Below are 275484 nucleotides of genomic sequence, written 5' to 3' on the forward strand. Positions count from 1 at the left end.
CTTATTTAGAGAACTTTAACGTTAAAATACATGAAACGTTGCAAAATTGTGCCATTACGTTGCAGAATTGTTACGTTAATAAAAATCTGACCAAAACAATGGGTAGTTTGAACGTCAATAACTAAAACATTGAAAAGCCATCGGAAAAAGGATTGCATATTTGAAAAAATTGATATTCGTGGCTTCTGTCTCTGAAAATAATACCAAGTTTTGCTTACAGCCCATTTTTGGCTATTCATGGCTCTGGTTCTTTGGTAATGGGAGGGGAGGGGGGTGCAAGTGGAACGTGTCCGTAGAATTTTATGAAGGTCGTTAAAATTGAATATACAAAATATATACACGAGAAAGGGATGGGTCGTTATCGGACCTTGGGGCTGTGACCCCGCCCTTTACAACACATGGACAAGTCACAGACACAAACATGTGCGAAAATAAAAAACTAAAGGCCCAAGGGCCATATCGCTCACCTGAGTCACCTTGGCTCATATTTAAAGATTTTCCCTATATATTCACATGTAAAACTTTGACCCCCCCCCCCTTATGACCCCATCCTACCCCTAGGGGACATGATTTTAACTAACTGAAATATGTCAGAAAGCTTTCATGTAAATATCAGCTTTTCTGGCTCAGTGGTTCTTGAAAAGAAGATTTTAAAAGATTTTCCTTATATATTTGTATGTAACACTTTGATCCCCTATTGACCCCCCCCCCTTGTGACCCTATCCAACCCCCGGGGGTCATGATTTGAACAAAAATGAATTTGCATTATGACAGGAAGCTTTCATGTAAATTTCAGTTTTTCTGGCTCAGTGGTTCTTGAGAAGAAGATTTTTATATGATCCCACCCTATTTTTGCATTTTTGTGATTATCTCCCCTTTGAAAGGGACATGGCCCTTCATTTGAACAAACTTGAAAGCCCTTCACACAAGGATGCTTTGTGGCAAATTTGGTTGAAACTGGCACAGCGGTTCTTGAGAAGAAGTCGAAAATGTGAAAAGTTTATGGCGCCGCCGCCGCCGCCGACGACGACGACGACAGACAACGGACAAATTTTGATCAGAAAAGCTCACTTGAGCCTTTGGCTCAGGTGAGCTAAAAGTAGTACAAATCACGGATTGGTTTTGCATGGATGATAAAAATTTCCGTGCATCTCCGTGAATTAAAAAACTTAAATATAAATAATAGTGTTGTTCGTCCGATATATTACATGTAATACGCTAAAATGTATGTGTACAAACTTTTTATACCTGAAAAAAAAAAGAACACGAGATTGCACATTTGCATATTACAGTACAATGCAGAGCCATTGACCTATCCGTTAAACACAGTTCCCTTATCGACCAGGCGATTCATCCGTGAGTCTAACCCCTATACGGATTCAACACTTCAACGGACATCACTCTCGGATTTCCTCGCGAATGTCCTCACTCTCGGATTCCTCCTTTCGTCCATGTTATATTTAAATATTTTGATAGCAGTTCAATGTCTTCTACATACCCACACTCTACATCCTCAGGTCGCGAGTTTTTCTCTCGATTTTCCAAGCGGGTTTTCCCCGTAGAACTGTTAGATCTACGGATTTACAAATAAACATAAATCCACATTTACATCCTCTATCATTTTTCCACAAAACAGCAAAATTCACGGATTTGGTTGGCATGGAAATATCGACATACATCCGTTAAGGCATGTTTACGGACAAAATGTGGCAGCAGTTATTTATTAGGAATAAGAGAAGAACATTTTTCTTTGGGGAAAATTTGAACGCTGTATAGTTGCCCATTTCAACCCCATGATAACAAAATATCCCATCTTCGGAGTAAATGCTATTCTGTAACTTGAAATGATCTTCTTTGATTGACAAGTTTTGTTGAATTCGAATATTTTGACGGTTCCTGTCCATTCTCCGTGAAGCAAAATTCTGAGGTTTTTAAAAGAATCTACTATTGATATGTGGCTTCGAAAACAATTTTTTAGGTCACCTGAACAATAAACTCATGTGACCTCTTGCAAATGGGCTGCGTCCGTCGTCGCGCGCCGTGCGTTAACAATTGAACATTTTTAATTTCTTCTTAATAACTACCATTCCAATTCTTTTCAAATTTTTGTATGAAGCATCTTTGGGACAAGGGGGACACAAATTGTAAATTTCAGGATTCCCCCACCCATGGGGTCTTTGGGATGGGGCAAAAACTATCAAAAATTGACACATTTTCAAAAATCTTCTCTACAACCACACATGTGTAAGAAAAACTAAATGTATAGTGATGTGGAGCAGGATTGTATATCTGTACCTCTGTTTACAATATACCAGTATTTAATTGTCATTCCTCTACTCTCTTGACCTATCACTCGTGCGAATTTTTTACTGAACTGCACAGTTTTTAGATGAGGTACTACAGATTTTAAACAGTGAATGGTTTTTTTTATCGTACCAACGCCTGCGATCAAGATCAAAATTTCTAGAGATTTTTGAGATTAATATCCAAATTATATCCATGATTGATAAAACTTGTAACTTACATCTAACCTTGTGATATTTATTTATTTGAAAGACAGAAGGAAGCTATTTTGTAAAAAGGCCACCAGTATATCTGGTGAATGACTGAAATATTTCTTACTACGACCTCGATAGGACGGGGACCATGAACTTCATATTTCTGTTCCCTTATTTTCAGCATGGAGCACTATAGTCTTTGAGAAAAGGAGTATCTTTAAATGTTAATCGAACTCGATCGGGCCTCCAGGTTGCGAAGCGAGCAGCGTAGTCAATTTGCTTATGCGACTGATAGGATCACGTTATCCTAACATAATGAAAATCAATCATTAGGTTCATATAAATACTGTTATCCAATTCAGCAAGAAATATCTAGACAATTAGATATATCGACGACGTTTTATCTATTAATAATAGTTTCATTCATTTGTCAATTCGATATATCCCAGTAAACTCGAAATAAAACATACCGAAGAGTCTTCCAGGCTCCATGACCATAAACTGAGAATAGATTCAAGTCATATGAGAAAATGTATTTACATTTGCCTTGTTAAACTGCAGAAATCCTTTAATGTCATTTTGAATCGAATGAATTTCATTGACTTATAAATATCGGTAACATTGACTTATAAATGATTGATATCAATTTGAAAATTTGACATAAGTATATTTTCAGTTTATGGTCATGGGGCCAGGTCTGCTTGATATTTGAATATTTCACTAATCATAGACGTTAAGGGAAAGTTAACAACTCATCTTCATGACAAAGGGTTGTTTTCAATTTCTCCTATTTATGTCACTCAATTGATTTGATACACAAACGCAAGTTCTACGTGAGATCAATTTTTAAATGGAAACAGGCTACTGAATAATGCATTGATGATACAGGGGTTTCAACATTCTCCTTTAAAGTCAACGCTTCCTAAATTCTATGATCACAATAATGATCTAATTTGCAATACAACCCGTCATTGGGTCAAATGCTGTCTGACTTGTTTCATTCAAATTGTTAGGTCGTTCTGTACAAACAAGTTTTGAATACGGATTACTCCGTTTACCTGACCAAGATGCAGGGCTCACGGCGGGTGTGACCCGTTGTAGACAGGGGATGCTTACTCCTCCCAGGCACATGTTTCCAGGCGTCTGTGTTTGTTTTACTCCCAGTTTTTTATCTGTTATATTAGAAATTGATAACTATTTATTATCTTCATTTTTCATCAATATTCCCTTACTTAGTGGCGGAAAAAATTAACAGCAAAATGATTTTATAGAAACTATTGAAATATAATTCTAGAAACAAAAATAAAATCAACCTAACGAGACATGAGTGCAAAGTCAACACCCCAAGAGGCATATCTGGTAAATGTATTTTACCGGTCGACAGGGGATGCTTACTTCTCCTAGGCACCTGATCCCACATCTGGTGTGTTCAGGGGTCCGTGTTTGTCCAACTATCGATATTGTATTGCTTATAGGAGCTATGAGATGGATCACTATTCGTTATATTCACCTTCATAGGAGATTGATCACTGTTCATTATCTTCACCTTTATAGGAATTATGAGATTGATCACTGTTCGTTATCTTCATCTTTATAGGAGTTCTGAGATTGATCACTGTTGGTTTTCTTCACCTTTATAGGAGTTATGAGATTGATCACTGTTCGTTATCTTCACCTTTATAGGAGTTATGAGATTGATCACTGTTCGTTATCTGTACGTTTTTAGGACCTATGAGATTGATCACTGTTCGTTATCTTCACCTTTATAGGAGTTATGAGATTGATCACTGTTCGTTATCTTCACCTTTATAGGAGTCATGAGATTGATCATTGTTCGTTATCTTCACCTTTATAGGAATTATGAGATTGATCACTGTTCGTTATCGTCACCTTTATAGGAGTTAAGAGATTGATCACTGTTCGTTATCTTCACCTTTATAGGAGTTATGAGATTGATCACTGTTCGTTATCTTCACCTTTATAGGAGTTATGAGATTGATCACTGTTGGTTTTCTTCACCTTTATTGGAGTTATGAGATTGATCACTGTTCGTTATCGTCACCTTTATAGGAGTTATTAGATTGATCACTGTTCGTTATCTTCACCTTTATAGGAGTTATGAGATTGATCACTGTTTGTTAACTTCACCTTTCTTTTGCAGATGCAAAATTCCAGGGTTACACAATGACACATATAGTATACAAAATGAGAATCACCAACTGTTAATAAACTGGACGATTCCGCGAAAATCGAGCGGCAACTACGAAGAATGTACGTTGATCTCGAACGACTCTTTAAAACCATGTACCGAATGGGTGTATGACATCTCCGTATTCACAAGCACAATTAATTCACAGGTAAGCGTGCTGCACACAGTGGTCATTTGTGGGGAAAATGTCACCTGTCAAGGTCGTGGTGGTTTGTGAAAATGTTGGGCATATTTCATACCAGGCAAGACCTCTTTGCCTGAAATATTGGACGGAAACTGACATGGTGAGACAGTTTAAAACAGAAAATGTTTAAAACTCTGTTCATATTCGATCACTATATGACTAGAGTCTTTGACATCATAGACAGTTGCTTCGTTAACAAAAATGGAAAAAGAAAATATTTATATCTAATGCTCAGTCATCCAAAAATTATTGTGTTATTACCTGCAACGTAAAGGTTGGGTAGCTATACACGTATATGTATTTTTGACATTACTTGATACCTTCAATATAATTCACAAATGGATCATTTGCAGATTATGAAATAAAAAATAGAATGCTATGTTCAGAAAGAGAATTGAATGTCTACTTAGATATAATTCTAAAGTTTCTAACAACAAAATTGTGTTTCAGTTCAACCTAGTATGTGACCAGAAGCTGATGCGCTCTCATGCAGTTATGGCGTATTTCATTGGCACGGTGGTCTCCACTGTTCTCTTTGTTCCTCTTGGTGACATGTAAGTAATTACTTGGGGAGTATTAGTTGTCATAGTTCCAGGATGCTGTTACTAATATTCCTAAAAGAGGTTGTTCCTCTTGTTGACTATTTAGTAACTGTGTAGGAATAATTAATCGGCTTTCCCCTTCTCTCGACATGTTAGTAATTGTATTCGGATTATTCATCTGTCTCGTGAATTAGTAACTTAATAGATATAAAAGATTCACAGTCACTGTTCTTTATCTTTAATTTCCACTAAATACCAAGTTTGGATGCAAAGCTAACAATTCATATTCCCAAATTTAAAAAAAAGATGTCATTAAGATATATTTTGGATGCGTTTTTGACAACATGTGATACCTTGTATGTCCAGTAAAAAAAACCCAGTAAAACGTGTGCTATTTTCTATGGTCAATCATCCAAATACATTATTTGTTAAACAGCACCCTGATTCAACGCACACTACTCTGATATAGATATTAAAAGAATAATAGATAGTGAAGTCTACGAACAGTGATAAATCCTATAAAGAACACAAAATTGAGAGTAGGACAAACACGGGCCCTGGACACACCACAAGCAGGATCAGGTGCTTGGGAGGAGTAAGCATCCGCTGGTCACATCTGCCGTGAGCCATCAGTAGTGAAAATGAGTATATAGATAATGGCATAACAATCGATTTACACGTAAGACAGTATTCGACTTAACGAAAGGCTGTATTTGCAAATAAAATCATTATGATATTTCGTAAATTCTATAATCGTTAGTATAATGTTATTTGCAAATACAACCTGTAGTGATATCAAATGCTGTTTGACGTATTTTATACAAATTGGTATGGTTCTTTATACATTAATTTTGACTGCGGATTATTCCGTTTGCCTGATCAGGAGAGAGGGATCACGACGGTGTGACTGGTCAACAAGGGGTGCTTACTTCTTTTAGGCACCTGATCCCACCTTTCGTGTGTCCATGCGTTCGTGTTTGCCCAACTCTTAATTTTGCATTTATGAGATTGATCTTATCTTCACATTTCATCTTGCTGAGTATTTTGTAGAGTTGGTCGGCGATACATGGTCTGTATAAGCACAACCCTGACCTTCATTGCCAACATAGCCATGCCATTCTCAACCAGTGTCTATATGTTTTCTGCTTGTCGATTCTTTGATGGGTTTTGTGGAAACTGCCTCTACATGGCCTCTTTCATCATAGGTAGGTGCTTTCTTGTATATTTTTGATCTTAGAAATATAATTTTACCCCCGTGCTTTGTTTACATTATGCATATTGTTTACAGCAATGGAATTTGTTGGTCCAAAGAAACGACTCCACGCGGGCACCTGTATTCTGTTAGTGTACTGTTTAGGCGAGTTTATCCTTCTTTTACTGGGATACTTCCTCCGGGACTGGAAATGGCTACAGCTCGTTTTGGCTGTACCTATGGCGGTACCACTGTTGTACTGGTGGTAAATACAATTAACTCCACTTTACACAAGCACCAGTAAGCCATTTCTCGTCAATTTCGTGTGGTGCACATTAATTCAACTTTTCATTCAATTACAAATCTTGTACGTGCAGTTGTCAACCATCAACCTTTTTTTCGTCATAAGTTTATAATAATTTTCAGGCCTAAAGTATTGCCAGAGTCCCCTCGCTGGTTAATTTCTAGACGAAGATACAAAGAGGCTTTGGAAATTCTTCGTTATGCCGCTAAGACAAACCACATAGAGTTGAGGGAGGACCTTTCATGTATTAATGCCGGAGAAGACGAGGGAATTTTGAAAATTCTCAAAGGATTTCTGAAATCTCGAAAACTTGTATTACGATCCTTCATAATGTTTTCAAACTGGTAAAAGATGTATCATACATATATTTATGAATAATGACAAATGCTACTAGTAGCTAGGCTTTTATTCTCGATTAACAAAACCACTTTTGCCTAGGAATCAAACCATTTGGTGTAAATCAAAATTATCAAAGCATTTAAAACTTTACCGTTTTAATATTTGTAAACCTCACCTCACATGATATCAGATCAAATTTTACCCCCTGTATGTCGTCGTCTACCTTTCGTCTACCTTACAACGATAGTAAAAGATTGCGATTGTTTCAATAGTCTCATGTAAAGTCAGTGTTCTGCAAATTCTATGGTCGTTATAATGATCCTATCTGCAGATACAACCTATCGTTGACCGGCCCCGGTAGCTCAATGGTAGAGAGTTTGATTCGTGACTAGGAGGTCGTCAGTTCGAACCCCGATCGTACCATGACCGCGTCCAACTATCGACGTAAAAATTAGTAGTGATAGCTAATTCGCCAAATACTTGGTATGGGTCTTTCGGATATGACCTTCAAAACAGAGGTCCTGTGTCGTGGCAGGCATTGACCCGTGAAAGGAACCTCAGTACGTTACTGGGCGATAAGACTAAGGTCTATATTTGTGGTACTTCACCTACAGTTGGTGACCTCTCAATATGGATATACGACTCAAAATTCTCGAAGGGATGTCAAACAAAGTACAAAAAACAACAATCATTAAGTTGAATGCTATCTTATATGTATCGTACATTTTGTTACATTTTGATTTTGACAACAAAACAGTTAAAAGACCAGAGGAAGAGAATTTGCCCCGCAATGGAAGGTCGGGTTCGGAATCTCGGCCGCGACAGACCTAAGTCATTAAAGAGGTAGTGACAGTTCCATCGCCAAACGCTCGGCATCAGTTGTGATTGTCACGGTCTTCGGAGATGGCCTTAACAATGCTCAATATGAGTGGAAAATTCTCGAGAGGGACGTTAAACAATATACAATCAATCAATCGAAAGACCAAAGGTGGTGCGAGGTGCCTAGAAGTTAGCATCCCCTGTTTACTGGTCACATCCGTCGTGAACTTTATATCTTGATCAAGTAAACATAGTAATCCGTAGTCAAATCGTTATGTCAATTGGTATGAAACATGCCATAGGGCATTCACCTAATGACAGGTTTTATTTGCAAATAAAATTATTTTAACAACCATAGACTCTGCGAAATTCTAACTTTTTAAAACAAGATTGTTGAAATTACTTAAAGCCAACTTATTTGTTAGTAGCCTACCTCGTATCAAAAATGGACCAACAATAAGTTAAAATCGTCCTTGCATAAGATATTTTTTACAGATTAATTACGCATTTTAATTAATCTTCAGATGATTCATGTTAAGATTTGATTGGGTCTAATGTAGAAACCCAGAGATGATATGTGGGACTATATTGTAATACGTAAATAGTTGTCCAATTGCAACTCATGGTTGATTGCTGATGTAGTACCATGCTTCAAGTCTTATCTCTATATGAACAAGGCGACTCGGGTGAGTGGTGTGGTCTATGGGCCTATTGTTTGCTTTTTCATAGGTTTGTGATCTCCTTTATTTACTATGGCCTTACTTTGAATATGGGGAAGCTTGCCGGGAACTTGTACATCAATTTTGCTGTTGCTGTTTTGGTGGAAGCCCTTGGATACCTGCTATGTTTTCTGATGAATAAAACAGGGAGAAAACCCATGCATCTGGTCGTCATGTTTGGTAGCGGATTTGGATGTTTGTTGTCTATTCTCCCGGCTTTTTTCTTGGATTCCTGTATGTATTAATTTTGCTCCTACAGGTTCATATTCTGCAATTTCTTAAGAATAAATTTGATAAACATTCAAAAAACGCTCACAGACATATCTTAAACAATTTTATTATTGACATGTAAAGTTTGAAAGATCGGTTTTGGAATATCAAACGAAAAATTTGGAGGTGATGGTAGGTGGGTTGTACCATAAAATGCTAAATGGACACATTGTTTTTTCTCTGTTTTATAGCTTATACATGGCTTTTGGTCGCGTTTGCGATGGTTGGAAAATTTGGGATATCCGCTGCATTTGGAGAGATTTACATTTATACTGGAGAACTATTCCCAACTGTCGTTCGAAGCTTCATTCTGGGGTTTTGTGGAATTGGAGCGAGACTTGGGGCAACGATCTCTCCTTACATATATTATTTTGTTAGTATTTTCAAAGTCATTTCTGTTGATGTGTACTTAAGACACCATTTGCACTGCTTTGTATCCAGTATTTAAAATATAATCACGTGTTTAAAGTTTTGGAAGTACTAGGAATACCATGCGATATCTTTAGCAAGGAACTTTGGGAAATGAAATTCTTCGAACCTATTTATGATACGTATCATATATATTCCATGCTAAATTACACCAGATTTGCATCACACAGTACAAAGTACCCCGCCCACTAAACAGAACTGAATTACACCAGATTTGCATCACACAGTACAAAGTATCCCGCCCACTGAACAGAAAATGAATATTGAAGTAATTCAAACATTACGAGGAATAACATTTTCACTGCGGACTAGATATGAAAATTGTAATTCTTATTCTGCTATAATTAGAAAGTTTTTAGCAGTCCTTGTACACACCTACTGAAGAAAATAATGAATGAAATTTGCTTGAAGTATTTTGGTTCTGCCCATATTTGTGATTATTGTAATGTGAGTTTTAATTTTTTTTACTGTTTCGACCAAAAAAAAAAAAAAAGAAAAAGAAAAAAAAAGAGTACATTTGCACAATAAAATAGTACCTTTTCATACAACCAAGCAATTCGAGAAAAAAAAACCCAAAAAACAAACGATTAATAAGTTATAAAATCTTCCATTTCAGGCTGATGGAAAATTTGGGGAAGCACTTCCCTTGATAATATTTGGAGGATCTACCATTATGGTAGCCTTACTGTCAATACAACTGCCAGAAACAAGAGGACGTAAACTTCTCGAGAATGTAAATGATGCTGACCATGAGGGAGATCTTGAAATTGACGGGTGAGTAGTTCGTGGTCGTTCTCAACGATATAATACAATGTACAATATTTGTTTGATCAGAGCGTTCGTGGAATTTCTCTATAAAGGTGTTATTTGTTAATGAGTATTTCAATACTATACATGATATTGGTCTTTAACCTACTACGAAATGTTTTGATGAACTTAGGACAGTGCCTCTTTGATAGTTGCAATACAAAGGAAATTATATTTGTTCGTAATGGGAAAGTGAAGATAACATTGATTAATTTTATAAACCCCACAAAATTAAGAGGACAAACACTAGTACCTGGACACCGGTGCCTCGGAGGATGACAAACCCGCCGTGACCCCCACATCCCGATGAAACAAACGGAGTAATGCGCAGTCAAAATCACTATGCAAAGAAAAATCCCAACAACTGGGATGAAGAGGTGAAGATAATGAACAGTGAGCAATTTCATAACTCCTATAAGGAATACAAAATAAAGAATTGGGCAAATACAGACCCCTTGATATACTAGAGGTAGGATCAGGTTCCTTGGAAGATTAATCATCCCCTGTTGACCGTTTACACCCGCCGTTAGTCCTCTATCGCGCAAGTAAGCAGAATAATCCGTAGTCAAAATCATTGTGCAAAGAACTTCCTCAATTGGTATGAAACATGTCAGACAGCATTTTACCCAATGACAGGTTGTATGGGTAAATTCGATCGTTACGACTTCCATACAATTTGCGAAATGCTAAATTAAAACGAGACTGTTGAAACCTCTGTAACATCTTTTTATTTGTCAGTAGCCTGGTTCAATTTAAAAAGTGACCATACGCAGAACAGTCTCTTGTGTATCGAATCAGTTGATAGACATAAACACCATAAGCAGCCGAAGCAGGTGATGATGGGATATTGCTACATAAATACAGGACGTTCACAATGGAGAACCTGTTTGTCATGAAGTTGATTTGTTTGCCGTTCACATCTATGTTCAATAAAATATCGTAGTATGAATCAGAGGTGGCGGACTTTTATGGTGTATTTTATTTCGAGTTTACAGGGATATATTGAATTGAGATATAAATGAAAATAATTGTTGTTAATAAATAAAATGTCGAGAAATAGAAAACGTGAAGATAACGAACAAATCACATAACTCTTATAAGAAATACACAATCAAGAGTTGGGCAAACACGGACATCTGGAAAGAGGTGGGATCAGGTGCCTAGGAGGAGTTAAATTCGCTGTTGACAGGTAACACACGCTGTGGGGCCTATATCTTGATCAGGTAAACAGAGTAACCCGTAGTTAAAATCAGCATGAAAAGGACGTCCTATGAAACATGTCAGACAGCATTTGACCCACTGACAGGTTGTATTGGTAATGTAGATCATTATAACAACCATTTGCGAAATGCTTACTTTAAAGGAGACTATATTGAAAAGTCTGTAACACCAATTTGTTTGTCAATACTCTGCCTCGATTTAAAAGTTGAACATATGTAGGAAAAAACCACTTTTGCATATCGAGGCAGTTGAGAGACATAAACACCATGTGCAGGTGATAATGGAATATTTTTACATGGATATGGGAAGTTGACGTGTTTGTAGAACTTTTAAATAAATTCTGCCTCGTAAGAATATAAAACCAGGTCAGCTAATAAAGGAGCACAATTCGTACCCATGGGATTTTCAACAGACTATTATCTTATTGCCAAAGACTACAAAGATATTGTCAACGAGGAACTCCAGCATCTTTTCAATATCAGCTTCAGAGTATTTGTGTGTAGACACAGATCAGTAAATCTAAATTTACTAGTTGTTTGAGTTTTGATTTACACCACTTCTGTTATATTTCGTTGTGCAATACATTTGATTTATTGATTGATATTTTTCAACGTCCCGCTCGAGAATTTTTCGCTCATATAGGCTTATGCTCAGCGTTTACGGCCTTTGAGCAGGGAGGGATATTTATCGTGTCACACCTGCTGTGACACAGGACCTCGGGTTTTGCAATCTCACCCAAAGGAGCACCCCATTTAGTCGTCTCTTATGACAAGTAAGGGTACTGAGGACATGTTCTAAATCGGATCCCCACGGGTCACAATACGTTTAAAGTTTCTCCTTCACTACATTTGATATTTCTATGAGTAGCAAAGATGGGGGCTTGACAGCACATTTACTGGATCCAGCAATGTATTCATGTCTGTAGCGGTTAATGTAAAGCTTAGAAATCCAGTATAGGTATGTTAACTCATATTCATTCGTCCTATTGGTATCAATTGTTGGGAAAATAAAAAAAATGTACTTCGATCGATTTAATTGATTATTTAGATATTCTATTTGTGATTCGTTGTTCATCATTATAATATATTATTAGAAAACATCAAATTAGAGCGTTCGTAAGAGGTAGGACAAAAGGTACTTAAGCAACTCGTATTCTAGTTGCTCAAGGAGGGAATAACTTCAGTGGATGATGAAAAAATGCCCGAGTGGTCCTTTCCTTGTTGAAAGAGTGAGGGCCTTAATAGACTTGACCTCCGGTACAGTGTCCAGGAATAGGGAGCTCATATGAAACGATGGCGCGCATTTTGAGATTTTATTTGATAATGAAGAAAATTATTGCCTAGAACTCCTCTCTGAGACAGAGAGATGGAGGAGAGGGTTCAGTGTTTTAATGAGTTCTTACAATGCAAATTAGAGGGTTCAGTGTTTTAATGAGTTCTTACAATGCAAATTAGAGGGTTCAGTGTTTTAACGAGTTCTTACAATACAAATTAATGTGACGCGAGGCCCAGTGTTTTAATGAGTTCTTACAATACAAATTAATGTGACGCGAGGCCCAGTGTTTTAATGAGTTCTTACAATACAAATTAATGAGGAGCGAGGCCCAGCGTTTTAATGATTTCTTACAATACAAATTAGAGGGTCCAGTGTTTTCATGAGTTCTTACAAATCAATGTGACGCGATATTTGTAATGTAACATGACGTCAAAACCCCAGGATTTTTGACTTACCTGGTAATATAAGTTATATAAATCTTCTCGTCCCATTAGAGAGTCTCTAGTTCATAACTATATACATGTATATCTAATGTCGTTGCTTCATCAGAATAAAAGTTTAGATAAATCCTGTATGTCATTTCGTGCTTAATATATTTTTCATCATTATTGCAGGTGCAAAAAAACGAAAATATCAACAGACACGGATGATGATAGCGAAACATCGCAGCTATAACCTTGAACATCTCTATACCAATTTTTCAACGCCATATTTAATCAGAGATAAGACGAAAATAAATACTGAAAGGATTGATTTAGCAAATTGTTTACTCAGGTGACCTAAATATATATCCCGTGTCTACACCCTTTGTTGAGATTACTTATTACAACAAACCTATGGATTTTGTTGATGAAATAACTTCAGCAATGACATTCCTTTTCCAATTTCGGACCATTTGCGATAAGAGAAGACTCCGTGAGAAAATGGCCGCATTTATTTCTATAAAGGTTGTCATTTACACAAGCAACTCGCACAGTGCTATGGGATGGATTTGTCTGATTGAAAAGAATTATGCCACTTTCAGCGTGCATCGTGTTCTATTTCCTTACAATGTATATCCAGTTTAATCTTTTGTAGATGCGATATAGCGAACTGCAGATGTCATTTATTTCAGTAAATCTCCGTGGATACACAATGGAGTGTCACTGTCAGGCCATTCGTGGTTTTGTTTCTTTTACGTGGCAATGACAGGCGAAGATAACGAACAGTGATCACTCTCACAACTTCTATAAGCAATACAATACGGACCTCTGGAAATACCAGAGGTGGAATCAGGTGCCTTCGATGAGTAAGTATTCCCTGTCGACTGGTCACACCCGCCGTGAGCCCTATCAGGTAAACGGAGTTATCTGTAGTCAAAATCAGTGTGCCAAGAATGGCCTAACAATCGGTATGAAACACGTCAGACAGAATCTGACCCAATGATAGGTTGTATTGGCAAACTAGATCGACCATAGAATTCGTGAAATGCTAATTTTAAACGAGACTGTTGGAACTACCGCACCATCAAATTGTTTGTCAGTAGCCTGATTCGATTTTTTTTAAAATGACCAAAAGCTCTTGCGTATCGAATTGGTTCAGATATAAACACCATATGCAGGTGATAATGGAATATTGCTACACAAATATGGGAAGTTGACGATGGAGAAGCTGAAATCATCCCGTTTGTCATAAAGTTGAGTTGTTAGTTTGCCGTTAATATATACTTTCAATAAAATATCTAAGTATGAAGCAGAAGTAGACGACTATGTGGTGTCTTTTAATTCGAGTTCACTGGGATATATTGAATAGACATATGATTGAAAGTCATTAATGTTAATAGATGATACGTCGTCGGTATATTTAAATGACAAATGAAAGACCACAGCATGAGATTTTATCTGCTCACGTAGACGTTTTTGAGTAAATTTTGCTTTATAAGAATATAAAAACAGGTCAGCTAACAAAGGAGCACAATTTGTGCTCATGGAGATTTCAATACGAAGATATTGTCAATGAGAAACTCTAGCAATTGTTTTATTTCAACTTCAGAGTACTTGTACGTGGAATCAGAATGACGTTTAACAAAGTAAATTTTTTGGGTGACTAATCACTGAATAAGAATATGGTTTTTCTCTCTCCACTTTTAGCGAAAAGTGGGGGATATAAATTGGGATATGTCCGTCCTTCATTGCCTGTTACACTTTCGTTTCAATATTATTTCACTAAACGTCCTGAGGAAAATTCATAGAATAACATCCTATCACTTGAAAGAGACTCAAACTCATTTTGAGATCAAATGGTCGAAGACCAATATCAGAAATTCATATATTACAACAAATGATTTCCAGACGATACCTTTAGTTTCCTGCAAGCTTGTATAATGACACTAAAGGTGATGAATATCTGTAACAAACGAAAGACTTCCTTTGATTTTGAAATCGAAAGGTCAAGGTCACAATTCGTGGAAGGTATCTTAAAGGAACATGGACACGATTTGAGCTGAAATTTTTTATTTATTTTTTCATTTTTATTGTTTACAATGTTTAACTAAAGTATTTCTATTCTACGAAAATTTGAATATCAGTAGTCAGGGTAATTGGGAGATACAAAGGTCACAAGTCCTTGTTCTGTAAACAAGGTTAAATAAACTTGTAAAAGTTTCATTTAAAGCAGATTATTTTAGTAGAACACTGATTATTCTACTATTGCATCCAAACATTTTACTTATAAACAAACTTTGCAGTGCCTAGATATAGACCATCTTATACGTAATCCACCAACGTGTTCGTGTTCTTCATCTTTTTTCAACTACAGTCCAGCTGGACATGTCATCACTGATGTTGATATAGTTGAAAATGAGGACCTCAAATCACTTATTCTGAAGGTCGTAAATACAGAGAACCTCGGTCTTTCAACTGGCGACAGAGCTTCATCTCTATCATAAATTATGTCGAAGATTATGTCAGATGATGGGCTAAATATGAAAAAGAACTTGATACATTGTCAGAATGGGTTAAAGGCATAAGAGGCATATTAAAATTCCGCATTAGACATATGAAAACGAAAGATCGTACCATCTATCCTTCTGTGTTTAGTGAACCAGAAGTGATAAAAGAATTAGATAGGTTACACGAGTAATATGTTTTGGTTCTAGCTGACAAAGCTGGTAACAACATTGCCTTTGTTTGTAAGGCTAATTATTACAACTGTATTTTAAACGAACTTGACATTAATTCCAATTTTGGTAATCTTACTTATACTCCAATTGCCCTTGCAAAATATGAAATTCTTCAATGCCATGCTTCGGTTTTAGACACATTTAATATTCCAGTCAATGAGTCGAATGAATATGAGTTACCGTACCTAAACTGGATTCCTAAACTACATAACAACCCTTACAAAGATGCAATGCTGGATCCAGTAAGTGCTCTACCAAGCCCTTATCTTTGTTCCTCACGAAAATATTAACAGTTGTGAAGGAGAAACTTCAAACTTACTGTGCGACTACATATGCCAGAAGTGGTGTTAATCAAATGTGGATTCTAAAAAATCCTAAAGCACGTTTAGTAAACTTGAAATCGTAAAACTTCCCAAATCAATAACATCAAAACCTATTACTTTTCAATACTTTACACGAACATTCCTCACGATGAATTAAAGACTAGACTTTTTGACATCATAGACAGTTCCTTCTTCAACAAAAATGGAAAACGGAAATATTCATATCTAGTGATCAGTCATCCATGAAATTACTTATTAGGTGGGATCAGGTGGCTAGGAGGAGTAAGTATCCCCAGTCGACCGGTTACACCCGCCGTAAGCCCTATATCCTGATCAGGTAAACGGAGTTATCCGTAGTCAAAATCGTAGAATTAGCCAACCATTTACGGAAGAAATTGTGTGAAAGGATAGACTACTTTATGTATACTTATTGTAGCATTATTAAAGGGCATACGCAATGAAATCGTATTTAATTGTGTTTAAAAAGATTGTGCTTTACTGAGTTGAGGGTAAAAACCGCGTCAAAATCGGCGCATAAATAATAGAGTTATCGATCGTATAAAGTGGCTATTGTTACCTGCTTTCTAAATGCAATCAAAGAAAAATAGAAACGACCGAAAACGAGGCAATTCAGCTGTGACATCACAACGGGATCACACATGGAATATAGTGTGGGAGATATGGAGACCAACAGTAGTTTATGCAGTGATTTAAGTGTTATTTCATCGGATTCAGAAATAATTGAATGTTCTAATGTCGAATTAAAGACACATCCCTACCTTTTGGAGCCGAAGGATGACCTTGACCAAAATCGTTCGCCTCAAAACAGCCTTATGTACAACCAACGAAGAACGAGTTGGAAACAATAAATTATTGAATAACTGGTTAGTTCATTATAATCGATCGATGCGTTTTTGCTATCAAATGTCAAGGAGTGGATTTGTATATTTTACTTTTACTTTGATGTTTTAGCATCTGTGTTACATTTCTCGAATTAATATCTCCCCCCCCCCCCCTCCTGTCCCACGGTTTCAATGACAGTGTTATAAGATTTACATTCATCGCAAAGATAAAAGGTTTAGCCTTATCAAAGCATTTCCTGTCTTGAGAATTCTTTACAAATTAATGTCAACCAGTTTTCTGTTGATGTTGCAATTTCAGTTTCGAACTCTTTAATTGGTTATCTTCAGAAATGTGGGAGGAGTTAAGGGAGATGAGATGAGTCAATGTGCATGAGTTTGTGGGGAGTCTTAAGAGTTATAGCTGTAGTGTTCACTTGTCATAATTTGAATTTCCTAATAAATTTGGATATAACTAAAAAGTAGTGACGAGTTATTTGAAGGAAAATCATAATCACAACACAAATAAGAAGTAAATATTTTTGATAGTTTGTTCGCATATAAATAAAAAAAATAATACTAAAAAAGACACGACAAATAAGAATATTTCTAAAAATAAAACACGATAATAGCTTTAAACGTCATACTCCTGATGGTGTGATTATGAAGTGAATATTGAGCTCCTAACATATTAATAACTGATATCTATGAAATAAGGGAATTAGTTTGTCAGTAAATGGAATTTCAAATATCATAGATCTTGCATGTTTTGATTAAACCAGGTGCAATTGTGGCCATTAATGGAGAAAGGATCTATCTGTTAGAAATTCAACAAAGTCATGGCAGTACTAGAAAAAACCAGGGAAAGCCTTATATAACGCAACACAATGGATTTTATCCAGTGTGTCTTCATCTGTCTGCGTTATGATTATAGACAGCATCATCAGTTGCCAGAAGCAAATGGGTATGCTGCATGATTATTTCTTAGCTCAAATTGGAGACACATGCGCGGATCTAGGGGGTGGGGACTTGAATTTACAAAGTATATGTTCTCGTGACATAATGGAAAACAAGGCATCATTATATTGGTGCACCAAGAAATGAGGTCAAAACCTACAGTACCTGGCCATAAGTGAGTCATCATTTCACTATATATATCTAATTGAAAAAAAAATGACTTTTTGCAAAAAATTATTGCAACGTAATTTGCAGCTCATTTTTATGGATGTAAATATCATAAAATGCAGATATGTTTGTAGTTTCTTCACATGATATCAAAATAAGTTTATCTGAAGGCGTTGTGGTGATAATCACCCATCAAATGCGAAATTAAAATTTGACGGCACTAATTTGGCGCAGCTGATGCACTATTTGGTGTGGTCATGATTTAGTGTTTCTTCTATGTTATTAAAATTACCTGTCCCATTGATTGATCACTGTTCGATATTTTCATATTTTCATGTTGGATCTACTTTATCATCTTCATTTTATGCATTTTTACAACATTACATGAAATAATTACAACACCTGAATCTTTTTAACAAGTGTTTATCTCAATACACAGAGACAAGGCTTTCTGCTCAAACAAAATGTCACTGGTAAACTATTTGTGATTTGACACTATAGTTGTATAAAAGCTAGATATCATTGTGATTGCAACCAGGGTCCCGTTTTGTTCAATGTCAATAACTCTGTAAAGTAGGGGGCCCTGAAAAAACATCACCGATCACTCCAGTTTTAATTACTCTTATCAAATCATCTAATTTTTCATCTCAAGATTCACAATACTTCGTCTCATCACTATCGCTCTCTTGCTCAGAGTACACATTTGTAAAATTAAACATTTTTTCGATGGGCAGTATTTCACAGTTATTGTAAGTACGTTTAGCTGCAGAATTATCACAAGTGTGATGTCCCAAAAATCCTTGTCATCCCTTATCATCTAAAACGTTTTCTCAACAACAGCGTTTACGGCATTCCTTCGTCACAGCAATTTTTTTTATAGCTTCACTAGCTAATAGTTGGTGGTATGAATTGCCAACATATGTCATGTTGTCTCTTCCTATCCTTCTAAGTTATTGTAATACAGAAGAACAGTTTGACTGTGCACGATATAAAGCCATGCTGTAAGAATCCATTAGCATCTACTTCCATGACTAGTGTACTTGTCGAAATCAGAATTGAAGAAAACTGTTTAACACTTTCAGGTCAGTAATGGCATGCTCTTTCTAAAGGTCTTCTGTTTCCGAGTGGTATAATTCAATGTACTGGGCAATTGATGGTACGGTTGACAACATTTGAGTGTAGCCAGCCCTTTGAACCACTCCTAATTTCATTTAGTTTCAAACATTGCTAAAATAAAATAAAAATGGGTATTGACCCGAAGTGCTGTAAATAGTAACCAGGAACGCGTGCGGTGTGCAGCAGTGCGATGTCCTGCTGGAGAATGACGTTACTCTGGAATTTGTGAATAAATGGAATGCCGTGCTGACGTGCAATCTCGTCACGGTAGAGTACATCGGTTAAATTAACCTCCATTATCACCAAAGAGGTCATTCCACGTGTTGTAATTGCACCCCAGACCATAACGCTCCGTTCGCCATATTGGCGGCGCTGAATAACGCAGTTGATAATGTAACATTCGCCGGTACGACGGTACCCCCTGCCGTAGAGATGAAATCTCAACTCGGCCGTAAACAGAACTTCCACTCAATCTCTATTATTGAAACGACGATGCCTCCTACACCATCCATGCTAACCTCGCAACACGATGACGCAAGAGCAGAACAGGACGGATAGCAGGACGTCAAGGACGGATGTTGGCCTCTCGCAATCTGTTCCTTACGGTACGAGGACTTCCAGGAAAGTGAGCTGTGGCTCTTAAGGCAAATCGAACGTGATATTTAACAAATTGAATACTAAAACATGCGTTTAGTATATGAAAATATGCCTTTAAAAATAGGGAGATCAAAGAATACTTGTTATGCTTTATTTAACTTTTTATAAAAGCATACACAGTTTCCCCCCGCTAGTTTATATATAACACTAGTGGGCTTCCATACACCACAAAGTGAAAAGCTAAATATATACACTGGGACAACTTAAATAATTATGAAAATACAAACTCTGAAAAATACTAAGGAATATCTAATTCTACTCTGAACCAAAGCAAACGTCAACTCCACTAGGGTATCTACATTTGATAAGGAAAAATCTAGCATCCTAGAACTGTTTCCTAACATTACATTATGTCCATTTAACGCATGTTGAAAACCCTACACCATGTAAACGAAAAGTTGGAAACAGGAGGTTCTTGTGGAACACCAACCTTTAAAAGTTCTTGAACCTAGAAGAGTGATTGATTGATTGATTGACTATTGTTTAACGTCCCTCTCGAGAATATTTCACCCATATGGAGATGTCACCACTGCCGGTGAAGGGCTGCAAAATTTAGGCCTATGCTTGGCGCTAATGGCCATTGAGCAGCGAGAGATCTTTATCGTGCCATACCTGCTGTGACACGGGACATCGGTTTTTGCGGTCTTATCTGAAGAACCACCCCATTTAATCGCCTCTTACGACAAGCAAGGGGTACTGACTACCGAGGACCTATTCTTACCTATCCCCACGGGACCCAAGAAGACCCTAGAAGAGTGAGTAAATCTGATGATGCAGTTCCTTATATAGGGCTACCAAACCAATGAGATACTAAAAATAGACACCCAGTCTGTTAAGCTAACATTAAGGTCTCTTAGCCAATGACAATTGAGAAAAACAAATTATAACTACGTAAATCAAGGCTAGTCAACATAGCAAATTGTCACAACAGTAAGCACGCCAACCTTTATATGCAGCTGTCAAATTTAAATTTTCTGACCATGTGCCACTTAGTCCTGCATCATGAAAATCAATGGAAGGTGAAGATAACGAACAGTGATCAATCTCATAACTCCTATAAGGAATACAAAATAAAGAGTTGGACAAACACGAATCCCTTGACATACCAGAGATGGGATCAGGTGGGATCAGGTGACTAGGAAGGGTACCCATCCCCTGTGGGCAACACACTAATATCTGGCGAACATAGATTTCCTTTTGTTTTCAATCGCATCGTTCATGAAAGGTAAAGATAACGAACAGTGATCAAGCTCATAACCCCTATAAGCAATACAGAATAGATAGATAAATATTGTTTATCACCGCCATTTTACTTGCACAAATGAACACAATTTGTACAGACGTTTCTTATTGGTCACGATAGGTACTTCCGCGTTCGCAATGATTGGTAGATATTTTTGGTAAATTTGGCATCTGACGTGACCCTCTGTTGGATGTTGTATGCGAGTATAAGAGCAGCTCTAACATACAATTTTCATTAGATTAAGACACAATTAGATATTAGACAACGCAACAACCTTATTTATACGGGATGGACTATGATGCCCTCATCCAAAAGCTGGGAACCTTTGGTCCTTACCAAAAACGACTGTTTTTCATCGTGTTCTTCCCGATAATATTTGATTCCTTTGGTACACCAGTGTCAAACTTTTTACTTGGAGACCAACTTCACAGGTAAAAATAAACAATGTTATTTTTTTTATTTCGAAACTAATTTCGTCTATAAGGTTTTTTTTTTTTTTTTTTTTTTTTTTTTTTTTTTTTTTACAGAAGACCAAAAATTATGTTCCCAGTATTTTTATAATTGAAATCAGAAAATTTTCAGGACGAATAAAAGTGCATGAATTATATATTGTGATGTGATCAACTCAAGTTTTGACTTTTAACTGTGTTTTATTTAAACAAGAAATTCTCTATAACACATTACAATACTGCAAGCGAAGCATATTAGATTACAACATGTTGACGTTAACAGATATTTATTGCTGAGAAAAGTTCTGTCAGTACACTCTGTTGATAACTCTATAAATGAACAAACACGTAATCACCACCAGATGTCAGAATTAATAAACATCATTACACCTTCCTCTTTAAGATAAACATATTTCCTTCATCAAACTATTTGGTTCCTTATCGCATCAATTCAAACATGAGTTTAAACTTTATTGCGTCAAATTCACTATTTACATAATATGCATATTATGTCACGTGTCTTTGCTCTCTCTCTCTCTCTCTCTCTCTCTCTCTCTCTCTCTCTCTCTTTCTCTCTCTCTCTCTCTCTCTCTCTCTCTCTCTCTCTTTCTCTCTCTCTCTCTGGTAAATCAGACAGTTTTAACGCATCTGTGTCATTTATTTATCCATATGATCTTAATTCGTTTGATGTATGTAGTATCTGGCTACTATTATGTCACAACATTCCATTGTCAGTTTGTACGATGTAAGATCTCGGCATATCACACTTTGTTCTAATTTCCGCTGTTTTCCATTCACCCCCCCCCCCCTTCACGAATTCTCACGATATTGTCTGCTTTCAGATCTGGTCTAGCATTTTTTGCAGTAAAACTTCTGTATGATTGTCCTTTCCCATAATGTTACCTTTTGTTGTCGGTGGTAGTAATTCTACAAACGTTGAAATAAGAGTTCTTGTCCCGAACACTGTGCTGGTGACTCTAGATTTCCATCTATAGGTGTAATCCATTAAATCAATAATACGTACGGATCTTATCTATCAATTCTAGATTTCCACCTATAGGTGTAATCCATTAAATCAATAATACGTACGGATCTTATCTATCAATTCTAGATTTTTTCATAATATTCTTGATGATTTATTGGTAAATATATCAAAGTTCTTTAAATCAGTACAATTCATTTTCAATATACATTCTAGATTTACATTAAAAGCTCTTAATAGTTTATCAAGCTGTGAACGTATCAAGTTATGACAGTCATTTTTTATAAGTCGCAGCTTTCAATGCGTGGAATTTAGTAAGTCTATCTATTACTCAAATACCGCCATCTTCTATTTTACCAATCAATGTTTTTCTTTTTATTCTATCTTTTGACCCCCATAGAAAATTAAAAATAATTCTACATAGCTGTTTGATAAAAATTTCACTAGGGAGAGATAGGATAGATGCAAAATAAATGAATTTGCTTATGCCTGAAGTATTAATTATTTCAGTTTTACCAAAAATTGTAAGTTTTCTCTTTTTCCATGACTCAAACAGTTTTTGCATTTTTTCACTTTTATCAATCCAGTTTCTTTTGTAACATTCTTCTTTATCTACACCAATATATATTCCAAGGCATTTTACAGATGATGTATTTACTTGTATTCCCTCAAGTTTTTCTATGTTACGATGCAACCTACGTGGACCTGTCAATACACATTCGGTTTTATCCACGTTTAGCTTTGATCCTGCATGTTCGGAAAATTCATTAATTGTTTTTAAAGCCTCCTTCAAAGATTCTACACTTTTAAGAAATAGTGTCAGATCATCTGCATGATGAATATGTTTATACTCTTTACTAAATTCAGAGGGTTTAATTCCTAAAATTTTATCATTTTTCTTTATCTTTAAGGCTAGAATATCTGCGACAAATATATATAGAATGGCAGAAATAGGGCATCCCTGTCTTATGCCTCTCGACATGGGACATGTTTTTGAGATCCAGCTATTGGTTTTTAATCAAAATAGCGGATGTTTATAAAGAATTTTCATCCATTTTATAAAATTATGTTTAAAATGATATTTCTCTAGAGTCTTAAATGTAAAACTTATACGGTACCAATTTTGATGCACCAGATGCGCATTTCGACAAATAATGTCTCTTCAGTGATGCTCAACCGAAATGTTTGAAATCCGAAATAACTATGAAGTTTTAGAGCTAAATATAGCCAAAAAACAGCGTGCCAAAAAAGTGGAGCCAAATTCGTCCAAGGATAAGAGCTATGCATGAGGGAGATAATCCTTAATTTTGAAAATTAATTTCTAAATTTGATAACAGCAATTAAATATACATCCGTATTTTCAAGCTAGTAACGAAGTACATAGCTACAGAAGTTCCATTCTATTGAATTGAATGCCTTTTCGAAATCTAAAATAGCAATATTCCGTCTGTTTCCTCACAATATTCGAATATATCTAAAACTACTCTAGCATTTTCGCCAATATATCTTCCTTTAATGTATGCCGATTGATGTTCATTAATGATATTTCCTACAACCTTTCGCAGTCTTCTCACAAAAATAAAAGCAATTATTTTATAATCCGTGTTAGTCAAACTAATTGGCCTATAATTTTTAAGGTTCGTTTCATCTCCTTTTTTATATAGGAGGGAGATAACAACAGTTCTCTGTGAAAAAGTCATTTGACCATTATCAAATATTACTTTTAGCGCTTCATAAAATAGGCCTTTTATGTCATTCCAAAAATATTGGTAAAATTCGTTTGTAAGACCATCAAGTCCTGGAGATTTGTTCGTTTTTAGATTTGTTACAGCATCAGTGCATTCCTCAAGAGATGGGAACTGCTCACAATAGCTTGCATCGTTCTCACTCAGTACATTTTCTAAATTAATAGACGATAGATAATTATCTATGCATTCATCTGATATATTATCAGACGAGTATAGACTTTTGTAGAAATCACACATAGCACCCAAAATATCGTTGGTGTTTTCTATGCGAGTATCTTCATTAACTTTCAGTTCTTTTATGACACTTTGTTTAGGCCCACTTTTCTCTAAATTTAGAAAGAATTTAAAACATTTTCCGCCTTCCAGCATCCATTTTGATCGTAACCTCACGAAGGCACCTTTACATTTTTTGTCATATAACTCATCTAGTTCTGACTCTAGATTACGCTTTTTATTCATATATATACTATAAGAATCAAGCTCCTCTATTTCATTTATTTCTTTTTCTATTGATTTAATGTGATTTTTTGTATTTAGATTTGATTCTTTCGAAAACTGAAAAGAAAGATCACGAGATTTTATTTTGAATGTTTCCCACTAATCTACTGGGTCTAATTTTTCATTATGTATCTCATCGATAATTCTATGAATTTCTTTTTTATAGTTTAAATCATTTAAATGGGAGTTATTAAGTTTCCAATATCAATTTACCCTTTTATTTGCATCTATTTTAAACGTTATTTTAATGACCTATGGTCAGACATTCTTTTCCCAAAGTTTGTACCTGGAATTTTTCGTATGATTATATTGTTTAAATCAAATGTAAAATTTCTATTCAAAAATATATAATCGATTCTACTACTAGGGATATCCTCTGAATTACACCATGTATGTAATGTATCATAACGAAATTTGCAATGTATAAAACAGATGATAGAATTCTGAAAGAGGGGAGAAGAGTAATGAATGGAGTAATGAATTGGCAAAATAGTGTGGGACAAAAATAACAGTAAGATGCACAACAAAAATGTCTGAACTTTTCACCGTGAGGTGAGGTGACGGAGATTATTATATGTATGTTTATAGCTTGTTTACAAGATCATGAGGATGAAATCGATTTTGGTCAGAAGAAACGTGTAACCAATCGGAGTGTAAGAAATCAGTCACCAGAGGTCAAGCATTTATTTATATCATTTACAAGAAAAATGAAATTAAAAATTATGCAAAACCTTACAAGTGAAGTTGAGTATGCAACGCTAAACTATAGATTTTTCAAGGAAATAATTGTGTTGGCTTTGAGTTTGAATTAAAAGCCGATGTCAATATTAAAGATTATTAAGATATAACAAATATGGTAAGGAATTTTGGAGAATGCACGGGGGTATAAATGCGAGGAACAGAGACAGAGTTCTTCAGTAGCTGAACAGAACTTTGTCTTTGGTCTTTCATTTATACAGGTAAGATATTGAGTATACTTGCGCATTTCTGAAATAACTTTTTAATTCTACAGATAACTTCGTTAATTTTTATGTGAACTTTTATGATAATGTTTGTAATTATTATTCAATTAATTGAACACTCCGGTGGTAGTCCCTAACTAACCATATTGGGTGCCCACTCTCTTGGCCCCTTTGGCCTTTTAGCTGATAGAGAACACATACTGAGCTTTTCTATATTTATTAGAATAACCAGACATGTTTCATAACATGAAACGATTGAACTAAAATGGACATAGTACACACAGGGTGAATTGACAGCTACGGCCGCATGTTACATGTACATGTACAAAATAAAAAATTGCAGGTCTAAAGGGATATCCGGAGTACCGGCCATAGGTATTAGGGCAAACCGGTGGCCTCGTGTGAGCACGAGAGCCGACGTCCCAGACTGCGACATCAAGGGACCGAAAACGGGCCCGCCCGATCTGCTTTACCCTGTTCCACCAAATAGCCCCCAGGTGAGTCATACCAGTACCTCCCCCTGGTATTCTGGAACTGGGGTCTCCCCTCCCAGTTAAGGAGGTGGAGAGGACACCAAGACTGCAGTCCTGGGTGCCCCAATTAACTTGAATCAAAACTTTTTCACGTGAGCCACTATACACAGCTTTCTACTTCATATGAGCCAGTACTTGCTCATATGAGCCACATTAGTCCCTCTGTCTTTGTATGACAGATGGGCAGGGAACAACAGGCCAGGTCGGACGGACACTTTCTTGTATTATATCCCCCCAGACCTGCCACAGACATCGATATGATGTACCTCCAATAACCATGAAAAACCATTACCCCCCCCCCCCTAAAATGCCAGACCCTATTAAACAGGTTGAGGGTAACAATTGCCTAGTTGATTGATGAATATGTGAAAAGCTGCCCTGATGTTGTTTAAGAAAATGTCGTTGCCCATATCCGAAAGGTGTGTTCCATCAAATCTAAATAAGCGCACGTTTCTTGCTGAGATGTTGTGATGGTTAATGATCACCCCCCCCCCCCCCAAATCTAACACGAACTTAAGAATTCTTTTGTTAACCTTTACACGTTTTTTGTTAATCTTACCACCTAGTTAATTCGTGACTTGTCTGCTTGTAGACGGAAACGGAAGAGGCAAGTATTGGTCCGTTTGGTTAAGTCGTACTTGGTGTGCGTTATACGAATACGTCGTACCACAGTAAAGCCACCAAGGTGATAACACAAAAGTAATATACGCAAAAGAACTTCGGTCAATTAAGCTGGATTATTTGACATTGAATTCAAATAATCTTCATTGTATATTGTATAATATGAATTGTAATAAATAATTATAATGATGAAATGTTTCTTTAATAAAAAAGAGCAGCTTAACAGAACTTTGTCTTTGGCCTTTCATTTATACAGGTTGAAAAAGGGCTACTCCGTTCAGCCTGAGAACACAAAGATCTCGAGGTTAACTGGTACATAGTCAGTATTTGCATATCACGCTTTGCGCCATAGCTGACTTAAAAATACTTCATCCCCAAACCTTTAAACGTTGGAAGTGTTGATTGCCAAGTATCATACAAATCAAAAGAACAAACGATCTTTTTAAGCTTTGATGTACTTTGGTCATGAAAGTTATCTGTTTTACAGTAAAAATCCCCGCATATTATGATATTGTCATCTTCTGTTATACCTTGTTTTGCAGAAAATTGTGCAATTTTTTAAAGAATGTGCATCTTTCTTTTATAGTGTTTGGTGCGTAAATATTTACAAGTGAAAATATTTTTCCATGTATTTTTGCTTTTAAAAATAATCTTCCGTCCAATGATGCGTGTTTTTCAATTAATTCTAGTTTTAATTCTTTTTTAAAAAGAATGCTAACACTTTTACGAAAAGGCGAATCGCTAAAACAATGAACCGATTTACCGAACCACCTTGAGTCATATTTAAATGTATTTTTCTCAATATAGTGTGTTTCTTGTAAAAAGATAATATCTACATTCATATCATTTAACCATGTATATAACTTAACTCTTTTTTCGTCCGAGTTTAATCCTCGAACATTTACCGACAGTATTTCAAACCTATCCATTTAGGTTAAAAAGTTGAGGAAAAATACAGTAATATGTAAATACATGTATATGTATATAAGTTGAAGAAAGTTTGCACATGTCTACAGAATTGCAACCAAAAAAAAAAAAAATAGAAAAAATAGTTTTGTATAAGTTGTAGATATCTAATTCAATTGTCCAGTTTCAGTCCGTGAATCGCGATATATGATTGTTACCTATCCGCTGTCACTGGTCTGTGACGTAGTGACAGATTGATCCCATTCTTTTTTTTTTTTTAATTAACACTATTTTTTGTGTTCCTGTTTCGGGAATTTCGTCCAGTTCTCGGCGTTTTAGCATCGTTCTTTTGAATGCTGCTAAGCATGTCTGAGATGTTCCTTTGGTCCGACGACTGAGTGTTCCTGGGGACGGATATTGATCGACTAAGCTTACCCATGATATTTTTGCCGGGCCATTTACTGTGATCTGTGTGATCCGTTCCTATCCGATTTAGGCCAGTGCCCCAGAAATCGTCGTAGACGGCTTCAGCATACATAGTGGAGGGCGTATTTTTCTTCAGGACAGTGCGATATTCTTCCACTTGATTATATTTAGCCTTTAGAATTTCCTCCATTACTTCTTCTCGCTTAGACAGGAATTCGTCACTGTTGTGAATCTCTTTCCCCATTTTGTTTGGCTTCTAAGGCTGAGTTTGCATCTTGAACAGCCTGCGCTTTTTGGATGTCTCCATTTCGAATGGCCTTGACATACTGAAATGCGTGTTCGGAGGATTGATGGTGAACGCCAAATACATGTAGGGAGCACGGAAAAAAGTTGGAAAAAGGATTTTCAGAACCAGCAAAAGACATGACTTCAAAGGCATCACATAATTCAGATCCTGGATCCTGGCCTTCTTGTAGACAGATTCTGCAGCGTTTGGTTTCCGTACACTGGGATCTCCATTGCTCGCCCCAGCATTTAGTACACATAGGTTTCTGTTTATTTGAAGGTTGACCTTTGTGATAGATGAGACATTTTAAGCCCGCACAAATAGCTGATCTTGGCAAATATTTTCCCTGGGGAAGAGGTTTGGCATAGACAAACCTGTTTCCATTTAGAATACTTGTCATTTTCCGAGTTATTGGATGCCGTATATTTTCATATTTTATTGGGCTTGTAAGAGATACATCAAAGTCATCAAACATCGTTATAATTTCTCCATCATCAACGGATAGAGGAACTCCCTTGATTGTGATTCTTCAAACCTTCCTTAGTGGGAGAGTTTGTACCAGCTGAGAAAGGGTTTGTTTTAAAAGCAGAAACATTTGTGTTTCGAAAGTCGAAACCGTCAGATAGTAGTTTGATTCTACTTTGGAGACTTTCATTACCAATTTTTATTCAATCGAATTAAATCTTACAGCGACACATACGCAATATAAAAATTATTGCCTCAAAGTGAAAAAGAGGTCATAAAATCCGGAAAAAATCAAATACATTTATGGGTTTGACGTTTAATTTCAAGTAATCAACATCCGGTTTCACAAATTAAGGTGACATGAGAGTTGGATAATTAGTATACATGGAAATCAAGGATAGAAAAAATCAGAAAAAGACACTTTAGATTTCACCCCAAGCGTAGGCCATTACAGGGTGTTCGTGGCTCGAGTCCTTTTATTTTTTTATTTTTAATGTTTAAACAGGTTTTTTAATACAAGTCCATTAGTATACAACAGCCATGAATTCAGACGACACTGTCAATACATTATCAAACAATGACTGCTATACAATTACCTTACCATCACCGAATTACCATGCGTCATTTTTATTTTTCGTAATTTACAGGTGTAAAATCCCAGACGTACAAAACGATACCTACCTAATTCAGGATCGGTATCACGAGGAACTAATTAATGCAACAATCCCGAAACGTTCCGATGGCAGTTACGATGAATGTAAAGTTATCATCAATAAGACGATGAAAAAGTGCTCCGAATGGGTGTATGATCATTCTGTTTTCACAAGAACAGTTAACTCTCAGGTGAGTAAGGAGTGGATATCAAATTTGGGATGATAGATTGCTTAACTCCTATTCATATTAGGCTTGTTGCCTTTCCATTATCTATTTTCCATATCCGCACAACAAAGCTACATGGGATATAGGAACATGTGTTTACGTTCATAAGGATGTTGATGTCGGGTAAAGTTTTCCTTTGGTTTCATATTAGCTCAATGGTGTCATACGGAAAGACGAAAATCCCTTTATTTCAAGGTTGAAGGAATTGAATATAATAATGTCGTGGATATCATATCATGAATACTACTTGAGTTTTCTATCTCCTGTTTTTACATGCACAACCCTACTGACTTCAGAGTTGAGGGACATTAGGTCATTTTCCGTGAGCGCTAATGAAAAAGTGAAGAAATAACAATAATAATAATGATAATACAAAATTAAGAATTGGGCAAACATGGACTCCTGGATATACCAGAGTGGCTAGGAGGAGAAACATATGTCAACCAGTCATCCGTCGTGAGCCCTATATCTTAATTAGGCAAACGGAGTAATCCGTGGTAAATTTCAGTGTGTAAAGAAAAGCCTAACCTTGATATGAAACATGTCAAGTAGTATGTAACCTAATGACATAGAATTTGCGAAATGTTTAAACAACCCTTAAAACCCCTGTAGCATTAACTTATTTGTCCGTGGCCTACCTCTATTCAAGAATTGATGAAACACAGAACATGTTCTTGCGTAACGAATCCAGTTTGACGATACAACTTAACCTATCATTGGGACAAATGCTGTCTGATGGGTTTCATACCAATTGTTGGACCGTTCTTGACGCACTGATGTTGACTGCTGATCTTTTAGGTGATCACGGTGGGTGCGACAAGGGATGTTAACCCCCCCCCCCTAGACACCCGATCTCACCTCTGCTATAACCAGAGGTCCTTGTTTGCCCAACTCTTAATTTTGTATTCCTTTTAGGAGTTAGGATATTGATCACTGTTCCTTATTTTCACCTTCTCATGAAGATCGATTTTCAAATTATTGAACATATCCCTAAACGAATTAAAGGTACGTAAAATCTAATAGATAAATGTAGATCCAACTGACGTAGACATAGGTCAATTATGCTTTTTAAAGATCAACATGGCGCCTGATAGGTACATGTAGGTTGTTTTTCGTGAGCACAAAATTTTGGCAATTTATATTCAAACAGCAATTAGTATGGCAGTGTATTCTAAAGAAGTGTTCAATATCTAAAAGAGTCTATACATCGTGAAAAACTTACGACAGAACTTTTGGAAACAGGATTATTTCAATTGCTGAATAGCCATGAGTATTGGTTATTGTTGACTACAGTATAGCAGAGCACCTGGACTAGTCTTTGTTGAGCGTCTCCTCTATCTAATTTTGAATTGAGTAACATTATATGCATACATTATGGCAAATACGAGGAGAGGCTCGGAAAAAACCGAAGCAGGGTCTAACTAAAACGATGATTTTGCAGGACCAAGCAATACGCAGACAGCCATCAGAGGCGGATCCAGGAATTGCTGTTACGGGTTAGGGTTATGTTCTCCCAATAACGTAATTCAAGAAATCAAAAGATTTTGTCATTTATTTCTCCGGGAGTGGAAGAAATTATTGCTTCTTTTATGGTTTAGTACATTTTCCGAAACAAGATACCGCGATTTACCTTAAATTAGAAAATTTTAGGGGAGGGGGGGCGCCTGCGCCCCCTCTAAGTCCGCCACTGGCCATTAAGTACAGGTATAAGACGTACAAGAAATTAAAGGAAGACAGTGAGAACTTGTGATCTGGAATCCATGGTAACAAATATCGTGAAAGGTGATCTGAAAAAAATATAAGAATGAGGCAGCTATTGAGATAGATGCATTGCCCGTATGACAGGATGAGTTCCCCAAAACTCTGAAGTATTGGCCGGTGACAGCGCACACCAGGCATTTGCCGTTAGAACAAGCAGAAAATCCCACATTGGGCATATGATTTTCAAATTTGGTTTTTGTCACCATGTCTTTAAGACCTGGGACGTCTGAAAGCAGCCATAGGATGCTCTTTGAAAACCTCGGCCATCCTTAGGTTAGTATGAAGGGTAGGAATATACTTCTGAATTTTGTTAAAGTATTTCAATCAAGGTTGTACATAGTTACCATTGGAACCCTGTCATTTACCATCTTTCCTTTCTATTGTTCTAGGGATTGTCGTGTTTTTGGCATTTTATCGCTGCTTGCACTTTGGGGGCTTGGTAGACTCTCTTGCACAGATGGTTTTTCAGATGGGTGTTCTGTCCTTGATAAAGTGCAAGAATGGAGTAGATATGACAATAACTACACTTTTTGGTACGCCTTTGAATGTATGGGAAAGATGGCAGCTTTACATCATTGGGTATAGATTAGAGTCCTTGGGTTTGGTGTAGAGACTGAACTCGACATTTCCTTAAACAATCTTAGACATGGTGCCTAGTAAGGTGTTACTTATATGGGAATGTCTTCAGTTAAATTAATGCGAAGATAACGAACAGTGATCAATCTCATAACTCCTATAAGCAATACAAAATAGAGAGTTGGACAAACATGGACCCCTGGACATACCAGAGATGGGATTAGGTGCCTAGGAGGAGTAAGCATCCCCTGTCGACCGGTCACACCGCTGTGAACCCTATATCTTCAGGTGAATGGAGTTATCCCTAGTCAAATTCAGTGTGTCAAGAACGGCCTAACAATCGGTATGAAACACGTCAGGCACCATTTGACCCAATGATACATATGTAGGTTATAACTAGATCGTTATAACCACCATATAATTTGCGAAATGCTGATTTGAAACGAGACTGTTTTAACCCCTGCACTATCAACGTGTTTGTCAGTAGTCTTCCTCAATTTAAAAACTGACCATCAGCAGAACAAGCTCTTGCGTATCGAATCAGTTGACATATATAAACACCATATGCAGGTGATAATGGAATATGGCTACATAAATATGGGAAGCTGACGATAGAGAAGGTGAATCATCCCGTTTGTCATACAGTTTAGTTGTCTATTTGCCGTTAATGTCTACTTTCAATAAAATATCTAAGTATGAAGCAGAAGTGTATGACAATGTGGTGTCTATTATTTCGAGCTCTCAGGGATATATCGAATCGACATATGAATGAAATTATCATTGTTAATAGATAATGCGTCGTTGATATATCTAAATGTCGAATTGAAGACCACAGCAAGAGATTTTTTATTCTTAAGTAGAAATAATTTCTGCTTCATAGGAATATAAAATCAGGTCAGCTAACAATGGAGCACAAATCAAGCCCATGGGGATTCCAACAGACTGTTGGAAGACCTGATCACCAAAGACCACGAAGATATTGTCAATGAGGAAATTCAGTATATATTTTATTTCAACTTCAGAGTACATATGCGTGGAATCAGAGTGGCGTTTAACAACGTAATTTTAAGATGACTGATCATTAGATATGATATTTGTGTTTTCCATTTTTGTTGAAGAAGCAACTGTCTACGATATCAAAAAGTCTAGTCTTCAATTTATCATGAGGAATGGTCATGTAAAGTATCGAAAAGTTAAACGTTTTGATGTTGTTGATTTGAGAAAAGATTTGCGATTTCAAGTTTACTAAACTAGGCATCAAAAGGCATTTGCCAGTTAAAAAAGTTGACAAGAACATTTCATCTCAATGTCGTTAATGAATCGCATCTTTATTGGTACCCGCATTCGTGAGTTACGTTCTAGTCTCTCCCATACAAAATGTTGGCATAACTTGATACCATTTTGGTGTACATGGCCGCGCCATAAATTTGTAGGTTGAACGGAAAGTTGTGAACTAGAGATCATGTTTATTGATATTTTTCCTGAGTTATTGCCCTTGGATAATGAAAATATGGAATTTGAATCCGTCATATATGACTTTTATTTCATGAACCCAGAGTGTTCTACTACATCAACTGTTCGCTATAGATGTAAAACTAAACCTATTAACGGTAAGCCTTGAACGTGACATTTTATGATAGTTTCATCTAGAATGCACCGCTGAAATAACGCTGTGGTAAGCAATATATATAATATGATAATATGTATAATCATACGTAAACGTATGCATATCTTCTTCCAATTTTGTCGTTTTAAAAATCGATAACACATAATGAAATGAATTTGCATGTTTTCTCTTTCAGTTTAACCTGGTCTGTGATGACAGTTTCTTGCATTCGTGACAGTAACACGGTTTTTTTTCTTTCAGTTTAACCTGGTCTGTGATGACAGTTACTTACATTCGCTGTCCGTATCTGCATACTTTTTTGGATATGTTTTTGCCACGCTGACATTGTGTCCGCTGGCGGATGTGTAAGTAACGTTACTCTTATTCTTCGTTATAATTTTGCTTAGACAAGAGTTTACTCTTTTGGATGAGTCCACAAAAACCGAGGTCCCGTGTTACGGCAGGTATGACACGATCAAGAGCCTGCTCAAAGGCCGTAAGTGCCGAGGATAGGCCTAAATTTTTCAGTCTTTCAGTGGCAATAATGAGTGAAAAATTCTCAAACAGGATGTTAAACGATATTAAATTAATCAATTGGCGGATATACATTCTTCTTCTGCCAGTAATGTGTCAGACTCCAACAGGAGGTATTCTTGTAGATTACTTTATGATATTTTAGAAAAGGTTTTCTATGAAATATAAAAGGATATAATTTATCATATGGACGCTAACTTATGACCAAGAGTACAATAAAAGGAGAAGATAACGAACAGTGATCAATCTCGTAACTCCTATAAGCAATACAAAATACAGAGTAGGGCAAAAACGGACCCCTGTACACACCAGAAGTGAAGTCAGGTGCCTAGGAGGAGTAAGCATCCCCTGTCGACCGGTCACACCCGCCGTGAGCCCTATATCTTCATCAGGTAAATGGACTTATCCGTAGTCAAAATTAGTGTGCCAAGAACGGACTAACAATCGGTATGAAACACGTAAGACAGGATTTGTCTCATCGATATTTATATCGACCACAGAATGTGCAAAATACTGGCTTTATACGACGAGACTGATGAAACTCCTGTATCACCAACTTGTTTGTCAGTAGCCTGCATTGAATCAAAATCTGATCATACGCTGATCAAGCTTTTACGTATCGAATCAGTCGAGATATAACTCCGTTTACCAAATCAGGATATAGGGGTTACGGTGGGTGTGACCGGTCAACAGACGATGCTTACTCCTCTTAGGCACTTGATCCCACCTCTGGTGTGTCCAGGGGTCAGTGTTTCACAGGGATATATCGAGTCGACATATGAATGAAAATTATCATTGTTAATAGATAAAACGTCGTCGATATATCTAAATGTCGAATTGAAGGCCACAGCAAGAGATGTTTTCTTCTTCATTTTTTTTAATACATTCTGCTTCATAAGAATACAATGGTACCGCAAACGGTACACAATACGCCTATGAAAATGCTTTCATGGGGTGTTTTTCATAAGCCAAAATGGTAGTTTACTTCACTTAGTATCAAGCTGTGACATACTTTCTTTCCATCATTTGAATAAAGGGTCCTCGCTTAAAACTGTTACAGGAGGTAGATAGACAAACCAAGATTTCTGTTTTGTAAAATATTTCCCCAAATTTGACTACATATAAGTTCAACAACCTCTCAATATTGAAAACGTCAAAGAAAATTGAAAATCGTTGATAATCAAAATCCTTGCACTATGCACATTTTCAATTTATTTACAAATAACATGGTTTCTAAACTGTGAGAGGAATTATAAGGACAAACCATGTCCTTTATTCATATAATATTTCCTAAAAATGGTCTAAGTTCTACAACCTGTAATTTTCTTTAAGATTATAGAAAATCAAAATATTTGTCACATGCAAATCTTTCATACCCATACAAATACTCTATGAAATATAACGGTCCTCACTTAAAAACTGTGGAAGGAAAAATAAAAAACAAAATCATGTACTCTCTATGCAATATTTCCTTTAAAAATACTAGGTTCAATAACCTGTAATTTTCTCCCCCCCCCCCCAAAAAAAAAGGAAATCAAAAGCCTTGCCACATGCATACCTTCAATACCCATATAAATACTGTAAAACTAGGGAGTTCTCACTTGGAAACTGTGGGGGGACTTCATCGAACAAATCATGTACTCTCTTTATATTTTCTTAAAACGAACTAACTTCAAAAACCTGTATTTTTCTCAAAACTTTAAAAGAAGACAGTCCTCACTTGTAAATTGAGGGAGGAGTTAGCTGGACAAATTAAGTACCCTCTATATAACAATAATTTTCAAATAAAAAAGCACAACTCCTGGAAGAGAGGTTAAAATGTATCAAAATTGCAATATGATCTAATATGATCCAAAAAGAAACTACAGAGCAAGTTTCAGCTTGATATGCCACAGAGAGATGAAAAGAAGCAGAAAACCCCGAACGGAGAGACGGACGTACATACATCGCTGTACCGTAATACGTCCCATCTAAAGACGGGCGTATAATAAAAACAGGTCAGCTGACAAAGGAGCACAATTCGTGCCCATGAAAATTCAAACAATGTATAATTATTCAATACAGCTCTGCTAGTCAGGATAAAGTACAAACTAGGCCCCTAATGACAATAATCAGAAAAATGTGTTTGTTCTTATAGGGATCGTTGCAAGCCAGTAAGAAGCTACGAGCTCTAATGACTAAAGTGCGCTAAAAAGCAAGTGCTACTTCTAGAAATGTTTTGTTACCAATCGCAGAGGTAACTTACTGAAAATGGCGGAGATCTCGCAAAGTCACACGTTGATCTAAGATTGTAAACGTAAGTGGATTATTACCCTAGTCTTGTGGTCCTATATAGCTCCAAAATACAGTGCACAATAACAAAGTGCTATGTTGATGAAAGGCATGGTAAGATGATGTGTGCATCATAATACAACTGTGTCAGTCGCGGATCTAATTTTGTAGTTTATTACACATAAATACAAGCCTCTGTTTTTTTCTGTGTCTAATAATAACCACACAGATCTATTTACCAGTTTCAATACCTAGGCACGTCAGTAATGGAAACCACGGTGACAGCCCCTCCCCTCACGATAACCAACCATGCCACTTCCTATTCACGACTGAAAATTAATTAGTTCTAGGTTTGTGAATAATTCTCAATGTTTCCTTATCACAACAAAGAGGAGGGTTCAACTATGTAGATACATATTTGTTCTTATCAATAATTATATGCGAATGCTGAAGTATTTGATAATTGTGTTAAAACTAGGATTCTGTACAGCATTACAATGTGTATATTATTCTATATTCCTCTTCTGAAACATGTCACTGTTAAATGGAGATTATTATATAAATTTACAGGATAATCACATCCTTACCATGATATTGAGAGCTTTTTGAAGATTTTACCATCCTATTGTCATTTTCATTACACTACATATGGTATCCGTTTTCTCTGTTTTTAATGTTTCAGTAAGATAAGTGTGTATAAGAGGGGGGTTAAAAAGAGCAAAGTTCTTTACCCATGCACGTATGTGCAATAGTGTTGGATTTATCAATCTTTTTAATTGATAATTTCTCTAGAGGAATGCATAGATAACGTTTCAAGTAATCTAATCATCATTTTATACCCACAGGCAGTGCTAAACACACGGTTTTACAAACTTGTAAGATTTGCAACAAAACTCAAAGGGCATTTTCATCACACAATGATTAGTTACTTTGAAAGATTGAGAGTAGAAATAAGGAAAGTAGGGGCAGGCTAGCGCATACAGTTCAGAACAACTCGCCAACGGTTAAGCAAGTCACAGTGAAGGCAGCGGAAAACAACAGAAATATAAAAACAATATAGTATATAAATCGTTCACATTCATGATTTTAATTACATGCTGGGTATTTTAAAGTAATCTAAATCTAGCAGAAAACCTACTATAGGACTCTGATTGTTAATGATTATTTAATATAAAGCCCCGGGAGAGAACTAAAACAGTCTGTTTCTGCTGCCCAATCCCATTCATGTAAGGAGTATTTGGTAAATAAATATTGTTTGAATTGAACCTCATCAAAACCCTGAACATTACATGTTTATATCTGTAACTACGCTCGCTCAAACGATAGCACCGTCAGAATATCATAATATGAAAAGCATAATGATTAGTATTTCGGCCCGTTCGCAACCCAAGTCTCTAAACCTATCACGTATGTGAAAGAAGATGTCAAAATCGGCAAGAGAAAGTGATAATATCATCATGCTATCACTGAGATTTTTGTGAGCAATAATGGCTCCGCCTTTTTTGTCCTTTAGTTGCTTCAAAAGTTATTCGAGTTTTAGATTTGACTTCCAAATATGTTTAGTTTACCGTACTTTACTGAATTTTCATTATCAGTGGACAACGCTAATGACCATTTCGTGGTCCAACGACCACAACGTATATACATAGTACAATGTTATACATTTTAGGTTTGTTTTGTTTTACAGGATCGGAAGACGTAAAATGGTAGTCTTTGCTACCACTTTCCAGTTTGTCATTAACATCATCATGCCATTCTCCTACAATGTAGTGATGTTTATCATCATCCGGTTCTTTGATGGAGTCTGTGGTCTGTCGTATTATCATGGAGCCTTTATAATCGGTACAGTGACTAAATTTTCTTTGTTTATACAATGACTTAGTATATGTAGGTCATAGTGGTAAGCACAGTCTGAAGCTTGGTATCTCGTTGTTTTTAACGATTCTACTGTGAAAAAGAATTTTCTAACAATAACCAGCTCGTTGAACATATCTCATTTTCTTTGTATCATAGAATTTTACTAATTCTCTCTTTATTTGGCATTGGAGTTTCCAAAAATCCTTATATAGCAAGGGTTTTAAATAACGAGCATTTGGAGTAGGGATATTACCTGTAGTTACGTCATAGGTTTGACGCTTCCATGACACGGTCGGGCGTCGAACTCACGACCTCCTTGTTATGAAGGTGATACCAGTACCCCACACCTCGATCAGGCAAACGGAGTAATAATCTGCAGTTAAAACTAGCATGTAAAGAAAGGCCTAAGAAGTGGTATGAAACACGTCAGATACATGTAGCATTTAACCTAATAATAGATTTTATCAGTAAACGAGATCGTTATAACGACCATAGAATTTCTGTAACATCAATTTAATGTATTTGTCAGTAGCCTGTCTCAATTTGATTACCTATCACACGCTCTTGTGTATCGAATCGTGTGAGAAACTTAAACACCATATAAAGGTGATGATAGAAATATTGCTGCATAAATATGGTAAGTTAACGATGAAGGAGATGTGGGAAACTCTGCGATGGGTTTTATAGTCGAGCTCACTTGGATATATTGAATCCAGATGTGAATGAGTTTTGTTAATAGATAAAATGTCGTCGATGTTGAAAACCATAGGAAGATATTATTTCTTCTCATGTAGAAGTTTTCGAATAAATTTCGCCATGAAAGAACGTAAAAACAGGTCAGCTAGAACAGGATCACAATTTGTGTCCATGGGAATTCCAACATACAGTTAGAAGACCTAATCACCAAAGACTACATACATGTATATATTTGGAATGAGGAAAATACTGAAGCCTACATAAATTTTGAAAATTTAATATGCTGTCATAGTGTTTAAAATGGCGATTTTAAGGTAGTTGTAGAACTGTAGCTCTCTGGGGAAAATTGGGATAGAGCAGCGTTCTCTAGACCCACACGGTGTATAAACCTTCAAGTTACAGCTAAATTTGGACTCCAAAATATCTTATCTACAAACAAAAACCTTTCATTATTCCGTATAAAACACTTCATGTAAAATAATAGAGCTTGTATACTTTTAGAGGGTAATCATTACTCTAAATACGATGTTTTAATGAGCCATTGAATAGATGTTGGTGTAGCGATCCGCCTTATATCTTAAGGTAAAAAACATCTAACAAATTCTCTCACTGAACCTGTGCCGAGACATACCACTGACATTATTTAAACCTCTTTCGAAATAAGAACTGATGGCTTCAATAAAATTCGCGTGTGCATGAAGCAATATTAGGTCGCCATATACTCATATACTTGGTATCATAAATATTGCAACCTTCTCAAGTGCGCTTATCAAGTAAACATAAAGGCCCATGGAGCTCTTCCTTCACAAACCATTTTTATTCTCTCATAAAGTATTTTTTCTTAATGAAACTGACGGCACATATAGTGGGAACAAATGACAAAAAGACATTTCGTATGATGTATAAAGGAAAATAAATTTGACGGAATACTTGTTGTATGATTATGTGAAATGTACTTAATATGATATAAATGATCTATCTTACAGGGATGGAAATGGTTGGGCCGTCGAAGAGACTGTTTTCAGGAACAATGGTTTTAGAAGTGTATGTCTTTGGAGAGTTTCTGCTCCTAATATTTGCATATTTCTTACGAGACTGGCGATGGTTGCAGTTGGCACTTGCTATTCCAATGGTTTCTACTGTGTGCTATTGGTGGTAAGTTATGCATTATACCTGATGGGATAATATCTAATGCCATTTTGAAAGGTTATCCTAGAGATCTTCGAAATGTAGAAATGACAGATGCTTGTTTTGGGTTATGTCGTCGACTATGTCATCAAGCGCCCTTCACACATCAAGTTTAATGCAAAGTCTCCACACGGGACTGAGAACATTTTTAAACAAGCGCCCTTCACACATCAAGTTTAATGCAAAGTCTTCACACGGGACTGAGAACATTTTTAAACAAGCGCCCTTCACACATCAAGTTTAATGCAAAGTCTTCACACGGGACTGAGAACATTTTTAAACAAGCGCCCTTCACACATCAAGTTTAATGCAAAGTCTCCACACGGGACTGAGAACATTTTAAAAAATGCTTTCGTCCCAGTGTATCAGTTTATATCATTCTGTTACTCTGGAATATTTCCTGACTTTATGAAGTGCACAAAAAGCAAACACAAATGGTTTGTAACAAGGAATCTAATTACAAAATACGAAAGCACTTCTAAGGTTAACTTTCCTTAAAAGTAGATGAAACTCCAAGGTCAAGGTCAAAATCTTTGGTACCAAAATGGAATGTTTTGTCATAAACGAACCTGTGAAATGAACCCTTTCACTCACCATTCAAATGTTATGCCCTTTGATAGGAGGTCACAACGAAATCGGCATTAAATCGTTGAAAGTCGGTTTCTGTCGATAATGCGCCCTTACTACTATTGATTTGGATCGTGGTTCGTTAATCGAATAACAAATCCCAAGATTGTTTTTCAGAAAGGACCCCGCAATCAGTCAATTTTTCTTTTACGTATTTTTAATATGCCGTCAGATGTGAAAGAAAGGTCTTACATGAACTTGCTTCTACTGGAACTTCTCTTCTATATACATGCAGTTTTGTTAATTCCAATATATATAAAGACATTTTGTTTGAGCAGCTCGCACACATTTTAGCGCGTTAGTCTATTGAGAACAGATTTGTCTGAAGTATGCATCCTCGACTTGTGTCATGCCGGTCCAAAAAGCGCAGATGTTGAGAGCGAAACAAGAAAATGGTTTTGTGTAGGTGAGCAATGGTTCGAGGATGCACATAAGTGATATCAATGTTAAAACTCAGTCAAGTGATTTCTAGCCTTCGGTGCATCTTGGGGGGAATCAACGATAATAACAATGCGGTCGCATTTGTGTTAGTCAGGAATTACTCACTTTGTAAGGACTATAAGAACGTCGATGGTTAGATTGTTGCAACAGGAGCGTATTACATAATATGTAATTTTGCTGCATGTGATTTAGGGCAATATTAAAATTAATTACATGCATTTTCAATTCTATCATGGTATGCATGGATGGGGGAGATGGAGCAGTGCATGCAATGTCCAGCGCTGGACACATGTACCCATGAATTGGATTTAATGCACGAAATGATGGAATCGAATTTGGCAGATCAAATTCACTTTAACATATTATGATATAAACAAGAAACTAAGAGGATGACAAAATACCACTTTGTAAGATACATCTTGACAGAATAAATGATTCATGAATGACTAATAGCTTTGGGGGGGGGGGGGGGTTGCATCGTGTGACGAATAAGCAATACAGACTCCACTTCATCATGATAACGTTTCATCGTAAGGTCCTTTACTTATGCGTGTTTTGTCACTGAATGGAAATTATCTGTCTTTCAAACAGGCCACAGGTTCTCCCAGAATCTCCAAGATGGCTCCTCTCCCGAGGAAAAAATAAGGAGGCCGTAAAAATATTACGAAAAGCTGCTAAAGCTAATGGAGTGGAGTTTGAAGACTTACCAAGCGACTTTCGATTGGAAAAAGAGGACCGGGGAGTACGAGAAATCCTGAAAGAACTGTTTCACTCCAGAAAGCTTCTTCTTAGATGGATAATCATCTTTTTAAACTGGTTCGTGGAATCAAAATTTCATTCTCTAAATTGTAATTTGCATATTAATCACGATAGGTCACGGGAGCTTAGTGGTTGGGTGCTTTCTTTGGAACTTGAAAGTCCCTGGATCGATTCAAGATCCAAGCACCAGGTCAAATTAAAGACGTAAATCTTAACATAGGTAGTAACTGTTCCTTCAACAAGAGAACGGTATTACAAGTGAAAGTCACGGGGAAAGGGTTGAAATCTGACATAGGTAGTGAAAGGTGAAGATAACGAACAGTGTTCAATCTCATACAAGCAATACAAAATAGGTAGTGAGTGTTCCTTCAACAAGAGAACGGTACTACAAGTGAAAGTCACAGGGAGAGGGTTGAAATAGCCTATGCCTTCTGCCCAATCCCATTCAGTTATTAGTAAATAATATATTGTTTAAATTGAATTAAAAATTGAAATCAAGTAAAAGTCACGGGTCTTTTGGATATAACACTAAACACGGAGGTCCCGTCAGGCGTTGGCGCAATAAAGAACTCTCACTGCTACGGCCTTGAGCTTCGGTTAAAATTCGTGGTACTTCACCTACGACTGATGACGTTTTTCTAGAAAGGTGAAAAATTCTCGAATGCGACATAAAGCAACATACAAAAGACAAAGCATAAAAGAAAAAAATCTTCTTAAAGGACCACAAGATACGATAGTTCAAATTAATATTCAGTTATCCTCACGTGGTGTAGATTTAAGTTGATCCTTGAGTCTGGGAGTGGACAAATATTTTCTATACATGTAATATACAAATACCGTATGTGTTCTAATTTTAGTGCATATGTAATGTCCCGCATTCGGGGCTGCTGCAATGATTAATGTACTCAGGATTCAGCGCTTCTTCTCTGTACAATGATGGGTAAAATCATTATCATATGTCAATGCAATCATAAGTTGTCGCTCTTACTCGACCGCCAATTGTTCTAAAATATGAATCCCGTAAAAATATGTACCCATTCAGTATATCAGAAGATTTACTTGAAATGTTTTCTTAAAACCCACAAACGAACAGCATAACAAATCAGAATACAAGTATTTTTATATCTACTTCAAGCTCGTTCAGGTCACGACCCTGGGTTGAGGATGGGGTCACAAGATGAGGTTTGAGTCCCAATCATACCTTCGTCCATCAAACCAATATGTGAGACGTAAAATTGATGACTGTTTCCTCGCCTCCATGTTGATGTGAGAGTCGCAGGTCTTTCTATTACAGTAGGTGTTGGCATGATAAAAAAAAACATCATTGCCATGCCTCGAGCGTTAAGAGTAAGCTCAAATGTGTGGCACTTCTTCCTCAACTGGAGACGCATCAGTAAGAGTGAACAATTCTACCTGCAGATAACGAACCGTGATCAATCTCATAACTTTCAAAAACAATATAAAATTCTGAGTAGAGTAAACAGGGCTCCCCTAGATATACCACAGGTGGGATCAGGTGCCTAGGGGGAATAAGCGTTCCCTGTTGACCGGTCACACCCGCCGTGAGCCCTATATTTCGATCGGGCAAATGGAGTATTCCGTAGTCAAAAATCAGTGTGAAAAGAACGACCTAACAATCGGTATGAAGCACGCCAGACGTTAATGAAAATAATAGTACATGTAATAAGCTTAAGATGTTGTCCAATCAAAATGATGCATGACTGTGACACGACACATTTCTGTGCACGTCTTTTCCCCCTGAGGTTTGATACAGTACCGTGAAGTAATGACGTGTGCGCTAATATGATTGATTGGATTGAGGTTTTACGCCGTTTTCGCAATATTTCAGCCATTTTATGGAGGTTAACTAATTGACTTATGTTTGGTTGTGAGTGTGTGAGTTACCCTGACGGCCCCAGTGAGTCTACTCCTTTTCGAACATCAGGGAAACGATCTATTGCGTACCAAGGGGGTTGTGATCCTTCACACGGGAACCCTTTAACGTCCCATCCGACGGAAATAAAAGTTAAAAATACATAAATAGGATAAAATAAAAGAAATTCAACATTTGTTGAAATTGTATATAAACAGTTGTATCATTAAAAAAGTCGCATTCTTGTAAATATTGTATAATATAATGTTTGTCGATATTTGTAAAATTTCTTTCATTGATTGCACACTATTAGAAAGTATATTTCGTATGGGCGTTAAATCATTACATTCTAAAGGAACGTGATGTATAGTTAATGCACAGTCACAAGATATGCATTCAAGCTGAGGTTCTCTGTTTACTAGGTAAGAATGGGTCAATTTTGAATGTCCGATGCGTATTCTCAAAATGATCGCTTCGTCTTGGCGTTTCATTACAATGTAAAACTTATACGGTACCAATTTTGATGCACCAGATGCGCATTTCGACAAATAATGTCTCTTCAGTGATGCTCAACCGAAATGTTTGATATCCGAAATAACAATGATACGATGATACACAATTTGTTTACTTTGTTTTGAAAAGAATAACGTTTACTTGTGTCACAGAAAGCCCAATTGGGGCTGTAAGCTCGCTAACGAGATGACGCGAGATTTGAGTTCTTCCAGTGACAAACAAACCTTTACGGTTTGCATGGAATCATACAAGTTGGAAATATCCTGCAGTTTTTATCGTTTTTTGGTCGATGCAAAAAGTGGACTTTATGGGGAAATTTGTACAGGTCAGTATAAATGCATTCAAATACCGGTAGTAAACTTGATTTCCATTAAATAATAAATATCTTGGTTTTGTTTGTTACCACATCTAGGGCCTTCATACCGATCATCAGTCTTTAGTGACATATACGCTCAAGTATATCTAAATATATTTACAGTTACTTATTAACAATCCAAAAATCAAGATACATGCAGTTATACGTTGCATGCAGTCACGCTTGAAATTGTCTAAATCAAATATTCACAGAGGGAGGAGCATGATTTTACGATCTACAGAGAGAATTTGTAGGAAAAACATTCGTAGACACAGCAGCTGTAGCACTACTAAATAGTACTCTTCCCATATACAACAAAACTTCATCACTGATTTCTTATCGGCGCCGTGGGTGCATGATTAGCTGTATCATAGTCATTTCCTTTAAAAAAAGAAAAGAAGGGGGGGGGGGGGGGGCAGAGTAGAAAACTCTGAGAGGGATATATTATTGCAGCTAGATTTGATAAATGTAATATTTACACAATTTTCAAAAAGAAGTGATAGTATTTGATATTATAAAACAATAAATTATTGTTTTAAAAGTTGGATTCATTGCGATTCGGATGGTACTTGGTGGAGGGGGGTATACTTTGATAACATGATACGCTATGTTTTAAAGTTCGTACAACTGTATTAATGGCTTACTATTAAACAACCCTCCATCCGCATTGAATTTTTCTATCATCTCTCCCTAAACCAGTTTCAAATATACAATTTTTGTAAAGAAAAAAATTAGTTTATACTAAATTCAAGAATATGGCTTTAACTTAAGACTTACAATAACTTCCTTGAGATGAAGAGAAATGTATTGCATGAAAATGATTTTTCTTTCAATTTTTATTTAGGTTATATAGATCGATGCCATTGAGACTAATCTCTTGAAATATTCCCAGACACCTTGATACCCAGGCCATGACAGGCAGTTCCTGTGAGTGCTGGCATACCGTCAAAGCAGTGACTTGTGTAACACCGAATGGTGCAATCACTTATCTTTAATACATGATCAACATGTGCTCCCCACAAAGTTCATGCAAAGCCCACGGCTGGAAAACGGTTTAGGTATTCACCATCTGTGATCAATAGGGAGTATTTACGTCGAAAGGGCTAATGAAAGGATAAACTCCACATACCAGCTGTCTACAAGCCAAAACTAACCTAGATAAATATGTGCATGTGATGCATTAAACAGTATATTAAATATTAATAACTGTTTATTTAACCGTAATATTTTTTTTTAACATTTTCTTGAGTGACTGTTAAGTACAATGCTCTACATGTTCATATCTTCGGGAATTAAGCACTCATTTTTTTTTTTTATATCCGAACTTTCTAAAGAAAGTTCGGGTATATTGTTGTTACCCTGTTCCGCCTGTCTGTCACACTTTCTTTATCCTCAAACTCCTCCTTCATCTTAAGTAGTAACCAATTGTGGAAAATAATTGGTGGTGTCATGTAGATGTGCAATAAGGTTTCGGAATTTTTGTATTGGACCGGTGGGAAGGGGGGGGGGGGGCAAATAAGGGATGAAAAATGACGTGTTCTGTCATAAAGCGTGTTACTTGAACTCCAAGGAGTAGTCACATAATATTCTCCAATGACCTTGAAAAGTGTGTCAAGGTCAATCTTTCTCTTCAAGGTTTGTGGTTAACCTTGAAAGTGAGGGGTCAAGGTCAAACATCAAGGTGCGATTTTCCGTAAGCGACGCAATTCACCACGTACCTCACACGTCTTCCCAAAGGGAGAGAAATCACCCACCTCTCAACAGCTGTCTAGATCAAGTACTAGAGACACACACAGACAGATTACCGACAATCTATGCATTCTTTGTAGAAACAGTCTCCGCTGAAAAGTTCGGTCAACGTCAAGGATCACTGCATGCAACCCTTTCGATACAAACCTGACACAGTGTACAATATCACTCACATCTGTGGCATGCCCCATTTGATGCCCACTCAAGTGCACATCATGGAAAATCACTGTTGACATAAGATCGGTAAAGTTGGCTACTAGTAACTGGCTACTTAAAAAGAGAAAAGATATAGGTTTCAAGTCTTACTAACTGGTCGATTGTGCTTCGATTTTTCTTCAAACCGCATTGTATATCAGTTAGAATGTTATTGGTTTCGAGAAATCATACCAAGCGTTCATTGATCATCCGTTCCATGGTTTTAGATACGCAGCTTGTTAAGGCTATTGGTCGATAATTATTAGGACCTGAGTGATCCTTTCCCTGTTTTGGAATAGGAATAATTGTAGCCTGTGACCAGGAAGATGGGAAATTACCACTTTCCCAGATCATGTTAAAAATTTGCAGAAGACATTCTTTGGTAGGTTTAGGAAGATGTTTTATGATGGATCTGATCCAGGTCTGCAGCTGTATCATGAGACCTTTCTAGAGATTTCAACAACTCATCATAAGTAAATGGTTCGTTATAACACTCGTTGGTTTCAGATGTAAAATCCAAAGTTTTCTGTTCTTCTTGACTTTTGTATGAAATAAAATTTTGATTCATGTTGTCTTTTGATGATTTTTTAGAGATAGTATTAGCTATACCGTTAGATGTATCTTTCCTATCTGTGACTATATTATTTCCTGCCTTTAGGTGTTGATATTTTTTACCGGAACCTTTTCCTTTTTTCCTTATCGCTTTCCAAACTTTATTCATATGAGTATGCGAATTTAAATTTGATACAAATGTTTTCCAGGCTTTTCGTTTATTTACAGTGTTGGTTCTACAAGCCTTTGCTCGATATATGTGAAAATTATTCAGATTTAAGAAAGTTGGTGATCTATTGAATAGTATTTCTGCTTTTTTGCGAGTGCACATATTAAAATCTTTGAAATTGATATATTTTACCATTCCTGATTTCATTATTATACATTTACATTGATAACATACGATAAAAAAAAAATAACTATGTGTTAACGGCCCCCAATATATTTATGAAAATAAAATTTCTTCTTATAAGTTAAGGAGGTGTGCTACACCAGAGAAATTTGATATGGATAAAAAGTGGTGGATATGTATTTTGAAATTGAAAACTTTCAAATTTAATCTATTTAGTCAAAAATTACAGTTTTAGTAGAAAGCAATGTGAAATTAAAACCAAAACCTCTGTTGGACTCTAAACCGCGATCTACAGTTCAGAAGTCGACGTGCTAACCTACTCCGCTAGTCGATAAGTAAACTTATTTTAATGAATTGACAAATATTGCTGATTTTTATATTTTCATCCCTGATTTAAAAGGAAGCCAGCCGTGATGACGATGTAGAGAACAACCTTGAACAACCTTGAAATCTAAATGATTTAACTTACAATCTGATTAAAACCAGATCCTGAGATCCGCTCACTTACATCGTTGCACTAGTGTAGCGATCTAAGTGAGCGGATCTCAGGATCTGGTTTTAATCAGATTGATTTAACTTATTAACATTTGTACTTTTATGATTTAAATGTTACAAGGCGAATAGATTCGCCTCAGTCGGTATATAACTCTTCAAGGTTGGGGTTTGCTTATTACTTGAAATTTTCATAGGCACTTGGCCCCGGCAATACCTTTAGAGATATGGAAATGATAAATAGGGCACAGGTAGGTACAGTTAAAGCATTTATGCTGTATTTGTATATCATTAAAGACTTGTTAATTTGGAATGGGAATAAATTTACTCCATATTGGCGATATTTAAAATAAGATTAGCAAATCTTTTACAAATACTCTCCATCATGGAAAACTGTTTGTTGAAATCAATGACCTACCTGGAATAGCTCGCTCTATACGAAATATGGGGATGCATTCTCCTCTGTCTCGGGGACATAAACACACCCTCAACGTCATGTACTTTACACAGTGTCTTCGATTGACTGTATATTGTTTATCGTCCCTCTACAGAATATTTTACTAATATGGAGATGTCACCATTGCCGGCGAGGGCTGCAAAATTTAGGCATATGCTTGGCACTTACGGATATTGAGTAGGGAGGGATCTTTATCGTACCATACCTGCTGTGAGACAGGACCTTGGTTTGTGCGGTCTCATCCGAAGGATCACTCCATTTAATCGGCTCTTGCGACCAGGAAAAGGTACTGAGGACCTATTCTAACCCGTATTCCCACGGGATGAATGTCTATATATAGTGTGTAATTTATACACCAATACACTTTTATACCTCTATATCTATTATCGTTATCATAAATAAATTGACATCTCTGAATCTAATTTTCAAAATAAATAAATAATTAGATAGTTCTGTTCTTTAACAGCATATGCAAAGTGGAATGCACTAATAAGGTTCTAATATTTCCTTTATTAAAATTCTACACATTCGGTGTCTATTTTTGGTCCATTATTCTATCTATAACATAATTAACCCGAGAAGAAAGAGCTACATGTATACAGCATCGACAAGTATTTTTTAAAAACAAAAATAGATAATCAATATCTTTTCATAAATAATTATACGAACCCAGATACTTATAATATTTTGTGAGCACTTTTTGGCATATATTTAGTATATCATACATTGTGTAATATAATTAGAGTTTGAACGAAATTTATGTTTCACTGATTTTGACTATGGATAACTCCATTTACCTAATCAGGATATAGGGCTCATGGCGGGTGTGACCGGTGCTCACTCCTCCTAGGCACCTGATCCCACCTCTGCTGTGTCCAGGGGTCTGTGTTTGCCCAACTATCTATTTTGTATTGCTTATAAGAGTTATGAGATTGATCACTGTTCGTTATATTCACCTTTCTTGCCAAAGGTTAACAGTTCTGCATATAAATTGCGTATTTAATTGAAAATTACTACATATGTATTTTAATAGCAATAAGGCTTACTTATTTTTGTATTTCATTATTTCTGAGGTGGTATCTATGGCCGAATGTGTTTTTTGATCATTTAAAGCCTTTATGTTTAGGTATTAGCAGTATCAGGACAAATGAATAGCATGCATTAAAATAATCTATCACGTATGCAACATACAATGTACAATGTATGTATTCATCGAAAACCATGAATAGCCTACATCTGATTAAATATATCAGGATTCTAAATTTTTAACACAACTTACAATGACCGAATACATAATGTCACGTGATTTGTATACGAGGAAACACAAGGTCTATTCACATTGATATCCTTCATGTTTAGACCCGCCTTCTTTATTATCATTCAAGAAGGAGTGAAATATTACAAACTATGACGAGGATGGCTTGTTATAGAGTTTAAAAATCAGACAATTTTTCGGATTTCATCATGGCCAACCAACAAAAACACCAAAGGGAATTATCAAAGCTATAAACTATTCATAAAGCATGTATACAAAAACAGTAGAATTGCTTTTGTAGACCATGGGAAAAGGGGGCAGAATCCAGTAGCTATTTCACCTCATCCTTTGAGAGATATTCTTTGTGCCAGTTCTATCTGATATTTTATGGATAGCGTATTTTGTAATGTAAATAATGGGGGGGGGGGGGGGGGGGGGGGCGTTGAAATCCCCTTCATGTGTTGCATAAATATATGTGAATTGGTGTAAAACATAATTTATATTTTTCGACCGTTTTTAATATTTTTCAGGTTTGTGATATCCTTCATTTACTACGGGTTAACCCTTCACATTGGGAAGTTAGGCGGCAACTTGTACCTTAATTTCGCTTTATCCTGCATTGTGGAACTTATCGGCTACTCTTTGTGTATCTTCATGGACAGGACCGGACGAAAGCCAATGCATCTCACCGTGATGTTTATGAGTGGAATAGCGTGCCTGGCGTCAGTGCTTCCAATAAAATTTGGGGACGATTGTAAGTTTTACCATTGTTTTTTGCGATCGAAGCACAGCGACGATTTGGGGTTACTTTGTCTGTCGTCTGTCCCATCCCGGAACATTGTAGGAAATTGGGTTTCTGGCATTTAGCAAGAGTACAAAACTTTATTATGGAATGGGAACTCGTACAAAGAAGCACATCCGTCCCTTTTCTATCTCCTGTTTTTTTCCCCTTCTGTCCCACCTTTTTACCATGCCTGCCCCAACATTTATCACCGAAAGTTGAGAAAAGGCGGGAAAAGTCATGTATTTATGATGTCATATCTGTTTGAACATCAAACTTTTTCTGAAGAGATCATATGTCAAAAACTGTGTGTACTCTATGTATGTAGTCTCACGTCGAGACGAAAAGCACATGTACACCCGTTGTGGGACTTGGATCGACGCGGAGTACTAGCAGCCTTAGGATAACGTACTGGAGTCTTTTTATCATTTGTTTCCCTTCAAATGCAGAATGCTTGGACACATTATATTGAAATGAAACACAGAACTAGTAGACATAAAAGTACATTGCCATACTACGAAATACTTGCTTTTGTATAGGATTTTTAAGGTTCTTATCACTCGATAAACGACTACATTTCATTCACAACTATTGATTACACCCACTGCTTTAATTGATTACACCCATCGATTTAATTGATTACAACCATCGCCTTAATTGATTACCCCCACCACCTTAATTGATTACACCCATCGCCTTAATTGATTACAACCATCGCCTTAATTGATTACCCCCACCGCCTTAATTGACTACACCCATCGCCTTAATTGATTACACCCATCGCCTTAATTGGTCACCTGAATATAAGTGAGCTTTTCTGAACAAAACTTGTCCTTCGTTCATCTTTTGTATAAACTTCTCACATACAGAACCCGAGGGCTAAATTGTCGTCGGGATTTTTAATAATTGATCGTTTAATTCACGAATTTGAACATTTAAAGATGGGGTTTTAAAAGAGTTTCACCATGGAAGATGGGCCAAAACACCCCACAAACAAACAAAAACAAAAACCACAAGAAAAAAGAAACGTCAATAACCGAAGATACATGGGAAGTGATGATTTTTACTTTTAATCTTTGAATTAGTAGCAATACTTGTTGAACACTTCATATTTTGAAATGCCAAAGGATTGATTTTATATTGTTTAACGTCCCTCTCGTTAAGTTTTTCCTCATGTGGAGACGTCAACATTGCCGATGAAGGGCTGCAACATTTTTGCCTATGCTCAACGCTTACGGCCTTTGAGCAGGGAGGGATCTTTATTGTACCACACCTGCTGTGACACAGAACCTCGGTTTTTACTGTCTCATCCAAAGTACCGCCCCATTTAGTCGCCTCTTACGACAAGCAAGGTGATACTGAGGACCTATCCTAACCCGGATCCCCAGGGGACAAATGCGAAATGAATATCAATTAGTTTCTGAAAGAAAGCAATATTGAATCACCAATGAAAATTAATAAGAACAGACTTAACTCTTCAGCACATAACTGGATAATGATAGCACTATCTATGATCGGAAAGCTTGGGATTTCTGCCGGATTCGGGGAAATCTTTATCTACACGGGGGAACTGTTCCCGACTGTTGTCCGAAGTTTCGTGATGGGAATCTGTAGCTGTGGTGCTCGAATAGGATCCAACATCTCGCCTTATATGTACCAACTCGTGAGCATTGAATTTAAATTCAAGTTACACATGCAGTAATAAAACAATTAAAATTAGGGTGAATGTATTTATAATTAGCTCATTTGCATGTGATAAGGTTTACAAAACATTGAATTTTTTAAATACACCATCAATTTCTTCAATTTAAGTTATTCCAACCTCGTGTGACGTCATCAAATTTTGCAAAATCGATGATTTAATTAGATTTATGCATGATAGGAACATACATTTTATTGGAGTCTTTTCCGATAGTTATTGCAAAATATCTTGTTAAACATAAAATATTTTAGAATTATAAGTTATATGTAAAAAGTCAATGATACGTTTCAAAATATTGAATCCAAGGACAATAACTCTGTTTAATTTATTTCTATATCAAGTTCATTATGCGATAGATTTCCTTTCATTTTTCACAGACATTTTGTACATTTTTGCAAAGAAACAGTTTCATGAAATTGTTATCAATACTATTATATCCTTATAAACAGTTTCTGTGAAGTTTTGATAACACTGTATCATTCTCTCATCAGAGGGTGCGTTACACAAGCTTCACTTACACCTTTGTCAACGTTTGGAATCACATGACAATATAAGCATATGATAAAAAAAAAAAACCCAGTCATTTTCGTTTCTTTTTTCTTTAAAAGTTCTAGCTACAGGTGATACATCAGGTTCTTTTCATAGCCCAATGACACTTTTTGAAGAACAGTTTTACCATTTAGCTGTTTGTCTCTTATTTTACAAGTTTTATCGTATTTTTACAGCCTTTCTTACTTTTAATTTCATGTTTACATTAAACCTCCACCACGCGTACGTTCTACATTCATACGCATATTACTTAATAGTTCCAATTGCGATTTTAAACAATTTACAGAAAGCATCAAGTTAATTGCACTAAAAGCTTTTCATAATATGACTAAATATTTAGTCCAAAACATAAATGTTGAATATTAGAAACTTTTATAAGATATTTGTAAAATGACCGTTCACAGAGGTAAAATGCGAGTAGCGCACGGAACTCTGGGTAGTGAAAGACAGTGTGCATGAAAAATGCGGTTTTCTGATGTTTATACAATGTATATGCAAGTCTCATATCTTAAAAAGTGCGATGACCCGTATATGTTATTAGATGATTTATTAGTTTTAAATCTACTAAATGGAAATAAGTAAACTCTCTATACTTTTATCAGATAAAAATGCGAGTAGGGAGTTACCTTAAATGCCATTTGTATTATCACATTCAAATATTTGATGTACTTGTCTTTTAGGCGGATGGTAAATTGCAGAAAATTTTACCTTTATTGATTTACGGAATCGTCACCATTATTGTGGCTTTATTGTCATTACATCTACCAGAAACGAGAAAGCGAAAACTGCTGGAGCAAGTGGAAGACATAGAACATGAGAAGGACCTCATGACAGAAAGGTTAGTGTGTTGTACCATATTTCCTTAATAACAGCTGGTGGCTGTATATGAAGTTGGGTATACCTTGTGTATTACAAAATAAGGTTGTATATTTGGAGATTACTAAATTATCGTAGCAAATATGGCAAGAAAAATCTTTGAATCATTCGGGGATCAAATCCATGACCCTTGTATCACTAGTAAGGTGATATAGCCAGGACAATATACAAAGCATTGTAATATTACTACAACATAAAATTTAAATCTATTTCTCACATTATCTCCCTCATGCATAGCTCTTATCCTTCGACGAATTTGGCTCCACTTTTTGGCACTCTGTTTTTCCCTAAAATAGTTCTAACAAGTATGTTGTTATTTCGGATTTCAAAATTTTGGTTTGAGCATCACTGAAGAGACATTATTTGTCGAAATGCGCATCTGGTGCATCAAAATTGGTACCGTACAAGTTTTACATCCTACACGATCTACCGATATTCATGAAAGGTGAAGATAACGAACAGTGATCAATCTCATAACTCCTATAAGCAATACAAAATAGAGAGTTGGGTAAACACGGACCCCGGGACACACCAGAGGTGGGATCAGGTGCCTGGGAGGAGTAAGCATCCCCTGTCGACCGGTCACACCCGCCGTGAGCCCTATATCCTGATCAGGTAAACGGAGTTATCCGTAGTCAAAATCAGTGTGCCAAGAACGGCCTAACAATCGGTATGAAACATATCAAACAGCATTTGACCCAATGATAGGTTGTATTGGCATACTAGATCGTTAAAACAACCATAGAATTTGCGAAATGCTGAGTTTAATCGAGATTGTTGAAACCCCTGCACCATAAACTTGTTTGTCAGTAGCTTTCCTCGATTTAAAAATTGGTCACACGCAGAACAAGATCTAGCATATTGAATCAGTTGATAGGTATAAACACCATATGCAAGTGATAGTGGAATATTGATACAGTCATAAATATGAGAAGTTGACGATGAAGAAGCTGAAATCATCCCATTTATCATATATTTGAGCATTCTCTCATCAGAGGGTGCGTTATGCAAGCTCACACACACCTCTGTCAACGCTTGGAATCACGTGACAATATAATCACATGATATAAACAATGATTCTCGGTTTCCTTTCCCTTGAAAAGTTTTGGCAACAGGTGATACATCGGGTTCTTTTCATAGCCCAATGACACTTTGTTTAGTACATATTTACCATTTAACTCTTTGTCTCTTATTTTACAAGTTCTAGGGTATTTTACAGCCTTTCTTAATTTTGATTCCATGTTTACATTTAAATCTCCATCACGTGAATGTCCTTCATTCATACGCATATTACGAAGTGGTTCCAAATGCAGGATCAGAAAACGGCAATATTAAACAATTGACAGTAAGCATCAATTTAATTGCACCAAAAACATTTCAAAATATGACTAAATATTTAGTCCAAAACATAAATATTGGATATTAGAAACTTTTATAAGATTTCTGTAAAATGCCGTCAACAGAGGTGTAGTGCGAGGAGCGCAGGAACTCTGGGTAGAGAATGATAGTTGAGTTGTCAGTTTGCCGTAAATGTCTACTTCAATTAAATATCTAAATATCAAGCAGAATATAATTTCAAGAGTTACTTTTTGTCAGAAACGTCGCGTATGACCTTAACAACACATTTTACCGGATTGTGGAGCGAATCTGGTCCTATATTTAGATTATAACAACACATTTTACCGGATTCTGGAGCGAGTCTGGTCCTGTATTTAGATTATAACAACACATTGTACCGGATTGTGGAGCGAGTCTGGTCCTCTGTTTGGGTTATTACTACACATTTTAACGGATTGCTGGTCTAAATTCTGGCCGACCTCAAGAACGTGTGACTTCGAGAGAATTTGAACAATTAGTGAACTTAGTCTGTAACGAGGCATTAAGACTTACCGAACTTAGTCTGTAACGAGGCATTAAGACGTACCGAACTTAGTCTGTAACGAGGCATTAAAACGTACCGAACTTAGTCTGTAACGAGGCATTAAGACGTACCGAACTTAGTCTGTAACGAGGCATTAAGACTTACCGAACTTGTCTGTAACGAGGTATTGAGAATTACCGAACTTAGTCTGTAACAAGGCATTAAGACTTACCGAACTTAGTCTGTAACGAGGCATTAAGACTTACCGATAGCGCAATGATTTATTATCCCCTAGGAATTTATTGCGAGAGGAATAACAAGACCGGTCGTGTGTGGGTCTGTGTGTGGAATACTGAGCTTATATAGACCACATTTTTCACTCGATTAAGTTGATTCTTCACAGGTAGCTTTCTTGTTAGAAGAAAAAGAACCTTATTGATTTGGGGGTCAAAATGTTTAAGCTGAAGGCCACTACGTGACTTCATAGAAGGGGCTTATAAACATTCTCAAGCCACGTTTTCCATTTAGTCGCCTCGTACGGAACGTTTAAGTTTAACAAATCTAGACGTCATAAGATAATGACTGTTAAAATTTTTAAACAACGTATTTTTCATTGTGACGTGATAGTAAAGTGCGTGAAAGTTGAAACGCAACATTTTCATATATCATACAGATGTGGCACAATAAGTTCCCTCCCTGCTCAAAGGCCGTAAGCTCCGAAGATATGCCAAAATTTTGCAACTCTTCACCGGCAATGATGACGTCTCCATATGAGTGAAATATTCTCGAGTGGGATTTTAAAAGATATACAACCAACCAATCATTATAATGCATATATCTTGAATATTTCGAAGCCTAAATCAAAAACAAATAGTCTCGTGGGGATATGGGTTAGAATAGGTCCTCAGTACCCCTTCCTAGTTGTAAGAGGTGACTAAATGGGGCGGTCCTTTGGATGAGACCGCAAAAACCGAGGCCCCGTGTCACAGCAGGTGTGGCACGAAAAAAGCTCCCTCCCTACTCAATGGCCGGAAGCCCCGAGCATAGGCCTAAATTTTGCAGCCCAATCAATCAACAACAAATGCTGCTTACTTGTATTAGGGATGTAAATCCAAGATTGATAATGCGTGCGAGATCAACATACCTGGTGCAATGGCGTTCAAGAAATGTTAGTTTTGGAGGGTGTTGCTAAAACGCGGAACGGAAGAAAAAACGGAATATATTGTCTGCAGTAATGTTATGAGGAGGTCAACATTTTGTAAAATCAAAAGCCTTATTATGAACAAGGCAAACAGAAAGTACAGAGAGAACGGGAAATACTCCACAGAATCCACCGTTTCCGTATACTTCATACTAATACATATATATTTCAAAACCATTAACTTACCATGAAAAATATTAAGCCAGCGGCTGTGGGTACTATCATTTTTCCCGGCTTTATCATTTTGACTCGTTCGATCGTGTAAACAATATTACAATACACGTTCGTTAGTCACTTTGCAACTTGGGAATTCCGGGTTTAATAATAGACTGTTCCTTCGCCACGCGCTCGGCTTTAGAAATGAAAGTTGTGGGAGTTTCAAATACGACCGCCTTGGAAACGGATGACCAATGTCACGGTAGGCTTTGACACAATAACCCTCGCTGCTATAGCCTTGAGCGTCATATATATAATTTAAAATCTGTGGCACTTCACCTGAATGAGGTGATTTCTCTACATGAGTGAAAAATTATCGAATGGGACGTAAACAACATACAGACATGCCGCGATCTGGAGCACAATCATTTAAAAATGTTTTGGACAAACTTTGTTTGGATCCTTATACATACCGTTGTGTTTTCCTTGCATTGATACAAACCTCATTTCTATTTCAGCGAGCGTAACAGTGGTCCAGAAGATTTGGAAATAAATGATGGTGATTGTGTCAACACACACCGATGATGAAAATTCAAAGATGGAATGATATATTGAAATTTAGATTGATCTATTGTTTATTGTTTTACGCCATTTTGGCAACATTTCAGTAATTTTACAGCGGTTAGCTAAATGATATATGTTCGGTGTTGAATTTTCTCTGATGGCTTCCAATCAGTCTACTACTTTTCGAAAGAAGGATCACGGCGAGTGTGACCGGTCAACAGGGGATGCTTACTCCTCCTAGGCACCTGATCCCACCTCTGGTGTGTCCAGGGGTCCATGTTTGCCCAACTATCTATTTTGTATTGCTTGTAGGAGTTATGAGATTGATCACTGTTCGTTATCTTCACCTTGCATGTAATCCTTGCTTCTTTAAATCTGAACAATTTTTGTATATATCGAGCAAACATTCGTAGAAACATAAATGAAAGTAAACGAAAATCCAGGAAAATATTTATCATTTGTGGAAAAATCAGTTGTTTACGAAGAAACTACATGTATTTAATGTTGGGAACCGAAGCTACTAGTTGGGGTGCAATCAGGCAGTATACATACATGCCATTTTAGGGTTGTCTTGTTTGTGTAGGTGGGAAAAAATTCAATACCGTGTAGGGTGTTGTTTTCTGTTATCGCCAGACAAGACCGATAACATATCCAACTGCGTAATTTGGCATCACCTTATAGATCCAATCGGCAACCCCTGGACGATTCCGTTACGCTTCGGCTACACTTCACAAACCTCGGATGTGATTTGTGTAGGGATATACATCGATTTGTTACATTTCAATACCGGAGCTACGTGTACCTGTTTACTCTTTTCCACTCCGCGTTTAAAGACGCCTACAAACGACTTTTTCGCCACCTTGCAGTTTGCAAAGGATTGCTCTAACATTCACTCAGAGAATAACTATATAATTTGTTATTTGCCACTGTCAATACTGATTTAATAGTGGCGTTAGTGAAACTAAGAATACGGATATTTGTCAGCTTGTGACAGTTAAATCGTCATTAACGGTCACAAAAAACAAATGAGTAAAAAACCAATCCCACTTTAATGCAATTGCGGATTTTACTTGATGTTTACGTCACTTTGGTTTTTTCTCGATGACATTTATGCTTGACGTTTTGTTTTTGCGTCATTGTTAGCTCACCTGAGCTAAAAGCTCAAGTGAGCTTTTCTGATCACCCGTATTCCGGCGTCCGTCCGTCTGTCTGTCCGTCCGTCTGTAAACTTTTAACATTTTTAACTTCTTCTCAAAAACCACTGGGCCAATTTCAACCAAAGTTGGCACAAAGCATCCTTAGGTAAAGGGAATTCTAAATTGTTAAAATAGTGCAGATTCAAGTTTGTTCAAATCATGGCCCCTGGGGGTAGGATGGGGCCACAAGGGGGGATCAAAGTTTTACATACAAATATATAGGAAAAATCTTCAAATATTTTCTTCTCGTGAACCATTGGGCCAAAGAAGTTCACATTTACATGAAAGCTTTCTGATAGATAGAAATCAAATACAGAAAAAATGGGTAAAACACACCAATTACTCAAAGCCTACGCTTCACTTGGCCAAGCGTAGGCCATTACAGGGTGTTCGTGGCTCGAGTCCTTTCCTACATAATTGCTAGAAAGCTGAATATTTTTCTAAACTTTTGTACCAGTAATCTAACATTTTATAACCTTAGGCACTAGTGTAGGAATATTTATCAGACAATTTTAAAATGAAGGAAATTTTAGTTCACTAACTCATCTTCATACAAGCATTTTGTCAATTTGTACTTAAGTTTCATACCACAACAGACTTCTTCACCATAACATCTGAATATTCATGTACAACATCTGAATATGCATGTACAAATTGCTTTGGAAAAGTTTCCTTAACACTTCAAAAGCCTTAACATTCTCAATGAGAATAAGGGAAATAACATGTATGAGATCATTTCTCAAACTGTCATTATCAGCTGCAGAGGGAAGGAACTGATGATTATAGATGGTTGACAAGTCAGGATGGCGCAAATATGATACTGTGTTTCATATCTTGTGGCCTTATTTGTTCACCATCTTTTTGCTCTGGGTTTGTTTTGATGAATATTTATTTGTCTTCTTATAGCGTAGTTTTTTTATTATTTAAGTTATTTTGTCTTCTTTTGGGGAAATCAGACTTTGAGTAATTTAGCTTTGCAGGTACTTTGATGTAGAATGTATTAGCTGATTTCCCCAAAAATCTTATGTTGAAGCTTTCTTTCGTCATTTAGTATTGTGATAAATGACAATTTTTCAATCTCAATCACTCTTTTGTTCAGATTTTTAATGACAGCAAAAACGAGCTACGGTGAGCAGAGTTTGGGTAATAGAAGCTGATAAACATAAAATCAGTATTATGGAACATAATAACATTTATGTTTAAAACGTATCTATGTGTCTTTACCCTATTGGGGACCTCGCAGAACTTTACCCCGTTGGGGGCCTCAAGTTTGGTAACCAATCACTGGCTTGGATAGGCACGCGATAGCTTGTGGTTTGCAGCCGTTAACCTTTCCATATACATGGGATTCAGTGAATACAAACTGTAAAGTGGATCAAAGTTTTTTCATTTTGTTCAACCCTCCACCACCCCAACTTTCCGTCCCCAATGTGGAAGTTTACTCCGGTGCTATGCAACTTTTTATATGCCTTATTTGTTCGCCATCTTTTTGCTCTGGGTTTGTTTTGATGAATATTTATTTGTCATCTTATAGCGTAGCATTATTTAAGTTATTTTGTTTTCTTCGGGGAAAATCATACTTTGAGTATTTTAGCTTTGCAGGTACTTTGATGTAGAATGTATTAGCTGATTTCCCCCAAAATCTTGTGTTGAAGATTTCTTTCGTCATTTGGTATTGTAATAAAAGACAATTTTTCAATCTCAATCACTCTTTTGTTCAGATTTTTAATGACAGCAAAAACGAGCTACGGTGTTCAGAGTTTGGGTAATAGAAGCTAATAAACATAAATAGGATCCTTGTCTGGAAGATGTTCACAATTCACCCTATCCTTCACGGTCAGGATTTGAACATAATGCTTATACTGGTTTTGATGCGCTTCTGTCATGTCACGCACTCGGATCAGAAAATCAAAATGAAACCTGTAGCCTGACGAAAATTCTACAGTTGGAGTGATCTGAGAATATTCATGATCAGAAACATGCAAGGTGAACAGTGATCAATCTCATAACTCCTATAAGCAATACAAAATAGATAGTTGGGCAAACACGGACCCCTGGACACACCAGAGGTGGGATCAGGTGCCTAGGAGGAGTAAGCATCCCCTGTTGACTGGTCACACCCGCCGTGAACCCTATATCCTGATCAGGTAAACGGAGTTATCCGCAGTCAAAATCAGTGTGTCCAGAACGGTTTAACAATCGGTATGAAACACGTCAGACAGCATTTGACCCAATGATAGGTTGTATTGACGAACTAGGTCGTTAAAACGACCATAGAATTTGCGAAATGCTGACTTCAATCGAGACTGTTGAAACCCCAGTACCATCAACTTGTTTGTCAGTAGCTTACCTCGATTTAAAAACTGACTATACGCAGAACAAGCTCTTGCATATCGAATCAGTTGATATACATCTGAAAAATAAGGTCTATTGTTTGGTACACATGAATAGTCATGATCCATCAACTGGATCTGGCTGTCTTCATTTTCAATGAGATGTTCCAATTTCTGGTTGTTCTCAACAGAGGCTTTCAGTTGCATCATTTTTCTATCTATAGTAGACTGGGCTTTTATGTTAAAGTTCTATGAACATAGGGATGACTGACAGAGAGACCCAGTTTGGACAATATTTCAAAACCCTCTTTCTGCAACTGGCAGTTGTACATGGATATGCCTACCAGATGTTGGAGTTTATTCAAATACTTGGATCGGGAGTTAAGCAAAACAAATAATGCAGATACAATATTTACAGAGTCATACACTTTTGCATTGCTGAGAGCCATAGTTTTCAGAACATTCACAAAAGGGGAATAGAATTCGGAAGCAAATGAACTAATTGCTGGATGTCAAACTGAAGAAGATCCTCCTCTGATTGTTTTTGAAATGCATGTCTATTGGACTGTAGCAGTTGTTTTGATGTTTTCTTCACTGCATCACACACACCTTTGATCGACTCATTCTTTGTCAATATGTCATCACTAGACAACAATAATTTTGTGGCTTTTCTTACACTTCCCACTTGCAAACTTCGAACAATAGGAGAGAGTCTTTGTTTAATGTCCATACTTTTGTACAGCTGTGTTTCTCTTCGGGAACGTAATGTTTTTTGGGGTGATGTATTAGGAAAACTGCACTGTACTCCTTTGTAGATGGCAAATTAGCGGAACATGCCTACCAACTAACAAAAGCCATTCGCTCTAGCGATCTCAGTGCTGCACAGAAGGTGAGGGAGGCGGAAACAGCCCTTGGTGCTAAGAGGATTGGCCACACAGTAACGGACTCTCCTGGATGGAGTGAGGACAAAGAGACTGTAATGGAGGAGATCGTTACAGAGAAAGTTGATCAAATAACTGAAGTCAGGGCCAAGTTGGATAATTCAAGCAATAACACCATTTTCGCTGAGGAACCTTCGATATATATGCATTGGGGCACTGGACTGGATATTGAAGCCACATTACATACTAATCACAGTAAGTGGCCTGGAAAAAACAAAATTGGTAAGATCTATCAAAACCTTTCCTTAAAACCCCCCAGAAAACTTAGAAGCTCATCCATTCCCCGGAGAGGTACATCAACCGAGAATCAGATCAACATTGACGACTTCCTGACGGATCTTAGGAAACAACGAAAGAAAAATAACAAGGGTAACAAGGGCAACGCAACCCTGGTTAGTAAATACACAATGACAATGACGAGGTTTAAATATGTACAAAAACGTAACATTCTTTTTGACTGGTTAAGGGATGTGAATTATGATGTTATATTATAACAAGAAACACATTTTGTTAAAAAACAGGAATTTTTATACAATTCAAGATGGTTTGGAGATATAATACATTGGTATTCAGAATCCGTATACTGTAGAGGTGTGTCAATTTTGATAAGGAAGAATAGTAACATTGAACTTCTTAATTACAATAGATCGACAGATGGGAGGAAATTGCTAGTTAATATTAAATGTAATGAAAAGATAATAACTTTGGTGAATATTTATGCCCCAAACAATGAAACAGACTGGGTAGGTTTTTATAAGAGAATAATTACTTGGACTAAAAACATTCTATGAATATGGATAGTATCATGCAAGGTGAAGATAACGAACAGTGATCAATCTCATAACTCCCACAAGCAATACAAAATAGATAGTTGGGCAAACACAGACCCCTGGACACACCAGAGGTGGGATCAGGTGCCTAGGAGGAGTAAGCATCCCCTGTTGACTGGTCACACCCGCCGTGAGCCCCATATCCTGATCAGGTAAACGGAGTTATCCGCAGTCAAAATCAGTGTGCCAAGAACGGCTTAACAATCGGTATGAAACACGTCAGACAGCATTGGACCCAATGCGAGGTTGTATTGACGAAGTAGATCGTTATAACGACCATAGAATTTTCGAAATGCTGACTTCAATCGAGACTGTTGAAATCCCTGTACCATCAACTTGTTTGTCAGTAGCTTACCTCGATTTAAAAACTGACTATACGCAGAACAAGCTCTTGCATATCGAATCAGTTGAGATATATAAACACCATATGCAGGTGATAATGGAATATTGCTACATAAATGTGGAAAGTTGACGATGGAGAAGCTGAAATCATCCCGTTTGTCATAGAGTTGAGTTGTCCGTTTGCCGTTAATGTCTACTTTCAATAAAATATCTAAGTATGAAGCAGAAGTGGACGACTCTGTGGTGTCCTTTATTTCGAGCTCACAGGGATATATCAAATCGACATATGAATGAAAGCTATCATTGTTAATAGACAAAACGTCATCGATATATCTAAAAGTCGAATTGAAGGTCACAGCGAGAGACTTTTTCTTCTCACGTAGAAGTTTTTGAATAAATTCTGCTTCATATGAATATAAAAACAGGTCAGCTAACAAAGGAGCACAATTCGTGCCCATGGGAATTCCAACAGACTGTTGGAAGACCTGATCACCAAAGACCACGAAGATATTATCAATGAGGAACTCTAGCATATTTTTTATTTCATCTTCAGAGTACTTGTGCGTGGAATCAGAGTGGTGTTTAACAAAGTAAGTTTTTGAATGACTGATCACTAGATATGAATATTTCCGTTTTCCGTTTTTGTTGAAGAAGCAACTGTGTATGATGTCAAAAAGTCTAGTCTTTAATTTATCGTGAGGAATGGTCGTGTATAGTGTTGAAAAGTCATAGGTTTTAATGCTATTGATTTGGGAAAAGTTCTTTAGAATTTTTTAGATTTTCATATTATGTGGTGATTTTAATTGTCAGCTTGATTACGAAAGGAATGACAAAAGTGTTGATATCTTAGAGAAAATTATTAAAACGTTTTGTCTTAAGGATGGTTGGATATATTCTGGGAAAAGTTGTGAACAAGGACTAACTTGGTGTGATGGAAACAATATCCCCAAAAGTAGAATAGATTATGTTTTTATTTCAGAATATTCATGCTAACCATTGAATAATATATATTTAAGAAAAGCACCTAACGTAGATCATAACCGGTTAACAGATCACCGAGGCATTGTATTTGAACTGTGCACATCAGAAAACTCTAGAGGTGTAGGCTATTGGAAACTAAATACATCATTATTAAATGATGAAATTTTTAGTAGAAAATTAAGGAAATATATCCAAGAAGAAATTACAAATTGCGAAATTAATGATCCTATAAGTAAATGGGAACATGTTAAAATATGCATCAAGAATTTTTGTACAAAATATTCTAAGCATTTAGCTAAAAGTAAGAAAAAACGTATAAAATTTATAGAAATGCAATCAAAAAATAGAATCAAAACCCTTCTCTGAAATAAATATGAACTATAAACGTATACTTGAGAAAGAAATAGATGATTATTATGCTGATAAATGTAGTGGAGCATACATACGCTCTAGATCTGTATGGATAGAAAAGGGAGAAAAAAGCTCATCTTACTTTCTAAACCTTGAATAAAGACAGTAATCAAATAACACGATCAATAAGATAAAAGACGAAAATGGAGTAGAATATACAAACACCACAGGAATAATGGATTGTCTAATTAAATTTTATAAAACATTATATACAAGTAACAATAAAGATAATGTGAATATTCAAAACTATCTTTAGAACATTAACTGTAAAATTATTACGAACAATGAAAGGAAAATGTGTGACGATATACCAAGTATACATGAATGCAAAATAGCAGTTGATAATATGAAAAATAATAAGTCTCCAGGACAAGATGTTATAGTCTTTACTTAAAAATATAGAAATAGGAAAGTTACTATTTTCTCAAAGAAACGCAATAATTTCATTAATCTATAAAAAGGGAGAAAAGATAATCCAAAAAATTATAGACCTATAAGCTTAACTAATGCTGATTACAAGATATTTGCTAATGTATTAGGTCATCGTTTACAAAATATAGCGAGTAAATTAATTGGACGTGAACAAATTAAGGGTCGATATATTGGAGAAAACGCAAGACTAATCTTAGATGTTTTTAAATATTACATGCAAAATGAATTAGATGGAATATTACTGTTTCTTGATTTCGAAAAAGTCTTTGATTCAATTGAATACACTTTCATGTTTAAAACGTTAGATAAGTTTAACTTTGGAGATAAATTTATTGGAATGATAAAAACGCTCTATAATAGTCCTGTCTTTAGAATTAAAAATAATGGGTGGATTTCAAAATCATGTGCAATGCAAAGAGGAATTCAACAAGGATTTCCAGTATCTGCTTTACTATTCGTATTTGTAATTGAAATATTAGCTATACAAATAAAACATGACAACGATATAAAAGGACTGCCATTACTAAAAGATACTACCTTTAATGACAATAACGATATTAAAATTGTTCAACATGCAGATGATTGTACTAACATGTTAAAGGACACAGACTCTTTAAAAAAATTACTGCAGACAATTGCCAACTTTAGTAATGTCGCAGGACCTAAACTAAACTTAGAAAAAACAGAGTGCTTATTAACAGGCTCATACATAGGTATGTATTCAAATGACTCGTATATTCATGGTGTAAAAATTACAAGAAACTGCATAAAATCACTTGGTATTTACCTGGGACATGAAAAAATTGAATGTTACAAATAGAATTGGACAAGCAAACTGGAGAAGTTAGAAAAAATGCTAAGTGTTTGGAAAAGGCGGAATCTTACAATATTTGGAAAATGCACAATGATTAATACACTGGCAATCTCTAAAATACTATATAATGCTTTTATTTTAGAAAACCCTAAAGATTAATTTTTCAAAAATGTTTCAAAGCTAATATTTAACTTTATTTGGAAAAAACGAGACAGAATTAAAAGAAATACACTTATAGGAAAAATAGAGCAAGGTGGTATTGGTATAAGTGATATCGAAAGTAAATTTTATGCTGCCAAAGCATCATGGATAAGTAGAGTATTAGATGTAGAAAGTGTTACACATAGAATACTCAATAGTATTTTGCAGCAATATAATATCTCTATTTTTGATGTTTTAAAAACGTTTGAGAATAACTCTTTAGATTTTTTCAAAATGTTAAAACTCCCCCCTTTCTATGGAAATATATTTTCAGCTTTTAATAAATCCAAAAAGCAACTGGACATAAAAACTTTAAAGAGAGACGAGTTCCTTGGTCAGTTTATCTGAAACAACAAGCTCTTTCAATGCAAAGTGAAGATAACGAACAGTGATCAATCTCATAACTCCTACAAGCAATACAAAATAGTTAGTTGGGCAAACACGGACCCCTGGACACACCAGAGGTGGGATCAGGTGCCTAGGAGGAGTAAGCATCCCCTGTTGACCGGTCACACCCGTCGTGAGCCCCATATCCTGATCAGGTAAACGGAGTTATCCGCAGTCAAAATCAGTGTGCCAAGAACGGCTTAACAATCGGTATGAAACACGTCAGACAGCATTTGACCCAATGCGAGGTTGTATTGACGAACTAGATCGTTATAACGACCATAGAATTTTCGAAATGCTGACTTCAATCGAGACTGTTGAAATCCCTGTACCATCAACTTGTTTGTCAGTAGCTTACCTCGATTTAAAAACTGACTATACGCAGAACAAGCTCTTGCATATCGAATCAGTTGAGATATATAAACACCATATGCAGGTGATAATGGAATATTGCTACATAAATGTGGGAAGTTGACGATGGAGAAGCTGAAATCATCCCGTTTGTCGTACAGTTGAGTTGTTAGTTTGCCGTTAATGTCTACTTTCAATAAAATATCTAAGTATGAAGCAGAAGTGGACGACTCTGTGGTGTCCTTTATTTCGAGCTCACATGGATATATCCAATCGACAAAGGAATGAAAGTCATTATTGTTAATAGACAAAACGTCATGTCGAATTGAAGGTCACAGCGAGAGATTTTTTCTTCTCACGTAGAAGTTTTTAAAAAATAAATTCTACTTCATATGAATACAGAAACAGGGCAGCTAAGAAAGGAGCACAATTCGTGCCCATGGGAATTCCAACATACTGTTGGAAGACCTGATCACCAAAGACCACGAAGATATTGTCAATGAAGAACTCTAGCATATCTTTATTTCAACTTCAGAGTACGTGTGCGTCTACCAGTCAGATACGACTTGATCCAAGATAAAGCTGACCCAGATATATCGTAAATATAGTCGATTCGTTGAAAAAGAATCAATAACATCAAATGCGACTGAGAGATCCAACATCACAAGAATACAACAACAATTATTATCCAAAGCTGCAGCTACGTCGTGATGCACTTTCAATAAAGCAGTTTCGGATGAGTGACCAGACCGGTTCGCCGACTGCTTACTATCCATTAAGTTGTTTGCGTTTAGATACCTATCAATTCTCGCCGAAACTATTTTTTGAAACAATTTTGGACACAAAAGGGAGATTTGAAACCGGACGATAGTTTTTCAGATCTTCCTTATTAAATCCAGGTTTCTTTAAGAGTGGTCGGATAGTTGAATGTTTGAAGATGTTTGGACACTACGAGATTCGTTGACTAAAGATGTTACTATCGGAATGAAGCTTTCTATACATTGTTTTAATAGGTATGTTGGTAAAGGATCAATTTCGCAGCTGTTAGAAGGCGAACTCATCAGAAGCTTCCTAATTTCACCAGGAGATGTCGGAGAAAATTCTATTAACGGCTCAACAGTAAATTTTACATCAGTTGATAAGACATCAGCAGAATTTCTAGCTCTATCGTTTTGAGATTGTAAAGTTTCTCTGATAGTTTGAATTTTACCAGGGAAATAATTTTCAAAATCATTCGAAAAAGACCTGTCACTATCATCCACCAGTAAAATAACTTCGTTGTTATTACCAAGAAGTTGTTTGTAAGTTTGAACAACTTTTTTCTATCCTTTCCACATTCCAATATACCTTTTGAATAATATTCCTGTTTACTTTTGAAAAGCAATTTACTATATCGAAGACACTTTCCCTTGTAAATTTGACGATGTATTTCTAGATTGGTTCGTCTCCAAACCCTTTCGGCTTTACGTTTCTTCCTTTTAGCGGAATGTAGCTCCTCGTTATACCATTGTCTGTTTGGTCGTATAGTAATTGTTTTGGTTTGCATTGATGCACGTTTTTCAACAATCAACCGAACGCCCTCATGATACAAATCAACTAAAAATTTTTGTAGACCTTCAAGACTAAGATTATCAGAACTCGGTGTGACTGAGTCCTTAATGTCCTTCGAAAATATCAATTTTCCGGAATTTTCTAAAACTCACTGATTTGTGCTGTTTCGGTGGTTTGCCTTTGTGATCGCCAGATGGCAAGCCTCTAGAGTCACAAATAATGATCGTCCACAGTTGGCGTTGATTGCAGATTACAGCTATTTTCTCTGGTAACTACCACTTAAAAAAATATGTCCAAGAATATGAGTTGGTTTGTTAACCAGTTGCTTCAGACCATGCTCATGTAGAAATCTTTGAGAGTGTTGGCCGTTTTGAATGTCCAAATGAAAGTTCAAATCTCCTGTAATTACAAGCTCTTCCGGTGCTTAAGCATAATGACTTTTAAGTATTGTGACCATTCATAAAAAAATGCAGGTACTTTGAGTTTATTTAATTTTGACGGAGGTGGACGATATACAATGCAGACACGCAATATTGAGTTTTGAGAGGAAAAATGCATTCCAGATGTTCGAATTGTGTACATTTCAACTCAGATGTCAGGGATGTAACACACAGGCTCTTGTTGTGAATCAGAGTTATGCCTCCACCTCCATGTTTTCTCGGTATGTGATATATATCATAACCTTCAAGAACAAGATCGGTCAGAACAACTTTATTAGTGTCAGTTCCTAACCAGGTTTCTGTTAGAGGAATTAAATCAATATCATTTGAGATTATGAGATCGGAGACTGCTAACGATTTGATTTTGACAGATCTGCAATTCAGTATTCATAATTTCAGAGGATTGCTTCTCTTTTCCTGTTGTAATATAGGTATACTTTTAAAGTTGTTTGACAATTTCTTTGAACAAACAATATCGATTATATACAGTGCGATGTGTTACTATCGTTGGAATATTACTATCATATTTTGGAAGCAGGTCGTTGCATTGAATAGCGACAATATTTTGAAAGTCCATCACATTTTAATTATAATGGTATTTTTGTAGACTAATCTTCATCCGGCTTTAGTTCCTCAAATTCTCTAGAGAAGTGTTAAAGCTGACATGAATTAATAAATACGTACACATTTCTCATCTTATCAGCCACATTTCTCTCAGGTATCCTAATTTACTCAACCCGTATATACCCGAAATGTGATTGTCACACCTAAGTGATTTTTCTACGTGGACTCGACCATTGCACATCTCCGATAGTAATATAAAGGGACTGAGAAATAAATAAAATCACATTTTAAAACATGCTTTGCTAAAAATTACAAAATATTTATTGTATACCAATGAAACATTCTGAAAGTTTAGATAATTTAGACAACAAGAGGCCCAGGGGCCTTATAGGTCACCTGAGTATCATGTAACAACCTTCCAATGTTTGAATTAGGTTTGTGTTTAAATATAAGAATTTTACTTTTGGATGGAAGAAACATTGAATAGCTATGTGGTCATGAAGTACATGTGTCATTTTAGAAGAAGATTTTTTAAAATTACGCTAATTTTGATGGTTTTTGCCCCACCCCTCAGGCCCCAGGGGGCAGGGATCACGAATTTCACAATTTTTGTTGTTCCCCTCCACCCACAGATGCTATATGCCAAAATTGGTTGAAATTGGTTCAGGGGTTTCAGAGAAGAAGCTGAAAATGTTCAAATGTTAACGCACGACGACGGACAAAAACAGAAGATTTTCAAAGAAATATTGCATTTTCACTATATAATCAATCAGCCCCGCCTTTGCACCAGAACCCCTGACCCAGGGGCCATGAATTTCAGTTTTAAAAGAAGCATCCTTGATCATCATTATCATACTATTAGTTTGTCTACTTAATACCCAGCAGCAGAGGAGAAGATTTTCAAAGAAATAAAATGCATTTTCACTATATGACCAATAGGGCCCCACCCTAATACCAGAACCCCTGACCCAGGGGCCATGAATTTCACAATTTTGAAAGAGGCATCCTTGCTCATCATAACCATGCTATTGGTTTGTCTACTTAATACCCAAGGACAGAGAAGAAGATTTTTAAAGAAATAATGCATTTTCACTATATGACTTATAGAGCCCCACCCTAGCACCAGAACCCCTGATCCAGGGGCCATGAATTTCACAATTTTTAAAGAGGCATCCTTGCTCATCATTACCATGCTATTAGTTTGTCTACTTAATACCCAGAGACAGAGAAGATTTTCAAAGAATTTCTACATTTTCACTATATGACCAATAGAGCCCCACCCTAACACAAGAACCCCTGCCCCAGGGGCCATGAATTTCACAATTTTGGTAGAGGGCTCAACGCTCATTATAATTAACCCACAGTTTGGCTTCTTGATGTCCAGGAGTAAAGAAGAAGATTTTTTAAAATTACACTAATTTTGATGGTTTTTGCCCCACCCCTCAGGCCCCAGGGGGGCAGGGACCACGAATTTCATGATTTTTGTTCCCCTCCACCCACAGATGCTATATGCCAAAATTGGTTGAAATTGGTTCAGGGGTTTCAGAGAAGAAGCTGAAAATGTTCAAATGTTAACGCACGACGACGGACAAAAACAGATAGCAATGGGTCACCTGAATGATTCAGGTGACCTAAATATGCAAAAAAGCTTTTTTTTCCATACTTGCAAGTGCATGCAAGTATTTGCAGTTTCTTATGAAATAAATGCTGAGAAATCATTTGCCAATTACATACTGATAGAATGGAATAAGCAAAGAGCATAAAATATATTATTTATATCAATTCTTGCAAAATACAGGTGCATGCCATATGTATATGACATATTCCATTATCACCTGCATATGGTATTTATATATCTCAACTGATTCGATATGCAAGAGCTTGTTCTGCGTATAGTCAGTTTTTAAATCGAGGTAAGCTACTGACAAACAAGTTGATGGTACAGGGGTTTCAACAGTCTCGAATGAAGTCAGCATTTTTCAAATTCTATCGTCATTATAACGATCTAGTTCGTCAATACAACCTCGCATTGGGTCCAATGCTGTCTGACGTGTTTCATACCGATTGTTAAGCCGTTCTTGGCACACTGATTTTGACTGCGGATAACTCCGTTTACCTGATCAGGATATGGGGCTCACGGCGGGTGTGACCGGTCAACAGGGGATACTTACTCCTCCTAGGCACCTGATCGCACCTCTGGTGTGTCCAGGGGTCCGTGTTTGCCCAACTATCTATTTTGTATTACTTGTAGGAGTTATGAGATTGATCACTGTTCGTTATCCTCACCTTTCATGTTTATTCAGGCAAAGCATCAGATAAATTACAAATCATAACTGAAAACATTGTAAAATACATTAATAATGTCAATTAGGGATCACAAATGAAATTTTGGCACATTGCTATCATATGTACGCAATAGCACTCCAGATAGTATCACAGTTATAGCCACCAACAACATCATTATCAAAATGCATGCTTATCACAGTACCAGGTCTTATCACAGACAATATAAATTATATACTTTAAATAAATCTTTGCCTAGGATAACCCATGAAAACAATTTATAAATCTTGTTTACTTCCAATGGGGTCCTAAGATGTTTTAAGTTAATTATAGATTATATATTACTAAGACAGCATAGACAAAAATAAGTATAATGATACAAAATATTTTTTAAAATGTATCATTATACACCATAAAAAGACCATTATATATAAATGCTTCCTTCCCACCTACGAGCTTCTTCTGCAAGATGCAACTTGACAGCAGATTTAAAACTAGCTCTATTAGCTATATTTTTACTTCCAAAGGAAGATAATTCCAGTTTAAAATGGCATGATAATAAAACTTTGAACTATTGTAGACCCTAACCCTAGAGGTATGATAATTAAAATTGGAGGCTCCCCTAGTAGCATTTTCATTTCTGTCAAATTTCTCATGTAAATAATTTCGTGCAAGACCATGGTTGATGTTAAAGACATGGTTGAGTCTTAATTGTTTAATACGATCTGCTACACAGAGTGTGTTTATTGAATCTAAAATATCACAATTTATACTAGTTCTGGTGTTCAGATTTAAGATGAATCTTATTGTTTTGATGAAATATTTCTTCGCGGTTTTTTTTTTTTGGGGGGGGGTATAGTTTTGACATATTTATTGCAAATGTACGTACATAAAGAAAACCTATTTTAAATTTATTTATCCAAAGCTTTTAGAATGATTTACTACTGTACTATATGTTTAAATGCATGGTGTTCCAAAAGGTGATTTCATTTCTTTTCGATGTCCTATAAGTATGGGAGATGAACGTGTTACCTGTAGAAGCTACCCGCACAGGTAAAACGAAGACACTGGTATGAGGTGAAGCGTAGCAAAACCCGCCCCTTATATACCATGCGAACCCTGATACATATAACAACAGAATATCCAACTAATATGACGGATAAGCAGAGAAATAAAGTGGACACATATAATTCTAATATATTTATTAATTCATGTCAGCTTTAAGCAAGATACAATCAATCAATCCTCGCCTCCGGGTCCGTTAGTCAGATGTACAAAACATATTGTACATCAGTTTGGTACAAAGCCGTGTCAGAAAATTCGTGGCACGACTCCTCTATGAAAATGAATATATGGTGAAGGTACTTCGCACGGTTAATGGTACAAAGTTGTGTACGAAAAACCGTGGTACAAATCCTCTATAGGAATGAACAAACGGTGCAAAGTACTTCATACGGATAGTGGTTATGGATCAGTGGGCGCAGAGAAACTAAAGTTATGACTTCAAAAATATATTAAATTATGCAAGGGTTTTCAATACAATTTGCACTAATATGTTCCACAAGTGATTAAGTGAGTCTGTGACAAAATTCAGCACAAGATCCCCAGTATTTATGACATAAAGAACTAAATTGGCAGAGGTGCAGTAGCCATGACATAGCGCTCGCATGACCTCTAGAATACATAGGCATCATGGCGGATGTGAGTGACCGTGTGACTGTTCGACAGGGGATGCTTACTCCTCCTAGACACTTGATCCTACCTCTGGTGTGTTTAGGGGTCCGTGCTTGCCCAACTCTTTTTTTTTTTTACTCCTTATAGAAGTTATGAAATTGATAACTGATCGTTATGTTGCATCATAGATATGCACAACATGCATTGTATTGAATCAAATTGGTTCATTTTTGTCAAATTTGCACGGAAAGTGTTGTTACTTACATGTAGCAAAAAAAAAAAATCATTTATCAATACAATTAGATAAATTGAATACATTGTATGTTGTATTTGTAGTATTTTGGTACGCAAATCTGCATATACCAGAAGACATTCCTAATTTGCACTTTTATCTGATAAGAATTACTTCAGATGGTATATTAAAGAGAAAACATTGAGAAACCATCTTCACTCATTTGACTTTTGACTCCAATACCAAAATAAATACTTTTTCTTAATCGGGGTGAATATATTTTATTGTCGTGCAATATAATGTGCCATGTAGTCTAGAAAAAGCTGTAAGCAGGTTTTAACAAACCGTTAATCTAATATATCTCGAAATAAAACCTCATTTTAAAATGAGTTGCCTATTAAAGCTACAATTATGTAGAGAAAAATTAAAGTTTTATTGAACGAAATTGGGTGCTTTAGATATGAATTTCGCAGATATTATCGAAAAGAAACAATTCAGGTTTAAATGTCTAATACCTCTAGTAAAGCTAAAGTTTAATATTTTTTTATTAAAAGGACCCATCTGGATAAATCAATGATAAGTTATGTTTAAAATATTCATGCGATGATAATTGTGCTCATATTCGTGATAATTTTTGAAAATCATTTTAACTGAATGTCACATAAAGGCAAGTGTCACATACAGTGATTGCATTTAAAATATCGATACCTCTTGGCCGAATATAACACTAACTTGTCGCTTTCGTTTGCACATGCAATACCCATACTTCTTGGGTGAAACCATTGTTATCTAGGGGTCTGTGTTTGCCCAACTCTCTATTTTGTATTAATTATAGGAGTTGTGAAATTGATCACTGCTCATTATCTTCCTCACGTGGGGATCTGGACGCCGTTTCATCATTAAGTGTAAATTTTCAACTAACTAAGTCTTACGCCGACTACGTAAATCTAGTTACGTATAATCTTAGTTTAGCGCAAACCGCGTTTCACTAAAGTTTTCAACTATTAGAAGCTTACGTGCTTAGTTACCGCGTCCTGAGCATGCGTACATCATACTTTCGGTTTTTTCACTTGTCGTCTGCACCAAAATAATGAATAAAAAGAATGCAAAGAAAATGCACAAGCGAAATTGGTTGGAGAAAGAGGTGGCCATGTTGGTAGAGGCAGTTAAATCTATTTGGGCACTGCATACTAAATCAAACATATCACTCCATAAACAAAATTTGGTTTTATCTAGGCCTATATATATAATTTACATCTCTTCTTCTACAAAAAGTAGTTGTTTTATGATTTCAAAGGTTATTATAATTTAAGTGCATGTAGGTCGACACGATACATCTACATTGTATATAGATATTAACTATATATTTATACTTTAATTGGATAATTAATGTAGACTCATAGGCCTAAATGTGTTTGAGCAAATTGAATATGTGTGAATATTTTACAGTTTGGGATTATATACAGACACGTGCCATCGTTTTGCAAAGTGACGGGGGGGGGGGGGGGGAGGGGGGGGTGCAGCTGGGGCATAAATTAGATCTTGGCTTTTCAAATAATCTTTTGTCCTATCTGCAAAATCCTAATTCGGAGGTGGGATGGAGAGGGTGGTGTTGGAATCTTTTGCAGTGATTTCCACATTTTTTTCTCTCTCAGGTTTCATTTTCTTCAATCGTGGTGGTGCTAGAGTCTTCTATCATGAGTGCCTCAAAACATTTTCCTACAAACATCATGTGTGTGTGTGTGGGGGGGGGGGGGGGTAGGTGGGTGTTAGACTTCTTCTATTAATGCTCATGATCATACCTCACTAAATAGTTTTTATTCATAAATACCTCTCTTTCACTTACAGTACAGAATTTTTAAAAATTGTATTGTTAAAAAAAAGTGGAGTAGCAACGCAGGGTGCCCCCTCCTATTCACTCCGATTCGTGCCTGATATACATGTGCAGGGTACCTGTGAAGTGCGAAACGAAGTCTACCGAAACGAAACGAAATCTACCGAAACGAAAGGAAACCTACCGAAAACGAAACAGACTGTATAACCGAACTCTTTTAATTATGATAATTAAAAATGTTATCTTAGGCCCCTGTGAAAGTTACCACATATAAATAAAATTCGCCTCCCCTTTGATGTAGGATTTCGGCTTGACTGAAGTTGGAAAGGGGGGGGGGGGGGTCAGCACAAAGTACATAATCGGAAGTTGATTAAATACCATGTGCAATTAGTTTCGAATCCATAAATTTCAGCAACAATATAAAACAAGATGTGTTCTTAAGGTAGCTCATTCCACTGAATTTTTATTTAATGGCTCGTTAAAACACCTCTTATGAAGTATGATTTCACCATCGACAAGCCCTCAACTATGTTATATGGATTTTTTTGTGATTTATCATGGAATGATAAAAAAGGTACTTTGTTTGCAAATAAAATACAGTGAAACTTCTCCAACCGGCTCCTCAGAAAACTGGCTCTCCCTGAATATCGGCCAATTTTCAAAGTCCTGGCAGAAATCTTAAAATTTCCTTACAAAGAAAGTCTTACAAGACCGGCCACCCTTGGAAATCGGACATTGGCCATATTTTAAAGTACATTTGTTAAGAAAATCTTTTATTATAGTGACATGTGTAATACAAATTCTATATTTCAGTAAGATACATGATATAATTTTACACCCGGCCCAACGGACCTATATGTCACTTTAATCAATTTAACATGCTCAATAATGTCTTCGCATGTAGTTATTTGGATGTATATTACTACATGTATCATAGATGATTTAATCATGTGGCTTTCCTTCAGTATTTTTGTCTGATGTTATAAGAATTATAGATGAATTTTGCAGTTTGTCTTGGGAAATTACAAACAATATTAGTAAACACAGAGTCATCTATTTGATTTAAATTTACATTAAGTCCAATTTCATTATATAGATTTTTTTTCTTTGTTCTTTATAAAAGGGACACACTAGTAGAAAGTGTTTTTCAGATTCAATTTGATTTAGGTCACACATAGAACATATTCCATCCTCGACTGGTTCTCCTTTATATCGACCCTTATAATACCGGCCTTATTTTGAAGACGAGAAAATTTAGGCCATAGGATGATCAAGATCGGCCAGGTGGGAAATTATCGACCGGAGGTGTGAAAAACACGAGTGGCCTCTATAATTTATATTGTTTACCTGTGCCGTCAAGTGTGTTAAGTGACACTTGGTTAATCCAAGTGACCCTTCCAAATTCTGTACAAAATGTATAAAAGCAACAGTTAGGAGCATTTTTACTATTATTATTATTATTAGTAGTAGTAGTATTCTAGCATTTATATAGCGCTAAATATAATAAAATTACTCTAAAACGCTTTAACATTAAAACGATTATAAAAATATATAACAATCAACTGAAATGAAATTAAGATATTCGAATGGACATAGGTACTTAAAAAAATATAAACAATCTATTCTAAAGTATCAAACTGAACAATAAAAATTATAGTTTTACAGATCAAAAGTCTACAGTATAGTCACAATAATAAAAATTAAATATTTCATGTGTTAACGATAAAATGCCTTTTTAAAAAGGTGAGTCTTCACATACTTCTTAAAACTGCCCAGTCATGTCTTCATTGAATGAATACCGTATCAAACGCCATATTGTTGCACCATACTATCGTAAGGATATAAGTGTTAGTTGATAAAGATCAACCCCACGACTGTTAATGATAATTATTAAAAGATAAATTAATTTTCTTGGTTTTCATAGACTTAAAATTCCTAAGAAATATTCAAATTACAATTTCAAATTTACTACTGTACTTTTCCAAAACGTCAAAACAAATTTGTTAATGATATAAGCGATGAATGTCAAAGAGAGTTTTTATAGGGAAGAGGAATTCCAATAATATATGCCTATATGTTTTCTTTATGTATCCTGTTTTCAGTTTAGAATTAGATGATTTCAGCGAGAATATTTTTTGATATTTATAATTACCTGTAGGTACAAGCGGACTAATTTGATTTCCACCGACAATGGATCATAGATCACCAGAACAAAGTGACCAGTACCAACATTGTGAATATTGAGATAAAACATCTCTAAATTCTCGGTAAAACGGCCGCCCTTCGAAATCAGCCGTTTCTTCGGTCCGAGAGCCGGTGTTATAGAGCCAGACTTCCCCCATAGTGAGACTTTCTCCCGGAAATCTGGCTCTAGAGTGACCCCCCCCCCCACCAAGGAGAAGGCTCACTCTAGAGCCAGGCCTCCGGGGAAAGGCTCACTCTAGAGACAGGCTTCCGGGGAAAGGCTCACTCTAGAGTCAGGCCTCCGGGGAAAGGCTCACTCTAGAGCCAGGCTTCCGGGGAAAGGCTCACTCTAGAGCCAGTCTTCCGAGGAAAGGCTCACTCTAGAGCCAGGCTTCCGGGGAAAGGCTCACTCTAGAGCCAGGCTTCCGGGGAAAGGCTCACTCTAGAGCCAGGCTTCCGGAGAAAGGCTCACTCTAGAGCCAGGCTTCCGAGGAAAGGCTCACTCTAGAGCCAGGCTTCAGGGGAAAGGCTCACTCTAGAGCCAGCCTTCCGTGGAAAGGCTCACTCTAGAGCCAGCCTTCCGGGGAAAGGCTCACTCTAGAGTCAGGCTTCCGAGGAAAGGCTCACTCTAGAGCCAGGCTTCCGGGGAAAGGTTCACTCTAGAGCCAGGCTTCCGGGGGAAGTCTCATTAGGGGGAAGGCTCACTCTACAACACCGGGCAGTGTAGAGAAGTTTCACTGTACTATAGATTCCAAATACTCCTGTGATTTGATGCATAATATGAATATCTAAGAAAACATGCCTAAACGACTCAGATAGACGTTCTAATATTTTAAATAAAATATATTTATGAAAATCGAAAACGTTATTTACTAATATTTTGTAAATCTAGAAAAAATCTTATAAAAACATGCCACTTTGAAAACAGATATATCAGAGAAATATATTTTAAACAGAAATTGAAATGAAATAGTCAAAATCCAGAAATATTACGATTTTTCAAATTTGAACCAAGCCCAACATTGTACCCAGAATACAACATCCCCTTGATGTGAAAGAGTTGACAAATTAAACTAATTTTTAAGGGAAAGTAATTTCTTGATGAACAGCGCATACAATTGGCAACAATATGATTATGTTAGTAATTTCTATCAATTTTGATCAAGGATCGGTACTTTTTTCTCCAGTTTGAATATAGTGATTATATCTAAAATTTGGATTTTTCGTTTCAATTTCTTTTTATTATGTATTTCTTTGATATAATTCTTGTCTAACTAACATGTGTTTTGAAGATTTTATCCGTAGATTTTTTAAGTTTGGTTTTTTTTTTTGTTTTTTTTTTTTAGCAAATAGCTTTTTCAATTTCATGAATATTTTTTTCTAAAAAATTAGGACGTTTATACCTGAATCATTTAGGCATGATTTATTAGATATTAGTATTATGCACCAAATCACAGCGAAATTTGGACGCAAGAATCTCTTATTTGCAAACAAAACATCTTTGTCTTCATTCCGGGAAAAATCACGAAAAATTCATATCAAATAATTAAGAGCTTGTATCACTCTTTCCAGGGGCGGATCCAGGAATTGTGGTTACGGGGGGCGCCACTTTATGAGTCCAGGGCGAAGTTCTGGTGGGGGTCCAGGAAGCTCCTGGATTTTACAGATTTTATGGGGCTTGAAAATATTTCTCCTATTAAGTCATTTGTACTATTTTCTATCATTTTAATAAGTTGAAATTAAGAAAATGACTCAAATTTTAAGGGGTTTTTGGAAAAAATTAAGTTCTCCCAATAAAGTAATTCAAGAAATCAAAGGATTTTGTAATTTATTTCTCTGGGAGTGGAAGAAAACATTGCTTCTTTTATCGTTTAGTACATTTTCCGAAACAATATACCGCGATTTACCTTAAATTTGAAAATTTTAGGGGGAGGGCGCCGGCTGCGCCCCCTCTAAATCCGCCACTGCTTTCAATGGTGAAATCATACTTCATAAGAAGTGTATTGACGAGCCATCAAATAAAATTTTAGTGTAATGAGCTACCTTAAAACTTCATTGCCCTCAAAAGTGCATACCCAGACATAATATAAAAGGTGTATTAACATTAAAACATTTGAATAATTTGGACCCATTCTAGAGTCAAAACTATGGGTTGTGAAATACACCAGTTTGTACACCCTTTTTTGCTATTCCTAAGTATGCATTTCGATTTTATACATTTTCAGCGAACTTACACACAAATACTACATGTACATACTAAGGTTTGGACCAACTCTAATAACAAAACCCCTACACCTGGGATCATCAATTTTACAATTTTGGTTAAGGACTACCGTACTTGCTCTTTCTAAGTATCCATTTAGTTTCAATTTAGTATCAATAGCAGTAAGGGAGATGTAAATTAAGTATCAATAGCAAGTATATTTCATATGAATTTTATGTGATTTATCCCGGAATGATAAAAAAGTATTTTGTTTGCAAATTTATCTGTGATTTCATGCATAATATGAATATCTAAGAATACATGCCTAAATTACTCAGATAGACATTCTAATTTTTTAAATAAAAAATATACATGTATATGAAAGTTGAAAACGTTATTTGCGAATATGTTTTAAATCTACGGATAAAATCTTCAAAAACATGTCAATTAGAAAAAAGATATATTAGAGAAATATAGTTTTAAAAAGAAATTGAAATGAAGTCAAAATTAAGAAATATTGCGAATTTTCAAATTTGAACCAAGCGCGATCGGAATTATAAAAAAGTAGCCAAAGAGAACATTGTAATCAGAAAACTACATTCCCTTGATGTAAAACGGTTTACAAATTACACGACTTTATAAAAGAAACCAATTTCTCGATCAACAGCGCATACAATTAGGGTACCTGTAAAGTGGGAACGAAATCTACCAAAACGAAACGAAATCTACCGAAACCAAACGAAACCTACCCAAACAAAACGAAACAGATTGTATAACCGAGCTCTTTTAATTATAATAATTAAAAATGGTATCTTAGGCCCTTGTGAAAGTTACCACATGTAAATAAAATTCGCTTCCCCTTTGATGTAGGCTTTCGGCTTGACTGATACAAAGTTTTAAAAGTTGGAAGGGGGGGGGGGGGGGTGAGTAAGCACAAAATACATATCCGAAGTTGATTAAATACCATGTGCACTTAGTTTCGGATCCATAAATTTCAGATTTTTTCACCCCTTCGTTCCTTCCATGTAATTTCTATTCCCGTATCAATTTTTGATGTGCCATCTTTTTGCTGCATCTTTGTAAGGTCGTTTTTTTAAAAATGTAGTTGATGTGGACTTTTATAGATAAATTTGGGGGATCAGACATATTGAATTACTTTGTCATTGTTTATTTTCTTTCTCCACTTCAATGGCATTTTCATTGGATTGTTTGTGAGTCTGATCCCCTTTTTAGTTGTTTGTTATTTAGTTCGTTATTTGAATAAATGACATTTTCATACTCAATTTGCCTTATGTTTATATATGATACAGCAAAAACTAGTTGCGATGAACTTGCTCAGCATTATAAGACATAAATAAGTTTGATCTCTCAAGAATGATCTCTCAAGATACATAGGACCGTCGTGGTGGTTTAGAGGTAGAGTGTTCGTCCCGCATGCGGAGAGTCAAGGTTTGAATCCCGGCCGCAACATACCTAAGTCGTTCAAACAGATAGTGACAGTTCCATTGCCAAAGGTTGGACATCAGGTGTGAATATCACGGGTCCTCGGAGATGACATAAAAAGACGGATGTCCCTTGTCACATTAAGTGTGGCACGCTAAAGAACCCTCACTGCTCAATTTCCGAGCATAGGTTTAAATGACCCTCACTGCTCAATCACCGAGCATAGGTTTAAATGACCCCCACTGCACAATGGCCGAGCATAGGTTTAAATGACCCTCACTGCTCAATGGCCGAACATATGTTTAAATGACCCTCACTGCTCAATGGCCGAGCACAGGTTTAAATGACCCTCACTGCTCAATTTCCGAGCATAGGTTTAAATGACCCTCACTGCTCAATCACCGAGCATAGGTTTAAATGACCCCCACTGCACAATGGCCGAGCATAGGTTTAAATGACCCTCACTGCTCAATGGCCGAACATATGTTTAAATGACCCTCACTGCTCAATGGCCGAGCACAGGTTTAAATGACCCTCACTGCTCAATGGCCGAGCATATATTTCAATGACCCCCACTGCTCAATGGCCGAGCATAGGTTTAAATGACTCTCACTGCTCAATGGCCGAACATAGCTTTAAATGACCCTCACTGCTCAATGGCCGAACATAGCTTTAAATGACCCTCACTGCTCAAAGCCCTTCTCAGGTATTGATGATGTCTACATCTGAGTGAAAAATTCTCAAGAAGGACGTTAAACAAGATACAGAACAGACATTTCTAAATGAAAGACGAAGATAACGAACATTGATCAGTCTCATAACTCCCACAAGCAATACAAAATAAGGATTTGGGCAAACATGGACCCCTGGCTATACCAGAGGTGGGATCGGGTGCCTAGGAGGAGTAAGCACCCCCTGTCGACCAGTCACACCCGCCGTAAGCCCAATATCTTGATCAAGTAAATGGAATTATCCGTAGTCAAGAACGGCCTAACAATCAGTATGAAACACGTCAGACAGCATTTGAGCCAATGATAGATAAGTTGTATTGGCACACTAGTCGTTATAACGACCATAGAATTTGCGAAATGTTGATTTTAAACGAGACTGTTGGAACCCCTGTACCATCAACTTATTTGTCAGTAGCCTGCTTCGATTTAAAAACTGACTATACGCAGAACAAGCTCTTGTATATCGAATCAGTTTAGAGATGTAAACTCCATATGCAGGTGATAATGGAATATTGCTACATAAATATGGGAATTTGACGATGGAGAAGTTGAAATCATCCCGTTTGTCATAACATTTAGTCGTTAGTTTGCCGTAGATATCTACTTTCAATAAAATATCTAAGTATGAAATGATTTGTCATTCGAGTCTTGACCTTAACCTTGTGACGAAAACCAATGACATATATATATATATATATATATATATATATATATATATGCAAGGTGAAGATAACGAACAGTGATCAATTTCATAACTCCTATAAGCAATACAAAATAGATAGTTGGCCAAACACGGACCCCTGGACACACCAGAAGTGGGATCAGGTGCCTAGGAGGAGTACGCATCCCCTGTTGACCGGTCACACCCGCCGTGAGCCCTATATCCTGATCAGGTAAACGGAGTTCTTCGCAGTCGAAATCAGTGTGCCAAGAACGGCTTAACAACGGTATGAAACACGTCAGACAGCATTTGACCCAATGCGAGGTTGTACTGACGAAGTAGATCGTTATAACGACCATAGAATTTGCGAAATGCTGACTTCAATCGAGACTGTTGAAATCCCTGTACCATCAACTTGTTTGTCAGTAGCTTACCTCGATTTAAAAACTGACTATACGCAGAACAAGCTCTTGCATATCGAATCAGTTGAGATATATAAACACCATATGCAGGTGATAATGGAATATTGCTACATAAATATGGGAAGTTGACGATGGAGAAGCTGAAAGCACCCCGTTTGTCATACAGTTGAGTTGTCCGTTTGCCGTTAATGTCTACTTTCAATAAAATATCTAAGTATGAAGCAGAAGTGGATGACTCTGTGGTGTCCTTTATTTCGAGCTCGCAGGGATATATCAAATCGACATATGAATGAAAGTTATCATTGTTAATAGACAAAACGTCATCGATATATCTAAAAGTCGAATTGAAGACCACAGCGAGAGGTTTTTTCTTCTCACGTAGAAGTTTTTGAATAAATTCTGCTTCATATGAATATAAAAACAGGTCAGCTAACAAAGGAGCGCAATTCGTGCCCATGGGAATTCCAACAGACTGTTGGAAGACCTGATCACCAAAGACCACGAAGATATTATCAATGAGGAACTCCAGCATATTCTTTATTTCAACTTCAGAGTACTTGTGCGTGGAATCAGAGTGGTGTTTAACAAAGCAAGTTTTTGAATGACTGATCACTAGATACGAATATTTCCGTTTTCCGTTTTTGTTGGAGAAGCAACTGTCTATGATGTCAAAAAGTCTAGTATTTAATTTATCGTGAGGAGTGGTCGTGCATAGTGTTGAAAAGTCATAGGTTTTAATGTTATTGATTTGGGAAAAATTCTGCGATTTCAAGTCTACTAAAAGTTCTTTAGAATTTGTTAGAATCCACATTTGATTAACACCACTTCTGGCATATGTAGTCGCACAGTAAGTTTGAAGTTTCTCCTTCACAGCTGTTAACATTTTCGTGAGGAGCAAAGATAGGGGCTTGGTAGAGCAATTACTGGATCCAGCAATGCATCTTTGTTTGAAAGGGTTTTTATGTAGTTTAGGAATCCAGTATAGGTACGGTAACTCATATTCATTCGACCCATCGACTGGAATATTAAATGTGTCTAAAACTGAAGCATGGTTTTGAAGAATTTCATCTTTTGAAAGGGCAGTTGGAGTATAAGTATCATTACCAAAAGTGGAATTAATGCCAAGTTCGTTTAAAATACAGTTGTAATGATGAGCCTTACAAACAAAGACAATGTTGTTACTAGCTTTGTCAGCTGGAACCAAATAATATAATATATATTGTATATATATATATACCCATAAAATTGTATTTATTAAGCCAAAATACCCAGAACAACTTGTAGACGATGGAATAATGAAGGCTAAGGAGTGCGATAGGATACAGTTACTTTCAAACACACGATGTGCTAATGACGGAGAAATAATGCCATTTGTACACACTTATAATCCGAGAAATCAAAACATCAATTCAATTGTTTATGAATCAAACAGGCTACAAAAATCTTAAGAGAATACTTTGTTCCTCCCAATTAGATGACCGTACTTACACAGTATCAAAGTGAACGGACCCTCGATCCGGTACATGTGACTACATTACAGAAGGGGCCAGTTATAATTTTAACGGACGAGAATTTAAAGTTAATGCTAACATGTCATGCGATACAAAGGATGTCATATACGCCATCACATGTCCTGGATGCAAGGAATATTACATTGGTGAAACTGGCAACACTCTCCGTGCCCGTGTACGTGTACATAAGCAGCACATCAGTACACCTGAATACAGACAAATCCAGTTAAGAGCACACCTGGAAACGTGTGGTAAAAAACGATTTAATATTTTCCCATTTTATAAACTCAGATGTGCCAGTGCTATTCAGAGCCGGGAAAAAGAAAAACATTTCATATTTCCCGTACTTTTTCCAGATCATTGTTGTACATTATCCATGACGTCACAATATAGACATTTAACGTTCCGCTTACTTTGACGTCATAATCATTGTTACTATGATACTGCTATGTATACAGTTTTGTAAAGCTTCTGAAGATGTAATGAAAGCGCTAAAGCTTTACGGAGGATTTCTGTGTTTTCTTTTCATATATTTTTTAATATATATATATATATTCTTTAGGAGCGGATAGCACTGTACTAAGGGAATGGTTCTCAAGATATTCAGTGGACAATATATATTATGAAATCCAGTAAACGCTTGACCTTGTGATCTCAAAATGAATACAGTTCATCTACTCCTAAGGTAGAACCATTAAGTTTAATATCTGTCACGCAAAGCGTTCTCACGATATTGAGCAGAAAATGTCTTATGTCCAGCATGATCTTTGACTCTGTGATGTAAAAAAAAAAGTAGGGTCCTACACTCTCTATGGACAACCACTCTACGGAGTATGGTAACGTTCAAGCAAAGAGTTCCTTAGATATTGAGCGGACAATATCTGATGTACAGAGAAATTTTGTCATTGACCTTGTGACCACAAAACCAATAGGAGTCATTTACTCCTCGTGTAGAACCAGTGAACCAAGTTTGATGTCTGTCTAGGAAAAGGTTCTCAAGATATTGAGCAAACAATATCTTACTGAGTGAAGTTTGACCCCTGACCTTGTGACCTCAAAATCAATAGTCGACATCTACTCTTTAGGGGAATCCGCTGTTACAAGTTTGGTAAATGTAAAGCAAATGGTTCTGAAGTATTTTATTACGTACAGTTTGACCTTTGACCTTGTGTTATCAAAACTGTTACTCCTTAGCTTATTTCTCTCAAGGAAAGCGTTCTCAAGATATTGTTCTGTTAAGGAAAGCGTTCTCAATATATTGTTCTGTTAATATATTGTTCTCAAGATATTGAGTGAATATTGTACCTCCGGTTTTATCTTGACCTTTGACCTCGTGGCCTGAAAATCAATAGGGCCATCTACTCTCTAGCAGCAACTACTGTACTGAGTTGGTAATTGTGAAGCATAGGGTTCTTTAGATATTGAGCAGACAAGACCGGTGCAAAACATGTCCCTTCTTTTTCAAACGGGGGCATAAGAATATTCTCAAGATGATCAAGGCGACACTGAGTCATATCAATATGGAAACGTTCTCGATTCAGAGCTCTCTCGTTCATGGACTCTGGGCTGAAGGGGGGGGGGGGGGTGGTGGTTAAAACCAGAAATCAAAATTTACATTATACGTGAGTATAGGAATAAACTCCTCTCCAGAACAGGTAAGCCATGTTAGTCATATTAGTATTGAAGCATCCCCATATTGTGTGGATTAAAATTCAGTTCGAAGTCAGAAAACCCATGTGACGAGGCTGAGGTCATAATATGGGTTCAAAATATGTCATTGGATTAAAGAGGGTAAATATCTTCATAAAATCTTTTGAAGAGGAGCAAGGTGAAGGCAACTCAAGTGAGCGGTGTGGCTCATGAGTCTCTTTTTAAATTCGTAATATCCAAAGTACTAACGCATGTTATAATGTATTCCATTCGATTCAAATATGAAAAACCCATCAGAATAATCGGATGTTTGTTTCAGTTGCAGTGAATATGTTAAAGAGACACTACAGCTCATTTTGCGCAAAAATCATGAAATGACAATTTTCCCAGCGCTCTCTCAATTTTTGTTGCATTGTTAAAAGTATGAACTTTGCGAAAATAACACTTATCTAAAGTTAAAAATTATCGTTTTAACGTAAAAATTAATACTTTTTGATGACCTATACACAAAATATCGAGTCTCCTCCTTTCAGTCTTCAGACGCATGCGCATAGACAGTAAACAGTGCAGCATGTCGTCCAGAGAGAGAGAAAGTGTAGTTGATAGATCTAGAATTTTGACAGATTCTGTGAGAAAAGAGGTAAAATTAGAATGAGAAAAAACTCATACGTGAAATAAAATTGACCTTGGTATCAGTTTGACCGTTGGAAAACAAAGAGCTCGGAGAAACACATGTAACTCAGTGGCGGATCTAGGATTTCCGAAGAGGGGTAAAAAGGGAGGGGGATCCTGGTCCCCTAAATCTGCCATTGAGACTAGCTGCGAAGACACCACGTTTAAAAGTAAGTGCTATTTTTATCTGAACACGACACGTGTTAGTTGTAAAAACATCGGTCAGTGGGAACATGGAAGGTTTCTGTTGAAATAATGATTTATAATTACTTATTATAAGGAGCAGGGAATAATCTTATACTTGAAAGGTGAGTGTGGACCCCCTTGATGGGGGAATTTAAATAATTTCCTAAAGAACACCTTTGCTGTCATTCAAAACCACGTGATGTAAATAAGCATTCAAAAGTCCGAGTCAGCATGAAGAAACCTTTGAATTCCGAACGATCTTCAAAGCGCAGTTGAGAGTAAATTGATGCATCCCAATTGTTCAAAATTGTCAGTATCGATATGAAATTTATCATTTTATCAATACATGGTTTTAAAAACACTTTATTAAAATGTGGAAAATGAGCTGTAGTGTCTCTTCAAATTTTCATCCGTGATAGATTTCATCCGCTGCATTCACTGTTTATTGCAGTTTGATACAAAATTTACTACAAACCAAATGAACCGTTAATATCTTACATTTTAAAGAATTCCTAATTTAGTATATAGCCATTTTGTTCATGCTCCTTTGCTCACGATTCTGGCTTTGGTGTGTACCAAGCGTGAGAATATTGAATACCGCCATTTCGTTTGTGCTCCATTTTCTAAATTCTTAATTTTGTTTCCACCAAGCGTGAAAGGCACGGGTAGATTTTAGACAACCGGCAAACACCACAACCTTATCAAAGCAGAATGGACTACGACGCTCTCATCCAAAAGCTGGGAACCTTTGGTCCTTACCAAAAACGACTGTTCTTCATCGTGTTCTTCCCTGTGGTATTTAATTCCTTTGGTACACCAGTGTCAAACTTTTTACTTGGAGACCAACTTCACAGGTAAAAAGAAACAATTCAGTTCTTTTATTTCGAAACTAATTTCGTCTATAAGGTTTTTACAGAAGACCAGAAAATTATGTTGCCGATATAATTGTAATGAGCATCAGATGCAGAATATTTTAGGATAACTTAAAATGCATGGATTATGTACATCATATTTTTATAATTTGCCGTCATTTAAAACTGAGAAGTTCTCCAATGCAATGAAGAGTTTTGCAAAACGACAAGAAGCGCAAGATGATAACTTGGGGAATATATATGTAGTTATATGAAGGAGGCACTACAGGTACCCGAAGATTTACATATGTAATATCATGTATTTATATTAACAAAGGTTACTCATTGTCCCAATACTTACAGTTTGACGGAAATCAATTAATATTGCCTTCGTTTAATGGTTCGACACCAGATAATTGTGAAAAGTCTAGTCTTCGCCAAACGTTTGACAAAATCAGCTTTGTGGATGTTTCGGGGGACCACAGAAAAGGGGGGAGAATTGGAATGGTACTTTTCAAGAAGTTAAAATTGTTCAAATGTATACGTACACGCATACGTACGACGAATGGACGCTGACCAGTAATTATAATAGGTTACCTGAGTTTGCTAGGATGGCCTTAAAAGTGTTTTAAAAAATAATAAACCCTGAGTATTTGTGTTTATTTTTCAAGTCCACAATATAAACGGACAAGATCGAACTTGATCTGTAATTTGTCTTGGTAAAGCAATCTACAAAATATCAAATAAAATATCTGCAAGCACGAAGAAAAAAGTGCGGAAAACTTTTTTTGCATTTATTTTCCACGTCCAAAGGCCACACTCAGCAAAACAATAAATAGACGACAACGAAATTCAGTTTTGATCTGTAACAAATTAATATCTACAAAACAAAGCGCTGAAAACTGAGTACATGTGTATTTGCGTTTATTTTCCAATTCAAAGGGTCACAACTCAACAAAGCATTAAAGTACAGGAACAAAATTCGAACTTGATCTTCAACTTGTCATGGTAAAGCAGTGTACCAAATACGAAATTAATATCTGCAAGCATGACGAAACAGTGCGGAAAACTGATCTGACAGACGTAGCGCAAACCTAAAGTCCCCTTCCTCTTAGTCGATTGGGGACTAAAAATGTACCTGTGCCAAGCATGTTAATTCTAAATCAAATTGTTTAGCATGGTAGAGCAGTAATTACTCGAAATTTGCTTGTTTCAATTTACAAAAGATATGGCTATTTCATTTTAAAAGAGGGGATATTCAAGATCTCGTTCTTTGAGCCAAACAAAATTTCTTAAACTTTCTCGTTCTTATTATCTGACGCATCTATGGGGAAATAGTCTTTATATTAGCCCTTCAATACTAGGGTCTTTCAACATCTGGTGGACCTTACAGTGTATATGAAAACTTTGCCATATATTTTCGTATTGCACATATTGCATATACAAGTAGGTATTAAAAGGATCAGTCAAAATATGTTGCAAATATTAAAGAAAAGCCCGTAAACCATTAACTCGGTTGTGTAATCATATAGAAATGGGTCGAACGCCCATACCAACTTGGAACCGTACCCACGCGCCAACACTGTGTTTTAGAGAAAGATGATCTTAGAATTAGTGGCTAGTTATTATTTCCATCAATTGCAGATCTCCCCAACTCATCAGTATCAACAGTAGCACCATTCTTAATCAGAAAATATACGTTTGGTGAGGATAGCATCCCAACAGTCCCTGAATGATCTCAAATTCCACGGGTTATCCGTGACACTGATAGAAAAACCAAACTACTCGACAATCCGTGCACATATTGTATTCCGCATAATTGTTAAGTTAAGGGAAATATTTCATACAATGTTCACCTGCAGAGCGATTTCCTTAAAAACAAAACAACAAGATTGCTACGTATAGCCATATGTCCCCCGCCGCCGCAAAAAAGTTGAGGTTCAAAAGTCCCATAACTTCTGCAAAAAAATGTAGAATCAGACTCGCGATGTAATATGATCAACTACATACATGTATTATGACTAACAATCCTGCAGAATTTGAACAAAATTCGTACATCGGTGTCTGACGCAACGTCCACGGTGTTCCTTTAGTGTCGCACGTACAAATTCAACAAAGTCCAATAACTCCTGTAAAATTAGTCGAATCCAAATGGCGGCGCAACATGTTCAACTACATATTATCAGTAAGAATTCTACAAAATTTGAACAAATTCCGCTGAGCGGTGTCAAAGGAGTTGCCTCCGCAAAGTCAAGTGTGACGGACAGACGCACCAACACCGGTATTTCTATGTCCCCTTCAGCGTTGTGATGTGGGACAAAAAATCGAAACCGGTTCCAATAAAACCCAACCCTCCAATGCACGCTGAACCCAGTGTTAATGCTTATCTGAAAACGAAGTAGTGTTTGAAAATTGGCTTAAGGTTTCCAAAAGGACACCTTCGGGAGACTTTCCATACGCATACGTTTGTTATACCTGCTCTTTCCGTCTGTCACACTTTCTTCCTTAAACTCCTTTTATTTTAGGCAATAACCAACACATTTTTGGAAGATGATTGGCAGAATCCTGTTGATGAACAATAAGGTTTCCGACTTTTCATTTTCACTCTGGAGATCTATTGGGGGTTGAAAAACGTTTTTCTTCAGAAAACCATGGTTCCTAGAATTCCTCTTACACCTTATGCAGTAACCAAATCATTTTTGAACAGATGATTGATGGTGTCTTTTAGATGGGCAATAAGTTTTCGTAATTTGTTCACCTTGAGGAGCAAATGGGAAAATCACGAACATAAACCTGGTGCTCAATACATTGTGTCATGTGCAACAAGAATATATTTGTAGTGGTAGCAGGAACTTTTTAGAAACAAAAATCTTCCTTCCACAATTCCTTTTCAAACACAATTTATTATGCCCCCCTTCAAAGAAGAGGGGCATATTGGTTTGCACCTGTCGGTCGGTCGGTCGGTCGGTCGGTCGGTAGACCACATGTTGTCCGCTCAATATCTCGAGAACCATTCACTTGAGGATAATGATATTTCATATGTAGGTTGGTTATGAGTAGAAAAAGACCCCTATTGTTTTTCTGGTCAAAAGGTCAAGTGGCAATCTAGCCTGGACATACGAATATAATGTCCGCTCAATATCTTGAGAACCGTTTGCTTGAAAGATATCAAACTTGGCACACTGGTACATCCTAAGAAGTAGATGACCCCTGTTGATTTTGAGGTCATATGGTCAAAGGTCAAGGGTCAAACTGGGCATAGGAATATACTGACCATTCAATATCTAGAAAACCCTTTGCTTGACAGACATCAAACCTGTACACCAGTACATCTTCAGAAGAAGATGACCCCTATTGATTTTGAGGTCACATGTTTAAAGGTCAAGGGTCAAACTGGACATTGGAATATACTGTCTGCTCAATATCTTGAGAACCCTTTGCTTGACAGACATAAAACTTGGTACACTGGTACGTCTTCAGGAGAAAATGACACATATTGATTTTGAGGTCACATGGTCAAAGGTCAAGGGTCAATCTGGACATTGGAATATACTGTCCGCTCAATATCTTGAGAACCCTTTGCTTGACAGACATCAAACTTAGTACAGTGGTGTATATTCAGGAGAAGATGACTCCTATTGATTTTGAGGTCACATGGGCAAAGGTCAAGGGTCAAACTGGACATAGTAATATACTGTCCACTCAATATCTTGATAACCCTTTTGCTTGACAGACATCAAACTTAGTACACTGGTACATCTTCAGGAGAGGATGACCCATATTGATTTTGAGGTCAAAAGTCAATTGTTGAACTGGACATAGTAATATATTGTCTCCTATATTTTAAGAATTATTTGCTTGATTGACACCAAACTTGGTACAATGGTACAGTATAAGGAGTAGATGACCCCTATTGATTTTGAGGTCACATGGTCAATTCACTCTTGACATAGGAAGATATTGTCTGCTCAATATTTTGAATTGATGATACTACTATCAATTAAATAATGTGTGTATAACCCTTTTCAATTTTGCACCATGGGGGGCATATGTGTTTTACAAACATCTCTTGTTATTTATTGAAGGGACATTATCTTTTAAGTTAATTTTGTCATTGAAAATTGCTCTATATTATGTATTTCAATCATATCATCAGTATTTATTTATTTCAAATACTTTTTATCCTTAAAACATGCACATAAATTTGTGATTTTGGTGATTAAATAATTATGGTCTATCTTTCTTAACACTAAAAGTGGTTATCTAACGTTGTTTTATTAGGTTTCTCTTGTTTTTGTACAAAATAATAGTTTTTATTAGTCATCAATATATATTCCTATGCAATTGAAAGATTTTGAGAAAAACAAAATTGTTGCAATCACTTTCACAGCTAATGCTCCTCTCAGTTATGATTTTTATACTTTATCAAGTTATAGATTGATTGTATTGTAAAAACTTATACGGTACCAATTTTGATGCACCAGATGCTCATTTCGACAAATAATGTCTCTTCAGTATGAAATATGAACATAAGGAGCAAGGTTGCATTAAACCACAATTATGATATGAACATTGCACCTTATGCATGTACATGTTTAACATCGGAAATCGAGATGAAAAACGTAATGTTTAACAATGTACATGTAGCGGTAATGTATTCCTCCCAGAGGTTAAATTATCACCTGAACATTTTATGCTAGATTTCATCATGTACATTCAAGTAAATTCAGATTTCATCATGTACATTCAAGTAAATTAAGATTTTATCATGTATATTCAAGTAAAATAACTATTATGGCTTCTTTGCTAGTTACACAAGTACGACGGAGAGTTTATTTAAAGGGAAACACCTGGATGTGGATATTACTGTCTTATGATGTCCTAGATCCATCACTTGTGTTCTGGTAAACAATAAAAGGATCTTTAACTTAAACACAGTGTGATTAAAATCATACCCTGAGATTGATGTTAAACTTATTCATACTCGATGTTTAACCATACGTTTGGACAAACATCAGGGCAATGTAAACTTTGACTGACAGCATTGCGTACTACTGTATTATCATATACTTATTAAGCATTATTAGAAAATGATTGGAAAGACATTGTACAATCATTTATCAGGGAGGGAAATGGACGATTATTTCAGCCAAGTTTCTATCTAAATAGCACCTCATCCAATAAGACAGTACAGGAAGACAAGTTGGGAACTCAATGTTCGGCATCTTTTGTCTCCTTGGCAGAGCTGAACAAGATTGTAGTAAACGGTACATGATACGCCCGTGAGAAGGTTAAATAGGGTATTTTCATTAAAAGGTGTTTGTTTTGTGATATTGATTAGGAAACATGGTAAAATGCCAGGAGTTATGTACCTTTACTTAGGGTATTATCAGTCATCATCAAGCTGTGACATACTTTGCAATATAACACACGAAAAGGGAAGGTCAGTATTATATTACTTGGTCTTATCTATTCAGGGTAGTTTATTTGATATATGGGTTAACCTATCAATCTGTGGGTCATCTGTTTGAATCTCGCAGAATTTATTTTTTTAATGTGACAATGAAATGTACTCTTGTTACTGCAACCCCATGTTTACAGACAAGCAAGATCGCCTTTGTAGTCGTACTACATAAATGCATGTGCATTAATTTAACAGGGGCGTCGGCAAAGGGGCGACAGTCGCCGCCCCAATAATTTTGCAAAAAAAAAAGAAAAAAGAAAAAAAAGGAGAATTAAAAAAAAGAAGAAGTAAAAATAGAATAGTAAATTAAAAGAAAAAGGTGAAGTAGGTACTTGGACCCGACGTGTGTGCACAATAATTAAAAATAGGGTATTAAGTATGCTTCATTAATTGATCGATCGATGTTTGGACGCTTTACATTGTAAGTCGTTAAGTCATTAAACAATTATCAAACAATATAACTGTTACAATAAATGAGCATATGAGCTGAATGAGCATGTGAATTAAAGGAAAATACCGAAGATGAATCAAAATTACCGTCTAAAACAACTTTTTGAGATTTTTTGTTTACCTTTGTCACATATATTCCTGCATTTTGATTTAAAAAATGGACGGATTAACACGTATTAATCAACCTGCTAATTTTAAATTTCCAAAGCGGTCTTTCGGCAAAAAGAATCCAGAACTACGTTCGTTCAACTCCTCCTGGTTCAAACCATACCCATGGTTGCATATTTAAATTAAATTTTGATATATAGAACAGCCAATGTTTATAATGGTGTAAAAGGATGCAACTTTAAGTATTATTTGATAATATGTACATGTATGTGACTTGTTGTTGGAGAGGATTTTTTGCTGAATAGATGATTTTAATCAAATATTTATGTATATCTTTCAATTTTTTTTTTTTTTTTTTTTTTTTTTTTTTTATAGTTTTGTTAAAATTAATGGTCAAACACACTTGATGTTGTGTTAATATATGATACATGTACAATGATTAGATTGATATTTTATTTGAAAAGATCGTTATTTATTTTCATGGTAAAATGCGTGAATTATGAGCTTTGAAAAAAGGATGCCGCGCGCAAAATCCCCATGGGGATTTTTAAAAGTTGGCATGTATGGTTACAGTTTATGCATAATTTATTACACCAGTTCCATATCATATTCTTCTTGGGTTCGCATACCTCCTGAAACCACCTGTGAGAGGATTTAAATGAACAAATGATGTACTCACTTTATGCTATTCCTTAAAAACTGGCTAAATTTAGATAAAAAATGAAAATACTGTAAAAACCCGTGAATAAAGGATTGAAACCATCCCCGCCTTTATCATAAAGAGGTTCTTGACAACTTTTTGACCGCCGTGAATTTTCTGAAATGGTACGTAGGAGTACGAGAGTGAAATAGAATATATTAAACCAAGCAATTTATCTATACAATACTATTATCATCTTCCCTTGCCGAAGTTTTTGTCCACTCCGCTTCCCATAAACTGTGAGGAGCAAAGTGGACCGAAAACCCTTAGCAAGTGAGGCCGTACAATGGCAAATAAAACTTCAAATTACTCGCCCTTGATTACAGGTGGCGCACGATCCGTTAACGTCCAAGGCGTTTCTAACCTCAAGTTTAAGAGAGCGTCGGAAGGACACATTTAGATTAGAAAGTTGTTGAATATTTAGTAACTATGGCGGATTACGGTTCGTAGGACCTCACTGCGCTTAGAGACGAACTTAGAAAACGCATTGCAAGACTCTCTGGGCGGAAAGGAAAGCACGTTGAGAGTTTCAGCTGCAACCGAATTTTCTCTGTCACATCGATTAAATAAAGACATTCAATACACATTGAACGTTTTTCATTATAAACTACTTCATAATTAAGTTTACATGCTTAAACAGTAGTTTAGGTTGAATATATAATATACAATACATCAAAATTCTTTATAACTTGTTGAATTGCATATGTTTAAAACAATAAGATGCGGACACCTCCTCCTCCCCCCCCCTCTCTCTCTCTCTTTCTCGATCGAGGATTAAGAATATCAATTATTAAATATATCCATATATCTCTGAATTTCTATTATTAAGCTGTTAAAATGTGTAGTAATAGTAAATGTATATGTATAACTTCTCTTTAACAGTTTATTTGCGTGTTTTAACTTATATCACTTACGTGATGACGTCACGGTAGGTAAACAGTCCTTGCGATTAACGTTTTATTAGTCCATATTATAGGGCAAGCGAGAGCATAAAAATTGGCAGGTCAAATAAATTTTACTACCCCATATCCTAGGTGTACAATAATGATTCAAAATTTCGAGTTTCTACATTTTAATTGAATATTACAATTTGGATTGCAATAAGACGGAAGTTCAAGCTTTCTTTCAACTTCTAAATTCACGTCTCCATCCATATACTATGATTGATATACTATGAGTTGGTTGTACTCTGCGTGAAAAGCACGACTGTATCCTGCGTATAGGAATGGTTGTATCCAAATGACGTTTGTCCATGGTGTTGCAGGAAACTTATGTAGGCCTACATAATTTGACCCGTGTTTACTTTCACGTATAAGGATTTATCATGTTTATATGTACCATGACAGTTCATGATATGAATGATTTTATACTAAAATACATCACTTAACAAATGTAGTACACTTTTCAATTTGAAGGTCAATTTGAATGTTCATACTTCAGATTGAAATCGAAGTTACAAGTGAATATTGAAAAACGCAATGCAATGATTTTTTTAAAATAAAAAACCACAATGAATTGAACAATAGGCCTGTGTGTGGCTTTTATATAAACACAACATTGTATATATGACAGTGAAATTTGTATTTACTTCACTTGGATAAATTTATAGCTTTATGAATTTGCATTTAATTTTGATAAAAGTAGATATGATTCAAATTTTATTTCTAAAAAATTCAGAAATATCTTAATCTCTTGAGATGCATTTTTCTTCTGGTTTGCGCCAACAGTTAAAATAGGCTAGGACTATCCGTGGGTCAGTTGATAAACATGACATAACAACATAACTATGATAATGCAAACTTTGATAAGTTATGAAAGTTTGACAATATCATCCCATATTTTGATTAATTCCATACGTATTGACTATTGAAGAATCCAGACTCGTTTTCCCTGAAATTCAAACAATATTTTACAATACTTTTTGAATTATAACAAAATTAACAATGAAAGTAAAGTTTGAAATTAATTTACAATCCAGTCATCAAAAACGAAAACAAGACCTAGGAATATTCACTGCCTTACAGTTACAGTCTGATTATAGCCACCCCTCCATTACAGTCGCGTCGTCGTACCGAGGGAGGGGGGGGGGTGTTGGTAGCAATCGCGTTCATTCGTATTTTGATTACCTTGGTTAACTCTAAAATTAATTTCTAAATGACATCTGAAATATATTTTTGTACCATACTTCGTTTATATATTGATTACTCAAATTTCCCCTGTTCGATTATAGATCTAGACTAGAAGGGGGGGGGGGGGTCATAGAATTATAAGACCATTGATGACTGTATCACTAAGGATAGATAAAATTTCAGCATAAAACATTCATGCAGAATATTACGATCTACAGAGCAAATGTTTAATCCCCCGTAAATACTTTCTGCAATAAAGTCGTCATCTGATATCTGTGTAGTCGGACGTGGACTGAACTGAAGACTGAAGTTTATAGCGCACGACGCTGAGTGGAACTTAAAACGATCGTTGTCGCTGTCACATATATGATGGCAATGAACCAGTTGAATTTTTTAAAAGCTTCATATCTCGGGAATTCTACACCCGCTCCCTATTTGCACAACAAAAACCTTACAATCTCTCATAAATCTTATGTACATCGGAAGTCAACAAGGACGTAAACGAGTCTTGCGCCACCTATGTTTGAAATAGGGGAAACAACTGACAAATATTCGCAATTGTAGTACATGTAAGGTATATATTGTTTCCTGAAGCTACAGGTTTAGAGCGGGAATCACTCTGTACGAGAGTATGCGCGAGAGTTTGTATAATCTCTTTTTTATTCGTACCGAACTCATTATAAAACCCTTTCCATGGACCACTTGATAGTGATTTTTAAATCAATAAGATCTTTAATTTCAAGATTGTTTTGCTTTCAGGTTTCTAGGCAATGAGGAGGTATAATTCTTTTTCAGTCATAAAATTCCACTTTCCATTACATTTGTAAATTGCCATCTTCAGCAAATTTTACTGCTGTATCAAAGGCTTCATCAATTCTATTCTAAAAAGGGAACCTTGAGAAATTTGGGGTTTACAGTTCATGTAGGTATGAAATTAAATGTTAGATCTTGAATAAATAAACTTTGGTGTCATTATTCTAGTAAGTTCACAATCATAGCACGCATGGGTACATGTATATGGTTGAGAATAGTGGAAAAACACTGCACTTAAATTGGATGCAAAATTCTAATAAAACACAGATATTACAGAATTAATGCATTGAAATCTTACGTGTCCTTATACACTCCCGGACACTCAGCACAACGAAATAAACGAAATGAGCATAGCGAACTTGACATTGGAATTCATGAACTGATAAAACAATGGATTTCGTCTTGAAAATCTTTATTTCTGAACATTTAGTAAATACCCTCTTGGCACGTTTTCGCTTCTTTGATTTTCAAAAAAAAAAAGAAGAAGAAATTTGAACTTGCGCTACTTGGGGATGCTTGCATAATGACTAATTGCAATGCTGTTCTTGAGATTTAATTCCTTACTTATTCCCATGTAAAACTGATCCCTATTATGGCCCCAACCTATACCCGAGGGCCACCATCTGAACAATCTTAAATCGGCACTACCTGTGGAATGTGGACGCTTGCATATTGATATGACTAATCATGGCCCTGTTGTTTTGGAGAAGATTTTTCCTACATATCCACATGTAAAACCACCCTACTCCCGAAGGTCATGATTTAGACAAACTTGAATCTACTTTATGGCAGGAAGCTTTTCATGTAAATTTGAACTTTTTGGTCCAGAGGTTGTAAAGAAGATTTTTGATGAGACCACCCTACCAATTTTCTTTCATCTGCCATTTGTAGGGAGTATAAACTTTCATATGAACAAACCTTTGCCCGAAGACGAATTTAATTGAAATTGGTCCAGTGGTTCTTGAGAATAATTTTAAAAGATGTCACAAAATTTCCACTAATTAATTATTCTATTTAAAATTCCAAAAGGGTGTGATATTTCATTTGAACAAACGCGAATCCTCTTTAACCAAGCATACTTTGTGACAAGTTTCGTTTAGCCCTGCGGTTCTAGGGAAAGGGGTTGAAATTGTTATTATTTAAAGTTTATATACGCCGAACAAAGATCACTGGAGTTTTCAGCTCAATTGGGCAAAAAACTTGAAATCCGCACAATTTGAAAATGTCTGCATATTAATATGATTTACTGTGACCCTGCTACTCTAGAAAAGGTTTTGAAAACAAATCTGATATAAAACTCTGGATTCCTAATAAAGCTCGAGCCCAGCTCCAATAGCCATGACTTGATGAAATATGAATCTGTACTACATTGGAATGCATGCACATTACACATGTAAAATGAGTATTCATGGTTGGTGGGTTTTTAGGAGATTCACACACACACACACACACAAACACACACACACACATGTAGAATATTTAACCCCAATTACGGCACTACCCTTCCTCCTGGAACCATAATTCTCTACACTACCTGAAGATTATTGCATACTAAAGTGGCCCTGTTTGATCTTATCCTTAAAAAGAAAATTACCAATATTCCTTATATATTTCCGTGTAAAACTTTGAATCCGAATTATGGTCCAAATATATCCTCAGGGCGTACATTTGAACAGACTTGAATCTCATTATATGACATTTTTTATCATACTACGTGTTATTTTTAATTTGGTAGGCAGGCAAAGGCTAGTTCAGCGTTTTCCAAAGCAAAGTGCATGCGAAAAAAACCCACCAATTATTTATAAAACCCTAAATTTACTCAAATCTGTGACAAATCCGAGGCTTTAGTCACTTATATTCATAATTGCATTACTTATTTCTACTCATGTTAAAACATGCTTTCATGGTTTTAAGTTTATTTTGACATTTACATGGAAACTGGGGTATTTAACCTACCTTACAATTTCCCCTGTACGTTATTTAAATGTTTACTACATTGTATGATGTAAGTAACTGATGCATTACAATGTATTCACTGTACCGATTAAATCTCACATCGATTATGTGATATCGTATTGTTAATATAATATAATCTGTCTCTGCTTGTGGGATAAAATTATGGACTCAAAATGATAAATCATCAAGAAAACTGAGAAGACATATCCATCAGATGCTCTACCACTGAACCACGGCGTGTATCTGGTTGTGTAGTTGAATTGGCATGTTTGATACACCTATCCTTATTTTTTTTTTGGACTCCGAAAATACCACGTGCCACAGAAAGTGTTGTTATCCAATTAATATTAAATAGATATAAAACGAAATTCTAAAACAAGAGGCCCACCGGCCTTATCGGTCATTTGAATATTAGTTAAAAGTGTCACTAACCTCAAGGGGTAATTTTCCTGTTCTACATAATTAAGTTATATTCTAATATTCAGTACCAGTATAAAACAAAGGTTTGTTCTTTTAAAAACTCCCCGAAAGTGTCCATGCTGATGAAATACTCTATCTAAATCAATCTCATATTAACACACACACCCTTACCCCTTGGATCATGAAAATTACAATTTTGGTAAAAGGCCCACCTGCTACATACATGCTGAGTTTGGCCTTGCTCTGAAGTCAGAACCTGTACCTCGGGGATCATGAAATTTACAAGTTTGGTAGAAGCATCCCTGTTCTACACCACTATGCATTTAGTTTTCCTTATAGATATGCAGTTATAGAAGTTTTTGAATACCGATAAAAATTTGACAGTTTTTGGTTTTTTTGCCCCGCCCCTAAAACCCTTGGGATGGAAGAGTCCTGAAAATTACAATTTATGTCTCCATTGTCCCAAAGATTTGAAAATAATTGGAATGGTACATGATAGTATCAAGAAGAAGTTGAAATGTTCAATTGTTAACGCATGTCAGGCGCAGACCAGTAGCAACAGGTCGCCTTAGAGTGATTGATTGAATATTGTTTAACGTCCCTCTCCAGAATCACTCATGTAGAGATGTCACCATTGCGCGAGAAGGGCTGCAAAAGTTAGGCCTATGCTCGGCGCTTACGGCCTTTGAGCACTTAGACCCAGGTGACTTAAAATTTGAAGTCCAAAACTGTTGCTTAAAATTCTCTGCCTAGCTTAAATATTTTGAATAAAATGTCTGATTTTTTGCTTGTTTGGTTTACGTCCCTTCGAAAATCTGTCATTCATATTGAGGATTTCACAAGGTGTAGGTGAAGTACCATAAATTTAGACCTATGTGTAGCGCACAGGGCCGTAACTCTGAAGGTTCGTTAACATTCAATGCCTGCCGTGACAGGGACCTCCGTTTTAGAGGTCATATCTGAAAGACCCGTGATTCTCACTCCTAATTGCTGAGCGTGTGGCAAAGGAGCAATCACTTACCTATGCTTATATACCATATTGTCGCAGCCCTAGTACCAGCATGGCTCGAACTCCCGGTTACTTAGAGTAACGGCAACCGGTACATGTAACATTTATGAAAGTCTTCTCTAGGAACTTAAAGTTATCACGTGCTATAGAAAGTGCTGACGGACGGACAGAGTGATTGCTGTTGGGTCCTGATCTATTCATTCATGACAGAGCGACTGATTTTGAGCATGTTGAATCTACACTGAGTGGCCAAAAGTATTGCAACAAACATGGCTGACGTCATCACAATTTTACTCGCTTCAAATTTTATTTTTATTGCTGACGCGTAACAAAGTAAGCTTGGGTCGTGATGTCAGGTATGCGAATTAACTAGGGTACGAATTATATGGGGAACCGTTTGTAATTCAAAGTAGCAGACGATTTCCGGTAAGGTATCGAATGAAAACAATGTAGAAGAATGAGAGAGAATTGTCAAAGGACCTAAAGGAAAGGATTGTAATTCTAAATTCAAAGGGATTTAATGACAACAAAATTAGTGAATCATTGGGAATCCATCGAAGCACTGTTGGACGAGTTTTGAAAACATTCCGTCAAAAAGAAAGTGTCAAAAACGATCCCCGGAGAGGAAGGCCCCGAGTGATAGATGAGAGGGGTGATCGGAAACTTTATCGCTTTCTGAAAACTAACAGAAGACAATTTCTTCAAGACATTACATCAACTTTTAATAGGAATGAAGGTACAAATGTGTCCATGAGAACTGTTCGTCGTAAGTTACACCAGGAAGGATACAGGAGGGGCAAAATTCAGAAAACGCTTACAATCGCTAAAGTCAACAAACAACGCCGAATTTTGTGGTGCCGAGGAAAAGACATTGGAAACCTGAACAGTGGTAGAAAGTTATTTTCTCAGACGAAACACAGGTAGTCATTGGACAAAATAACTCTGTAAGTTTGTGGAGAAAATCGTCTGAGAAGAGGAAACCTTACCGTCTGAACCAACGCAAAACGCCCGTGAGAGTAAGTTGTATGTTTTAGGGGTGTATTACCTATTATGGTATTGGTGTTCGTGTACCTGTTGATAAAAATCTAAACTCAGCAAGGTATATTGAATTGCTGGATAATCACTTATGGCCTGTTGTTAGCAAAATTTTTGAAAATCGGCAATTTATTTTCCAAGACGATAATTCCACCCTCACTCCTCTAAACAGACCAATACTTGGAAATAAGAAAACGATATTCCAAAATTCAACTGGCCTGCACAGTCCCCGGACCTTAATGTCATTGAAAATGTCTGGCGTTGTATCAAAATCAAACTGTCCCGTGAGTTTGATGATATTAAAAACCGGGATGACCTAATGGCTGCAGTGACAAAAATTTGGAATGACCTCTCTCAAACATATATCAGTAGCTTCCATGCTTCAATATCTTCAAGACTACGACAAGTTATTATTCAAAAAGACTTTGCAACAAAATACTAGAAAAAAATGGTAAATAAATAATGTTTATTTCATTGAAAGTTGGTTTTTTCCATGCAGCTGTTATTTACATTGTGATGACGTCAGCCATGTTTGTTGCAATACTTTTGGCCACTCAGTGTAGTTGCAATGCTTCTTCTCCTTCATTTGGAGAATTATACATTACTAAATAATAACAGACCATATACATTTACAATTATATCACCATGCCCTCAACCTTTGAAATTATTTCTCTTTGCAAGCGTTGAAGTGAGAATATGGGTCAGCTAAAGACAGTGGTGCGAGAACAAACTCATTTCCGTTGTATTCCTAGCAACTGAACTGTGATACGTGCATGTTTAAATAACTGAAATAGTCTATATCAAAAGTGTTTCAGTATGTCATTCATGCTTTTAAATGACGAAAAACCATATGATTGAACGATAAGGAGTCAATATGAAATGAGACCTTAACAATCGATGTGCCGTGTTGTGGTAGACGTTGACATGACGAAAAGGTCCCCACTACTACGATTCTGAGCGCCATTCATAAGTCCGTGGCACTTCACCTCCTGGTTGTGAGGCCTAAATTCAAGTTAAAAATATCCCTAGTCGTGCAGAATGAATACATAAGGCAATATTGGAAGTCCTAGTTTCAACAGATTGTTGGCACATGAAACTCAAGTCTCCATAACATTTTTATAGACGCATAATACAGTATACTAGTAGAATGCAACTATTAAGAAAAACATTTAGTAATATTTACAGTTCCATTGTTTTTATCAATTGTAATGATTTCGATGCAGTTGTCAACAATGCGCGGATGAATGTTGATAAATATAATACATCTATTTTAACGACTGGAAATTCCGGCAGAGATGAAAACAGAATGTAAATTTCATTTTTAAACACTGTAGAAACGGAGTAGGGTAAAATGTGTTAACCTCGTCCAAGATGGCGACAGGCAAGTTTACTCTTGAATATTTATGTAAGCAGAGTTGTAATCGATGTCTAGGTCACATCGATCGTGATTAATTGATGTATTAGTGAAACCGATCGTATCCCCCCTTTCATTAAAGGAATAAGTACGAAAGCCGGATAGGCTCATTTTGAAAAGTGAAAAAAAATTAACTCGTCATAACGAGTTAGTATCTCGTTACAACGAGTTAGTTACATGTATCTCGTTATAACGAGATAACTATCTCAAAGTCTATAAGCGCCAAGTTTAGACCTAAAGTTTGTAGCCCTTCACCGGCAATGAGGACCATATGAGGGAAAAAAATTCGAGCGGGGCGTTAAGCAATATACAATTTCATGTAGAAGCTTTTAAATAAATTCTGCCTCGAGAGAATATAAAAACAGGTCAGTTAATAAAGGAGCACAATTCATGCCCATGTGATTTCCAATACTGTTGGAAGACCTGATCATCATAGACTACGAAGGTATTGATACTTTTTTTTCATTCTTATTGAATAAGCAACTGTCAATGATATCAACAAGAGGCCCATGGGCCACATCGCTCATCTGAATTACCTTGGCCCATATCTGAATACTTTCCATATATATTTGCATGTAAAGCCTTAGTCTGTATTGTAGCCACAACCTACCCCTGGAGGCCATGATTTTTACAAACTTGAATCTGCACTATGTCAGGAAGCTTTCATGTAAATCTCAACTCTTCTGGCTCCTTGTTTCTTGAGAAAATTATTTTTAAAGATTTTCTCTATTTATTCTCATGTAAAACATTGATCCCTATTGTGGCCCCAATCTACCCCCGGGGGCCATGATTTGAACAAACTTGAATTTGCACTATGTCAGGAAGCTTTCATGGAAATCTCAGCTCTTCTGGCTCATTGGCTCTTGAGAAGAAGATTTTTAAAGATTTTCCCTATATATTTCTATGTAAACCTTTGATCCCCTATTGTGACCCGAACCTACCCCCGGGGGCCATGAATTGCACAAACCAGAATCTGCACTACGTCAGGAAGCTTTTATATAAATTTCAGCTCTCCTGGCTCATTGGTTCTTGGGAAGAAGATTTTAAAAGATGTTCCCTATATATTTCTATGTAAAACTTTGATCCCTTATTGTGGCCGCAACTTATCCCCGGGGGGCATGATTTGAACAAACCTGAATCTGCACTATGTCAGAAAACTTTCATGAAAAATTAAGCTCCTCTGGCCCAGTGTTTCTTGAGAAAAAGATTTTTAAATAACCCCGCCCTATTTTTGCATTTTTTGATTATCTCCCCTTTGAAGGGGGCATGGCCCTTTATTTGAACAAACGTGAAAGCCCTTTACCCAAGGATGCTTTTGGCCAAGTCTGGTTATAAATGGCCCAGTGGTTCTTGAAACGAAGGTGAAAATGTGAAAAGTTTACGACGATGACGACAGACAACGGACAAATTTTGATCAGAAAAGCTCACTTGAGCCTTCGGCTCAGGTGAGCTAAAAGTCTAGTTGTTTAAAATTCTTCGAGAGTATAGCTGCTGATCTGTAGCTCTCTAGAAAAATATTGGAACAGACCAGAGAGCTACTACAGATCAACCCCTTATAAAAACCTTCGATTTTTATACGGTGCAGAAACAAATGCGCACGGATGAGGCCTTATATCGTTGTATTCTTGCACCACTGTCTCAAAAACCCGATATTAAAACATATGTCCATGGACATGACATACTGCCCAATGTGACATTTGTAACGCAATATGAAAAAACTCGGGGAATTCTTGGTACCTTTATTACCCGATATTCTGCCCGATTCACAATGGAAAACAGGTTGAATTTTTTCATTTTATGAAAAAAATTAAATTAAAAATTATGGAAGATTATGCAGATTAAGGAGTCCGTAGGGGCGATTGAGGGAAAATATCTCCTTCATGTATGAAAAAAAAAAAAAAAAAAAAAACTACCCCAAACTTTACAATGGTGAAGGAAAAGGTGAAGATAACGAACAGTGATCAATCTCATAACTCCTATAAGCAATACAAAATAGAGAGTTGGGGAAACATGGACCCCTGAATACACCAGAGGTGGGATCTGTGGCCCTCTTCATAAAATATCTTACGACTTAGATAAAAATTTACGAACACTGTAATTTTCATATTTTTTATTTCTTGTAGATGTTCTTAATTAATATGTAAAGTACACCCATGGTTTATAAAACTTGAATACCGGTACATACTTATTATCTTGTGGTCGGCATTTGATTATCGGACAGAATTATTTTTAGCTTATTCGTTTGTTTGTTTTGCTGTTTTCCGCCACACTCAACAATTTTCATTTTTCTGGTGGCGTCTAATTTTTATTGGTGGAAGAGAGAACCAAGATACAATGTACCTGGGAAGAGACCACCGACCTTCCGAAAGTAAACTGGGAAACTTTCTCACTTACTGGTGCGCGAGCTTAGTCGTAAGATATTTTGTGAAAATAGATAGTTGGGCATACACGGACCCCTGGATACACCAAAGGTGAGATTAGGTGCCTAAGAGGCGTAAGCATCCCCTTTCGACCGGTCACACCCACCATGTGCCCTATATCTTGATCAAGTAAACGGGGTTAACCGTAGTCAAAATCAGTGTGCAAAGGACGGCCTAACGATCGGTATGAAACATGACAGACAGCATTGGACCCAATGATAGGATGTATTGGCAAACTAGATTGTTATAACGACCATAGAATTTGTGAAATGCCGACTTTGATTTCAAAAAAGAAATGCAGTGCTTTCTCAATATGGAATTCACTTTGTTGTGTTAGCTCTATGGTTTTAATTTTTTCGTGAACTTAGTCTAGTGGGGTTCTATTATTTTTCACTCATATGGAGACGTCACCATTTCCGGTGAAGGGCTGTGCAATGTTGACCTGTACTCAGCGCTTACAGCCTTTGAGCAGGGAGGGATCTTTATCGTGCCACACCTGCTGTAACACGAGGCCTCAGTTTTTGCGGTCTCATCCGAAGAACCGTCCCATTTTGTCGCCTCTTACGACAAGCAAGAGGTACTGAGGACCTACATGTGTTCTAACCCGGATCCCCACGGTAATATATGTTACCAATACCTATCAGCATACACGTATAAGGTTAGATAAAAATGCCTTGAATGGTTTTAAACTGAGCTAGACGTCAATTGTGACGGAGGGACCTTTAAACACAAAACCCCATGTCACCCAAAATCTCGGAGCATCAAATGCTTCATTTTTTTCTGACAAAGCCATATGAGGTAGCCATATTATATAACGAATATTGTATATCACCATTTCGTTTGTGCTCCATTTTCTGAATTCTTAATTTTGGTTGCACCAAGCGTGAAAGGCACGGGTAGATTTTAGACAACCGGCAAACACCACAACCTTATTAAAGCAGAATGGATTACGACGCTCTCATTCAAAAGCTGGGAACCTTTGGTCCTTACCAAAAACGACTGTTCTTCATCGTGTTCTTCCCTGTGATATTTATTTCCTTTGGTGCACCAGTGTCAAACTTTTTACTTGGAGACCAACTTCACAGGTAAAAAGAAACAATTCAGTTCTTTTATTTCGAAACTAATTTCGTCTATAAGGTTTTTACAGAAGACCAGAAAATTATGTTGCCGTTATAATTGTAATGAGCATCAGATACAGAATATTTTAGGATAATTTAAAATGCATGAATTATGTCACCCGTTCTCAATATAAGGGATCAAACAATGTCGCTCCATTATTACTTAAGAGAATTAACCTCCGCGCTATATTTTCATCAACAATATGAATATGTCTATATGATTAAAAAAGAAAATACAGTAGGATTGGTTTGGAAGGATATTTAACTGGTTTCAAATTAGAAAATAGTAGCGTATTTGAAATGTACGTTACTGTCTCCGAGTAATACTTTACGTTTGATCATGTCTACGAAATCCCCGTTTATGAATATTAGGTTAAAATGTCCTGATAAAACAAACCAAAATATCATATAGATGGCATTGCTCATTGTTTCTTTCCGTCCTTGTGATAATAAGTGATTTATCTCGTATAATGTACCTGTCGTATATCCTATTTTCGCCCAATTTTTTAATAATCGCAAAGATTAGAGACCCGACTAGTCGTTTCCTGTAGGTACATTGATATGCTAATTGTATCTTACTTAAACGTTGATATACTTTCTGTCTCATTAAATGAAACAATGATTCTTAAGTTTATCAGTTTGTTTTCAAATTCTTAACTGAAAATTGATATTTCATAACGTAGAGAAAAGAAAGAAATGTACGTTACCCTAGTTTTTTTCCGTATTAAATATGCCGAGTGAGAAATGTCAAACACCCCCGAGTTATTGACTGTGCATCTTGGACAAAAATAATTTAAAGTTGCTTTATCACATTAAATACTTTCTTTTAAGTAAACAATTCCTGGTTTAAAAAAATGTACGTTACCGAAATGTACGTTACTATAAAATTCGGAACTATGGTATTACGTTCTTGTTTTCATATTTTACAAATTCTAAGAGTTACATGAAGGACGATTTTGAAGTTTAAATATCGCCTAAGCGTCAGAAGTGAAAGAAAACTAAAGTTTCTCCTGTGCACGAGGCTGGTATGACGGGTTTTCATCTGCAATGTGATTTTGAATATCTTGCATTGGTTTATAAATAATTAAACATGTGCGATGCACTTCTTGAGCAATCCATGTTGAGGTATAAACCAGTGCATTACGTCTGTAACATGTGGTAATTGTGGAGTATTGATTTGAAGAAATGAAATGTACGTTATGTATGGTAACGTACATTTTGCATATTTCCAGCGCACATTTTTAGAAAATTAATCAAAGAATTAGTGACAACATGAATACCAAATATTATATTAGAATTGTCTTAACAATATTGCACACTAAAAGAACATTTCACCGGCATAATTATCCTACATCACTATGTTAAAATGACTGATTATAAACATTAGCTAAATATGTTACATGCGATGTTCTATTACTATTTTTTCACATTTTATGAACATAATTTTCTTATATTGATAATCCTTTACAATTATTTCATATTGCCGTGTATAGATTAAATAAATGTGCTCTTTAAAAAGGTTAATGCTGCAATAGAATTGGAAAAACCAGTACATCCATAACGGTAACGTACATTTCAATAAAGAGCAAGGTACGATTGTGTACATAAAAAGGCCCCAAAAAATTCTCCGATTTAAATGTGTCTTGAATCAAGCTTGATCTGTGTTTTGAATAAGTTAAATACATGCCAAGTACACTATTTCAACTTAAATCAAAGTTATTTCTTATTTTATAGCATTATTACGTCATGAATAATAGTTCTTCCCGCCTTTTTTCAAAAAGAGCTTGATAACTGTTAAATTTCATCCAGATTATTGCTTAGGAAAAGGTGTGCCCATCCGTCGACTAAAATGAAATTAATATATAATGTGTATTAAGAGAAGATGAAAAATGTGTTTGAATATAAATTTGCTCGACGCATGGGCTGTATGTTTTCTGAAAGGAAAACCCCCTGAATTTATGAAAATTTTCATTGATTTTTGTATTTTTTGACAATTTTATGCCAACTTCACGCTCCTGTCATACAACACAAAGCAATTTTGGATCAAATTAAACGTAGTTAGGAGTTGCTTATATATTCCTTATTTGAATGCCAGATTTTGGGACTCCTACTGAAATCATCTATTTTCTGGGCCAGATGACTATAGAAACCGTCCCTACTTCTTTTGAAATGTACAAATGACTCCGTTTTAGCCTTGTCTTCTTTCATTAAATTAAATATATGTAAGGTGTCCACAACGTACCACTGTCAAAACATATTAATTTTTCCCTTTATCTTTTATATTTGTTTCTTACTTCAAAAGACAACAACAAACAAATAACAAAAAAAAAAAAAAAAAAAAAAAAAAAAACCCCAACAACCCCCCCCCCCCAAAAAAAAACCCCACCGCAGATACGATGTTTACTGTCTTAGAAAAGCGACAAACAAGAACATTACTTGAAAATGTTTCTTTGATGAAGATATTAACGGTGTTAAATAAAGTAATCTCGAGTATTTCCAATCCTTAACGGAATTGGAATAAAAAAAATCTATAAAATATAGGAACATTTTTATCAGGTTTAAATTAACTGTAGAGTTAGAACTAAAACACTATTTTGTCAAACACAAAGAGAATGATTTGATAGTATATGCATTTATTTCAGCTTATATTACGATGTCCTTCTTCAAAGCTACATTAAGTTTAAAAGGAACAACTATGCTTTTGGGATTATTTATTTTATAAACAAAGCAATATGCATGACTACTGTAGGTGTCGGTAAATTAGAGTGAGAGATGGGGGGACAAACAGGGGGTTCTCGTTTGTTTCAGCAGAGGCTCAAAGTTTTCGTGAGTATCCACTACGGTTAATTGCCGATTTTACTGGAAATTCTCTGCAACTTTTAAATCTATATTTGGAAAAAAAATTATTGTCTTTTTGTACTGATAGTGAAAATCGTGTTTCCATATGCAATGTCCACACGTTGTGCTTAAACTTTCTTTGTTAAAATCTTCGAAATGTACGTTACCAAACATTCAATTTTAAAAAAGGAAAAACCACCAAAATATTACTATCAACGTTATAATTTCTTAATACTGTCTGGAAACATTTCTTCAAACTGATTTTTATTTCTTTACAGTTGATTTATTGACGTTTATTTGTGTGTTATTGAAAGTTGGAAATGTACGTTACCAAATCACATTTCACATCTTAACTACATTCTATTGGGTTTGCGGTAGTTTTGAACACGTTTCCTTTCATTGAAATAGTGTTTACAAATATACTGAAACAAAAATTAATGACGCTTTGAGTTTTTCTTACTGACAATAATCATGAAATGTACGTTACATTTATATCAGGCATCTAAATTGCCAAACTATATGTAAAATTTGTTAATGATTACAAAAGAAAAGCTAACTGTGTAAACGTTAAACACTCACAATTTAAAAAAAGACAGGTGTATTCCAAACTGATCGGTACAAACACAATGAGAAGAACCGATAAAAGTATTATATCGATAAAATATTTCTTTTTATCTGAACGAAATTTCACCATTATTTTAAGAGGGGAAAAATACTTGAACGCTTACATTCAGAAAGATCATTTTGTTAAAATAGGTTGGTGTATTCATTGGTGTTAAAACACAACCCCAAAATTATAATTTTCTTCATTAGCACTCTTAATTACAGACCTATTTTGATGATACAGCGACGGTAACGTACATTTTTCGTGCATATTTGAAATGAAATTATCCTCTTTTTTAACACTTTGTCATTATTTCGTGTATTTAGATTTGATAAAAAGAAAATATGAGACAAAATCTAAAGACATTTTATTTGCATAATAGTAATATTAATATCTTTAACTTTTATTTTTAACAAATCATTTTGGTGTTTGAGCTCATATATTCTTATAATTTGCCGTCATTTAAAACTGAAAAGTTCTCCAATGCAATGAAGAGTTTTGCAAAACGACAAGAAGCACAAGATGATAGCGACTTTAACAATTTTATCTCCCTCTCAAAAGTTCGTCTCCAGAGGTCAGGATAGGTACGCTCCGACATTAATCATAGGGATGTTTCGAGTAAAATTGTTTATTCTAAGGAAAATGATTTATTGAAATAACAATGTCATGCTCCCTATTGACAAGCTTGGAAAGGCATGACACACTAAGGTATTTACACGGTGTATGGTTAATTAAGCATATCCTTTATCGGTCATCGTACATGTGGACCTGTTGGGGGGGATTTTTAATGGCTGTGTTTGTTATTGTTTTACATATATTTTCAGTTCCGGAGTAAATTCTTATACATATACTCTAAAAATTGGGTTTTTGTTTTTCATCCCTCTCTCCCATTTAAAATAACTTGAAAGTGATCAAGATATACCTAATCAGCAATATATGCAGGGCCACAATGGAAACTAGCTATATGCTAATTTGTGTTATCCTCGATAAATAAAGGCTATTATTATTATTAATCACCTCCAAGTGGGACTTTTAAAAATGTGAACCAGTATGAAATTCAATCCTTAACATTTAGACCACTTTCTGTCTCCTATGAAATTTGAACTTTATAAAGTCCAGATCAAGCACAGGATGACTCTTAATTCTGAGGTTATAGCTATATATATTTCACATCCATTAGGCCAACATATATCATTAAAGCGCTAGCAATAAGACTTTTAATGAAATATTTGTATGTTTGAAGATCTTCAAAAAAAAACCTTAAAACACATTTTATTTCATCATAGAATACTGTAAATTCCTAATTAAAAGCGAGGAATAAATATCCGCGTAAAAACGGCAGAAGATTCCCTCGCGCATTCTAAAATATCGTTTCATTTATTCCTACATTGATGTCTTCAATGGAATTATTACACGCGGAACTTGATTGATTGAAGCATCGGTCAACTGTACATGCGTTGTTATTTGACTTAAAAGTATATCTCACTTCGATCTATCTTTATAAAAATTATTATCTATTAAATGTTTTATTATGCTTCTTTAAATCATATCAAAATACCCTATTCAATATCGGACGATATTTCAAGAAAGATAACTCTCCCGATTTGAGAGACATGAAATAACAAGAAGTGCTTGTAAAACATATATCCCCACATGGTGCAAAATTGAGAAGAATTATACACATATATCATTAATTGATAGTAGTGGCAAACCAGTTGAAGATATTGAGCAGATAATATCTTCCTATGTGTAGAGTGGATTGACTAGGTGACATAAAACCCAATAGGGTTATCTACTCCTTATGTTGTACCAGTGTACCAAGTTTGGTGTCAATCAAGCAATGATCCTTAAAATCTTGGAGACAATATATTACTATGTCCAGTTTAACCCTTGACCTTTGACCATATGAACCCAAATTTTATAAGGGTCATATACTTCTTATGATGTACTAAGTTTTATTCCTATGTCCAGTTTGACCTTTTTTCCGCGATGTTAATGATATTGGCTTATTTTAGCTGTTGGATAGCTTTCCGTCAAAATTTCACTCGCCAAATATACACACAATTGCGTCTTCAGTATTTAAAAGAGAGACAACTCTTCCCTGTCCGCCAAACTTTATTCCACTAAAATTATCAGCATACCTTTAAGTCAACAAATCGCCAAATTTTATTGATAATCCTTGTACCTGCTGTACGGTAGGTAATGTACCAGTGTATTAAGTTTGATGTCTGTCAAGTAAAGGATTATCTAAAGATTGAGTGATCAGTATATTCCTATGTTCAGTTTGACCTTTGACCACGTGACCTCGAAATCAATAGTGGTTATCTACTCCTCATAATGTATCACTGGTCCAAGTTTAATGTCTGTCAAGGAAAGGTTTATCAAGATATTGAGCGGACAGCATCTTACTATGTCTAGAGTAGATTGACCCTTGGACCTGAAAATCAATAGGAGTCCTCTTCTACTCGTAACTAACCCACATTTGAAATATCATTACGATGATGTGAATGGTTCTCAGAATATTGAGCGGACAACATGTGGTCTAACGACCGACCGACTGGTGCAAAGCAATATGCCCCTCTTCTTTGAAGAGGGCATAAAACAAGCATTCTGACAGTATTGCATGGCAACAGGGGATGCTTACTCCTCCTAGGCACCTGATCCCACCTCTGGTGTGTCCAGGGGTCCGTGTTTGCCCAACTATCTATTTTGTATTGCTTGTAGGAGTTATGAGATTGATCACTGTACGTTATCTTCACCTTGCATAATCCCTTACCGGTGGCAATAATTAATGTACCACATCATTATTCAAAGTTCAATATGTAGGTTATGGTAAAAGGGAAAAATCGGGGAACCAGGATAGGAATGGTTGGAAATCAACTACTATTCCAAGTAGAGACTAGATCAGGGGGAAAAAAACAAATCTATAATTAGGTTCAGGTCTTTAACCAAGTCAATAAACTGAAATATAGGTGATCATGAATAATTTCGCGACATTGTCATATTATTGTTCTAGAAGTTTAATGAGTATAATACAGAAATAAGAAACTTGAATGTAAACTAGCAATTCATGCAAACAAACAAAAAAATCCGGAAAACTGATAATTCATGTTATTTTTCTAAGTCTGATCTGTAACTTGTTATGGCAAAATAATGTACCAAATATCAAATGAATATCTGCAAACACAACAAAAATGTGTGGAAAACTGATAATTCATGCTATTTTGCTAAGTCCAAGGGCTATAACTAAGTGAAAAATCAACGGACCGGGAACAAATTCAATCTTGATCTGGAACTTATTATGGCAAAGCAATGTATCAAATATCAAATGAATTATCTGCAATCACAACAACAACAAAAAGTCCGGAAAACTGATAATTCATCCTAATTTTCTAAATCCAAGGGTCATAACTAAGTGAAAAATCAATGGGCCGAGACAAAATTCGAACTTGATCAATAAGTTGTTATGGCAAAGCAACATACCAAATACATGTATCAAATAAATATCTGCAAGAACAGAGAGAAAAAAGCGGAAAATGGAACTGACGGACAGCCAGACGGACGGACGGACAGACAGAAAAACTAAAGTAGACTTCGTCGGTAGGGGACTAATAAAACGACTTTAATTCAACAACACATGTCATCATAATTAAAACAGTCATGTACATCCATGCATTCATTATAACAACTGTCTTTTCAATTATTTACTATTTGCTATCGAAATAGGGGTGCCTTCATCAATTAATAGTTCACATAATTTATCAGTTGTTACCGGCCATTGTTCCAAACCATTTTGATCAGGTCAGGATTATTTCCCATTTCCTGGGTGAATTTTCTAATTCATTTCACATACAGGAGTTTTACAACAGAAGGTCTATCTTAACACTCTCCACTGACACCCCACAGAAGGTCTATTTTACCCTTGTTACTTTGCTTAGCCACCGTGTTTGTGTAATACTGTTCGAACTGCAATTTCATGCTTTGCTTGAATGAGCCGTTAATTGCTAAGTCTTGGGGCAGCAATTGATCTGTGCAACTTGCCAAAACAAATACAACATAGATGGTATTTTATGTTTTTAGAGTAACTGTTCACCGCGATGTGTAGCGTACACGTCAAAATGCATAAAGCATGCTATTTCAGAGGGAGGTCTTCGTCTTTTTTATGTCTTGTCGACATACCTATGATTATTAGAATGGAAACATAACTCATTCAAAACGGGACACATAATTCCTCAATAATTAATTAACTAATCAATCAATAGTTTAATTTCTTATTCAAACAATATACAGTTTACGTCTACAACAAAAAGAACATTATTAGATATACAACATGCACCTGTCCATGGAATCGGTCGTTGACCAATGTGAGTCTGAATGAAAGTTGAAGCTAACGAACAGTGATCAATCTCGTAACTCCTATAGGGAATACAAAATAACAAGAGGCCAATGGGCCACATCGCGCACCTGAGTCACCTTGACCATATTCAACGCTTCCCCCTATATGTTGGCATATAAAACGTTAATCCCTTATTGTGGCCGCAACCTACCCCCGAGAGCCATGATTTGAACATACTTGAATCTACACTATGTCAGGAAGCTTTCATGTAAGTCTCAGTTCTTCTGGCTCAGTGGTTCTTGAGAAAAATTTTCAAGATTTCCCCATTTCATTCGCCTGGAAAACTTTGATCCCCTACTGTGGCCCCAACCTACCCCGGGGGCCATGTTTTGAACAAAATTGAATCTACATTATGTCAGGAAGCTTTCATGTAAATTTCAGCACTTCTGGCCGAGTGGTTCTTAAGAAAAAGATTTTCTCTAGTTATTCCCAAGTAAAACTTTGATCCCCTATTGTGGCCCCAACCTACCCCCCGGGGCATGATTTATACAAACTCGAATCTGAACTCTGTCAGCCAGCTTTCATGTAAATTTCAGCTCCTCTGACTCAGTGGTTCTTGAGAAGAAGATTTTTAAATGACCCCACCCTATTTATGCATTTTTAGGTCACCTGAGTTAACTCAGGTGATCTATTGCGATGGTTGTCGTTCGTCGTCGTGCGTTAACAATTGAACAATTTTAACTTTTTCTTGATAACTACCAGTCCAATTCTTTTCAAATTTGATTTGAAGCATCTTTGGGACAAGGCGGACATAAATTGTAAATTCCAGGACTCCAGCACCCCTGGGGCCTTAGGGGTGTGGCATAAACTGCCCACAATTGACCAATTTTTCAAAAATCTTCTTTTCAAGATCTTAGTAGGATTGACGCGGCGAACGTTGATTGATTGATTGTACATTATTTAACGTCCCGCTCGAGAATTGTTCCAATCATATGGAGACGTAACCATTCTCGGTGAACGTTAAAGATGCATGAATAGGTAAAGATAATGAAAAGTGATTAATTCCATAACTCCTATTGGAGGTTTACTTTTACAATTGACGGCTGACTTTTACAATTTAAAGGGATCGTCTCCAACTACAGAAATTGGACCGAAATAAATATATGTATATAAACTGGTTCATAAAAACACAAAAAACGACAATTATGTTTAGTGACTCTTATATTCTCTGTACATTCGTTCGACACTTTCGTAATGAATTACTCGTTTTGACATTTAATTAAGTTAAATGTTAAATGCGAATGAGAAGCTGAGAACTGCATAAAGGGACCCAGAAAATTGCCATAAAAAGAAAAGATTACTGTATAGCATAAGCGTACCACAGCGCACTCAATGAAATCAGACGAACTCAAGTTATCCTAACATTTTTAAATAATGTGTCAGCAGTCCTGAAAACTTTCAAACTTTTTAAAAAGTTCTCTATATATTACATCTTGGGTTTCTGGCTTTTCCAGGAACAAAGCAACCCCCACCTAACCACACATACCTTTGGACGACAGCTCTATACTAGAATCAAAATTTGAAGGGGTAGGCTTGTCGAGATATATTTTGTCATAGCTCCCCCTAATTACACCTCCCCCACCCCCCCACAAGGTAATGTTTTGTACACCTCTCTTTCGTGTTGAAACTCTAGGTCTAAATGTGAAGAAAATCAATACGTCATGTGTATATTGTATACATGTATATCAAAATACACTGCAGAATCAACGACATCTGTGGTAACTCAGTTTTCCTTGATTTAGGGTTTTCCCTTTTTTCCACAAATTTATGACACCCCAAGTTTGAATAACACACACACACATGAATAGTGAAGATGAGGAACAGTGATCAATCTCACAACTCCCACAAGGAAAATAAAGAGTTGGGCAAACATGGACCCATGGACATACCAGAGGTGGGATCAGGTGGCCAGGAAGAGTAAGCAGGCCCTGTCGACCGGTCATACCGGCCGTGAGCCCTATGTCTTGATCAGGTAAACGCATAAATACCTTGAAAAGCTTGACTTAAATAGCATACTTGATTCTGAAAAAACCCGGTCGAATCGAACTAGGCCGGGTATACCCGGCGAGTCGCGCTAAGAATCAAGTGACCCGGCTACAGTACAGTAATGAAATTGTTGACCTTCTGTTGTATAAACATTATTCCGCATAGAAATGACCAACATATTTACAAATTATGTTTATTTCACCAGAGTAAAAATTAAAAACATTTTGTCTTAGAATAATCAACTCTCGATACTACTTTCTCGAGTGGGACGTTAAATAATATACAACAACTGAATGCCGTAAAAGTTTTGAATTTTGCAAGTACCACTCCTAAATTTTTCATATTTGGAGTTGGCCCCTTTAAATTGTAAACGTCAGCCGTCAATTGTAAAAGTAAGCCTCTTCGTAAAACTCCGATAAGAATACATACCTGGTGAGATCAGGTGCCTAAGAGAAAGCATCCCCGTCGACCGGTCACACCCACCAGAAATCCTATACCTCGCAGTAATGTGTAGTTTAAATCAGTGTATAGAAAAAGGTCTTAATATGTATGAAACATGTCAGACAGCATTTAACTCAATTTAATGACAAGTTAAAATGGTAAATTAAATCGCTATAATGACCATAGAATTTGCGAAATGCTTACTTTAAGCGAGACTGTTGAAACCCATGTAACATCAACTTATTTGTTAATAGTCTGTCTCGATTTATAACTTAACAAGAATACTGCCAACAGTACATTATACGCCCGTAACAAAAGCTAATATAGGGTGTTTTTCTTACCCCATGATTTGTAGAACTTGGCTCTTCAAGTAGTATCAGCAATCATCAGGATGTAACATACTTTCTTTGCATCCTAAAACAAGACAAATCATGTGCTCTCTATGTAATATTTTCACTTGGCATAAGATGTATGTGTACTAAGTTTAGTGGTCCTTGCCCCCAATGAATCGGTCTGTACCCTGCTTCTACGACCTTTAACTTTGAAAACAATAGGCATCCTTCACTTGGCATAAAGTGTATGTGTACAAAGTTTGACAGTCTAACCCCAACAGTTCGGTCTGTATACAGAACTTGTGGTGAGATATTGCATCTTCCAAGTTTTTAAAAAAAATTTATCTGTTAATTTATCACTACCCCATAGCGGGTTATGGGCGTTGAAATCGTCCAGCGAAGGTCAGAGATCGGTGTCTCAGAAGGATGATATTGCGTAACTGCTTACACCTTCCCCGATCATATATGTAAGTCGGTCATGCAGAAATTTAGAGGATGCAACGGTGTAACTTAATGCTTACTTTATTATTTCTAAACACCGCGTGGAATTTTACGAGGGCTGTATACTGAAATACATATGTTTAGAACAAGTGTTAGATAAACATTGCCATAGTGTCAAGCATGAATGTGAAATGGTTTGCGGTCCACAGCACGCTACATACAACGAAAAGTAATCGTGTTTTCAATTTCTTTGTACTTCAAACAAACAATTGACAATGACATGCATATGCTACATGTATTTCCGAACGTACAAATGATGAAGAAGGGGGAGGGGCATGGCTGTACTGTCGTTGTTCCCTGTCCCCACATTTTGTTTTCTCTGAACGATCTTTTCATATAAAAAAGATGCATTTAGTTTTTTGGTGAGATGCCTCTTCATTATTTCTAACAACGGTTTGAACATTACCGTTTGAAAATTACTTTTGTAACTTTTCAGTGCCTAGTTTGGGATTCTCATTTAGCTACATTTACATGTTGTAAATCTTGCATATTTATAGGCTTTTACACATGAAGTGTAATACACACAAGTTGATGAGTACAGCGTTTAATGTACCTGTGTACAAACTCTTGGTTGTTTTTTTTTTTTTTTTTTTAGATTTACGTATAACAAACAATCACTACAATGCTAAATGTAAATCCATGCTTATATGTTAGTCTAATTCATCATCATATTTGAATTAGTATATCCTCTTGCACTAACTTTCATGTTAAAAATGAGCTATCTCCACTCTTGTTGATGACGCAGTATTCAGTTTCAAAGTAATATTGCACATGTATGATGAACATCTTTTCTAAATAACTTCCTAAATTTTGTTTTCAGTTATACATGTATTTATCGAACTTATTTGGATTCAGATTCTTTCCAACCTGATTTTGAATTGAAAATAACTTCATTATTGATTACAAAAAATAATTCCACTTTTATGGTTTGATTGCTATTTACAGATAATTATGCACTGAATTCTGTAGTACAAGTCATACAGATGCATGTTTATGTGTGTATTTAAATGATTTCTGGTAAGGTAATGAAATGGATGTAAAGCGTTTATAATCCTGCATTATTGGTGTGTTTTGACATGTGGCATTTGTTAGTGTATGTGGTTATGTGTAATTTTCTTTTTTGTCCAGTTTGTTTGTTCCTTTCTATTATAAGTGACTTACATATATGTATCAAACTATTGATTTGTTTCATTTCAGTTGTATTCTAAAAATATTTCATACACTATTTAACTGGAACACAACAATAAGTTAGTTGCGTAATAACAATTGGACACTTTATACCGAAAACTACCATTACAACTGTTTTCACATTTTCTACCAAAAATGTTCTTCTCTATAACATCACATCTGTAAGAGAAAAAAATGCATAGTCATTTAGAGCATTTAATGATCCAGGGACCGGAGCAGAGCGGATCAGAAACCCTTGCCTTGGGAAGATGGGTGGGAGCTAAACAGGGTATAAAGTGTTCATTTGTCAAATATTTGAATAACATAGCCTTAAATGCTATTGATTGATTGTATCTTGTTTAACGTTTTTCTCAATAATTTTTAATTCATATGGAGACGTCACCAAGACCGGTGAAGGGCTTCAAATTTAGGCCTATGCTCGGCGCTTACGGCCATTGAGCAGTGAGAGTTCTTTAGCGTGCCACACCTACTGTGACACGGGACATCCGTTTTAAAGGCCATCTCCGAGGACCCGTGACATTCACACCTGATGCCGAGAGTTTGGTGATGGAACTGTCACTATCTGTTTAACGAACTAGGTCTGTCGCGGTCAGGATTCGAACCCCGACCGCCCGCATACAGAGCGAACACTTTACCTTTGAACCACCGCAGCGGTGGTAATGCTATTGATACTAAATTCTGATTATAGATATTTAATAAGAACAGGTGTCCTTTACCAAACTTGTAAATTTCATGATCCAAGGACAGGGTTTTAGTTTAGTGTGGGATCAAAATTATCATAGTGACCATTGTTTTAACAACATCATATAAAAGTTGTATTTCAACGTGTTGAAAAGTTTCAGGACATTGCTTCCAATCCATATTTGTTATTTTCTTACAGAAAATGTACTACTTAGTTATGCGAATATAAAGAATAATGCATAAACCTTTTTTTAATGTTGTTCCTGCTCATTAACATTACATACAGAATTCATGAAGTCAGCTTAGCGCTTTTCAGTACTTTGATTTAAAGTTACTTTTATTTGGTTTAAATTTCGAAAGTGAGTTACCCAAGTAGATGATCCATCTCACTGCCTACCTTTTCTAGTTTGTTGAAGATGCAGTCCGCCATCTTGGAAAACACGTGTGTTGCGGCGGTGTTCACAAGATAATGCTTTGCATCAAACTCCGTTTACTAGATCAAGATATAGGGCTAACGGCGGGTGTGACCGGTCGACAGGGAATGCTTACTCCTCCTAGACACCTGATCCCACCTCTGGTATATCCAGGGATCCGTGTTTGCCAAACTCCCTATTTAGTATTGCTTATACGAGTTATTAGATTAATCACTGTTCGTTATCTTCGCCTTTCACAGTTGTACAGAAGACTTCCAAAAATTGATCCTTTATTTGGCAGTTTTTGCCCCACGTATAGGGCCCCGGGGGTGTAGGAATCCTATTACTTGCAATGTATTGCCTTGTCCGAAAGATGCTTCATACCAAATTTGAAACGAATTGGAATAGTAATTATCAAGTAGTTTAAACTTCTATTTTTCACATATTTGATAATTGACCGTTTTGGTCCCACTCGATATCAAACCCCTACCCCAGGGATAAATCTACAATTTGGTAAAGGACTACCTATTCTTTCTAAACATCTATTTAGAATCAATAGCTCTAAAGAATAATTATGTTAATTAGTATGACCCCGCCCTTGGGAGTCAGAATCTCTACCCTGGGGATTCGATCATGAAATTTACAACTTTGGTAGAGGCCCTCCTGTTTTACATCATGATGCATTTACTTTTTCTTACACGTGTGGTTCTAGAGAAGAAGAATTCTGAAAATTGGTTGATTTTTGGCAGTTGTTGTCCCGTCCCTAAGGCACCAAGGTTGAAGGAGTCCTGAAAATTACAATTCATATTGGAATGATAGTTATCAAGAAGTTAAAAACCTCTATTGTTTACAGATTTAATAATTAGCCATTACCCTGGAATAATCAAATTCCCAATTGCGGTAAAAAGCCGTCTTTCTAAATATCTATTTAGTTTCAATATCAATAGCATTAAAGAATATATTAATTAAGTGTTTTACACATAAACATTATACACCAAGTTTGGTAGAGTACTTCCTGCTCTACATCACAATTCATTGACTCTTTCTTGCATGTGTGGTCCCGTGGGGATTCGGGTTAGAATAGTTCCTCAGTACCCCTTGCTTGTCGTAAAAGGCGACTACATGTAAATGGGGCGGTCCTTCGGATGAGACCGCAAAAACCGAGGTCCCGTGTCACAGCAGGTGTGTCACGATAAAGATCCTTCCCTGATCAAAGGTCATAAGCGCCGAGCATAGGCCTAACTTTTGCAGCCCTTCACCGGCAATGGTGACGTCTCCATATAAGTGAAATATTCTCGATAGGAACGTTAAACAATATTCAATCAATCTTGCATGTGTGTGGTTCTATAGAAGAAGAATTTTGAAAATAGGTCAATTTTGGTAGTTTTTGCCACGCCCCTAATGCTCCAAAGGTGCAAGAATCCTGAAAATTACAATTGATGTCCCCCTTGTCCAAAAGATTGCTTTTTGTAAGAGGCGATTAAATGGGGGCAGTCCTTCGAATGAAACCGCAAAAATGGAGGCCCCGTGTCACAGGAGATGTGGCAAATTTACTCAAAGGCCGTAATCGCCTAGCATAGACCTACATGTATATTTTGCAGCCCTTCACCGGCAATGGTGACGTCTTCATATGAGCGAAAGATTGTCGAGTTGAAAGTTAAATGATAACTAGTTCTAATTGTAACGGGGACCGTTACATATGTTCCCCAAACCTCCCCCAATTAAAAAGTGATGTCCTTTTAAATCTATAGCAAAAAATCATTTTATTTTAGTCTTTAATTACATGTAGTACATTCAATATGGTCATTTCAGTACCAAGAAATGAAAGAAAGTGTTGCACGTGCATGCACGCGCACGCGTGTACGATTCCGAATTTTTGTTGATGTCGTTCAACAGGCATTTGTATCATATACCCACAGTATGAATTTCATAACGTTTCCACCAAATATAAGAAAGTTATAGCGATTTTAAAATCGTCCAATCAGAATTCAGCACACGTGCATACACGTGCTTAGCAGTAATTCTAACCACAGCAATTTGTAAGGAGTACCAAGACACATCTAAACCATTAATATCAATAGAATTTGATGAAAAACAAAAACCTTATCGTCCTTTAAAAATTGAACATTTAAAAAACGTTGCACGCGCATGCGCGTGTACGTTGGCATTTTTTTATTACACCAATATATAGATACACATATTGTCTACTTATGCTGTGAATATCATCTCATTCGCTTCATAAATAAGATAGTTACAAACATTTTAGTATTATCCAATCAAAATGAAGCGCACGTGCATGCGCGTGCAAATTGGTAATTTTGACTATGTAAATCAGTTAAGGGTCTCAATATCTACCTATGATATGAATTTCAAGCCATTTCAATGAACAACAAAAAAGTTAGACTGATTCCAAAGTTAGTGTACAAATTTTGGAATGCGCGTGCACGCGCATGCGTGCGCGTGCTGACAAAATAACTATTATTTTTCATATGTACAAATGATATACTATCATCCTATTTAGGTTTTATATCGCTTCCTTCAATATTCTGATTTTCCATTTTTTGTACCAAAATTGCAATGCACGTGCGCGCGCGTGCATGCACGTGCAAACAAAATGACTATCACTATGCACATCTACAAACGCTATACTATCATCCTGGAAAGTTTCATATCGATCCCTTTTGTAGTTTCTGAGAACACTACCGGACAAAAAAGTACCGGAGAAAAAGAATAATAATAATAATAATAATAATAATAATAATAATAATAAGAAACAGAGTAAAAACAATATGTTCCCAAACTTTGTTTGGGGAACATAAATATACAATCAATCGATCGTTTTTCTGGCAGATGAGCGTACGTAATAATCAAACAGTATTCCAATGATCGCGCTTTATATTGGTTCGACTTCAAAAGCGTCCGCGACAAAGGTTAGCTTAACATGTGGGAAAGGCCCGTGATTGATATCTATTAGTTTTCTGACCCACAGCTCATTCATTTTAGTGTCCTTTGGGAAAAATTGTTACATCCTGCCGATAAGGCACATTGTATTTACATATCGCCAGCGTTTAGACGTCTGTATGGCTAGCCCGTAATAAGTGGCGTAACTCGCTCAATATATTCCGGTTATTTCAGGTGTGGTATATTTCTTTAGTAAAATTTACGATAATTGCCCGATGTTTATCGAATAAAACTGTTAACATAATTTATAACGTTTTTGTATAAGAGTCAAACGGTAAAATAAATAAAAGTTTAATTTAATTTCAGTTGTTTCTATGACCATGCAGGATTTTTGTTTTTGTTAATTTACAGGTGTAAAATCCCAGATGTACCAAACGATACCTATGTAATTCAGGATCGGTATCACGAGGAACTAATTAATGCAACAATTCCGAAACGTTCCGATGGCAGTTACGATGAGTGTAAAGTTATCATCAATGGATCGATTGAGAAGTGCTTCGAGTGGGTGTATGATCATTCTGTTTTCACAAGAACAGTTAACTCTCAGGTAAGGAAGGAATGGAGTGCTGAAATGGAACAATGTTTCCAAACAGAAAGTATTCCAGGTCTCTGTTTATTTTAAGGTCAAAACCTCTCAGTCAGTTAGCTAATATATTGATTGAATATTCTTTAACGTCCCTCTCGAGAATCTTTCATTCATATGGAGATCACACCATTGCCGGTGAAGGGCTGCAAAACTTGGGCCTATGCTCGGCACTTTGAGAAGGGAGGGATCTTTAACGTGCCACACCTGCTGTGACACGGGACCTCGGTTTTTGTGGTCTCACCCGAAGGACCGCCCTATTTAGTCCCCTCTTACGACAAGCAAGGGGTACTGGGCACCTATTCTAGCACGGATCTCCAGTGAATGTTAGCTAATATAACAGCTCTCGCTGCAAAATGAAATGCAATAGTAATCGAAGAGTTCTTTCGACACTATCTAATTTGCCTAAATCTCTCAATTTTGTCTGTGCATTTGAAGTTAGGACCTTTGGTATATCCAGGGGTCCTCGTTTTCTCAACTTTAAATTTTGTATTCCTTATGAGATGGATCACTGTTTGGTATCTTCATCTTTTCACTGAACACTGCCACTTTTGTTCTATGAACAAAAGAACACCCTCGATGTAATCCACCACCAAGGACATTGACTGTGCACATGAGCTTTCCGAACCTATCCATTAGAGAGTTTGTATCTCGAGTCTCGATCTACGTCGAATAAAACTTACCTTACAATATATTGTTAAAAGCTAACATTGACAATCCTTCATTCAACTGCGTTTTCCGTCCGCAATTTGAACATATGACAAAACCAAGATGTGTATAAAATCAATGGGTCTACGAATTAATAAAAACACATAATAAATGATTAAATAATATGATAAAATTTATCATACTATTCTGGTAATATACGGCCTAGATAAGCTTCAGTATTAATTTGAAAACGTTAATAATTGAAATTCCCGCCATATATAGAGGCTGTCATGATGCGAAACTCTTGAATTCAAGACCACAAAAATCAATAATTTTGACGTCACTGACATCTTCTGTTCCAGTTTTGATGAGATTCTAAAATCATCAAAGATGTGCATGTGGTAGATTTCACGAATAAATATATTGATACGTTCCTGTCAAGCTGTTAATTGCATTAATGTAAAGGGGAGGTGTGAAAAAAGTTGTGTTTGTTTTTAAATTCATGACCCAACCAAGTCATCTGAAAAGAAAAGACTATGTAAAGTGTGGATCCATCGTTTGCATAATATCAAATTGAGGTTCGAAACATTTGTATGAAGAAACGTGTACCGTCTGCCTGGTGTGCAACTAGACTGAACGTCTTCTTTTCTCAATTTCTTCTTGCGAACGAATGGGCTCAAATCTATATGGCTCCAAACTTAACTGTTTGTGACTTGCTCTACCATGTTTACAGTGTTGCTGATAAAATTAACGGAAAACCGACGGTGTTACGTCATAAATTAAACTTCAATGACTTTATTTAAAATATATGATAGATCAATATTGATTTAATCGTTAAGCAAGAGTTTTTGTTGTTAAAGACTGTCGTTTACGATATCGGTTAGCTGCAATAATGTAGCCCTATCCAATTTTTTTTAATTCTGACGTTTTCGGGATAGGGCTACAATTCCATAAGATCTCCGTAATGGTGCAAAATATATTTATGAATAACCGATAATAAACTCTGTGTATTAGTCCCAAATGTTGTTTACACCAAAAGGAGTACCAACTTTGTGCTCGGGCATGTCTAATAAAGGTGTTTTTCATTAAATATAATGTACAGCATGCAAAATTCTTCGTCTGCTCCGCCATGCTTGTTATCGCGAGATCTCGTAGGTGGATCTAATGAAAAACCTAAGCATTGACAATCAGCGCGAAAATGTAGTTACTCGAGCCACTTCGACAAAGAAAGGAAAATCATATTGTTGCAGAAAGAATTTACACTCTGCTGTTCGGTTTTTAACTTGATATTAAATTCAAACCTTTTCAATACCGACGAAATAGCTTTCGCCTCCATACTTTTCCATTGATGTAAATACTACCTTATATGGCATATGCAAACAAGAGGCCCAGGGGCCTTATAGGTCACCTGAGTATCATGTAACAACCTTCCAATGTTTGAATTAGGTTTGTGTTTAAATATAAGAATTTTACTTTTGGATGGAAGAAACATTGAATAGCTATGTGGTCAGCCCCGCCTTTGCACCAGAACCCCTGACCCAGGGGCCATAAATTTCAGTTTTGAAAGAAGCATCCTTGATCATCATTATCATACTATTAGTTTGTCTACTTAATACCCAGCAGCAGAGGAGAAGATTTTCAAAGAAATAAAATGCATTTTCACTATATGATCAATAGGGCCCCACCCTAATACCAGAACCCCTGACCCAGGGGCCATGAATTTCACAATTTTGAAAGAGGCATCTTTGCTCATCATAACCATGCTATTGGTTTGTCTACTTAATACCCAAGGACAGAGAAGAAGATTTTCAAAGAAATAATGCATTTTCACTATATGACCAATAGAGCCCCACCCTAACACAAGAACCCCTGCCCCAGGGGCCATGAATTTCACAATTTTGGTAGAGGGCTCAACGCTCATTATAATTATGCCCACAGTTTGGCTTCTTGATGTCCAGGAGTAAAGAAGATTTTTTAAAATTACACTAATTTTGATGGTTTTTGCCCCACCCCTCAGGCCCCAGGGGGGCAGGGACCACGAATTTCATAATTTTTGTTCCCCTCCACCAACAGATGCTCTATGCCAAAATTGGTTGAAATTGGCTCAGGGGTTTCAGAGAAGAAGCTGAAAATGTTCAAATGTTTACGCACGACGACGGACAAAAACAGATAGCAATAGGTCACCTGAATAATTCAGGTGACCTAATGACTTGACAATCGGAAGTTTATACTTCAGTACATCAAACATGGCGCACAAATATGAATCGAGAAATTGGAATTTATCGAAATTGTTGAAAACGGTAGAATAGAGCCTCACAAATCTTAAGTTGCAGGTTGTAAATTTATATATTGACTAAGAAACATAGAATATCATTTTATTTACGTAAAGAAAGTCAGGAAATGTTTAGAATGAGCGCAAATGTTGTGGGAGTGAATCACTCCCGCATTTGCACCATTACGGAGATCCTAACGAGTTGTAGCCCTCTCCTAAAAAAAAAAAAAATCAGAGAGGGCTACATTATTGCAGCTAGATATCAGTAAGTAATACTTTATTCATAAATGCAACAATGTGATTAGGGTTGCATTTCCCTTCAAAAAACATATACATGATTCTAACTTACCTTTGGACATCGTAAAACCCTCATCACGTTCTGAAATACCACCATGGAAATTACTAAAACCCAAAGTAGACATCACTTTCTGAATATGAAAAAAATTAAACAAAGTCCATTATTTTCAAGCAAAGATTATCCGAAATAAAACAATCCAAACATTCTACAATTGATATCTAAACAGATGGTTCAAAAGACCAAAATAAAATCGCTGTTGCTGCAGTTATTACAAACGACGTTTTCTTTGCACGACTTCCAAATAAAGCAACAATTTACACCGACGAAGCAAAGGCTGTTCAGCTTGCGTTTGAGTACATTAAATTTTCTAATGACGAACGTTTTACTATATTCTCAGACTCCCTATCATGCCTACAGTTAATAAGCAACATAAATATTGATCGTCCATATATTTTAGATATTTTAAACCAGTACCATCTTTTAACTAAAAAAGGTAAAATAGTTGAGTTCTGCTGAATCCCAAGTCACATTGGTATCCATGGCAACACCAAAGCCGCAAACAAATGAACTTCAAGATGATATTGCGCTCTTTGAAATTCTCTTCTCTGGTTTGAAATATTTCATAAAGCTGTATGCAAATTTTCTTTGGCAAATCTTTTGGGATTTCTGTGACACTTTATTCTATTCGTAATGAAACGCCAAGACGATGTGTTTATTTCAAGAATATGCAGCGGACATTCAAAATTGATTCATTCTTTTTTACACAGAACTTCAGTCTGAATGCATATCTGTGACTGTCATTTACCTATACATCATATTCTCTTAGAATGTAGTGATTTTACGCCTGTACGAAATAGACTTTTTAATGATGTGCATTCTATGAAAGAGCGTTTAAAAATGTTGACAATCATTATATTATATAATACATGTATTTACATACAAGAATGTGATTTTTACAGAAAAATTTGAAAACTTTTATAATACAACTGTTCATCTACACGAAATGATCTTTTTTCACCTGTTATGCATTTTAAACTTGTATGTCCGTTGGATGGGACAATAGAGGATATCTCGTGTCAAGGATCGCAAAAGATCGTTTCCTTGATTTTCGAAAAAAGAGTTGACTCACTGGGGGCCGTCATGGAAACTCAAACACTCACAACCAAATTTCAATTAGTTAACCGCCGTAAAATGGCTGAAATATTGCCAAAACGGCGTAAAACCAAAATAAATAAATCAGTTGTAATATTTATCCCCTTCATAAAACAAGTCATTCAATCATCAAATAAACCGCCGCGGTGGTCTAGGTGTGGAGCAGATGGTCGGGATTCGAATCTCGGCAGCGACAGACCTAAGTCGTTAAAGTAGTTGTGGCACGCTAAAGAATCCTCACTGCTTAATGGCTGTAAGTGCAGAGCATAGGCCCTTCACAGGAATTAGGCACGTGTTCATATGAATGAAAAACTCGACACGGACGTTAAGCGAGATACAACCAATTGTCAAAAGAAATCTTAAGATTTCATTTCAAATTCAAAACCAATCAATGCCTTTATCATGTGGTGGATGACTTGGAAAAGCAAGTAGAATGGTTGTTCTGTCAATTCTGTCTGTGCATTTGAAGTTAGTACAAAATTCCATATTATCAATTTGAAACGGTGAATATTTTAAAAACATATCCCTATTTGACTTTCCACACTTTCTCTTTAAGAACCTATAACCATCTCTTTCCAAAGATTTCTGCTCAACTAGAATTAAAAATCTTATTAAAGAAATATACATTACTTCCACATATCATATTTTATTTTATATACGCATTTAAAATATAAATGGACTATCAAGGAATGAAATCAATTTTACACTATACATGTATGAATTAACTTGAAGCAATTTATGCTGCATGAACTTAATAATATAATTATCCTCAATTACAAAAGTATGTAAATAAATCATGATTACTATGAAATGCCAAAATCTGGTACATTTGATTTTTAAAAAAAGAAATATGATCACACATTTTAATATAATACTTACTCGAAATACCGTCTTAAAAGCAATTTCACTCTCCTATGACGTCATAATCGTATTTAATTGTTTCAACAGAATTTACGTTACTGAGTTGAGCGTAAAAAATGCATCAAAATCGGTGCAGAAATAACAGAGTTATCGATCGTATAAAGTGACCATTTTTACCTGCTTTCAAAATGCAATCAAACATAAATAGAAACGACCGAAAACGAGGCTATTCAGCTGTGACGTCACAACGGGATCACGCATGGAATATAGTATGGAAGATATAGAGACCAACAGTATTTTATGCAGTGATTTAAGCATTATTTCATTGGATTCAGAAATAATTGAATGTTCCGATATCGAATTAGAGACACAACCATACCTTTTTGAGTCGAAGGATGAACTAGACCAAAATCGTTCGCCTCAAAACAGCCCTATTTACAACCGACGAAGGAGTTGGAAACAATACATTATTGAATAACTGGTCTGTTCATTATAATTCATCGATGCTTTTTTTGCTATCAAATAAAGAAGTAAATATTTTTGATAGTTAGTTTGTATATAAAATAAAATAATAATAAAAACAAGACATGTCAAATGAGATATTTCTTAAATGGCTTCGAAGTTCGCATTACTGACTGTGCGCCTATGAAGAAGTGAATATTGAGCTCGTAACATACATATAACTGATATTTATGAAATGAGGGAATTAGTTTGACAGTAAATGGAATATCAAATATTTTAGACCTTGCATGTTTTGATTAAACCAGGTGCAATTGTGGCCATTACTGAAGACAGGTCAATCTGTTAGAAATTCAACAAGTGATAGAAAAACCAGGGAAAGCCTTATATAACGCAACACAATGGATTTTATCCAGTGTGTCTTCATCTGTCTGCGTTATGATTATAGACAGCATCATCAGTTGCCAGAAGCAAATGGGTATGTTGCATGATTATTTCTTAGTTCAAATTGGAGACACATGCGCGGATCTAGGGGGGTGGGGACTGGAATTTACAAAATATATGTTCTCGTGACATATGGAGAACAATAAATGAGGTCAGAATAATGTATAATGGAATGACTGATATTCATTTACATATGTATTGGTGGCTGATGAAACAAGTTCATTTATGCTTCATTAACAGTAGGTTGTCATTAGAAAGTTATATGTACACCATTGATTATTGGGGTGTGTGCAGAGAAGTAAATCCTATAGATAGGTCTAAAAGAAATTCATTCAAAATTAAGGATTATTTCCCTCATGCATAGTTCTGATCCTTAGACGAATTTGACTCCAGTCTTTGGCACTCTGTTTTCCTTTTAGCTCTTACAAGTTTATTACTATTTCGGATTTCCAAATTTTCGGCTTGAGCATCACTGAAGAGACATGATTTGTCGAAATGCGCATCTGGTGCATCAAAATTGGTACCGTATAAGTTATACATTCAAGCTAGGGGTGTGTTACAGTATCAATACACTGCAGTTATTTTCACAAGCCAATATTGTATTACATGAAAAAGTTTTAAACACTAGGTTAACCATTTCAAGTTTGATTTCTTTTTATTTTTGGGTCAAAGGTTAAGGTTACTATGACACTTTAAAGAAAATGCTGTAGATCATAGCTATTCATTTTAGGGGAATATTTCTCTTCCTACAAGTTAACATACACCCAGAAAAATTCCTGCAAGCTGCTTTGCTACATTAAAACCTCTTAGTACAACATATCAAATCAACATATCTTCCTTCAATAACTATTTATAAGTAATCACCTCAGTTAAATTTACAGGTGACTGAACCCCCATGAACTCATAGCCTGAAAGTCCTCAACAATAAAAAGAACGATTATGCCATACAAAAATAAACAATTTTATTTTAACAACATATCCATGTAGCTATATCACATTTCTTCTTTTTGTAGAGGAATGCGCTACATTGGATATCGACAGTTGGCCCGTTGGTGATGGAGGTATTTAGGGGAAAGTGTTCATGTTTCCTTGCTGCCTGTGCTGTACGTTTAATTAGGATAACCTATCCTGAGGAGAGTGGACAGTATCATGGATTTACTTCCTGCTAATCCTGTCTGGAGGCATTGTGGTACATTCTCCTGGAGTGGTGGCTGTCTTTGTCAATATGTACATGTATACATTGCACGAAAAAATAAAAAAGCATAGAAATAGTATTTACCGGTATATAGATTGTGTTTACATGTAAATGTCACATATTTTCATTATGCACTTGCTATCAACCATTTAATATAGTGCATGATTTTTTTTTGTCTTTTCAATCTTCAAATGATATACATAAGGATTGCACTGTATTTTACTGTGTACAACCTCCTACAAATGAAAACAAAATTGGGGTTTGTAGAGTTTTCCTTGAAATGAAGTCCAGCCAACACCAAACTGAAAATTAGTGACATAATTCTAATGGCTTACTGATTTACAAAATTTTATGAGACACTGCTATTTGGGACAATTTATACTGTGCATATCTTTTTTCCAAGAAAGAAAGAAATCTATGTAAGTTTGTAATGACGAGGCAAGTGGCCAGTAAAGTAGACATACCCCCGCTAATTATGTCTGTATCTTGCGAGTAATTTCCAAATAGCTTAACCCTTCTCTGGCGGCGGCCAAATAAAGTTCAGATGGAGGAGCATTCCCTATAGCATCATAATGAGACATGTGGAACATTCTACAAGGGTGATGGTAGATTCTAGTACTTGTTGTTATACCATTTTCCTGTCCATTAATACTTGTATTCGGCCCACAAAGACAAGGCATCAACACCAATAACGCTGGGATAGTTAAATTCAATGCATCTAGATACTATTTCCAATTACTTTCCGAACTATATCAAGCATGATATGTATCAAAAGCATCGTTTTCGGAAATTTTCCAAAACGCCATTTCGCTTTGATCAATACATCTAGCATTAACTGACTTTTACTATAACTAAAGTTAGAAATCAATTACAATTAGAAACAATTAAAGTTAGAAAGCCATTAAAGTTAGAAAACAATTAAAGTTAGAAAACAATTAAAGTTAGAAAACCACTAAAGTTAAAAAACAATTAACGTAACAATAAGACACTTCACCTTTAAGGGTGTAAAGATTGAATGAATATATGTATATACCTCGTCACAGTAACACACTCTACAGATAGTATTAATATATATATATATAAAATATATATTGTAACGAAACCGAGGGTATGGGGTAGTTACATAATCATATAATCATGGGCCGCTGTTTATCTTTTAATCAATTGTCAAGGTAGAAATTGTTACTTTGGTTGACCACAATTTATGACGAACGATGACCAATTGAAGGTCCACTTTGAAATAATATCTTCACTTGATAGTCATATGTATAAGAATAATATTCTATAAAGTTTATAACATTTATTGCGACGATCCTTTGGTCAAATTGTATATACACATACAATGGTAACTCGTTTGGTTGGTACAACGTTATTTAGTTAAGTATACAGTGACGAACCAATCCAGGACGTTCCTATTACTAAAAGGGCCTGTAAATTACTATAAAAACGTTATGTCACTCTAATAAATATGTGGTTACATGTAACCTAAACTTGGTACTATTTGTTACCTACCACTATCTTATTTCTGAAGTGTACCGAGTCTCTCTCTGCAGTTGACTGATCTTCTCTCTCCAAACAGCTGTCTTTTATTTACACCGGTTGTTGTTATGACGTAGTAACGTTTCAAACTGATAACGTCATACGTTTATCTAAGTTAGCACGTTAAATTTGTAAATATTACTTAATAACGTTGTACCAATATAAACGTAATAAACATAACATATTTCATAACAATATGTGAATCAAAGCAATCAAGTTCAATAAAATCAATTGTAGTTCATTTCTATTGTTCATATTTTGCTTATAAATGACTTTAGATGTAGTTTTAAACATCGGGTTCAGGGTTCATAATATTCTATCATAAGCGGTTAGTATGAATGAAAATCAGAACATTGTAATAAACGATATGGATTTAATTGGATAATTCTAAAGTTGCATCTGCTATTAGGTCAGTTTAATGTTGTATAGGTATAAAGTAGTGTATTTAATGAGTGAAGTCCTGAACCGTAACATTACCCCCCTCGTAAGTTGAAAGTCCTCGTTTTAAAGTGTTTATACATGTAGTTAGTCTATCAGCTGTAATCGAACAGAGCACTGTGTATGGGCATCCACTTTTTCTGGCCGTGGTACATGTATATCCTCTTCTGTTTGAGTGGATACGGTCTTGGTTGTCACTGAGGTTCTGTACCACACAGATTGTAATTTATATGTGGTTCCATCTGGAAGGAATGCAGTTTCCACTTTTTGGAGATGGTCCAAACCTGGAGGAAAGCATTTTACGTTCCTGGACTGTGATGTGACAGCCCTCTTTCTTATATCAAGAAGGATTGATGTGTTCTCCTCCATGCCGTAACTTGAAGGGGCTCCCAGGAAAAAGAATCTCGGATCCAGATGTAGGTCATCATACACTGATCTACCTTCCTTGGTTGTAGTTATGGGTGTGAGAGGCCCATATTCTGGTACTCCTGACGTGAGTGGTACATCCATCGAGGCATCTATATTGGGTTGGACAACCAGTGGTTCTGTTGGACAGGTCACAGTCGACGATGGAAGTGGCGATATTGCGTCTGGCATCTGGAATAGAGCCACACAGGATCGTGGTGATGGTGTGAAAGGACGTTCATCACGCACTGGCGTCGACTCCCTAGATTCCTGTGCGGTGCTCTCATTATGAATCCTTGGATTCGTTTTGGGTCCTCCGTGGATTGGGTCATATTTACACTTGGCCTCGTGAGCCATCAACTGGCTCTTTCTTGACCTTGACATAGCCATTACACATCCCAAGGAGGCGTTCTTACATGGAATAGGCTGCTTATCATGCTTGTCTCTGATGTGCCGACTCAACTTGCGCCAATTGGGGTACATACGAAAGCAAGTTGTAAACTTTAACATCCTGAACTGAAATAAAATAAAAGTTATTGTCACTGTCTATTCACTATTAAACTTTTTTTTGGTTATAACATTCTAAAGAGAGTGTCACTGGATTGGTTCATCTTGTATTTGGATACTTTGACAATTATTTATTTGTAACGTTCGCCAATTTTATTTACGCGGTAACTGGAAAATGTTTTTAGAGATGCACGCTAATAAAACTAAACCATGTTAACATGTTCATCTGTTTCACACCGAAAAAGCTTCATTTGGTCATGATGCACGTATTTTGGTTTTTCCGCTTTCGACCTTTTGACTTTGTATACCAAATCGGACACAGCACGTAATACTATATAGGGTCCATTCCAGTGGACTTGAAGCTTTGGACATCTTCCTTTTTTTCTTGCTTTCGACGCAATCCACACGTGTTGTCCTGGGGTATATTGATTTTGGTTAGCCTTGGTATCATATCTTCGTTTTTGATTTTCATTTACCGTTATCATTTTTCCCCTAGCCTTTTCGTGAATAACTTCTAAGTTGGTTTTCAACTCATCTACGAAATCATGATAACTTACATCACTAGTTTCTCTGGGATTTTGACCATACACGAGGTCAACAGGTAATTTTAGTTCTCTACCGAGATTTAATTTTGCTGGACTGTATCCTGTAGTATCGTGCACTGACGATCTGTAAGCAAGCATCATCAATGGTAAAACTTCGTCCCAGTTCCTTTGGTTTGGTTGGACATACTTGCTTATCATGTCCTCTAATGTTTGGTTAAACCTTTCTACTAGTCCATCACTCTTTGGATTGGATGGGGTTGTTCTGGTTTTGTCTATTTTCAACATACTACATAAATCTTGAAACGATGTCTGCCCTGGTCAGTGTGAACCTGGAGTGGAACTCCATACCTTGAAACGAATTCTTCTGCAAAAACCCTTGCAATGGTTATTGCCTCTTGGTTTTTGACCGGATAAGCCTCTATCCATCGTGTGAAGTAATCCGAAATGACAACAACATACTTGTTACCCTTCTCGGTCCGTGGTAAAGGACCAAGGATGTCTATGGCCACTCTCTCCAGTGGTTCACCCACTAAATACTAACCCATTTTTCCTCTGGCTGCCCTGGGTGGATTCTTCCTTGCCTCACATACAGTGCAGCCTCTAATATGTTTCACAACATCATCCTTATACGATGCCCAATAGAATCTTTCTCTTATTTTCTCAGTGGTTTTAGAGATTCCGAAATGTCCACCTGTAGGATTGTCATGTACTAACATCAATACCTCTTTAATACCTGCTTTTGGTACCACCGTCTGATAATAGATTTGCTCGTTTTCTTCCCATTTCCTGTAGAGTACACTGTTCTTTAGAGTTAGTCTGTTCCATTGTGACCAATACGTTTTAAGCTCTGTTGATTCCTTTGCTATCATCTGCCAAGTTGGTCTATTGTTTTCTGACTTCCACTTAATTATTTTGGCTAATGTTGGATCTGCATTCTGCTCTCTTTTTAGGTCTACTTGTGTCTTTTTCTGGTACCAATATTGAGTGCTGATTTCATCTTCTTTTAACTTTAGTACATGATCACTGTTATCATCTTTGGTCTGGTAATTTGTTTCCTTCTTATCACAGTAGTTACAAGGTGAGCAGGGACGACGACTTAGTCCATCACTATTACCATGTTGTTTTCTTGGTCGATGTATAATCTTGAAGTTATATGTCTGTAGAACCTCAAGCCAACGGGCTACTTGTCCCTCAGGATTTTTAAAGTTCAAGAGCCAGGTTAATGCACCATGGTCAGTTCTCACTAAAAAGTTTTTTCCATAGAGGTAATGGTGGAAAAGTCTTATTGAGCTCACAACGGCTAAGAGTTCTCGCCTGGTTACACAGTAGTTCCTTTCTGGTTTACTGAATGCCTTGCTAAAGTATGCAATAGGTCTTTCCACACCATCTTCAACTTGAGATAAAACTCCATCCATGGCAAATGCACTAGCATCTGTGTCCAACACAAAAGGTAAGCTGAGGTCTGGGTACCGTAATATAGGTGCGGAAGTAAGTGCCGTTTTTAAGTTTTGAAATGCTTCGTCACATTGAGAATTCCAGTTGAATTTTTCTGTCTTTTCGGTCAGTTTGTGGAGTGGTCGGGCTATATCTGTGAATCCTTTTATAAATCTCCGATAGTAAGAACATGTTCCTAGGAAACTTCTTACATCTGTTACTGTTTTTGGTACAGGCCACTCCTTAACCGCGCTTAATTTGCTTGGGGATATAGATATTCCTTCTTGACTAACTATATGACCAAGGAAAGCGACCTGGTCTTTGAAAAAGTCGCACTTTTTAGGTGAAACGTTTAATCCAGCCTTCTGTAGTCGTTGTAGTACCGCATCTAGATGATTCACATGACTGTTGAAATCTTTGGAATATACGATAATGTCGTCTATGTATAGTAAGCAAATTTCAGGCCTGCTAATACATTTTCCATCAGTCTCTCGAAGGTGGCGGCTGCGTTGCACAGACAGAATGGCATGACCTTGAACTGGTAGAAGCCATGTGTAGTAACGAATGCTGTCTTGTCTTTATCTGTAGGATCCATCATTACCTGCCAGTAACCACTAGCCAAGTCTAGGCAACTGAACCATTTTGATCCTCTGAAGGCGTCTAGAGAATCGTCTATTCTTGGTAGAGGGTATGAATCTTTGCGTGACACCTCATTTAACTTGCGGTAGTTTATGCAGAATCGTATGCTTCCATCCTTTTTAGTTACCAATACAATCGGTACACTCCAGGCACTGGATGATGGTTCTATTATACCTGCATCGAGCATTCTTTGAACTTCTTCTTTGGCTGCCTCTTTCTTGTGAAGAGGTATTCGTCTACGTTGTTGTTTAATTGGTCGCGCATCCCCTGTGTCAATTTTGTGTGACACAATATTGGTTCTTCCTAAGTCGGACTTTGATGCAAGGTGAAGATAACGAACAGTGATCAATCTCATAACTCCTACAAGCAATACAAAATAGATAGTTGGGCAAACACGGACCCCTGGACACACCAGAGGTGGGATCAGGTGCCTAGGAGGAGTAAGCATCCCCTGTTGACCGGTCACACCCGCCGTGAGCCCCATATCCTGATCAGGTAAACGGAGTTATCCGCAGTCAAATCAGTGTGCCAAGAACGGCTTAACAATCGGTATGAAACACGTCAGACAGCATTTGACCCAATGCGAGGTTGTATTGACGAACTAGATCGTTATAACGACCATAGAATTTGCGAAATACTGACTTCAATCGAGACTGTTGAAATCCCTGTACCATCAACTTGTTTGTCAGTAGCTTACCTCGATTTAAAAACTGACTATACCCAGAACAAGCTCTTGCATATCGAATCAGTTGAGAAATATAAACACCATATGCAGGTGATAATGGAATATTGCTACATAAATGTGGGAAGTTGACGATGGAGAAGCTGAAATCATCCCGTTTGTCATACAGTTGAGTTGTCAGTTTGCCGTTAATGTCTACTTTCAATAAAATATCTAAGTATGAAACAGAAGCGGACGACTCTGTGGTGTCCTTTATTTCGAGTTCACAGGGATATATCAAATCGACATATAAATGAAAGCTATCATTGTTAATAGACAAAACGTCATCGATATATCTAAATGTCGAATTGAAGGTCACAGCGAGAGATTTTTCTTCTCACGTAGAAGTTTTTGAATAAATTCTGCTTCATATGAATATAAAAACAGGTCAGCTAACAAAGGAGCACAATTCGTGCCCATGGGAATTCCAACAGACTGTTGGAAAACCTGATCACCAAAGACCACGAAGATATTGTCAATGAGGAACTCTAGCATATTTTTTATTTCAACTTCAGAGTACTTGTGCGTGGAATCAGAGTGGTGTTTAGCGAACACATTAAGATGTTTTTGCAGAAGGTTAAATGCTGATTTCCGTTGTTCAGGAGTCAGGTTCTTGGTACACGAGTCCCATGGTTTCATGTAGGTCGTGAGATCTGTGTCTATAGCTGGCTTATCACAGACATTCTCAGTCTGTAATTCGCTTACATTTGGTTCCAATTCTGCTATAGTTGAGGAGGTGTCCTTGTACAATTTCAGTTCCTGGTCACTGACATTCATGACACGAATCGGTACCTTACCATCTTTTGGTTTAACTAGACATCTGGCAACCAATAAACCTGATTGTTGGAGATCATGTTTTGTCCCTTCTAAAAGAAGTTCTTTATTATTTAAATTTGGGTCGACTTTACCTTCAATTATCATCTCACTTCTAGGGGGTATAGACAATGTCTCTTGTACGGAAATTTTAAACACGGAATTTTGTTCATTGTTTAGTTCACATGATAACTTTTTGTTTCCCAGAGTAAGAGTTCCTTCACCCAAGTGTAACTGACAGTTATGCTCTCTGAGAAAATCGAAGCCTAATATCATTTGTGCTTCAATATCGGCTATGATTACTCTATGCTCTTTTATTTCCCCGTTGATACAAATTTGAAGTATAGTCTGACCTTCTGGTACCACTATATCACCATTTGCCATTCGTAAGTTACTATAGTTTGGAGATAATTTAGGTCTCAAACATCTATCTATCTCATAATATTTCTTTGGATGAATCACTGTGATAGACGAACCCGTGTCAATAATAACGTTAATTTTGATACTGTAAATCAGGACATCAATTGTTAATGAGTTATTATCTGAACCCCTCATTTCTAAGATTTGTGGCCCTCTCTGTTGTGTAGTTGACGTTTGGCCGTCAACGCCAACTACTGTACGTTTTCCTGGTTTTCTGATTCTTTGGTTGTCACACTATTCGCAGAATCTGGCTTTCTTTGGTTTCTGAATTTCCCGGCTTTTATGTGTCCTTGTAGTAGCCTGCATTCACTTTTGATGTGACCATCTTTCTTGCAGTAGAAACAGGGACCTTTCTTGTTAAACTTCTTATTCGTATTTTGATTGATCATAGCTACTTGGGGTCTGTTGTCCGTATTTTCATTTGCATACGCTGGTTCCTCTCTTTACATACGCACTGTAACTTTGTTTCGTCTCCCCCTTGCTTGTTGAAAGGCTTCATATTCTAATGCGAGCCGCACTGCGTCTTCTAGGTTTTTGGGTCTTCCTTGAAATACTGACCACTCCATATCCTGCTCATTTAAACTTTCAATGAACGAGTCTTTGGTTATCTGGTCGCGGAAGTCTAGAGGTGCATTTGGATATGACATCCTTACAAGTCGCTTTATATCTTGCATTAATTCGGTGATAGATTTGTTTTTCTTCCGTATTCGGCTCTTCAGTTGTGCTTTGTAGATCTCCGTCTGATTTTCTGGGTCAAATCTCGCTCATAATGCGGATACAAGATGTCGAAAGCTGTATCGATATTCTGATCTTAGATCACTCAGAACGCTAATGCCGAACCACGTAGACTTGTAGCCAATTCTAGTGCTTTATTTTCGTCATTCCAGTAGTTTAAATCAGCGATCATATCGAAATGTACGATGTAGTCTTTCCAATTCACGGTATCATCGAATGTCGTAGGTTTTCTCCCCTTTGATTCTTGTGTACGTCTGAATCCATGATATGAGACTTGTCCTATGTGACCATCGTTTCGTACATCGTAGTCGTAGATTCGCTCCCTTGAATTTTCATACGGGCGCATGATCGGCTGAAATTCGTTGATTCTAGCGTTGTTAGTAAAGCTGTGCGATACTGTCGGATTTGACCAACTTGTTCTGGAATGTTCATAACCACGAGATTCATCATATGAATTTTGTATAGATGTACTTCCATCTAGTTGATGTGCGTTGTGTAACTGGTCATTTTCACACGCGGTATTGGCACAAAAGCGCACCCTATTTTGATTTATATGCCGCGTGTCATCACTTGTTAATCTCACTTGATTTTGTAATAAACTCATTTGTGATTTCAAAGTTTTTATTTCATGTAGAATTGCGTGTAAACTATCCTGTGTACCTGAATGAACACCGCTACCGTCGCCTATCTGGTCCTCATTATGATTAACACGCAAAAGAACTGCTCTGCTCGGCGTACCCTCCATGAATTCTCCTTGTTCTTCTATATTATGGTCACTTACTTCAACAATTTCTTTGTTCCTTGACATTTTTGTAACGATTTTAGTGTTACACTTTTTTTTTAAAACAGCTGATCCCACCGCTGCCACCAATGTAACGAAACCGAGAGTATGGGGTAGTTACATAATCATGGGCCGCTGTTTATCTTTTAATCAATTGTCAAGGTAGAAATGGTTACTCTGGTTGACCACAATTTATGACGAACGATGACCAATTGAAGGTCCACTTTGAAATAATATCTTCACTTGATAGTCATATGTATAAGAATAATATTCTATAAAGTTTATAACATTTATTGCGACGATCCTTTGGTCAAATTGTATATACACATACAATGGTAACTCGTTTGGTTGGTACAACGTTATTTAGTTAAGTATACAGTGACGAACCAATCCAGGACGTTCCCATTACTAAAAGGGCCTGCAAATTACTATAAAAACGTTATGTCACTCTAATAAATATGTAGTTACATGTAACCTAAACTTGGTACTATTTGTTACCTACCACTATCTTATTTCTGAAGTGTACCGAGTCTCTCTCTGCAGTTGACTGATCTTCTCTCTCCAAACAGCTGTCTTTTATTTACACCGGTTGTTGTTATGACGTAGTAACGTTTCAAACTGATAACGTCATACGTTTATCTAAGCTAGCGCGTTAAATTTGTAAATATTACTTAATAACGTTGTACCAATATAAACTTAACATATTTCATAACAATATGTGAATCAAAGCAATCAAGTTCAATAAAATCAATTGTAGTTCATTTCTATTGTTCATATTTTGCTTATAAATGAGTTTTAAACATCGGGTTCAGGGTTCATAATATTCTATCATAAGCGGTTAGTATGAATGAAAATCACAACATTGTAATAAACGATATAAATTTAATTGAATAATTCTAAAGTTGCATCTGCTATCAGGTCAGTTTAATGTTGTATAGGTATAAAGTAGTGTATTTAATGAGTGAAGTCCTGAACCGTAACAATATATATACCCTCGTAACAGTAACACACTCTACAGATAGTATTACTATATCTATATACCTCGTAACAGTAACGCTGTTTCAGATGTTTTTCTTTCAGTTTAACCTGGTCTGTGATGACAATTACTTATATTCGTAAAAGTAACAGTTTAACATGTTTTTCGTTCAGTTTAACCTGGTCTGTGATGACAGTTACTTAATTCGTGACCTTAGCATAGTTGTGTTTTTTTCTTTCAGTTTGCCCTGTCTGTGATGACAGTTACTTACATTCGTAACAGTAACACAGTTTCACATGTTTTTTCTATCAGTTTGTTGGTTAGAGCGTTTGCCCCGTATGCGGAAGGCCGGGGTTCGAATCCCGGCCGCGAAAGACCTAAGTCGTTAAAACAGGTAGTGACAGTTCCGTCGCCAAAAGCTCGGCATCAGGTGTGAATGTCACGGGTCCTCGGAGATTACCTTAAAACATGTCCCGTGTCACAGTAAAAGAACCCTCACTGCTCAATGGCCGTAAGCGCCGAGGAAAGGCCTAAATTTTAAGCCCTTCACCGGTCTTGGTGACGTCTCCATATGAGTGAAATATTCTCGAGAGAGAATTTAAGCAAGATACAATCAATCAATACAATCTTTCAGTTTAACCTGGTCTGTGATGACAGTTACTTGCATTCGTGACAGTAACACGGTTTTTTGTCTTTCAGTTTAACCTGGTCTGTGATGACAGTTACTTACATTCGCTGTCCGTATCTGCATACTTTTTTGGATTTGTTTTCGCCACGCTGACATTGTGTCCGCTGGCAGATGTGTAAGTAAAATTATTATGTTCTTCGTTTTGCTTATTCTCAGATATGGATTCGGTGGATGTAATAATTAGTAGTAATGTGTCTGGCTCAAACAGGGGCATTCTTGTACATTGTTTTAGGATTTAAACTTTTTTGTCATGATATAGGCCTTTGGTATTTGGCACGTGGGTATACCAAGAGAAAACAGTGTGTCGTATACCATTTTTGATGACCTTTGACCTTTTATGTAACAGCCAAATGATAGAATTTTGGGGGCATTTTTGTTGTACAGACCATAATTGTTTTGTCTTTTGACATAGGCCTTTGATATTTGGTATGTGGGTATACCATAAGACAGTGTGTCACGTGCCATTTTGATGACATTTTACCTATCATCTAGTGGTCAAATAATACAATTATTTGGGCATATTTCTTTTTGAAAAATTTGGGCTAGGAGGCCTCTGATATTTGGTATGTTGGTATAACATGATAAGACAGTGTCGCCTGCCTTTGTTGATGACCTTTGGCTTTGATCCTTTTTGTAAAGGTCAAATAATAGAATTTTTTGTCCGGATCATAACTTTCTTCTCTTTTGACATACATGATGTAACAGTGTGTCACGTGCATTTTTTATGATCTTTGACCTTGATCTTTAATATCAAGGTCAAATAATAAAGTTTTTGGGCTAGGCCTCTAATATTTGGTATGTAGGTATGCCATGATTAGTTAGAATAATCTAACTGTGTCTCGGGACAGGCCCTCACCACAGTTAGAATACCTCCCATATACCCGTAATGTAGCAGAAAATTGCGGAATCGCTCCAAAACGATTTTAAACTTATCAAAGAATAAACGCGTACATTTAAAGTTAAATTTATATACAACTAACCTCATTGGTAATTTGTAAGTCCTTAACACTGTAAAAAATCGTATAATAATATTGTAAACTCAACACTTTGAAATGTCACTTTTCTCGATTCGAACTGACTGCCATTTTACCGGAAACTGCCATCGGAACACCCTGCTGCATGCTGTTTTCCAAAAACGAACGCTTACCTAATTTGCAAATAAGAACGGCCCAAGTGGGTCGTTAAGATAACTTTCCAAATGCATATGAGTGATGTGTTACATAATTTTACCGAAACATGCACTGTGCAATTTTCATTTTGCTACATTGCAGGTATATAGGACGCATTCTATCGTTAAATCGGGTCCGTAGGACATTATCATTTTAACGATAGAACATTCTATCTATGCCATGATAAGATAGTCTCACGTGCCATTTTTTATTACCTTTGGTCTTGACCTTTTCTTTTTGTAAAGGTCAAATGATCGATTTTTTTGACAATTTTTTTTGGTCCAGACCATAACCTTTTTGTCTTTTGACATAGGCCTTTGATAATTGCTATGTGGATATACCGTGATAAGGGTGCTATGTGCCATTTTTGCTGACCTTTGACATTTTATGTTAATGTCAAATAATAGAATTTTTGGAGCATTTTTTTGTCTAGACATTTTTTTATTTAGTATATTTGTAAGTTTAATTCAATACCATATGTTCACAACACTGTTCCTCGTTTGAAGCTCATATACATATAGGCGAATGTTATGTACTGCCAGTCTTAATTTTCCACTTGAAAGATGATCCCTAAATAATGTTTTTAAAAAACTATGTAAAGGAGGCATCAATTTTAGTTCGCTAAAAAATTCTTCCTAGTCTTCACCTTGTTATATAATATGAAAGGCATAATGTTTAGGAGTCACAGAATATTACGTCAAAATGTTTTACAATGCTAAATACATTTTAGTTTTGTTTTGTTTCACAGGATCGGAAGACGGAAGATGATAGTCTTCGCTACCACTTTCCAGTTCATTATTAACATCATCATGCCTTTTTCCAACAACGTAGTGATGTTAATTATCATCCGGTTCCTTGATGGAACGTGCGGTCTGTCGTATTATCATGGAGCCTTTATAATCGGTAAAGAAATTACAATTTCATATTAGTTGACCATAGTGGTAAGCATAGTCCAAAGTCCCATGGGAACCCGGGTTAGAATATGTCCTCAGTACCCCTTGCTTGTCGTTAAGAGGCGACTAAATAGGGCGGTCCTACGCATGAGACCGCAAAGACCGAGGCCTTTGTCACAGCAGGTGTGGCAAGATAAAGACCCCTTCTTGCTCAAACGCTGTAAGCGCCGAGCATAGCCTTAAATATTGCAGCCCTTCACATGCAATGGTGACCTATCCATGTGACTGAAATATTTTTGAGAGGGGTGTTCAACGATATACAATTAATCTATCAGTCATAGTCCAGAGCTTGGTATTCTGTAATTCTACTACGAAAAAAAAAATCTAATTATAACCACCTTGTTGAACATATTCTATTTCTTTTTATATTATGGAGACTGCCGCGGTGGTCTAAGGGTAGAGCGTTCGCTTCAGACTGCCGCGGTGGTCTAAGGGTAGAGCGTTCGCTTCGAACGCGGAAGGTCGAGGATCGAATCCCGGCCGCAACAGACCTAAGTAATTTAAACAGGAAGTGACAGTTCCATTGCAAATCGCTCGGCATCAGGTGTGATTGTCACGGGTCCTCGGAAATGACCGTATGTCCCGTGTCACAGGTATGGTACGCTAAAGAACCTTCACTCCTCAATGGCCGTAAGCGCCGACCATAGACCTAAATTTGAAGCCCTTCACCAGTCTTGCTGACGTCTCCATAGGAGTGAAAAATTCTCGAGAGGGACGTTAAACAAGATAAAATCAATTCATGTATCATGGAATTTTCGGAATTGTAATTTTATTTGGAATTGGAGGTCCATAACAACGCAATTATAGTGTAGGTATTTAATGCCGAGCGATTGACAAAGGAGCAATTACTACTTAGATATACGTCTTAGGTTCGACGCGGCTATAACACGAGCGGGGGTCGAATTCACGACCACTGAGTTACCGCGACCGTTGTCCTATATCATGATCAGGCAAACAAAGTAACCCGCAGTCAAAACTCGACATTTAGATGATTTAGAGATATAATTTTGAATAAATTCTGACTTGTAAGAATATAAAAACAATTTATTAAAGGAGCACAAGTGAATTCCATCTGACTGATGGAAGACCCGATTACCCAAAATTTTATTCGTCCATTTTTAGGTCACCTGAATCATTCAGGTGACCTATTGCTATCTGTTTTTGTCCGTCGTCGTTCGTCGTGCGTTAACATTTGAACATTTTCAGCTTCTTCTCTGAAACCCCTGAACCAATTTCAACCAATTTTGGCATATAGCATCTGTGGGTGGAGGGGAACAAAAATTGTGAAATTCGTGGTCCCTGCCCCCCTGGGGCCTGAGGGGTGGGGCAAAAACCATCAAAATGAGTGTAATTTTAAAAAATCTTCTTTACTCCTGGACATCAAGAAGCCAAACTGTGGGCATAATTATAATGAACGTTGAGCCCTCTACCAAAATTGTGAAATTCATGGCCCCTGGGGCAGGGGTTCTTTCTTGTGTTAGGGTGGGGCTCTATTGCTCATATAGTGAAAACGTAGAAATTCTTTGAAAATCTTCTTATATTGGTTTTATCTAAGGAGTAAATAACCCTTTTCTTTATGATGTCTCAGACCTAGGTTTTTTAAAAAGGATTATTGATTGAACATAAAAATGACACATGTACTTCATGACCACATAGCTATTCAATGTTTCTTCCATCCAAAAGTAAAATTCTTATATTTAAACACAAACCTAATTCAAACATTGGAAGGTTGTTACATGATACTCAGGTGACCTATAAGGCCCCTGGCCTCTTGTTATTGTTTACAATGCCTGACGATAGTATTTCTAATGGTCAACCAAATTTGAGTGACAATACGCCGGTTTCGAGAAAATATGGAATAAAATTAATCATTTACATGTGTAAATGAGATTTTTAGGTCACCTGAGTAAACTCGGTAATTACAAACAATATCTATGAGAATATAATATATAAATAATTTAGAAGGTTAAAATAAGACGAAAGAGGTGTAAAATGAAATTAATTTAGAGCATAAAGTCAACTGAATTGAAGATTAAAAGAGCGGAGTAAACTACATCCGTGATGTGATTTGGTCGCGATCAGCGATGGGAAACAGTGGCGTTGACATGCATGAAGTTTAAAACGCAATTGTTGCACACATATTTCGACAGAAATTCAGAGGATCTGAGGGAATTGACGGAAGATAGATGGATCAAGTTAACGTTAAGCTCCTCTTCAGGTTTTTGCTAGTTTTGAATAACGGCATGTTCATCGTTAGGATCCGTGGTTGTAGCCATGCATGACAGATTCAAACGAAGTGCAGGTAAATTGTTTTTTTTACCTTCAGGGTGTGTAAGAGAAAATAAATACGAACAATTAGATATTTTTTGTTAACTTGCGATATTTCTCTTATAGGATTTTAATGAAGACTCACAGCGGTGCCCTGACGTGGACATAATTTTTCGAGCCTCATGCCTCGCGCATGCCCGTAATTGTTGCCTAGAAACAACAGGTTATCATCTTCATGAAGTTCTATAGATCTAACTCAATTTCTTCGCTTTCAATATCAAAGTCCTCGCAATGTTGCAGTTTTAGGCCTAGCTATAGACGGTATTTAAAGTGAGACTGAACGGTATGTTTAATGTCTGTTGTGTTGATTGATGAAATTTTTATCTGTTTACAAAATAAACTCTGTATAGATATTCTGATGCGTTTTTTTTTTAAATTTTGTTTGTGTTAAGAAGTCATTCTAGGGGCGGATCCAGGATTTCTGAAGGGGGCATGTGAAAGCAAAGTTATTAGTCAAAATATTCAGTCATTTTGGGTGCCAATCTGTACTCGCACTCTATATCTTTTAAAGTTGTGGTGATCCCTCACTGCATTGCATAAGCAAGAAGCAAGGTGAAAGTACCTGCCTTTTGAAGCGGTGATTGTATTCATACACAAGAAAAGACTGATCACGTGACCAACTTCATGTTATACTATTGATTGATTGAATATTGTTTAACGTCCCTCTCGAAAATATTTTACTCATATGGAGACGTCACTACTGCGGGTGAAAGGCTGTAAAATTTAGGCCTAAGCTCGGCGCTGACGGCCTTTGAGCAGGGAGGGAGCTTTATCGTGCCACACCTGCTGTGACACGGGGTCTCAGTTTTTGCGGTATCATCCAAAGGACCGCCCCATTTAGTCGCCTCTTACGACAAGCAAGGGGTACTGAGGACCTATTCTAACCTGGATCCCCACGGGAGTTATGTTATACGAAATTTCAATAGTATTGTCATATAAGGAATTGCATCGGCAAATGAAAATATTGAGGCATTGAATAAATTTTCCTGTAGCGATCCACTTCATGTGTTTAAAAAATCCTAGCATACTCTCTCACTGAAGCTGTGTCAAAACATACCCATGGCATTCTTTATAAAAACAACTCTTTTGAAATAAGAACTGATGGCTTCAATAAAATTCGCTTGTGTATGTAGCCATGTTAGGTCGCCATATACTCATGCACTTGATATCTTAAATATTGCAACCTTCTTAAGTGCGCCATTTTTATTCACATATAAATCTGGTGCATCAAAATTGGTACCGTATAAGTTTTACATTATGACCCCTGGGTCGAGGCCTCTGCTGGTGGACTGTTAGTCCCCGAGGGTCTCTACAGCCCAGTAGCTAAGTACTTCGTTACTAGCTTGAAAATACGGATGTATATTTAATTGCTGTTATAAAATTTAGAAATTCATTTCAAAATTAAGGATTATCTCCCTCATGCATAGCTCTTATCCTTGGACGAATTTGGCCCCACTTGTTTGGCACGCTGTTTTTGGCTATATTTAGATCTAAAACTTCATAGTTATTTCGGATTTCAAACATTTCGGTTGAGCATCACTGAAGAGACATTATTTGTCGAAATGCGCATCTGGTGCATCAAAATTGGTACCGTATAAGTTTTACATTAGGACCCCTGGGTCGAGGCCTCTGCTGGTGGACTGTTAGTCCCCGAGGGTCTCTACAGCCCAGTAGCTAAGTACTTCGTTACTAGCTTGAAAATACGGATGTATATTTAATTGCTGTTATAAAATTTAGAAATTCATTTCAAAATTAAGGATGGTATCTCCCTCATGTATAGCTCTTATCCTTGGACGAATTTGGCCCCACTTGTTTGGCACGCTGTTTTTGGCTATATTTAGATCTAAAACTTCATAGTTATTTCGGATTTCAAACATTTCGGTTGAGCATCACTGAAGAGACATTATTTGTCGAAATGCGCATCTGGTGCATCAAAATTGGTACCGTATAAGTTTTACATTAAGACCCCTGGGTCGAGGCCTCTGCTGGTGGACTGTTAGTCCCCGAGGGTCTCTACAGCCCAGTAGCTAAGTACTTCGTTACTAGCTTGAAAATACGGATGTATATTTAATTGCTGTTATAAAATTTAGAAATTCATTTCAAAATTAAGGATTATCTCCCTCATGCATAGCTCTTATCCTTGGACGAATTTGGCCCCACTTGTTTGGCACGCTGTTTTTGGCTATATTTAGATCTAAAACTTCATAGTTATTTCGGATTTCAAACATTTCGGTTGAGCATCACTGAAGAGACATTATTTGTCGAAATGCGCATCTGGTGCATCAAAATTGGTACCGTATAAGTTTTACATAAATAAATTACTTCTTGTGCATGAAATTAACATCACAAATAGTGAGAACAAATAACGAAAAGTAATTTCCTATGATGTATGAAGGAAAAATAAAATTGACGGAATATTTCTAGAATGACTAAGTAAAATGTAACCAGTATATGGCATGTCTTGCAGGGATGGAAATGGTTGGACCGTCGAAGAGACTTTTTTCAGGAACAGTGATTTTAGAAGTGTATGTCTTTGGAGAGTTTCTGCTCCTGATATTTGCATATTTCATTCGAGACTGGCGATGGCTACAGTTGGCACTTGCTGTTCCGATGGTGTCTACAATGTGTTACTGGTGGTACGTTATGCTTTACATCTAATGTGATAGTAGGTTAATGTCATTTTCCAAGGTTAACCTACAGATCTTCAAAATACCAGACGTTCATTCTCGGTTATGATATCCATTACGTCATCAAGCGATCTTCAAACATATAGTTACTGCGAAGTCTTCACACGAGGTTGTGAATATTTTAAAAGACGTTTCCGACGCTAGAATACTGTGTATCAATTTATAACGTTACGTTTCTTCATTCCGTTGCTTAAAATGTACACGAATTTTGGTCACTCACAACAAAAGGCAAACTTCATATACAACACCCCTAATGGTATCATCTATATCTTGATACTAAATTTTAGGTCATGATAATTTTAGAAAAACAAAAGGGATAAAAGGTTGAGATAACGAACTTTAATCAATCTATAAGAAAAACAAAATAGAGAGTTGGGCAATATACAAGGGGTGGGATCAGGACCCATATTTACTAAAGTTCGTAGACGTAAACGTAGGATTTACGTCTGACTTAAGATTAGAGTTACGTACTCGTAAAATGGTATTCACAAAACCGTTCGTATCCGCAAACGTAACTTACGAATTCTTAAATGTACGATTGCACTTACGCGTGCGCAATGACTATTTTCACTTCGAAGCGTAAAAAGTGTGAATTTGCTCATCTACTTTGAATCCCCTGCGCTACCGCCGCATTATGACGAAAAAGAACACAGAACCTTGTGAGAAAGCAACGAATTTCAACGTACACGTATGCCTGCCTACGGCATGTCGATCAACTGTACCGTTATTCAGTGTTGGTTACAAATTCAAATGGAAGGTTCATCAAATTTAACGCATTTGACTTGTGCATGGATCTGCGATGCTGTACGTGTTCAAAAAGAAGTCGGCATGGACTGACAAGTAAGTTAAGTTGTTTGTGTAGAAATAACCTTTGTTTTACCACTGACTACTCGTCACAAGGCCCCTAAATAATGTCAAATTGACTTAAAACGGAATCAGTACATGTCACACATTTGCTTGGGTCTCAGTTCCTTGTCCATTTTGTTCTCCACCTATATAGCTGCTATAATGCTTGGATCTGAATTTCTAAATAGTGAGCACATATACATATGTGTTAGTTATTTATATGTGCCCACTATTTACACATTAAGACACAAGCTCATTTGTGTACATGGTAACTTCAAACTTTTGACAATACCATAATTGAAATTCAAAATTATTTATCCCATTTTTTTATTTCATGACTGGGACAAGATCAAAGCAGTAGCATAGCTACCTGTACACAAGTACGCACATGCTTTCACATCATTTTGTAAAAAGAAAAACAAGAATATTGGGGGGGGGGATGAATCTAAAAAATAGATATACAGGCACTAATTCTAAAATGTGTGATTTGTATGTGCCCCTCCATTGGTTATAAAATATGAAAATTATTATTGCTTTAACAATACATACTCTGGGCGAACAGGTAGATAGGCCGAATGGACTTGATACCAGATGAGAACAGTTACAGTCTCTTTTAGCATCATTTCAATTATCGTTTGTGCACATCCATGTGTAAAACTTTTAGAAAATATTGTGAAACAAAATAGCATTCAAATACAGTTGTACATTCTAAATTTATTTAATTTAGAATAACATTGACTATATATTTATTGGAGATATTAGGTGTGATATACATGTAGCATGCACCAGATATCCAAGTTAACTGAATTCTATTATTTTTCAAAGGGTCATAAAGGTGGTCAGGAAATAAATTGCAAACAGACAGCAGCATTCCTTGATTTAGATGCATTTCTCTTCATGTCCTCTCCTGAAAGTTTTTCCATGATGTCTCAGGGTTAGGATTGGGGTGCAAGAACATACAGTTGTATATATGATGTAAGAATATCCTGTTTGTACACCTAATCATGTATGTACGTATGTATGTACTTATAAAGTTTTAAAAAATGAAAATCAATTATGGTGCATGTAATGATTTTCTTAATGCATTGATTATTAAAACCTTAGACAAAGACTTAAGAACATAAAAAAATTTATGATCAAAGTTTGTCTATTTTCCATGTTTTGTACCTGTCTGTCTAGCATCTCTTCACCTTTTTGGCGAATATAAATTTAGTCAGTAATACATATTCCTTTGCCATTGGGAGATTTTGAGAGATAAAAATGGTTGCCATCACTTTCACAGCAAATATGCCCCTTTAAATTTATACTGTTGTACTACCATGCATTACACATCAGCCTGAGTAGCTCAGTGGTTAGATCACCTAACTAGTAATGCAAAGGTGTACCAGGTTCAATACTCAATTGTGCTAAAAAAATTTCTCACCTTTGCTACAGTAAAATCCCATTTATATACTGTAGTACATATCAGCTGATATTACATTTTTAGTTGCCACAACCAGGAACTATCAACATATATTAACTCTAGACTAAATCAAACCTGAGAATTTTGTAGAAACAAAATAGAATGCAAGTGAATTGTACCAGAAATATCACGAAAAATTATTTTTTATTTAGAAACGTGTATGTCTTTAATTGAAACTTACCATTCTTGGTTAAAGAGTATTTATTTATGTTTTGGAAAGAAGCCAATTTCATTACAAGGGGAATGGGTAATGAAGAAATACTAAAGTTGACATTGGGGTCATTTGAAATCTTTTTCTTAATATGGGCTCTTGGGTTATAAATCATTGAAATTAGAAAGTGTAGGTGCTACTTGCTGATATCTTCCCAGATATGGTGTAGATAAATATACAATAAAATCAGTATTATGATTTATCAACCTTTATGTTGCATGTATTTTTCAAGCCTTGTGAAATTTGATTGCAGTCTAATGACAGTTATTTAAATCAATGCAATACTATTATTTTTTTTAGGTCTATGGGTACAATGCTGTAATGGCCTGAAAAATCTTTTTCGAAACCGAGAAATGCTCATCTTCCATTGCCATGATTGTGTGAAAGGACGAGCAGAGGAATGATTAAAAAATATATGGCAGGATTGAGAATCCAACCCATGACCCGTAGTCTGGTACTTTACCCACTGCCCAATCCATGCTGATGGTCCATCTGCTACATTGATGTCATCTTATATATATATATTTATTCATTTATATCATATGGACATTTGACAGTAAAAAAAATTTTAAAAAGTTTGATAATCACCAAAATAAAATTTGTTACAATACATGTTTAAGAAATTAAGTACAAACATTGGTATGCATACAATTATGTACATGTAATTATATTTGTTAATAAATAAATTTTTAGATGAATTTTCATATTGATATTGATTTCGATTTCAACAGTATTTTATACATGTATATATATATATAGAAAATACATACATAAATGGGATTAGGCAGCAGGCACAATGCTTATATAAGCCCTTTCCATAAATTGATATTGACATGTATTACTTCCATTTCTAGAATAATTTTAACATCTTGATATTAAAAAGATGACAATATAAATAAATCTTAAATACTTGTCAACAAAGTTGTCTGGTGGGTTAAAGTTTGTAAAGGGGAGCATTTGTACATATGTCGGATTAATGTGAGAAGCCTTCAGAATGAACTTTTATCAGCGAGATTTGGGGGGGGGGGGGGGGGGGGGGGGGCTTTAACAAAAATATATGTATGGTGAAGGCATCATCCTTGGAGTTTGTTAATATATACTGCAAAGACTTTTACCTAGCTGATCACATATAAAGGTCAATTGCATACAAATCGTGAATGGTAGAAAGATTCATAGATGTATTATCAATGAAGGTTTGACTCGTGTAGGATTATAGTCAATAGGAAATGGCACTCTGAAACATTGAAAGTCTACACATGACTAAACTAGTAGGCATCACACTTGCTCTCTGAAACAAATTTCACAAAATTGTATTGTTAGAATGCAAGGTGAAGATAACGAACAGTGATCAATCTCATAACTCCTACAAGCAATACAAAATAGATAGTTGGGCAAACACGGACCCCTGGACACACCAGAGGTGGGATCAGGTGCCTAGGAGGAGTTTAAATACCCTGCATGACTAAAATAAAAAGCTTCCCAATTATTTCTAAAGGCAAGGTTAGATCCACTCATTATTTCTAAAGGCAAGGTTAGATCCACCCAGTCTGATCAAAATCAAATCTCACACTTTGCTCGATATACAGACAGTCGTTGCGTGGGAGCACGCAGCGACTGTCCGTATATCGAGTGAAGTGAGAGGTTTGATTTTAAATCAGACTGAGATCTGCCACAAGGTAAATTAGATCGGGCTCAAAATTTTGAGAATTGTCACACAATTGCAGATGATCTCAAAGAAAACGATAATCTGGATAAATACAATTAATTTGTGTATTACTAACCAGCTTATATGCATCTAGAGGGTTTGTAAGGTCTTTACGCAAGAAATTATCGATAAAAATGACAAGTCGCCTTTTGCTTTGTTTATTCTTAAAGTTACGATCAGCTTACGTGTACTAGTATAGCACACGTAGAGTTACGCTTATCTCTGACATAAATCTACGTCTACGACTGTTAGTGAATACCGTCCCACACGTAAACGTACGATACGTCTAGATTTACGCTACGGTTACGTCTACGAACTTTAGTAAATAGGGTCCAGGTGCCTAGGAGGAGTACGCGTCCCCTGTCGACCGGTGTCGCCATGAGCCCTATATCTTGATCAGGTAAACGGAGTAATCCGTAGTCAAAATCAGACGTAAAGAGCATCCTAACAATTGGTATGAAACACGCCAAACAGCATTCGACTCTGAGATACCCTGTATTTACGAGAAAGGTGCGGATAATGGTACAGAAATAAAGCGTGTGTCAGTGAGTAAACTACTTGGAGTTGTAATAAGTGAAGATCTGAAATGGGGACCACATGTGAAATACATAACAGAAAAGGCCTCAAAGCGTTTATTCTACCTACGCCAATTAAAATACTCTGGATTAAGCGAAAATGATCTTCGAGTTTATAAGTCCCTTATAAGACCGATTGGTGAATATGCATGCCCGGTGTGGTCCACAGGCCTCACATCTACTCTATCAGATCAAATCGAATCCATCTAAAAGCGTACTCTCAAGATCATACGACCATTAGACTCCTACCAAAAAGCTTTGGAATATACCCGACTTGAAAACCTATCTGATAGACACAAAAATATATGTTTAAAACTTTTCAAGGATATGGAAGACCCATCCCATCGACTCCACTGCCTCCTTCCTGACATTCGCGAAAACCTATATAATCTAAGAAACTCCTCAAAATATTATTTACCAATATTTAAAACAAACCGTTACAAGAACAGTTTTATACCCTGGTGTATACTAAACCAAAGGCATACATAAACATACATTGTATTCTGAAAGCTAGTCAGCAGACGTTTAATCCTTATTTCAGACTCATTAATTTGGTTGTTTTGTTTTACCTTATGTACGTCCGTTTATTTATATTTTCTCCAAATATTTTTATTGTATGTAAATGCTTTTAAAATTATTCTTTGTCTTTTCATGTACATTCTTATCACGTTTATATTTTGCTAATATTCTTATGTGGTTTTTTTTTTTACTTAGTTATTGTACTTTCAACTTTTAAAGTTGCCAGTGAATAAATATCTATCTATCTATCTATATTAAAAAAAATCACGAGCAGTGATCAATCTCATAACTCCTATAAGCAATATAAATATATAGTTGGGCAAACACGGAGCCCTGGACACACCAGAGGTGGTATCAGGTGCCTAGGAGGAGTAAGCATCCCCTGTCGACCGGTCACACCATACAAATTAAATAACGACCATATATTTTGCGAAATGCTGACTTTACACGAAACTGATGAAACCCTTGTAACCACTGCCAACGAAATTCTTAACAATACGTAACAGAGACAAAAAATAAAATTTTGGATGATCTTAAATGTATATAAGAAATAAAAACCAAATGCGTCGATCTCATATCAGATACAAATGATTAATAAGATGAGGGTTGCATGACCCATGCCTAAAGTGCCTGTGGTTTAACACGGATGTTTTGTAACGAACATTCATTTTCATACAGTGCCGATACTGTCCAGGTTATGTGAAATTTTAACATATCCATTCGGATATATCAAGTACCAGCTAGGGGATTATATGCATGGTTTCGAGATAATGCGACATTTCGAAATACGTGAATGTGATGGGACTCTTTCCAAAGACTCAAAGACGGAAATGCAGTCATGGACATCGTTCATATAAAAGACCAAGTATAAATGATGCCACGTTTGATTCACTTTTATCTTACGTCAACAAATAATTAGTCCATATCATATTCGCACAAAACTTTACTCTGTTCCATTGAGAGTTTTACAATCGTTATTTGAAGAAGCCACATCTACTCAATACTTGTATTTTTCAACACCCCAATATAAACTGAACTCTATGATTATGGATGTTGCCAATCGCAGACTCTTTCAACAACCACGGGTCATGGATGATATTCCCTCGGAATCATACCGCCAGTTCCGTCAGCTCAAAATTACAAACAAAGGAATACATGACGTTAACATCAGCAACATTCTTCGTCATAAAAGAGTCTACGTCCTGTATTTCTACAAATAAACGTCTACTATGCATCCCAACTTCTTAATTATAAACACACGTTACAGTGCCTAGATTGGAACATCCTATAATTTATCCACCCATGTGTTCTTTGTCTTCTTTCAACGATAAAGATGAAAATGAGGACCTCAAATCACTTATTCTAAAAGGTCTTAAATACAAATAACCTCGATCTTTCAATAGGTGGTAAAACTTCATCTCTATTATGAATTATGTCGAAGATTATGTTACACGAAAAATAACTTGATACATTGTCAGAATGGATTAAAAGTGTAAGAGGAATATTAAAGAGACACTACAGCTCATTTTCCACATTTTAATAAAGTGCTTTTAAAAACATGTATTAATAAAATGATAAAAATCATATCGATACTGACAATTTTGAACAATTGAATGCATCAATTTGCTCTAAACTACGCTTTGAAGATCATCCGGAATTCAAAGGTTTCTTCATGCTGACTCGGACTTTTGAATGGTTATTTACATCACGTGGTTTTGAATGACAGCGAAGGTGTTGTGTAAGAAATTATTTAAATTCCCCTTCAAAGGGGTCCACACTCACCTTTCAAGTATAAAATTATTCCCTGCTCATTATAATATTAATTATAATTATATAAATCATTATTTCAACAGAAACCCTCCGATGTTTTTACAACTAGTTAACACGTGTCGTGTTCAGATAAAAATAACACTTACTTTTAAAGCAGTGTCTTCGCGGCTAGTCCCAGTGGCAGATTTAGGGGGCCAGAATCCCCCTCCCTTTTTTCGCCACAAATTGTGAGTGAAACTTCAAATTTTGCACCCAGAATGGCCGATTACTTTGGCTGATATTGGACTTTCACATCCCCCTTCGGAAATCCTACATCCGCCACTGAGTTACAATCGTTTCTCCTAGCTCTTTGTTTTCCAACGGTCATACTGATCCCAAGGTCAATTTTATTTCACGTATGAGTTTTATCTCATTTTATTTTTACCTCTTTTCTCACAGAATCTTTCAAAATTCTGGATCTATCCACTACACTTTCTCTCACTGGACGACATGCTGCATTGTTTACTGTCTATCCGCATGCGTCTGAAGACCGAAGGAGGAGACTCGATATTTTTTGTATAGGCCATCAAAAAGTATTAATTTTTATGTTAAAACAAGAATTTTTAACATAAGAAGTGTTATTTTCGCAAAGTTCATACATTCAATAATGCAACAAAAATTGAGAAAGCCCTGAGAAAAATGTCATTTCATGATTTTGCGCAAAATGAGCTGTAGTGTCTCTTTAAATTCCCGCATTAGACACATCAGCACCATCTATCCTTCTGTGTTTAGTAAACCAGAAGTGATCAATAAAATAATTAGATAGGTTACATGAGGAATATGTTTTGATTCCAGCTGACAAATTTTGTAACAACATTGTCTTTATTTGTAAGGCTTATTATCACAACCATATTTCAATGGAACTTGGCATTAATTCCACTTTTGGTAATCGTAGATGAAATTGTTCAAAACCATGCTTCAGTTTTCGACACATTTAATATCTCAGTCAATGGGTCGGATGAATATGAGATACCGTACCTATGATAGATTCCTAAACTTCATTAAAACTCTTACAAAGGTACAAAGCCTCTATCTTTTCTCCTCGCGAAAATAACCCCGACGGAAAACGTACTGTACTACTACTGTCACTGTCCTTCAGAGCCATTTGTTGTTTCAGCATCTCCATACTTGGGGGGGGGGGGGGGGGGGGGGTAAAAGATACGGTGGGATGTTTACTGTCACACATAAGAGTTGTAAGTGTTTTCATAGGTTTCAACACTAAGATCAATTCACCAGGTGACAACATCTTTCAGATTTTTGTCCATATCCTTTGATAGTAGCATTGCAAATACAGCAGGCTGCTGCTCTGTGTACCGGCTAAACATGTCGTAAGTACTATTCCAACGTGTTGACACATCTTGAATTAGCTTGTGTTTGGGAAATTCAAGCATATCCTGTTGGGACTCCATAATAGATGTGGCTGAGGAACTTTTGTGAAAAAAAGAAACTATCCTCCTGATTCTACCAGCTACTCTGTCGACTTGTTGACATTTAATTGCCATTTGTGTTGCAAGGTTCAATGTATGTGCAAAACACCTGATGTGAGGGGAAAATTCCGAAGAAATACTGTTAATTCCAGAGACAATATTGCTAGCATTATCAGAAGTGATAGCAATGGGTTGAGATTTGTTAAGGCCCCACTCTTCAACAGCAGTTGTCAAAACTTCAGCCAAGTTGTCAGCAATGTGAGATGAATTTAATTGCCTAGTTTGAAGGGTATGGTTCTGAATTTCAAAATTGCCATCAATATAGTGAGCAGTGATAGTTATATAACTCTGAGCTGCCCGAGATATCCACCCGTCAGTTGTTACAGCTATAAAATGTGCTTTATCATTATCACTTAGAATTCTTTTTTTAACCTTGGAGTAAAGTTCTGGCATCACCTTCTGTGCTATGTGTGTTCTACTTGGTATCTCATACCTGGGTTCTAATGAGTCAATCAAATGTTTAAACCCAATATTTTCTATGGTAGAAACTGGCTAGATAACTAGCAATAACCATGGTAATATTTCGGCTCTTTTGCGAGTTTGATGGGAACTTAGTTTTGGCACTTGAAAATTCATGCAGCTTTAATTGACTAGTACTAGTAGTGTTACCGCCATTTGAAGTCGATGGACGTTTGGGAACTTTACTTGATGACACAATATTCTCACTTAAAGATATCGCATGCTTTCGTTTCAGATGGGTTGCCATATTCGTAGTATTCCCAGCCTTGTAGCTAACGTCATTGTAACAAATTCTGCACACTGTCTTTTCGCGTGCAGTTACTTGCCTTCCATTAACAGTGACAATTCTAAAACCAAAGTGCTTCCATACCGCCGAACAGTAACATCCCGGTGGGCTCTGTAGTTTTAACTGGCTCGTTGTTGTTCATATCAATGTCAATAGCAGACTGCTCGGACACTTTCTTCGTCGCCATTTTCTCCCTCGTGTATATCAAACTATTGAAATGAGGTCGAGCCCGATGTATTTTAAGGAGTAAACGAACCCGAATTTAAAAAGGTGTATCGAACCGAAAATCGAGGTATTGAATCGAGCATTTATATTTAACAGTATCGATATTTCGGTGAATCGTTTAGGCCCTAGCTACTACATATGCCAAAAGTGGTGTAAATCAAATGTGGATTCTGGAGAAGCTTTTCGCAAATCAATAACATCAAAACCTATGACTTTTCAACACTTATGTTAACATGACCATTCCTCACGATAAATTAAAGACTTGACTTTTGACATTATAGACAATTGTTTCTTCAACAAAAACGGAAATATTTTTATCTAGTGATTAGTCATATAAAAAATTACTTTGTTAAACAAGCACCACTCTGATTCCACGCATAAATACTCTGTGAAGGTGAAAATATGCTGGAATACCTCATTGACAATATTTTTGTAGTCTTTGGTGATCAGGTCTTTCAACAGCCTGTTGGAATTCCCTTGGGCACGAATTGTGCTCCTTTGTTAGCTGACCTAATTTTATATTCCTATGAAGCAGAATTTATTCAAACAACTTCTACGTGAGAGAAAAAAATATCTTGCTGTGGCCTTCAATTCGACATTTAGATATATCGACGACGTATTATCTTTTAACAATAAATATTTTCATTCATATGTCGATCCGATATATCCCTCTGAACTCAAAATAAAAGACACCACATCGCCATCCACTTCTGTTTCATACTTAGATGTTTTATTGAAAGTAGATATTAACGGCAAACTAACTGCTCAACTTTATGACAAACGAATTGATTTCACCTTCTTCGTCGTCAACTTCCCATATTTATGTAGCAATATTCCATTATCACCTACATAGGGTGTTTTTATCTATCAATTGATTTGATACGCAAGAGCTTGTTCTGCTTATGGTCAGTTTTTAAATAGAAACAGGCTAATGACAAACAAGTCAATGGTGCAGGGGTTCCAATAATTTCGTTTAAAGTCAGCATTTCGCAAATTCTATAGTCGTTATAACAATCTAGTTTGCCATTACAACCCATCATCGGGTCAAATGCTCTCTGACGTGTTTCATACCTATTGTTAGGCAGTTCCTATCACACTGATTTTCACTACGGGTAACTCTCTTTACCTGGTCAGGATATAGGGCTCACGGCAGGTGTGACCGGTCGCCTCCTTCTAGACACCTGATCCCACCTCTGGTAGATCCAGAGGTCCGTGTTTGCCTAATTCTCTATTTCGTATTGCTTATAAGAATTATGAGATTGATCACTGTTCATTATCTTCACCTTCCATGTTGAAGGAGTGGTGGTGGGGTTATTCATTTTGCAAAGTTTTTCTCAAAAGTGGAAACCACTGTGTGTATCCTCGCACCTTAAATTGTGATTTTCGATATGAAAATATATACATGTGTATCTTTATCAAATATAATAGCTAAAATTAGGTATCATTGGTTTGTTGACAGAAAATTTAACAACGAGCAATAACGTTAAAAGGTTTAGAAAATCAGCTCATTTGAGGGTTTATTACAAGAGAAAAATTCTACTGGAAAACATTGACATTGATTGACGCGCGGACTTTTTTTATCAAGCGATGGCCAAGGTCAATCGGTGAGATATTTCTTACTGATTATAGTTTCTTTATATTCTCTTGTTGTCCGTCTTTCTAGAAATTCGCTTAACTTCACATCTCCCTTTTTGACAATCCGAGGCGGGTGGGTGCAAGAATTTTTGAATTTTGTTCATTACAATCTACCATCCTTTAAAGAAACGTCCAAACAAAACAGCTATAGATCCTCCGCTAGCGTGTGACGAATACTGAATAGTGACCTCGATTCATCGTAACATTTTATCGTAATGCCCGTAATATTTGCATGTTTTGTCACGAAATGAAATTCATCTCTCTTTAAAACAGGTCACGGGTCCTCCCAGAATCTCCAAGATGGCTCCTCTCCCGAGGAAAAAACAAGGAGGCCGTAAAAATATTACGAAAAGCTGCTAAAGCTAATGGAGTGGAGTTTGAAGACTTACCAAGCAACTTTCGATTGGAAAAAGAAGACCGGGGAGTACGAGAAATCCTGAAAGAACTGTTTCACTCCAGAAAGCTTCTTCTTAGATGGATAATCATCTTTTTTAACTGGTTCGTGGAATTACGATTTCATTGTGTAAACTATAATTGGCATATTAATTACGGTAGGTCTCGGGAGCTTGGTTAAGGTGCTTGCTTTGCACCCTGAAAGTTCCCGGATTGCTTCAAGATCCAAGCACCTCATCAAACTAAATGCATTGAACATAGGCAGTGACTGTTCTTTTGCCAAGACAACTGAAAGTCACGAATTTTTGTTGCAATTGATTTTCGTGCGTCGTGTGTTAACAATTGAACATTTTTAACTTCTTCTTAATAACTACCAGTCCAATTCTTTTCAAATTTGGTATGAAGTATTATTGGGACAAGGGAGACATAAATTGGAAATTTCAGGACTCCATGGGGGTGGGGCAAAAGCTGCCCAAAATTGACCAATTTTCAAAAAAAAAATTCTTCTCAAGACCACACACATGTAAGAGAAACTAAATGCATAGTGATGTAGAGCATGAAGGCTTCTATCAAAATTGTAAATTTCATGATCCCTGGGGTAGGGGTTCTGACCCCAGAATGGGGCCTAACTTGTTATATAGTGTTTATATGTAAAACACTTAAATAACATTTTCTTCAGTGCTATTGATACTAAATTGAAGTAAATAGATATTTAGAAAGAAGAGGTAGTCCTTTGCAAAATTGTAAATTTGATGATCCCAGGGGTAGTGGTTTGGGAATCAGGGTGGGACCAAAATGTTCAGTTGTTAAATGTGTGAACAATAGACATTTTTAACTTCTTCTTGATAACTATCATTCCAATTCTTTTCAAATTTGGTATGAAAGATATTTGGAACAACGGGAAGATAAATTGAAAATTTCAGGATTCCTGCACCTCTGGGGCCTTAGGGACAGGGCAAAAATGACCAATTTTCAAAAATCTTCTCAAGAACCACACACATGTAAGAAAAACTAAATGCATAGTGATGTAGAACAGGAGGGCCTCTACTAAAATTGTAAATTTCATGATCCCTGGGGTAGGATTCTGACCCCAGGGCGGGGCCTAACTCTCTCTCTCATTTTATAAAGAGTTTGCTAATGCAAGTCTTTAATCCTTTCCCCACTTTAATATTTGTGTTATACAGCCAACAATATGTGATAGATACTACCAGGGATAATCAGTTCTCGTTAAGTTAGTTTTGCTGTTTTACGTGCGCCGATTGATGATGGGCGTTGAAGCAGACAGGAATTGTTATTTGTACCATAGTTTGGCGTGCTTTCTTTTGTTAAAAGTGTGGGCTATCTCTACATAACCCACAATTTTCTTCAAACCCAGCCCACAAACTAAAAAAACAACAACACATCACTGTCCAGACCACTGTATGAGGTTCCTCCAGATCAAAATCACCCATATTAAACACGGATAACTGACTCTGACTAAGTTCTCCAAATAGATGTTCGCACTCAATCTCATTTGTAGCTTGAGACAAGGTAATATCGTCAATGGTTTCGTCCCAAAGACTTTCTATTTCCCTATTCTCCTCCATGTGTGCGAACAAGTCGAGAAACACGTAAGTAGAAATACAGGTATCATTTAAAGACCCAGTCACGTGATAAGAACGCGTTCGAGAGAACAGCGGCGGCCAATCAGACTTGTGTTTCTTTTATGGTTTCGCGCCATACAAATCTTAATTAAAATTTTTTTTTCGCTTATGTTTCACCGATTTGTTTTAATTCATTGTATATACATGTTTATTAGCCAAATTAGTCAAAATATTTATTACATTGAAGACAATCAAATAGGATTTTTAAATTAAGAGTAACTACCATCATCAATTAAATATGTTGCTAAATTTTTAAACAGAAAAATGAACAAATATGGTTTCTTAGAATTTTAATTGTATTTATTTTCAATTCTTTGAAGCAAATGCCGGTACTAGTAGTTGGAAAATGAGTAAATATGAAATAAAAATATTAAAACCAACAGTCCAAACATTTAGATGCATTTAAAAAAGGTTTTTTAAAAGAATAGTTAACGTTCATACAATTTTTGGTGATGGAAAGTCATTTTAATAGAAATATATAGTGTTCAGAGTGCAATGTAAAGATAAAAAAATGGCACCATATTATTAACAGGCGACCGCGCTTCCGAAAGCTAACTTAAAATATAATGAATAATAGTAAACTATGGTACAAGTGACTTACCCCATATAATATTGTTGATTATGTTCAGATACCCGATGGGCGTGGTCATAATGACACTCGGGAGCTACGTAGCTCCCTCGTGTCATTATGACCACGCCCATCGGGTATCTACACATAACCAACAATAATATATGGGGTAACTACTACGTAACAGATATACACATACCTGTGACCGTGGTTTTTAAGTCAGTAATGTTAAATAGTTCTCTCTCTCTCATTTTATAAAGTGTTTGCTAATGCAAGTCTTTAATTCTTTTCCTACTTTAATATTGGTGTTATACATTTGCATAAATACATGTATAGAATTAAATTCCTGAACAATTATTTATGAAGCCACCAATACATATGTGATTCATACTGCCAGGGATAATCAGTTTTCGTTAAGTTAGTTTTACTGTTTTACGGGTAAAGCGTGCGCCGATTGATGATGGGCGTTGACGCAGACAGGAATTGTTATGTAACAGATATACACATACCTGTGACCGTGTTTTTTTCAGTCAGTATTTGTTAGATATTTGTGTTATACATGTTAAGGGTTTGTACAAACATTTGTACAAAATACATGTATAGAATTAAATTCCTGAAAAATTATTTATTAAGCCACCAATATGTGATTGATACTGACAGGGATAATCAATTTTCGTTAAGTTATTTTTGCTGTTTTACGGGTAAAGCGTATTAAATTTTATATACACACGCATCTATGGCAATCTACCATTGTATTGAATGTATGGTTCCATAAATGTAAAATGAGAAGCTTTTAAAATATGTGACAAGTCGGTCATCTTCTAGCCTCCTTGTAAAATTCACATTATCAAAGAGATGGGCGGTCTTTCTCTAACTCGTGCGCTCCGCACACTCATGACAGAAGGGCTGCCCATCTATTTGATAATGTGAATATTACTCTGATGCTTGAAGATAACCATTACTTCTCGTCTGTTTCAAGGGCCCATACATCGATCGGCGCATGCTTTACCCGTGAAACAGCAAAAGTAACTTCACGAAAACTGAATTATCTATTGTACGGAAGCGTATTAGTGCCACGTCTTTATCTTTTTTTTTTTTTTTTTTTTTTAATATATATTTTACACTTTAATCTGTAAAATTTACACTTTATTCTGTAAATTTGGCTTCCTTCCTGTTTTCTGTAATGACTTGTGGACTAATACAACACATATTAGAGTTTGAATTTGTATATTTACGGAAAAATTGCCGGTCCCACTTTGTGCAAACTCCCATCTGATATTCTATGATCAGCGCTAGGTATTTTGTAAGGAAATAAATGTGGGAATTTTCGCGTTGTGTCAATCATTAATGAAATCCATGAGCAAATTCCCTTTCTATTTATATGTTCATTACATGTTTGTGAATTGATGTAAAACATTTTTCAAACGTATTTAATATCTTTCAGGTTTGTGATATCCTTCATTTACTACGGGTTAACCCTTCACATTGGGAAGTTAGGCGGCAACTTGTACCTTAATTTCGCTTTATCCTGCATTGTGGAATTTATCGGCTACTTTTTGTGCATCTTCATGGACAGGACCGGACGAAAGCCAATGCATCTCACCGTGATGTTTATGAGTGGAATAGCGTGCCTGGCGTCAGTGCTTCCAATGCTATTTGGGGATGACTGTAAGCTTTTTCAGTGTTTTTGTATCGCCTGTGATCGAAGAGTAGCGATAATTATAATTTACTTTGTCTGTCGTCTGTCCCATCCAGGAACATAGTAGGTAATTGGGGTTCTGGTATTTAGCAAGAGTACAAAACTTTATTATGGAACGGGAACTCATGGTTAGTATTACTAACACTACAAAGAAGTACACTTTGAAAAGCGGGAGGACCAGAAGGTCTACGTCTTCGTCCCTTTCCTCTCTCCCTTCTGCTCCTACCAGTCATGTTAGTTCAGTGATAAGAGTGTTAGCTTCGTAACCTGGAGATTTGTGAGTTCAAGCCCCGCTCGATCGTGCCATGGTCGCGACAAACCTAAGACAAAAACATTTAGATAGTAATACCCACTTTGCCAAACGCTTGGCATTTTGAAGGTAGACTATAAACGGATGTCGCGGTAGGCACGTTAAGAAAAACGTCACTGTCGAGACAAAACGCACAGGGACTTGAATTAGACGCAGTATAGTAGCAGCATAGGGGTAACGTATTTGAATCTTTTTATCATTAGCTCCCAGGAACAGAGGTTTTCGTTCCAAAACAGAGCATTTGGATATATTGCATTCATTAAATCATTTCAATATAATGCGTCAGATCACATCGAACTTCTAATGGCTAGTTGTATTCGACGTCGGCGCGTCAATCGTGTTTTCCAGTAGAATTTACGGTGGTAATAAACACTCAAATGAGCTTGATTTTCTCTACTTTTTAGCTTTATCGCTTGTTTTTACAGAAATAGCTTACGCAAATATCGAGCCCAATCGAAGCGGTTTTTTTTTCAAAGACAACAAGTGTCTTTTAGCTATCGATATATGTTTTAATTCCTATATTGAGATTTATATGAGAATTCATAATTTTAGGACCTAGGATACAACACACAGTGGTTTCCACTTTATGACAAATAATATTTACTAAATGAATAAATAAGAATCCCTCCCCAGTGTATATGAATCAGCCGTCAGACTTAAAATTATCAACTGAAAACTCAACTGTATGACAAACGGGTTGATTTCAGCTTCTCCATCGTCAACTTCCCATATTAGCCCCATTAAAATAGATTGCAGTTGTCTTAACTATTCTGTAAAATACAAACAGCAACAATAATACTACACTAGCCTACACAATGGTATTATGAATAATTTTGATCAATACACTCTCTGGAACATACATGTATCTCATATACATTGGTATAAACTCTACAGCAATGTAAACAGGGATGGATTTAGACGGGCCCCTGCCCCTTTCTGTGACAAAATCAAAGTAGTAGATTTGACATTATACTTACAGACAAGTGCATAGAAATAAATAAATCAATTATTTCTTGTTATCTATTGATTTTATTATGTATAAAGCATACCAAGAATAACCTATAAAATTAACAACAAAAAATGCCTCAAACCCCTAGATTCCCTAGTCTATATGGACTACCCATGGGACGAAGATGTTCCCTATCGATTTTGGGGTCAAAAGGTCAAGTGCACTCCTAGAGAAGAAACTACCCAAGGTTTTGTCATGCCCTTCTTTTTTATTTTTTTTTATTTTTACACTTTTACACCCAGGAAAGAAGTAATTTATACCTATTAACAACACCATTTGGGAGATTGGGATTAGCGAGGGTATTCTTAGTGAGCATTGCTCACAGTACCTCTTGTGTTCTTTCTGTGATCAGTTTTAAAATCGAGGTATGCTACTAAACCTCGGATCAGCTAAGTATTTAACCGAATCTCGGAGCAGTCAGTCTTTCATAATTCATGCCTGGAAATTTACTTCCCATTTTAGCGTCACGCCAAATATTCAGCCAAGATTAGGTTACTGACAATTACGTTGATGTGACAGGGGTTTCAATAATCCGAGATTCCTCTGACTCTTACCCCCGCTTTTATATTTGACATGTGCGGGGGAGAGTCAGAGCGGACTCCATATTGAAAAGTGGGAATTCAGCGACACCAGCTGGTGTCGCTTCTTTACCTACCTCTTACAACTTTATTTCGCGGATCTATCTTCCAAGACGTGAGAATTCAGTTAACGGAAGATAAATCTATAAATAGATCATGATTAATACGATGCTATCGCCGTTTAAACGGCCCTAACACCGACAAATGGAGCATCACTTGAATTAGGTCGCCGCCTCGCCATTTGATTTCTTTGCGCATGACGTCAGCACATGTAAACACAAAATTCCATCGTTTAAACGGCGATAGCATCGTATTAATCATGATGTATTTGTAGAATAATCTTCCGATAACTGAATCCTCGCGTCTTGGAAGATGGGTCCGCGAAATAAAGTTGTAAAAGGTAGGTAAAGCAGCGACACCAGCTGGTGTCGCTGAATTCCCACTTTTCAATATGGAGTCCGCTCTGACTCTCCCCCGCAGAAGTCACAAAATAAAAGCGGGGTTAAGAGTCAGAGGAATCTCGGATTAGGGTTTCAACAGTCTCATTTAAAACCAGCATTTCGCACATTTTATGGCCGTCATAACCTCCAGCCACCGCGGTGGCCGAGGGGTTAGAGCGTTCGCCCCGCATGCGGAAGGACGGGGTTCGAATCCCACCCACGACAGACGTAAATCGGTAAAACAGATAGTGACAGTTCCATCCCCAAGCGCTCGACATCATGTGTGAATGTCATAGGTCCTCGGAGATGACCTTAAAAACGGATGACCCATGTCACAGTAGGTGTGGCATACTAAAGAACCCCCACTGCTCAATGGCCGTAAGCGCTGAGCATAAGCCTAAATTTGAGGCCCTTCACCGGTATTGGTGACGTCTCCAAATGAGAGAAAAATTCTCGAACGAGACGTTAGCAGGATACAATCAATCAAATACAACCTGTCATTAGCTCGAATGCTCTCTAAAGAGCTTCATACCAATTGTTAGGCCGTTCTTTACACACTGATTTTATTTGATCAAGATATATGGTTCACGGCGGAATCTTGCTCCCTAATGGAACTTGATCCTACCTCTACTGTGTCCAAGAGTCCGTGTTTGCCCTACTCTTCATTTGTAATATTAATAGGAATTAAGAGATTGTCAATGTTCGTTATCTCCACTTTTTCACAACTGATTCATTGATTGTCTAATGTTCAATGTCCTTCTCGATAATTTTTGGGAGTTGAACTATGTTCAATCTCCCTGGGTCATCACGCACTTTTCTGCGCAGTAATTTGTATTGATTTGTATAGTGGTCGTCAGCGGGGGTTCTGTGTCAGCTGATTTACTCCTAGGTAAATGAACATAAACTTTTATAAACATCCGCCATTAAATAATCCATGTAACTTTTCTGAATTAATCTAATTTTGATAATTGACATGTAAGTAAATGCAATGATATTGTATTCAAATCAATTTGAATACAAGAATTCGATCAAATTGATACTGATATACATAGAAAAATAAAAGATAAGGTTGAAAATTGTCGTTTGTAGCGCAGCGTCACCTATAAACATTGATAGGGAAACGAACGACAACTGCACACAAGACCTATTGACACCGTGGCGAAACCTCAGAAAATTTACAAGAAATAACTCTACAACATTGTGTATGTGTATATATTTGGTTTTTTTTTAATGTGATATAAAAAATGCTTGATGTTACATGTATATTGAATTAAAACACGTCATTCCCAGTCAACAACTTTCGATTGGGATCGGAATACGAAATAAAATTTCTTATATCCGGTTGCAAAGTGAAACTGCTTCAAGTTATTGAATTACGTAGTAATTGCACGTTACAAATTAGAGAACTGTTCCTTTTAATAAAGAAAGTCACAAAATAGATACAAAATGAGTGTACCTTATTCATTACTGTTACCGAGCTTTCGTCGACGAAAATCTCGAAATGGCGTGTTTCGCTGCGCTTGATGACGGTAAGGTCCACATTTTCTACGTGAGTAGTGTGATATTTGTTTATGAATTTTTTGCGCATACATGGTATGTCTCGGTTAGGAATAATGGAAACTTTCTCACCTATGTATGTAAAGACATATTAATCTCTATTTTTAAAAATGTAGAAAACTTTTATCAAATGACAATGTTTGAAAACGCTTAGAGCCCCGATGTCAGAATTTCCTTTTCCAACACATCAATATGTCAAATTCATTATCCTTTTTGAATAGTATGTACCATATTTTGTACCAGTTATCCATTTTGAATCCCCTATTACAATGGGATTTTGCTGCACTCTGTAATGTTTGAGTGGATGTCATGAGTGTGTGTCGAACAGAAATTTTAAGAGCATGGGATAAGGTGCTGCCATGTATGACTTCACTATCAAAGTTTAACCCAGTTGCCACAATGTTGAATTTATGCTGCAAAAAGAAATTGCTCTGGTCAAAACACATTGTTTATTTGTCTACAGATGAAAGAGACATGAGGATTCTCCCTCACCAACTGAAAAAAAAATAGTTATGGATCTTGTACATGCATAGTTTATTAATCACTATAGATTTCCAGCATCACAAGTCTGATTCCACTATATGCTTCCCATACTGTCAGGTTCATTCACCCCCTGTTTGAGCCACAGTATAATATCCCAAATACCTTGGCAATAAATAACATTATTTGACTAGTGTTTCATTTTTAGCGGAGTTGCGATGAAGTCGAACTCGGCTTATGATCTGATGAAGTGCCTTTGGGCGGGCAGGCGGGCACGCATCAACATTTCATTTCCGCACCATAGCTCTTGAGCAAATTAAAGGATCTCATTCAAACTTAGATGGATTGTCACCCTCAGTAAGATGAGGAAGCCTATCGATTCTGGGGTCACTAGGTCAAAGGTCAAGGTCACAGTGGCTATAAATAGACTGAAATTTGGAGAAAATTTTGTTTTCCGCACCATAGCTCTTGAACGAATCACACAATCTCAATCAAACTTAGATGGATTGTCACCCTCAGTAAGACCAGGAAGCCTATCGATTCTGGGGTCACTAGGTCAAAGGTCAAGATCACTGGCTATAAATAGACTGAAATTTGGAGAAAATTTTGTTTTCCACAACATAGCTCTTGAACGAATTATAGGATCTCAATCAAACTTAGATCGATTAAGTAAGACAAGAAGCCTATCGATTCCGGGGTCACAAGGTCAAAGTCACAGTGGCTATAAATAGACTGAAATTTGGAGAAAATTTTGTTTTCTGCACTATAATTTTTTAACAAATTATAGGATCTCAATTAAACTTAGATGGATTATCGCCCTTGATGAGACAAAGAAGCCTATTGATTTTGATCAAGGGTTAAAGGTCAAGGTCACAAAGGATTTAAGTCTGCTGAAATTTATGTACGCAAAATTTTGCTCCCTGCTTGATAATTCTTGCAAACTTTTCTACCGGTTCCCTCTATGCCCATTCCTTGCGCAACTCGGCTTGTGCATTTCCGATGCCGGACAATTTTTAAATTTTTTTGCATTTCATTTATTTTGAGTTATTATACAATTATTTACCATTCCATTGATCCTCTACAGGACTGTAGTATACTCAGGTGACAGTTTAGCATATTGGACTACCTTTTCAAGTAATGAATCCTTAGAATTAGCTACATCTAGGATTAAACTTGAATGTATATATACAGGGGAAAAAACTTCCTCATAACTGCAAGGCATTGATAACCATATTGATTTGAATGTTTGGGCCATAATATGTGGTCACATTTTTCATGAGAATATAAAGGGGTGAAATTCTAGAAAACAACAACACGACTTCAGTTACTCGAGGAGCGTTGTGGCCCATGGGTCTTCCATTATCCATGTTTGCTGTTGTAACGCTTTGAAAAATAACAACAGTTGATTTGTATCTAAAATCATGATAATATTCAGTCATTTATCCCCCTACCCTTCCAGTGCTATCTGTTCTAACTGAATTTCCACAATGTTCAACTCCCACGAGTACTTTAAGTACTTTGATTTAATCTTAGGAAGACGTCACCATTGGCGGTGAAGGGCTCCAACATTTAGGCCTATGCCCGGCGCTCACGGCCTTTGAACAGGAAGGAATCTTTATCGTGTCACACCTGCTGTGACATGGGGTCTCGGTGTTTGTGGTCTCATCCGAAGGACCGCCCCATTTAGTTGCCTCCTTACAACAAGCAAGGGGTACTGAGGATCTACTCTAACCCGGATCACCACGGGTTAGGGTTATTGTCATACTGTGGATTGTTTATTTTGTATAGGATTTTAAGGTTATTATCACCCTATAAAGAATATATTTCATTCATGAACATTGATTACACCCATTCACCCCGTTTACAGCTCATCTGACTAACGTTCAAACGAGTTTATGAACAAAAATTTTCGGTCGTCCATCTTTCGTGTCAAATTTTCACATTGTCCACCTCACCTCCAGAAACAAACTTTATATGGATTTCTGATAAGGTTGTTAGATATATGAATTTCCATCTTCAACGATGAGTTTTCAGATAGTTTGACCAAGTGTGGTGAGCAAAAATACGTCATCAACAAACGATGTATAGGAAATTTTCATTCTTGCTTTCGATTTTTGAAACAATAGCAATCTTTGCTGAGGATTTCTTCCTTTTAAATGCCAAACGAATATCACTAAATTCATGAAAGAAGTAAGATATAGGGCTCACGTCGGGTGTGACCGGTCGACAGGGGATGTTTACTCCTCCTATGTATCTGATTCTACCCCTGTAGTATCCAGGAGTCTGTGTTTGCCCAACTCTATTTGGTATTCCTTATAGGAGTAATGAGATTGATCGCTGTTATGTTCACCTTTCATTGAATCACAGATGAAAATTAATAAGAACACACTTAACTCTTCAGCACATAACTGGATAATGATAGCACTATCTATGATCGGAAAGCTTGGGATTTCTGCCGGATTCGGGGAAATCTTTATCTACACGGGGGAACTGTTCCCGACTGTTGTCCGAAGTTTCGTGATGGGAATCTGTAGCTGTGGTGCTCGAGTAGGATCCAACATCTCGCCTTATATGTACCAACTTGTGAGCATTGAATTTAAATTCAAGTTACACATGCAATAATAAAACAATTAAAAGTAAGGAAACTGTATTTAAAAATTACTCCTCAACATGTGATGTTTACAAAATAAATCTGATCTACCCACCAGCAACGTTTCCAGTTAAAATGATACTTGTATTACCAATTTCAACCATTGTTTTTCAGGTGGATGGTAAATGGCAGAAAGTATCACCTTTATTGATATACGGAATCGTCACCATTATTGTGGCTTTATTGTCAATTCGTCTACCAGAAACGAGAAAGCGAAAACTGCTGGAGCAAGTGGAAGACACAGAACATGAGAAGGACCTCATGACAGAAAGGTTAGTGTGTTGTACACAACAATGAAAGTTGAAGATAACACATTGAATGATCAATCCCATAACATTTCGCTAATAACACATGGAGGTTGTATATGGGAATAACAAACTGAATATAGATGAAGGTGTACATGTAAATGAAGTCTTTATCCAGGTGTACATGTAACCGGGGTCTTGTATTATGTGTGTTTGTGTATGTGTACATGTAACCGGGGTCTTGTATTATGTGTGTTTGGGTTTTATATCCAGGTGTACATGTAACCGGGGTCTTGTATTATGTGTGTTTGGGTTTTATATCCAGGTGTACATGTAACCGGGGTCTTGTATTATGTGTGTTTGGGTTTTATATCCAGGTGTACATGTAACCGGGGTCTTGTATTATGTGTGTTTGTGTATGTGTACATGTAACCGGGGTCTTGTATTATGTGTGTTTGGGTATGTGTGCATGGAATTGGAGTCCTGTATGATGCGTGTTTGGGTTTGTGTACATGTAACTGGAGTCTTGTATTATGTTTAAATCCGTTTACCTGATCAATATAATAGAGCTCACAGCGGGTGTGGTCGGTCAACAGATGATACTTACTTTTCCTAGACACCTGATCACACCTCTGGTATATCCAGGGGTCCGTGTTTGTCCCAACTCTCTATTTTGTATTGCTTATAGGAGCTATGAGATTGATGGCTGTTCGTTATTTTCACCTTTCATGGATATTATTAGTTATTGTAGCAAAGAAGGGGGAGAATTATTTGGACAAGTCAGGGACCAGACTCAAGACCCTTGTTGTAGTTGGTTGTATATTGGTTGACGTCCCGCTCGAGAATTTTTCACTCATATGGAGACGTCACCATTGCCGGTGAAGGGCTGCAAATTTTAGATTTGTGCTCGGCTCTTAAATAGGGGGGATCTTTAACGTGCCACACCTGCTGTGACAAGGAGCTGTGGTTTTTCCGGATCGTCCCCATTTAGTGGCCTTTTACGACAAGCAAGGGGTACTGATGACCTATTCTAACCCTGATTCCCGCTGGATTCAGAACCCTTGCATTACTAATTAGGTGATCTCAGCATTGGGCTACCTAGCTAAGCTGATATACGAAGTATAATATTGTTACAACATAAGATTTAAACCTGTTTCGGAAATCTTACAAGAACTACCGTATCAATAATATTTTCTGCAGGTGGAAATTTTGTGATTTAATGCCTGATACGTTAGCTAGTCATATTCTGAATTTTCAATTTCTGCGGTTGTAGTAGTACGACATAAATGAGTTTGCAAAATGACTGTCACGTCAATCAAAAGTGAACCTGAAATTCTAAGCATATGTTTTGTAACTATAACAGAAATTTTACTTAACAAATGGAGTTAGGGGTGAGATCAAACGATCGGCGTCGGATAAAACTCTAAATTCAAATAGTTAGGATGGGGGAGGGGGGGGGGGTGAAAACCACCGTAAGTTTATATCATCCGACGTAGATTACACTTTAAATAGTGAGGAAAAAAGACAAGCGACTGTTAAAAACCACGGAATAATATTACATTGTAATAAACATTTAATAGATTATATTTTAATGTACACTTTCATTTGTGAATAAACAATAGAAAAGGTATACAGAGTTGTTTTTATATTCCTATGTTTTTGTTTGTTAATCCATTAGTTTCAACAATCATCATATTTAGTTTTGAAGGGGGTATGGGGTGGTCTTGGTGAAAACTATGTAAATTTAGTTTTGTCAGACAATGGACTTTTTATCTCGCCCCTTTGTGCTTTCTAACATGACCTCGGGTACGTAACATTCCGAATTTTCCTTCACTGTTAGAAAGGATCGGGCTGTAATGTAAAGGAAGGTCACTCCAAATGATACACATAACTCTCTCCAGGTCACTTGCATTTCGGTGAAATTTTAATACTTTGAAATATTTTCAGTAATGTTAAAGTCTGAACTCCATTGTAATTATTGTAAGATTTATTGCTGTATATGCACTGTTTGTATAGTGACAAGGGACGTTGTGTATTGCAAGATTTATTGCTGTATATACACAGTTTAGAGAGTGACAAGGGGCGCTATTGTATTGTAAGATTGATTGCTGTATATACACTGTTTGTATAGTGACAAGGGACGTTGTACTATTGTAAGATTCAGCAGCATTTTGTAAATTTTCGCACAACTCACAGCGAAAGATATCCATGAAGAATTTGAATATTTATATCGCTAATCGTGTTTCCATTATCATTTCATTAAGTTTCGAAACCATAGTAGGATATAGAATGCTCAGCTCAACATTTTGTTTCTGTTACACCACGTTCAGTTTATCGCAATTCACCTTTGAATTAGAAAGCTTTGGCCGATATAGATGAAGATAACGATTTATTGATTGATTGTATCTTGCTAACGTCTCGTTCTAGAATTTTTCACTCATATGGAGACGTCAACAAGACCGAAGAAGGGCTTCAAATTTAGGCCTATGCTCGGCGCTTAGGTCATCGAGCAGTGAGGGTTCTTTAGCGTGCCACACCTACTATGACATGGGACATCCGTTTTTAAGGTCATCTCCGAGGACCCGTGACATTCACACCTGATGCCGAGCGTTTGGCGATGGAACTATCACTACCCGTTTTAACGACTTGGGTCTGTCGCGACCGGGATTCGAACCCCGGCCTTCCGCATGCGGGGCGAACGCTCTAACCTCTCGGCCACCGCGACGGTGTATTGCGTTGTGTGACGACTGCTGTGCCGACACCCTGCGTTACAGTACAGACACTGAGAATTTGCGTACTTGAAAAGTACTGGGTCCGTCTAGCTTTAGCTTCCGGTACCTCCAGACCATATCACGATATAAAATAGAGGCGAATATGATCTTTCAACAATTTATTAAACATAAAACTAAACTAAATTGCATTAAACTTCCATAATATAGACATCATATAGCCGTTCTCTATAAAAGGAATAAGGATGGATGTTTCGGAGGGAATCGGAGAATTTGGTGGAAAGTGAATAAATATTCCCCAAATCATGAAATATAAATTTCTCTCTCTCACCTCACATCTTAAACTGTGAATTGATTAGTTTCAACCTAACTTTGATTCATAACTTCAGTGTTTTGTCACTATTATCACCAAAAATCAACACTTGGTGGAATCTTGGAGTTGGAGGAACACTGGTCTAATCAATAAATATATCTATCACATAATATTAGAACTTATAAAATCTTCTCATTAAATTTGTCTTAACAAATTTTCTTACATTTCTCCTTTCCATCTTCTCTAAATAAATTTCTTCTCTCAAATTTCTTTTTGATCTTCCCTCAAATGCTGGGATACAATCTCCGCCAAATAATTCAATGTTGCCTGGTTTTATACTAACCACGTCCTAAACTACACTGTACCAGGAGGCGCTCGGTTATTTTTCAGCCAATCAGAACGTTGAATCGTATTCCGTGCGTTGCGGTCCATGCAGATGAATGGAGGAGTTTGTAAATGAAACTAAGTAAATGTTTGTAATTCTAGGTCAAATGACATGTAAAATTCAAGCGAGCTTAACAATAAGCCCAAATATATAACACAAAATGTATTCTTCACCGATTCCCTTGATGAAATGACTTATAGCAAAAGTAAAGTTGAAACATCCATCCGAGATCGAAAGTTGGCGAACGGCCAATATAAAACATAGGTAAAGTTGTCAACAATGTGTACAAACATACCACATGAAATTACGATGCATATTGTGCACAGTTAGTAATTATAGATTACATAAGTAATATCAAGAAGATATTAATTACATATTGCATCAAAATATACCGTATTTGAGCGTTTACAACGAAAACTAAACAACATGAACACTCGAACATGCACAATCAAACTTTGTGCGTATGTTGAATACCTACTTCATTAGAAGTAATTAAAAGTTTAACTGATAACTAAATTAACTCATCATTTATATACAAATTGTATTGATGAGAATTTGAAGAGGATGTTCTTGATAGTCCAGACACTACACGACACAAATGAATCTGTTTGTAATACAATTTCGAAATGCAACAGAAAGTCTCATTGGTCCATATGTATAAGTCCGCCCAAATTCCCTTATACGAGAGTAGTCAGCATTAGAAAACATGACGGCCAGATGGAAACGAACTTCAAAGGAAGAAAGAGAAAAAGTTGTATTCTTGTGTTGTTGTCTCATAAATTAAATATAAAAAAAAATCCTAACATATTTTCCTACTATACTTGTGTCCAAATATACCTTCAAATATTTATTAAAGCCTCAAAGGACCCAAACATTCACAGCTTTTGATGATTTCATTCGTTGAAGTAGCCATGTTAGGTATCCGGTCAATTCGAATCCCGGCTCATTTCCATACTAGCACAATAGAGTCAAGATGTGAACTAATACCTCCATAAATATTTTCGCTAAATATTTTAAATAATATATCATCCTAGTTCCATTAAATGATAATTATTCAAATAGCTAAACTCATGGCAATGCGGCTTTCATTAGTCTGGGCCGGTCTCCATCTCTGCCACACGAGTGTTAAGTACCATAATGGGCTTATGTAGCATTTTCGTTATTCAAGAGCTTTTTTTACCTTTACAAAAACTATATCTTTTAATTTCTATTAATTATTCGTGTTGATAATTAATGAAGAGCGAATACATAACTTACAACCAATTTTATGAATAGATACCAATAGCAACAGAGTTCGAATTGACCGGCTACCTAACATGGTTACGTCAACAATCAAAATCATTTGAAGCTGCTAGTTTTGTGGGTCGTGTGTGGCCTTTATGAATATTTGAAGGTATGTTTGGACACAGGTATAGTAGGAAAACATGTTAAGATATTTTTATATTGAATTTACAAGGCAGGAACACAAGACTACACCGATAACGCGATATTAGGCCTCAACCGTGCGCAGCTTTTTGTGCCCCCGTAAATCGAAAGTTTTTATAAGAGACGGATCTGTAGCTCTCTGTTCCGTCACAATATTTCTTCAGAGAGCTACAGTTCTCCAGGTAGTAATTTTCTAGTCCGTTCATCTTATATTATCATCGGTCACCTGAATCAGCTCGAGAAAGTGGGCGGGCTGTAATCGGCCAATGAAAACTCTTGTTGTATTACATCAAACATTCAAACTGTTCAATCGTCTTATTGTGTCGTCACACAACGCAATACTATATCGGATAAAGCGTTCTAATTCAAAGGTGAATTGCGAAAAGTCTCTGTTATAACAAATTCAATATAAATCTTTCTCGTGGGAATCCAGGGTAGAATACGTCTTCAGTACCCTTTGCATGTCGTAAGAATAAATGGGGCGGTCCTTCGGATGAGACCGCAAAAACCGAGGCCCCATGTCACAGCAGGTGTGACACGATAAAGATTGCTCCCTGTTCAAAGGTCGTAAGCGCCAACAGAGGCCAAACTTTTCCAGCCCTTCTCCGGTAATGGTGACGTCTCCATTCGAATGAAAACTTTGCGAGCGGTATGTTAAACAATATACAATCAATCCTGCTTGTAGTGATACAAACCCATTTCTTTTTCAGCGAGAGTAACAGTGGGCCAGAAGATTTGGCAATGAATAATGGTGAATGCATCAAGTTGACACACACCATTGATGATGAATCTGAAAATGGAATATAGTGTATTGAAATTTAGACATGCTGTGCTGATATGTATGTTATGCTTCCTTGTGTACATCCCATAATAATGGTCTGCAGGCGTCTGGGCCACCAACGTTGACAATTTCTCAAATTTGAGATTTCTGAGTAAAGATTTTTTATCGCCCAACTGTGCCACCAAATAAATATTTTCTCAAACTCAGATGTTTTTGAGTTTTTCTTACGTTTAAGATTTTTCTCAAATGCGTGTGCCACCACAATATTTCTGAACTCAGTAGAGAAAAATACCTGAAATTTCTCAGAAAATCCCGAGATTGGTACATGTATAAAGCAACTTCAAATAAAATCTCAAGTGCATTTAATCACTATAAAATAGCTACCAGACGCCTTTGTCAACGCAGACGTCGTAAGAATTTAATTATAGTGAGGGCATTGAAAATCCTTGACAGGTCCAATCCTTTGGAAGGGTTGAGCGAGGGTGATAATTTTGACAGATGTTTTTGTCTCCGTCACCATTTTCTTTAGGGTTAAGGTTAAGGTTAGGTTAGGGTTATATTTAGTTTGATTTTTTTCTAAAAGTAGCTTGCAAATTTCGATTTTAAAAATAGAGATATATCAATAGAACCAGTTGCATTATGGGATCACATGCTTTTTGTTGCATTATTGGATCACATGCTTTCGATCGTAGAGTTAGCGATACTGCAGATGACTTTGTTTCACTAGAATTAGTTGTACTTATGTCCGTGGGATCTTTATAAAAGGTACGTATAATTAGTAGTAAATGAAGTGAGCATATACAATTTTTACATTGTTGTTTCAAATCATGCTAATACAGGTTGTTTTGATTTGGAAAATATTGATGAACATATTATTATGGAGGATACTTTCTTTGTTTTGTTTTTTATTTGAGTGTGTGGAGACATGTCAACATTAAGTTAACAGTGTTTGAAATTAACAATAAACCGATAGATCGAGTCTACTTCAAAGGGCACTGGTTGTAATTGAGATATACTAAACTGTCTATGCCCATGTTGAAGGTTGAAGTAGAAAGAAAGTAATAAATAGATGAAATAAATATTGCCTAGTTTTGTTGATTTGTTGTGTGAAATTGCAGCATGCTCGGAGAAACCTGATCAATGTTCCAATTTGTGCTTTCAAAGTACATCAGAAGTAAACAATGTTTTAAATCTGTGTTGTTTTTATTCAATGTTACGGTCTATGTACATTAGAAGTAAACAACGTTTTAAATCTGTGTTGTTTTTATTCAATGTTACGGTCTATGTACATTAGAAGTAAACAACGTTTTAAATCTGTGTTGTTTTTATTCAATGTTACGGTCTATGTACATTAGAAGTAAACAACGTTTTAAATCTGTGTTGTTTTTATTCAATGTTACGGTCTATGTACATTAGAAGTAAACAACGTTTTAAATCTGTGTTGTTTTTATTCAATGTTACGGTCTATGTCATATTGGTTTCAGTTGATTTTGAACACTGATTAATTGCAGATTGTTACAGTATTTTATGCACAAATAGATAGACGGCTTACCGATAGATTTTTTTCTTCTTCAATCACGTGTTATGAACATGCATAGTCACGATTAGTATGACCATTATGTATGGTAATGTACGTAATAATTTACGATGTTGAATCGTAATTAATTGCAACTCAATGCATAAAGAGTGACTTTCTGTTTGACAAGTATTTCCGAACTTCTGCTCTTTTTTACTTGTTTTTTCTGAAGGCATAAATATATCTTAATGTTCAACCCTTACATACGATAACCCTTATTTACCATACCCAACAAGTAGTGCTTTGTTTTTTTGTTTCGCGTTTTGACGCTTGTTTAAAGAGTCAGTTTATCATAAGCCTATCATTTGCAATAAATTCTTATGTACCCTTAGAATCAGAAATCCCTAAATTGTATTTTGCTTGATACAATATTTTTTATCTTATAGATGCTGTGAAATGGATTGGCCTTTGCAGTCTAATGATGATTCCATTCTCGAGATAGCCAAAGACAATGCATTATCTGTGTGTGCCAATTATCTTAGAAATAAGAATATCTATGACTATTTACATCTATTTGATGACAATGTTATTTGCACGCGCAGTGTTAATATCACATTTGGGGAATGTTCCCCTTTGTTAGAAAAGAAATGTGATGTTGATGGCATAGTTATGTAGTTGAAGGAGTTAAAAGCTATACAATTTCCAGTATATTACATGAACATTTTGCCCAGAGCTCAAAATAGTATAATTCCAATGTACTCTATTGTGAAGAAACATTTAAACCTTAGCAACTATACCACACATTCATTGTCTGCACTGACCAAATGCAATGGTGTACAGCTTAGCAGTTCCTATGGATGGCAAATCAATGTCGTTCTCCTTTCAGAACCAAACCTGCCTACTACGGTCCCCATTCCCAATGCTTTTCAATACATACAACTTGCATACCAGTACTTTTGCAGCTTCAAAGAAGCGTTCCAAGCACGTCTTTTGAAACTGACCAGCAGACAAAAGTGCCAGGACACTTTAAAAAAGAATTGCCTATTTGATGTTTCGAAATAGGGAATTTTGCTAAAAGATCAAAGTTTCATCATGGGCTTATTAGATGAAACATTGTCAGCAATCACGGTTCCAAGTCATCATCGTATCTCCGTTATTGCATTCCGGTTTGGAGAAAGAGATGAACAGGAAGTCGATGTAGCAAAGGATTTCCACATTGATTTAATTTCAGTTCTTACAACTCATATCGCAATAACATTGAAGAGTGCCTATGAAAATATGCACCTGTTTTGGTCTCGCGATGGAATACAGAGACTCGTTGGTTTTCATGGAACACTTACTCCATCGATGTCCTTTAGGGTTAGGGTTAGATAAGATAAAAGCCAATGCGTATTTTTATGAAGACCATGTACGTTCCATGATAGAGAATTATCCCATGGTGGTACCCTTCAAGTTTTATACCGGTGTTGAAGAACATTGCAGAACACATTCTCCAGAAATTACAATCTTTAAAAGACCACAACCAGGGCTTGGGCAAAATGATACCCACTTGGGAAGCCTATCAATATGAACTATGCAATGAAATGTTTTGGAGGGGCAAATTAAATTGTCACTCGGATTCAATTCTAGTCCGAAATTTGGGACCCGGGGATGGTGGAACTAATAGGGCCTTGAATCAAGCACTGAATGTGTTCTGGGGAAAACCACTCCCCCGCCCTTACATCATTGGACCCTCCAAGAAACACAACAGGATGTTTTCCTTTTGTGATTTATTTTTATCCTGCAATGACTCCGTACTGGGAAGCCGAACACTGCTGCTTTTAATTGAAGAAATGAAATGTTGTAGGGCTGAAAACAGTACCATTCCAACATTGCTAGCCCACCTGCGTCAGGTGAGAAAACCATCGTGGTCCACATGTGTGGTGTCCGTAACAGCGGAAAATATATGTGACGATTTGAGCAAAGCTGAACTCTTCCGTTACCCGAAGACATTTGGAAGAGCCTTACAGATGATCCAAGATGAAGGAAGAAATTTGAAAGCCATCTTGTTGGCTGGACGTTGTCATTTGCATCTAAATGTTTTCCCCTCTTATCGAAAACGAAACGGGTTCAAATGGAATAATTTCCAGATTTCAAAGATATTGTACGACGATCTATTTGAAAATGAGATTGACATCAATGTTGGGTATCTAACCATAAATATCATCCATGAGCTAAAAAAAAAAGAGGACTTAGTCTTCAGATGCCGGTTGGTCAATTCTTCCTCTGAGTTTCCCTAGGTTTGGGAGATCTGCCACCGGTTAAGAGGCCTTGATAGAACATTCAATGCTTTTGCAGCGGCAGCACAAAGGAGGGGGGGGGGGGTAGAATAAAATTATGAGCATTATAGATGAAAAAGTGGCAATTAAGCTATTTCCATTTCTCTTTATGTTATAGGTAAACACACTGACTGACACTGAAAAAGAATTTTTAAGCTGGATTTTGGACCGTGAAGCGTATTGCGAATGGATTGAAATGGAACCAATGTTAGAGATTTATTTATTTTCTATTGCATTGTATTGTTTTTATCTTAATTCTTGTGAAAATTTGAAATGTAACTGACCACGTGATTACAAATTGAAATATTTGAATTTTATAAACCGGAACTTATCTGGTTATAATTTTTACTTGTACAAAATATTTTTTTTTTAAGTTTTCTGTAGTTAACATGTGTGAAACAGAAGTTTTGATAACAACTGGAGATGAAAATACGCAATGCCTTTTTGCCGAGTTTGAAAGTCATAATTTTGAAGCTGAATCTTTCTTGAAAAGCGATTCAACCCTGCGTATAAGAGACTGTAGAATAGGCAATATCGCCCAAGATCTGGGGTTTTCTTTTACTGGGGACATTGATGGTATAGTAGAAAGTCTCAACAATTTTTCAGATATTACTGGTCCGTTTTCGTATATCAGTATATTACCGAGAGGAGAGAGAAGTTTAATTGATGTATACCCAATATTGAGAAAACATTTACCGTTACAGTTGTACAATTCTGGCGGTATGCAGTATTTGAAATGGACAAAAAGTTTTAAATGTTTAGAAGGGGATGGTTTTGATTTTCACTTTACTCTCTTACCAAGAGAAGGAAATTTGCATAATCCTAATTACAACAGACGTGAATTTCAGAAGTTGCAGTATGTTTATTATGAAGATTTCAGAAAGCAACTTTCAAATACTATAATGAATTTGGATGAAAAAAGTTTATACAGAAGTACAATGGAAAAAAAACGTAATTTCCGATATAAGAAAATTGCATGTTTTACCAGATGACCGAGAATTTATTTCGAAAACCCTCGACAAAAGTCTTCAAAAGATGCACAGAATTGAAAATTTTAATATATGTATCATTGCATTCAAATTTGGTGATAGAGATAATTCAAGTCCAGGGTTAGGTTTAGGATTAGGGGTTATAGTCTTTGTGTAAATTGTAACCTATATTAACACTTTTTGTAACTTAGAGAAGACCAAATGCAAAAAAGTGTAAATTGTAACTTAGATGTGTAAATTGTAACCTCAAAGTGTAAATTGTAACCTCGGTCACTCTGTGGTCAAAAACTCGATATTTTAGATTGAGTGACCACATGTAAAATGTATAATAGTTTATGGTATGTCCCAAGGAACATTTCTGACCAAGTTTGAGAATTTTCGTACAAATACTTTTCGAGTTAATTTCTCGACTTATGTTACAATTAACACTATTTACGAAAACATCTACAATAACGAAATCGGCAGGGTTAGGATTTTTATTTCGTTTCGGGGTCAAGATTGACGTCAGAACTGACCATCTAGGGGGTGGCACGCAGAATTTTTACGAAAGGGTACGACCTATATGCGCTTGACACTTAAGTTACAATTTACACATCCTAACCCTGGGGTTAGAACGTTTTCCTGATTTCTTGGTTAATTTCGACTTTTTCGGGGTAAATAAGACTGATAATGATTGAAATAGCATATATTAGGAAAAATAATTTTTTTCGACAGAAATTAAAGAAAGTTTCTATGAAAGACGTCGAAATTAGTCAAGTGACATTATCGCAGGGGTGATTTATTTTTTCGACAAAGAGGGGGTCACGAGCAATGCGATTAAGAATAAGTAATAGTTTTTGGACATTATCGCGGTTGTGAAAAATGCGAACAAAGAATAAATAATAGTTTCTGGTTTAATTTTTTGTCGAAACTAGTCGAGTGACATTATCGCAGATGCGATTTATTTTTTCGACAAAGAAGGAGTTGCGAATAAAGAATAAGTAATAGTTTTCGGTCTAAATTCCTTAAAACAATAAAATACTCTTTCAACAGAAATTAAAGGAAGCTATTTGAGACATGTGGAAATTAATCGAGTGACATTATCACAGGTGCGATTTATTTTTTCGACAAAGTATTGGGTGCGAACAATACGTCTAATGAATAATTAATAGTTTTCGGTTTAAATTCCTTTAAAAAATAAAAATAAGTACTCGTAACATCCAAAAACAAGAGGTCGTCCTGTTTCGCACTCCCTTTTTGGCTGCCATAATTTAACGAACAGAGTCGTAATAATTGTTGTTGCAGAATTTATGTTTCTTTAATGCAATCATTTCATATTTAAAGAAGTCCCAATATATATCTGTATTTAAGCTGTGCTCTCTTGTAACAAGCACTTTTGGCTGAAAATGGCAGTCCAAAGTGGAATTGTAAAATCTCCATTTCTGTAGTCGCGATTTATTTCTTCGACAAACTATGGGTTGCGAACAGTAGGTATGATGAATACTTAATGGTTTTCGGTCAAACTTCCTTGAAAAAATGAAACGAAGTACTCGTAACATCCAAAAACGAGATTTCGTACTGTTTCGCACTCCCTTTTTGGCTGCCATATTTATACGAACAGAGTCGTAAATATTTTTTTTTGCAGAATTTATGTTTCTTTAATGCAATCATCTCATATTTAAAGAAGTCCCAATATCTATCTGTATTTAAGCTGTGCTCTCTTGTAACAAGCATATTAGGGCTGAAAATGGCAGTCTAAAGTATGTTTTCGAAAATCTGCATTTCTGTCGTCGCGAGTTATTTTTTCGACAAACTAAGGGTTGCAAACAGTAGGTATAATGAGTACTTAATGGTTTTCGATTTAAATTCCAAGAAAAAATAATAAATATTCGTAAACTCCAAAAAGCAAAAATCGCCTTTTTCGCTAGACCAAACTGCTGTCATATCTTTACGAACAGAGTTGAAATTTTTTGGTGTAGAAAATTTATGTTTTTTTTAATGCAAGTACCTCATATGTAAAACTTATACGGTACCAATTTTGATGCACCAGATGCGCATTTCAACAAATAATGTCTCTTCAGTGATGCTCAACCGAAATGTTTGAAATCCGAAATAACTATGAAGTTTTAGAGCTAAATATAGCCAAAAACATATTTAAAGAAAAAGTTCCGTTATCTATCTCTATTTAAGCTGTGTGCTGTTGTAACAGGCGACTTCAGCTAACAGGCAATTTCGCTGAAATCGCCTAAGTCCATAAAATCGCAATTAATTACTTAACGAATTAATTTTTTGAACAACTAAGTGTGCCAAACTATTGGAAACCTTGATAAACCCTAACCCCAAGCCCAATTTCCATTCAATCTCCATTCCTTTTATGATTTATGCCCTAACCACCATTTTTGGACACTTAAGTTACAATTTACACTTTTTGGACCCCCTGGAAATCCTAATCCCAGGGAAATTAAAATTAATTAATTATGACTAAAGTGATGGACATTGTCCAAACTGTTTCCAGTATGAAAGGTATCTAATTATCTCAACTCTAAATGCTAACCCCAGGGGGTAGACCATTACTGTATATCCCATGTTAAACGTTAAGTTACAATTTACACTATTGAAAATGGTCTTTTCTCCCCAAAACGGGCGAGGGTTAGAAAAATCTGGTGTGCACTAAAGAGCACCTAAAAAACCTAGTTCAGGGCCACCAAGCATTCCAAAATATCCCAAGGAATAAGGGAACAACAAAGGTTTCAAAAGTGTAAATTGTAACTTAAGTGGCCGGGACCACTAATAAGCCCAAGTATATGTGTTTTGGGCCTAAAAGTTATTAAAATCACTTTTAATATTTTTTTCCGTTCCTAACATGTTACTAGGCATCAAATACAACACATATCCAAAAATTATAAAAACAAATCCCCCAATTATTAAGCATTTCTAGGTAGTAGACCATCAGAAATTGAGCCTTAGTGAGATTTCTGTGGAGAATAATGTACCCAACTAGAGGGCAATATTTGTACGAAAATTCGACTACTTTTTGAGAGGTGGGGGTTAGAAATAATATGTTTTGGGGTCAAACTAAGGCCCTAACCCTGGGGGTCAACCCTCTGTAGTCATAACCCTAGAAGACCAAATGACCTAAGTTACAATTTACACTTTTGATTTTTTGACCCCCTAGGGTTAAGGTCAGTTGATGGAATTTCAAACTTTTTTGACCATATCTGGGGAGATCTAACCCAGACCTGCCTAACCCTGCAAAAACAAAAAAATCCTAACCCTACCCCTTACCGTAACCCTGAGGGGTTACAACTTAAGTTACAAAAAATGTTAACATACATATAATTACATAGCACAACCAGCCACAAGACATTTGACCTACTGCCTGAATTGAATAGTTGACCTTGACCTAATATCTAAATACAACAGTGGGTGTGTCGAAGCTTAGCTGGCTGCCCTGTAATCCCTCATAGGCTGATTAGCAGCTGGATTAACAAAGTGGTACAAGTTTAATATTTATTAATTGTAATCGGAAGCAAGATGCAAATTTACATATATGGTGGAAATGGTCGCATACAAATATTTTGTGGGAAACTGGGGAGGCGGTCAGTGTGCCAGTTTGACTACCAAAGTAGGGGCAACACAAGGGATCCTATGTGGATATAGGTGCCCGAACCTGAACGGGTGACCACGTAATACGAAATTACCCAGCCCATTAACACTCCTAAGCCTATACCCCCCTAAAGCACGCCTCCTCGAAGCAAGTCCTGAACAGAAGAGAGCGAGCGTCTCAAAATCCCCATTTTCATACTAAAACATGACGTAAAGGTTAGAAAACGTAGGACAACTGTTGGATAACAAAACATGACACTTCATGACGTGGTTTCTTGACTGCTGGAACCACACAAACTCCAATAAATGCCTTTTCATTGAATTCTGAAAAAAGTCAACGCCAAATACATCTGAGATAAAATCAAGTCATTTATTTACATGAAAATAGAATAGATCATGTGATTGACTTCAAAATTAACCAAAATTGACCAGGCTTGACATTCAGAATAAACAACGACGAACCGATCAACAATCTTCAAGTCCAAAATTAGATTTAGATTTAGAAATTCATTTCAAAATTAAGGATTATCTCCCTCATGCATAGCTCTTATCCTTAAACGAATTTGACTCCACTTTTTTGGCACGCTGGTTTTGGCTATATGATAGCTCTAAAACTTCATTTGTTATTTCGGATTTCAAACATTTCGGTTGAGCATCACAGAGGAGACATTATTTGTCGAAATGCACATCTGGTGCATCAAAATTGGTATCGTATAAGTTTTACATTGAAATTGTCGATAATTATCGGAAACAAAAACTGCAATTAATGGAGACTAATGATATGGATCTAGGGTCTTTCTGCTATGGAAGGTGCTGAAGATCCAAAGAACAAGGTGGAAATATACTCAATCTAATTAAAATTAGATGTTAGATTCGCTTGCATACTTTCCTAAAGAGCTATCTAAACTCTGTTTGCCTATGTTAAGCTGTCATCAAAACTAGTCAGACTAGGCCCTATAATAGATTATGGGATTCTGAAAGTTGCAGGAAGGCTAGATATATTTAAGAAGCAAAACATCCAATCATATTACCAAATCCTTAACAATGTCATTTTATGCATACAGTAAAACCCAGTCCTCTGGCATTAAAGAAGTTAAACGGTAGATATTCACCTGGAACTCCTTATGTTTGGTGATGGTTTTGAGAAATTCACAATGACAACTCCCAGGTCCAGACTTCAACAACCCCACATACAAATCCAGCAGCCGGTCCTCCATCTCTTGTGAAGGAATTACATTTTCTTCTACTTTTTCACCGAAACACAATTATCAAACATTGAAGTACGTACATATGAAAGGTGAAGATAACGAACAGTGATCAATCGCTATCGAAAATACATGTCTCACATCTACGGACCAGATCAATTTACATGCTTTGTATTATAGGGGTGGAAACACGGGGTGATTTATAATATTATGTTGAATTACCCCGATGCCATTGCTTTTATATCCTTCATGATACAACTATTCATATATTAGTAATCAAACTGGTTTCTTATATGTTTTCATATCACAAGTTGAATTTATATTTTCTTTATATGTTGTGATCTTACAAGAGTTGATCAATGTTTACAATTTTCGCGTGGATACAATAATTAATTGAATGAATTCATGATATAGAACTTTCGTGAATCATTGTCTATTACATAAGTCTTCTACATTTGATAGTCGAGAAAACGAAATTTGGTGAATAGCCAGTCTTGCAAAATTACACAAAAACAATGTTCTCGCAGATAATTTACAGTATATCCTGAATTTCCAATTCAATATTTCCATGTGTGACTGAGAAAATGAGTAGCAATTATGAATTATTTGAAATTTTTCAAGTCCAGTCCAACGGGCTTAACTGTCAAAACATATTCAACCGGAACCAAATAAAAAAAAACAACTTGACCTTAATGTTCTAATGGTATATATATATACCCAAAATTTCAGTTGAATATATACATTTGTAAAAGATTATGAACGGAAAGCGAATTATTATTTAGGAATATTATGAGTACGTACAATGCAGTCTGTGGTCAATACCACCTGATTAGATAATTTCTCAAACATGGCAATAAGAGACATGTATTTTAAAATACTTTTATGATTAAGATTAATTACCTGAGCAATAGATGGATATAAAAACAAACTTTCACCACCACAACACTGCCTATCTATGCATGGTTTCACATTTATCAATCATTCAAAGGTACTACTCAACAAGAAGTTTGTCATATACATTATTGATTAAAATGCACTTTAAATTGGTTTACCTTTGGAGTCAGGGTGTGAAATCATTGCAACATTGTAATAATTAAATCACGGAGTTCAATTTTAACTTTCATCTATCTTGAAATTTGCATCAAAAAATTAATCATGACAAGAAAACACATTTAAATTTTTAAAGAAGTCGAAAACATTTAAAAACTCGAAACGAACCATTAGCTCAGGTATATATTTTGTTTTCACTTAACACACACATTCCGCATCTCAGCAATATTTACATTTATGAGCAAATTATCCTGGTAAATCTGAATTAAGGGTTCTATTTGTAATCTAGCATATTGACCTTCTTTGAAAACAAACACATTGCAAATCATAAACATTCATACATTTACAAACACACTGGTACAGACCTCTCCATTAAGGGAAGGGGCGATTTTAATATGAAAAAAACCCATATCAGCATATTAAAATCAACTTCCATGAACTGGAAAAACTGAACTGAAAAGTATAACAACTTTGACATATAGGAGTCATAAAGACATTCAGCACATACCTCAATGGTAGTGTAGCGGACAGTATAGAGGGAACATCTACTGTCTCGCTAGAGAGCTAGCTTTTCTGGTGATATGGTAGAGTCTCTCTCTTGATCACGCAAGTTAAGCAACGGTGAGCGAGATCAGACCGCTGTATGTTAAAAACTGGTGGCAGCGTAGTGACTGGTGTTTAGTGGGAGGCCGGCTTCAGATAGAGTCTCTTGGAGCTCTAGGACTTTGTGTCCATGTACGAACGCCCGGGGACGACGGTGGTTGTCGTCGGGAACTGTGGGTGCCGTTGCTGAAGAGGTGCCAACAATTAGAGAGGACTGCTCCATTGCCAAACGCTCGGAATTTACAAGTGAAAATCACATGTCTTTTGAATATGACATTGAAAATGGGTCCCGTGTTGCGACAGACCTTAGCGCATTTAAGTAAGCGTAAGCGTTAATCATGGGTCTAAATGTGTAGTATTTCATCTTCAAATTGTGACGTCTCAATATGAATGAAAAATTATCGACGGGATGTACAACAACCAACCAACAGCCCAAGTCTAAGGGGGTGTTTAACTCTCAAAATTATGATAAGACAGATTATTATAAGTTAGATAAAGTCTGGGATCAAGCGATTTACCTTGTTTTGTTTGCTGCTTGAGAAACAGTTCAGGTCTCTTGGATTCAGTCCCTTTGAATTAGTTTTCGGTCATACAGCTAGAGGTCCTTTGCCATTGTTGAAAGAAAGGTGGTTAGCTGAAAATTCTTCTCTTTTATCTTTTAGACTATGTAATTAATTTGAAAGAGAGATTTTACAATGCTTGAGAATTGGCACAAGAAAATCTCGAGAGTTCTCGAGCCAGAATTAAAGCTTGATATGCCAAAGGTGCCACGAACAAAAATTTGATTTTATACCAGATGATAACGTTCTTGTATTTTTGTCTATTCCAGGCTATTTTTATATATTTAAACGTATAGTGGCGACGGTGTTGATTTTGAACCAACGCAGACAGCGGCAGATAAGAAGAGGAGGAGTTTTCAGAGACCGGTTAAATTGACTCTGAATCAAATCATGTTTTAAAAAAAAAAAAAAAAAAACAACAACAAAAACAAAAAAACATCCATATCAAAAATATTTAATTCCTATCTTTATAAACTTCTAAAAGGTCTGCTTAAAGTGGAATTCATTGGTTGGCGTCAATCCCTCACTGTGTGAGGGCTTGTGGTGCAAATTTTGAACACCTCCAAGGAATTATACATTATATGCATGTTCCATGTACTTTATAACTTGTATTTGTACTTTCACTACATGTTATTTTCTAGTCAGTCTCAAAGGGGGATCACACTTTACCTGACACCTATGTACATGTTTCAGCAGGTCTTGTTTATTCAGGTGATCCCCCTTAATGGTTTGTTATACATTTTACTTAACAATTTACCTTATGTCATTCAATAAATGACACATTCGACAAAGCTGCATTACAGTGTTGGGTTATTTTTCACTGCTTTGACTGATTCTTCTCATAGGATTTATTAAGGTATGAGGAAGTAAGTAGCGTATAATTGATGTGAAATTTTAATTGACAGGTCCGAAATCTTCAACACTAGTCTGAATTTCGCTGCTGCCAAAGGCGAGAAACGACTCAGTGACCTGGACCGGTAAATGTCCTAGTAAAAATAAACAAGTGACTTTGAGCATGCGCTATTGCTATATGCTTTTGGGTTTGAGACTAGTTTAAAACATGTTGAGAAACTAAAGAAATATGCTTACAAGTGTAATGTAATGGATAAATAAGTCAATATTTCATGATTATTTAAATACATGTACATATTATTAGAGACATGTTATGTTCGCAACATATAAACTGAAATTAAGAAAACACGTTTTTTGTTTTTTTTAAATACTCAAACTTTAATTTATTTTTCAAAATACAAATTTAAATTTCATATTTAAATTACGTCAGCAAATGACCACCCACCTCAAGGAAGAGTTAAGGAAATTATTGAATTGTGTCGTTTATTCTTCTGAATGATACAGCACATTTCAATAAACTAATTGATCCTGGTATATGTATAATGTAATGTATTTTTGCTTATTTGAAAAAAAATACTTTGATTACAAAGAGTATAATTATTCAAATCCTTTAATTTACGATATACAATCGTTAAAATACTGACAGATGACATACATGTGCACCTATAAAAACTTTTTTAAAAAGAGTTTTCCAGAGAACAAAACACACATACACATAAATATTCATTTTTGAATCTGCCTTGATAATTAGATATCCAAATTGACATGGATATTATATGCATTTTCGCTTGTAAACTAATTGCAATTGTATAATAGGACACGAGTATACATCTACCAATTTATTATAACATACACTATATATGGTACATTCAGGAGACACATAAATGCACGGATACCGGCCGCATGATTTTTTTGTGTGGGATAACTGGGAAATCGCCCAGTGTGCTAATTTAATATAACTTGTAAGGGACACACTGGGGGTCTGCATAAAGCATTCACTGTCCAGACCCGGAAAGAGGCTAGCGTTCTAAGGAGACCTGCCCCTCTCACCCTATCTCCTGCAGTGCAACTTGGTTTGGAATCATGTGGGACATATACATAAGACAGCACGATGCACCAGCCTGTTATGTGTAGCATCCCCTCACTGAAGAGAGGTGGATGTGGCCCCAACCGTCCACGATGGTAACCTCATTATAGTAGATTTACTTTGTTTTAACATGTCAAGAATTCTAGTCCTGTATATATATATATATATATATATATATATATATATATTTATATTAGAAGTTGATTCGGCACAGTTGTAAATAAATATTGAAAATCAGAATGACACATTCCATAAAAAATAATCATTTACTGCTAGCGCTTTCTCCATGTCTACATGGTTCATCAGGCAGTTCAAATATTTGAACTGCCTGATGAACCATGTAGACATGGAGAAAGCGCTAGCAGTAAATGATTGTTTTTTTATGGAATGTGTCATTCTGATTTTCATATATATATATATATATATATATATATATATATATATATATATAATAAGAAACCACCATTTTTATCACTCAGTACAACAGTGTATCACTCTTGTTACCAATGTAGATTATTGATACTTGTCGTTTTTTCGTGATGTGTGTTATTTGTTTATGTAATATGTCTCTTGGTAAAGACGCGGATTGCGTCGAAAATTTGAGTTTTAAATAACCAACAGTGTTGTGGCCTTTTCAGTGCTTTTATAAATTTCTTTACTGGCCTTGTATCTTCTCAGATCCGACACTTTAAGAAAGTAGGGTGTTGTTGGGTTTTTGTGCTTTTATATATATATATATAATATACCCACGAAAAGAATTTATGTACATGAAGCATGCTGTAATAATATTCCCTCTATATAAAAAGCGAACAGTTAAAAATGAAATGAAATCTTGATAACCTAGTTATAGGTTTCAGTTCAGTTTATTTCTTTGTGCCATCTGGCACATCAGATATACAATTTTATACATAATGAAATATAAGGTGAACAACATACACATAATCAGAGCTATAGATCAGCATACACATACATATAAGTATAAAAGATAATATTTGTAATGTGTTTGCGTGAGAGTTGTATGAAAATAAAAATAGAAAAAAAAAATTGTGTTAAATGAGAAAAAGAAATGGGGTGTAATTACAATTATGAATTATCCTTTCTTATTTTCTCTGCTAGGAATAAAAATTTTCCTAAGTTTCGCAATTCTTTTACATTTTGTACACTTAATAATTGAATTAATTTGAAAACGCTTGGACGTCTAAAATAATACTTTTTGATATATAAATTGCGTATTTCTTGGTATTTTGGACATTTCAAGATAAAGTGAAACTCATCCTCTACGTCTTTTAAATCACACAATGTACATATTCTATTGATCCGAAGTTCATTTTTGTATCGACCTGATTCTATATTAAGATTGTGAGAGGATAGTCTGAATCTAGTTATAGTTTTTCTATGTATTTCACTCAATGATTTAGATAAATAATACTGTAATCCAAAATTGCCTGCTATATATTGATAGTATTCCCCTCGTGATGACTTTCTAATTGCAGAAAACATTTCTTGCTTATGTAAATCAAAAAATCTTTGCTCTAATATTTTTTGTGTAGGTTTATCAATAATACTTTCATTAAAAATGTATCCAAGACCTAAGCGATTTAATTCAGTTCGTATGTCATTAACCCAAGGATCATTTAAATTTTCTTTGTCTTCTAAACACGCTCGCAAAATACAATTATCTGAATTCTTTAATTTTATCCAATATTTAAGGATTCTTGATTTTCTAATGATATGCAGGGGAAATCTTCCTAATTCATAATACACTAAGCTATTGCACGTACTTTTCTTTACCCCTAAAACGTTTTTACAGAATAATGCGTGTAATTTTTCAACATCTTTGGCTTTATGAAAACCCCAAACTTCACATCCGTAATTTAAAACACTGTTTACATATGTATCAAAAACAGAACACTTACTTTTAATGTTAAATTGGTATTTCCTTAGTTTACTGTTAATTGCAAAAAACGCTTTCCTCCCTTGATCTGCTACATGTTTTTGTGTAATGTTAAACTTTTCATTATAATTAAATAACATTCCTAGATAATTAAATTTATCAACCGTCTCAAGCTCCCTCCCATTGTAGAAAAATGTTTCATTACCTCTTATTTTACCTCCGTTTCTGAAGATCATTATTTTAGTTTTATCGACATTTAAAGTTAATTTCCATTCATTGTTATAAACGTGTAAAGTGTCGAGCATACGTTGTAGGGACTCAGGACTCTCAGCAAACAGAACCATATCATCAGCGTACATTAATAAAATCAAGTTTAACATATTCAATTCAACAAATGAACAGTGCTCTCTAATAAAATGCATTTCACAATCATTCACATATAAACTGTACAATATAGGTGACAATACCTCACCCTGGAAAAGCCCGATCCTATTTTCAAAGTATTCCGATAGCAAACCATTGTGCTTTACACAGGATTTTACATTTGTATATAAAGACTGTATAATTTTCAACAATTTTCCATCAATACCTTGTCTTATCAGCTTGCACCATAGTCTAGATCTATCTATTAAATCAAAAGCTTTACGATAATCTATGAAACAACAATATAGTCTTCCTCCACGTTTTTTCAAAGTTTTATTTATTAGTGTTTGAAGAGCAAAAATAGCATCGAGTGTTGAGTTCCCTGCCCTGAAACCAAATTGTGCATCTGTTATAATATTGTACTTTTTATCCCAATTCAAAAGTCGTTTATTTAAAACTGATGTAAAAAGTTTCCCAAGACAACTTACTATAGTGATTCCCCTATAATTATTTGTGTCATCTTGGTCCCCTTTTTTATAAACTGGAACTATACAACCTTTAGACCAAGATTCAGGAAAGTAACCCGACATAAAAATAGAATTAAACAATTTTAGTAGAAATGGTATAATAACGTCTTTACAATCCTTAAAAAAATCATTTAATAAACAATCTTCACCACAGCTTGTATTTCGTTTCAAATTTCCTATGGCTTTAATTATTTCGTTCTCCGTTATAGCAATATCCAATTCTTCATAGGACGTATACCCATCTGAATCTATAGTAACATTTGTGACATTGTCATCATTAGCTTTACCCAATTCTTTAAAATGATCAACAAATTGGTTCAGTGAAATGCTATTGGTTGTTTGAGTTTTACGTTTACTAAAGTATTTGTGAAATTGTTTGGGATTTTGTTTTCTCAATAAGTCAATCATGTCACCCTCATGCCGTTTGTATTGTCTCTTAAGTCGAAGTTCTATTTTTTTTATACTCTTTCTTCTTCCTGATTAAGACTGAATGGTTATCTACTGTTTTATTTATGTTAAATTCATGAATGCACTTTTATATTCTCTATATTTAATTTTACAAGTTTCACTGAACCAAGGTTTGTCTTCATTTTCCATAACTTTGTTTTTATGCTTACTTTTTAATTCATCACGTTTGGATTTAAAACTATGTACATGAACATCACAATATGGTAAAACAATATCATTTAAAACATCACAAAATAAATTAACACATGAATCAGCCTCCTCTTGACTAAAAATATTCGAAGGAACAATATTGTCAAGCTTATCTCTATTTTGCGTGATTTTATTAACAACACTCTCAACACTCTCTGTACTCCATCTCACTGATTTAGCTGCACATCTCCCACTTTCCGGAATAGGGTTTTTAACATTATCATAATCGAATGCAATATCAAAAGAAATAGGTGCATGGTCTGAGAAAGTATGAAAATTGCCTGAATTAAATCTTATAAGATCATGAAAATATTTTCCTTCGATTAAAACAATCTATCAAACTAGTTCCTTGAGAACCATAAAAAGTATAATTTCCATCTAAGTCATGTGTGTGTCTGCCATTTACTATTCTAAAACCTGTGGCTTTACACATTGATAATAATTTCCTACCAAATGTATTAATTTGCGTATCCATATTTTTTCGTTCATCCTGGTTAAAATCAAAGTCATAATCAAACCCTATGAGTAGGTTCACAACTTCATCACTTAACTCGTCATGCTCTATATAATCGCCTCTAGTGCCAGTTCGGGCATTTAAATCACCTGTAATAATGACCCTTCCATTAGATTTAAAATCAACAATAGAGTCTTCTAAGCTTTGAAACAAATCGATCTCGTCACTACCTCTATCATAAAAAACACTATTTTCAGGTGGCAGGTAACAAAATGCAAAGAATGTATCCTTATTAACTAATTTTTCGTGAAATCTAAACCAAATAATACATTCTTCTATATTCCTAACTAAACAGATATCATCTTTAACATTATTGCGAACAAAAATTGCGATACCTCCACCTCTACCTGTCTTACGTGCAAAAATTAACTTTTGATAATTTTGTAGGTCAATATCCTCATGTTCAGATATCCAACATTCTGTTAAACAAATGATATCATACTTCGTAATAATTGCTAAAAATTCATCATCTTGTAGCTTTTGACATAACCCCTTATCAATGTTCCATGTAAGGATCGAAAGTTCAGACTTTCACGTATCGTCACTCTCTACGCACCCTAACGCCTGGTCTGTTGATCCGCCACTGATGTCACAGGCTGAATCACGGTATCACATTCCATTTTCCTCTCTTTTGGATCGTAGAGTTTGCCATTAACGTAGAGTTTGTCTCGGACTAATTTAACATTACTGTTACCTGATTTTTTCAAGTCTTTCACAATTGGATACAGTTGTCTCCGACGGTCCTCGACTTCCTTGGGGAATTGTTCGTGCACACCAAACGGCTTTCCCTTGAGTTTGTATGTACTAGCTAGAACATCGTCTCGATCTTTGTTATATACAAATCGTGCAACTATGGGCCTGCACTTTTCGCGCACATATCGGCCAAAACGATGTACGTTTACGAACTCAATGTGTCCTTCGATTCCTAGCTCGTGAAAAATAAACTCCCGGAGTTTCCTTTCGGTATTTTCTTTTCTGTTCTCGCCTCCTAAACCAGTAAATACCAGATTGTATTTCATTGAGCGGCAGCGAAGATCAAGAACCGCTTCTTCAAGGTCTTCTCTGTTTTCCGTAATTTTTTCCATCTCACCCTGTAGTTTCTCAAACTCATTTTTCTGTCTGTCGATAATAGTCGCCAGTTCAGAGATCTCATTTTTCTGTTTATTCAGAGTTTTTGCTACTCCCTTGATGTCGGCATATTTTGACTGAAACTCGTCACATTTTTCGGACACGAATTTAACGGATCTTTCAAACTCGACGTTTTTCTTTTCTGTGTCTACTACACGACTCTCAAGTGAACCCATTCTCGAATCTAATTTATTCATTCTCTCCTCAATAACGTCGAGTTTCTTCAGTTTATGCATGATAGAGTCTAGCTTCCTATGAGTTTCCGCAAATTGTGAATTCATACTAACACCTCCGTTGGGTAACGGCGTAGATGAATAAGGAACATTTTCAGGACTGTTAGGTTCGTTTCCACCAGGAGCTCCATATAAAACATTGTTCGCTTCACTCAACGCAAAGCTTACTGCGTGCTGGTCTGTCACTGACTGGTTCTGTGAGCTGTTCTCACTGTGATTACTATTGTCTTCAGTTTTTCTCTTTTTCCCTTTTCCCCCCATTTTTGCACTGCAAAGTCCAATTAAGTATGTAGAATCCAATCAGTAGAAATCGCAAAACTACAGTACCTTACAAGCAAAATGTCACTCGGGTGGTTAAATCACATATAATGTAGATTTATGCGCAGCTGTGAAAACACGTCCGTTCACCTTAGTGATCGCACAAACGAACATGTTATAGGTTTATCCATTTACGTTTCCATCTCCGGTATTATCTTTTCAAGTAAGTATTGAAATAATGTTTAAATCATATGTCATGGTATTTATACTAGGTGACCATTGAGTTTCTATTGAGATTTGAATTTATTAGATTGTAGTTGTAACATAAAATGAACTTTTAAAGCTTGAATAAATGAAGTATCGAGCTATGGTTTTATCTACTGTTTTACAAAAGCCATGTATTTACATCACCTACATTGTTGTCTTCTCTTACTAAAGTTTAAAATAATGTATGAATTGAATTATGTTAATGTAAAACTTATACGGTACCAATTTTGTTGCACCAGATGCGCATTTCGACAAATAATGTCTCTTCAGTGATGCTCAAACGAAATATTTGAAATCCGAAATAACTATGAAGTATTAGAGCTAAATATAGCCAAAAACAGCGTGCCAAACAAGTGGGGCCAAATTCGTCCAAGGATAAGAGCTAGGCATGAGGGAGATAATCCTTAATTTTGAAATGAATTTCTAAATTTTATAACAGCAATTAAATATACATCCGTATTTTCAAGCTAGTAACGAAGTACTTAGTAATATAATACTAGACAACATGCACTTACATGTACGTAAGGTAGGTCTACATGTACATGTATTACATATTTTTCAGCATGTATTTGTATTTATTATATACCCATCAATGTATCGTTCTTTGATACTGTGGATTTCACAGCGTGTGATCCGGTTTTCCAGATCACCACACTGTGGTTTTCTGATTCCGTATCAGTATCCTCTGAAACTGATGCCGTCACAATGCATCAACACAACGTTATTTGTGGAAAATATTGACCGCGTCACAAAACAAAACTACGTACACAAAACATAATTTCATGATGTGTCTGTGTTTTTGATCATTTGGATTACATTTATCATCTTATAAATGTGGATTTCAAATGCAGAAGGGGGTATATAATAAATTTATCATTACTACAGTAACTTGATCCGAAGAGTTGGATCACGTCTCGTTGACAGGCGCGGATCATCAGATCTCGTGTGACCTGATGATCCGCGCCTGTCAACTCGACGTGATCCGACTCTTCGGATCAAGTTACTGTAGTAATAATATATATTTATAACTTCTACATTTCATCAGTGCATTGCAGGAAGGCATGTACATTTCGTGCATTGAAAATTGTCTGATTCATGATATAATGGCGTCTCCAAATTCAGTAAAAGAAAACCTAATTGGACGGATGGTGAATTAAAAGTGCTAGCATCATCAATTCGCGTAAATAGTGATGTTCTTTTCCCAAACGTTTCTAGTGATATCACTTCGGAGAAAAAGAAGGAGTCTGAAACGAAATCACCAAATAGTAAGTAGTTTAGTCTTTTGAGAGTTAATTGAAATATACAACAACAAAAATGATCAGATAGATATTAAAAGGAAAGAATGCTTAAACATGTGTTATTGCTATTTAACACACACACATAACCATTTCCCCAAAATTTAAAACAAGGACTCAATATGCAATCGTTGCCCTCTTTAATATATTATTATCATAAACTGGAGGATATGAAATTGTAAATTACAGGTCAGCGGATGCAATTTCTTTCAATTTATTTCCGTTGCCATTATTCGTTTCGTTCTTTACAGACTAAGAGTTACACCTAGTCATGAGCAGTCCGAGATTTAAGCCAAATTTAGTCGGGTGCAAACGTATACTGTTTTATGAAACGCAGCTTAGTCCGGTTATATGACTTGGTTCTGTTTGTACGCCTGACTAAGCTTACGTCTGGTCGTAAGCCTTTTTGTGAAACGGGCCCCAGGTGTCTAGGAGGATTAAACTTCCCCTATGGACCGGTCACACCAGCCGTGGGTCCTATATTTCGATAAGGTAAACGCGGTAATATGCAGCCAAAATCAGTGTGTAAAGAACGGCCTCAATATCAGACAGCATTTTCCCAATAACATGTTGTATTGGCAGACTTGATCGCTATAACGACCATAGAATTTGCAAAATGCTAACTATAAACGAGATTGTTGAAACCCCTATAACACAAACTTGTTAGTCAGCAGACTGCCTCGATTAAAAAACTGATCATACGCAGAAAAAGCTCTTGCGTATCGAACCAGGCGAGAGACATAAACACCATATGCAGGTGATAATGGAATATTGCTACATAAATATGGGAAGTTGACGATGGAGAAGCTGAAGTCATCCTATTTATCATAAAGTTGAGTTGCTAGTTTGCTGTTAACATCTATTTTCAATGAAATAAAATGTTGAAGACTTTGGAGTCTTTTATTTCGAGTTCACTGTGATACACAGGCAAATGTGCCTCACGTGAATTTCACGTGAAATTCACATGAATTTCACGTTAAAAATTTCACGTGAATTTCACATAAAAAGAGCATCAAATGTGAATTCACATGAAAAATTTCATGTGAAATTCACGTGAATTTCACATGAATTTCACATGAAAATATTTCACATGAATTTCACGTGAAATTCATGTGAATTTCACATGATTTTTCACATGAAATTCACGTGAATTTCACATATAATTCACATGAACTTCACATGAATTTTTTATATCAGGAGATAAATAATATATAAAATTGATGTGAATTCTAATAATCTGCAAATTATTTAGTCATGAATATAGATTAACATGAACAAATCTCAAGGCATTTGATCAGGGTAATTTAAATTTTATTCTGGTCACTGCATATTGTATATTCTTTGTTCTTCTTTCTTTTAATCTCTGAAATAGAAATATTTTTGTATAAAAGAATAATTGAAAGAGTAGTCTATATACACTGTCAATATAGGATTAAACATTCTTTTTGAAGAATTTATCAATGTGTAAACTCAGGACATTTTACTTACAAACTGAATTCCAATTCATTCACGTTATTAACAATTGCAAAAATTTGAATAGTTTCCCCGCACTATGTTATTTGTTTTTAGGCGTGTATGAATACATCGCGTTTTCGGATTTATTGATGTGTAAACTCTTGTTCAGCTTTATTTTTGTCCAATCAAAACAATTGTAATAAATAACATTGGAATTATATTGTAATAAACTTAGCAAAGTTTGTTTGGACCCCCCCCCCCTCCCTCAGAGAATTGGATTTCAAAACTATATAATAGGTATAATTGTCCAGTTTTTAATTGTAAAAATGTAACATTGAAAATATAAACTCACAGAGGAGCTTTTGATATCTCTCAATCCTCTTTTCTTCCCTGGCCATCAGCCTTTCCCACTTCAATGGATCCTGGTCCTCCTCCACCATCCTTCTGAATGTCTTAAATTCAGACCAGAAATCCATTGAAGTGGAAACCTCACTTCGCCTTTTCTTGAATAGCTTTCGTTCATGGCAGAAGGCTCTCTGAAATGATTAGCACTAATGTAGACAAATTACATAAAAAACCCTCTGCAAAACATGATGGTCCTCACTTGAAAATTGAGAGAGGACAACTTATGTACCCTCCATATCACAATAATTTTCAAATAAAGGGGCAAAACTCCTTTTGAGTGATCCACACAGAAGCTACATAGCAAGTTTCAGTTTGATATGTGACAGAGAAATAAACTTAGAAACAGAAAACCCCGAAAGGATGCTCAGACAGACTGACGTATATACATCACTGTACCATAATATGCCACGTCTAAAGATTGGTGTGTAAAAAATAAATTGTTAATTAAGTTACTCACCAAAACAAGTGTAGTCTGTTCAATCTGATTGTTCAGGACTGGGGAGAATCTCTGGAACAACTCTTTCCCCAGGTCCTGAACACTCAGATTTCCAGCGTCCTTTTTCCCTGACAGCAACTGCAAAAAAAAAAATAGTTAAATTTGATTATCAATTAGTTGTATGTTAACTTTAGTGGGGGTCAAAATCATTTGATTTCATCAAATATGTACAAACCTTAACTTTTGTTTGTGATCGGAAGTCAACAAACTTCCTTGCTGCATATTTGTTTACGCTTCGCATGATCACTGGCATATCAGCCTTTATTCCTAGTCTGTGCACTAAGGACACCACTTTAGCCTGGAATTTGTTGTACATGTATAATTATTTCTTGAATTTCATCTTGTGGATAAAAAAATGTAACATTTAATATTTACAAGAAATGAATTAATTTATTGTTCAAAATTTAGATTCTATGAGTCTTCAATTAACAACAAGAGGCCCATGGGCCACATTGCTCACCTGAGCCCATATTTAAAGATTTTCCTTTATATTCGCATGTAAAAATTTGATCCCTACTGTGGCCCCAACCTATCCCTGAGTACCATGATTTTTACAAACTTGAATCTGCACTATGTAAGGAAGCTTTCATGTAAATTTCAACTCTTTTGGCCCAGTCATTATTGAGAAGATTTTTAAATGACCCCAACCTATTTTTGCATTTTTGTGATTTTTCCCCTCTGAAGGAGGCATGGCCCTTCCTTTGAACAAACTTTAATTCCCTTCACCCAATGATTATTTTTACCAAGTTTGGTTGAAATTAGCCCAGTAGTTCTGGAGCAGAAGTAGAAAATGTGTAAAGTTTACAGATGGAGAGACAGCCAGACAGACATAAGATGTACAGCAGGTGATCAGAAAAGCACACATGAGCTTTCAGCTCAGATGAGCTAAAAACATTAGGATTGGTTATGGACTTGAATTTTTAATGATAACAAGTGTTATGGTTCCATTGCATGTAATAATGATCTGATTAGGTTCGGATCTTTGATCCGCTCCATCATTGTTATGTGTATAGCGGCACAACTCCCCTATAATCAGATTGCATGTAATAACAGACTTACTTTCAATTCTAAGTCTGCAGTGTTTAAAAAAACTTTGACTGGAAATGCAGTCTTCAAGAATTCCAGCAAGGGAGCCTACAATTAACCATAATAAAAGTTAATAATTGCAATTATATACTGTATATTGTGAAAAACAAATATTAATAAAAACTGTCAATATATGTAGATATTATTTTCAAATTCAATAAACGTATCAATTTACACAATGAAGCCGAAATCAGGTTTTCTTTGATGCACCAATCAAACAAATTTTTCAGGTAATTAAAATCACCATATCAAGACATTGAATATTAAATGATAACGTTTTCTATAAAACTTCTATATAACTTTGGCAAGTTAGTTATGTATATATAAAAGATCGAGTATATATGTACACAAAACAGTGTTAAGAGTTATACCTCAATATCTGAATTCTCCATGACGAATTTCTTATAATCATCACTTCTGGCATTTAACCCTTCTTTGAGTTCCCTCAGCTCTTGCACTGTGAAGAATTTAATGTTTATCAACAGTGAACAACAACAAATTAAACAATTTCAAATGAAGATTCTTAATTGATAATAGTGGTATTTTTCAGATGGGTGGCTATATGCATGCATTCTTATCTTTCCTCCACCTAGTTTCTAACTGAAGACTATCCTTTTATTTGAAAAAAAAATAATTCAGAAAATCAAATGAATGCATATGAAATGCATGATCATTATTAAAAATGTACACATACGTGTACATCAACCATGCACATAGATTAATTTTAAATCCTGAATAGTACATGTATACAGCTGGTGAGCAATACACCTGTACTCACAAATTGTGTGTAGCAGCTTTGTGTTTTCTGCACAGCCCCTGCATGGTGCAGTACAGCCAGATCCGTCATTGACTGGAGCCAGCTGTGCAGACTCCTGGGACTCGAACATATCCTGGCTACCTTCACCACTTTTTTGACTGTCCTGAATGAAGAATTCAATGAAAATTAACTTTAAAAGAATGTCACATCTAAATCACTTTTTTAAAAATCTTTTAAAAAGTAGCACTAAGTTGATATATAGTATTATAAAGTTGACATTACTACTGGATGAGTTTTTTTTTTTTAAAAATGACCATGACTGTTAAAATTGTTATGTTATTGAATTAAATGGCATTGCATGTAGGTTTATTAATTAAGTGTAGAGTTAAATGATGCATGGATTTATAGATCTATACAAAGACATGCATGCAAAAATTATTTGGTCACGTGTATTTAAATTATTATGTTAAATTTCAAAAATTTTAATTTGCATGTAGCATAATAATTTATTGTTGCTGTTTACACTTCCCTAAATAGTTTTTTATTCATGAATTTACAGCTTATTTCATCGATTTTGATGCGAGATTCACTACTACTTTTATCAAACGATTGGTGATGTTAGTTACCCAATAGATCTATATCTTTAATATACATTATTTATTTATTTTCATTATTATTAATATCATTTTGTTGTTGAAAAAAAAGGTTTTATACGAAATATATAGGAAAAGTCTTTGAGAAAGATCTGTATAACCAAATACTGTAAGTTTTCCAATGTAATCAAACTTAGATCAACCAAAATGGCAAATATCTACACAACAATCATAGTTCAACGGATATTTGATAAGATTGCGTACTTAGATCCGCACCCCATTTTTGTTGTAGGCGGAGCGTAACGTATGTAAACAAGCTAGGCCCCGAATTAGCCTTTCGCGTAACATTTATCGAGCCTACTGTATATTGAAATATACATACAAATGCTATTTGGTAGAATTTATAGATATATTGATTTTATTAGTTTGTAAAGATAGTACTGTGTATAATTTCTTCAACTTACCTCATACATAACTAGGCCTTGTAGATAACGTACTGCCACTGTTGTCGTCTGCAAAGCACGTGCAGAAAAATCGGAATCGTTGTAGCGCTTCAATGCAAGCACAATTCAAGAACTATTGAACATTGATTTGCTGTCAAAATCATGGAAAATATTCGACGTTCGAACTCAAAGTTTAAGGAGAAGGAGGAATACTTTTGCAAGCCTTGCAACTTTTCTTCTCACCGTTTCGGAAATTTTCGTCGACATAATTTGACACGTAAACACCAACAAAATGAACACAACCCCGAGTTTGATGGTAATATTGGTATACACCTACATGAAAATAATGAAATAAACGATGTTTGCGGTCTTGAAGATGTTGCAGCTGAACAAGACTCTGTATCATGCAACCAACTACACAAGGAAACCTTTTTAGAAAACACAGAATGTAATGAGGGGACGGAATATCATCATGACGGTTCATTGACGGAATTCGGCAATGACGATACCGACCCTATAGGTAACTTATTGCACTTGGCCCTATTATTTTGAAAGTATTAAATATAAAACCATACAATTTAATATTAATGTTTACATTGCTGTACTATTTGATTTTCGCAATTTTATTTCTTATAAAACAGAAAGTGCATCTCATGATTTTGCCTCAGCATGGTTTCCATATGAATCGAAACTCCATTTTCTACTGAGTGTTTTACACAGCTCAAAGACACATAAAGTGGTATTTCTATTTTGGACAGAATTGCTATACATTAGCGTTTACAACTCAATTAATATCAGTAGTAAACAGAATGTTAAAATAAAATCTCCCATGTTTTATATGTACTTTCAGAGTGATGAGGTACTATCATTTTTCCTGTATATACTAAAAGACTCCGGTCTGAAACAAGTACCAACACTTGCCAAGATAAAATCATTTTGGTCTGAGAAATTGAAATTGGAAGATATGATACAACAGGTAGAATTTAACATGTAAAAATATTATTGAACCACCCAAAATTTTTCATATACTTCAACTTTGACCGAAGATCTCAAAATTTCAACAAACACAGTGAATTTGTTACTTTATATTAAAGAAATTTATCACTATTCCTTTGCAGAATGAAGATAAAAATGGCAATCTACACTGGATGGTCAAACCATCTGAAACCCTCAAATTGATCATATCCAATCCCAATACAGCAAAAGTGATAGACAGGTATAGTATGCATGCATGTTTAAATTATATAGTACTATATGTTATATATAGTACTATGGATTGAGGGAAAGGGCAGTAGGGAAACATATCTCACTTTTTAACTCATTTTATAACAAAGAAAAAGTTAATTATACTAATTACATTTATATACTCTGTGAAATTTAAGATGAGTTTAAGGATTAAGGTGCTCTACATCATCATAATGGCTGACTTCCCTTTAAAACATGAATGAAAATATAGATATCAGCAATATTTGTATTTATTTCAAATATCATTCACATTGTCTAGCTGAGTATAGCTCAGTAGGTTAGCACATCAACTGTCAAACTGTAGCTTGCGAGATTGAATCCAGCAGACACATCCTCCACTTTTTAACCTTTATAAATTTTCTCTGGTGTTGCATTCCTCCTTAACTTGAACTTATGCGAGGAAATTGGTGCAATATATTGCATGCATATATTTCTCACAGACACCCAACGACAGGATGTACCTCCACACAAACACCTCAGAGTGCTGGAGAAAAATGGAGGGAAATGAAATTCCATTGGTCTGATGGTTTTGTATTGGGGGATATTGTATCCTGTCAGCGGAATGAAAGGGAGCTGCTTGGGTTGATTAAAAACTTTTTCTTCAATGAACAGGTAAATAAACACACTTTCATTGGTAGAGTACCTGACTGGAAACTCAGAGGCCTGAGTTCAAATTTCAGTCTGATCATTGCAGTTTCTCACTTTCATTTCAACGTTATATTAGCCTCAAACAAACATGGAAAAATGATAATTTCATTTCAGGAAGGTAAAGTTTATGTAGAACTTGAAATGTTGAGACGAGGAAATCACTCATACTTTGACAACTTATTTGATGAAGATGAACTAGAGTAAGTTGATCATATTATAATTATTTCCCCTTCATTTTCAGTAATAATTAAGTAAGTAATAATTAAGTAAACTAACTTAGAAAAATTATTAAAGAAATGTCAACCAGTATCATATACATGTAAATAATGATATACTATAGCAAATCATTTTACTATTCATTCGTAGTTTAAAAGATATATCTTTAAACAAAGCGATATCTCTTATAATCATAAGTATTTTCAGATGCTTGATCATAATGAATAAAAAGACTAGAGTACCCATTAAGGATTGTAAAAGAGATGCCCTTCCTGAGCAGCCTTTCAATGCATACATTCGTGAAACCGGTGAAGGAATGGAACACTTCAATTTATTGATGGAAGGGGTAAGATTTTTTTTTTTTTGTCTTCTAATGATTATTACATGAATTCAAACCAAATCGTTATACTTGAAGTGATCATCTTTTATAATTAATCATACAACATGTTTATACATAGTGCTAATAATTATATCATGTTTATATAAAATTGCTCCATTTCCATGACTATTCAGAGTTCTAATGATTAATGTCAAAATCCAACAGGAGAAATCAGAATTCTTTGAAACTAGTCCTCTATGGAAAGGAAAACCCATTGTAAAACTACCCCTGAACATATTTGTTGATGATTTATCAGCCAATCAATCAAGAAGATGGGCACCCATGCATGGGATACAAGCTCAAGCTTCTGGACTACCTCTGACAGAAAAAATGAGGAACAAGAACACATTTTTTCTTGCTGCATCAGAAACAGTCAGCATGATGGATCTGATAAAACCCATTTGTGAAGACTTGAGACTTTGTAAAGAGTATGAAATAATTGTGATTTAATTATTCATAAAGAGTATGGGGGGAAATTTGGATTTTTTTATGCTATTATTAAGAAAACTGTTTTAGATAAGGGTATATATATGTTTTGATATTACAGGATAGGGATAGATGCTTATGATGCTTTGCTGAAAAGGGAAGTAACCCTTACATCAGAGATTGATGCCATAATAGCAGATTACCAAATGACGAGTTTGGTTACCAACCACATGGGACCATCAGCCTTAAAATTCTGTCCTAAATGTCAGGTAATATTTTCCTTACTAAATGATGTAATTTACATGTGGATTCGAAGATTATACCCTTTAAAGTTTTGCTACATTTTGATTTGTAATCTCCAGGCTGACAAGTCTGACCCATTTAAAATGTGGCAGTTGAGAACAGCAACTGGGACTAAAAGAACTTTGGAAAGACTGAAAATCAATCCAAGTTGTGCCACACAAAAACAGTCAGGGATTAAGTTTTATCAAAACTGTTTATGGGAGCATATTGATCCACATAGGTATCTAATTAAATTTATTTAAGCTTCCTTCAAAATTTGCACATTGTACATACATGTAAAATATATGCAGTTAATTTAGTGCATGTCATATATTGTCTATTATATAACACATACATTCATATATGTGCAGGGATAGTCCAATTGGAATTCTTCACTTCCTATACCTGGGTCTGGCAAAGCATTTGATTCAGGTAATATCAGCATGAGTGCATATCATGGAAATATTTTTGAAAGCAACATCTAAGTGAATGGTAGAAGTATAAAATAACAATTCTTTACCTAAGTGTATACAATAGGTAATAGAACAAAAAAAACCAATATTTTATCTTTATACTTATCTAAATCCAATTTATTTTTCAAAGCATTGTGTTGGAAGTCTCAATGAAAGGCAAAGAAATCTCCTGATTATTCATTTGAAGAGTATAGATCAGTCAGACTTTTCATACAAAATCAATCCTGAAACTTTTTTCAAGTACCTAGAGAGTAGACAAGGGAAGGATTATAAACATTATGTAAGTAAGATGGAGTATTTATTAATAAAAAAACAACTATAATTGGAAATACGGGAATTATTTATGACAGCTGCACAAACTGTTTGTACCTAGTTAGCATCAAACTTGTGATGTAACAATAGGTAGAGATTTTTTTCTTATGTTGATAACAGGTATATTGTGTTAATTGATAAAAAATAATTATTAACACGGCAACATACTTATTTTATCAGTTTTATTTCTTACTAAGATATATTATTTGAAGAATCAACAATCAAATAAAAGATTTAACCTATAATTCTAGAAGGGTGCATGGAATTGCCATAAGGTGGATCACTAGTTTCTCAAATCTGCATGAATTGATTAAATCATAAAAGATATAATGATATATACTATGAATACATGTAAAAAAGGCAGAAAAATACACAAATTTGGATAAGAATATGATTCTCAAGAAAATTATTTCAACACATTTGAACAAAAGACTCTGGCGCATTTGAACTCGAGATCTGCGGTTCACCATCCCAATGCTTTAAACACTGAGCTATGATGATAGGCAAACAAATCGATCGATACAAATGAAATCACAAAACATTTAAATCTCCATCTTGTGATGTGTGATGTAGTGTCATAAAGAGTATAATCTTTAGTGTAGTGAGCTACCTTAAAAATAGAATATTTCCTTGATTATATGTACAACTGGTAGGGAGAAAGGTTTATGTATACATTTACATTTTGATTACTTCAGAACCCTAGGAACTTTATATTGCTAAAATTTACAGTTACAGATAGCTCCATTGAACATGGAATATGCAGGTTTGAAGAGATCATATGTTGCAGCGCTTGAGAAGCTTGCATTGGTAGTACATAATTGATCTATTTCATGAGTGTAAATTGAATGTATTAGGAACATAATACAACTGTACCTGAATTTTTACTTGATATCATAAGTGTTTTATGATTAATTTACTTATAGCACACTATATGTTATTTTCAGATTTCAAAGCATTTGTATGACGGAAGATCCTCGCTAACTACTATTGCTACAGAATTTGAAAATTATCTAGTCTTTGTAAGAAACCACATTCCAGTACTTGGGAACAAAAGTAAAACCCATTTCTGTGTTCACATGGTAGGTGTAATGTTATATTCTTCAGACCTGTATACAGTGTACACAATTCCACATATCAATAAATGTGTATATATAAATGAAATAGGAAGGAGTAAAGCTTGGGTTGGACAAGGAATCGAACCCAGGATCCCAGCATCACTAGTCTGGTGCTCTAACCACTGATCTATCCAAGTTGATATCCACAGTCCATATGCTCCCAAATATTACACATGTAATGCTGATATTGTATAATGTTTCAAGTGAAAATCAAATGATGACATATGGTGTGTAACAGTTGCAGATCTAAAGAAATATAGTAACACGTACTGTCCATTGAATGTGTAATTACATCAAAGCGTTTTGTAGGCAGATGATATGGACAGACATGGTCACCCCCTTCACTATGCTGAAGACGTTTTTGAAAAAAATCATGGTGCCATCCGGAGGAGTCTGCAACATCAAAATGGACATGCAAAGTCACGTGACACAGTCGTGCAATTTGCAAAGTCAGAATTGACTAAGCATGTTATAACTGGGGGATTCCTTCACTTGAACGAAGAATGGTGAGGAAGCCATATTTCATGAAAATAATGCTTTTTCATAATATTTTAGCACACATACATGTGTACGACACACATTGTATGTACCCTTATCGATGTTGCATATTAATTTAATTGACATGTCTAATCTAACCCCATGTTTGCTAGTGGTAATTATATGATTAGTTATTACTTGTTAAAAATATAATTAATGTGGAATTAAATTTCTCGCAAATAATAATTGATCTACAGTAATCATTTTCCATAACGACCTTGAAATTGATTTCATGCTATTTCTCAAAAATTCAGTATTCCTGTGTCCTAAATGTATTCAAGTAAAGTTCATCTAACCAAGATCACGATTTGCTAACACCATTAAGCAGCTGTGTTTCATAAACTTTTTTTCTTATATATCTCAGGAAACAGGCTAGCACTTCTGTTAGAAGCTATGGTGAAGACAAGAAAGTTAAATCTTTCCTTGGGATCCCTGACCGTGATGAAGAACACGAATCTGGACAATTAAGAAACTTTTATCGCACAAATTCCAGAAAACCTATGGTACATATAGATATGTATATAATCAATATCATATTCAACCATAAGTGCTCTCAATGTTATTGGCCATGATGCATGTATTCCCCAATTTTATTTCTTTTTTTAGAACAATCCAAATCTTCTGAATGAGCTGGAAATGATAATGACCTCTGTAGCATTAGGCTGTGACCTTACTTACGCTGATGTTAAAGTGTTTGAGTGTAAGGAGGCAGTCACCAACTCTGGACAACGAGCCAAAATTGGTTCTTTTGTATCATATGATGATGGAAATAAGGTATGAAAGTGTCACTTATGTTCACTTTGTGTGTTGTTGTCAGTCCCCTTCCTTTGTTGAGCATAAACGATCAAATATTAATTAATTGATTAATATAACTTTCCTCTAACAAGAGCCCATAAGCAACATCACTCACCAGAGTCACCTTCACCCTCCTTTGTATATTCAATACTATTTAAAACACTCTTTATTTCTATGATAATTTTTATCCCCATATTGTGGCCTAAATTATCTGGATCTTTCATGCAAGATTTAACTTTTGTAGCCTATCCATATTGGTAAAAATTTTAAGAATAGGTAGGTTAATAATCATAATATGTCTTAGTGTCACTATGTTGAAATCCAGGGACATCAGTGTGTCACAAACACATCTTGTTTGTATTCCTTTTGATTTTTCAACACCAATTCTCCTTCACTTTGATGCAATATTCAAACTAAATGATTAATATACTGTTAATAGAAATGTATGCCTCCTCTTAAAAATGAAATGTAACTGTACAGTATCACATATTATAGCATTGTGACATAATTATTATAAGCCATGTGTCGCTCTTGTCTGTTTCTTTTAGATCCAGGTTGGCATTGTTGATCGGTTTCTCCTGGTATGTACAAAGAAACACAGCAAAATGGAGGTAGCTTTTATCAAGAAAGGTGAAGTTGTTGACTCAGATCTCTACAGAAATCATCAACTCATTAAAATTGATAGAGAGATTGAAATTCTAAGGTCAAAGAGAATACAAAATGTTGTCCATGCCATTCATGACTGCAAAGGAGGTCAATGTAGGATTGTTAAAGGACGAAGAAAAAGTAGGACCGAGCAACAGATGGGCGTATTGGGTGACCTGTATTTGCAACATAGTGCTCAAAATATCTTCATCTATAATAAGTTTAGATTGTCTAAACTTACAGATAAACTTCCAGTTTAAAGTGCTTGGATTCTAATTACACATTGAAGTGATGTCTGTGCATAAGAACTGAACATTATTATGTCTCTCCTTCCATTTAAAGACATATTGTTTTTGTCAACATTACTTTACAAGATGGAAAGCTTTTCTTTATGACTTTGTGACATCTTATCTCAATTGTGTAATTTTCATATATTTGATTTAAGTGATCATGGTAAAACAATATTTTCAATATTGCATTTGTGTTCCTTTGGTAAATGTATATAGTAGCATTTATATGTGTACACATTATACAAAAGCAATGCTTCAACACCTGTTCAATTAACTACAAAGCTGCACAATTATATTGAATTTTATATACACTTCCTCGTAATATGCACCCTTCAAAGAAGAGTAGCACATTAATTTGCACCTGTCAGTCAGTATGCTGGTCGATATACCACAGTTTTGTTTAATTGCAATTCCAAGAGCCATCCCTTACCTATAACTTCAGAAATTATCTGGTTATAAGTTAGATATTTCATCATGTGATTAATCTTTTAACATTAAATTCATCATGCGAATCATACATTTATATAAAGGAGCATTAGCTGTCATTTTGTCACAAAACACTGAATTCAATACAAATGCTCCCATCTTATATATTTCATTAATAACACCAGTATTTGATTATTTCAAACACTTTTTATCCTCAAAGCAGGTACATAAATATATAATTTTGGAGATTAAATAATTATTGTTCTGTAAAGCAACAATTCTTCCTTGTATACATGTATATATATATATATATACATGAATTTCATGTGATAATTTTCATGTTAATAATAATTGTAAATAACTTATCACGTGAAATTCATGTGAATAATTTCACGTGAATTTCACATGAATCACTGGTGACGTGAAATTCATGTGAATAATTTCACATGAATTTCACGTGAAAATTGATTCATGTGAAATTCATGTAAATATTTTCATGTGAATTTCACGTGAAAAGTGATTCACGTGAAATTCATGTAAATATTTTCATGTGAATTTCACGTGAAAAGTGATTCACGTGAAATTCATGTGAAAATTTTCATGTGAATTTCACGTAAAAAGTTATTCACGTGAATTTCATGTGAGCATATTAACGTGAATTTCACGTGAATCACTTTTCACGTGAAATTTACATGAATTTCACGTGAACGGTTCACGTGAATTTCACGTGAAGAGCAATTCACGTGAAATTCACGTGAGGCACATTTGCCTGTGTATGTTAAATTCGCTGATTTGAAAAGATAAGTTTACTTTTGAAACAAAATTAATCAAAGGCTTAAATGGAGTGTTTAATGTATGACACTGTTACAACACGGTGATTAGACGTCCAACTGAGCTTTGTGATTCATGGCTGGTTATGAATTTACATCTCAGTGTATCAAACTATATCACAGCTATTTGGTCCTCTTGTTATATCACTGATAGACATGAAGTCAGTCTCGGGTTGCCCATAGGTAAATAAAAGAATATGCAGATCTGCCATATTGATTTTAATTTTTGATTGTTCACAAACAATTCCAAATATATGACTGTACAGTTTAAAACCCATTGAATTAAAATTGAAAATAAAATGTTTACAACGTCGGGTTCATCGTTGGATACCCATCGTTGATTACCCTTCGTTCAGCTCTGTATCACAAACGAAGAATATGGATATCCGACGATGTGTGAGGTTTAAATGTGGAGTTATCTAAATATATCTAAAAAGAAAGATGTAGTTGAGTTTGCATTTTGGATACAAAAGTGTCAATACAACTCGGTTATTATTCTCAGTTTAATCAAAACGTCACCCATTCGGAAAAATGACATCAAAAACGAGGTTTTGCAGCTATTTTCATAGAAAATCGTTATTTTTCATGCAGGTTTCCTTCTTGCACAAACTTGTATTCATACCATAGATTTATTTTTCCAATAAATGTATATAATAGAAAAATTGTGTTTGTCCTAAGCTGCACTCAATATTTCAGACAGAAAAACGTTCACAAAAATTAGCAATTAGATGAAAAATTAGTTAATCCCGTCATTTTAGATCCAAATGACTGTAAATATTCGAGACATATTATTGGACATAACAAGGTTTACTTTATGAAATAAACGAAGATAATAGTCCTCATTTAATTCAATTTTTAAGGGCCTATAGCTACAAAGGTTGTTATTATACATGTGCATATATAACTAAACACACAACTTTCTAGACAAATTTCTTAATGACTAAAAGACATTATTATATGTACAATCGCCTCTATCGTACATACCAAAATCCTCTCGATTTTAACCAACCTTCTCTCCCACCCAACAATTCAGTATCGTAGTTCAGTTTTGTTGGTGATAGTGATTTGAAACTTTCTATTATGTTACCCTCTATAAGATTCTGCAGTTCTCTGGGAACATATCCATCACGCGATGACCTACATAATGTAATCATCGACGGTAGGAGACTAGGCTTTAGTGTCTCAAAGATTTCTTCCAGAACCATGGTCCGTTGCCTAATTTCATATAAATTAGTATGATGTTCGATAATCATTGACCTATTCGGAGTATTGGCGCCTATACAGATGTTAAATTCAGATGATTTGGTCATGTCCAGACCACGTGCTGTTGACGTTGTGGAACAAAATCCGACATGTTTGATGGCCATGATTTGAGTCAGGCTCTTCTTCATGATGCTCTGTAGAAGCAGCACAAGTTCTTTCTTGTTCCAGTCTTGCTTAAATGTATTTCTACAAAGTAAATTTTCGTTGTCTTTATTAAGTGTTTGTATGTACTTCTCATAAATTGACACTTCTTTTTTCTGGCAATCGTCTCCCTTTACGTCTTGCGCAAAACAATCAGATAATATGATATCGTCCAAAACCTTCATCAGAATATTGTCCGTTGCTGTTTCCTCTTTGGCGTTATTTGGACAAAATATACGACCGAGGATTTCATTAATATATCGAAATTCTTCTTCAGTGATGCCAGCATCAAGCATAATCTGGGAAGCATACGTGCAACCAAAGAAGTCTTCGTCGATGTCCAGAATGACTCCGTTTTCTCTATATTCATTTCCTTTCCGCCTGAAAATGTCTGGTGCAAGATCTTCTCTAATCTCTTCGTAAATGAATGTCTTTTTTGATTTACACGTTTTGAAATCAATTTTTACACCTTCAGGGAAGTCATCTTCGTTCTCTAAAGCTGTCGGTAATCGTCGACAATTGACATCTTCTCTCTTTTTACTACCACTGGAGGTCTTTTGAATGTCATTCACTCTATGGTAGCAGAGGCAGAACGTCTTTCGCTTAATTTTGGGTATCGCGGTATCCACCATTAGCCACCCTATGCTAATTTGGACCACTTCACGTGATTCGCTCTCGTGGTTCTTCTGATCCCAGCGTGGCCAGACCCAAACCACCTTGCTGAATATACCTGACATAGCAGCCGACTGGAAAAGAAACGTATACACTGTAGTGAAAATTTCGCCGAGGTCTTGGACTTGTACTATTGTACATGTTTTCATCTGTTAATGCCAGTAAAAAGTCTCACAAAATAAAAAGATCAACCTTGAAATGAAATATTGTTTGTTCCCCTCTCCCTGTAAGAACAACATGTAACAGATGCCTGTCCCGTATTTTTCATAGCTATTTCTTTTTTTGTGTTTAATCTTCACCGGATTGTGAACTAAATATGATCTAATGTACGACCTCATATTCATTGTTTAAAGACTGTAATAAGGTATAGATTGACTGTGTGAAAACTTGGTTAAGGTGTTTGAGTATGACGTTTGTATTAACATTTTTGGCTTTAAAAAAACATTGCTTAGCTAGTATCAAAATGGGTCACACACATCTAAAACACACACACGTACAAAAATGAAAAGAAAAAGAAAACAAACACGCATTTTTATTTGGATACAGAAGAAAGTTTTACAAGGACCTAATTTGGTCTCATTTCTTTAAAGTCGTCACGTGCTAGGAAGAAAAGGGGGTACGGAAATAAGATTTTTAAAGATGACCTACAACATCTTGATTCGCAAAACGCATCATTGCCCATCTTAATTGAATCTTGATTAAATGTACGTGTATCTGGTGATATGTGTATATATGTGAAAATGTTTTTGAAAATAGGCGAGCTTTCGTTATTTTACCAAACAGATTAAAATCAGATCCTTTGATCCGCTCACGTAGATTGCTAAACAAGATCTACGAGAGCGAATCTTAATCAAATATATCTCTTTTACTACATTGCATTCCTTAGAAATGATGCATTAGAAATTGTGAAATTAGAAAAGTGATAAATCGTAACCTTGCTGTGCAGAACTGTTTTCCTATTACCATCCATGTGAAAGATCGACTTATCTCTATTTTTGATAGTATCATTACCATATTTTCAATATATATTTAATCATTCGAGGAATAAATTGATAAGTTTACACATTACTTCGCACTTTCTGATAGTGGCATTTATTTCCACATAATGAGAGAAAGGGAATTTTAATAATTCTGTTTCATCTAATATCTCAATTAATCAATACAATTCACAAAGGACAAAAAGAAATGATTAAAGATCCATTTGTTGATCCATTTGGGATAGAGAAGTTTTACCCTCAGGGTTGATTTTTTTTGGTCAGGCCCGAGGTTTGCCGATTCCTGGCCGAAATATATACAACCCCTCGTGTGAATGATGGTTTCTTATAATCCTATTACATGTATCACTGAAAAAATTATAGACATCTTTAAATGTTGATTCAATAATATATATTTGAATAGTTGTAGAAAAGGCACAGTTGGTATAGATGCAGTTCCGTTGCTGATTGCTATATAGTATATTCAAAACTTGTTCATGTTTTGCTCACCAAGATAAATTGGTCGTTAGCCTGCATGTAGTAGTCTAGTTCTTTGCGATTCTTCGGCCATCGCATGTACGGAAACTTCCTGAAGTACTGAGGCAGTCCCATATCACTATGCCCATCGATGTGGATCTAGTAAAGTGGATGAACTTGAAATTAAGGATACTGATGACGTGTTATTTTAGTACACAAACTGCTATATACCATTCATTTAAAACGAAATGCACATCTGTTATGTAGTTTCCTTTGTTATTTACTTGCTGCGAGGAATACTTAACTTCATCAATACAACTATTTTATTTACATTAAACACGATGAAGTTACAAATGCCCATATGTTGCTGAAAGCTATTAAGAATTTCATACCCTTCAATAATACATGATTATCGTATGAACTGCGGCGGCGTGCAAAGGCCAATTAAAAGAAAATATGCTCGGACGTATGAATTACTATTTCTAGTAACTCTTCGGTTCGTCCAAATTAACTCTTATTCAGACAATTTAATTCTTTTTATCGGACAAATGATTTTTTCGATCGTATGAATTAATTAGCTGAGCAGTCAATAACACCATTAAAGAGTTGGATCATGAGGCGGTTACACACTCTGTTTAAACACCACAATACCACTTGCACCCCCGCCCCACTTTCTTATTAAAGTGTTAGTGAGTCAGTCTAGAAAATTTGCTTCATCAATTGCGCGTAATTTCTCTGTTTAACAAAGAGGCATGTTCTATGTTATATTACTGTAGATAATGGTGGTCCCCCTCTCTCTCTCTCTCACACACACACACTCTCTCTCTCCTCATTTAGTAGTTTACTTACAAGAGTTAGTCCTTTCTTCTCTGTTAAATTTCCAGCACTACTCTCAAACCAATACGGAATCGCTGTTTAAAAGGAATGCATGTTTACGACCTAGAAATACTGAACTAGGACAGTCCTAGTAAATAACAAATATACACACGCGTTATACATGTAATTATTAGAGAGAGAGAGAGAGAGAGAGAGAGAGAGAGAGCCAATAAAACGTGTCAAGTGAGGACAAATTTCAACCAATGGACAGACGTTGTGAGGACAAGAATTGCACTATGAGGACAAATAAATGTCCTCACAATTACGTCCTCATAAATGTGACCTACAGCATGTGAAAGATGTACATGTAGATGCAAAATATTAGCTTAGTGAGGACAAGTGGTGTGAGGACATGTCCTTACTAATATTCTCTCTCAAAAACCCTTTTTTCATAATTCAAAAGAGAGTATTAGATAAACTTTTATAGATATCCCTATAGCTATACCTAACATAGTACTTTTTTGCCTTTAGAATAATATATGTGTGTATTCTCTTCTACACATTGTGAGGACGTCCTCATTTAGTAGGTTTGGTCGGCTAGAGAGAGAGAGAGAGAGAGATAGAGAGAGAGAGAGATTTTACCTTCGTGATGTTCTTCTATGATGTAAACATTTATTGGCAAGGATGATATTTTTCCTGAAAGCGTTCCAAGGGGTGAATTTCTGTTGATTATGGAAGCGTTGTGATGCAATGTCAGTAAAATTAGAGCACATAACACGGAAACGATGCACCAATAAAAAATACATCTGAATTTTAAACGAGGAAAAAACCGTGTCGTCATTACTACTGTAGTGATATATATAAGTTTCATAACTTATTTGGTTTACCTATTGAACGATCCGGTTTAGGGATCAGCGTTATAGCATTGAATCGGCCGCAAAGGTTTTTTTTAAAATTTGGTTTATTTATTGAACGATCCGGTTTAGTGATCGGTTTTATTCAGTTGAAAAGGTGACGATAGTGAACAGTGATTAATTACATATCTCCTACGATATCACTTGGATGTAAAGCATTAAATCGGCCGCTAAAATTTTAAATATTCTAATCTAGTTCCAAAGAAACACACGGAAATTATGATTTGAAATATTTTATCTAAAATTGGAAACAAAATCGAGAAACAATTTGAATATTCACTTTAAAACAAACAATACATGTATTATCATTTATGTTAGAACACTTCAGGGTTTTTTATTTAAGAAATTATGCATGTATGAAGTATCGCTATTTTAGGCTTCAATATTGGAGATGTGTACATTAAAATTGCAGCATAACTCGCAATAAGTCTTTTAAAATCAACAGATCCTAAACTCACAATTACTACAACGTGTATATCTAGGAAGTTCAAAGAAAAAATAAAACTACGGACGCCTACCAAGTCTATGCTTGACACAGGGAGCCAACAGCGTCATCAAACAGGAATGGGGGAAGTTTAAACACCGAAAAATTAGATATTAAAATACAATAAAACACGGAACGGGAGCTTTGCCCCCTGGACCCCATCAGGGTAAACAGGGAGCCTAAATGCGACCAACAGACCCCTCGTCTCTCAAACTTTTCCCGCGCCCTTCTAAATTTATATCCTAAATCCACCTTTGTTTATAAGGTATATAAATTTATAAAATTTTGGAAGTATTTTCATGATGGTATGTAAATGAGGTAAACAAGAATGGAATTAGATTACAAGTTTTTTTGTCGTTTCGAATTTCCAAAATTTCAGCTTGAGCATCACTGAAGAGACATTATTTGTCGAAATGCGCATCTGGTGCATCAAAATTGGTACCGTATAAGTTTTACATTATCACCCCTGGGTCAAGGCCTCTGCTGGTGGACTGTTAGTCCCCGAGGGTCTCTACAGCCCAGTAGCTAAGTACTTCGTAATTAGCTTGAAAATACGGATGTATATTTAATTGCTGTTATAAAATTTAGAAATTCATTTCAAAATTAAGGATGGTATCTCCCTCATGCATAGCTCTGATCCTTAGACGAATTTTGGCTCCAGTTTTTGGCACTCTAGGTTTCCTTTTAGCTCTTACAAGTTTATTGTTATTTCGTATTTCCAAAATTTCGGCTTGAGCATCACTGAAGAGACATTATTTGTCGAAATGCGCATCTGGTGCATCAAAATTGGTACCGTATAAATTTTACATTCTGAGTTTCAATAGATTGCAGAAAACAAACGTACTTCAGAAATCTGCTTAATGTGCCTTATTGCCGGGTTGCTCTCGCTCTCTCCCTCTCTTTCCACACACACATATAGAAGGAGCATAGAAAAATTTACTTAAACTTGCTTTCGATGACAATGGAATTCTCGCCATGTTGTCGTTATTGAGAATGGAAATGGGATACAGTAATCTTACGTTAGTTTAAGAGTATTATACAAGATGTACACTGCACACCCACCCTCTTTTATATATATATATATATATACACGGAAATAGCAATGAACTCTTAGATAAACATAACTGCCCTAAGTGAAGGAATATTTAATATAAAGCACAGAAAATATCACTTCATCTTATTTGGATACCCACTTCCGCCCCTACCCGGGGTTGAACTCACGACCTGCGGAACCAAATCTCCTAGCAGCTTGTAACCAGCTCCCTAGACCGCTCGATCACCTAGGCAAGTCTAAAAAGGACTTGCTTTCGATGACGATGGAATTTTCGCCACGCTGTCGTACGCTACACGGTCATATATCATATGAAGATATCATTTGTTGGTATTGAATTAATAAGCTTTTTTATCTAAAGTACCAATCCATCAAATATTATCATTTGACACCAAGTGTCACCATGTTACCGTATTTTAATTTTCGTTTTATTGAAAACGGAACCCCGAAGGCATTTGGCAGCAAAATATGATCACAAAGAAATAAAAAAAAAAACTTACTGACGCAAGCATCAAATTCGACCGCAATTCTTGATAACCATCATACATTTTTAACTATTTTACAAGTATATGTAGCGTGCAACCCCAAACAAATCTATAAACAATAAGAAGTGGATAGTCACCCCCGGTTAACTTTCTGAGGAACTAATATTTTATTTCAATATATACATATAATGATTGGTAACTGAAAAACTTGACTCTTTGTCTTGAATTAAGTATGTACAGGAGTCCTGATGCAGCTGGCCCTATTTCTCTGAGCTCGGCTCTCGTCGCTCTTTCTTACTTTGGATCTTTGTGGCTCCGGCTCTTACAGTTCAGTTCTTTCTAGCTGCAGAATTGTAGGTCTCTGAAAAAGTATTGTGACGGAATAGAGAGCTACAGATCCATCCCTTATAAAAACCTTCAATTTACAGCGCACAAAAAGCTGCGCACGGTTAAGGCCCGATATCGTTGTATTTTTGCATTGTTGTCTCATAAATTTATTATCAAATATTCCTAACATATTTTTCTTCTATACTTGTGTTCAAACACACCTTAAAAAATATTAATTGAAGCCCCATACCATCCGAAAACTTTTTTCGCTTTTTGTGCGCCGTAAATCGTACTTAAGGTTTTTATAAGGGGTGGATCTGTAGCTCTCTATTTGGTCACAATATTTTTTCGGAAAGCTACAGTTCTACAGCTAGGCTCTTTCTAGCTCCGGCTCTTACAGCCTGGTATTGCAATTGTTCAATTCAATTAAATTCTTTATTGGCACTAAAGCACATGCAAGTGTTGTTAGCCATGTAGTATTATATATATATATATATATATGTGTGTGTGTGTGTGTGTGTGTGCGTGTGTTAGACTCTAAAGTGCGATGGTCACGACAAAGTGCGATGGTTTGTTACCGTTACAGATCCCAAAGTGCGATGGTCACGCCAAAAGACGATGGTGCGGAGTTCAGTAACGTTTGTGACGTCACGTCATTGTGACGTCATTCTTAACGTCTTTCAAAATTAAACCGAATAAATGCAACTGTTGAGGATAGTGAGAACAGGAAAGTACATTTGTTGTCGAACTCTCTACTTCGCCCAAACATTCTTTAGCGTCCTTTGGAGTCCTACATATATATACATAGTATTATATGGGATTATAAATGTAACAACAGTTCCTAAGGTATCAAGAATCTCTGATATATAAACAAATTTCTTTTGTAGATGCAATATTTAGAGGATTCAGTAAACAAGATACATGATAATCATATGATATTTTTGAATACTTTTTTCTTACATGTTTGTATAAAGGACAATCAAGTAAAAAAATGTTTTTCATCTTCGACACTGGTCTTACAATGGTAACAAAATCTGTTTTCTCTAGGAATGACAGGATTACATTATCTGTCTGTTTCTATGTATAACTGATGTGCACTTATTCTTAGTTTTGTGAGATTCTTGTGAATTGGAGAACACAAAATGATTGCATTTCTAGTTTTTCGTCCTCATAGTTAAATAATGTACTATAAAATGAGAGTTTTCCACATTGTGTGTTATTGATATGTTCTAATTCTTCAAAAGTTTTATTTACAAAGAAATATTGAAGCTTAGAACCGAAAAAAATATTTGTTGTATCACAATTAATATTCAACTTTCTTTGTAATTGTTTTATAAAGCTTTGTAAACATTTTAAATTTATATTGGCCAACTTTGTATCTTCCAAGAATGCATTTTTTAAAACAAGGTTATCATTAACATTAGATATTCATACAAAGCCAGGAAAGACTTGTACAGTTACGTCTTAGGCTTTGTATAATGATAAAAACAATTGCAATGTATAGAATAAAATTACATTTCTAACTCTACGTCTTTACTCTGTGCAGTCTTTGCATCAACTGAACTTATCGATGATGGTGTAGATTTATAGTGCAGACTGCCCAGTAAGGGTCCTGCTACACTAGGTTTGTTGTGGCGAGGCGAGATGGTGGTTGAACCTTGGATTCCCTGGGAACGGGGACGGGTCTTCTTGAAGATGGTTAGGTCCTTCAGAAGGTGGTAGATGGATCCATCTCCTCTTCTTCGAGTCGATCGCCCACGGAACTGAATGTATCGCCCGGAATTTCCCGCTTATATACTACTTAGAACAACGCCATCTAGCGGGGAAACACTAACCTTTAGAATTCCCAAAGACAGAGTAGAAATTTCCGAATTGTCACATATACAAGGTTTCCATTAAATGTAGCAAATAGTTGAAATACTACGTACGGTAATTATAAACCATTTAGAAACCATTACGTTTTTATATCAAAGCTTATTTTCCCCTGCAGCCAATCCTTCACTGCAGTTCATTCTGGCAGATTAAGGTTATTGTTCACATTTTAGATAATATTTGATTACCATGAAGTAAACCGGTCGCGGTACTTTGCTCAGTGGTAAAGCGTTCGCCTCGTAACCGGGAGTTTGTGAATTCGAGCCCCGCTCGTGTCATGGCCACGTCAAACATAAGACGTTAAAATAGGTAGTGATTGCTTTTTCGGCAAACGCTCGGCATGAAAAAGGTCTTTCGGATAAGACCTTAAAACCGGAGGTCACATGTTGCGGCAGGCGTTGGCATGATAAAGAACCCTAACTGCTATGGCCCTGACCCCTGAGCATAGGTTTAAATTTGTTGTACTTCACCAACAGTTGGTGACGTCTCAATATGAGTGGAAAATGGTCGACGGGACGTAAAAAAACAAACAATCCATGAAGTAGCTTTCATCGCCAAAGAAATCTGAAGAACATAATTGATTACATAATTATATGGAAGTGCTAATTGCATTTTTGCTATTTGGAATTTTGACACAAACGTTTTTTTTTTTTTTTATTGTGCTTTGAATTACCCTATGTAAGTCGCGTAAAGCTCAACTGTATTTTAAACGAACTTGGCATTAATTCCACTTTTGCTAATCGTACTTATACTCTAACTGCCCTTTGAGTGATTGATTGTTTTGATGTTTTTCGCCACATTCAACAATTTTTCAGTTATATAGTGGCGCCCAGTGTTTGTTGATGGGAAGAGACCACCGACTTTCCGAAAGTAAACTGGGAAAATTTTTCACTTAACGGCGCGAGCGGGATTCGAACCCGCGCCGACCAGAGGTGAGAGGCCGTGTGAATATGAGAGTGATGCTTTAACCACTCGGCCACGGAGACCCTCCTCCAACTGCCCTTTGAAAAGATACGTTTAGACCGTTTTAAACACATTTGATATCCAAGTCAATGGGATGGATGAATATGAGTTACCTTACCTACACTGGATTCCTAAACTTCCCAAAAACCCTTACAAAGAAAGATACATTGCTTGATCCAGGAAATGATTTACCAAGCCCCTATCTTCTTTTCTCCTCACGAAAATATTAAGAGCTGTGGAGTAGAAACTTCAAACGCACTGTGCCACTACATATGTCAGACGTGTCGTTAATCAAAAGTGGATTCTAAAAATTCTAAAGAAATTTGAAATCGCAAAATTTTTCTAAAAATCAACATCGAAACTTATGACTTTTCAACACTTTACACGACCATTCCTCGCGATAAATTATAGACTAAACTTTTTGACATCATAGACAGTTGTTTCTTCAACAAAAATTGAAAACGGAAATATTCATATCTAGTGATCAGTCATTCAAAAACTTACTTCGTTAAACACCACTCTGATTTCACGCAAAGTACTCTGAAGTTGAAATAAAATGCTAGAGTTCCTCATTGACAATATCTTCGTGGTCTTTGGTGATCAGGTCTTCAAACAGTCTGTTCGAATTCCCATGGGCACGAATTGTGTTCCTTTGTTAGCTGACCTGTTTCTATATTCATATGAAGCAGAATTTATTCAAAAACTTCTACGAGAGAAGAAAAAATCTCTCGCTGTGGCCTTCAATTCGACATTTCGATGACGTTTCGTCTAAAACAATAATATTTTATTAACTTTCATTCATATGTCGATTTGATATATCCCTGTGAGCTCGAAATAAAGAACACTAGAGTCGTCCACTTCTGCTTCATACTTAGATATTCTATTGAAAGTAGACACTAATGGGAAACTGACAACTCAACTGTATGACAAACGGGATGATTTCAGCTTCTCCATAGTCAACTTCCCATATTTATGTAGCAATATTCCATTATCACCTGCATATGGTGTTTATATATCTCAACTGATTTGATATAGAAGAGCTTGTTCTGCGTATAGTCAGTTTTTAAATCGAGGTAAGCTAGTGACAAACAAGTTGATGGTACAGGGGTTTCAACAGTCTCGATTGAATTCAGCATTTCGCATATTGAGGGGGAATGCGATATATTTTTTCATAAGGATAATGAAAGACTGCTAAAAGTGAAAATTCAGAGTCGTCACACATCATCAAAACAATACTTCGTCTGGATTGAATATTCGGAATGTACTGTCAACGCATGGTACTGTACATGTAGAGCTGGTGCAAGAGTTGTAGGCATGTGTTCACATATAGCGGCCATTATTTGGTACTTAGCAAAAGGAAGGCATGAGGGAAAGAGATACGGTGTTCGTGATTGGGGCGAGCATGTCCTGGATGCAGCAGATATCCCTCCTACCATTGATGACTCCGACAGTGATGTCAGTAGCTGCGAAAGTGTTCCGGAAGAATAAACAGTTATGTTTGCGTAGTTACTGTTGAATACAACCCTAAATATTTTATGTTTTAAATCTTGTTTATTTCTTTTTAATAATTATTTCTGTATCCAATGACAAAATTAGTCAATATTTCTTCTCAGATAAAGAAACAACATTTTGGCAAGCATTCTTACATTTTAATAAAAATCCGAACCACTGTTATTGAAATCCGACTGTATCATCCTTGTCTTTTACTATCTTGTTGTACAGTACCTTAATTTTTATGGCTTTCAATTCTTTGTAAACGTGTGTACATGATATTAAGATTTGTTGTAATATGTCCTTCTTTAAACTATATATAAACATACATCAGTAATATGATTATGTTAATATTCAATGTTTAATTATCTAAGTTGAGAATTCATTTCTCGGAGAGATATTTCAATTTTTTAAAAACGCTATCAATAGGCATAAGACTTGTGAGTTTCACAATGCTTTAGAAATTTTTCTACGATGTTCCATTTTATTATAATACTTTTGTATTGTACATGTATATAGGAAGAGGATATTCAATACGCCGTTTTTGTGAATCTTAACAGTTAACTATCTTAGCAATACAACGACGTCAAAAAACGCCAATGCCTTTATTTCATTGCTGCACTTTGAAGTCCGTAAAAAGAAAGTTGTGGACGAAATGACAAAAAGTAAATTGTATAAGGAAGCAGATGCCATAGCCTTTTTACCCTCACAAAATTATAAAACTTGGAGTCAGGGCCATTTTTCATAATTTTTTGCTTTAGTCCTTTGCATAGACAATATGGTCCATCTCAATTACAATTTGCATAGACCAGTGTCATTTAACATAGATTCAGTCTGTGGTTAATTTCGGACACTGTATTCGCATGTAAAACTTTGATCCCTATTGTGGCCCCGCCCCAACTTACCACCCACCCCCGAGGGCCATGATTTACATTACAACACACCATAATTTTAGTGTTTTTATTTCGTTCTTATAGAATTCGGTGTGGTCTATAGGAAGTAAAATTGTGGGTTGAATGTCTACAGGATTGAAAAGTTAACAAACAATGACAGTATGTTAGATATGTTGGACACAGCATCAACATCGTCAATGATAAAACATTGAAATCGTTTGGAGTAGAAGTGACAATATTGTTTTCAGTACCATGGGTGTCGAATCTATACCACAGTCCACAAGTAACTATTGAAACAAAATACAATAAAGGTTATAAGATTTTAACTGTATATTAGATTTTTAAAACAGTTATATAGACCCGAACTAAAATACCCAAACTAAAAAATTCTGAACCGACCTGACCCCCAAAAAGTGCGGAAAACTGATTTGCAGGACTTACGGACAGAGAGAGAGTGCAAACTTAAAGTCACCTTCAATTTCGTCGGTAGGGAATTAATAAATAGCCTCATTGGAAATGAATTATTTTGTACATAGCCTGACACCCATAACAAAAACTCGAACAACAGACATGCCTTATTTCACAATGTCTCGCCCACAAACACCCTCCCACAGAAAACAATTAATGAAAGCCAGTCCATTTCTGATATATAGTGAATGAATTTCATGTACATGTACATGAATGTATGAACTTGATGCTCTGATTTCATTAACTGCTTCCTAATGTAATAATGAACTAGCTTGAAAACAAAAACATTTAGACATCGAATGGAGAGAACAATTTAACAAACATACATGGTTCCCTGTTACAAGTACGCAGGAAATCATGAAAAAATACTATGTCATTAAAGTTTGTTAAATATGTATGAACTTCCCTCAACATGAAAAAAAATAATTCAATTATTTACTGCGTAGACTGCAACTGAAACAAGATGTGTTTGTGAAACACAAATGCCCCCGATAACGGCCAATTCTAAAGATGGCCAATGTCACAAAGGCAACTATCTTGGTACCAGTAGAAAGATTTTGTCACAAGAAATGCTCATGTGTAATATGAAAACTCTAATATCAATTTACCTTTTAGAAGTTATGACGAATGTCAAACTTTTTAGAAGTAGGTCAAACTCCACAGTCAAGGTCACAGGATCAAACATTTTGGTACCCACTGAAAGGTCTTGTCACAAGAAATACTCATGTTAATTGAAGGATTAAGGCCCACGAGCACTCTCCTTGTCGTAATTGTCCCCCACCCCAGCGCGGAAGTAGACATAGAAATACTGGTGTCCGTGCCTCCGTCCGTCCCCTTCACTTTGTGGACGCAACTCCTCAGAAACCGCCCAACGGACTTTGTTAATATTTTGTAGGATTATTAGTCAATGTGTAGTTGATCATATTACGCCGCCATTTTCATTCGACAATTTTTACAGGAGTTATGGGACTTTGTTGAATTTGTACATCCTACACTATAGGAACACTTTGTGGACGTAACTCCTCCCAAACCGCTCAACGGGTTTTGTTCAAATTTTGTAAGATTGTTAGTCACTGTGTGTAGTTGATCATATTACACCACCATTTTGATTCGACAATTTTTACAGGAGTTATAGGACTTTGTTGAATTTGTACATGTTACACTATAGGAACACTTTGTGGATGCAACTCCTCAGAAACGACTCAACGGATTTCGTTCAAATTTTGTAGGATTGTTGGTCACCATCTGTAGTTGATCATATCGACAAATTTTACAGGTGTTATGGGACGTTTGTGCTTCAAGCCTTCAACTTTTTTGCGGCGGTGGGGGACATGGCTACGTGTAGCAATCTTGTTCGGTTTACAAATTAATTAATTGTAAGAAAAGAGGTAAAGTATTAAAACAATGGTTACATAGGAATACCTCGTCTGGAATAATCCCGTGGGTATCCGGGTTAGAATAGGTCATCAGTACCCCTTGATTGTCGTAAGAGGCGACTAAATGGGGCGGTCCTTCGGATGAGACAGCAAAAACCGAAGTACCGTGTCACAGAAGTTGTGGCACGATAAAGATCCCTCCCTGCTCAAAGGCCGTAAGCGCCGACCATAGGCCTAAATTTTGCAGCCCTTCACCGGCAATAGTGGCGTCTCCATATGAGTGAAGTATTCTCGAGAGGGACGTGAAATAATATACAATCAATCAATCATCTGGAATAAAAGCCCTTCATCTCTCGTAATGAATTGGTTGTTATTCGGATTCCATTAATAATAGGGGCTGTAAGTCTCGTTTAACATCACTTCCGGTAATACGCTTCCGGTGACAAACAAATGAAAATGGCGTTATCGATACAATTCTGGGCAAACTACACAGCTGAAAAACCGAAGTTGATGAGAAAGTCGGAGAATGCCGTATTGAGCAACAATGTGCTCAAGTTTCTGTATGACCCTGAAACCAAAATGGTGCATTCGGTGGTACAAGCATCCATGAAAAATAGATCGTATAAAGTCACGGTAAGTAGCCCTAGATAACATAAACTGTAAAAATGTTGTGCATTCATTACAGTTACCGTAAGCCACTTTTCCATATAAATTTATGACAATACTTAGGGCTTTGCTACTTAGTAATGAACACTTCTAGTATGCCGATTTCCATTATTGGGCTTCAATATGGTACTAAACATGCAAGTCCCCTATGTTGTCCCTAACGTTCTAAGTTGGGAGGGACCGACATACTATTATTAGAAACTGTATAATTAATGATAATAATATGGGAGAGGGCCAACATAGGCTCTCCCTGTTGCCCAATCCTGTTAAGTTTCTCAATAAAATATGTTTAAAATTAAATAAAAGAATTAATGATAAAAATTTCAATAAAATTCAGTCAGCTGAAAAACTTGCTGGTGATCAATGCACCAACCTGTTCATAGATATTTTCTAATTATATCAATGCACATTGTGATGTCAGAGTCTATACATTTTATATGAAATTTAATGAGTTCATCATTATATTTGTGTATTCAGAGTTGCACTTGTTTATAAATTATGGCGTACTGTGTCTAGGCAATTCTTGGAGATTCCTATGAAGTTGCTAGCACATCATGGGAATGCCCCTTGGGAAACTATGCATAACATCATGTTGCTTCTGCATTGCTATATGGGTAAGACCATTATCATTATGATTTATATAAATGAGTAACATCTGCTTGAAATAAGAATACCCCATAACAGTACAAGGAGAACAAGTTCAAAATTGTTTCTGAATCAATATTATGATTGGGGGATTTAAGAAACTTACTTGTAGGTACTGTACTACTACCAGTGTAATGATAAGTACTTATAAATGCTATATATATATATATATAATTTATATGATTAACAGGTACAATTGTGTCAGCAAGACCGACATTAAATGTGGATGGCTGAAGAACCCAAAGACTTCGATAAAAACAGAAACCAAAACAATGGAAGAATTATTTCCTCCTACACGCCCAGATTACTCGTAGGTTTCACTTTTTATAAATATTTCAATGCGTAATTTTTATGTACTAAGATAGAGATACTTATACCTACACTGTATCTCTTATCCAGAATTAATAAATAAACATGTTAGTATTTGATTATGCATGAATGTTGGTAGAGCTTCTTAATATTCTCTTCACAATTTTAAGTGCTTTAAGCCGACCTTTTGATGATAGTGACCGGGATTTTCTGCACAAAAATTTATCAAACCTTGGAAGGTGTATTGGTAAACTACACGAATGGTGTTTCGTTTTGTTGTTGTTGATAAAATTTATATTTTATTTTGATTGCTACATTTCAGTGTTTTTATGCACAAGCATTACTACTTTATTCAGGCAGTTTCCCCATACAAAAATTGCTAAAAATTAAGAAGAAGAAAATGGTGTCAAATTTCCCCAAGGGAAATTAATCATTGAAGCTTTATTTCCACTGTATATGACAATGGCTTTTTCATAAGGAAAATATTGTGCAGTAACAGGATGTCTTTGTCATTCGATCAAGAGTTTTAGAACTGTGTAAAATGTTAATACCCCCCCCCCCCCCCCCCAATCAAAAGGGAAAAAGGTAGCGATTGAAATTGGTTTGGAAAAAAAATGCATTTAAAATTTCATGTTATTTATTATTCATTATTGCATTGCTGTCTTACTTGATCATCAAAAATGGTGCATATTGTTTTTGTTGTTCCTTTATTTTTTGGTCCAATACAGTATTAAGCTTTATAATACATGTTAACTGGGGTATTTTGTTTCATAATCATTTCTTTTTAAATGCGTTTCAGATTCACATGACATAGATCTATATGCTGAATCATTTCTGTTTATACAGTATAACCTGTCATTTTTCACTGCAAGGCCCAGACTACAAAATACATGAACAATATTCTATTCACAAACTGAAGACATGCAAAAATTTATATAGCAACAAATATTCTTAATATGTAATTGAATCTTAAGGAAACTTGTTGCATGCATATAAATGTTTTACAGTGTTTGGGAGAAGTATTTTTTTAAAAAATAAAATAAACTACTTTGAAAAATGTTCAGCTTTGAAATGGATTCTTGAACCAGAACCCTGTGAACCAGGCCCTCCTGTTCCTGTCATGGAGGACTTTTAATTTATTAACATCCCCAGAGTTTGTTCACTCTGATGCCCCTATGGTATGGTTGTGACGTACTTTGATTTTATCAGAGGATGCCATCAAAAGCGCAGTATTAGCAACGGAAGGGCAAAGAAATAATCCAATGTGGTCTGTTTTCAGGAAATATACCGAATCACAGGCTCCAACTTTGGTGCAGTTCTTAGTTCTAAGCGCAGAAGGTAATAAGGTGATTTGAAAAAATAGGTTTTAAAAACTTTGCTTGGTATTTCTGTATTGATCTGCTTTACAATGTGCATGGAAATTTCTTTGGTCTCTAACAAATTGATAAATTTTCTTTTTCAGAATTACATTGTCATTGAAGAAACGACTTATGCCTGCGTACAACCTGGAGTCCATCAGAGCTGTTGATTGGGGTATAACTCATGAGGATGATGCTTTGAAAAAGTATGAGAAAGACTTTGGTGCAGTTGTAGAGCAATCAGGTAAATAAACTGAAAATGTTATACAAATATTAGGACATTTTGTGCCTGTGAAAATTACCCAATTTCCATTGGAATGTTTTCACTTTGAAAATTATATCTTGACCAATTTATTAGGATGGGTTGCTGTGGGGATGTATTAGATTTTTATTTTTATTTTTTTTAAATAGTTATTATAAAAAAAATCCAGGTCAGTAGTTTTAATTTAGCATTAAGAACTGATATTACCCTATATTCCAATAATTTTGTAACAGTACTAATATTCTAAATTTGCACATCTCTTTCTGAAAGGAATTTGGCTGCATGAATGCAAGGTGAAGATAACGAACAGTGATCAATCTCATAACTCCTATAAGCAATACAAAATAGATAGTTGGGCAAACACGGATCCCTGGACACACCAGAGGTGGGATCAGGTGCCTAGGAGGAGTAAGCATCCCCTGTTCACCGGTCACACCCGCCGTGAGCCCTATATCCTGATCAGGTAAACGGGAGTTATCCGCAGTCAAAATCAGTGTGCCAAGAACGGCTTAACAATCCGTATGAAACACGTCAGACAGCATTTGACCCAATGTGAGGTTGTATTGACGAACTAGATCGTTATAACGACCATAGAATTTTCGAAATGCTGACTTCAATCGAGACTGTTGAAACCCCTGTACCATCAACTTGTTTGTCAGTAGCTTACCTCGATTTAAAAACTGAGTATACCCAGAACAAGCTCTTGCATATCGAATCAGTTGAGATATATAAACACCATATGCAGATGATAATGGAATATTGCTACATAAATATGGAAAGTTGACGATGGAGAAACTGAAATCATCCCGTTTGTCATACAGTTGAGTTGTCAGTTTGCCGTTAATGTCTACTTTCAATAAAATATCTAAGTATAAAGCAGAAGTGGACGACTCTGTGGTGACCTTTATTTCGAGCTCACAGGGATATACCAAATCGACATGTGAATGAAAGCTATTATTGTTAAGAGACAAAACGTCATCGATATAGACCTCTATCTAAATGTCGAATTGAAGGCCAAAGCGAGAGATCATTTTAGATTTGATTCTTTTAAATTATTGTTTAACATAGTGTTGATTTCTTCATATATATATATATATATATATATATATATATATATAAAGAAATGAACATCGCTTTTGAGCAGGCTGTTCATGGTCTATATGAACGAATTTGGATTTTAGGCAAATTCTCTGAATCTGCCTCAAACTGCCTGCTCAAAAGCGATGTTCATTCCGTATATTGATTTACATTGCTTCTATATTTTTTGCATAAAACGAACTCCTAGCCCCTGTCACAGTAGTTATTATGACGTACGTCAACACATAGAAAATGTCATGACGTCACACTTCGTCTGACCCTGCCTTTTATCGACATTGCAAGGTGCTCTGTATTTTGGAGGTCGGAGACCGCAAGATTGGGATGATAATCCACGTAAGTTTACAATCTTAACCCCAAAGGTGTGACTTGCGAGATCTTTGTAACAGATGTTGTATTTTTTTCTTCAAATCATTACGCGCTCTCTCTCTTTCACCGCCGCGGTGGCCGAGAGGTTAGAGCGTTCGCCCCGCATGCGGAAGGCCGGTGTTTGAATCCTGGCCGCGACAGACCCAAGTCGTTAAAACAGGTAGTGACTATTCCATCGCCAAATTCTCGGCATCAGATGTGAATGTCACGGGTCCTCGGAGATTATCTTAAAAACGGATGACCCGTGTCACAGTAGGTGTGGCACGCTAAAGAACCATCACTGCTCAATGGCCGTAAGCGCCGAGCATACAATGTAGACCTAAATTTGAAGCCCTTCACCGGTCTTGGTGACGTCTCCATATGAGTGAAAAATTCTCGAGCGAGACGTTAAGGTCGATCGATCCTCATGTGACTTATCAATAATAATGGTTGAAAGTGCAAAAACTGTATTAATTTCCATTTAATATAGTTAAATTTAAACAATAACCATAGAAAATGTGTATGTTGCCACATTTTTAAAGATGTCAGACATAAAAAAAACGGAAGTATATGTCAACATCAGAAAATCACACATTTTCGTTGTACAGAAAAATTAAAATAGATAAAATCTTATTGAAATGACAAATTTTAAATGTCAACGGTTTAAGAAAACTGTTAATTCATAAATATGTATAAATTGTGGATATTGTGGAAAACATGCATAATAGACATGCAGTAGAAGAAATACCAGCATAGGAGTTATTCAATCTGATTAAAACCAGATCCTGAGATTCGCTCACTTAGATCGCTACACTAGGATCTGACGTAATCCCATAGGGGACATGTCCGCATGACCTTTCGCTTGGAATATTCATGAGAACTATCAGCCAGTCAGATTGCGCCATACAGACAATGATGGCTATTTAGGCGGTTCCTGGCAATTCGTAAACCAATTGCTGTAATCTCTCTCCCACGAAGTTTATTCCACACTGTAAAGTTGTATATTCTCGCATAACGAATTTTAAACTTTCGCAATAATGCCTAATCTATTCCGTTCATTCAAACAACAAAACGTACGATATGAAATATATCCAAATTAAATTAATTGTGAATTCAGATTTATGTATGAATAGGGACGGGTACGAATTGAATAGTTTTCAAGATGGTTTACTTAAATAACGCGAGGAATATAACGCCAGTCGACGTAAACGATGCATTGTGACGTCGCATATAGCTGCGATATGTTTTCTTTCAAACCAAACAATCGCAGCCATTTTCCTTGAATTGTGAACTCCACGGGATTTTTTAGCGTTTGAATGAAAGAAAACCCGCAGAGAATACAGAAGTTGTTTAAATCGCATGTTTTGACAGGTGTGCAGTCGTCTGTCAAACGCGCAGCCATTTTTTTGTTGTGTTTTTTGCATCTCTAACGTAAATAATGACGCAAAGGTTCATGGGAGAAAAATTATCGTTGGTATAAATCGACAGGGTCAATTTGATTGGCTTAACGAAAGGTCATGCGGACGTGAGCCTATATGGGGTTACGTCAGATCCTAGTGTAGCGATCTAAAGTGAGCGGATCTCAGGATCTGGTTTTAATCAGATTGAGAAGTTATTGCCCTTGACAACATTTTTTTAATTATAAAGAAATGCTTATCTATCGAAAATATACACTTTTTCAATATCAATAGTTTACCAAATTTTTTTTCAATGTAGTAAATAAAATTCCTCTGAAGATATATTTCTTTCATGCGCAAAGTTTAATTTGATAAAGATTTTTGCAAAAAGCTATGACATCACACGAGGATCTTAAGCAAGATACAATCAATCAATCATTACGCTCTCTCACTCGCGTCCTTTAAGCTAGTTCATAATCCGTTCGTGTTGGCTCGCGTGCTGAAATCGGTTGGTTCATAGAGAAAAATGCGATTTGTAAGAGGGAGAGAGAAATTAATGAAATGTGTTTCACCATCTCAGAAAATCTAAATGAAAACCCGTAGATTATTCATGATTCTTTACAAAGTTACAAATAAAAAAGTATTTAAGTAAAACTCTTACATTTGCTGAGTGTTATATCATTCCAGACTTCCAGCATTGGCATCGGGGATCTCTCAGTCTCCAAATCTTAAATAAAATTATCAACAACAGTTGACGGCAATATCTGGGAGGACCGAATGTCAGATGGTCACTGTCTTTATTGAAAACCTCATTACCTGAACCATTCGTGTCAGTTCTTGAAACAAATCCCCCATCAACTATGACAGAGAATCAGAGAGGAAGTAATTTCAGCATCACATGTGTTACACATAGGTTATGATCTGTAATGTCTTCCTCTCTGATAGCCACCTGGTCCTGATGTGTATATTCTGCAATCATTTCACCATTAGAGGAAGACAATTCAGCATTTTTAGTATTGACATAGTTGGTATCATCTGAATTGCCTTACGCTAAGACAGTTTTTATGCCTTCTGTCGTCTCCACATCTGACTGATGGTCTTCCATAGCTTCCTCTGTGACTTCATTCTTCAAAAATGAATTTGTATACATTTTAATCTCACTGAACTTGGAAAATATTATACAGACAATGTCATCATGAGGCAGATTCAAATAAAATATTTCAACATTGCATGGGTCAAGGTCAAGACACAGAGTTGTGGTATTTGGAACAAATATGTAAAGTATGATCTTCTACCACGTCTTACCTTCTACCACATCTTACCTGCAAAGTCACGAAATTATTCATACTTTTCTCACCATTTTCAAAATCAATTCATAATGGTAAGTGAAACTGACAATTTTTCCTTTAGAACCTTTACAACATCACTTCATATAATCTACTACAAATACATGTACACACTAAACTGGATTAAAAAAAAATATATGAATATAGTGCATGCATTAAAACTGCAATTGAAATACATCCGGCATGAAAAAGTTTTAAATTTGTCGTTTAAAAATAATCTTTTCCCTCCATTCTAAATACAGTCAGAATGTAATAAACCCAAAACGAATTTCCTTTTTCATTACAAACTACTAACATAAATTTTCATTAAGAAAGCAACTATATCAATCCAGTATACCTTCCAATGAACATAATATTCCAAAATCTTGTCTATTAATTTGTTGGTCATGGGCTGTTCTACAAGAGTCATGGAAAACTTATATATCATTTCAATACCAGTCTTTAAAGAATTCAATAGAAGAGGGGCAATCAATGCATTGTGGTTATTTTAACAGGGCATACTATAATCATAATCAATCAAGATGAATTAATAACTTCAAATTGTTTCTTTTAATAAGCCATCTAAAATAAAATGGCAACAACCAAAAAAAAAAAAAAAAAAAAAAAGAAGGGATAAAAAGAGATATATATTCTTCAAATAGTTAAATGCCCTACTGGTTTTTTTTTTTTGGGGGGGGGGGGTAAATTTCATTAGTGTATCCATGACATTATATTATAAATCTAAACACAAGTTAAATATTCCAAGCTAAGCTATACAGCTCTGCAAGTGACAAAATTTTCTTCAAATGAAGTCATATTTTAAAATCTGACCTGAAACTAAAGATCACAGTATATCAAAGGTAAATTTGGTGTAATTTTGGTATTTCTTATACTATTCTTATCGGGATTATACATGTATACAAACAGAATAGTTTATGGCCACAAGACCACACAAAATAAATTCTTGCCATTTCTACGCCTTTCATTTGATGATGAAAACTGCACATCGTTCGGCCACCACTCTGACATGAAACTCATCCCTCCAAATCTCTTTTCACACCATGTTTTAAAAGTACTGGAAAAGAATGAAATGCATATGATTAAAATTCAATAAAAATATATTCCTAAAACAAAATGAATATATATATATAATTTATCCTGTTTCTACTGCTCTCCACATAATACATGTATTGAGTGACTTTAATTGAAATTATATAACCCTAACAATGTGTTATGCAACCTCAGGTTACAAAATTGTGATTCCAGGTGAACTGTAAAAGGTTAAAAATTAACTATTAGGATTATCATTTCTCTTATTGTTAATAATATGTTTGTATTTTTATACCTCGTTGTTACATTCAGAAATATTAAGAAATCTTGTGAATATTTGTAAAGTGGTTCAATCACCCATTATACATCTTGAATAAAGGATTTTAAACACAACAGCATTCATTCATAGCAACATTCATAGCCTTTTAATTAATCGTACCATATCGCTGAACACAGTTAATATGATAACACGCTTGGGGTCCATACTGGAAGGAACCAGTTCCAATACAGGCATTGCTAAAAAAGTAATAGATAAGATTTCAAACAAATTGCAGTTGTAAACAAATATAAAAACAGATTTAATATAAGTAATACAATTTAATTTTAAAATATTCAATACTTCCAATTACAAAATATAAACTATTCATTTCTCAATCAAAGAGTTGGTAAAAGCAGCTGGCTCACAGGTAATCCCTGGATTTTGATTTCTGAAACGGAAATATTTATTTGATCTTTGATTGCCACACTACAATTTTTCAATAGTACGAAGGCATCCAGAATTCATTTGTGGAGAAGAAAGTCTGGTCGCAATGTACCCAGAAGAGTCCACAAAGCATAAAGTTGACATAATTTTTCAACAATATTTTGTTCCATCACAAAATATACACGTGTATTATTTCATAATGAAATATATTGTCAGTAATAATTAAAAGTTGCAGCTTGCATTCTTTAAGCGTTTTTTCCCCTTTCTTCAATGATGTTGGTTTTATTGCAGGCTTGCAATAAAGTATTTTGAATTTCTTCAGAATCCACTATCCCCTTCAGTTTGTTGGAACCTGTTTAATCAAGCAAGACATATAAAATCTCATCTTCCTTAAAGCATTCTGGGTTACTCAAATTGTTTATGTTTAAATTGTAGTAGTGTGAAAGATACCTTCAAAATGCAGGTTGGCAGTGGATTCTGCTTCGTTGGACGTGGTATATATAGTACCAACACAGAGGCTTGTCTTGTTTCTATCCACTAATTGACCTTTTGCAAAGAGCAATGTGTCATATACATTTAAAAAAAAAGGTTTAAACGGGATGCAATGGTTTCGTATTGTGATATGTACTGCAAGTATAGGTATGGGAAGTGAATGTTGGCCATGCAATTGCCCTTGGACAAATGCTTCTCCATCGTCAACTTCCCATATTTATGTAGCATGATTGCTTGATTGTATCTTGCTAAACGTCTCGAGAATTTTTCACTCATGGAGACGTCACCAAGACCGGTGAAGGGCTTCAAATTTAGGCCTATGCTCGGCGCTTACGGCCATTGAGCAGTGATGGTTCTTTAGCGTGCCACACTTATTGTGACACGGGTCATCCGTTTTTAAGGTCATCTCCGAGGACTTGTGACATTCACATCTGATGCCGAGCGTTTGGCGATGAAACTGTCACTACCTGTTTTAACGACTTAGGTGTGTCGCGGCTGGGATTCAAACCCCGGGCCCTCTGCATGCGGGTGGGATTCGAACCCCGGGCCTTCTGCATGCGGGGCGAACGCTCTAACCTCTCGGCCACCGCGGCGGTTTATTTATGTAGCAATATTCCATTATTACCTGCATATGGTGTTTATATACCACAACTGATTCGATACGCAAGAGCTTGTGCTGCGTATGGTCAGTTTTTAAATCGAGGCAAGGTACTGACAAACAAGTTGATGGTACAGGGGTTTCTCGATTGAAGTCAGCATTCCGCAAATTGTATGGTCGTTATAACAATCTAGTTCGTCAATACAACCTATCATTGGGTTAAATCCTGTCTGACGTGTTTCATACCGATTGGTAGGCCGTTCTTGGCACACTGATTTTGACTACGGATAACTCCGTTTACCTGACAAGGATATGGGGCTCACGGCAGGGGATGCTTACTCCTCCTAGACACCTGATCCCACCTCTGGTGTGTCCAGGGGTCCGTGTTTGCCCAACTATTTATTTTGTATTGCTTGTAGGAGTTATGAGATTGATCACTGTTCGTTATCTTCACCTTTTATTAATTAGATTGCGACCGCATGACCTTTAGCTTGGAATATTCATGAGAACTATCAGCCAGTCAGATTGCGCCATACAATGATGGCCATTTAGGCGGTTTCCGGCAATTCGTACACAAATTGCCGTAATCTCTCTTCCACAAAGTTTATTCCACACTGCAAAATTGTATATTTTCACATAACGAATTTTAAACTTTCGCAATAATGCCTAATCTATTCCACTCATACAAACAACGGAACGTACGATATAAAATACACCCAAATTAAATTAAAGTATCCGACCCACATTACATATGTAGCTGATTTTTATAAAATGTAAATTAAGGTGTTTATTATGACCATAATTGATGGTAAAAGCTATATCTACGTTTTTCATTGAAAATTTACCCCCAAAACACCTTATATTATCAATTATTTATACCTCCCCACGTTTTTCAATTATGCTGCAATTTTTTTTAAATAATGAAATAAAATAAGAAATAAATAGACATTTAAAGTTTTCTTTTATTATTACATTATGTAAGTCTCACAAAGATACACCAAAAAGTATGAAAGTTAGAGACCGGACAAGCCTATTGTTGAAGCCGCCCGCCAGCCCAGACGCCCGACTGGACACTCTTCCTTCGCCAATTTAAAAGCCGAGATTTGCTACGCAACTAGATTAAAAATTAACAGACATATGAAAAATGTAAAACTTATACGGTACCAATTTTGATGAACCAGATGCGCATTTCGACAAATAATGTCTCTTCAGTGATGCTCAACCGAAATGTTTGAAATTCGAAATGACAATGAAATTTTAGAGCTATTATAGGGGAAAACAGTGTGCCAAAAAAAGTGGAGTCAAATTCGTCTAAGGATAAGAGCTATGCGTGAGGGAGATAATCCTTAATTTTGAAGTGAATTTCTTAATTTTATAACAGCAATTAAATATACATCCGTATTTTCAAGCTAGTAACGAAGTACTTAGCTACTGGGCTGTAGAGACCCTCGGGGACTAACAGTCCACCAGCAGATGTATCGGATTATTCATTAAAACGATGAAAGCATAGGAACTCTAACTGATAATATCACTAACCTCGACCTGACCTTGAATCATCAGGAAATGCTCATTATCATATAAAGTTTACTTTTCACATCTAAAGACCGAATAGCTAATGTATCAACTTTACATGTGTCAAACACAAAACATGCTTATAAAACATGACAATTTTACTGTTCTAAAAATTAACAAAGCTTTGAAATAATATTTCCCAACAACTTTTTAACTTTGGTAACCCGTGGTTTCTCAATACAATTTTTGCAGTAAAATATTTCTCAGACCATCTTCACCATCTCTGCCAGATTTTTTAATAGTGCACAATCAATGAAAGAACTTTTTACAAATATCAACTACCATTATATTATACAATATTTACAAGAATGCGACTTTTACACAAAAATTTGAAAACTGATTATATACACGAATTGTTTGTTTTTTAACCTGTTTATATATTTTTAACTTTTATGTCCGTCGGATGGGATGTTAAAGGGTGCCCCGTGTCAAGAATCACAACCCCCTTGGCACGCACGTAAAAAATCGTTTCCCTGATGTTCGAAAAAGAGTAGGCTCACTGGCGGCCGACAGGGAAACTCAAACACTCACAACCAGACATCATTCAATTAGTTAACCGCCGTAAAATGGCTGAAATATTGCCAAAACGACGTAAAACCTCAATCAATCAATCAATTAATTCACCATCTCTGCCAAAGACCATCTTCACCATCTCTGCCAAACAAGTTTCAAATGTTGTAGATTTAGGCCAGAGCCTGTTATATTTTCTGCAGTAGCTAATTTGAGAACACCACTGACAAGACAATGTAGGATGCAAATATTTTTGGCCTTGGCTAGATTGAACTTTTCTTGTAAAAAAATATATGACATTTTGATGCATAAGAATGTTTTACATAATCGGCTTTTTGTCATGCCACTTGCACAAAAAATCTTAGCTAACATTTTAACATCATCAACTGCATCATGAGCATTGTAAGATTCTTGACAGAAATATTCTGCTAGGAATTCTTGCTTATAAGAACCGAATTTTGGAACTTTTGAACGCAATGATGACAAAGAATTCACAAATGCTAAAACATGATTGAAAAATTCATTCATCATCCCCACTCTACATATAGCATAGGATAGAACACGAATGTCAAAAACTCTTCCGTTGTGTGCAATCAAAACAACATTGCTGATGTTCTTCAATTTAAAAAAAAAAATAATTGAAAGTGCCTCTGTTATTGATACTGTTGCCACTTGCTTTCCGTGCACAGTCATGTGTTCAACATCCCAGGATATACCAGTTATCTGCTCAGCTTTTTCATTGATGGGTACTTTAGGTGAAACATAACATGAAAACTCGGCATCAGAATCCATAACTTGTGCAGCAATCTGTGTGATATGAGGCATTAATTAGTCCACGCTGAACTGTAAAAAGATCCATAAAATTGAATTGAAAACACATATTTATATTGGGGGGCCTCCGTGGACAAGTGGTTAGAGCGTCGCGCTCAAAATCACACGACCTTTCATCTCTGTCGGCACGGGTTCGAATCCCGCTCGCGCCGGTAAGTGAGAAAGTATCCCAGTTTACTTTCGGAAGGTCGGTGATCTCCTCCCAGGTACATTTTATCTAGGTTCTCTCTTCCACCAATTAAAAAAATGGGCGCCACCAGATAACTGAAAAGTTGTTGAGTGTGGCGGAAAACATCAATCAATCAAATTTATATAAACTATCTAAATAACTATCTAAATACATGTAATAGCGAGCGAAGCTCGCGTCGCGACGAGCTCGCTCCAATGATTACGCATATGAGTCACGTGATTTGCTCTTCATCAGCTGAAAAAAGATGAGTATTACCCACAGTGCTTTTGGAAAAATGTCGCCGTCACTGCGGTATAGGGAAAAGAGTACCAATTCATTTCCCATAGACCTCAATGTTAACCTTTGGCCCTCTCACTAATTAACTATATCGATTTTAAACAAATGACCGCAAACATTTCAAAGTTCATTCCAAGTGTTGATAAAAAATGACAAAAAATATATAGGGTCCCGTGCCTTTTATAGGCCATATTTGTACTTTTTTACAACACATAGCAATCTGCAGTAAATTACATACTTCATTTTAAACACACCCCTACCATGGTAATTTCCTCAGTCATTTCTCGATTTTGTGCGATAATTTTTCATCCTGACAATTAATTTGAACCTCTATAATATTTCTTTCAATTCCAAAACATTTCATTCTTGATATTAGCCAATCACGCAACACCTAGACATTTATACCTCCGCTCAATCTTGGGTAAACTGCGTCCGGGTTACGCATACGGAGGTTTGGTACTCTCATTCCTATACTTCATGGACAAACCCGTAATTAAAATAATTAGATTGTTTAGAAAGTACCATAAACGTTTTTAAATTCCAGACACGCTTTCTTATAGCTTCAAACGTTTTGTTTTTGCTTGGTTTGAGAGAAGAAGAAAATAAATTGCAGCTAATATGACGTCACAATATAACTGTTTACATCCACCGCGTTATATTTCCCGCGTTAAATGAAGTCGAAGACACGGATAAAATGTCTATAAGTCGTGTTGCAAGATGTTAATGGGCTTCGCTCGTCTCAACGGTCACACCGTACAACATATTATATTCTAAATACAGAATTGGTAATGGTATTCAAAAGTTCAACAATGAGCCCATGGACTACATCGCTCACCTGAGTTACCCTGGCCCATATTTATACAAATACATGTATGTAGATTTTCCTTATATATTCGCAAGTAAAACTTTGATCCCCTATTATGGCCCTGTATCATATTTATACTCGCATAGGTATATATGTTATCTATATATGCACAGGAAGTGTGACAACTTTGTCATTTCCAACATAGGTTTCAACATTCTAACATTACACACCCTAGAAATTCACCATCTATAACTACAGTACCCAACCCCTCATCAAAAATAGCATGATGGACAAATGGTGCATCGTTTTCTTCCATAGTTGAAATGTCACTAGTGTAACCGAGCAGCAAGGAAAGTCTTTGTTTATTTTTGTAGAAATGTATAAGGATAAGGCATTGACCTATAAGCAAAACAAATAACAATGGTGTTAGACAAGAAGCATAAGTTCATAATTTAGATAAACTGTTGACAATAAGTTACCAATAATACAGCATACATTTATAATAGAAAAATATGTTTTGTAAGAAATTGACCTTTGTACTTACAAACAAATTCTGAAAATATACTTAGACAACTTTAACTGCAAAAATACAATAAAGTATAAACGTTGCAATTAAGAATAAGAGTCATACAAAAATATTGTAGTAAAGTAAGACCTAAGTAAATATGATTCTTACGTACCACAATATGCACCTGATGAAAGCTGGACAGCTAGATCTTTGAGGTAAAATGTAAACTGCTCTGATTTACTCAGTTTGAACGGTAACTTATATAGTTAAGGTGAATCATGACTATTGGGTAATACTTAATGACGAATGAAATTTAGCGTTACAAAAATATCAACTCAATCCAATGCGCAGTAGAAGTCCTACTCAATCCGAAATTTACTAAACTTTTCAAAAATATAATCAAACGAAAAATTAATAAATACATAAGAAATAATTAGAATAGATTTGTACTACTACACTAGAATGAATGATAATATTTTAAAGGTACATGGCATATTTTAATTATTTCACTTATTCATTTATAATTTTTCCTGAAGCACACAATTGATAAGAGTCTGAATAAAATAGCAGGGGGCACTCACTTCAAACGGGTCCATACCTATCCACTCATATCAAAATACAAAATGAAAGTATCAAATAGCATAATACCTAGTATTTTAAGTCGAGTCGCATACAGTATGTGCCTACATGATTCCCTGTATCTTAAATTGACAAATTTGTGACAAACTATAAATAACAATTATGTCAATCCTTCAAACATATTAGGTCTAAATAAAATGTGTCTGTTTTTGGTTTCCCGACCCTACATCTACATTTTTGCTACGGACTCTATTGATGATACATAATAAAATAAAAACCCGAACTTTTGAAACAGGAATTTTGTTTCATATTTTTCATTTGCATTCGAGCTTCTTGGTCCTTCAGATAAGACCGCATAAACGGAGGCCCTGTGTCACAGCAGGTGTGGCACGATATATATCCCTCCCTGCTCAAAGGCCGTAAGCGCCGAACATAGGCCTAAATTTTGCATCCCTTCACCGGCAGTGTTGGCGTCTCCATATGAGTGAAGGATTCTCGAGAGGGACGTCAAACAATATTCAATCAATCAAAGTGTTTGAAAAGTATTCTAATGTAAATATGTCTGTATTTACAGCATATCAAAAACTAAGCTTTTGATAAAATGTTTTAACTTTTTATAAAATAATATACATTTAAAATAATATACATTTATTGCGTGATAGGGAGGGAGATATGAAGATTTGTTCACCCAAGAAAAATCATATTCCCCCGAGGGGAATATGATTTTTCTTGGGTGAATAAATCTTCTTATTATATACTTTCAATTTCATCTCTTCTTTTTTCTTTAAAAGTTTGCGGGCATATATCACATGATATATGCCCGCAAACATTCCGGCCCGCAAACATTACGTCACAATCAAATTTCTACGCCGTTAATTTTCAAATTTTTCGTGTTTTTCATCTTTTACTCAGTTAAACCGATAAAGTTATTGTTAAAAATAAAATTATTGTTAGTTTCTAAATGAAATTGAAAGTATATAATAAAAAGGTTATAGACTTTGCATGGGAAATATGACGACCTCGTTTTTTGTCGCGAACGGACCTCGCAAGCTCGGTCCGTCTACGCGCCAAAAACCTCGGTCGTCATATTTTCCCATACAAAGTCTATAACCTATAAATATCTCCCGAACATTCATGCAATAAATTGTTTATTATACCGAAACAAAGCAAGACTCAAAAGTGCATTTGAAATTGGAGTCCGCTCATCTATACACATTGTATGTAGCTGAGATTACCCTAACGGTTACACCGCACCGTCGAAGTATTAGAAAGTGCAAACAACGAAATATAGTGATATGGTAAATAGTTTTTGTATACCCATTCTCCTTGAATGCCAATCTGACTAAAGTACAGACCTATATTATATATATATATATATATATATATATATATATATATATATAATAATATAGGTCTGTACTTTAGTCAGATTGCTTGAATGCTGCTTTACTTGCTTGTTTTTGTATCAACCAAAACCATGCATTCAACTGTGTATCACAGACCCGCATATTTTGTGCCTTACGAATGACTGGGACTTATTGTGACGTCACAATACACTTCGTCTACCTTGACGTTAAATTGATGAAAAAGGCACGAGGCTACCCAAGGGGTAAATATTTATAGGTTATTATATACTTTCAATTTCATCTCTTCTTTTTTCTTTAAAAGTTTGCGGGCATATATCGTGTGATATATGCCCGGAAACATCCCGGCCCGCAAACATTACGTAACAATCAAATTTCTACGCCGTTAATTTTCAAATTTTTCGTGTTTTTCATCTTTTACTCAGTTAAACCGATAAAGTTATTGTTAAAAATAAAATTATTGTTAGTTTCTAAATGAAATTGAAAGTATATAATAAAAAGGTTATAGACTTTGCATGGGAAATATGACGACCTCGTTTTTTGTCGCGAACGGACCTCGCAAGCTCGGTCCGTCTACGCGCCAAAAACCTCGGTCGTCATATTTTCCCATACAAAGTCTATAACCTATAAATATCTCCCGAACATTCATGCAATAAATTGTTTATTATACCGAAACAAAGCAAGACTCAAAAGTGCATTTGAAATTGGAGTCCGCTCATCTATACACATTGTATGTAGCTGAGATTACCCTAACGGTTACACCGCACCGTCGAAGTATTAGAAAGTGCAAACAACGAAATATAGTGATATGGTAAATAGTTTTTGTATACCCATTCTCCTTGAATGCCAATCTGACTAAAGTACAGACCTATATTTTATATATATATATATATATATATATATATATATATATATATAATAATATAGGTCTGTACTTTAGTCAGATTGCTTGAATGCTGCTTTACTTGCTTGTTTTTGTATCAACCAAAACCATGCATTCAACTGTGTATCACAGACCCGCATATTTTGTGCCTTACGAATGACTGGGACTTATTGTGACGTCACAATACACTTCGTCTACCTTGACGTTAAATTGATGAAAAAGGCACGAGGCTACCCAAGGGGTAAATATTTATAGGTTATTATATACTTTCAATTTCATCTCTTCTTTTTTCTTTAAAAGTTTGCGGGCATATATCGTGTGATATATGCCCGGAAACATCCCGGCCCGCAAACATTACGTAACAATCAAATTTCTACGCCGTTAATTTTCAAATTTCTTGTGTTTTTCATCTTTTACTCAGTTAAACCGATAAAGTTATTGTTAAAAATAAAATTATTGTTAATTTCTAAATGAAATTGAAAGTATATAATAAAAAGGTTATTAATAGACTTTGTATGGGAAATATGACGACCTCGTTTTTTGTCACGGACGGACCTCGCAAGCTCGGTCCGTCTACGCGCCAAAAAACTCGGTCGTCATATTTTCCCATACAAAGTCTATAACCTATAATTATTATATACTTTCAATTTCATCTCTTCTTTTTTCTTTAAAAGTTTGCGGGCATATATCGTGTGATATATGCCCGGAAACATCCCGGCCCGCAAACGTCACAATCAATACACAAGCAAATTACTACGTCGTTAATTTTCAAAGTTTTCGTGTTTTTCATCTTTTACTCAGTTAAATCAATAAAGAAATTGTTAAAAATAAATTATTGATAGTTTCTAAATGAAATTGAAAGTATATAATAAAAAGGTTATAGACTTCGTGTGGGAAAATATGACGACCTCGATTTTTGTTGCGGACGGACCTCGCAAGCTCGGTCCGTCTACGCGCCAAAAAACTCGGTCGTCATATTTTCCCATACAAAGTCTATAACCTATAATTATAGACTTTGTATGGGAAAATATGACGACCGAGTTTTTTGGACGGACCGAGCGTGCGAGGTCCGTCCGCGACAAAAAACGAGGTCGTCATATTTCCCATACAAAATCTATAACCTTTTTATTATATACTTTCAATTTCATTTAGAAACTAACAATAATTTTATTTACAACAATAACTTTATCGGTTTAACTGAGTAAAAGATGAAAAACACGACAAATTTGAATATTAACGGCGTAGAAATTTGATTGTTACGTAATGTTTGCGGGCCGGAATGTTTGCGGGCATATATCGTGTGATATATGCCCGCAAACTTTTAAAGAAAAAAGAAGAGATGAAATTGAAAGTATATAATAAGATAGGGAGATATGATGTTTGAGAGGGAGATATGCAAACTCCCCGTCGAGGCCTCATTACGTCACCTACGTACAGACCTCTCCTATGTGACGCAGAACAATATACAGATTTGTATATTGTGAGTCTGCGATTATCACGCAGGCAAATAACACTAAAGAAGTAGTTCGTAGTTAAAAGCTTGAAAATATTGACATTAAGAGCATTAATATAAAAGTATGGATTTTATTTTAAACATAAAATTATCAAAAGATCATTAAAAGGTAGCAATACTATGTTCAAATTATAGTGTATACTGTTTACGTTCTTGTTTTGAACTGTTTACGTTTGACGTTATGCTTTTTTCGTCATTCTACAGTGACGTCACACAGTATACGCGGCCTAAGAATTCGCTCTCCCATAATGCCTAACTGGAAGAGATTGGTTTGTGAGCAAACGAACTCTGGCGGAAGTTTGGGAGATATGAAGTTTTGTCATCCCTGGCATGTGACCGTCTAGACCAATCAGATTACGCGTTGGATAGAATTCTCATACTGAGGTATAATAATATGTTTTACTTACCTATATTAGGGGGAATTAAAATAGGAAACGCACATATCTTTTATTGTAGCCTTGTGCACTTTGAAAAACTTACCTCATTTCAGTGTTAAATGATACTTTAGTTGCAATGACCATACTTTGTTCTGCTTAATCTTCAATTATTTGCCAGCTCGTCTTTCCATGGCTTTGAGATTTTTGTTTGATATTGATGGGAGATCAAGCGTTGTAAGGAAATTATTGACTCGTTGTGGGCCTCCAATCGAGTCAATCATTGCTCCAAAACATATTGAGTAAATTTCAAACCTTCTGTGGATGGTAATTAAATATGCAAACAATAACATTGTAAACTTTTTCAATTATAAACACACAGTACATACCTGCACCTAACTTTGTGTTCACTGTAAAGATTCTCTGTCCTCTTGCCGAAGGCTCGGAGTGTGTACTGTCATATGGGATGGTATTCAGCTACCCTCAGTTATTACACTGTATATACAAATACCCCCCAGTCCCATTTTCATTTCACCTTTGATAGTCTCATGATATAAAGGTCCCATCCTACAGAACAGACAGTGGCTTAAAGGGTTTTTACCACGATTTTTAATGTAATTAAAATCAGAAGGAGTAACCTTAATAAAGCACGTTTCTGCTGTTATATTGTTTCATTACTCCCAATAATTGATACAAACATGCATTTTATCTGCACCCATTCAAAGCTTCCGCTTCTCAAATCGTCACTAATGAGCTATCTAGTCACGTGATACATGTACGTCATACGTGTCAATGTGCTGCAGCAGCTATGTATGTGTATGTGAATAGATTCAATTGAAAGTCATAAATTATACAGAATGGATAGTTAATGTTCCGACACCGATGACATCCCGTTAGTATTTAAGATTCCGCCATACATATTTGAACCTGCCGCTGAGCCAAATCTTGAAGAAATTCCCTCAGCAAACATTTATATTAGCCTAATACTACATCGACATTGACCACTCGGACGGAGATCCCGCTCACAGAAAGGATGGAACGTTTTCAACTTTTGGTAAATATCTGAATGACACATTTCGTTTGCAAACATTTTGACTGTGTTCCCTTGTAATATTTTTAAAGCATTAGAGGTCTGTATATGTAGAGTGTATAACATGCATTAGCCAATGCTGATCTAATTAAAATCAGTTCTTCCCTAACCGTTATACTGGAGAAGGTAGAGAAGATTTGCTTTTAATTAAATTGATGCATTGACCTACTATGTGTTGAAGGAAACAGTCGATTTACCGATATCGATTTAATTTATAATTTTATTTTTCAAAGGGGAGGGGGACCGGATTTTAAAATTACCAATCTGATGAAAATCTATCGACTTCTTAAATCGTATAGTGTGTGTTTAAGAGGGCGGGAGAGAGAGAGAGAGAGGGGGGGGGGGAGACATGGGGCCAATAGTCGTAACCTCTACCTTATAATCGTCCCTCTCATTACTTTAAAAAATATAGGGGGGGGGGGGGGGCTGTCATTCATTATATTGTTGCAATTTTTTTTTCACCACGTTGGCACGCACCGTCATTTTTTAAAAATAAAGCCGCCGTATTTCAGCATTTTTGACGATTATTAAGTGGCATGTTTTCGACTTTTTCATTTTCTTACTATTTTAATCGGGGTGGGGGGGGGGGGGGTGATTAGGGATAGTCTGATAGACCGTGTAGTCATTTCGTACATGGTGTCAATACTCAAAACTTCAAGCTGGGGAGGGGGGGATATATCGTTGAATATGAAATCAAAGAACTGTGCATAGATATAAAAAGTGTATGCTACACAGAAATTTCTGTGGGTCAGTGCCAGACCCGCAGCGACTTCAATGATTGCCTCAATACCTGGTAGGCTATAAGAGTTCTCAAAATGAAGGTAGTATCTAATTATGTCCAGTCTGAAGGACAACGAGCCTATTCATTTGTAAACAGAAATGTCGATATCATGAATTAAATGGGTTAGAATGCAATATGTAAGTTCGTCATTGAAGATGGTTTTTCGTTGGTTTGAAGTATTTCTAAGTTAAGTTCTAAGTTCACAACTTTTCTCCCACTTGTCTCGCTGGTAAAAGTAAAGAAACTCTTCTTTTTTGTGCTGATTATTACAGCTATATACTGTATAACACAATATAATGGAACTTGTAACTGTTGAATCTCTCATTTTGTATTAATAGCCTGCTGTATGTGCTGTTCACAACTTGTTTAAAGTTTTCATGCTTGCTCGCTTCACCGCGATTGACACGTATGACGTCACATATTATGGCGCGAAAATCTCTAACGAGAATATGCATATCTGGCTTTTTGCACTTTCGATACAAAATAATAACTAAAGCACGCTTTATATCGAAAAAATAATAATAGCACGATTCAAAACACCACATTTTCATATAAATTTACAAACAATAAAAATCGTGGTAAAAACCCTTTAAGGAATCGAACAAACATTTCAATTCTACAACACGCCTACCCTTTCCCCAATCTTCCGTTTCTATCTTTTTGAATTCACTAACCGTGATATTCCAGGACAACATTCTTCACATCTGTTGTTATCGTCGTGAAAATGTCCAATGGAGGTAATTATGTTCAGCAACGATGTTTATAATACTCTTTTGTCGTCTTGTGCTGTCTTCCTTCTCCCCCTCCCCCTTTTTTGACCATATCCGACGTAAAACGACCGCGTTTGTCCCGCACTTTTTTCAGGGGCGCAGCCATTACAGATTTTCCCATCATCTCGTGTGTGCGAGACTTTACGGAAACATTAAACTTGAATGTATTTTTTTTTAAATTATTGGCAAACAAAATAAAATATAAAAAATAGTTATTTATTTCATTATATTTGTTTATTAATATACTTTTATTGATTTCCGACATTCACTGATCTGTCCCGACATCATCTTTTTAGTCACGTGGTCTAATGAGGTTCGGATACCGTAACCCTTTCTCTACCGGTGGCGCGTAAAAACAGGACTACGCAAAAGGAGTGCCTCTAAATCTTTGAAACCACGGTCATAAGATATATGATCTATATATCATATTTTTGGAAATTTTCTCTATTTTTTAACTATGTAAAAATCAAAGTAAGTAAAGCCATTAGATTACAAAAAGCATTTAAAGTGAAAGATGGCTTCGTCTAAATATGACGCAGCGCTTTGTCGCTAGGTCATTTTCCCACTCCATATTTTTTTTAATTTTCCTTATGAATTCAATATTTTTTCATTTTTGAAAAGCATATATTCCCTGCTTTCAGAAGATACAAAAATTATTTTTAATGTCTGGCAGAGTTATAAGAAAATAGCAATTTTTAGCACATGTACGTTTTCTTACGATTTTATTTCTCAATGTTTAAACGGATAGGGGTTTTACCTCTTTTTATATATGGAAATGGGGAAAAGTAAATACAGGCTGTGAAATTAAAGAAAATTTCCGTTTTGATTGGCCCCTTATTCGTGTTATAATTCTCGGTAGTTTCTATATTACAATAAAATGAAAATGAAACATGCTGCGCGGTTTTCTTTAAAATTAGCGACAAACGTCGTCGCTAAAAGCGATCGACGCGCGTCGCACAATAAAGTGGTGAAAACTATTTGTACTGTTCTCTATTAGTAAATTCAGTACCTTTTGATACACTAAAACAATATACACATATGTATGAAATAATCAGCCAGGTATTGCAAGATCAAAAACCATTGAAGAGTTTGAACTGTCAAGCACTAGATTAAAGGTTACAATTTTCCCCTTTTTATGTACAGTAAAAACTGCCTAATCTTACACATGCCCAACTTGCATTGTTATAATCTGCACACAGCATTGATTAATATTATATTTATTGTATTTTTCCTTTTAGTTAATCACTTAAATTGAATCTCTTATTTTCAGAGAAGTCGCTTTTGGAATGAAAATAACAGATTCAGAAAGTGGTTTGAAGGCAGATGGCTAAACAAATATAAGGTAAGATGATATTTGTACATCATAGTATATATATATATATATAGTTTGTAAAAAAGAATTCGGTATTTGATACAGTAAATACATCCAATAATAAAAGTCAAGAAACACAAAACTCGAATAACATTTCACTGTTAGCGCTTTCGGCTTTAATGCCTCTTCAGACAGTCATAAAATGAAATAATATTGCTAAGTAACGTCAACATATCACGACGTAAGTAATTGTCCTTTGTGACGTCATAATAAATTACAATGGTAGCGGTATAATACACACAATATTAGACAATACTTGGAAATCAATTGCAGAGTTCAGTTCAATGAAGTTTCAATTTTACACAGTTATTTTCTATTCAGTTTGGGATTTAGGTTTAAAAATCAATACAGGAAAAACCAAAGTTATGCGTCTAAATGCTGCAAACATCACACCAATAACCATCAATGGGAACAACATAAACGATGTGGATGAGTTCATTTACCTCGGAGCAACAGTAAGCAAGACAGGAGGTACTAATGAAGATATAAGAAGAAGAATTGGCCATGCAAGAGTAGCATTCCATAAGCTACGCAAGATCTGGAGCAATAACCAACTCAACAGAAAAACAAAAATGAAGCTCTTCAGCTCAAATGTAATAGCTGTGTTATTGTATGGCAGTGAGACCTGGAAAATGACAAAAGGGGACGAAAAACTTGTAGATACCTTCCAGCACAAATGTCTTAGGAAGATCTTAAAGATCTACTGGCCAATGAAAATATCAAATGTAGCAGTTAGAGAGATAGCAGGAGTAGCAAAAATCAGCACTATGATAAAAACACGCAGATGGCAATGGATTGGACATGTGCTACGGATGGATAAAAGAACACACCCATATGTAGCCCTTAGTTGGACACCAGAAGGAAAAAGAAAGAGAGGAAGACCGAAGGAAACGTGGAGAAGAACATTAGAAAGAGAGAGGAAAGAACTAGGTTTTGGGTCATGGACAGAGGCAGCAAGATCAGCCCAGGATAGAAGTAAATGGAGAGGACTTGTTCATGGCCCTATTCTCCACGAGGAGAGAAGGAATTAATGTGTAATGTGTTGGGATTAAACAATTTTATAAAGTATTCCTCCTTTGTAACTCTGGAAATTTCACAGTCATTATACATTTTATAAAATGGAAATATGTTGAAATCTCCATGACCACAATTGGCTAAATGTTCGGAACATGGCGAATTTCTGATACTTGGATCGCGAATTCGCTGCTTGTGGACGCCCACACGGGTGTTCAGTTTGTTGGTTTGTCCGATATAGTTTTCATTACAGGTAGGGCAGGTCATACAATATATTACGTTTTCGGATTTGCATGTCATGTTAGAATTTGATGTTAATTTTTTGCCGCATTAAAGAATTTTTTCTCTGCCTTCCTCTAGATGATTACATGTACCGCAACGTGAATCACCACATTTTTGCACAGATTTGGAATTTTCCGTAGTAAATCGGGCGGAAAACCTCATTAATGACGGAATTACCAAAGCACGGAACACACCTATATCTATCTTAAGAAACTCCCGACACGAAGAAAACGATGTAAACAACGATATTCCTTTTGTAATTATGCATAACCCACGCAACCACAATATTTTTGGAACAGTTAGAAGATTTTTTTCCTATATTAGAACAATCCCAAAATCTCAAAAACCTGATAAAAGAATCTCAAATAAAAAACAGCAGAAGACAGGCTCCTAATCTGAAGAGAATTCTAACGCGATAATACAATAAACAGTCTATTTCACCTTTATTCAGGAGTTCATTTTATTTTTACATATTACATAAAAGAAAGCACTTTCAGAGTTATATACATAATCCGGTTATTCCAGATTCTGCATAATTCAAAGTTGAGTTATTTTCAACCAAACATATATTGTTCTTCAAGATTCGACCGGGTTATTCCCAGTTGAATCATCTATTCGTAAATTCGACTGGGTCATTCCCGTCGAATAGTCTAGGGAGATCGAGGGAACCCCACTAGAACGTTACATATTTTAGGTGGCAGCGGTGGGATCTGTCCATATTTAAGCGGCGGATCCTGTGAGACGAACCTGGACTTTCGAAGTAGTTAGTCTTGAAAATCAGATTAAAGAACATTTGAGAAACATGTACACCAGAGGCAAGGCAAGACAAGAAGCCGCAGCCAGTGCAGATGAAACAGAAGAGGAATATGTAGAAGTTTCTGAACCATCGAATGTAATTCCTACCAGTCACAGTCAATATGATTGGTTTCCTAGAGCTACCACTACGTCAGGGACAACGTCTCAAACTTTTGAAATTACTGCAACAGAATCTAGTTGTGAAGAGACACTAGTTCACAGAAGCCCATTTAAAAGAAGATCCCGACACTCATCTAAGAACAGTAGTAGTTCTCAACATAAAATTTTGAGCAACGACAGAGAAGTGCATCATAGCGGTGGTGACGGAGCAGTTCAACATGAAACACAGTATGAGAGAGATATTGGATTGGCAAGTTCCATGAAATCCTTTATGGATACCATAAGTTCAACCATGAAGTCCATGCAGTCGATGATGGATACTACAGTACAGGCAATGAAGAACCAGATGAACATGTTTCATATCGAGCAACAGAAACCCTTCAGAAGATTAGAACCGAAATACAAAGGTGATGATAATGCACCTAAAGAGTTACAGGTACATGTACCTAGTACAGTATCCACTTTAAATGAAGATGGTAAACCTGATGGCCAGCCTATGAGAATAAAGTCTAAATCAAACAGCAAAATCGCAGAGATGAAATCACAGGAGTCTGAGAAACGATTGAAACCCAGCTTATCATCGTATACTGATATTAGCGAAGACTCTGAAGGTGATGACAGATCAATCCGATCAGCGGTATCCACCCATAGGTTGTTTAAAAGAAACGCCAAAGAATCTGCAAAACTGCCAGCATTTACGGGCCAAGAAAACTGGACTGTATGGTTTACTAGGTTCGAAACAGTAGCTGAGCTTTGTGGATGGAACAATGAAGAGAAGCTGCGTCAGCTTCTACCTAGGATAGAAGGGTCAGCAGCAGACTTCACCTATGGTCAGTTAAAGTATACCACTCTAAAGAAGTATGAAGTGCTTGTTAAGGAACTGAAAAACCGATATGGAGAAATAGAGTCATGCAAGACCTACAAAACGAAATTTAATCATAGAAGACAATTGCGGCATGAGACACCAGAAGATTTCGCGGCTGAACTTAAAAGATTGTACGACAAGGCTCATCCATCTAGAGATGCTTTGACGAGACAGGAAGATCTAGTGTCACATATTCTTGCTGGTTTGGTAGACGAACAAGTTCGTATTCATGTGGAGCTAAACAAAGACCCACATAATATTGACGAAGCAGTAGTCCACGTAGTGCATTACAAAGAGATTATAGAGTACAAGAGGGCTTGGAACTGCAATGAAAATTTCAGTCAGAATGTAACCCATGGTCGAGTGAGAGCAGTGCAAAATGTGTCACCCAAGAAAGACTACATTTCACGGACCGATGACACAAATCTAGTTCGAGCCAAGACTGGAGACAGATATGAGAAGATGGAAAAGAAAACTAAGGAAAATATCGAAATTCAGGAACAGATTATCAAACAAAGAGACTGGGATGAACGCTTATGTTTCGCCTGTCATCAACATGGACATTTCATTAAGGAGTGTCCCAGAAAGAAAAGAAAAATAGGACCCAAAGTGGAACTAGCATTGAATCCTAAGGCACAGGAGTTCATATCAAGAAGAAGGACTGAGGAGACCCGAACAGAAGGAACAAATGGTCATTTAAACCGAGCAGGGTTGACTCTACAGGCCTAGAGGGAACCCAGAAAGTAGAAAACAATGGCCTACTGGATAATGATGCAAGATCAGTTAATAAGATGACTCCGAATGTAACCATTCAGGATGTAGAATCAGAAGTAATTTCAAGAAGAAAACCAGTTGACGATGGGTTTTACATCCCTAGAAAAATAGAAAATACCGATATTTTGTTTACAACAGACACCGGAGCCTCAAAGACATTGATTACGGACCGGATCTATAAGAAAATCCCTGAAAACGTCAGGCCAGAGTTAGAGCCTGCGGCACCGTTGAAAGGTGCTGATAACACCAGTATACAAGAATATGGTAAAGCCCTTTTTGATATAGAAGTTGGTGATATACAATTGCAACACGAGGTTGTTGTGGCGAAGATTTCTGACGAAGGATTGTTAGGAATAGATATATTACAGAATGGTCCAAGTGGACCAGCAGACATTTTACTATCACAAGGAGTAATTGAATGACAATGCCATCAGATTCCAGGTTTACAATTGGGAATACCAAGAAGAACATTACAAGTTAGGGCTACAAGAGATTACCATGTTCCCAGCCAGAGTGAAGCTGTAATAAAAGTAGAAGTTGATGCCGGGGAGACAGAGGAAAATTTGAATGGAGATTACATTACTGAGCCATCGGAAAATTGTGTTGAGAGATGCCAAGTCATGGTCGCCCGAAAAGTATTGAGTATCAAAAATCCAGAAAGCCAAGAATTAGTAGTACGAGTATTAAATCCATTTTCCACATCCACGAAAATCAACAAAAGTGAAGTTGTTGGTTACCTAGAAGAGGCTGAAGTCCTAACTACACCAATTAACTCAGAGGAAAACATAAATAGTATCAGGCTTCAGACAGGAGAGTTAAAAACTCCGAAGCTGGAACTTTCATGTTGCACTAGTTTCTGTGGAAACGAAGGGGTTATTTATATTCGGTCTTTCCTATTCCCCCTCGTTTCTGTCCAAGCCTTCATAAAGTATGTGGGAAATCCGTCGCGCTTTGATTTCAATTTATTTCAACTTACATTTGATGTGAATCGTTCGAAATCTTACATAAATCAATTCATGAATGATTTTGCCGCAAGGGAATACAATTGAAACCATTCAATTCCACACTAAAGCAACGATAATCGTCGTCATTTCAAATACTACATCCTTTCGCTATCAAATTCGCCTCCATGATAAACAATGTCTTCAGCGCATGCGTCACTTCATTTTGTAAAACACCTAGAGGCCCAAAAGGGATGAAATTATTTACTACTAGTAAATCGCACAAAAATCTAATTTTTTCAGTTTATTTCTCATCATACGCATTGCCTTTCATTTCTGTGAATGGACTTATATTGTTCTTCTGAATATGAAAATGATGAATTACTGGAAACAAAATAAGTAAAAATGTAATTGGCTTTTAAAAAAATATTAAAAGACCATTTGCGCAGTGTGTACTGCATTCCTGAAATGGGATTAGATATCATATTAAAGGAACCGCATCTCGTGTGTCTATTTTGCCCCGTTTATATTCATCGATTTTTATTTTCATATGTTATTATCATTATATTTATTCATCATACCTTCCTTCTTCTTTTTTTTAAAGGGAATTTCATACCATGAATTGAAAACCAACGAATCTATGACAGAACAACAAACCTGTGACACACAAACTTTATCTATTTATTCAGACTGTTAAAGTGCAAATCAGTAAAGGTGGTTAAGGAGGTGTGCTACACCAGAGAAATTTGATGTAGATGAAAAGTGGAGGATATGTACAAAAATATTTTGAAGTTGAAAAATTTCAAATTTACTTTATTTTGTCAAAAAATAGTTTTAGTAGAAGGTAATCTGAAAAAAATTTAAAACCCTTGCTGGACTCGAACCTGCGACCTACAGGTCAGCAGTCGGTATTCTAACCTACTGAGCTACTCGGCTAGGTGGAAAAGGAAAAGTCAAATATTGCTGATATCGATTTTTTCATCGATGTTTTTAAAGGAAGTCAGCCATTATGACGATGTAGAGTACTACCTTAATTTCAGTCTACTTCACATTCATTGCCGGCCGTCGGATCTCAACAGGGGAGGGGGTTGCATTTCCTCTTTTGATTATTTAGATAGAGAGAGAGGGGGGGGGGTATTTATGCGGGGAAACGACATAAAACAAGAGGTCAGCGCTTGGAAACAGAAGTGGTCAGTCGTAGATTGAGTTGATGCCAAGTGGAATGCTTGTCGGAATTCAATAAAGATATTTTCCAACCCGCAGAAATTATAATTCTTCATCGGCTGCACTTTACCCGTTACCAACTGCAAAGCAGAAAGGTCCTTTTAATTTCAACACGTATATAGATGTACTTACGTTTCACAATGGGCAAAGAGATACTTTCTGAAGTGGCATTAATGAATTATTACCCCCAATATCAAACTGGACATTAATTATCTAACAAAGAGATTCATTCACATGCATCCGAAAAGAATCAATTGAACTCTTGTATGGAAAATGTCAAATGATCAATGCCGGATCAAAATTTAATTTTAAATATTCATGGGGGAGGGTTTAAAAAATCCCGCAAGTTTATGTAATCCGACATTGATATTCATGTACACTGGTTATTATTTTCAACATCATCAAATGTTGTTTTAAAGGGGGGGGGTGTTGATGAAGACTAAGTAAATCAAGTTTTTTGTCAGACATTGAACATTTATCAATGAACATTGTAAATACGTTTGTCATTTTAAATTCTGTTTTAAAGGATGTTTTAATCGGTAAGTAACTTATAAAACTGCATGTGTACGATAAAATAAGTGCACTGTACAAAACACATATCATGGTACATTGTATCAACAACATTCAACAAATCCTTTGGTTCACCTCTCTTTGAAAATCAAGATCCGCGCCTGATATTATGATCGAGATCAATCAAATGTTATTCAATCTCATATATTTCAACACTTTTTTTTTTTTTTTTTTTGGTTTTTGATTTGTTACAACAATGACATTTTCAAAACAAACAGCACAGCAATTACAATATGCGCATTTATTTCAGACAATATCGGACATACGATTACATTTTCCTTTATTTTTCATTCCACCAAAGACTTAGAATAATTTATGTAACAACTTCTTTTTTATTTTTATTGTTTTCTGTGTTTTCATATTCAGAAAAATATGTCCATTCACAAAAAATACGGTGCGTGTGATGAAAAAATGAACTGAAAAAGTTAGATTTTTGTGCGATTTACTAAAATAAGGCATCTCACCCCTCGTGGGCCTCTAGGTGTTTTTACAAAATGAAATGACGCATGCGCTGAAGGCATTGTTTATCATGGAGGCGAATTTGATAGCGAAAAGATGTAGTGTTTGAAACGACGACGATTATCGTTGCTTTAGTGTGGAATTGAATGGTTTCAATTGTATTCCCTTGCGGCAAAATCATTCATGAATTGATTTATGTAAGTTTTCGAACGATTCACATCAAATGTAAGCTGAAATAAATTGAAATCGAAGCGCGACGGATTTCCCACATACTTTATGAAGGCTTGGACAGAAACGAGGGGGATAGGAAAGACCGAATATAAATAACCCCTTCGTTTCCACAGAAACTAATGTTGCACAGACTTAACAAGTTTCAAGACACATTTTCCAAGCATGAAAATGATTTAGGTAAAACCAACTTGTATGAGCACAGTATTGACACTGACAATACCAAACCAATTAAACAACGTCCCCGTCGTGTTCCTATCGTTCTATCGGAAGAAGAAAGAAAGGCTATTGAACAAATAAGGAACAAGGGGTCATAAGGGAGTCCACTTCTCCATGGTCTTTGCCTATAGTACTTGTAAGGAAAAAGAATGACAAAATAAGGCCATGCATCGATTTCAGAAAGGTAAATGAAGTGACAAAAGCTGATGTATTTCCTCTTCCAAGGATACAGGATTGTTTGGATGTTGTCAGTGGAGCAAATATTTTCTCTACTTTCGACCTTACTTCTAGATATTTTCAGATACCAGTTAAGAAGGAAGATATCCCAAAAACTGCCTTCGTCACTAAATATGGTCTTTACGAGTTTACTTTTATGCCATTTGGTCTTTGTAACTCCGCAGCAACCTTTCAGAGAGTTATGGAGATAGCCCTTAATGGATTGCAATGGCAAACCTGCCTCATCTATATTGATGACATAATAGTATATCCAAAGCATTTTCAAGAGCACCTGGAAAGGATTGGAACAGTATTACAACGCATTAGAGCTGCAGGTTTAAAATTAAAGCCAGAGAAGTGTGACATGTGATCAACGAAGATGGTGTAAAACCAAATCTGGATAATGTCAACACAATACTTACCTGCCCAGTGCCAAAGAATGCCACGGAGGTACGCCAATTCCTGAGCATGGGAAGCTATTATAGGCGCTTCAAGCATTAAGGACTTTTCAAACCTAGCCAAACCCCTTGTAAATTTAACTAAGAAGAATGTAACCTTTCTCTGGAATGAAAAATGTCAATAATCCTTTCAAAGTTTGAAGGAAGCACTTACCAGTCCCAAAATAATGGCTTATCCCAAAGATCAAGGTACTTTTATACTAGATACTGATGCTAGCGATGGCGCAATAGGAGCAGTATTAAGCCAGGAACAGGATGGCAGAGAGCGAGTAATATCGTATGGAAGTAGGACGTTAAACAAGGCTGAATCCAACTACTGCGTCACTGATAAAGAACTTTTAGCTATCCGCTACTTCACTGAATACTATTGACAGTATCTTTTGGGTCGCAAATTCAAAATACGGACAGACCATCAAGTACTCGTATGGTTGTTTAAATTACGAGAACCTAAAGGAGGAATAGCCAGGTGAATATAAATTCTATCTCAGTTTGACTTTGTCGTTGAATATCGCCCAGGTACCAATCACCAGCTGCCCTAGAGATTGTAGATGTGGTGATGAAGATATGTCAGAAATTTTGAAGTGTGGATCCTGTGTGAAGTGTAAAAGTAAATCAGAAGTCATGATTGGACCAAATCTGGGAGCTTTAAAAGAAGAGGTAGAAAAAGACGTACATGTAGAAAGAAAACAAACGCCAGATGGAGAAATCAAAATTGGGCGAGTCAATACCAGATCAGCGAAGGCTCAACAACCTATCACAAGTTTGGGTACACATGGGGCGCAGGATTTATTACAACTTCAAAATGAGGATGAAACTCTCCACGAAGTGATCAAATGGGTTGAGCAAAATAAAAGGTCTGAGTACAAGGAAGTTGTCACCCAAAGCCCTGAATTAAGGCATTTCTGGCATATTTGGCCATTGCTGAAGATAAAAGAAGGAATATTGTATAAATCATTCCATACAAAAGATGGCATATCAGAATATATTCAATTCATGGTCCCTCGCAGTATGAGACCAGAAGTTCTACAGATAACCCACAATAGTCTGGGGTTTTTTTTTTTTGGGGGGGGGGGGGTCATTTAGGCCAGAAAAAAACCAAGAAGAAATTACAGCAGAGATTCTTCTGGTTTGAAATGAAGGAAGACGTAAATGTTTGGATTTCAAAATGTGACGTTTGCTGTATAATGAAGCATTCAAGACAGAAGCCAAGAGCAGCATTGGGAGACATGCGAGTAGGAGCACCCCTTGATAGAGTGTCTATTGACCTGATCGGCCCACTACCTGGGACTAGAAAAGGAAATCAACACATTCTGCTACTTACAGATCATTTCAGCAAATGGGCCGAAGCCTATCCTGTACCAAACCAAACTGCCATAACGTGTGCAACTGTCCTGTGTAAAGAATTCATAACCAGATTTGGATGTCCCCTGTCAATTAATACCGATCAAGGTCGATGTTTTAAGTCCGATCTCTTTCAAGAAGTTTGCAAGCTGCTGGAGATTAAAAAGACGAGAACCAGCCCCAGAAATCCTAAAGGAAACAGTACATATGATCAAGTCCTTCATAAAAGATGACCCAACTGAATGGGATCTAGATATTTCATACCTTAGAGCTGCTTACAGAGCAAGTGCTCAAGAAAGTACAGGGATGACACTTAACCTTGTTATGTTTGGTAGAGAAGTAAGACTACCTGTTGATCTTATATATAAGGAAGTATGTGACCGGTATGGAACCCAGAATGTCGGAGAATATACAGAGAAATTACGAAAAAAAATTGGTGAAAGTGCATCAAATAGCAAGAAAATATTTGTCCAAAGCATACATCAAACAAAAGGACAGTTATAATCAACGTAGTCTGAATCAACAATTTGATATTGGGGATGCAGTTCTCATATTAAATGAAGATTGGAAACAAGGGGAAGCCAAGAAACTGCAACCATTAAACAAAGGACCAGCTTTAGTTGTTGAAAGACTTAGTGACCTTAATTACAAGATAAGACTTGATGAAAGAGGTCATCTTAGAGTAATAAATGTGGACAAATTAAAGAAGTACAACGGCAATAATCTTACCACATGGATGGTGACTGCCAGACAACAATAGCAGTAGTAGAACTAGAACAATGTTGATTAATATGTCCTTGTATTCAGTTTTCATGATGGTTATGTACAGCACAACCTTCTTATCCTTTATTAGAAAATCAGAAAGTTAGGTTAAATCCCAAAGGTTGGGGTGGTCGTTTAAAAAAAAATACATATGTGTATATATGCTTTGAATTTTGTAGATCATATCAACATGGATGCTACCTGTGGCTCATCTACAAGTGCACTACAGTTACAAGAGAAACTTGCTAAGAGGGGTTATGCCTATGAGTGTATGTTATGTCATGGCTATATGGGGGAGAGGCGATATGTTGAATCACAGCTCTACAAGAACCACATGTCAGAGTTGGTGCCAGTCTCCTGCAGTCTATGTGGTTTCTCTGCCAAGAGTGAGAGAGAGAGAGAGAGGTATTGAAACAAGTGAGAGGATTCAGGCCACACAAATTAGCAGAAGAAAAATTGAAGAGAGAAGGAAAGGAAGTGAAAGAATCACAGGAATATGTTTGTAGGAATGAGTCCCCAGTTGCGTTGAGAGACCAACACCTGAGGAGAATGACACTGAAAGATAGCCAGGAAGTATGGATGAAAAGGACAAAAGGAAGCACTTCCAACCGTGAGGCGGAGACAGATAGAGAACAGGGCGAGGCCCAAGTTGTGCTAGTATGGAGTCTGCCAGTGACGACACCCCTAGGAGCAGAATCACAGTTCCCATTGCCAGAAATTGAGGACTTGTTGCCAGAGATTAATGTAGATGAGGAATTTAATGTATTGCAACAGATTTTAAACGATGAGGACATTTTGCAATCGGATGAATTTACCTCAAAAGAATCGAGTGAAGAAACTGTAAAGGAGACCACCACTACTCCTTCAACTGTGGATCTCAGTGCAACCATTCTTCAAGACATATTGAAATGCCTGGTGGAAATAAAACCAGAGGCGCTAACCACCAACCAGATGTTGACAGGTTTAAACACCGGACTCAGGAAAAACACGTTGGTAATTGACAATCTTACAGCCAGTCTCAGAACCAGGGAAAGATTCGAGCGGGAGAGCAGGATAGGAGCTACACCATATTACAGTACCCGCAACGTTATTCTTGACATTCTTATCGTGCGTGTATCCTATCGTATCGTGTTTAGCGTTTATCAGGTTTTCTGTTTTCTATCGTGTTTTGTGTTTATCAGGTATATCGTGTTTTGCGTGTATCAGGTTTTCCGTTATCATGAAAATCATTTATTGTGTAGCTTCGGAAACTATCGGGATTGTATATGTACATTATTTAAAACTTATACGGTACCAATTTTGATGAACCAGATGCGCATTTCGACAAATAATGTCTCTTCAGTGATGCTCAACCGAAATGTTTGAAATTCGAAATAACAATGAAGTTTTCGAGCTATTATAGACAAAAACAGCGTGCCAAAAAAAGTAGAGTCAAATTCGTCTAAGGATAAGAGCTGTGCATGAGGGAGATAATCCTTAATTTTGAAATGAATTTCTAAATTTTATAATAGCAATTAAATATACATCCGTATTTTCAAGCAAGTAACGAAGTACTTAGCTACTGGGCTGTATATCAAATCTAATGAAAAAGAACGATACTTTTCGAAAGCTTTATTCGTTTTGTTAAAGAAGCTATTTTTAGGAATCGAGAAAAGACAATAGATTTGAAGGAGAACATAAAGCTGTCGATATTTAGGCAGAAGAAGAGTTATTTATCTGTCCAGAGAAGGTGAAATTTTATCAAACTTTCATTCTAAGTAATATGAAAAGTAGGCAGTGGTTTGCCGATCAAGCCGGGGACAGTAAATCTGAAAGCTCCTTCATGCAAGGTGAAGATAACGAACAGAGATCAATCTCATAACTCCTATAAGCAATACAAAATAGATAGCTGTGCAAACACGGTACCCTGGACACACCAGAGGTGGGATCAGGTGCCTAGGAGGAGTAAGCATCCCCTGTTGACCGGTCACACCCGCAGTGAGCCCTATATCCTGATCAGGTAAACGGAGTTATCTGCAGTCAAAATCAGTGTGCCAAGAACGGCTTAACAATCGGTATGAAACACGTCAGACAGCATTTGACCCAATGCGAGGTTGTAATGACGAAGTAGATCGTTATAACGACCATAGAATTTGCGAAATGCTGACTTCAATCGAGACTGTTGAAATCCCTGTACCATAACAGTAGAACTGGGTCATTCCTAGATTACTGTTTAGTAAACACTTTTAGGTTAGATAGGAAAACTAATTTGGGTAATTCCTGAATTTCAGTTTAAAGTGATTTTTATTATTTTAATTCTATTTAGAGACTTGTAGGTTTTATATATATAGGTAGATATCAGATTTAGGTAATTTCTGAATCTGTTGAATTATCCTTGGTGATTCCAAAGGATAATTTACACATAGGGTATTTGTATTTCTATAATAAGTTAGTATTACTAGACATTAGTTATTTAGCATATTCTGGGTTATTCCTAGAATTATATAGCACATTCTAGGTTATTCCTAGTATTCCTCAAGTAAAGTTAGAGTAGTTTTAGTACTTTTAACCCGGTTATTCTAGGTTAAAAGTCACTTAAAGTCCCTTTATAGTAGAAGGTTGTGCTACTATTTCATATACTAAGGTGATTCCTTGGTATATCATAAGTTATTGTGTGTATGTTATGTATAGTATCATACAATAAACAGTCTTTATTTCACCTTTATTGAGGAGTTCCTTTTATTTTTACATATTACATAAAAGAATGCACATTCAGAGTTATATACATAATCCGGTTATTCCAGATTCTGCATAATTCAAAGTTGAGTTATTCTCAACCAAACATACATTGTTCTTCAAGATTCGACCGGCTTATTCCCAGTTGAATCATCTATTCGAAAACTCGACTGGGTCATTCCCGTCGAATGGTCTGGGGAGATCGAGGGAACCCTACTAGACCGTTACAATTGTTTAAAAACTTGCTATTTACAGTTGTCAAGGAAGTGAACAAAATTTGGGGTATGGAAAAGGCACTGGGTTTATTATTGGAAAAGTATCCAATTTCAGTTTCACAGATGAGGACATAGTTGGTCCCTTAATGACAAAAACTGGTTGACTGATCAGGTTAGCTGTGACTTCTTAACTTTATGAATATTTTATAGTGAAGTCTTTCTTTTAATGTTCTACATGAATATTCGCTTCTAACATGTACATACATGTAACACATTTTGCAGGTTATTGATGCTTATTTAGCTGGCATTGTTCAAAAACAAATTGAGAAAGGTAACAGGGTTGCTCTGTATTCATCGCAAACTATGACCAAGATAATGGATGGTTCTTTTTCTGTCAGAAAGAGTCGTAGGAAGGTATTTGTAAAAAAAAAAATTATAAATAACATCTTCTCTGAAAAAGATGGTTTAAACAATGTCTCTTGTTTGTTCTCCTTATATTGCATTGTGTTTTACAGTTAAAGCTGTATCAGTGTTCTGCAATAATTGGATCTGTCTGTAAACATTGCCATTGGACTCTTGTGGTAAATATACATTTATCAATTTTCATGAGGTGGATATTTAAAATGTATTAACCACATGACAGCTAGTAGGAGTTAACGACAATGTTAACGCTCATGCTCAATTAGGCATTTACAGTTATGTTAGCCAATCAGCGCGATTCGCAGAATTTGCCTCAAATCCAAATCCGTTCATATTGACCATGAACAGCTAAAAAGTGATGTATATTTCTTAAATGAATAGGATTGGGTACGATTTGATTAGTTATCAAAATGTTTTACTTATCAACGCGAGGAATATAACGCCAGTAAACGTAAAAAATGCATTGTGATGTCGAATCTAGCTGAGATGCGTTTCTTTCAAACCAAACAAGCGCAGCCATTTCCCTTGAATTGTGAACATTGACGATTTCATAGAAGACTCGCTGATTGACAAACATAAAGTTCACATGAACATTACCCCTAAACGGATTATGTGGGCTCTTCTTACACGGAGTATACGACAGGGATCTAAGAAGTCTGAATTTAATTAGATTGACGTCACCAAGATCAGTAAAGGGTTACGAATTTAGGCCTTTCCTCGGCACTTACGGCCATTGAGCAGTGAGGGTTCTTTAGCGTGCCACACCCACTGTGACACGGGACATCGTTTATAAGGACTATTTCATCACATACATTTCGCAAATTCTATGGTCGTTATAACGATCTAGTTCGTTAATACAACCTATCATTGGGTGAATTGCTGTCTACTGTTTTTCAAACCGATTGTTCGGCTCTCTGCGATTTGACCAGTGAGTTGGGGTATGCTTACTCTCCCAAGGCAATTGTTTCCGAATTAGGTATATCCAGGGATCCCTGTTTCCCCTAACCCTTTCGTGGCACACTGATTTTGACTACGGACAACTCCGTTTATCCGATCAGGATATATAGGGCTCACGGCAGGTGTCGCCGGCCGACAGGGGAAGCTTACTCCTCCTAGGCACCTGATCCCACCTCTTGTGTGTCCAGGGGTTCGTGTTTGCCCAACTATCTATTTTTATTGCTATAGGAGTGGGTGGCCGAGAGGTTAGGGCGTTCGCCCCGCATGCGGAAGGCCGGGGCTCGAATCCCGGCCGCGACAGGCCTAAGTCGTTAAAACAGGTAGTGACAGTTCCACTGCCAACCGCTCGGCATCAGGTGTGAATGTCACGGGTCCTCGGAGATGACGTTCAAAATGGATGACCTGTGTCACAGTAGGTGTGGCACGCTAAAGAACCCTCACTGCTCAATGACCATAAGCGCCGAGCATAGGCCTAAATTTGAAGCCCTTTACCGGTCTTGGTGACGTCTCCATATGAGTGAAAAATTCTCGAGCGAGACGTTAAGCAAGATACAATCAATCTATTAATAAATTGTTATTTTCACCTTTTATAGATGTAGAAGGGGGTCAGAAAGCTATTAAATTAAATCATCAAAAGAAATCTACAGTCCACTGCTCTCGCCTTTTTGGTTAAATTAAGTAAAGCAGGGCAAAACACCACTCACCTGAAGATATAGTTCAAGTGTGGTTGGTGAACAAATACAACTGAGAGCAAGATTAATATTATATGCTTTTGGTTTGTTTCTCAATTTCTTATACATAACACATGAATACACTTTAAACCTTGTAGATTAATTACAAATGTAATGTCAGATGTGCACTCATAATTCCACATGTTAGACCCAGGCATCTGATGTATGTGAAGATCAATAACCACCTATTTCTGAATAAAATATTGTTTAAACTTAAATAAAAAAAAATACAAGTTATTCTCATTCATTCACTCATTTCAATGGAGTTATTGACATACCCATCCCAACACAAACCTGCAAACCCGATTTGAAACCGTATTTTTATTATGTCCAAAGCAGAACCTCGCTCACAACAGATGTAACATCTGTACTCATCTAGAGGAGAAATAGTGATGATAAAGTTACAGTTATCTTTCTTTTTATTCATTTTAAGTTACCCAGAGTTATCGTTCCTTACACTCACTTAACCTCTGTAAACGTCTCAAGGGTTTTACAAGATTTTTGTAAAATGGTACGTATGCTCAAATAAAGTATGGATTTGACTTCAGTTACAAAAACATACATAAATAAATAAATATTGAGCAGATGTCAAGTCTTTTTGTGACACAAGAAGCATTGATTTGGGTTGAAACGTAGATATTAGGTAGTTCTATTGCACCAGGCCTATAGATAGGTACATGAAGAATATATAGTAATGGGAAAAAATATACAAATAGTTGCTTGTCCTACATTTTCCAGATATTTTATAAAATAGTTCTTAGTTTTATTAGCCGTAAAAAAGTGGATTTACATGTGGAATAACATTGCTTATTTTGATACGTTAACAGAGGTGTAAGTGAAAGCAAGGTACGACAACTCTGGGTAGAGATTGACCCTTATTATATACAAAACTTGCAGACCTCATAGAGAGATTTTTTCTCTCTATAATAATTCTGTAAACATGCACATTTATGAAAACTTCAGAACAAGTTGTAATCTGATAAATAAATATCTATCAATTTATATATATTTTGTAACTTAAGCGTAAATAACAAAAAATGAACACACCTGTTTTAGCCACTGAAATCTTGAGATGGGAGTAACTTAAGATACGGATCCCTTCTGTAAATCACTAGGAACTATGAATTTCACAAGTTTACTAAACGCTTATATTTTCATTACCATTATCAATTTATCTAGGTTGTTTCATCCTAGTACAATAATCCTTGATCCTAGGGGCAAGTATTGCAGCGTTTTGGTAGATGCTTCCATGTTCCTTACCCGTGTACTCTGTTTCGTGATTAGGGATTAAGAAGTCTTAGAGATTTAAAGAAACAATGCAGTCTCACTGTTTCAGCGCCACCCAAATGCCAAATCCTGGACCAAGCAGTATGTCTCTCTTTCTTCTCCTTTCCCGTGGGGATCCTGGTTAGAATTCCTCAGAACCCCGCTTGCTTGTCGTAAGAGGCGACTAAATGGAGCGGCTCTTCGGGTGAGACAACAAAAACCAAGTTTCGTGTGTCACCGCAAAGATCTTTCCCTGTTCAAAGATCGTAAGCGCTGAGCATGATGGCCTCTCCATATGAATAAACAAATCTCAAAAGGGATGTTAAACAATATACAACCAATCAATCATTTTTCTCGTATTTTTTGATTACGTATTTCTGAAGATAGTCAACATTATACCCGGTACATGTATCCTTTCGGATATATGCGATAAAATACGATCACTACTAAAGCCTTCACCATTTAATAAGTTTGAGAAATGTCCCGATGAAGGATATTTGAATCTACATGTGATCAGCTGTTATTTCATATCCATCACATTTCTTGATAAATGTTTTCAATTTTAGCGCAGGCCCGATAACCATTGAAGCCTCGTTTTCTGGTAAACGTGTAAAATCTTCTCATCTGGAAATCTTCGAGACCCGGAATCGGGGAATTGTTTATACTTTGAGCATATCAAACCTTCAGTGATAGCGATTTCTATACCAGTTCAGGATCACCATCTTTCTTTGATTAAAGTATCACTCGTGCAGAAGAAGAAATAAAAAATGAATTAAATTAATATCTAATTTAATGGCCTAATTCAAACAAATATTCTTCATATGGTCAGTTTAATGTATACCAACGGCTGATATAAACAAAATTCACGCTTTCAAAACTAGTATTGTTATTTACATAGCTAGTCTATAATATATGCATACATATTGTACCCACCCAAGCGTTCAACAGAATACTGAACGTCCTTCCGTCACAGAAGAGCTGATATCTCAGAACTTGCGTATTCTTAAAATATTGCCACCAATTACACTCTTAAATGTACTATACAAGCTCATATCAGGTTGTCTTTTCTGATAAACAGTCTGTATTTCAAAAGAGAGATATATAGGGTAGACAACCTTATTTATCTATGCTCTAATGTCCTACACTGAATGCAACAATATCACAGGTCTTCTAGTACTAATTGATTTTGAAAAGCCTTTTTGACACAATAGCATGGTCATTCATATATAAAGTTTTAAAGTAGTTTGGTTTGGGGAATACTTTATTCAAAGTTTGCCTGATCAATATATAGGGCTCACGGTGGGTGTGATCGGTCGACAGTGAATGCTTGCTCCTCCTAGGCACCTGACCCCACCTCTGGTGTGTCCAGGAGTCTGTGTTTGCCCAACTATCTATTTTGTATTGCTTATAGGAGTTATGAAATTGATCACTGTTCGTTATCTTCACCTTTCATTTTAAAGGGAAAGGCAACCCTAACCACATTGTTGTCTTTATGAATAAAGTATTCCTTTCTGATATCGCAAATGACAGTCTTTAACAGCAAAAATCCTTGCTTAACAATTGAATCAATATTAATCTATCTTATATTCCAAATTACCCGCCGCTAAGAGAGCAGCCATTGAAGTTTAATTTATTACGTCACACCGTCGGTTCCGGTTTATTTCATCAGCAGTACTGTAAACATGACAAGTCACGAACAGTTAAGTTTGGAGTCGTGTAGATTTCAGTCCGTTCTTTTGCAAGAAGAATTTAAGAAAAGAAGACGTTCAGTCGAGTCGCAGACCAAGCAGATGGTACTCGTTTCTTCATACATGTAAATGTTTCAAACCTCAGCTTGTCATTACGCAAGCGATGGATCCACAGTTTACATAGTATTTTCTTTTCAAATAACTATGTTGGGTCAGGAATTTCGGGGGGGGGGGACTTTTTTCACATCTCTTCGCATTGTTGTAATTAACTGCTTGACAGGAAGGCATCCATCTATTTACAATGTATTCGTAAAATCTACCACATGCGCATCTTTATTGGATCTTAAAATCTCATCAAAACAGGAATAGATGGTGTGACGTCAAAATTATTGATTTTTGTGGTTTTGAATACAAAAGAGTTCCGCACCATGGCAGCCTCTATAGCTGACGGGAATTACAATTTTTAACGGTTTAAAATTAGTACTGAAGCTTATCTAGGCCGTATATCAGAAGAATAGTATCACAATTTTTTATCATATAATTAATACTATCATTTATCATGTAAACATTCTTTGGGTTGCCTTTCCATCTAAACACAAATTTCAGAGCTTCAATTTTACAGAGTGAATATCTAATTTATCAGCACAGTTTGATATACAAAGGGGATGTAGACAAGGGTATCCCATTGTATCATATTTATTTCTCATTTGTGCTGAAATTCTTGCAATTTCATCCAAAATATGAAAGCGCAAATCTACAGAAAGCACAAAACATAAAATATCGCAATATGTAGATTATACTTCACTAGCTCTTGATGGTTCATATATTGGCAGCGTTTGATACCATATACTTTTTCTCTAGCTTTCTCCATATAAATATTAATGCCTCTAAAACAAATAATCATCTGGATTGATTCTAAAAAAAAAATTCAGATCAAATCTTTCATCATACAAGATGGAAATTGGATTGGGGATAATAGACAGCTGCTTTCCCAATAGAATGGAATACGAAAATACTCATATTCGTGATCAGTCATCCAATTATGAATTAACTTAATAAAGAATAAGTTTTAGAAATTAACAAATCTATTTGATTATTATTATTGTAATAAATCAATAGTAACAAATCATTAGCATCCGTGACTCAGTTACCTCTTGTTTACACCTCGATTTCTATCTACATCAACTGGTCACTTCTCAACTAGCTTCCTGATTTACAACTGCTCAGTTTACAACTGCAACTTACATGTACAACTGCCTCAAATGCCAACGGGCTTCCGTATTTATACATAACAGATGGTTTTCAAGACCCGGATGTAAACAACTAGGTCACTATTACAATGAGTATTTACGTGTTATACAGAGCAATACATTTTCAAGAAAGTATATCAATAATACAAGATAAACACAGAAACATTAGTTATTATACAAAATCTGCCACATTCTCAATATAAACACGTTTATTTCCAATTATAAATAACAAGATCGGGATCGAGATATGCCTGACATCGTCTGACTTCCTGTAATTTGGAGGGAATACACAAAATAGTATTTAACGATTTCCCATTGTATTTCAAGTATAAAAGACGAAACAGGTATTTACTGATAATGAACTGACAATATTACTAAACGTAGTAAATGATAATAATACTGTAGGAATCTGTAAAGAGACAACATGCACAAAACACAAGAATCAAGCTAATCCGCATTTTCTCTATAAATAAATAAACATAATATTAACATTTATAACACTTTGTTAAGGGCAGATGATACAAACTATTTTTTTTTCTTTCGAAGAGACTTTATATGATGTCATTCTTTTATAAAAGTGAATAATTCCTAGAATTCTCTTCCCCTTTGACTTGGAGAGTGAAATATTTTACGTATTTCCAAAAAAGTACAAAACAATAGTTATCATGGTAAATTAGTTTTTTAAAAATGTGTTTACCTTTTTTTATCCCTCAAAAAATGATTGTCAAGGAGAACAGAGTGTACTGATATTAGATATACTTGTCAACATAAAATATAAAATATTAATTCATTACAAATTTTACACTTGGAACAATATAAATTACTGCTTCAGTAAAATTACATATTTTACATTGCACCCTCAGTAAAGGTTTACAAATTAAAATAAACTTCATAATATGTTGACTTAATGTTTAAAGTGTAATATAAACTTTAAAAAAACATATACCATACGGCATGAATTTTCTGGGTAGAAGCAATATTGTAAAAATCACATTGGCTGATTTTTTCACGACAAAGAAGAGTTATCTCCCATAATATAAGAATAAAATTTTACAACTTCTGAAAATAATTTACAATGGCATTTATGATTTTACTGGGTTTTTTTTGTTTTGTTTTTTTGGTCACTCTTGGTTTTCCTTTGCTATTCATCTCTGAAAAAAAGAAAAAGAAATGCCTAATACAGGATCTCTTTGATGTGCCATTTTACGTTAGTTTCTGCATTATGACGTTTCCCATTAGAAACAGGAGAAAGATGACTGCATGCTTCCTGCTGACATTTTATATATAGCAATGATCCGTTCTACCGTTTTTCGTCCTCGCAATGTCTTAAATCTAGTGGTCTACCACACGCAGCACAATCTTTTTCCAAATTGTCCACTAGAATTCCAAGTTCCACAACTAATCTCCCACTTCTCAAACAAAGCATCTCCTCGTGCTCTTCTTTCGATTCCTCACTCTCTGATGCATCAGATGGATACGTGTCTTCATTTCCTAGGCATTCTTGTGAATTATCACCAGACGAACAATTTTTCTTGATTCATCCTACTTCTCCTCGAACACCACGTTGTTATTGGCATCAACATTCATTACCTTACGTCCAAGGGGTAATGCATAACATTTCTTAGCATTCTGTAACCTTTGATGACGTTTTTACTAATAAATCTTCCTGATTTTTTCCTCCTGAATGATTCTGGCGCCATATTGTTTACAGACCCTCTTTTCTGCTCTTAAAATACAGAAGAGTTCCAAACAACTATACATGAGAAAACCAAAACCAACCAAAATATTTTATTACTATGGGAACTCTTCAGTGCTAAAGGCAGAGAAATATTCGTTTATATCATCTGGCCTTAAATACCATTTTGATTCTCCGCACAAGTACTCTAAAGATGGTTAAAAAGAGTTCCTCATTGACAATATCAACGTGATATTTGTATTTTTTTTATTAGGCAGAAGTCATTCAAATGCTAGACACGATTAGAAATCGCTTGATGTGGCACGGAACTTAGATACATCGACGATATTTTATCTATGAAAAACATATATCGATGCAATATATCTCAGAAACCCTGAAATAAAATAAACACCAGTCTTCCACATCTTCATGTTTGGATCTCTCTCTCTCTCTCTCTCTCTCTCTCTCTCTCTCTCTCTCTCTCTCTCTCTCTTCTCTCTCTCGTCACAAAACGTTACATTTACATTCAACAACTTTCTCAATATTTGTTGTACAGCTTCATTGTTTTGATAAATAAACTAGAAATATTTCACACAATGCGTTCATTGATCAATAAGTTATAAGAAGTGAAGTGAAATTTATTTCTTAAATATGGAGACGAGTCAAGACCAGGGGCCCGTTTTACAAAACAACTTAAAAAGTCGCAAGTCTTAAATTGTATTACATTGTTATTAGTTTGTATGAAGGAATTAAAACGTTTCTAAAACTTAATTTTCAACATTATTTCTTTACTATTTTACACTGGAGTTAATTATCCTACAATAAACTGGAAAATTCCAATATGTAAAGATGGCCGTAAGTCGTAAGTTATTTTGTAAAATGCACCCAAGGCCTGAATTTCTCGAAAGTAACTGAAGTCGAGAAATCCAAGTCAGGTTTTTCCGGTTTAAATAAGCATAATTTGCATGTCAATATCTATATTTTACGCATTTAAAAAAATTAAATGTAACTATAACAGAGCAGAAAGGAAGAAGACGTGATTCGACTTTATTATCCCCTCGCGCAACTAGTTATTATGTTGTGTTTGTGTGTCCATTATAGCTTGTGGGCAAGATTTAAAGAGAACCTTTGCACTAACGATTCTCAGCCTTCACATACATATGTGGCATTGTAAAAAGACGAACCCTATTCATTTTCAAGTTAATCGGTGAAATATTTCTTAAAATATCGCGTCTTTACTACCTAAAAACCGTGAAATTTTATGTACGAGTTGACAATACTCACTTCTGGTTAATTTAAACTGGTACCCTGTCAAGTTACGATTCTGGCCGCTTCGGTTGCACCAATTAATAGGGAACCAGTTTAAAGAAAACGATACAGCTTATGTCTGCTGCGGGTAAGTTTGTATTAGTGCATTGTCATATTAGTGCACGTTGGCGTGCGCAAAGACAGTCTGTAGGAATTAAAAGCGCCATCTCTGACACTGAGTAATTAAAATAATTTGATGGACGTCGCGGTTTCATTACCAGATTACCCCACGTGTTTACAATACAGAATTAATTCAGATTACCACACGTGTCTGTTTACAGAATTAATTCTTGAGGCGTACGTAATTCTTGAAAGCTATAAAGATATTTCACAAGCTTCGTCGACCTGTCAACACCGGTATATTGTCTTTTTACATAACGAAAAAATATTGATGCATTCTGCATACAACAACTGTGAGGTATATTCAGGTAAGTAAATTACTGAAATTTAGTGCATACGTGATATGTTTCTGCTAGGAATAAGGGAAACTGCCCAATCACGTATGCATATGACCCCCCTCCCCCGATAATATGCACCTTGATATGTTTATTAAAAATGCCATATTAATTATCCCCCCACCACCTAATGATGTTAGAGGTATCTGAATTTTAATCAATAATAAATAGCTATATATATTTAACAAAAACCTATATATGAATATAATGTATGCATATGTTCATGATATTTCCTGCCGCGAGGGGATGCTCCGCTTAGCGGTGCCCTTATTTTTTAATAAGACATTACCTATAAGCAATTTTATAATTTAGATAAATTGTTGACAATAAGTTACCAATAATACAGAATACATTTATGATAGATAAATATGTTCTGTAAGAAATTGACCATTGAAATTTCGAACAAAGTCTGAAAATATACTCGGACAACTTTAAACGGCAAAACTATAATAAAGTATAACCATTTCAATCAAAAATAAGTGTCATATACAAAAACTTTAAGTTAAGTAACACCTAAGTAAATGTGATTCTTACGTATCACAAGATGCAGCTGATACATGTACAAGCTTGACAAATCTTCAAAGAAAAAATATACCCTGCTCTGTTTTACACAATTTGAACGGTAACTTATAGTTAAAGGTGAATCACGACTATTGGGCAATACTTAATGACAATTGAAATTTAGCTTTGCAAAAATATCAACTCAATAAAATGCCCATGAGAAAATCAACTCAATCCGATGCGTAGTAGAAGTCTTACTCGATCCGACAGAAGAATATTTACTAAACTTTACAAAAATATAATCAAACGAAAAACTGAATAAATACATAAGAAAAAAGAGAGCAATGCTCACTAAGAATACCCCCCGCTTACCCCAATCTCCCAAAGGGTGTTGGTAATAGGTATAAACTACCTCTTTTCTGAGTGTAAAAAACAAATGACATGACAAACCGAACCATATTGCTACTTCGATGTCCAGTGCGCATGACCATTGACCTTTTGACCCCAAAATCGATAGGGAACATCTTCATCCCATGGCCATTGGGTAGTCCATATGTATGATATGGTGACTGTAGGTGGAAAGGATAACGCTTTAGAGCCCGGAAACCATATTGTTACTTCACTGTCCAGTGCGCGTGACCTTTGACCTTTTGACCCCAAAATCGATAGGGAACATCTTCATCCCATGGGTAGTCCATATATATGATATGGTGACTGTAGGTGGAAAGGATAACGCTTTAGAGCCCGGAAACCATATTGCTACTTCAATGTCCAGTGCGCTAGACCTTTGACCTTTTGACCCCAAAATCGATAGGGAACATCTTCATCCCATGGGTAGTCCATATGTATGATATGGTGACTGTAGGTGGAAAGGATAACGCTTTAGAGCCCGGAAACCATATTGCTACTTCGATGTCCAGTGTGCTTGACCTTTGACCTCAAAATCAATAGGGAACATCTTCATCCCATGGGTAGTCCATATATATGATATGGTGACGGTAGGTGGAAAGGATAATGCTTTATTAGAGCCCGGAAACCATTGCGTCTACAGACGGACAGACAGACAGACGGACAACCCGATTCCAGTATACCCCCCCCCCCCCACAACTTGTTGCGGGGGGTATAATAAATACGAATAGATTTGTAATACCACATAAATTGATAATAAACATTGAAAAACATAATATAAAATAATTCTTTTTTAAATAATATAACACGTTAAGGCGGGTTCTGCATTTTTTCTGCAATGTTTGCGACATTCATACTACGTTAAGAAACCATAAAAAGATTGTATTAAAATTATATATGCTTATATTCTGA

The 275484-nt window shown here is 36.0% G+C and overlaps 6 protein-coding genes, 1 long non-coding RNA gene and 1 pseudogene across 12 annotated transcripts in view; 6 read left to right on the plus strand and 2 right to left on the minus strand.

The window, feature by feature from the left end:
- The window catches only part of LOC125651969 (organic cation transporter protein-like), a 15259-nt gene extending 1703 nt beyond the window's left edge, over nucleotides 1–13556 (plus strand). The window contains exons 2-10 of the mRNA XM_048880824.2: nucleotides 4660–4855; nucleotides 5342–5445; nucleotides 6484–6638; nucleotides 6722–6890; nucleotides 7052–7273; nucleotides 8817–9040; nucleotides 9268–9449; nucleotides 10122–10279; nucleotides 13423–13556. Of these exons, the coding sequence (XP_048736781.1) occupies nucleotides 4660–4855; nucleotides 5342–5445; nucleotides 6484–6638; nucleotides 6722–6890; nucleotides 7052–7273; nucleotides 8817–9040; nucleotides 9268–9449; nucleotides 10122–10279; nucleotides 13423–13483 (1471 nt within the window). The 3' untranslated portion in view covers nucleotides 13484–13556. The remainder of the gene's footprint in view (nucleotides 1–4659; nucleotides 4856–5341; nucleotides 5446–6483; nucleotides 6639–6721; nucleotides 6891–7051; nucleotides 7274–8816; nucleotides 9041–9267; nucleotides 9450–10121; nucleotides 10280–13422) is intronic.
- Nucleotides 13557–19031: 5475 nt separating this feature from the next.
- LOC125651967 (organic cation transporter protein-like) lies at nucleotides 19032–60726 on the plus strand. Of its 5 annotated transcripts, XM_056165383.1 has the most exons (12): nucleotides 21573–21702; nucleotides 26254–26407; nucleotides 27036–27142; nucleotides 29795–29990; nucleotides 34231–34334; nucleotides 38462–38616; nucleotides 40314–40482; nucleotides 42175–42399; nucleotides 50666–50889; nucleotides 52398–52579; nucleotides 53848–54005; nucleotides 57780–60726. In XM_056165383.1, exons 4-12 carry the CDS (start codon nucleotides 29928–29930, stop codon nucleotides 57844–57846), a joined length of 1347 nt encoding a protein of 448 aa, XP_056021358.1. In that variant the 5' UTR covers nucleotides 21573–21702; nucleotides 26254–26407; nucleotides 27036–27142; nucleotides 29795–29927; the 3' UTR covers nucleotides 57847–60726. The 5 variants fall into 5 exon arrangements, with proteins under 5 accessions (XP_048736778.1, XP_048736780.2, XP_048736777.1 ...); XM_056165384.1 differs by lacking the exon at nucleotides 26254–26407 and having other exon boundaries at nucleotides 21562–21702; XM_048880821.2 differs by lacking the exons at nucleotides 21573–21702; nucleotides 26254–26407; nucleotides 27036–27142 and adding an exon at nucleotides 19032–19337.
- Nucleotides 60727–106996: 46270 nt separating this feature from the next.
- Nucleotides 106997–177833, plus strand: LOC125651060 (organic cation transporter protein-like). The gene is made up of 10 exons (XM_056165385.1): nucleotides 106997–107139; nucleotides 123865–124060; nucleotides 142078–142181; nucleotides 143984–144138; nucleotides 148984–149152; nucleotides 160696–160920; nucleotides 164471–164694; nucleotides 171501–171682; nucleotides 171864–172021; nucleotides 177557–177833. The coding sequence occupies exons 1-10, from the start codon at nucleotides 106997–106999 to the stop codon at nucleotides 177651–177653; spliced, it is 1653 nt and encodes a 550-aa protein (XP_056021360.1). The 3' UTR covers nucleotides 177654–177833.
- On the plus strand, nucleotides 149648–152420 carry LOC130054741 (uncharacterized). The gene is made up of 2 exons (XR_008803049.1): nucleotides 149648–150043; nucleotides 152023–152420. It is a non-coding gene; the product is annotated as an uncharacterized LOC130054741 (long non-coding RNA).
- A 21895-nt stretch (nucleotides 177834–199728) lies between the features above and the next one.
- On the minus strand, nucleotides 199729–203911 carry LOC125667172 (uncharacterized). The gene is made up of 8 exons (XM_048900536.2): nucleotides 203785–203911; nucleotides 202749–202890; nucleotides 202342–202427; nucleotides 201944–202018; nucleotides 201060–201182; nucleotides 200846–200962; nucleotides 200336–200519; nucleotides 199729–199891 (listed from the first exon to the last, which is right to left on the minus strand). Coding segments are annotated over exons 1-8 (738 nt in total). The 5' UTR covers nucleotides 203794–203911; the 3' UTR covers nucleotides 199729–199889.
- On the plus strand, nucleotides 203895–211312 carry LOC125667163 (uncharacterized). 2 transcript variants are annotated; one of them, XM_048900521.2, is made up of 18 exons: nucleotides 203895–204283; nucleotides 204405–204502; nucleotides 204614–204739; nucleotides 204882–204979; nucleotides 205449–205620; nucleotides 205771–205856; nucleotides 206080–206218; nucleotides 206417–206679; nucleotides 206799–206946; nucleotides 207040–207200; nucleotides 207331–207391; nucleotides 207563–207712; nucleotides 208474–208551; nucleotides 208689–208823; nucleotides 209169–209365; nucleotides 209761–209899; nucleotides 210003–210170; nucleotides 210740–211312. In XM_048900521.2, the coding sequence occupies exons 1-18, from the start codon at nucleotides 203926–203928 to the stop codon at nucleotides 211094–211096; spliced, it is 2934 nt and encodes a 977-aa protein (XP_048756478.2). In that variant the 5' UTR covers nucleotides 203895–203925; the 3' UTR covers nucleotides 211097–211312. The 2 variants fall into 2 exon arrangements, with proteins under 2 accessions (XP_048756478.2, XP_048756479.2); XM_048900522.2 differs by lacking the exon at nucleotides 208474–208551.
- A 1274-nt stretch (nucleotides 211313–212586) lies between these two features.
- LOC125651047 (UPF0489 protein C5orf22 homolog) lies at nucleotides 212587–219100 on the minus strand. The gene is made up of 5 exons (XM_056166152.1): nucleotides 219064–219100; nucleotides 217368–217421; nucleotides 216759–216820; nucleotides 215943–216068; nucleotides 212587–214532 (listed from the first exon to the last, which is right to left on the minus strand). Exons 1-5 carry the CDS (start codon nucleotides 219098–219100, stop codon nucleotides 213354–213356), a joined length of 1458 nt encoding a protein of 485 aa, XP_056022127.1. The 3' UTR covers nucleotides 212587–213353.
- Nucleotides 219101–227505: 8405 nt separating this feature from the next.
- LOC125651046 (uncharacterized) lies at nucleotides 227506–230279 on the plus strand (annotated as a pseudogene).
- Nucleotides 230280–275484: the final 45205 nt, after the last annotated feature.

The sequence above is a fragment of the Ostrea edulis genome, chromosome 5 (genome assembly GCF_947568905.1).
Source record: "Ostrea edulis chromosome 5, xbOstEdul1.1, whole genome shotgun sequence".
Classification (NCBI taxonomy): Eukaryota; Metazoa; Mollusca; class Bivalvia; order Ostreida; family Ostreidae; genus Ostrea; species Ostrea edulis.

Excerpts from the sequence above, each read along its gene's own strand:
- LOC125651967 (XM_048880820.2), top strand. The coding sequence starts at position 21,560 with ATGGACTATGATGCCCTCATCCAAAAGCTGGGAACCTTTGGTCCTTAC. Across the intron at positions 34,335-38,461 it reads TTGTGTCCGCTGGCGGATGT|GATCGGAAGACGTAAAATGG; the intron begins GTAAGTAACGTT and ends TTTGTTTTACAG. Across the intron at positions 50,890-52,397 it reads AATAAAATTTGGGGACGATT|CACATAACTGGATAATGATA; the intron begins GTAAGTTTTACC and ends TTAACTCTTCAG.
- LOC125651060 (XM_056165385.1), top strand. The coding sequence starts at position 106,997 with ATGGATTACGACGCTCTCATTCAAAAGCTGGGAACCTTTGGTCCTTAC. Across the intron at positions 142,182-143,983 it reads TTGTGTCCGCTGGCAGATGT|GATCGGAAGACGGAAGATGA; the intron begins GTAAGTAAAATT and ends TTTGTTTCACAG. Across the intron at positions 160,921-164,470 it reads ATAATCATCTTTTTTAACTG|GTTTGTGATATCCTTCATTT; the intron begins GTTCGTGGAATT and ends AATATCTTTCAG.
- LOC125667172 (XM_048900536.2), bottom strand. Across the intron at positions 202,019-202,341 it reads TGGAGAATTCAGATATTGAG|GCTCCCTTGCTGGAATTCTT; the intron begins GTATAACTCTTA and ends GGTTAATTGTAG. Across the intron at positions 200,963-201,059 it reads GATCACAAACAAAAGTTAAG|TTGCTGTCAGGGAAAAAGGA; the intron begins GTTTGTACATAT and ends TTTTTTTTGCAG.
- LOC125667163 (XM_048900521.2), top strand. The coding sequence starts at position 203,926 with ATGGAAAATATTCGACGTTCGAACTCAAAGTTTAAGGAGAAGGAGGAA. Across the intron at positions 206,219-206,416 it reads TCAATTTATTGATGGAAGGG|GAGAAATCAGAATTCTTTGA; the intron begins GTAAGATTTTTT and ends AAAATCCAACAG. Across the intron at positions 210,171-210,739 it reads CATATGATGATGGAAATAAG|ATCCAGGTTGGCATTGTTGA; the intron begins GTATGAAAGTGT and ends TGTTTCTTTTAG.
- LOC125651047 (XM_056166152.1), bottom strand. The coding sequence starts at position 219,100 with ATGGCGAGAATTCCATTGTCATCGAAAGCAAGTTTAA. Across the intron at positions 217,422-219,063 it reads GTCATCGAAAGCAAGTTTAA|GAAAAATATCATCCTTGCCA; the intron begins GTAAATTTTTCT and ends GAACGCTTTCAG. Across the intron at positions 216,069-216,758 it reads AGAAGAAAGGACTAACTCTT|ATCCACATCGATGGGCATAG; the intron begins GTAAGTAAACTA and ends CCACTTTACTAG.